The sequence below is a fragment of the Equus przewalskii genome, chromosome 8 (assembly GCF_037783145.1).
Source record: "Equus przewalskii isolate Varuska chromosome 8, EquPr2, whole genome shotgun sequence".
NCBI classification, from domain to species: domain Eukaryota; kingdom Metazoa; phylum Chordata; class Mammalia; order Perissodactyla; family Equidae; genus Equus; species Equus przewalskii.
The window spans coordinates 71,931,554-72,219,911 of NC_091838.1; the positions used below are offsets into that span (position 1 = coordinate 71,931,554).

The 288,358-nt window shown below is 39.3% G+C and overlaps 2 long non-coding RNA genes across 7 annotated transcripts; one reads left to right on the forward strand and one right to left on the reverse strand.

Moving 5' to 3' along the window:
* Window positions 1–11,932: 11,932 nt before the first annotated feature.
* LOC139085149 (uncharacterized) lies at window positions 11,933–154,824 on the forward strand. Of its 6 annotated transcripts, none has more exons than XR_011543215.1 (10): window positions 11,933–12,066; window positions 77,190–77,276; window positions 77,661–77,723; window positions 133,960–134,231; window positions 138,732–138,865; window positions 139,239–139,323; window positions 141,787–142,002; window positions 142,239–142,532; window positions 148,957–149,006; window positions 153,765–154,824. It is a non-coding gene; the product is annotated as an uncharacterized lncRNA (long non-coding RNA). The 6 variants fall into 6 exon arrangements; XR_011543217.1 differs by lacking the exon at window positions 11,933–12,066 and adding an exon at window positions 54,751–55,095; XR_011543216.1 differs by lacking the exon at window positions 148,957–149,006.
* On the reverse strand, window positions 120,513–124,023 carry LOC139085150 (uncharacterized). Its single transcript, XR_011543221.1, has 3 exons — window positions 123,741–124,023; window positions 123,079–123,287; window positions 120,513–120,786 (listed from the first exon to the last, which is right to left on the reverse strand). It is a non-coding gene; the product is annotated as an uncharacterized lncRNA (long non-coding RNA).
* Window positions 154,825–288,358: the final 133,534 nt, after the last annotated feature.

Genomic DNA, 288,358 nt, shown 5'->3' on the forward strand with positions numbered 1-288,358 from the left:
ACAATGCACTTTACCCAAAGAGCTCATTTGAAGGTGCATTTTATAATGCTTCTGAGACTCGGTTTACACAAATATATAGTTTTTCATATATATGTAACAAATACAGTGTTAGTATTACATATCGCATATTATGTAGTGTCTATCACCTATCTTGCTGGGTGGCCATGAGTTTTAAGCATCCATAAACTTATGCTACTATGAAGTAAGATTTATCTAAAAATAATGGTTTTTACAGGGCACATACTGTCATATCTCTTGCCAATTAATTTAGAAGCAATTAAAATGACTAACATTTAGTGAGCGTGTACAAACATGCCAGACAGTACACTAAATGGTCCATATTTTAAAGTAGTATGTTGAGAAAAGTTTATCATCATCATTTTGCAGAGAAGGACACTGAAGCTCGTAGGAGCTAAAGAAGTTGCCTAAGATTATATATCTAGTAAGAGGCAAGAACTAGAATTTGAACCAAGGAAGGTTGACTCAAAGTTTACATATTTAATCACTATGTTAACAAGCAAGAAACAGAGCTGGTGAATTTAACCTGCCAATTTCCAATTGTCCTTGGCTAGGCAGGCAGTCAGTAGCATTCTTGAGCTAACGACCCAGGGTGCTTTGCTCCCAGCCCAGGGCAAATCTTCAGAAGGTCAATGAAAAATGTAATTCTTTGAAACTCTCCAGTGTCTATAGATCCAGTGGGCTGCTTTCCTTTGTGTCAGGCACACCTGAAGACATGTCATAACACCCTCCCCTCATATCTCCAGGGTCACTTAAAATAGACAAATGTACAATACTCCTGTAAGGTCCAAATAGCCAGGCAGATAAAGCTGGGAGAGCAACGTGACCCGCAGCTCTCTCTCCATTCCTGGCAGCTGTGGTCTCCTATCTTCTTGCCTCACACCATGCTGTAAGAAACTGTTTATCCTTAGTCAGTTTCCATGGCAACCACTTCTCCCACAGTTCTATCTTTTTATTATAGGGATTGCCAAAAGAATAAAAATATATGGAAAATAATTAGGAGTTTTTATTGCGTGCTTTCTCCAGAGTGTGGCAGGTACGGGAAGAGGTAGAAAAATGTAGCAGGGAATCTCAACACCATGGGCAATTTTACTAATACAAAGATAAAAGCTCATAGCCAAAGTGGAGCGTAATTGCCTGTCTCTGCTGTGGGAATACGTGCATTCTCATTTTTACTCATGAGCGATTATGAGAAGTAGGTGAAGGAGGTTTTACACCTGGTATCTTAGTCCAGGACATGGTCCTGTGTGAATTAGTGAAATTAAAGTGTCCAAGGAATTTATTTGCTGATAGCTGTTGAATCAAGAAAAACCTCTGCATCCTTGTTTGGTGATGGCCAATAAGGCCCTTCTTCACTTGGGGCTCTAAACTTTCAGGGTCTAAAGCTCTTCTTGGGAATAAGAAGAGGTGAGAATGATCACTGGATTGAGAGTCAGGACATCTTATTTCTATCCTCAGATCAATAATTTAATGAGTTCTGTGACTTAGAGCCAGGCATCTACTACTTTTTACTCCTCAATTTTGCCATTTGTCAAACAAGAGGTTTGGATTTTCTGGTTTCCAGGAAGCTCTGAAGGTCTTGGAGCCTACAGATTTGTGAGATCTGGAGAGCTATGTCAGGATGGCAAGGAAAGAAAAAGCCGCCAGAAAAGGTATAATAATGACAATAACGGCGACCCTTTTCTGAAAAAAAATCAGGTTTTTGTGTTGGGCAGCGTACTAGGGGCTTTATGTGCATTATCTCACTAAATCCTCATGATAATATCATGAAGGAGTGATCGTTATCCCCACTTTTCAGATGAAGAAGTTGGGGATTAGAGAGATGGAGTAGAGAGTTGGTAAGTCTCAAAACTAGCCTTCAAACCCAGGTCTGCTGGACTCTAACACAGACACGGGATTGCATCCTAATCTGGCAATGAAAAATGAAACTATGATTGACTCCCCAAGCTCCCTTGAACACACACATGTAAAATCCTATGTTTTGTTAATCACCAAACCCAGTGCACTGAAGAAAAACATAAGTGCCCTCATTGAAGAGAACAAAAACCAGGCAGAGGCATCTCTCTGGATCATTCTTAAGTGCAATTAGGAAGTACCTGGGTAGGTACATCTGTGAGAGAAGAACCTGGAAATCAGGGGAACCAAGTTTAGGTTCAGATCTGTACTCCCCCACCTCTGTACCCCCCCATCAGCTTTCAACACCTGAAGATAAAGAGATAACACAGCCTATGTCCTCTAAGAGATGGTGAGGTTTCTTGAGGATAGAGTTCCAGTGCCCTTAGCATCAAGAACAGAACTTGGCACATGGTGGGCATCAATAATATTTGAATAAAGGATTAATGTTCCACATCTGTCCCTGTTGATTCTTAGCTGCTAATCTTAATGGCTCTGGGCCTCTAGTTTATTGCACTCAGATCTCTCTCTGGTATAAAAATCGGTCTAACTTCTTTCACAATATTGCTATATATGCCTAGGGTTTGCATACATTCTCTTAGCCTAGAAGAGCCCAAATTTGTTGTATTGGTATAACTGTAACACTGGCTCATCCTCTTTCAAAAGTATCCAGGCTTGGACAATAAATTATATGGTTCCCTTGTGTGCCCCATCATTATAGCTAAGGTTCCTATCCCCATTGGAAACATAGAGACTTGGAAGATGTAAGAAAATATTCTCTAAGAGTTTGAAATAAATTTTGAAGGAATTTAGTAGCAAGGATGCACAGCTTCTTCTCTAAAGATCTTCAGAGATGGAATTAAGCTGCATATCAATAATATTATTAAAACATTGCTTTCTTAGAATAGAACAGTGATAGCTAAGAATGAAATAGGAGACTCCACAAGGTAACTTTCTGATCAATAGTCCTAAATGACAGGGAAGAATGCACAAAGAAGGGAAGGGGAGGCCAAAGCTTGTGGCAGGTGGCGTGTTAACAGATGGCAGAGAAAACCAGAACTGCTTAGCTCTTATGCACCTGTTGGTTAAATCAAGTGAGCAATTTTCAAACTGAAAGGCACAGAACAGATGCAGTTAATAGGGAATTGAAGGCTACAGAAGGTGAGAAGATAATTAGGGAGCAAACCCTTTATGTTCATACAAGTTTCCAGATGCAGAAAAATTATATGCCAAGGTACAAAAAGATCTTGCTAATACAAGTACAAAGGAATTGCAAGTCATCTTGTAGAATCATGCAGGACGAAAAGGCACCAGAAAAGTGGAAATGGATATGTGTTGCCCTGAATCCTGAAAAGGGGAAAAAAATAGATTGCTGAGCCACCAAAGAGATAAGGTCCTTTATCAATCCTAGGAAAAATTCTGGGACAGTTTATGAAAGGTATATATATGCAGTTATAACACATCCAACCAAGTGGGGATCCCAAGAAGCCCGTATAAGCTCTCTATGAAAAACTCAAGATTTTATTTCCAAGTTTGATGAAGTTAGAATATTTAAACAAAAGAAAGACTTAAGTTTTATATCGCTTTGATGTTAGCAATGTATGTGAGAAGGTCTCTCCTTATAGCCTTATTAACATGTTAGAAAAGTGCATGCTATATAAAGTGGATCATACTTGCTACACCATCCCAAGGAAGATCCTAGTTTCTTCCTATTAACAGAAAAATCTAGTTATGGCCCCAGGTAACATGGGAATAATTAAAGGAGCCAGGTTTCGAACCTGGGCAACTTGCTATCAGAATCCATTCCCTAGGTCACTACGCTCCATTCTATGACATGTAGACAGCTCTTTATCAAATATGTGATGGGATAAAACCACAAAAAAGACAAATGAAAGAATCAATATTTGGAGATATCTGGACAGGTTTGGAATGTGGTTCAAAGCTTTGCAAAAAATGTAACAGAGTTAAATCCTTACATTTAACTAATATTTCTTAAATTCCATGTATTGGTTTTGTACTAGACAACAAGGAGAGACAAAGTATATTAGTGAATGATTCTTATCTTCATATATTTTCCGTATAGTAAAACTCATGTTCTGTGGTTAAGAAAAGACAAGGGGCAGCAGAGAAGTTAAGAGTACAGACTTTGGAGCCAGGCAAAACTGGACTGGAGACTTACATCAACCACTGACCAAGTCAACTCACCCATATTACTTAACCTGGGAAGCAAGAATATCATCTGTGTTGGTGCAAACACCTTAAACAAGACCAGTGAGTGATATACATGGATAGGTTTTGATTCAGGATGCAGAAATCTGCTCTACCAATTAAAGCAGAGATAAATAAAGCCATGGCATCTTCATTATTGAATTTGTTGACTTGGGAATTAGGTGATTGCCTTTCATTGATTTCAAAAAGGCCGTTTCCACCAAATAGGATGTGGTCCAAGATGGCTCCCAGCTTCCCATTTAAATCTAAGATGTTAATATCCAGAGAGTAATCAGGAGATTGATGTAGGTTATGTGATGAAAGCAGAACTCTAAAAATGACTTCTTTGGGGCTGGTATTTTGGCTATATCTACCAGATTCTGAATGATAGTAACAACAAACAATGTTTATGGGGCTCTTACCATATGATAGAGCACTTACCATTTGCTAGGTGCATTAGACACACCTGAATTAATCAATTCAACTAACAATGTATGGAGGGCTTACCATGTGCCCCTCTGTGATGAGCTCCAGAAATTTAACTAGGAATAAGAGAATAGCCATCAACAAGGAAAGACCAATACCGTCTTAAAGTAAAAATTCATAAGGAAATACTAAACCATATTTTCCCAGTATAATTTACCGTTAAGAGCTTGACCACAGCCTACTCTCTGGCCACGTCACCCTCCTTCTCTTAATATCCTGGAAATCCTCCAGGAAAATTGCAAACCCTTGACCCCTTCACCCTGTTTTCCAAGTCAGGACCTCCCTTCCCTTTCTGGCTTCATCAACTTTTGCTCCTTTTGGTTGGCTATTTCCGGTTCACTCTCATCAACACCAAGAGATCCATTTCCCTGTTATCTCCTACTTCTCCACTCTGCCAGGGAGTTCGATAGTAGAGCATGGTGAAACAAGAGAATCAGCACTGGCCTGGGGTCTTAGGGCCTGGGTTCAAATCTTGGCTCTGTCTTTGATATCTGTGTTAACTTGATAAATATCTTTAACCTCTCTGAGCCTTATCTGTAAAGTGAGAGCGAACAATGGTTCCCAAGCTAGTGTGGTAGTTCAGTGTGATTTCATATTGAGGATTTTGTAGAAGTCAGATAAGTGGAGATCAAATTTGCCTGTTTACTATGGATAAAACTGGGTTAGTGAACATGGCTTTAGCTCTTATCAGAATCAAGGTTTCCAATACAATGCCTGAAGAATAGACATCTCTATGGAACCCCCGGCCTCCCCATGACAGGCTATATTAGAACATGGAGGAACCAAGAAGGTATGTGTTTCACTAACAAGCTTCTTTGCAAAATAAAGGAGGAAAGCAGCTTAGATAATGCATACTTACTACCTCACTAATTTCATGAGCTCTCTAAATAACCCCTCCTTCCATGGGGAGAAATGAGAGGAGAAGTGTAGAGAAGGGTCAAAGTTACTTCCAAGAGAAAAATGCAAAGAGTCTCTTTTATGATCCCAGGCAGAAACTCTAGAAGAAGAAAATATTTCCTCCTACACAAAAAGGCAATAAATGGGAAGCTGGGTATGGGATGTTACGGCATTCTAGGCTGGACAAACAGAGCTTTGCTGGTGGATGTAGTCTATGGGAAAACAGATGAAGTTGTCAGTCTCAATACTTTTACTGGCACAAACTAAGTCATAAGATCTAGCTAGTCTAGTGCCTGGTATTGCACAAGTACAGAGCAGCAATTTAAGAGAAGTCATTTGTTCAAGGAAAAGTCACTCCAATTCACAGATGATGATGTTACTGATGGTGATACAAAGTCTGGAGAGGGAAAAAAGGTTGTAATGAATACACATATTTTCAGCTTTTTCTGATTGTTTACCAGTGGCAGTTATTAATATTGACTATCCCTGTCTTGTTCTCCTTAAACTTTGTCAGCATCTAAGTGCACCACATCTTAAAATTTTCATTTACCCAATAGTTTTGCTATGGAACACTCAGTCAAAAGGCATTATTCAGAGAGCAAAGCATTCAAGAGAGATTCTTTGTGCCAGAATATCCAAGTATTGTAACTTCAGATACCGCCTAACATGTTATTATTTTAATATCATTATCATTATGCTGCTGCCTTAAATGAGATTTTGCCACAGCCAACTTTTTTCATTTGTTGTTTTTGGGTTATAATAGAATATAGTAGCTTCCAAGGACAAAAAATCAATATACACTGCTAAAAATACCTTGGTGTTATCCCAGCTTGCAGTTCTGCCAGCCTTAAAAGGGAAGGAAAGAACAGTGGAGACAGGTTTTCAGGCCTTGGCATTTAGGATTCTACTTGATGATTTCCAAATCAATGCACCAGAAATATCTCCAGCATCTCTCTTGTAAGGACAGCTCTCCTGCGCTGTTTTTCAGTGGCACAAAACCCATACTAAAAACTGTTCTGATGTGGTTCTACTGCGCATTTCTCCGTGTCGCCTCCCACTTTCAGATTTTGCTCACAAGGCTGGGTGTGGTTGAGTTCCATGGAATGGGTGTGTGCACATGAGTGTTGGGGATTGGGGAGACATGTGTGCACTTAGTGTTCCCAGAAGCTCGATTTCAAAAATTAGGGGAGTCTGGGAGTAATGCCCAGAAACACAAGAAAAAATCGTCTTTTCTCAGTCTCCATCCAGGCAATGAGGAACTTTGCTCCTTGGGACTAGTCCAAACTGCTCTCTGGCTTGCGACATTTTCTCAAACTGAAAAACCTATTTTCTGGTAAATATTCCTTCACTACTGCTAACAGGAGAAACTGGAAGTTACAGAGGTTGATGTCAAATTTAATATTATTTAGTTAAAAAAGCATTTACTAAGACCTTTCCTGGTGTCTGGTATTTTATCAGACCCCGCGGAGAACATAAAAATTCAGCAAGACTCTCACTCTATTATAATCAACTTAACATGAAAATAATTAGCATCAAAGTATGGCTGGGTTTGTGGCAGAAATTCAAAGGAGACTCTATCACAGCGACCATCTGGATTGGCTTTTTGGAGAAAGTGGTGGGTGTGACGGGACTAAGGATGAGTAGGATTTGAATAAAGTGAGGACCAACATGTGAGGCATGTTGACAATAGCAGGTCATGGGTTCTTCTGGAGAACTTGAGCAGACTAGTGGCTGGAATTGTTTGGGGTTATATATGGCAATCGCTTAAATACCACTTTGAGCCAAAATTGAATATTGCCTTAACAAATGAACTCTGAAATTGGCTAGGCCTGGGTTTGAAACCTGGCTTCTCTCCTGCAATCTTGGATAATTTACTTAACCATTATCAACCTCAGGTTCCTGAAACAGGTGGATAATACATACCAAATAAGGAGGTATTGAAGATAAAATCATATAATTTATTCATTCAGGCAATGATCTTGAGGCCAACTTTGTACCAGGTATATAGAATTCAAAAGTTCTAGGCACTGAAGTATAAATGTAAGCAGACAGACAGAAACAATTCTGTAAATTGTCTACTACATGGAAAACAATCAATAAATGATAGTTTTTAATTTGATGCTTTAAGCTTTATGAGAGAGGAGCCGAAGTGGTAGGAATTGTGAATAGGAGTATGGATCTGTCCTGGGCAAGTAGGATGGAGTGGGGCTGGGCAGAGAGACCAGCTACAAAGTTATTCTAACAGTCCACATAATGACCATGTAAACTAGGGTGGGGGTAATGGAAAAGAAAACTGCTGAGGGGGCGGGTTCAGTATGGCACATTCTCCCTGAGAATTTTATACCAACATATCCAGGAATAGTTCAGAGTTCTCAGTCTCGCCCATCACGAAAGAACCATCACTAGACTTTCCATTGAGTATATATTAAGACAGCCTGACCTTTATTTACTTCTGAGAACAGCAGTTTTCCCAGGATCCCAGTTGGGAAAGAGGCTTATAAATAAACCATTTTGCTTGTTCACTGAACTAGACTGTCATTCGCGATGATGTGCTGACTCAGGTGATGCTGAGTGAATTGGAATGTTAACATGAAGGTCTTTGAGGGCAAAAGAAACAACACAGCTCTTCCCCTTAAGTCAGAGGAAGTAAAATTGAGGAGGCTTTGGTTTCGGCTCATTAAATGATCTCCAGGGTATTCATCAAATGCCTCGTCAAGAGTTTTATTATCGACAAAAGGATTCTCTTTCCTCTAATCGTATATACCTTAGAGCCTAGGAAATTGCCTGTTCTAAAGGTAAATAAACCACCAGATCCCCTCCCTCCCTCCCTGAATATAGGACTTTGATTTTTAAGTCATAAGCTCACTTGGAGAAAGAACAATAGGAATAACAAACAATGTTTACAGAGCTCTTACCATATGCTGAAGCCGTACCATTTGCTAGGTGCATTACACACATCTGAATGAATCAATTCAATTAACAATGTATGAAGGACCTATTATGTATCCCTCTGTGATGGACTCTAAAAACTTACCTAGGAATAAGAGAATAGCTGTCATCAAGGAAAGACCAACACCCTCTTAAAGTAGAAGCTCACAAGGAAATGCTAAACCATACTTTCCCAGTAGAATACTAAGAGCTTGACCACAGCCTACTCTCTGCCCAAATCACCCTCCCTCTCTCAATATCCTGGAAACCTTCCAGGAAAATTGCAAACCCTGGACACCCTCCCCCTGTTTTCCAAGTCAGGACCTCCCTCCCCTTTCTGGCTTCATCAACTTTTGCTCCTTTTTTGGCGGTTTCTGGTTCACTCTTACCAATACCAACAGATCACTCTGCCTCTTACCTCCCACTTCTCCACCCTGCCAGGGAGCTCAGTAGTATAACTTAGTGAAACAAGAGAATGAGCACTGGCCTGGGGTCATAGCACCTTGGTTCAAATCTTGGCTCTGACTTTTATATCCTTGTGACCTTGAGAAAGATCTTTATCCTCTCTGAGCCTCATCTGTAAAATGAGAGTGAACAGTGGTTCACAAGCTAGTGTAATAGTTCTATGCGATTATAGGTACATAGATAAATATAGAGATATGCGTACATGTATATATCAATATATATAGGTACATACATGTATATATCTATTTGCATGTATATACATGTGTACATATTAATATATACATATATAGTTGATGACATAAATCACAATCTGTAATTAACTCAATTATGCATTAATTTGCCTATGTATCGTTCTGTTTCTTGCCAAAAAATTGCAAGCTCCATCTGGAAAGAAAACTCTTCTCTCTTGCTGTTGTCCCATCTCAATGCCTAGAACAGTGTCTGGAACACAGTAGGTATTCAATAAATATTTTTGTAAGAACAAATGAATAAATTGTCGATGCTCAATAAAATTTGTTTCTTTCTGAGCTTCCAGCAAGCACTAGGAAATTGTTGCTTCTGTTTCCCAGCTGCGACCTATTGCAGGAAAATTGCAGAATCATGCTAATTGACTTCATAACAAATTTCCAATCTTAGCCAAGCTCTAAGTGTTTCTTGACAATCCTTTATCATGTGTCCACTCAATTTCCTTTGTTTTTTCCAAAGCAGCTGTTTCTAACCATCACCTTTTTCCCTGACTTCTCCAGTCCTCCAGTCTACTCCCTTTTGTCCATCTACAGAGAAAAGTAAGATCCCCAATAACTTCACTCAGCCTTTCCCATCCCTCCTGCCTTGTGGTGGTTAATTTTATGTATCAACTTGACTGGGCTGAGGGGTGCCCAGATAGCCGGTAAAACATTATTTCTGGGTGTGTCTGTGAGATGTTTCTGGAAGAGATTAGCGTTTGAATCAGCAGACTGAGTAAAGTCACTGCAACGTGGGTGGGCATCACCCCATCCGTTGAGGGCCTGAATAGAATGAAAGGACAGAGGAAGGGTGAATTTGCTCTCTGCTTGAGCTGGGACATGCATGTTCTCCGGCCCTCAGACAGTTGTTCCCCTGGTTCTCAGCCCTTTAGACTGGGCCTGGATTACACCACCAGCTTTCCTGGGTCTTCAACTTACCGGCAGCAGACCATGGCACCTTGCCGCCTCCATAATAACATGAGTCAATTCCTAGGATAAATCTCCTCATATATATATCCTATTGGTTCCATTTCTCTGGAGAACCCTGACAAATACATGTCTCCTTTTAGAACTTCCTCCAACTCTCTCCCACCTTCAGTTTCTCTTTTTCCCCCTCAGTCTACATGAAAATTCCCTCTACTAATCTCTGATGGACTTGTTCAAGGACTTTAACCCCTATCAGCTTCAAAAGTGCCAAAGAAAACACAAATAAAGGCAGACTGTGAAAAAGACAGAAGGAAAGGTCGTTTCTTAAGGATTAACATGAAACCCGTAGGTGAGCAAGAACCAAGGCCTGAGGATATAAAAAGTGGTCTTCCTGAACAAGGCTATCCTTCTTGGCAGCACATAGACCCTGGGATACAGAAGAAACAAAACACAAATTTCAGATGGAAATACTATCTTGGATTTATACAGTCCATTAAAACGATGTTTGTACATGATGGAACCACACGACAATCCTTTAAAGACTAAGGAACAGGGGTTGTTATCCCCACGGTATAAAGGAGGAAACAGAGGCTCAGAGAACTGAAATGACTTGCCCAAGGTCACAACCTTCCTAACTTCCATGGTTGCAACTGGACACCAGATCTTCTTACTCAAAATCCCAGCTCTCTCCACAAGACCCCTCTGACCTCTGTTGGCTTTAGCCGATGACCCAGACCCACAGAAAGCTGTTTTATGTTCCAATTTAGCCCTGGTCCTTTCTTCCATGACTGAATCCCTAAAAGGCTATGATTCCAGAAGCATCTAGCATCACAGTTAAGCATACCATCTCAGGAGCAGTCTGCTTGCTTTCAACGCCTGTCTATAGGAACCAGTAGCTCCGCAATGTTCAAGCAGTTTTTTTAAATCTAATTGCCCCTCATCTGTGAAATGAAGTGTATGTCCAAATCATACACTTATCTGAAGATAAAATGAACGAATACATGTAAAGCACTTAGAACTGTGCCTGGAATACAGAAAGAACTCCATACATGTGACCTATTCTTAGGTAACCTGGGAATGCGTGATGAAGTTTTCCTTCCTCTGTGTAACATTGTGGTTCACTTTGAACAGAGGGAGTCAGAGACACATTTTTCAAGAGCCTGCTAAGTGCCACCTTAGTTTTTCTCGACTCTGTCCTGATGTGCTTTGCCTGATTTTGGAAGTATTGATGCAATTCCTCAGTTCTGCTTTGGCAGGTTCTCTGACATGGTGGGCCACTTCTGAGTTGGTCCCCTTTGTGTCTCTATAAACATTTCTCCTATACTTCCTTGGCAGGAAGAATTTATATACCAAATGACACAATTGACTTGGTCAAGATGATCCTAATCTAATCACATGAGCCTTTAAAAGAAGGGAATTTCTTTAGCTGACGGCAGAAGAACTCAGAAGGATTCCAAGTGTAGGAAGGAATTGACAGGCTTTTGCCCGTTTGAAGGCAGAAGGGGCCACCTGAGAAGGAATGTGGGCAGCTTCTAAGAGCAATCAACAGACCCTGGCTGACAGCCAGCAAGGAAGCAGGCCCCTCCATCCTACACCTGCAAGGAACTGAACTCTGCCAACACCTGAACCAGCTTGAAAGCAGGTTCTCCCCAACGCCTCCAGAGGACAGGCCAGCTGGCCCAAACCTTCTTTTCAGCGTTGTGATGCCCTAAGCAGAGCCCAGCTTAGCCTGCCCGGAACTCCTGACCTACGAGACTGAAAGAACATAAATGAGTGTTGTGTTAAAATTTTATGTCTGTGACAATTTCTTTTGGCAGCGATAGAAAACTGACAAGCAGCCAGGAACCTGCCAATCTACTCTTCGGGGAAACATTTGTGTTCTGGAAGGGACTTAAATCTCTTTCACTTGGAAATGCGAAATCTTTACTCTGAAGCTGATGCCTCTGCTGAGTGTCTGACGATTGGGGAGGAAGGACAAGAAATGTCTGAGACAGAGACACTGCAAAATCAAGGCCTCCAGGTAGGATTTTGGTACTTTGGAGATAAAACTACTGCTATTTGTATATGACATTTAGAAATATTTTTAATTTATACTTTGAGTCGATGACTTTGTGGAAGACTCTGGAATTAGATGCTCTTGCCACCACCAACCAGCTGTGTAACCTCGGATAAAACACTTGCCTTGACAAGCCTCCCTTTTCATATCTGTGAAATGGGGAGAGCAACAGCACTGAATTTAATGGTGTGTGGTGAGACTTAAATAAGAATATTTATGAAATACTTCCTTTAACACCTGGCACCTATTAAGTGCTAAATAAATGGTTATAATTATAATTATTCATGTGTTCATTCAAAAAGTATGTCTTAATCATCTCCTCTATGCCAGGCATTGCTAGGCAATATAAGACACAAATATGAATAAGGAATAGGCTCTGCTCTCAAAGATCTCTCAGGGTGGTGCAGTATGTCCATATGTATCCTTTTCATTTATTCATATATGTAAATTTTCGTGTGTGTGTTGGGGGTGCGGGTGGTGTGAACACGGCGTCCCCTAAACCCACCAAGAACAAAGCATTGCATTCAAACCTAAGGGGAGGGTGGGGTTGCAGACCCAGCCATCCATCTTTCTCCTTCTCCTCAGAGGTAGGCGGCTGTTTACTCTGGGAACACTGACGAGATGACTATTAAATCGTTTCAGAGTGGTAGAACTGGGAGGTCCCAGCAAGGCCTCCCCATTCTGGCACAACGAGGGATGTTATGCCTCAGACATGCAGACAGGCATGCCACAGAAAAAGGGCTCCCTGTGCCAAATCACTTTGCCGGGTCCTACTCTCTGATGGGGAAGCAAAAAGTGATCCATCAGCTTGGTTTTCTGGGAGTCCCAGAGCTCCTCAAAATAGACCCATTAGCTGAAAGGATAAATATTTACCCTGGGCTCATCTGAACAACCCAGAAAAGGGACTCTGTTTTGTATCAGTAATAAAAAACACTCCTACCTAAGCTTGGATTTAGAGCTTTTTGTCTTTAAATCTTCTCTGTGTTGAACCACTCAAACTTCCTGTGAGAAACTAGGTTAGGATTTCCTCATGGCCTCCTAGCAGGGCTAGGGGTGGGGGAGTGCTCCTGAACACAAAGGGAAATGCTCTGACAGGAGGGGAATGTTTTCCTTTACTAAGCAAAGTATGTGTGGCCTCAGCCTGGTTCCCAGTACACAGGTAACTGAAATATTTGCCCTTGGGAGAGAAGGTGCAGAATGTTCTCTTAAAATGCTCCAACTGGTGAAATTAGAGATTTTAGATAAACAGCTTTGGAGGGACCCCATTTCCTGAGCTATGCTTTGATCACATGACAACAGCGCCAGCGAAAACACTTTTGTTATCCTTTCAAGGGAGATGTTCAAGAAAGAACACTTGCCTGGGTCAGGGAGGTGAGGATATGGGCGCGATGTGGGGAGGAGGGGTGGCGGGGTCTGGGATGGAAGAACCGAAGGAGATGGGGTGGGGGCTGCTCACAGACAAACCTGGGGTGCTTAGATTTCACATCCTCCAGGCCCACTTTCCCTTTTTACCTCCCTCTCCCACCACCTTTCTGGAAGCTGGCCTGAGCTGGCAGAAAGAGCTCAGACTGTAGAAGCAAAATAACTGTCTTCAAGCACAGGCCCCATTCAGGGCCTGGAATATAACAGACACTCAGAAGAGGCAAAATGAATGACAGGTTCCACCATTCTTTCCAACGTAAGGATGTTCTTTCGCCCTCTGAGCTTCAGGCTCTCTATCTGCATTATTGGGATAATGCTCACCTCCAGGGTTGTGTAAAGGTAAACAAGCAGATACATGTGTATGTACCTAGCACAGATGCTGGTGCACTATGAGGGCCTAATAAGTGTTAATCTTATCATTAAAGGGCTTGGGAAATTGGCAAATGTGTTGGAACCAGATTACTAGCAAACTGTCGTCCCAAAGGCTTACACAGACACTCAGGCTAAGGTTTGCAGGAGAGGCCGTGCAAACCTGGACCAGGTGCAGATAAACCTCCTCCTTTGAGAGAGTGTGTACCCTCAGTCACCAGCCTTCCAGCGTCTCTGTCATACAGGGCCAACTAGCTTCAGAGATTTGGGCAGAGGCTGCCCACGCACTCCAGGGCAGTTTCATATCCTGTAGACACGATCAGAGGATTGTCAACGTAGCGCTAAATGGGAAAGCCCTTCTCTGTCCCTAGTCTATTGATAATATACATTTTGTCTCTCTCACCATAGTGGAGACTGCTGGGCTAGTGCCCCACCACAGCGTAGGCAACTCTAGTGGTATAGTAATAAGTATTCAATTAAAATTGTAATGGAATTAATTAATAGATGAAAGAATGAATGAAGGTAAAAATGTGATAATAAACCTCTGCAATCTTCTTGTGGGTTTATAACGTGCCTTCTGACTCTCCCTTATTCCCATAGGTCACTTAGCTTCCAGGTTGCTATAGGATTACGGTAGTGCCCCCTTACCAGCAGGAGATACATTCCAAGACCCCTGTGGAAGCCTGAAACAGCAGACAGTATAGAACACTATAGTAGTCCCTACTTATCCATGGTTTTACTTTCCTCCTTATTCCTGGTTTCACTTTCCACTTTTCGCTTATTCGACCATGGATAACTGAAACCGTGGAAAGTGAAACCGTGCATAATGGGGGATGACTGTACTTGAATTGCTTTGCCATCATACAGCGGCTTTGAGTATCACAGATGCTGGCAAGTGAATTTGCATGGCCTAGTCACAACTGGAGAGGTGTTTGGGGAAGAGGAGAAAGGCCTGGTTGTCCATCAATGTCACTATTGTTGCATAATGATGCTAATCTTGCTCTTATCTTCGCATCTGCTGTGGCCTGTACCCACATTCCCCCTAAGACCCAAGGAATTGGGATGCCTTTCCCACTTGTGACTCCACTGCAGGGCAGCTTTCCCATCTGTTTTCTTCCCACCTCATAATAAAAATTTTTCCCAGAGAGTCCAATGAATCTTTCTCAGATTCCAGGAGAGACCATATCCTGTCTCAGTCTTGGGTTGTTTGTTTTAATGGCCCTTGAGTTTTGATCCTACCAGCTGATCATAATGGAAAGTGAGTATATTATTTTAATATATTTATATCGTTACTCTATATATAAATATATTTTCTCATATTAATATATTTATATTTAATGTTCTTGCATATATTTAATATTTTCATTCTTTCCTTATTTCTAAAGACTGATTGAGTGTATAGTTTATTCAGGCCTTTCTTATAAACACAATGAGTGAGGATCCTGACATTATGGAGTTTATACCCTACAAGGGGATGTATGTAATAGATAAGTAAGCAAATGTGCATCTAAGCTTGGATATGTTAAACGCTAAAAGAAAATAAACTGAGGACTGAAGAGCTTCCCTTCAGACTATTTTTTATTCTATCACTCATTCATCAATCATTTAAGTGCTTACCAAGCATAAACATTCTTTCTTTGTGCTAAAGATAAAGCAGTGAACAAGATATAATCTTTGTCTCCAGAAGCATATACGCAGCCAGAAGGTCATAAGTTAAATATCAAATTGTACAATTAATTGTTTTAAAGAAGAAGTATAGGGTGCTAAGAGAGTATAAAGCAAGGCATTATAACGTAGTCTCAGGCTGTCAAAAAATGCTTCTTGGTAGATAGAGGAATGTCCACCAATGAATTATACCTTGCTCTATGCACACCCTTTCGAAGCCACCTTCTACAGGGACCCTAGGCTTGGCCATGCGCTTAGCTTTGGTCAATGGGACACAAACAAACCTAAAGCGCCAGAAGTGTGAAAAGCACTTGTACACTGGAGCTTACCCTCTCTTGATACTGGGAAATCTCCTGCCACCACATGAAGAAACCCAGGCTGATCTGCAGGAGATATGTGGCCCAGCCAGCACCTGACACCCAGGGACAGGCGTATGAGTGAGGACGTCTTAGACTCTCCAGTCGCAGTTGAGATGCCAATTACTGCAGCTGTATAAATGACCCCAAGTAACACCAGCAGAAGACCCACCTAGCTAAGCCTCATCCAAACTGCTGATCCAGAGACTTGTAAGCAAATTGAATTGTTACTCTTTTAAGTCCATAAGCTATGGGGTGGTTTTCTATGCAGCAAAAGGTAGTTCATATAGAAATAGATACCTAGAAGGGTGCTTTTTTCATACAAAAATCTAACACACAAGTTATGAGCTTTCAGACAGGGCAATACGTGGCGGATGGAAAAGTGAGGAATCTGCTATCAAAGACATGAAAAATGGTGAAAAAAATTTTGTAGAGTCTGGAGAAGTGCTAAGGAAACTGGTTTTAGAAGTTGGAAAACAGTTGATTTGTTTTATGTTGCTGTGCCAAACTGTCATCTGAGTTAACTGGAAGAAAAAATATTCCTAATGAATTTGCAGATCTGGCTAAGGAGATCACCAGGAAGAATGTTGAAAGTGTTGATTGGCTGCGTTTTGCTGCATATGGTAAGGTACAGAAAGGGAGAGATGAGCTAAAGAGAGAACTATTCACTTTGCAAACAGAATTTAGAGGGCCTTTTTGCTGTAACCAAGACTTTCTGAGTTGGAAAATAAAACTATTTCACAGCTTTTTTTTTAAAGTGAAAAATGGCCTCAGACTAAATATCAAATCAAGGGTGTAGTTATATGATTCTTTGTTAATATCTCTAAAAGGTTTAAAGAGGTTATGCTTACTAGATCCTCTCAGTGAGACAAAACTGCTCCTAAGAATCTTAATGGCATGTGCCTACAGAAGCCTAATCTCAAAATAGCCCTAAGTCTAGTGTGAGAAGGCTATATCAAAAAGAATTGTGGACATGGATTTTGCCTAATAGAATGTAATGTGATACATAGCAAACACAAAATGGTTTTAAGGGAGTTAAACAATCTAAGATTAAAGGAAATAGAGACCTTCTTCTGAACCCCCATTTTTCTTTGAATAAGTAGCATTTTAAAAAAACCCTCCAAGCCACAATTCTTTTTAAGAGGTGCTATCTTAGAGGGTAGAGACAAGAATATTGTGGGTGGAATAGAAAGCATAGGAGAATAGTAGTATAAGGAACCATTCTCAGTGGGCACAACCAGAGTAGGGGGGGCCTGATAACATGTGCATACGTTGTATTTCATGGTTTCTATAAACCAGTGACTATTCTTCTTGCTTCCCATTCCTTTTCATTTTTCTATTCCTGTCTCATCATCATCATGTTAGGCACTTGGGGGTAAATAACTTTTCTTTTTAGTTCTCACATCTTTGTATCAATAGGAATCATGGCCAAGGAGCTGTACTCCATGAGCTTTATCTGCATCTGGACCTAAAGCAGATTACAAGATCAGGGATTTTGAGACTAATACCATGATTGAATGATATTTTGGGGCTCTTGTTAGGAAGTTAATATGTTCTGCAGGTTAGAGGGACATGAATCATCAGGGCCAGAGGGAAGATTGTGATAAGCCCCTTATTCATTATACCTTTCTGTATGCATCCTCTTAGGTAGTTCCTTCCCACATTGACTCTAGGCTTGGCGATGTGACTTAGTTTTACTAATGGAACATTATAAGATGCAATGCCAGCAGTAACTTTGTGCACTGGGACTTGTTCTTTCTTGTTCTTGGGGATTCTGCGGCTAGCCTGCTGGAGACATATGGCCTGTTGAAAACCACGTATGCCAGAGAAGTAAGTCTTAAATTAACTACCACCAGTTGACTGTCTAGATAGCTGGAACTGTACTCAGTGATACAAGGGGCCAGGCAGAAGAACCGCCCAGCCCACATCATTGACCCACAGTTTCATGAGAATAAAGTAGTTCTTTTCAGCCACCAAGTTTTGGGGAAGTTTGTTACTCAGAAAAAGTGTCTACAGATTCTCTCAGGCAAAGATTTTTAAGTTGAAATATGAAAGTTCAGTGGAGATTAGTTAAGCAAGGGAGAGGAGGAACAATTTTCCAGGTAGAGAGAACAGCATAGATGAAGAAGCTGAGGAAGGCAGGCATATGGTGAGTTGAAGCTGTATAAGAATGGCTAGAAAAAGAAGAGTGAGAACAGCATAGAATAAGTTTGGTGAGGTAGGAGGAAGCCAGATTATTCATGGCTTCTGTATTCATTACCTATTGCCACAACATTGCTACTTAATAAACTACCCCAAGATTCAGTGACTTAAAAACAACTATTACCCATTACACTTCCGCCATCAAGTTTGGGATCAGTTCCTCTCTAACTAGGCTCGGTGGGGTGGCTCTGTTTTAGGGTGCTGGTGAGTCTAGCCTTGGCTCTTCACTGTGGTTTGAACTCAGGTCTTTCCCACATTTTCATGCTTAGACCCAGGCTGAAGAGGCAATAGCTACCTAGAAAAGTTTTCATGGTGATGGCAGAAGTGCAAGAGAGATACCTAACCAGGCAAGCGTGTTTCCGTTTACATCTCTTCTGTGAACATCCCATTGGCCACAGCAAGTCACACAGAAGAGCCCAAAGTCAAGGGCAGGAAGTACATTCTGATCACCAAAATTTACAGGGAAGTATGTTCTGCCAAAGCAAGTCACACTGTGCACAGCAGCACTGTTTATATTAGATAAAAAGTGGAAACCATCCAAATGCCCATTAAGTGGTGAGTGGATTTTAAGAATGTATATTCATACAATGGAATACCCTTTGACAACAAGAAGGAACAAAGTACTGATACATGCTACAATATGGATGAACCTCAAAAACATGATGCTAAATGGAAGAATCCAGACACAGAGGACTGCATATTGTATGAATACATGTATATGAAATTTTTAGAAAAGGCAGATCTATAGAGACAGAAAGTATATCAGTCATTGCCTCGGGCTGAGAATGAGAGTGGAGATTTACTGCAAAGGGACCTAAGGTTGATGGAAAAGTTCTAAAACCGGATTTGGGTGATAACTGCACAACTGTATGAATTTACTAAAAATCATTGAACTGTTCACTTATAGTAAGTGAATTTTGTAGTATGTAAATCATATCTCTATACTGGTATTAAAATGTATAACTAATGGAATGAATGATACCTTGGCATTATGCTTACAACAATGAAACAATTTTAAAGGCACTGCTCAATGATTGACTTAATACAATGTGGAAATATTTGCAAAATTCTAGCTGACTACTATCTTTCTTTAAGCAACTGCTGAAGTTAAATTGTTTTCTTCAAAAGTATCATATTAAATTTTAGAATAATTGTCTTTAGCTACTCAGCTTTGCCTATAAATAATAAACATTTTTTATTTTGTCTTTTGAACTACTGCATTCTAAGTTAGTGCATGTGGTAAAAAAAAAATTGGCACACATAAAAGCAGCTGCAATTAATGAAGCATGCTCTACTTATTGACTTTTCATATAATATGTACAACAGAAACATGCTCTTACAAACAGGTCAAGAACTGTAAAATGTTCGCTAATTGCTGGAATTTGTTCTGTTTGGAATAAAGATGGATTTAATGATCAGAATAGCTATTCAAGGGGTAATAGAAGCAGGAAGGAGGGACCTCTGTTATTAGCTAATCTAGCAATTATCCCCACATCAGAGCTTGTGTTCTATATGAATATCAACTGAGTTTGTTGAGGAGGTGCAGCTGGAGAGGTGACAACAGCTGCCGACTCGAATGCAAAATTCCTTTGGTTAGGAGAACGCGCTAACATTAATCCAAGAGATGTAGGATGAACTTAATTCTCTAAGTGACAATGCCCAGTTGTGTCACAGACCAGCAACGACTGCTCACACTTCCTTTCCAGGCACATGGAGAATGTGCCCATTATGACATCATCACATTTCCGAACTCTTTGAAGTTATTGTTTGCAAGTCAAGCATCTGTAATGAAACTGGGTGACTGCACCTGAGATCCCGGTTGAAGCGAGCTTAGGAAATTGTTTCCCTATTTTCTTTCTATTAAGAGGCTTGGGGAGGGAGTTATAAAACCAACAACGGACACGATAGTAGCTGAATGTCACAGCTTACAAAACGTTGTCCTAGGCATTTCCTCTAAGTTAATATTTATTCAACAAATATTCATCAAGAGCTTTCATGAATGCCATTCATTCTGTGGGTGCTGGACTCATATTATCTCATTCGAACAACTGCCTTTGAAGAAATTCTGGCTCCAGCCTTTAAGGAGTTTGTATACTCATTTGATTCTCAGAGTTTTGTGAAGTCTGCATCATTACAATGTACATTCAAGGGTTCAGGAACTTCAGGTGCTTATTGGTAAGTGACCTTCCCAGGATTGCCAACAGTTTGGGGAGACAAGCAGACGTAATCAAATATTGATTGTATTGCCTCGGAACTCTACGACTTGAGGCATGTATCTTTACTTTGTAATGCTTCAGAGTCCTTATCGGAGAGGATATTTAATGATACACATTTCTAGAGTTTGAGAAAATCCTCTCTTGACCCCACTTCAACCCCCACTGACTTCTCCATTTCTGTTCTTCCTTTAACAGCAAATGTATTTAAACAGTTTATACAATTAGTTTCCAATTTTTCTCCTCCAGTTTTTTCTTGAACCTACTCAACTTATGGTCACTTCCCAATCACTCTTCTGAGACTTCTTGCAGAGATCAACAATGATCTTCCATTGCATGTTTTCAACAGCCTCCTTACTCATCACTTTCCACACGTGTCCTGCCGCAGCCTGATTCTGTCAAATTCTAAATCAGATCCTATCAGTCCTCTGCTCAAAACCCTCCAGTAGTTCCCATCTCATGCAGAATAAAAACCAAATGATCTACTCTTTTCTCTCTGACCTCATTTCCTATCACTCTTTCCAGGCTCATCGATTTAGACCTTGTTGGCATCTTATTCCCCCTAAAAATATATCAGGGGTCCTCCTTCTCTTCTCTTTACAGGACATTTCACTGTGCTGTTTTCTCTTCCTGAGATTTTCTTCTCCCTGTAATCCACATGGATGACTCTATACTTTCTTATTCAAATGTCAGAATCTCAGGGAGGATTTCCCTAACCATCCTTTTTAAATCTGCAGCACCTCCACCCACCGGCCACTACACATCCTGTCACAGACACTTTAGTTAGGAAACTAATGCTCTAAGATGTTGCAGAACATCCCCACTGTTCTCATGGTTCATGTAGTTAGTGGCAAAAGTGAGTTTCAAGCCTCCGAACTGTATTCACTGTAACAGAAACTTTGGTTAAGAGTTAGGAGGGCCATGTTTGACACCTTGCTTATTTGTAGAGTCTATGTGATCTTAAGAATGCCAAGTCATCTTGCTGGGTCTATATTTCCTCTTTTGTAAATGATGAAAAAGAATGTTATTTGCATCTTAAGCCTCTTCCAATACTATACTTTTTTTTTTTTTTTAAGATCTCATATGTCACTGGGAGCTAAAGATTGTCTTATAACTGTCTAGCACACTCAAGTAAAAAGTTACATTATTTTTATTTCCAACGTAATACTTCTGGTAAGTCAATGTAGCTGACAATCACAGAGAATAAACTACTTATCTCTGCAGTTATATTTGACTAATTTCCTTTTTCTAGGGCGAATGGGATAAGGAGGCCCCTGGAATTGTCTTTAGCTCTGTGGTGAATTTGCAACCACAGGGCGCTCTTTGAGAAACTGCAGACTTGCATCTGATAGCCATTTTATGGGAATGTTCCCTGGCCCTTTAGTTGTGGTTCCCCACAGAATGCCATGATGAGTGACATGCTTCCCGCAGATGAAAGCTCCGTGGGGGTCTGTGCCAGAGACCTCTGACTACATCACTTGGCGTTTGCTGATTTCTGTCTCTTTTCTGTATAAGTGAGTGGCTCTGGGCTGCACTCTCATTTGAATCTTTGGTATTCCAGGAGAATTTGCATGTGGTCAAATGGAAATGCTCTCTCAGGAATGATGTAAAGTGGACCAAGAGAATTAGATTCTGGCATTTAAGGAAAGATTACACAAGCTTTCCAACCATGGCCTTTATTTATTTATTTACTTACTTACTTATTTGGAAGAGTATTATCTTTGCAACATGTCACTACTTCCATTAAGCACTTGGTTCTTAATTTCTGACTAGTTAAGGCAAGGAGAGAAGTAAATCAGAATTTTAAAAAGGGACAAACAGATGAAATAATTGCTAAATCTCAGGAATATAGTACGCACTTAAAAAAATATAATATTCTATTTGAGAGGCAGCATAAAATGGTGCCGAGTCCTACACTGGAGATGGAATGCTTGGTTCAAATCATAGTTCTGTCACTTACAAGCCCAGGACTTTGGACAAATCAATCAATTCTGTGCCTTGGTTTTTCTATCGATAAAATGGGAATACAAATAGTAGTGTATAAGCTTCTTGCTAAGGGTACAAAGGCATCTGAGATTATGAAACATGTGTGATTTTCCCTGTAGCATACTGCCTTCCATGCTCCTAACTCCTGAGGATCTGAAATTCTCACACAAGAGGCAAGAGATGTTTATTCTCTACTTATGAGGGCTTGCTCTGTGCCAAATGATATACTAGATGCTGGGAAGTAAGGATTAAATAAGTACATACATCCCTCTGCCTTCAGACATTTATAGTGGGGTAAGGGAAACACATGCACAAATAACTATTGCAAGTCTAGTGCTTTCATAGAGGAAGCATATTAGGAAAAGGGGTAAACTCTTGGTTTTGCAGAGGAAATAATGTTTGGGCTCCATCTGAAAGAAAGATTAGGGATTGGGCATTGGAGGCAGAAGAAAAATTACTAATAAGACAAAGACAGAAAAATACACCGTGACTTTGAGAGCATATTTGCAAAGACCGTCTCATCTTTTCTTGGTCAGGTGCATGTTGATTTCACCTATTATATTTAAAATGTCCTGATGGCGGAGACCATTTCATCTCTGCACTTCTCTAGCAGAATGTCTTGCATGTGATATAAGTACAAGAAATGTTTGGTGAATTGGTTTGAATTGAACATGTGATTTAGATAATACGTGCTATAGGATTTCAGAGGAAGGAGTGATTCATTCCATTCTGGAGGATTCATGGAGATTTAAACTGGACTGGTAAAGGATCAAGAGATTTCTTTGTAAGTTAATTTTCAGAAGAGAGGAATCAAATTAGAGCAAAGAACATGGGCAAATGCAGTTTGAATCCCGCTGGAGTTATCCTCTGGACTCTAGGAGGCACATAATTAGAGAGGTGTATATACTAGTCTCGGTTATTTGCCTCCTCTTTGGCCAACCATCTTTCCCTTCACCTTGGAAAGCTTCAGGAGGAGCTATCAGTTAAGCGTCTTATTCCCGATCTATAAGGATGGACAAAAAAAATCAGGTTGACCAACCTGGCTTCACCAATTGTCCTGGGAAGGGCAGATGTCCAATCGCAATCACCCCTAAGATGACATAATCAGTTCTGGGAGAAAGAGTCTTCATTTTGGATCATGGACCATGACATTTTCCAACCAAGTGGAAAGAATCTGATAATGAAGCCAATGAATAGAGAAAGACAAACAAGCATTATGTGGGACCCTCTCTCCCAAATTTCACAGCTTCCCAGTTACATTAGAGAAGAGTTTCTCCTCTCTCGCACGATTGCTCACCCGATTGCTTTCTCACTCGCTGGTTTGTATTTCATTTCTGCATTTTCAATAAAAGTATCCTCCCTAATACAAGATGAGTGGCAGGGGTTGAAAAGCCATCATTTTGGAAATTATCTGCTTAGAATCAGTGGTTCAAGTAACATATGGAAGTAAATTATTTTAAGGTGTGACCTTTAAAGCAATTAAGCAGAGAAGCCAGGATTGGACTCAACGTGAATAACTGATTGGTTAATAAGGTAGAATCTAATGTTGTCTATTTTATCAAAGATATTATCAGATGGCCTCACACCAGGATGTGAAAAAGATATGTTTACACATAAGAAATATGTTGATACACAAGCAACAAACTATGTGTCTCATAGTCTTTAGTGACCACCTACTGCTCTCATTAATTTTTCATTCATTCATAACCCAGTCATAAAATTTTTATTCCACAAATGACCAGATGACAAGTTTGAAGAGTGTAGGAAAGATTGGGTACATTCTAAAGAATGGAAGAGCTAACTGGTTTCTTGTACTGTGCATCAGAAATTATCCTTTCCAATTCCGTGAAGTCCCCTGAAGCATTCCTCCAGCCAATGCTTCTGCCAATTCCTGTTAAAAGCTATTGTTGTATAGTTCTTCGGGTGGTAGTGATGTTATGATGCCATCACATTGTCCAAGAACTTCCACCAATTTCTAATTGCCTTCTGATCTTTACCTTCTATTTCATCAATCATGGGCTTGAAAGAGAAGTTAATATCCCATCTGATGTCCTTTTAGTTACTTTGAAATATATCTTTAAAACAAAATTTAAAAAATTACACAGAGTACAATATAATTAGAGAAAAGAAAGCTCACAGTGAGGTGGACAACATGTTGCACATTGTAGAACATCCTTAATTCATGTTAACATGGTAGAGCATCATGGGCTGAGGCCATTTACAAGGTGGTGCCCCAAAGCACACTGCCCCAATTAACTCTGGCTGAAAGCACAAATAAGTGTAGTAATCCCCCTTATCTGAGGTTTTGCTTTCCATGGTTTCAGTTACCTGAGGTCAACCTCAGTCTGAATATGTTAAGTGGAAAATTCCAATAGTAAACAATTCATAAGTTTTGAACTGTGTGCCATTCTGAGTAGTGTGATGAAATCCCCTGCTGACCCACTCTGTTCTGCCCAGATGTGAATCAACCCTTTGTCCAGTGTATCCACACCATATCATTAGTCAGTTAGTAGCCCTCAGTTATCAGATTGACTGTTGTGGTGTGGCAGTGCTTGCGTTCACGTAAGCCTTATTTTACTTAATAATGACCCTGAAGTGCAAGAGTAGTGATGCTGGCAATTCAGATATGCTGAAGAGAATCCACAAAATGCTTCCTTTAAGTGAAAAGGTGAAAGTTCTCAACTTAACAAGGAAAGAAAAAAATCATATGCTGAGGTTGCTAAGATCTGCAGTAACTTTTATTATAGTATATTGTTATAATTGTTCTATTTTATTGTTAGTTATTGTTGTTAATCTCTTACTTTGCCTAATTTATAAGTTAAACTTTATCATAGATATGCAGGTATAAGGAAAAAACATAGTATATATAGGTTTCAGTACAATCTGTGTTTTCAGGCATCCACTAAGGGTCTTGAAACATATTCCCTGTGGTTAAAGAGGGACTACTGTAAAATATATATTAGCTGTTCCACTGCTAGATATTTATCCAAAGAACTTGAAAACACAAATGCGTAAAGATACATGCACCTCTATGTTCATTGCAGCATTATTCACAATATCCAAGACTTGGAAGTAGCCTAGGTGCCAATCAAGGGACAAGTGGATAAAGAAGATGTGGTATATCTACACAATGAAATACTACTCAGCCATAAGAAAGGATGAAATTCAGCCATTTGTGACAACATGGATGGACGTTGAGGGCATTACGCTAAGCGAAACGGCAGAGGGAGAAAGTCAAATACCATATGATCTCACTCATAAGTAGAAGATAAAAACTTCTACAAACAAACATACAAACAAACACATAGCAACAGAGATTGGATTGATGGTTACCAGACGGGAAAGGGGGATGGAGGAGGGCAAAAGGGGTAATTTGGCACATGTGTGGTGATGGATGGTAATTAGTCTTTGGGGGGTGAACATGATGTGATCTACACAGAATTCAAAATATATTATGATGTACATCTGAAAGTTAAATAATGTTATAATCCAATGCTATCATTATAAAAACAAAAATTAAAATTAAAAAAAGAAAGCAAAAAAAATACTTTGAAAAAGCCAAGTATTTTAATGAAGTCATCATAAATAAAAATATTTATATGATACTAAAAAAAAGAGAAAGAATAATTTAATGTGTTGAGATGCTTATGCATAAGTAAAAATATTACAGACACAAATAGTTTGTAACTAATCAGTGCTGTATGGAGGGTCATTCAAGGGATATATGTACTTTTATTATAAGTGAAGGAATTCCATTAAGAAAGGTCTGGAGGTTAGAAGTCCCATGCACGATCCATTTTGCCACAGAGCCAGTGCAATCCCACTTCTGGGTATATATCCAAGGAAATGAAATCGGTATCTCAAAGAGATATTTGCATTCTCATGTTCATTGCAGCATTATTCACTATAGCCAAGATATGGAAGCAGATTAAGCATCTGTTGATGGATAAAGAAAATGTGGTATCCACACACACACACACACACACACCGGAGGAATATTATTCAACCTTAAAAAAGGACATCTTGCCATTTGCAGCAAGATGGATGAACCTGGAGGACATTATGCTAAGTGAAATAAGCCAGACACAGAAAGACAAACACTGCATGACCTCATTGATTGGTGGAATCTAAAAAAGTCAAACTCGTAAAAGCAGAAAGTAGAATGGTGGTTGCCAGGGGCTGGGTATTGGGGAAAATGGGGACATGATGGTCAAAGAATAAAAAGTTTTGGTTATGTAGGATGGATAAGATCTGGAGACCAGATAATACTGTACTGTATACTTGAAATTTGCTAAGAGAGTAATCTTAAGTGTTCTTACCACACACACCTCTCAAAAATTAGTAACTATGTGAGGGGATGGATATGTTCATTATATTGATTGTGGTAATCATTTGACAATGTGTGTGTGTATATATATATATATCTCATAATATCACATTATATACCTTAAATTTATGCAATTTTATTTGTCAATTATACCTCAATAAAGCTGGGGGTGGGGGGGGAAGAAAACCTGGAGGCAGACACGAGGAAAGCTTTATGGAAAACAGTTAAAAACTAAGTTAACTTAGAGCAAAAAGTATGTACAGGAGAGGAAAGTAAAATACATTTGGAAAGGGAATTTACGGGGAGAAAGTTTTGGGTGTACATTACCACCTGCTGTGCTGGAAAGATCAAAGAAAATAATGGAAATTAGCTGTCTTTGACCAAACTGACTTCATTCCAAACACTTACTCACTGTACATATCCTCAGCTACTGTAGCTGTGTCTCAAATTTTCTCCAGTGATGGATGGTACACCAGGTAGGAAAAAAGCTCAGTGCAGAGACTGCATACCCAGCCTGCCCAATCTCCACACTAAGAGCATCAGAAATTTGGATGCAATTTGGTCTTCCAAAGTCAGCTTCTTCTACTTAACAGTTCTGGGAGGGTGTCCGCCCTTCTCCCTCAGTGGCATGGTAGATTTTAAAAACAACTCAAGAGATTGGTTGAAAAGAATCGAACTCATGTTATAGAAAGATTTTGAAAGTGTTTGACAGTTAACAAGAACAAACACGGAAACGATCTAACATTTTAAAACACACTCTGTGTCAGTCTCTTAAAACGTAAGTGTATCTGTCTGAAGACAAGGAAAAAACACCCCTCCCAAGTATATGTATGTATCGTTTGTAAAGTTGAAAGCCATCTTATAATATGGATTCTTTCTCAATTTCTCTATTTTGCATAAGATATTACCAATTAGGAGAGATCATTAGAATGAATCCACCTAATACAACCAATAAGAAGAGCAGGTGATGTTGCCGATGATATCATTTTACACTGTAAGTGTTGAATGACATCGTAAGTACACCTAAAGATCACTTACGGTAGTTTTGTTTAGAGCACCGTAGACTTAGGTGAATAGTATAAATAGAGTCTCCTTTACCTTTGGTTCCTGGTGGTTCTATATTCTCACACGAACCCACACTAGGCTTTGAATAATTTGCTAGAAAATTCAGCTGAATTTTTCTTACCTGCTTGTTGATGCTCAGCATCATTTCAACTCATTCTTTGCCACTCATGTCTCTTTAGAAGCAGCTGTCTTTCCTCGAATTTCAGTCCGTGTGGTTCCCTGTAGCTCCAGGCCTTACTGGATTGGAGAAAAGTTATGATTTTGTACCCTATCCGGCTTTTACTTATTGCTAAGGGAGGCCAAGCGACATCTCTCCAGTTGTCTGTATCCTGGTCTAGATGGACCTCTATCATTTATTCTTTCAGCCAATATTTCTGGAGGACTTGTGATCAACAACTACTCTGTGTGCTGGAGCAACAGGTTGAAAATTCAGTCCCTAACTTCAAGGAGCCCACGGTCTCTGGGGACAAACATGGTTCACATTTTAACTAACGCAGTAAATGCTCTTGAGGAAAAACGAGCAGAGAACTGTGGCAGTACAGAAAACGGTGAATAATTCCACACAGCAGGCTTAAAACGAGTGATAGAGACAGCGACATCTGACTTGGATTTTAAAGAACAACTCTTAGCTCTCAGATGGAATATTCAGAAGAGAATTTTATGTGGAAGAAATAGCATTTGAGAAAGCAAAGGACTGTGAAAAGTCTGCTGTGAGCAAGGAATATTTAGCAATTTGATGTCTCAGAAGCACAGGGAAATGTTCAAGAGGCGGATGTGTGCTGGGTAGAGACTGTGTGTGTAATATATTTTAAAGGAAGCCAAGGTGGCTTATTTCATTATTATTATCGTTTTTTGGTTTTGATGCAATATATATGGGACATACGGTACTCAGTGATACCTGCTGGGTAGATTCAAGTATATACATTTAAACCAAGTGTCTCATTCTTCCCCCAATGACCAGTCTTCTGTGTTTTCTGTTATAGGTAATTCATGCCCACTCTCTCTTCCGTTTCCATCCACTAGTACTTCTCAACTGTCATCTCCCCTTTACTTTTAAATCTTAAGTTCAGTTTACATCACATGAAAATCTATATTTAGAGCTTCCCGTGAATAATTGGAAGAATTGTCATTTATGGCTGGGATTCTCACGTGGTAGTGGTAGGCTGGGATTGAGGAGATGTTTCCCCCTTTAAAAAGATCCGGTACTCTCCATAGTGCCCACCTGGCCTGCTTCACAGTGGTACTTTACGGCCTTGGACCCTGTAGGATTTTGAGCGTCCTTGCTCTGTTATCTCCAAGCTTCCCACCTTCCCTCAGATCTGGCTTCCCTCAGATCTGCTTCCAAACCTTATGCCCGTCATCATACTCCAGGCACCGTACCTGCCTGGATTGTTTTCTTTAAATGTTCAACATCAATGATACCCCACAAGTTAAAGTTCACAAGACACATCCACATTCATAATTTTATTTGACACTCATCTAGTGAGGTGGGTATGGCAGATAAAGAAAGTCTTCCCTTTACATACAGTCATGTGCCACTTAACGACAGGGATACGTTCTGAGAAAGACATCAATAGGCAATTTCATCATTGTGCAAACATCACAAAGTGTGCTTAGACAAACCTAGATGGTATAGCCTTCTATACACCTAGGCTGTATGGTACAAATCTTCTAGGACCACAGGCATACATGCAATCTGTCCTTGACTGAAATGCTGTTATGTGTGGCACACGACTGCATGTTTTAAGCATATGAGGAAACTGAGGCCCATGACCCAAGGATAGTAAATACTAAAATTCAGCTAAAAACTCACATCTTTTGTCACTTAGTTTCAGACTCTTCTCTCCAAGACACTAAGTTTCAAACTCTCAGCTATTCCTTATATAATTTCAACCATCACTGAACAGCCTGCTCACTTCAATAATCTCACCTCACTGCTTTTCTCCAGGTTTCCACACGTTTTTGGTTTCCTTATCCTGTCTTTTTCACTAATTTGAGGTAGTCTGGAATGAAGAGAATGCAAGTTGTTTTAGTGGTTTAAACATTTGTGCCCCCCTCCCTCAAAAGTCAACAAAAGCTGCTGAGTCTAGGAATTTGAAAGTAGAATTTAGACCAGTAATTATAGTTATGGAGCTGAAGAATTTTCAATGTTTTCTTTCTTTTCTTAGGCTTATCATCTTAGAATCGAAATCTGAATTCCTGATCCTCTTCTTCCAGTAATTTCATGTGAGAAGTACAAATCTGTTTACACAGCATGCCTAATGACTATTAGTAGGATAAGTAGGGGGAATCTTGACGTAGAATCTGAGTCTGTCTTTTGAAACACTGCATACCACATATTCCCAGAGGAATCAACTGCCTTTTCAAGCAAGACAGGTTTTTAAGACAAATGTTTTTTCCCCCCACCCGGAGGAAAATTTAAGAATTCAGGCAAGATCAACTCAAATATGAATAATGCAGGGATTTGCCACTTGTGTCAAATAGGAACGACTCACCTTTTAAAATATCATTATTTATGAATTCGACTTTAGCTGCTCTGTGATTAAATCTTTCTTTTTTCTTTTCTGGCCAAATATTTGTGACATGAAAAATGGAAAGAAATTTATCACTAGTTTGATCCTTCCAGAAGTATATTAAGTAGAAAGAGCTGACCTCAGTAAGAAAAAGGGCATCACACTTCAGAATTCAGGTGTGGTTCACAACCATCCTCCTTGTTTGACCTGCTCTTCCATGCACTCAGAAGTTTTTTTGTTGGAGATTATGGCAAATGCAGACTAAAATATGAGTTGACCCTTGTCTTTTTTTTTTTTTAAAGATTGGCAATTGAGCTAACAACTTGCCAATCTTTTTTTATTTTTTGCTTTTTCTCCCCAAATCCCCCCTGTAGATAGTTGTATATTTTCAGTTGTGGGTCCTTCTAGTTGTGGCATGTGGGATGCCACCTCAGCATGGCCTGATGAGTGGTGCCATGCCCGCGTCCAGGATCCAGCTGGTGAAACCCTGGGCCACCACAGCAGAGCATGTGAAATTAACCACTCAGCCACAGGGCAGGTCCCGATCCTCGTCTTTCATCATCAAGAAAAATAAGTGAATATGGGGTCCAAAACAATGATTTACATCAAATAAAATTGCTCAGGCTTTGTATTTTACAAAATTTGTAGTCCTTTGTCAAAGGGTAAGGAAGGGCTGTTGGTAATTTCTTCACTGGAGTGGTTAAATATCTAGATAAGCATAAATGTGGATGGGTCTGATGGCACCTTTTATTTTCATCTCCTCGTCACCTCCAGGCAGTCCTCATCTTCATGCTAGCTTCTTCTCTCAAGCCTTGCTAAGCTGCCAGGCAATCGGGTGAAGCTGTGGTATCAGATTGAATCACTCCTATATCATCCTATGTGTAATGGATGGATGAATTATCTCAGGGTGTTGAAATCAATGGTAATAGTCCAGCCTGGGATTTCACAGTGTATCTTAGTCAGGGTTCTCCAGAGAAACAGAACCAATAGGAGACATATATATGCATCTCCTATACATAGGATATATATAGGAGATGCATATATAAAGAGATTTACTATAAGGAATAGGGTCATGTGATTATGAAGGTGGGCAAGTCCCAAGATCTGCAGGGTGAGTCAGCAAGCTGGAGACCCAGGAGAGCCAAAAGTATAGTTCCAGTCTGAGTTCAAAGGCCTGAGAACCATGAAAGCTGTTGGTGTAATTCCCATCCGAAGGCCAGTAGACTTAAGATCCAGGAAGTGTCAATGTTTCAGTTCCAGTCTGAAGGCAGAAAAAAAGCAGATGTCCCAGTCTAAAGGCAATCAGGCAGGAAAGAATCCTCTCTTACTCAGGGGAAGGTCAGGCTTTTTTGTTCTGTTTAGGCCTTCAGCTGATTGGATGAGGCCCATCCACCTTATGCAGAGCAATCTCCTTTACTTAGTATATGGATTTAAATGCTAATCTCATCCAACAACACCCTCACAGAAATACCTGGAACAACATTTGACTAAATATCAGGATACCCTGTGGCCTAGTCAAGTTGACACACAAAATTAGCCATCATTTAGGGTAATCCATCAAGGATATGCTGCTCATAGCTCACTCAGAAGGTTTTTAAGCATTCAATTCCCTGCCAGATGTTAGACTGAGGGCCTCCATTCCTTGCTGGTGGTTAGCTAGAGATTGCCCTCAGTTCCTTGCCAAATGGGCCTCTCCAACATAACAGCTTGTTTCATCAAAGGCGACAAGAGAAAGAGAATCTTCTAGCAAAATGGAAGTAACAACCTTTTGTAACCAAATCATAGAACTGACATCCTATCAATTTCGCCAAGTTGCGATGATTAGAAGAAAGCACTGGGTTCACCTCCTGCTGAAGTTGAAGAGATTACATGAAGGTGTGAACACCTGGGGGTGAGCATCACCAGGGTCCATTATAGAATTCTGCCTGTCACACAGCTGGAATGCATATTCAATGTTTGAAGAAGGAATACAAACATTAGAATAGTAATGTCTCAATGTTATAAAAACTGGATTTGAGGGTCCTTTAAAAACCCTTACTAGCTCTGTGAATTTGAGCAAACCCATCAGTATCATTCAGCCTATTTCTTCATTTATTAAAATGGATATAGATTTTTACATTGTTTCTCACCCAATATTATTCCTTTTTTCTTCTGGCAATAGAACTTGGTTTTCTTATGCTCTCCCGTTCTCAGGCCAAGTGATAAAGGTAGAGCTGATATAATACCCCTGCTCCTGTTACTGAAACCAAAGTGGGCTCCCTCCTGGCCAGTGAAATCAGACTCCCCACCAGAAGTGGTTGTCTCACAAAGCAAAGTATATTTGCAGCAAATAGGAGACAATGAGGAATCATTTCCAGAGTCACGGTGTCCCCAAATAAAGGAAAGAAGAGACATTTATTTCAGATGGGGAATGAATATTCAAAAGGGAGAGGTGGGTATTTGCTTGCACAGGGTCAGTTGGAAAACGTGCTTCCACATACACTGCAGGGTAGGTAATAAGGCCTAAGCCGCTCCTGGAGAGATCTTAGCATTAAAAATAAGGCAAAAGTCATAGGCATAGCTCTTGTGGTGAGGCTTGGTCTGATTCAGGGTGGTTGGTGATTGCGTCTCCTTACGTAACAAAAGGGAAAAAAACGATTTGGAAAAACAGTTAAATGCTTCCAAACCCACCCTTGAGATCCTCGGGACAATTAGTCAGGTGACACTCCTACAAGGATGGGCATAGGAATTGGGTCTGGTCATACAGAGCTGCAGTGACTAGTTCAGGATGGAATATAAGCTCCATTCTGTGTCCAGGAGAAACAGGCCTAGGACCTTTTCTGGAAGTATTAGGAACAAGAAAGTCTTTTCTCAGTGAGTTGAAGCTGAGAGAATGTAAAACCTGAAGTTCCATTGGCCATCTGGTTACTCAGTAGTACAAGCCTGAATGAAAATAAAGCTAACACAAGAATTCAATACTGAGATACAGAGAAAGACATGGATTCCTAAAGATATTGAACATCCGGATCTAGCCTTGCCTGAAGCCAGACGACCCTGACTCTAGTTACATGAGCCAATACATTTCTGCTTAAGTCTCTTTGACTTGTGTTTCTGGCAATTGCCTGATGCATCCAGCACCGAGAGCAGCGTGCAGCACGCAGCTGGCGCTCAAGAAATATACACTAACAAACGTATAAAAGATCAATTTTTGGAAGATTAGCAGTGAAATCCAAGGGGCAGGAAGTTGGAACATATCCCCCGCACCGAGTCTTCCTGAACTCTAAAATTCTACAGTTGGCTGCTTCCCAAAACACCTTGTCGAGGCTTCTCCTTTGAACTCGAGTCCAGAATATTCAGGGATGGCTTAGGCGGCTCTCTTCTGTTCATTCGCCACTATCCCCAGGCTCACCACTGTGTAGGTGGGCTGAACTCATAAAACTCTATCTCTTAGCAGCCTCAGGCACAGGAAGTTGGCCCAAAGAAGTTCCAAAAGGAAAAAAAAAAAAAATCCCCCAGCCTATAAGACCCAGAGCAGGAAGCAAAACTAATGAAAGAATGTCCTCAGCTTTCACAGGAAATTATTTTCACTCTGCCTCTATAAAAAGTAACAGATTTGACCCCTCGTCTCCCCCCACCTCCTTCTCAGCTAACTTCCCTGTAGAGGAGATGGGAGAGCAGGCAGCCAGACTGAGGCAATGAAAGACAGGCTACTTTTCGTAAAAATGATCATCAGAAAGCAGTTTGACATAGCCAGAGGCCGCCAAGAGTAGTTAAGGCTAGTGAGTTGTTGAAGTGGACAATTTTGAGTGAAGATATTCATAGCAGTTACTAGTGATCACAGAAGCAAAGCCTCGCTTTTCAGATAAGAAACCAGAGACCGGAATGAAAAAATGTGTTCAGGCTGCTTTTCTCATGGTACTATAACTATTTATTAAGGAAAGTTCGCATATTTTACATCAAATACCTTGATTCGATTTTGATATTATATTGAGATTGAAAGGTAAAAGCTGAAAAACATTGAATCAATGATCCTAGACCGAGGTCCCAGGCTGAGTGCTCTGAAGAACCATTGATTCAAAATTTTTCTTTGCAGCTCGTGGCAGCTATCTGGCCAACCAGCCCAGAAACTATGGGCTGCTGTCCACCCCCAGGGGCATCATGAAAGAATAGCCTGGATCCATCACCTCTATGCAGAGATCCAGCCAACCAAGGGTCAAAGCATCATACTGAATAAAGAGGGTAGGTGATAAGGACATGACCTGTGGGTGGTGCACCCGACAGGCCTGGAGCAAATTAGCACTCAGTCCAACTGGGAGGGAATTACTCATCTCATCCATTGTGACTCTCAGAGAAGATCTCTGATGCTTGGGGCCACCTCTCTCTTATTTTTCACTCTATCTCCAGTGCCTAGTACGCAGCTTGGCAAACAGATTTGTTGATTATGTGAATAAATGCATGAATAAACAAATGACTGCTTCTGACAAAAAAAAAAAAAAGAGAGAGAGAAAATATTTAAAACTCCGTCATCAAAATGGAATTAGAAAACATTTTCAGAGCATGTCAATAAAGAAATGATTCTGCACATTAGCACATTATTTTGCAGTTTTAGGTCTACGAAGAGCTTTAGCACTGAATGTATTTTGATCATCATAATCCTGGATGTCAGGTAAATGCTCTTTCATTTATTCACTCAATCAAAGTTAAGTTTCTGTAACTGCCGTCAGTTTGTTAGCAATTTGGCAAAAAGACCTGCTTAAGAGATGATCTACTCCCATGCCTTCAAGTTCACAAGGAAGTGGAGGAGATATATGTATATATATGTATCTATATGTATCTACATGTATCTACATATAGATACATATATGCACTGATACACACACTTACCCAAATAATCACAATAAAGTAGATAGCTAGACAATTACAATAAAATGTAGCAAGTGCTAATGGAGGAACCAAGAACACACATAAATTGTTCAGTAATTTGCCTATGGCAGCCAGAAAACTTCACAAAGTCATGACAAATTAAAGGAAGAAAAAGAATTTGACAAGTATCCCAAAGTATGAGAAGACTTCCAGAGAAAGAGTAGAGTGAACACAGAACATCGTTTGATACAATAAGCAGAAAATACTTACTGGACAATGGCGGAATATGAGACTAGGAAAGAAAATTGAAGCCAAACCATCAAGGCTTCTAAAACATCGAGCTTGAATCTTGTGTTGCAGGCCATGGGAGCCATTTAAAAATGTCAGTGGAGAGAGGGAGGTAAAGTGTTCAGATCTGCATTTTATTATCCATATTTTCCAGAAGGGGGATCTGAGCAGCAAAGCTTAGATGACTTTTTCTTGGTCATAGGGAGAGTAATAGGAGAGCCAAGTTTATGCTGCATTGGAAAATAAATGTCAAAGACCTACTTCCTGCTCATCGCTTAATCATTAGAGACAGTATTTGTCATGTGGAAAAAGAGTTAATTATAATCAGGCTGGAAATTCATGTACCTCAAAATCTTTAGAAGGAAAAATGAGGGGAAGGAACAAGATAGAATAGCAGATACAAAACAATTCTTATCAGCCTGAATCTGTTTTACATTTCATTCCAGATTCTGCAAATTAGCACCAACACAATGCATCTTTGTTAATTAATGAGGATAACAGTGGGAAAGAATCAATCAGCCACTCTTGTTCAAAAACTCTCTTAGGTAATAACCTGAAGTGAACCTTGGAGTCATGACCCCAGACTAATAGCCTGCTTCATACTCTTTGAACAAAACAATTAAATAACCACATTCTCGGTGGCTCAACTTCCTGAAATAATTAGATTAAAACACAACCTGTCAGGATCCCTTGAGAGGAAGGGGCTTGCTGAATCCATTTTTCTCCTCCCCTCCAGCTTCCGATGGCATGTCCTGCTCTCACACTGAGGGAGCCTGTGCCTGCCCAGGCAAGCCTCTTTGCCACACACTTGATACATTCCTTCTAGACCAGGCTCTCTTACAACTTCTCTCACCTGGACTCCTCCACCGATGGCATTCTTCCTCCTCTTCTGGGCAAACATCTGCCTTTCAGTTCTAACTGGGTTACAAATCTTCTCTTAAAATATAGAAGCCAGAGGCCGGCCCAGTAGCGTAGCGGTTAAGTTCGCATGCTCAGCTTCTGCTGCTTGGGGTTTTGCCGGTTCGGAGCCTGGGCAGGGAGATGGAAACACTCGTCAGGCCATGCTGAAGCGACATCCCACATAGCACAGCCAGAGGCACTCACAACTAGAATATACAACTACGTACTGGGGGGCTTTAGAAAGAAGAAGAAGAAGAAGAAAAAGAAGATTGGCAACAGATGTTAGCTCAGGTGTCAATCTCTAAAAAGAAAAAATATATATATATATATATATATATATATATATATATATATAAGCCAGTATATAACTCTTCTTGGCTCAATTTCAACCGTCCATCCATCTGTCCCTCCATCAATGGATCCATCCAATCTTTATGAGAGATGGGCTCAAATTCTGGGTCTGCCACTTCCTATCTCTATGATCCTAGGCAAATTGCTTAACTTCTCTGCGGCTCAATTCCTTCCTCTGCAAAATGGGAATGATAACAGGTTATACCTTGTATGGTTTAAGTGAGGCTTAAATGATTTAATTGCTACAAAGTGATTCAAAGAGTGCCTGGCTCATTTAATGAGCAGCTTCTCGGTACTAGGAGTTTGGAGATTCAAGTATGAAAATTGTATTGTTCCTGCCACAAAGCACTAAAGCACAAACAGATCCAACCATACATTGGGTTAAATGCAGTGATAGAGAGATGCATGTGGCATCCTAAAAGCAGAGGCTGGGATGACGGCAGCCAGACCAGGGCGCTCCCTGCCAAGTCTTCTGCAGGTGCTGCCTGCCCCGGGTCTTGCAATGCTCTTCTGAGATACCCAAAAACTTTCTTCTCTCATTTCAGTCAGGTCTCTGCCGAGGGATAAGCCTTTTCTGATGCTCTGACCTAAGATAGCCTCACCCTCTGCACTGCATCATTCTCTGTTCCCTTTCCTTATGCTATTTTTCTTCATAGCATTTATCATTGGCTGGTATTATGTTATATATTTACTCATTTATTTGCTTATATCAGTTGTTCTCAACGTTCAGTCCGTGGAACCTGGGAACTTGCCAGAAATGCAAGTTCTTAGGCCCGATCCCGGATCTAGGAAATCAGAATCAGGGGGTGGCGTCCAGAGGTCTGTGTTTTACAGTCACATGCAGGTGATTTAGATTCTTACTAAAGCATGAGAGCCACTGGTTTATAGTGTGTCTCCTCTGGAGAATGACAGTTCCTTGAAGCAGGGATGTTTTCTGTGTACTGCTGTTCCCCGGCACTTAGATCCATGTCTAACACATGCTAGGTGTTCAATCAGTAGTGAGAGAATGAATGAACAAATGAACAAGTGATGACTATATCTCAGCTGGTGCCTGAGCCAAAATCCATACCCAACCTGCTCTCTGTCATCCAGCTCTATTTTCTTTGACAACATGGCTGCAAGAAATAACTTCAACAAAAAATACTGGTATGCCAATATAAAAAGTTAGATCACTTCTATTCAAGTTAAAAGATAGTGGATTTTTTTTCTTTTCTTTTTAACAGATAGAGATAGAGATGTAGAGGCAGATATAGACGTATACGTATCTTTTTGCTGGAGAAGATACTTAAAAAGTGCTTAGTATTTATATAGGAAGAGAAGGATGTGAATACAAACACTGTCAGAGCTCATCAGAGCACCATCATTTGAGCATAAGTTTATGCTGAAGCTGGTTTCACAATGCTCAGGAGACATAGAAAGAATGAGTGTGATAGAAATGTAGCTTGCAGCCAATTTTTGCATCAAGAAATTCTCATACATGATAAGAATATGTCTGTATCTACCACAAACAGCAAAAGCATACCCATGAGAAAAGAGGAGGGAGGGAGAGGGAGATAAGGTGAAACGGAGGCCCGGGGTTGAAGATGGAGAGAGGGAATAGAGATGGATTCTGGTGCTATAGATCTATGGCCTCATTTTCCCCAAGAAAGCAGCCCTCCTCTCTTGCCTGTTGAGCACCATAGCAACGAGCCTACAGCATGTACTGCCCCTGTGGTCCTGAGGTGCATCCATGGCAAGTTAAGAAGCCAAAAAGAAGAGAATCAGAAAGCTTCCCCTGGAGAGGAGGCTGAAGACAGAGGGCTAGTGCACTCCATCTGGTGACGTAGATGGCGTTGAATCCATTCCCAAAGAAGGAAGTGGACAAATCAAGCCTGTAGTTAAACGTTAGTGTTTCGGGGTTGGGTCTGGGGTGGGGGTGAGGCCACAAGTCTCTTTAGCAAAAGACCGAAAAGCACCTGATCAAACACCGAAAGCACCACAAAATGCAGAGCAGCTTGTTCTAAACAACACGAGATGCTGTTTCCCTTCTTCCCAATGTTTGATGTGTTTGATCTGAACTCATTGCACAAAGAGCAACAGCAAGCAAAGGGATGTTTTCTCAAGCTTTCCTGTTAGCACTTTTAAACTGGGCTTAAAATTCCATTTTTTAAAGTCATTTATCTTACATTTGTATAAATGCAAAGATCCTAACTTATTACTTTAAATAATGGTGTATGAAAAATTCTTCGTATTGGGTACTCTATTTAGTGAGGATAGGCTAGGTTCTGCTGAGGTAAGGAATCTACCCCTTTAGGATGACTTCTTTAAACAAAGTTCACTTATTGTTCAAGCTACATGTGCAGTGAAGTTTGCGGAGGGCGTGATGCTGTGCCCCATATAGTATTACAGAGACCCAGATGGATTCTACAGCATCTCTACATATGGCTACATGTTCACTGCAGAAGGGAAGGAAGGGTGGAACGGCTAATCCACCCAGAGGTGACACACATCACTCTGCTTACAACTCAAATCAGTCACAGACTGCTCCACAAGGGGCTGGAAGACAGGGGACCAGATAGGTATTCGGGCAGCAGTGATCATTTCTGTGACAGGGGCAGAGGAGGGGCTCAGTAATTGGAACCGTGAAACAAAGGAGCAGATAGTTACCACTTTTGAGCTTCACTGTGTGCCAAGCACTGTGCTCCTAGCCATGCACGGTCTCACTGACATCACAGCAATCCTTGGAAGGACATACAATTATCCTCATTTTGTGAAAGAGGAAATCTATCGCTTGCCTGCAGTCTCTCACCTAGTAAGTGGTAGAGTTGGGATGTAAATAATACATCGTTCACTTCTCCCTCACCTCGACCCCATCTTCAGAGAGCTCATGGAATACTCTAAGGTCTCAGCTTGAAAGTCATTTGACAGTCATTTCCAAGGGTAGACTTCTCTGACCCCAACTAAGAGGTCAAGTGCTCTGATTTTGTTCTCATTGCACTCTACATTTTTCTTTCAGACGCGTGCCATGATTTTAATTAATCACTGGTTACTCTCTGTCTCAGTGGTAGGATGGAAGATAAGTGTCTTGTTTACTATACATCCCCATCAAGCACGGTGTCCCACACACAATCAGAAATCAGTAAATATTGCCAAATAAGTGACATTCCCTTTTCCTGTTTTCATTCTTCTCATCCACTCCAGACTCAAGCAGATTAATGCTTTAAAAGTACTACATACATCCAGTGTTAGCAAATCCTTGAGGCCTTCCCATTGCCTGTAATGTATAGTCCAAACTCAAGGTGATGTTTAAGCTCTGGCCTCAAACATCCTTTCCAGATTGACTTGGCCTGTATCCCTAACTGGGCCCACTATTATAACCCATACACCCAACACCCCTTAAAATACCTGCTTAGTTGGGGCTGGCCCCGTGGCCGAGTGGTTAAGTTCGCGCGCTCCGCTGCAGGCGGCCCAGTGTTTCGTTAGTTCGAATCCTGGGCGCGGACATGGCACTGCTCATCAGACCACGCTGAGGCAGCGTCCCACATGCCACAACTAGAAGAACCCACAACGAAGAATACACAACTATGTACCGGGGGGCTTTGGGGAGAAAAAGGAAAAAATAAAAAAAAAAAATCTTTAAAATACCTGCTTAGCAACCTCTCACTACCTTTAAAAGATGACTTTGATTTGGTGGTTCTAGACTGTGATCTCAAGCCATCTTTTTTTTTCAGACACTTGGGTTGATGGCCACTAAGCCACTGTGTTAGTGATACCCTCCATCCCTTTTCTCTAAAAGATAATGTTCCCATTGCAACCACGCTCTGGACAACAGCCCCTCTCTCTTCGCCTTTGGAAGGTTGGAGGTGCTTGGGAAGGTGGAGAGGAGGGGAGTGAAACAGAAGTACAATTTATTTAGCTGCTGAGTGCCAGGCCCTTTGCTATGTGCTTTTCAACAACATCCATTCCATTCATTCCTGATAGGTCAGAAGTTGTATTTTCAGTTTATAGAAGACAGGATTCAAGTGGAGCACATTTTATTAATATGAACAAAACTAAACAGAAAATTGATTCTTAGACTCAAGTTTGTCCAATTTTTAAGACAATGCCAATTCCATCACACCCTTGTTACTCCAAGTATGGTCCTCGGGACCCACAGCATAGGCACCATCTGGGAGCTGGTTAGAAATGCAGACTGTCAAGGCCTTCCCCAGGCCTACTGAGTCAGAATCTGCATTTTAACAAACTCCCTAAGTGATTCGTGCATATGTTAAAGTTTGAGGAGCATTATGCTATATCAGTGTTTCTCAAACTTAGCTGCTCGTGAGAATCACTTGGAGTTTAAAATAATCCCCATTACAGGGGCCGACCTGGTGACGCAGTGGTTAAGTTCGCATGTTCTGCTTCAGCGGCCCGGGGTTCTCTGGTTTGGATCCCGGGTGTGGACCATGCACCACTTATCAAGCCACACTGTGGTAGGTGTCCCACATATAAAGTAGAGGAAGATGGGCATGGATGTTAGCTCAGGGCTAATCTTCCTCAAAAAAATGAATAATAATAATAATCCCCATTCCAGGTCCCACTCCAAATCAATTAAGTCAGAATGTCTGTAGGTGGAGCTAGGACCTGAGTGAGTCTTAAAAGCTGCCCTCCACCCAATGATTCTAATGTGCAGTCAGAATTAAGAATAACCATTGCGCACCATTCTACCTTATTATGGGAAATGTATTAATCCTTCTTCTGGTAACAGAACTCTCTTATTACAGGAGGTTTGGTATACCCAAATAGAGGTTAATGATATGGATTCTGTTATTGAAATAAAGCCCAGCATGCAACAGATCTACGAGGACTGTTTCTTTCTGTTAATGTCACTCTGAGGGATGTCAGTTTTCCAAGATCAGCTGGAAAAAAAAATACTTAAGTCAAATGTTTCTTTGCTTTTCATTCATATTCCAGAGCTGTTTAAAGGGAGGACTGATGAAATCTTGTTTTCTAAACATTTAACTTCCAAATTATGAAAATACTGGTGAATGCCAAAGAGGTCTTTAAAGTCCCATTCCTTTTTAACAGGAAGTGACAACTGGTTGGAGGGAAGATGGTAACAGGCTGTAAAGCAAAATAATTGAAGCCTGCAAATTAAACCTTTAAAATCATAATGGCGTTCCATCTCAGGATAATGAGATGGAGAAAATGTTTATTCTTTTAGCATTTGGTACGAGATTCCTCTTAGGGAAAGACTAGTTGGTATAGTGAAAATACGTAGAAATATACCTCCCCTCCTTGATGTAGGTGAGTTCCTGGAGGATATAGGTATGACTGATGCTGTGGCTTCAGATATACAGGACCCTTCTGCTTTATAGGAGAGCAAGAGGAAAGAGAGAGAGAGAAAATTCTAGGATTCTGTGTGCTCAGCGATACAGCCCCTTTCGGTCAAAATGAGTTCTAGTCCAATGCAGGGTATGATTTGGTTCATTGTAGAAAGTGATAAAGGGGCTTAGTGCTGCTTTTAGGTTCACATGGGACCAATCCAAAGGCAGGAGCTGAAAATAGAATTGTTAGTTCTTGGGCATTTGCTAAAATCTTGGCAAAGACTTTGTACATCCCTAACCAGTGGAATTTAGAGGACTTGCGGAAATTAATTCTATAAAACAATGTTCTGACTGGCTGCAGCCTGGTACATCAGGCAAATACGTTGTTTTCTTCCTTGCATTACCATATCAATGTTTGGAAGTTTTGTTGTTGTAGCTGGTAGATCCCATCTCCACCAAATGGAGAGAGTCAACTCTCCAAATAATAATGCAGATTTTCAAACAGTCAGGAGTTCACAAGGCATTATGCGTTATGGGTCTTCAGGTAAAATAGGGGCACCTTCAAGGCTGGAGACAGAGTCCTTCCCAAAGGCCCCCTTCCTCAGGGACCACTTTTCATTGTATGTCCTTTGTTAAGCTCATGTGAACTTATTTGCTTTCTTTAACAAGCTCTGCTAAGTCTGGTCTCCACCCAGCGTCTAAGGTGGACCTGCCCAAGACATTAGCATCACAGGAGGCACTAATCACATTTGAGAATGAAAGAAGTCTTCCACTTAAAGCATTCAAAAGCACAAAGAAACAGAGGTAATGGAGAGCCTAGTTCCAAGTCTTTCAAGAGGGTTGAGCATCAAGCCAAATAAATTGCATAAAGGACTAGCCAGGGCTGGAAAAAGACAATGGAAAAGGTCAAAAACCACTCACAAATGGAAGACAGTTTAAGGCTGTATAATGGGTTAAACTGTGCCCTCCAAAAAGATATGTTCAAATCTTCATCCTTGGAACCTCAGAATGTGACCTTATTTGGAAATAAGATCTTTGCAGATATAATGACATTGAGATGAGGTTATACTGGATCTGGGAGGGCCCTAAATCCAATGACTGTTGTCCTTATAAGAGGAGAAAACATGCACAAAGAAATAAACACAAAGAAGAAGCCCTTGTGCAGATGTTGGCAGAGGTTGGAGTCATGCTGCCAGAAGCCAAGGAGTATCCGGGTCTACTAGAACCCAGACGACATGGTCAAAGATTCTTCCCTCGGAGCCTCAGAGGAAATGCGGCCCTGATTTCAGACTTCTGATCTTTGGAAACATGAGAGAATAAATTATTACTGCTTTATGCCACCCACCTTGGGGGTCATTCTTACAGCAGCCCTAGGAAACTGACACAGGCTGGGAGTATAATTTGGGAACCACACAGGTAAAGACACCTGGAGGTAGGCAGGTTATATTGACTTACTTGTATTTCTTTGCCCAGTTCAAGGGTCCTGTTGACAAAAGTAATCCACAACCAATCTATAAATGAAAATTTGGGTGAGTTTATTCTGAGCTGAAATCTGAGGACCATGGCCCGGCAACTTTCTTCCCGAAGGAAGAAAGGGCACCAGGGAAGTGAGGTATACAGGGTGGTTATATACCCCCAAACAGGCTGTTTCACATATGATTGAAATCTCCCTCCTACAACAGTCACAAGATTGCCCTGTCAGCACAGCCGTTGATGGACACAGCAGATAGTGGGTCTGCTATCTCGGAGGGCACAGCAGGAGGCAAGTCTATTGTCTTGAGCTGGGTGGTCACAGGTGAGCGCAGCAATCAGTTCCTAGCCTAAGGAAAGATGCTTAATCCTTAAGGAAATGCTAACGTTGGGAGAGGGAGGGAAGTTGCACCTTTATCTCACTGGCCTTTGTTCTTGCCATAGGGAATATCTAAAGCAGATATAGAATGGGTGCTCAACAGCCACGGTCAGGCCCTTTTGGAAAGACAAGGTCAGGCCGAATTAGGTTTATACCAAATGGCTTCCTCATATTCTCCAATATATCTTATTGCTTGCCATTTTTATTTGTCAGTCCCATAATACTCATTATACTGCATCGTGAATTTTTATTTGTATATTGCAACCCTGGACACTACATTCCCTAAAGATCACGTCAGTCTTGCTCGGGATTGATCTCCAGCAGCCAGCCCAGTGCCTGCCACATAGTAGGTATTCAACAAATTTGTTCACTTGAATCAGTGAGTGGGCCTGAGTCCCAGGCAGAGGGGAAGGCAGAGGACTGACACAAAGATCTTTCTGATGCTGGTTCCCTGCTATTAAAACAGAAATTTGCTTACTGAAATACCTGGCTTCTCGCATTGGCTCCATCTTCTTCACTTTTGTTCTGTCTGCATTTGGATGTAGTAATTTGCTTTTGGAAGCAGAGAACAATCTGTACCCTGTCTCTATGTGTGCTACTTCAATGTCAGGTAAGGCTGATCTCAAAGGATCCCTGCATTGCTGCACGCCAAGGATTACCCCACATGCATTGGCATCCTCCATTATCTGTAACCCGGATACTGCCAGCCGTTGGGATTCATCATCTTGACTATACACAGGCCTCCCTCTTTGAAAAGCCAGTGGGTCTGATGGATGAGATGGCCTCTCCCAGGGGCTCTGCCTGCCTGTGCTACAATTTTGCAAGCCTAGCAAGAGCTGCCTTTCATTTCAAGCACGTCTCAAGGATGGAGACTTTTAGAGGAGAAAGGAAATTTGCAAAGGAGAAAAGACTCCAAGACTCCAGATAATAAATGGTGTTTGAAATAAGTTTTATCTGCCTCTTTTTCGACACTCTGCCCTAGTCTAACACCATTAGCTCTGTGCCTGGTTAGTGGAATAGAGCAACAATGAACACAGTTCATAATGAATAAATATCGAATATTTTGGTTTGTTTCTTTGTAATATCCTCTTCATGGTGGTTACAGAAAATTGAGGGTTAATAAATCAATAGCCCCATTAAATAGAGCAAGAATATATTTAAAATAAATAAAGGGTATGTGTGCTCAACACACAGTTGTGTGCTGATAATGGCCAAACTTTGCCCTTGCACAGATATGATAAAGCACGGCTCTTTCCTCAGTCTAGCCACTGATCTTAATTCTTCCATCCAGGACTAGCATACCCCATCAGGAAAGACTCCTCAAAACTCCTCAGGGTTACCTTGGTATCCCCATTTAATAAGAAGAATAAAATATGATTATAGTGTCTTAGTCTTTATTAACCAATCAAAAATGATTTTTCACATTGTAGAAAAATCATCATAATGCTGCTTAGATACCAATAGAAAATTTTATCAGATGGCTCTCATATATTTAGAAATTACATTTCTCTTTTTCTAGATTTATAAATATACAAAAAAGCCAAAAGATGGTAATAAATGTATATGTGCATTGCACAAAATATGTCTGAGTGTGTGTATATCTGTGTGTATAATGCTTTCCTCACAGCTGATCACCATCTTAATTTAGAAGAAATATTCCTTCTAACAGAGTAAACTCATATAATAGGCTCAGAATTAAGATTTATTCATTTAGGATTATATTGAACATTAGACGAGTTAATGCATGTAAATAGAAGAGTGCCTGGTGCACAGAAAGAGTTCAATAAAAGTCATTCATTGCCATGCTTATTTGTATCATTATTTGTTCAACTAATGACAAGCATTTATTGTGCATCTACTGTATTTCAAATGCAAGGAATAAGAAAGAAGGTGCCTCTGGTCTCTTGCAGTTTGAAATTAAAGGAAAGACAAACTCCAAACATTATCACTCTGTCTAATCAATGTAATCCAGAAGATGTGTAGCCCCACCATGAGAAGAGATTTGTATTGATATTCAATATAATTACGCTCCAGGCCTCCTTCTGAACTATGGGTCCCTTAATAAGAGCGGATTTATATTGACTTGCAATGTAGTCAGTCAAGGTCCTCCTTCCATAGAGGAGTAATAGGCCAGTAATTTGTGTTGGCTTTCTGCCATGCTTGTTGGCCACGCCTCTACCCTTCTCCTTTGCCAGCATCTACAACTTTCTTGACAGCTCTTTGTAATGCAACAGAGCTTTTGTCAAGCCACACACAGTCTTTCTCTTCATTTTCACATCTAACATCATCGTAAGAAACTTCATCATCTATGTTGATAATTCATCATACTCTCTTATTTTAACTTTCCTTCACCTCCCTGACTCCAGCAGCCATCGCCTCCACTTCATTTCAGGAACATTTCTATTATAGTCAACTGGGACCACTCTTCTTCTGAAACAAGTTTTTCCATATCTAAAGTCTTAAATGTCAGCCTTTCAATCTCTGACCATGTCTCCCTCTCCTCTGAGATTTCTCTCTGCTATATTTCCACCAAACCAACTCTTTCGCTTCATTTGTTTCTCTAAGTCTCTAAAACTTTCTCTTTGCTTCTGAAAACCTACCCTTTCTTAGTTTCCCTTCAGCACATAATGAACCTAGGTCCCTTGGCACATCTCCAGTGAATCCTTAATGTCCTTGTGATACATGTCCTTGTATGCCCATGCATTGTGCAATCCCAAGGAAGGTGCCACAGCCATCTAGACCAGACCATCACAACTGTATACTCTTTGATGAGATCAGATAATCACACAACGTCATATGGGGATTCCTTTGTATATTTCTGTTCAGATACTCCCTTATTCTGTTCAGATACCCCCTGTTATGGACTGCATGTTTGCATCCCTCCAAAATCCACATGTTGAAACCCTAACCTTCAATATGATGATATGTGGAGATGGGATCTTTGGGAGGTAAATAGATTTAGATGATATCATGAGGATGGGGACACCAGGATGAGATTAGTCTCCTTAGGAGAAGAGAAAGAGACCAAAACTCTCTCTCTGCCACATGAAGACATGGCAAGAAGACGACTGTCCATAAGCCAGGAAGTAGGCCCTCACCAAACACAAAACTGCCAGCAGCTTAATTTTGGACTTCCCAGTCTCTAGAACTGAGAAATAAGTGGTTTTTAATTTAAGCCACCCAGTTTTTGGTATTTCCTTGTAGCAGCTCAAACTGACACAGACATCCCCCAACCAATTCTCTCAAATTTTCTCCATCCACTCTAAGACCTCTACTACAACCACTTCTTGTCTTCTTTTTTTTTAATAGAAGATTTTTGCTTCCCTCTTTCAAGATCTGAATTTGGTCCAGGTCATCTGGTTCATCTCATTCTTTATACTCAAAGATTAGGGTTCATAATATTGTCTATATGTTACTTGTTGATTACTGCAGAATTTGTTTTTCAGATAATACTTCTCTTCTTTTTGTATATCTCCATCAACATATCCCAAACTGGGCATCCAACATTTGATCCATTGTCACCTCATAACCTTATTTCTTTTTCTCTGATCTTCCTACTATACCAAGTGACCAACCTCTAGATGCCATTAGATTCTAGACACTGAAAAATTAATAGAAGGTTTTGTCTGATATATTCATAGTCTTTTATAAAGTAATATTAGCATTTAAGAGGCAAATGAAAATCTTCTGATTCAAAACTTCTCATTCTCTCTATTAAGCAACTATGAGATGATAAACACATCATATTCCAGCATTTGGGTTGTGATGAAAGAAACCATTATCCATCAGCCAACACTTGCTTTAAGATCAAGGATACTGCATTCTAGCTATGAGGCAGAGCTTTGCCCTTAATTGACTACAAGGCTTTGTACAACTTATTTCTACTTCCCAAACCTCTGTTCAATCATGTGGAAATTAAGGGAGTTGGAGTAAATGAACTCAAGTTTTCTTTCAACTGAAAAATACTTTAACATTGGTATTCCTTTGATTTTAAATATTTGATAGAGTGTTTACAACATTTTCTACACAGTAGTAAGTCTTATAGAAAAGTGGAGAACATATAATAGAGCATTGAGAATCTTAATCTCTGTGTTTGAGGTAGAAATACAGTTTAATGGAGCACAAGTAAGGAGATCTTCATTCTAGTTCTAACTCCACTACTAACTTGTTGAAAGTCTGAGGGTATGATATTCCCTTTTCCAGATATTGCCTCAGTTTGCCCTTATATAAAATGAAGATAATGAACAGCTCCTTTCTAAAGCCCCTTTGAGTTCTGTGATGCTATTGTCTAGTTACAGGGAAAAAATTAAGACATCAATTAATTCAAGAACAAAACACAGTGGTACAAAATTATCCCCCAGAATCACTGAGCTGCTTCTAGTGAGGATACAGATGTTGAGTAATTTATTCAGCCACCTCTTTTAGAATGCTCGCTTGAACTCTGTGGGAGCTGAGCCAACTCTTCAGTGCTCTTCACTCAATGGCTTGTCAGTTCCTCTTTTAATAGTAACATTGCACCCTCAATGAAGTGCTAAGGCATTTTTTCCTTGCAAGATGAAAAGAGGTGGTCATGGAACTGGCACAACTCTGGGCTGCAGACATCCTTCCAATTCTCTTTTCTTTGAGGAGCCAAATGATTCATTCAGGAAATGTATGCGTGCCCAGTACAGAGGAAATTAGGAAGATTATCTCCTCTAACCTCCCTCAATTTCCCCCATTCTCTTGATGTTTGCATTTTGGTAGCTCTCAAAAGGTTTATTATCCAGTTCCTCAAATTTTCTTTCAGGAGTGGGGAGCATAAAATTGAAGTCTAATTAATGAAATGAATAGAAGTATATTTTCACTTCAGAAAATTTAATATTGGGGAATATATGGAAAATATACTGTTCAAAGCTATAGTTGTCTAAAGAAGAGGGGCTCCATCCTCTTTAAAAACCTCATCACTTTCCTGATATATATCCAGTAGCTTCCTGTTGCATTAGGTTTTGGAGCCAAAAAGCTCAGCTTCAAAAGCTTAGATGACCTCACTTCCCTCGTCTTTCCTGTCGATCCTGCCTCCTCGCATCTCTGATGCCAAGCTCATACATTCTTCCAACAGATCTTTGTTGAATGTCTAAGAGACAACATGGTGTGATGGCAATGGCATTGGATTAGAAGGAGGGTGATTGGAGTTCACCTTCTGGGCTCAGATTTGTTAACTATGTGACCATGGTAGAGCTCTTCTTGTCTCTATGCTTCAGTCTCTCCATCTGTAATATCTTATTACTCTGCCCACAGTTAGTCAACCCTTTACAAACTGGTAATAACCCAATTGACCAGAAACCTTCTGAAGAAAGAGACCTTGGCTCCTTTCTCTCTGTATTGCTAGCCTCTGGCAAATGCCTTACTCACAGAAGGTAGTTACTATAAACTTGCAGAATGAATGACTTAGTGGCTAAATCTGAGGCTTCCTGTCTTGGTACAATTAAGGCTGCTGAGAGCTTATGCAAGACAGGCCGTGGGAGTCGGAAGGAATTCCTCCGACTGTAGCAAAACATACATACACACATGCACGTGCATGCACACATACGTGCGTGCACGCACACACACACACACACACTAGAGGTTCATATAGGTACTCAACTGACTACACTTATCAACAAAAGAAAGCTGGCCTTTGCCCATCTCAACTATTTCCTTTACATACCCTTTTTATCTTTATAATGATCTATCCTTATTAATAATTATTTTTCTGTGATTTTACATCAGGATATAAGTATGTTGAAGACAGGCCTACTGTTGCATTTACCTGAGACTCATATCCTCCATGGATGGGTCTATGGGTAGCAGAATGCTAGTGATTGTAGAAATTATGAAAAGAAATCTACAAAAAACCAGCTGGGCCACTTCCCCTTGGGCTTATCCTAGAAATTAAACCACCTTAACATAAGATACTGCAAACTTGAGTCCAAAAAATAGGGTCCATCCCAGTTATCAGATGACCATAATAAACTACAGCCAAGCTACCTTGACATTACAAAAAACAAATTCTTCTTCCTGACACATCCTAAGGAGTGTTGACTTGCCATGTCGCTTAAACATTGGCTTTGAAATCAGACAGGTCGGTCAAAACTTAACCCTGCTACTTTCTCAAATGGTGTTTTCTGGAAATTCACTTAACTTTTCTGAGCTTGACTTTCTTCATCTATAAGCAGAAGATAATAAAATAATAATATATTCAATTGATGGAATGGCAAGGAAAATCAAGGTGGAAGACGGACAAGGTATTTGACTCTTCCTTCTTATACATGCTAATGATTGTCATGACATTGGAGACGTGGTCTTGCTTCTGAGGCCCTACACTCCAATTGGGGATACCAGATGTAGTCTCATGAAAAGTCAAGTAGAAATGTAAGGAAATGTTGCAGGAGATGACCCGTAGCTGTGGCAGATTAAGTGCTAAATGCAAGGACAGAATCTATCAAGCTGCGTTTTCACAACTCACTGCTGTGTCTGGCTCTTAGGGAGCCATAGTTGCGTTTAAGTAGCAGCCTAGGGGTCCATAAAATGTTTAAGAGCTTTGTCCAGTCCCACACAGAGAGCTTTAAAAGTTTAAATGGACTTTATCCCAACCTCAGATTTCAGTGGAACATCTATACAAGGATTCAGTTTAGTATCTTTAAGAGATTAAGGAGTCTCCAGGGGCCTTCCTATTCGTCCCAGAATCTTGGTAGAGAAAAACACACTGGCTCCATTTCAAAATTAAAGAGACAGATGCTCCAAAGTGATCTTCCACTGACATCCAGTGCAGGTTGGATGTCCAGGCATGGTGCCAATACATCTCTTATTTAGGAAATGTGTGCTTGGACATCATCCTAACTTCCTGCAAAAGGATTGCACAGCTTGATCCCTTGCAGAAAAGAAACTGTAAGCACATAATTGACATTGTTGAGCGAGACTCACAAAGACATATCTATAACAGTGGTATATTCATAAAAATTATTTATTGAGAGCTACTGTAGGCCACAGACTGTGCTAATCCCCCTTGATACAATATTACTGACAAGAAGAGGCAAGAGCTTTGGGAGCTAGGTATTTCATTTCCCTGTTTTTAGAGGAGATAACAGACTCAGAGAGGTTATATGACCTGCCCACAGTTGCTCAGCTAGTAACTGGTGGAGTCTAGACTCTGGCCCAAGTATCTATAACAATATTTATTATAATAGTAAAAATAAAAGTAATAATGATATCAACAACAAAAAAACTAAGTGACCAGCCACTGTGCTTGAAATATAATAATTTAATCTTTATAACAATTCCATCCTTTAGGTACCACCATCCTTATTTTATAATTGAGGAAAATGGGCCTTGGGATCTTTTGAGTACCTTGCAAGATTACATAGCTAGTGAGTCGTTGTCTCACTCCCAAGCCTGTGCCCTTTACACAATTCAGCACTGCCATTCAAAGAAAAAACATAATTTATAGTCTCCCTAGGCAAGAATTTTGCCATTTCAATCAAGACCAGGCTGCCTTGTAAGGCAAGGATTTGTTTGATGGCGGGTGGACGAAGTGGACTGTTGGGGCTTGTCTGAGGAAAGGGCATGCAGTGAGGGATTTCCTCTGTCCAGAAGCTCCAACATTTGGTTTCATGTTGAAGGTGTTTACTTAGATGCTTCCGAGGATATTGAACAGCCCTACATTTCACTTCTGTGGTTTCGGAGCTCACAGCCCTAGTGAGGTAGATGACCATCAGATGCAAAGAACAAAGCATGGGCATGGGAGTCCAGTTCAGACCAGGGCTCACAAACCAGGGTCTTGCAGCCAGTGCCAGCGAACAGACAGATGGGTTTTATTTTACTAAGACAGCGTGTGAACAAAAATTGAAATGGCTAACAACTTACAAAAATCAAGAGATTTCACAAGAATATTTAGATTCCAAGCTTTTTTTGAAACAAACAAACAAAAAAAAACAAAAGATCTGGTGGCTCTGGGCTTACACACCTGCATGGTGCCAGTCAGGCCCTTTGAGAAGGATGGATACTCCTGTTTGCTACAATGACCTCTTCACTCATTTAGGTTATTTGGTCCATATGTAACTAAGTTTGCTACTCCTATTCCAGAGCCAGCTCTGCTACTAACTAGCTCGGGGAATATAAATAAATCTCTAAATCTTTCCAAAAGTAGGAGGGAATTGATGAGGTTAGTAGTTTTCAAACTACTTTTAAGCCATGGATGGCTTTCTGTTATTAAAACTTTCCTTGGAAACTCAAGCATCATATAGATAGAAGGGTATTTACACTGAGTGGAAAAAGCTGGAAGGCCAGCACCACCCTCACTCCACCCCTGGAAATATTCCTTAGAGATACTCTATAGAGGCCCCAGGTTCTCATCACCATAGATTTCAAGGCTCTGGACTGACTTGTAAGGCTGGCTCAAGGATGGGAGTGCAAGGGTTGGTAGATTTTCCTCTCTGGGATCTCCGTACTCACCATATTCATGATTATTTATTGGTCTCCCATCTCAATTCTTTTTTCTGTTTCTTTTCTTTTTGTTTTTGTTTTTGCTTTTTGTTTTTTCTTGAAAGGCCCAATTTGATGTGCACATCACCCAATCATATATTTCAATTTTTTAAAATCAAGCTATAATTTACTGCAGGAAAATTCGCCATTGATTTTACAGTTCTGTGAATTTTAACATATGTATACAATCAAGTGAATACCATTTCTACATGCCTGCTTGTAATCAATTCCCAGCCACTGGCGATCACTGAATCTGTTTTCTGTCCCTATACTTCTGCGTTTGCAAGAATGCCATAGAAATGGACTTATACAGAATGTAGCCTTTTGAATATAGCTTCTCTCATTTAGCATAATGCATTTTGAGATCTATCTATGCTGTTAGGAGTGTCAGTAGTTCTTTATTTTTTGTTGCTGAGTAGTATTCCAATCCATGGTAATACCATAGTTTTTCCATCCATTCACCAGCTGTTGGCCGTTAGGCCAATAGGAATAAAGCCATTATAAGCATCTGATATAGGTTTTTGTGTAAACGTAGGTTTTCATTTCACTTGAGTATTTACCTAGGAGTAGGATTGCCAGATTATGAATAGTATATGTCTAACTTTATAAATAATGTCAAATTGGTTACAAAAGTGGATGTACCATTTTGCATTCATATCAGCAATGTATGAGTTTCTGTTGCTCTGCATCCTCACATCTTTGGTATTGGCAGATTGTTTTGTTTGTTTGTCTTGCTGTTCCAGTAGGTGTGTAATAGTATCTCATTGTGGCTTTAATATGCGTTTCCCTAATAACTAATGATGTTGAATACTTTTTATGTACTTATTTGCCACCTATATATCTTCTGAGGTGAAGTGTCCATCCAAATCTTTTGCTCATCTTTTATTGGGCTGCTTGTTTTCTTATTATAGGTTCAAAAAGTTTTTTATATATTCAAGTCCTTTATTAGATATGGGATTTTGCAAAAATTCTCTCCCAGTCTATGGCTTCCCTTTTCATCCTCTTACAGTATCTTTAAAAGAGCAGCAGTTCTTAATTTTGATGAAATTCCATTTATCAATTTTTTTCCTTTCTGGATTGTGTTTTTGGTCTTATATTGAAGAATTATTTGCTTAAGTTCACAAAGATTTTCTTCTAAGTTTTCTCCTGGAATTTTTATAATTTTTAATTTTACCTTTAGGTGGATGATTCATTTTAAACTATATAGAGAGTTTTTTTATATATAAATTTGTATATAAGGTGTGAGTGGTGAAGCAGTGTCTTTTTGCACATAGATATAAATGTTCCAGTTCAAAACACTTTTCTTACTCCATCGAATTGCTTTTGCACCGTTGTAGAAAATAATTTGATCATATATGTATGGGTCTACTCCCGGACTCAATAATATTTTGAAAGGAAATATCTCCTACTTAAACATGAGATATTATATAAATATATAGCCCAGATTTCACTTTGTGGCAGAGAAAAGAAACCGAAAAAGGTCACCTTGTGGAACCTGAAACTTTCCGTAGTGTCTAAGAGTAACGAGGAACCTGTAGATTATAGACACAGAATTAGACCTCCCCCAGGCACTGGAAGATCTAGGTTCGAATACCACTTCTGCTACTAACTTCAAGAACTTTTGCAAGTAACTCATAATGGTCATCTCCCACAGTACTGAAAATGATCAGGTACACAGTTTAGCATAGTGCCAGAGACATAGTAAGTATACAAAAAATATAGAGTGCATTGATTACTAAAATATGATCTCTAAGATCCATTCTAGCTCTAAATTAAGAATCCAGCTAGGTACAGGATACTCAAGAGATCTAATTCTATGCCAAAATCTGATGCCGACTAGCTGTGTGGTTAAGCAGTAAGCAACAACTTTCTGAACCTCAATCTCCTTAAAATGGCGTAATTATGCCCCATCTGCCAAGCCAACCATAAAGGTGCTCGTGAAGATTAAATAAAATCTCTTCGTGAATGTATTTTAACAATGCATGTTGAGCTGAAGGAATATAAAAGGTCTTTATAATTATCTGGCTGCCTGAAAACAGAAGGTGAAGGGGTGTTTGAAATAACATCTGGGTAACAATTTGTTTTAATGGTTTGAAAAGCTTTAACTGAGTTCCTGCATACCAATTTAGGAAGAGTCCTAGACAGACCATTGGATTTGGAAAAATGGAGACTAAATATCTGTGCCAGACCAGTGAAGCGAGCTTGTGGTCTGCAGAAAGGGGCAAGGAATGAGACATGATGGTGGGTAAAGAAGGTATTATTAAAAGATAAACTGAGGCACATTAAAAATTTTTAAGTTTATTTGAGCAAACATCTATTCAAATCAGGCAACACCAAGCTAGAAGTGGTTAGGAGCACTCCACCGACAGAAGGTAGGGGAAAAGCTTTTATAAGAGGACACAGAAGCAAAACAAGGAAGTTATTTGATTGGCTGTAGCTTAAGTGGTTGCCTTATTTGGGAAAGTCTAGTTGGCTGTTTGTGATTGGTTTTCCTTAGGTTTCCATTTCTTAACCTTGAGGAATTTACAGGCTTAGGTTTTGGTTTGCATACATAGTAGATGAAGCAGTTTTTTCATACTTTAAACAAACAAGTAATAATTCCGACCAAAATGAAGGTAGTGATTTAAGTGCTGAACAGAGAAAATTCAGTAAAATTCTGCTCTCAGAGGCCTCATGGACTAGTTGTGTCGATAGGCAATTTCAACATGAGATCATTGGAGAGGAATATATCATGTTCACTGGAAGAAGGCAAAAGAATGTAACGACTGGAGGAAGCTTAGCAGGCATTCAACGTTGTATAAACTGATTCTCTAAGCTTTTTGGAGGAGGGTTTCTGAATGCACGGCATTGCTTCAACAAAGGTAATTATTTTCTCTTAATGTAATAAGATTCGTCTTATGTCATGACAAATATATGTTTTTTTTTGTTAAAAAATAAATATAAGGAAAAATAAGATAGTGCAAATCTTCCCAAATCATACTAAACAATACAAACATTTTATAAATATTAGAGTATCCTTCATATACAAATGATTATTTAGGGCATAATGTTTTGTACCCTGTCTTTTTCATTTTAGAGTATATGGTGATTCCTTTCACATTGGATATTTTCATGTCATTGTAGAAGTCACTGTAGTTTGCCCACAAAATTGCATTTTTTTTCTAGTTCGTGTTTACATGTGATTTGACAGGGGCCCAACTTTTCTGGAACATATCCTCACACTTAGAGGAGTTTTGTCAGTATTTCAGGAAAATTTCCATGAAGCAGTGTCTGCCTGAGGCAAATGTTTCCAGCCACAATAAATTACACAGCCACGAAAATATCAAGCACCTTCCAATGACTGCCTTTTAGCCTAACAAGGCAGGTTCAAATCCCTTAACTACACAATATTGGGTCACAGATGAGCCATTCCTGGGAGGCCCCGTCACTGGTTATAATACTAATACATCTAGGAAATAGGGATGGTTCATTTGTTCAATCATCAGTTTTTCATCCATTCATTCCTTCATCCATTCACTCATTGACTCAACAAATATTTAAGAAGTGCTCTCCACAATTCTGGTCCTGTTAAAACACATCTTGGAGATTATTCTTCATCGATACATGCCCATCTAGCTCATTCTTTTTAGTACATAATATGCTATTTAGTTTTAGGGCTGTCATACAATATTTTTAACTAGTTTCTTATTAGTAATTGTAGAACAAGCTGGAGAGTTGTTTACTACCTGTTTATTTTCCCTCTAACCAGACAATTAAACTATATTTTCTACGTTCACTTATGGGTGGGTACAGCCATGTTAGTGATATCTGGCTGCTGGAATGTAGGCAGTTATTGACATTTCTTTTGATATGTGAACTGCCCATTTATGCCATTTTTCAGCTTTGCACTTGAGATTTTGGTCATTTTCTCAGTGATTTGTAAGAAATTTTAAAACATCTTAATGTTTATACATCATAAAAATGAACTCCTCTCTCTTTATGTGCTGCAAACAGCTCTCTAATTTTTTGTTCATTTTTTGACTGCATATAGCTTTACCACAAAGAAATCCTTTCAAATTGTTATCTAGTAAAATTTATATTTTTTATTTCAAGGACTTTGGGTTACATTTTCTATATTATAAAGGTCTTCCCCTATTTTCTAATAATACTCTTGTGACTGTCATGTTTAAATTCAAAAGCTTAATGCATCAGAAATGACTTTTAGGTAAATGTGGGCTAGGAGATACAGCTGAATCTTTTTTTTTAAGCAAATTACTAATTAGTTGTACAAACACCCCTAATTAAATAGTCTCTTCTCTATTGATTTGAAATGCTTTCTTTATCATCTACTATGTTGCCACATATATGTAGCCTGTTGATAAACTCCCTATTTCATGTAATTGAACAACTGTCTCTAGATTCATGGACCAGAACAAAACATTTAAATTTATTACAATCTTGTAACACACCCAAATACTGATTAGGCTTCGATTCTCTCCATTGCCACCGTGCTGCCTTCTGCTGCTGTCTATTCTCAATTTTCCACCTACTTGTAAGGAAACAATGAATTAATATTTTTATTGTATTCATATTTAACTCATAGATTACCAAAATCATATATCAATAGAGAACTGAAACATTTATATCGTTGTCTTTTTTAAGAAAAATTCTGCGTAAATTATTTATAATATATCAGTCCCTTGAAAATTCTGTTTCTAATTTTTAAAAACAGATTTTCATTTTTCTCTTCTAAGTGTACAATCATTTCACATGACGCTTTTGTCTTCTTTCCAATCTTTGAAGTTATTTCTTCATCTTGACAAGTGTTATTGATTGCTCCTTTCTAGAAGAAAGTTAAATAATGGTGAGCTAGAAGTCAACTTTGTCTTTTAGCAAAAGCAAATTTTCCTAATGTCTGATTTTAGCAAGTGATGTTCTTTTTCTGTTTGATTCAAACAGTACTGTATCTGGAAAATCTTGTTCAAGTTATTAATCTGGAGGTATTCATTCTTTGGGCTCAGGATTAATGGGGTTTTCCTTTTGTTTCTTTTTTATCCTTTTGTCACTTTTGGTTCCTTTTGCTACGTTCTGGGGAGAGAAAATATGTAAACATGCATTTACTCTGCACATTTTGTGAAGTCCAAGTCCCTTCGTAAACCTGTTTGAAGCATTTCATTATTCCTGACATCTTTTACAAGAAATAATTAGATGGATGGCTCACAGATTGTTTTGGGATCCCAAACAGGAAGCACATTCGTGTTTAAAGCTGAAATCACCCACGTAATTATATTTATGTCAGCCTGCAAGCAGAGAGTTTCTTAATTATTATTATTGATGACTTCTACAGAGGATTTCCTGAGAAGTCCACATATGTTCTGAATCAATTGCATTGTCTCCAGTTAGTCCCAAAATACCATGACTGAACTCAAATCAGGGAGCCTAGGTAGAGGCTGACTTCACGGCTAATTAATCTCCTGCAGGGGAAGGCAAGTGACTCACATGGTGACAAGACCGAGAGGTGGTGCTTGGCCAGCAGGAGCCTCAGGCATATGCTTTCTCCTTGTCAAAGAAGCCAAGAAGAGACAACACAGACCCTGGGAACTTTCTGACTCTCAGTGGGAAAGAAACAGGAGGCATTTTGGTTTCTCTTATGAGAAGATACCAAGATATGGCCCATGACTTCTATGCCTGAGAAAAGCAACCCGAAGGCCCTGTAGAACATGGGGCTGCCTGCATCTTGAGGGTTCCTGTAATAGAAAGTTAATTTAGGACTTGAAAACCGGGAAACATCAAATGCCCAGGAAACCAAGGCTTTGCACTAGATGAGCTGCAGGGAGTGTAAAGGAACCAAGACACAGCTTCTTTTTTCATTGAGTTTCCAGTTCAGTTGGCGAGAAGAAGATAGTTCAATTCAAGCCAAAGAATTCTTGTTAAGGATTCCCTAAGAGACTCATCACAAGTGTAGAGACGTGAAAAAGACACAAGCATATGAACCTGAACAAGACGCAGAATAAGACACGTCTGTATTAGAATCCAGGAGATGGAAGTGATAACAGACAATTACAAAACAGTGTAACAAGTGCAAGGATTGCAGTGATGAAAGAATAGTGTGAAAACACACAAGCCAGATAACTCGGTTTAATGGAGAAATTAAATGTTTCACAAAAAGAGGTGGCACATGGAATGCCTTGAAGGATGTGTGAGAGTTAGCTAGGCATGGAGGGTCAAACAGATTTTCTAGATTGAGGGAATGTAAACACAGTAACAAAAGGTAATGCTTATTAGGATCTCACTGCAGGCTAGCCAATAAGCATTTTGACATATAGCAACGCGTTTCACCCACACCACAGCCCAGCTGCAGAGTGATTTGAAGTCAACTGCAAGGAGTTCATCACGGTTACTGTGTGAATTGGGAGGTGAAGGGATGGATGCTGGAGATGGGGCAAATGTTGGTAGGACTCAGACCATTAGCAAATACTGGGGTTCACATGCATGACAATATAACACACAATACTCAAGAATATGCACAAGGATCAATGAAGTACTCTAATAATGCAGATGCTTACTCAGGAATTTTCTTGCTTGTAAGATGGGAAAGATAATCGCCTTTCCCCTGTCTACTTAATGAGATTATTTTGAGAATTAAAATTGAGCCTATAAACATTAAAGTACTTCATTAGCTATCAGCTCCTATGCAAAGGTTGTTTCTTATGATTTGTAGAGGAGGATAAAGGGCAAGAAGAATTCATATTCCTAGGCTGTGTTGTTTATGGGGAGAACTACATGGTATCCAGATACCCCAAGAAGTTGGCCTTATCCCAAAAAGTTTGGCTTTAGCCTGCACTCCCTCTGAAGGGAAAAAGAAGTGTTGGTCCTGTTCAGGTTTCAGGATCTTTCTCTCTGAGGATAGTGCAAGGAACTTACATAGTTCAATTTGGTTTTTTCTTTTAAATATAAATGCAGGGTAGGCAAGCAATGAATCCCTTTCAATTTGGAAAGAAAAATCAGCACTCACAGGAAGAACTGCCAGCAAGTGATTATAAGGTTTCTAGACACAACTCTGTCAATCAATTAGCAAAATGGATTACCATGCCTCGTATTGGTTTGGCAGTGTGTAGCTCACAGAATTCTTCTCCAGACATTCCTCCCCTGGTCAATGGTCAAACTAACTTTTATTGAGGGTCTATAATGTGTGAGGTGTTGTACACAAATTATCTGCAATTCATGCAACAACCCTGTCAACAAGGTCACATCCCCAGAAAGGAGCAGAGCTAGGATTCAAAGTCATGTCTGCCTAACTTCAAAATCCATTTTCTTTCTACCAAACCACATTGTTTTGCAGACTTACAAAGAACATGGTTCCAAAATAGAAGTCAAAATAACCAAGAATTTTGTTCTCTTTCTGCTTCTTTCCAGGTAAGATTTTGGATGAGGCTATCCAATGTCCTGGGTCATAATTTTCTTATGTCTACCATGAGGGGTTTGCTCATAATTATCTTTAATATTGCTTTTCCTTCCAACAATCTATGAGCTCTTGGTTCATATTATGTGCATCAGTGCTGAAAGGATGCAACTCTGCTCCCCACGCCTCTCCTCCAGCCAGCCAATCAGCTGAATCAAGCCTGGCAACCAGCAAGGTGACAATGTCACAGCCCGGTCCCCCTGAAACCCAAAATGAGAACCTCAGCTAAGATTTTCCATATGTCCTCACCCACAAGGGATACGAGAAAAACAAACACAATCTAAGGAAAACTCAGCACATTAACTCTGCACCTGATTGGGAAATGTACAGAGTTAGTTTTTAGATTCCTTTCAAATGAGACTGAGTGGCTGACAGCCAGAAAACTAAAATCTTAAGCAGACATAAGATGGAGAAGACAGACCTGGAAAAAACTGGAGCAAAAATATTTGCAAATGAGATTTGGGAACAGCATCTGAAGAAAAGATGAGACACACATATAAACTCTTCTGCACAAATAGGTATCTCATATAGAAAACCTAAGAATTGCTCATATTCACGCAACACCTCCTCTTCCAAAAAGTTCAAAAGGCGGACTCCAAATGCAACTTCAGTGAATTCTAATAAAGAAGGGATGCACTGACCTGGAATTCACTCCTCTCAGGGGCATTACTATCCAGAGGAAATGCTTTCAGCATGAACATTCTGCATGCACTAAATTGCAGTAAGATCCAGGATCGCTGTGCTCAAAAGGGAAGCCCTTTTAGCAAAGACTTCTCAGAAAAGTTGTTTCTTTCTCTCCCATCTTCAAGTCCTTTTCTCCTCAAAGTCAAATGCTACAAGGAGCTCTTCCACCTCATGGCTCAAGTGGTGACCACTAAAAGGGAGGAAAACTCATTTCAATATGTACTGAAGGAGAAATAAGTCTTGAGGCTTTACTATCCTACCTCTCATAGAGTTTTATTTTCTCAACTCACTGTAACAGAGCCTAGAAATTAGAGGACAATTTGAGATCTAAAATTTTAAAGGTATATTACGGAGGAAGGGAAACACTAACTGAGCATTTGCTGTATGTCAGGCGTCCTATCAGGTGTTTGCTGAAGTCATCATACAATTTTATGCGGTGGGTACTGTGCTCATGCTTTCTAGGTGAAGAACCCCAGGCTCAGAGAACTTCATGTGACTAGTTCAAGTCTAAACCTTTTATGATATCACCATCCTTATTGTGTAGTTCTGGATTAAATGATGATTGAATCTTTCATTGTATCATCAATAACTTGTGCTTTGGCAAAACTGGAATTCCTAGCAGTTCCCTGAGTTGGTCCTTCTCTTTCATGCCCTCATGATCTTTGTAAATGTTTTCACCTTTGGTTGAACAAGCCCTTCCTGGATAGCTTCGCCCTCCCTCTCAATACCTCTGATGAACCTGTGCTGACTCCTCCAGAGGAAATGAGAGTCTTCCTCCCTGTGCTCCGCCTTCCTGAATTCATTATACAAGATACAAAACGGCATTGACATTATCCGTTATTGTGTCCACAACCCAATAACAACTAAATCCTTTGAGGGCAGGACTGTGTTTTTTTATTTCCATAGCTCTGGGGCAGCTCGTGTGAAGTAAGCACCCATTGTAATTTTGTGATGGGGAGGAGGGGAGGTTAGGAAGAGAAAAGAAGAGAGGGAGGAAGGTTGGGAGGACAAAACAAAGAGGTGTTGAAGGAAAATTGAGAGGAGAGAGGGAGGAGGAGAGGGAAGAAGGGAAAGAGGAGGAAAAGAGGAGAAGAAAAGAGACAAAAGGAGGGAAAGAGAAAAGACAAAAGAGAAGAAAAGGAAGGAGAGAAGGGAAGAAAAGAGAGGAGGAGAGAAGGAAGGAAGTTATGTTAATTATCAATTAAAGCATAATAAATTATCCCAAAACTAAGTGGCTAACAATGAGTACTTATTTTCTCATCGTCTGGTTCAGGAATTCAAAAGCGGCTTAGCTTGGTAGTCTTCGCTCAGTCTCTCAAGAGGGGTCAGTCAAAGTGTCCACTGGAAGTGTAGTCATTTGAAGGCTCAGCTGTGGATGGAGGATCCATTTCCAGGATGGCTCACTCTCATGGCTGACAAGTAGGTGTTGACCTCCAGAAGGAGACCTCAGTTCTTCACCACATGGACCTCTCAGCAGGGGTACTTGAAAATCCTCATCATAGAGCTGGTGATTTCTCCACAAAGCAAGTGATCCAAGAAAGAAAAGAAGAAGGAAGCCACAAAGCGTTTTGTGACCCAGCATTGGAATTCACATACTATAATTTCTATAATATCCTATTGGTTATGCAGATCAGCCCTATTCATTATTGTGAGAAAATATTACACAAGGGCAGTAGGCAGGGATCATTGGGGGCCATCTTGGAGAAATGGTTAATTTAAACAGAGTCTGTGATCATCCCAAAACACTACAATGCCAATACAATCATATGCTTGTAGTTCCTTCAAAAACATCCCGAGATGAAGATATAGAAGGGGACCATAGTTTTTGAAGGAAAGTAAAATATAAGTTACAAAGAAATGGATAAATGAATGCTAAGCTTGTTGTAACGTCCCTAATAAACTAGAGTTTATTCACCTGATCAGTTTCTCTCGTTCCCAGAATAACTTCTAGACTCTCTTTATGGATGAAAAATCTTGCAGTACCACTACAGAAAACTAGCATGGTGGGAAATAAACAAGCACATTCTTTGGAGCAGGCGATGCTCAACTTGACTCTTGATTCAATGACCTATTGACTGAGTTATCTGGCTAAATTTCCCAAGTTTCCCTCAGCCTCAGTACTTTATAAATGGAGTCTAATACTGCCTATAGGGAAGTTTCGAGATTGTGCATCATAGCACCTGTTAAATGTTTTGAGAAATTTCTGAAACTTAACAGGTGCTATTTGTTTCACTCTTTCCCTTCTTTCAGATGAAAAATGGAAACAAAATCCATACAGTTAGAGTTCTTGTCAATCTCAATGACAAACATCTAGGTATTTGAGAATATCTGGGTGCTTAAGATCATCGAAGTTGGAGCATTCAGGATCATTACATTTATTTACTTTTTTTAGGTGATTTTGGAATTTCGTCAAGACAATTTCATAATACCAACTCAGAAAGGACAGGAATGATAGTAATAGTGAAAAGCCAAGGCAATCTTGAACTTGAGAGTTTCAGAGGCCTTTGTGATCATAGCATGCTGCTTCTCAATGCTGGCGCTATCACGCTAATGCCACGGGGGAGCTATTAAAAACACCTATGGGTAATCCCCTTTCCAAGAAGTTAGGATTGGATTTTCCTGGGGGTGGTTTTCCAGAGCTCCCCTGATGATTTTAGTGGTCAGCCAGCTGGAGAAGCACGGATCCAACACAACTCTCTCACAGAACACACAAAAACACTGAGGTCAGTGATTCCAAACTTTTCCCAAAGCCACCCTTACGTGTATTTATTATTTTAAGTTACATGTATTTGACCAACAATAATTGAAGTTCTGCTAAAAACTAAATGCTAGCTAATACTAGTTGATGCTTCCTAACATTTCATAGTTGACTAAAGCATGTTCAGTTTCATGAATTCCCTTGATCTTCAAAACTAACTTTATAATATAAATTGAAGTGAATATTAACTCGATTTCATAATGAGCAACCTGAGGCTTAAGGAGACAAGGCAAATGTTGCCAGGAATGCAGCAAAAAAGCAGCAGAGGCAGGACTCCACAGCAAGGCTTCCGACTCTAAATTCTCTGTTTCTTTCTTTGTACACATATACACGCACACAACAGGTGCTGTTCAGTTTTGGCAATAGATAGTCTCTCCCCTCTCACAAGTCCTGATACAAAATGAAATGGTTTGAACTGCAGTGAGGAGAGGCCAAGAGTTCCAAAGTCGAGGGCTATACAACGGCGATTAAAGACCGGCCTCGTATTTGGAAAGTGAGTTTCTTTATTTGAGCCTACGTTAACAATCCTGTAACCCAGGGCCCTTTGCATTCAGGGTTTGGGGAGAGAATAGTTTTGGCTGCACATTATTTCATTCAGTCCCTCCAAAGTCTCCAGGAGAGAAGTTTTCCTCACCTCTTCCAGCTTCTGGTGGCTCCAGGCATTCCTCGGTTTAAGCCGTACCACTCCAATCTCTCTCTCTGTCTCACATGGCCTCCTTTCTTCTCTGTCATGTCTTCTCTTCTCCTCTTCTGTCTCTCATAAGGACACTAGTCACTCGATTTAGGGCCTACCCACGTAATCCAGGGTAAACTCATCTCAAGGATCTATCTACAAAGACACTTTTTCTAAATAAGGTCACATTCACAGGTTCTGGGTGGACGTATCTTTTGAGGGGCCACCATTCAACCCACTGCAGATGTATTTTATTATTACAAGTTGCTTTTTCTGTTTTCTGCCTGGCTATTGCTGGTGTGTAGAAAACTTCTTCATTATTTGAAGATTTAATTAAACCTAGCCTTCTTTCTGAGCTCTTTTTAGTCCTTATTGTCTTTTAAATGATGCTTAGAGTTTCTAGAGAGACAATCGCATCATCTGCATAAATGATAATTTTGTACCCTCTTTTTCAATTCATAACTGCAATTGACATTCATGCTTTTGAGACATGGTTCTCAAACCGCAAATTATCTTAAGAGCTGGTGTAGGAGTTATTGCTAACAGTTAAAGGAAGTCAAATTTGCCAAAGCATAGGAACAAAGTAAGAATGTCAGGGCAATTCAGGTCACAGACTTAAAGAACCATAATGTCTTCAAAACTATTTAATTTCTTCCTTTGATTTTGCCAGTGCATATTACCAAGACTCAGATACCTGAAGATACTTGCCCAAGGTCACTCCACAGACAGACTATTAACACACAAATAAATCTCCTCTCTTTTCAATCTATAATAGCCAAAATGATATTTTAAACATGAAGATGTGTAACCGTGTTATTCACTTAAAAAGCTTCAGTGAGTGTCGTTTTTAGGGCAATGCCTAATGTGACCTGCGCAGCCCCGAGTGATCTGGTCCTGCCTGTCCCTGAGGCCTCGCTTTATGTCTCTTTTATAGGTTTCCCTCTGTTCTGGGCACCCTTTCCCGAATCTGCCAAGCTGGTCTCAGGGCTTTCACACGTGCTTTTCTTTCTGGCTGGAGAAACCTCCCTTTGCACACTCCTGCCCTTTCTCCTGGTTAGCCCCTCTTCTCTGTTTAACCCTTATCGCCCTAAAGAAGATTGGTGTCACTTTCTACCCTAGGTTAGATTAAAGCCTATGCTTTTGTTCTCATTGGAAATCTAAAGTTCATTCGCATCATGTATAACAACAGCAATTAATTAATGTCTTATATATAATTTATTTGTTCAATGTCTGTCTTCCCCATTAGTTTGTAAACTGAATGAAAGGCAAAACCAAACTTACTCATTATTAGATCCTACACTTTGCACAGGCTTCATATGAGTATTCAGCTCATAGTATTCATTGAATTGTAAAACCTGAAGAATGAATGAAGCATTCGTATTTCTGCTTGTCCTCCGACACTATAGCCTCTCATTCTTCAGTCCTTCAAAATGCTTTATTTGCTCCTTTTTCTGCCATTGCTCTGTATTTCCCAAGCCCCTTTTTTCTCATCTCCAACCACCTACGGCAGTGGTTATTTTAGAAAAACACAATGCTTAAACAGCATCAAATAATCATTTTAAGCGCTTAAAAGCATCAGAAAGATTGTGTAAAAGATAGTGTGGGCACAATCTATTATGATTCAGAATATATCTAAAATGGTCCTTTTCTGGTGAGCTGTATTTATGCCATAAAGAGAATAATAAACCTAATAGCTAGCATGTATGAAACTTCGGCTTTACGAGAGGCCCTTATTCTCAAAACCCCCTTCCTTCTCAGACCTAAAGGATCTCATCTCTCCTGAGTGTAGCATAAATTGAGGAACCAAACAACATAATTCCTTCCATTGTTCTGAAAAGCTTTGTAGGGCATGAGCCATCTTCTAAAACTGACCTAAAGCAGAAAGGTTCCCCCAAATGAGAATATTCAGCCACCTTACAATTAGCCCAATTACATATTGTTCCTGTTTCCTATTTATCCACATAAAAACTAATAATAAAATACAACAAAGCAGTTTTTCATGAAGGCAATAGAGTACTGTAATTACTTCACTAGGAGCCTGCCAAATTATTTTCAGGGAGTGTAGAAAATGGCTACATTTTCAGCATCTCTCACATAGCATTAACTTTCAGGCACAAATTGCATGGCATGAAGGAAAACAAATGCCCATTCCAAACATCGGGTTTTTATCCTCTTGCAATGTGTGGAAAATGTACCCATGATGAGTCCCCGAGGGTGAAAGCACTCTTCCTTTTTATCGGTAACTTTTTAAACTGTATGGTGATTACTGAATAGCACCAGATTTCTGACGCAGAAAGTTACGCACAGCGCTTCTTCTTTGTGAACTTATAATATATTTATATATTATATAACCCAACGATCATATGGGATATATTAACAAGTATTAACAATTCCTCATTATGCTGTACTGGTCATGTTCCACATGGAGGGAGTCTCCTCCTTATAAACGCATAATATAAAAGAGGGAAAGACAAAATGGAATATAGCCTATCCAATGGACCCAGATGGGGAGGGAACAAAACTATGTCATATGGTCAAAAGTTAAAGGAAGGGACCGGAGGGGAGGTGTGTAATCTGGATCTGACAGGTGGAGACCTGAGAGCTGCCTGCTCACATCTAGAAGATGGTCGTGTTGAAGAGGGTTAGGATCTTTGTTTCCAATGCCTGATGGAGAAAAGGACCTGATGGATAAAACCTGTAGGAACACAAACTTCAGTTTTCCTTGAGGAAAAGTATTCTTAAAGGTAATGCTCTTAAAAATTTAATGGGTGGCTCAAAAGCATGGGGATAGGACCACTCTCCTGCCCCCATCTCCCAGCACTGACAGAGACTGACAGTGTGAGCAGCCCTTTGCTAGACCTTTCTTAGAGGAGCTGTAAGTTCCCTACAGAAGGATGGTCTGTATCAGTGATTTTCAAACCATAGCCTATCAGGACAGAAGAACCATACGAGGAGGCAGGCATCTGGGTCTCTTGGTTTTGTTTGTTTGCTTGAATCTTTCCCATTACTTATGAATTTTCAGAGTAGTGTTTATGCTCAAGCAACTTTCTGTGGTCACCACTGAGGATTGTTGATTTTGTTTTGTGTTTGTGTTGGTTTTTAGTATCATTTGCAACTTGTAGATTATGATGTATTTGATGTGTTTTAATGCATTGAAGTCATTCTTCTTTTTTTTTTTTTTTTTGAGGAAGATTAGCCCTGAGCTAACATCCATGCCCATCTTCCTCTACTTTCTATGGGGGACGCCTACCACAGCATGGCTTGCCAAGCAGTGCCATGTCTGCACCTGGGATCCCAACCAGTGAACCCCAGGCTGCCAAATCGGAACGTGTGAACTTAACCACTGTGCCACCGGGCTGGCCCCATGAAGTCATTATTCTTTTTGATTCCCAAATGTCCCATTTTAGGCCAGTGAGAGCTCCTTCAAATAGTCCCCTGTGTCCTTTCGATGTGACACCATTAGAGCCTCTTTATTCTGGCACAAGGTGTCCCAGGCTCATCTGGTATGTTCCCTGTCTCAGACTGAGATCAGCCATTTCTCTGAGGACCCTTGGTTCTTTTTAGCCAGGAGAGGATTTAGTGAAGCAGAGCAGATCCATTTACATATACTTTCTATATAGGAGTTTGGGTTAGAATTCATTTGAAAATAAAGCAAAGCTTTGCTAAAAAAAATGGTTTAAAAAAAATAGTTATCTAGGGGCTGGCCCCGTGGCCGAGTGGTTAAGTTCGCGCGCTCCGCTGCAGGCGGCCCAGTGTTTCATTGGTTCAAATCCTGGGCGCAGACATGGCGCTGCTCATCGAACCACGCTGAGGCAGCGTCCCACATGCCACAGCTAGAAGGACCCACAACGAAGAATATACAACTATGTACGGGGGACTTTGGGAAGAAAAAGGAAAAAAAAAATAAAATCTTAAAAAAAAATAGTTTTTATCTAGATAATTTTTTAAATCACTTCCTTTTTGAGTGCCTCGAAATGCACTTAATTCCAGAAATAGGAATTCAACATTTTGCTGGACACAGATTTCTTTTGGACCTAGAAATTTGGTTTCAGGAGTTTGCAGCTCACAATAGTTTGCTATATTACACTTGGGAAAACTCTCAGTTGCTAAACAAATTTTTTCAGAATATTGAAAATTTGTGGATTTGAGACAAGATTGAAATAGCTAACCTATTTCTTTTGGCTAACACAGTTCTCGTTGCTTTTTGAAAAACGCTTTCATTATAATATAGTTCATACAAGCATAGAATTACATAAAATAACAAAATAATATCTGTGGAGCCAGCATCAAAAGTTTTAATATTTTGCCATATTTGTTTAATTTTCTTAAAGTTATAAAACATAGCAGATGTACTTGGATTCCCAGGATATTCTCTCCTTCATGCCTTCTCCAACTGAACAGAGTGCATCGTTATCCTCAATTTTGTGTTTCTCATTCCTGTGAATTTTTTTAATACTGACCTTACATATCTGAAGTTATGTTGCATGTTTTAAACTGTATTTACATTGTATCATATGGTACATATTATTCTTCAGTTTGCTTTTGCTTTGTTTTGGATGAACATTGTTTTTGAAATACAGCCTGCAAATACAGGTAGTTCTGTTTTGTTTGTGTTAACTGCTGTATTGTATTCCATTCTGTGAAAATACCACAATTTATAATAGTGCTATTAATGGTATCACGTTAAAGACGATTTAGGTTGTTTTCAACTTGTGTTATTACGAACACTGCTACAACACACATGCATTTTTTTTTCTGCTTTATTTCCCAAACCCCCCTGATACATAGTTGTATATCTTAGTTGCAGGTCCTTCTAGTTGTAGGAACAACACACATTCTTAAACCTGGGTCCCTGTGCGCTTGTGGAGAGCTTCTCCAGGTTGCACCCATAGGAGAGAAATTCCTGTGTCGCGTGACACACACATCCTCAACTTCACCGGATATTATAGAATTGTTCCCAGACTAGTGACATCATTTTTCACTCCCACCAAAGATGGAAGAGTTCCACACGGTGACATCCTTACAAATATCTGCTCTTTTAATACTTTTAAAATATTGTCATTCTAACTGGTATAAAATATCTTATATTGATTGGAAGTAATATGATTACTACTGAAGTTGAGGACATTTTCATACATTTGTTCTGTGCTTAGATTTGTTGTCTGTATCTGGCTCATATCCTTTGCACATTGTTCTATTTCTTTGTTTTTATCTTACTGATTTGTAGATTTCCATATTTCGTACTAGTCATTTGTTGGTTTTGTTCCCAATCGGTTATGTTGGTAAATAGGAATGCTATTGCTTTTTTACATGACTATCATATACTTAGAAAACTCCTTGAAATTTCTTATGATTTCTAACAATTTACACATTTTCTTATATTTGTTTTATGCTAACAGTTACATTATCTTCAGTTTAGGACAGTTTTTGTCTTTTCGTTTCTAACTCATGTACCTCTTATTTGTAAAAGTCTCCTATGGAACAGTCAGGAAACATGAGTAGAAAGTTAAAAATAATTGAAAACAATTAGCACCCCAAACATAGCAGATAGATGCTTTTTTATTGTTTCCTTTTTTTCTATTCAATGCATTTTTGCCATTTTATTATATTCCTATATTTCTTAAATTTCCTTTAAATTTACTCTGTTTACCCAATTGAATAAATATTGGATTTAAATCCTCATTATTTATATGTATTTCTTCTAGTTTATAAATAAATGTCTTTAGGCTTTAAATTTACCGTTAAGTACCACTTTAGCTGTATGTTATATTATACTTTTATTGGTATTCCGTTCTGCCTTGATCGTACGGTGGTATATGCTGCCGTGAATCAGATTTTCTCATAGACATGTATCTGTTTATAGGGTCTACTTCAATCTAATTGACTACCTTGAGGCATATCACATTGATACACTTACTATAGCTTTACAGTCAATTTTGATATCATTGAGGAAAATTCCCCCAAACTTGTTATTTTCAAAATTATGTTAATGGCCATCATGGCTCTTCTATGTAGATTTTAAAGACAACATATCAAATTCTGCAGAAAAATTGATCTTGAGCTTTATTTACAAATCAATTCAGAGCAAATGACATGTTTACAGTATTTCTTGCTATCTACAGATAGGGTCTTGATATTTTTTGGTGCTTTTATAATAGTATATATTATATATATTTTATTTTTGAACTGTCTGTGGCTGGTATTTAAAAATATGATTGCATTTTGTTTATTAATAATCAATATAGAAAGTTTGCTAAACATTCTGAATTCTAAAAGTGCATATAACCTAGATGTTTTACATAAACATTATTATTTACATGTAAATCAGTTTTGTTTCTTCATTTCTTCTTTTATAATACTATGACTTTTTTCACTGTCTAGACTGACTTAGAAGTTAAATTGACTAAAAATCAGGATAATAGAAATACTCATTTACTTTCTGGCATTCAAGGTAGTTCTGATGTTTCACTGTTAAATATTACCTGTGCTGTAGAGTTTTGGAGTATATTCTTTGTCAAGTAAAGCAATTCTCCTTTTATTTCTAAATTTTTAAGAGCTTTAAAAAATCATGAATGGGCTCTGAATTTCACCAAAGGATATTTTGTTATCTATGTAGATTATTATACTTTCTCTTTCTTTATTAGTTTGTCAATAAATTTTTTAATATTAAGCCATTCTTCAAGTCCTGGGAAACATATATTTTCATTGATTTTTTTATATCATTATATCTATCATTACAGTGAAATTCTCCTATATTGACCTTGTTCACTCTTTCCTTTACTTGTTTGATAACTAAGTTATATTGGTGACACAAATAAGGATATGAGATTACAATTATCTAATTGTTGCAATTCTTGCATGGGTGTGTGTGTGTGAACTCACTTGTAACCAATCTAGTGTTCTCATTTGGAGAACTTTTAAATTAATCATTGATTTCTTTAGTGGTCACTAGGATATTTATGGTTTTCTTTTCTTCTTGAGTCAATTTTGGAAATTTATATTTCTAGAAAATGGTCTTGCTTGCTGTTCTCTGGGAACCTTGGATGTCATTTGTGATCTTTTACTATTTTGGAAAATTCTTGGCCGTTATGTCCTCACATATTTAGTTTTTCCCTGCTCTCTCTCTTCTTCTGGGAATTACTCATATGTTAAACCATTTTATCTTGTTCTACAGCTTTTGTATTCCCGTTTCTATTTTCTTATTTACTTTTTTTTCTTTGTGCATTTGTGTTTCTATTGAACTGTCTTCAAAATCTTCATGCAAAGAATATGCTTTGCAAAGATATATTTCTTTCCTCTATTGATGTTAGGCTTGGCCGCATACCTTACTTTGGCAACAGAATGTGAGTGGAAGCGTCAATTACCAGTTCTGAGCTGAGGCCTTAAGAGACATAAACTGTTTCTGCTTGTCCGTTTGGGGCTATGAAAAGAACATACCCTGGGGAGCCTGGTGTTGACCTCTATCCATGGTCTGGAGATAAGTCCATCCAATCCCAAACCTAGGTCGACCAAAACCCAGCTGTCCTGCACTTATATGAGCCACAAATAATGCTTGTTGCTGTATGACACAATAGTTTTTGGTAGTTTTCTACTTTTAGAATTATGTGAAAATCACTAACTGATACATTGGATCATCGGTTATGCATTTGTTCAACTTTAGGAATTACTGCTAAAAGATTTCCCAAATTCTTGTATAAGTTTATACATTTACCAGCAGTGTAACTGCTCAACGTGTTTACCAAAACTTGGAGTTGTCAGTCATGTTAATTTTAGTCTTTCTGGTGAAAAGACTTTCTGCCGAAAAGAATTCCTTTTTATTAAACCCACAAAATATGAGAGTATTTATGTAATTGATTTTTTAAAGTCAGCTTTTAAAATTTAATATATTCTACTAAAATAATAACATCAGTAAATAAACATTTTGAAAATCAGGCAGGTATCACTCTGCATCTGGAAGGAAATTAAGTGAAGTATTCTTCATGGTAGAAGGGAGACAACTGCTGATGTCCATGGCTGAAGAATTCAAGGACAACTTGGAAATTTCTAAAGCTGTTTCCAAAAAATCAATGGCAACAGGTTGGGACACACCTACTTCAACAGAGTCCAGTGTCAATATTACATGGGTTTTCTTAATTGGGATTGAGCTGCAACTGGACGGTATGACATTCTTGTCTTTAGCCTTGAAGGAAAAGAGAAAGTCTTTTTGTTGCACTGGTATGAAGTAACTCTGAAGCAGGGCTCCCTTTAAGTGCATTATTATAGTAGTCATGCACAGGAGTGAGTTCATTACCGTAGTAAAAAGACAAAAAATACAGGTTTCATGGTCGTCTTATTTGGTTGATTTTGTTAATTGGATAAAATGAGGGATAAATACAAGCATGATTTGTTTAACAAAATTCCTATGTACACAAGAATGCAAAATATAAAATGATCTGAATTAGACCCTGATCACCAAGCACATAAAATTGAAGTTAGGCATGTGTTAACTCGGTTCCTTCCACTTCTTCAGTGTTCCAATGAGGAGCTCTCTATCTACTGCCAGTGCTAGGACATTTCATCAAATGGAAAGAAGCCTGGGAAAGGCAAGCAATTCTGATAATGAGCTCCTACAGCCTGTATTAGGGGCTGCCTTAAGAAGGGAAACATCATTCTGGTGAAAATCTTTGGGGCAAGTTAAGCACCTAGTCGCCACCTTACGTGCTTAAATTAGATTGACTTCAGCTGTTCCTGGAAAGAATTCAGCACAGTCACTCACGTTTTGGTTCTCTTCTACACAGCTCTATTCAGAGACACACTACATGAGGCATGTTTAGAAATAAAGAAGCACTTTGACCTGGAATTTATATTCTTCCAAGTAACCTGTTGGTCTTGTAGATAAAGGAAGTCCGCAGATGGTAAATGTACATTTGTTAACGGTGAGTGCTAGGGACTAAAATGTGTCCTAACCTAAATCCATAAGTTGAAACTCTAACCCCCAATGTAACTACATTTGGAGATAGAGTCTTTAGGAGGTTATTAAGGTTAAATGAGGTCATAGGAGTGGAGCCCCAATCTGATAGGACTGTGGCCTTATAAGAAGACTTCAGAGAGAAAGAGAGGTCCCCCCACAGCTCTCTCTCTCCATGTGAGGACTCAGGGAGAAAGTAAGTATCTACAAAGCAGAAAGAGAATTCTCACCAGAAACTGAACTCTGCCAGACCTTGCTCTTGGACTTTCCAGCCCCCAGAACTGACAGAAAGATAGGTTCCTGTTGTTTAAGCCACCTTGCCTATGGGATTTTGTTATGGCAGCCCAAGCTACTAATACAGTGAGTCTAAGGGATGCTGCAGAGATGGTGCCGATGTGTAGAGTGCTGCCAGCTCATCCACTTATCCTTGCACATCTGAACACGGCAGTAGATGAGGCACACCACGCTGTTAAATTGTTTAAACTTGGACTTGACACATGTGATGAGAGTCCAATCTGAATTTCCCATCTTGGTATTACATTTGAGATTAGCAGGTCCATTGATGTTGTGATATTTTAATAGGTAGTCTGAATGTGAACTATCTCTAATCAAGCAAGTTCCTTCTGACGACTTTTTAGATTTCTCTTTGGCTTCATTAACTGTCATACCACTCTAGTACTATTCTGGGTGAGCTCCTGCAGGGCCTTCCCCAGATGCACTGCCTCCTGAGACCACTCCTCAACCCACCCAAGGTCCCTCCTCATCTCTACGTCCCTCCTCTGCCATTCCTAGAGACCTCCAGTCACAGCAGGTTATGGGAGAAAGGTCACCTTGGCAAGGACAGGTGTCCATGGAGCTGGGGTCAGAGAGGGGCACATGTCCTTCCTGGAAGTTAGTGGGAACCCCAAAACAACTCCCTGCAGTGTGTCCGAAATGGTGGTGGAGGGAGAGGGACGGCGAGCTGCTGGTTCTTCCTCCCCAGGTCCGGTTGGACTGATGGCAAACTACCCCCACAGGTGCAGTCACCCACAATTCGCATGCCTCCAGCCTGCATCCGAGTACTTCTCGTGTTGGGGCTGCAAATGCGTGAGATCGTAAGACTGTACACTTCCAGGCCTGGTGTGTGCCTTCTGCAGCCCTGGCAGTGCAGGCGACTGCAAGCTAGCAGGCTCATGCTTCAGGGGGAAGCCCAAGGCCTAGGAGCCATGGCCATGACCTACACAATTGATTTTTAATTACATTTATTGATTACTGCCAGTTTGGGCATTGTTTCTTGAATTCCATGGTTTACTTCTGAATTCACCCTTTTTCTAGTCAAAATATCTCTCTTCTAATTGTTATTTCTATGATCATCTATGATCAAGAAACTCTCTTGGTTTTTATCTGAAAACATGTTTTATTTCTCCTTGACTATTTATTAAGGGTAAGAAAATCTTGGTTGAGGTAATTTTGATATGCTCTCCTGCCAGCCTATAAGGAGAGGTTAACAACAACTCTAATAATACACATTTCTTAATAGAACTAACAAAGTACAAACAACAAGCATTTAAAATGGTCAGTGTTTGAAACTGGTTGCTTCTTTTATCCCAGAATTTTGAACTCCAGTCAGGAAAGGCTGCTATTAGTATGGGCATGTTAATTCAACAAATACTTCATGACATAACCATGCTTGATACCAAGGGTGAGACAGAGTAATATTATTCTATGCCCGAGGAGAACATATTATCTCGGGATAGGCAGTGTAGTACAGATGTCAGACCAGGTAGAGGCCGTCCATGCAGGACAGTCAGCAAGTCATCAGTGCGAGGGGAACACTGATCTCCTGCTTACAGGGTGTGAGATCTTGGATAAGTTTCTTAACCACACTGAGCTCCGCTTTTACTTTTTTAAAAGATGGATGAATGTATTGTTCACTTTATAGGATTGAGATGATAATTCAATTAAATGGGATAAAATCCTTGGTTCAACATATGTACTTCGACAACAGTAATTTTCTTGAACAGGACATTCATTAGGCAGAGGCTAAACAGGAGGAAACCCCAAGAAACGAATCTTGGCTTGAAATATACCAGGATCACTCACCAACTATTATTGAGCACTGCCAATTTTCCTACCAATTTTCCAACACTATTAGTGATAAATTTGCTGGGTTTTACCCATCAGATAGACCCCAAATTGTATTCACTTTAGTTTGTATTTCTTACTTTCATTACAAATGTGGTCAATCTTCTTTGCATTAGTATATTCAACCTTTTTTTTTTTTCTGGGAATTGCATCTTTTTATCTTTTGTCTACTTTTTTTCTATTTGGGTTTTGGCCTTTTAATTTTTGATTTGTTACACTTACCGTATCTTAAGGAAATTAGCTTGGACATGTTCAATAATGGTAGATTATGGAAAAGCAGATAAATGAAGATAGTTCAATAAAAGTGGATGAATGATAAGTCATGCTAAAAATAATTTTTATAGATGAAGATACTAAAAGTGAGATAGTTAAATAACTCACTGAATTTTCGTACTGGTTAGTTAGCTAGGGTTTTAATCTAGGCCTAATTGACCAAAAGCCCATGCATGGAAAGATTAAATTTGTTTTCCTACATACCAAGAAACAGAAATCAACAGCATCCTCCGTGTGCATGTGTGTGTGTGTTTATTATCATTGAAGGAATCCTGGAATTACTGTTCATGCCAGATTCATATTCTAGCCAGTCATATATTCGTCATGTGAATTTGGGCAAGGTACTTAAACTTTATAAGCCTCACTTTCCTCACTTGTAAAAGGGAGATGATAACAATTACTTACCTCTCCATACCTAATTTTTCTCATCTGGATGATCCTCATACAGATTAAATGTTGTAAAGATTATATGTTCTCACTGAAAGGAAAATGAAATGAGATCACATATGTAAAGCGGCCGTCCCTAATAGGTCACTGGGCCCGTTCTTTTCTTTCTTTGTCTTGTCTTGCAGAGTGATTCCTTAATTAAACATGAGGTGGATCACAGAGAAGAAGGTTTCTTTTGCCTCCTCAACTCACACAGCAGCCTAATCCAGTCTCCACCTAAAATATGGGTGGAATTTGCAAACGTTCCTGGATGGATGTTCCTCCTGGGGAGAATTTATGACAACTTTTCCAAAACTAAAGCTTCAACTCTTTATTATATTCTGTTAATGACTCAGTGGACTTTTGGCAGAAAGGACGAGTTTCCTTTGGTTCAGACGCTTCTATAGAGGGTTCTGATTACTCTATCCAATGGTCTAAAATCAAAATAACATATGCAATCTTTGGCTGAAAAAGCTTACTCGTGGTGTTATAACAATAATTCCTCTCCTTGTTTTTATATAACCTTTTGGAAATATTCCTGTTGGAGCCAAAATTTCTATATTTTGGAAACTTGGCCTATGGATGGAGGATGGCTGAAGTATTCCATTTATTTTCCTTTCAGGGGGTACTAGAACAGGCAGAATGTTTGTTAGGCTATTTCTTAAAGAAAATTTTGTAGGGCAATCCAATTTAATGTGGAATAAAGCCCTTTTCTCTGACTTCCATGTCATAATATATATTCATTTCAAGAGGTTTTTCCTGACCACCCAATTTAAAGTAGCTCACACCCCCAGCAGTCACTTTCTGTAAAGGGCCAAATAGTAAATATTTTAGGCTTGCAGACCATATGGTCTCTGTTGCAGCTACTGAGCTCTGTCACTGTAGCATGAAAGCAACTATAGACAAGATGTAAACAAATGAGCATGGCGGTGGTCCAATAAAACTTTAATTATAGACACAAATTTGAATTTCCTATAACTTTCATCTGTCACTAAATATTATTCTACTTTTGATATTTTTCCAACAATTGAAAAAATTTAAAAACCTTTCTTAGCTCACAGACCATACAAAACCAGGTGGTGGGCTGGGTTTGGCCAGCCTTCTGTAGTCTGACCCCTTGATCTACTCATGTATTTATATCGCTTCTACACTGTTTTGTGGTGGAATCCAAGCTTTGTCCCTGCGAAAGCAGAGACGTTATGTGTCCTGTGTTCTGAGCACAGCACCAGAGGTATTCAGTAAATACGTGTTGAAGGTGTAAATCTGCAGCTTTCTGGTAAGTCAGTTCCTCTAAATGAAGTAATTAGTTTAATGGGTATAGCATATTGAATTCTCTAAGTGAATTATATGTTTTTTCAAATAAATTTTATATATCCCTAGGATTTCATGGTGAAGAGACAGTATAGAAAAGTGTTTTAAGCTTTGGAGTTATGAAGGCTAGGCTGCTCTATCAGTTAGTGTTTGTGATGTTGACTAAGTTACTATACCTGTCTTGTTTTCTCAACTATAAAGAGGATAGTTACATTACCTATTTTATAAGATTGATGGTGGGGTTTCTGCTTGAACTTCCATTTGCCTCTCTCCAAAACCACTCCTAACTCTTCTCCACCCTGTTCTGTATTTTGGCAGGTCAACACATGAGGACCACATCGGTGGTATACCTTGTGCTCCAGATTCCAATTGGGTTTTGCAAATGGCGGAAAGGAGAAGAATGAGGTAAGAATATTTATTCTCTTAGCTTGCCCCTGGGTTTCAGGACTGGCTTTGTTCCTGGAGGAAAAGTGTCAGCTCACAGAATTACAAATTTATGGATGTTCTGTAATGCACCTAATCAGTCCACCTATTAGTGAGAACAATCCTGTTGTTAGTGCCAGGGTATTGCACTATACCCCATGGTTTCTCTATACTCACAACATTAAAAATAGTGTCTTTATGAAAGTCTCAAATAATCCTAAATTCCTGCTGCGACCCTGAGCTTATGCTAAAATGCTTGAGAATAAATGGTAGCTCAAATTGAAAGTATTCTTAGAAATCTGATTGCCTTCTTTGAAATTATATTAAAATAACAAATGATTCCTCTCGATTCACGTTTCTCTACAGAATCGCAACTGGCGGTGCCTACAAGGTACATCCCAGCTTGCTGGAAAATTTTTTTTTCACAAGGTATTTATTTATTTATTTATTTGAGGAAGATTAGCCTGAGATAACTACTGCCAATCCTCCTCTTTTTGCTGAGGAAGACTGGCCCTGAGCTAGAATCCATGCCCATCTTCCTCTACTTTATATGTGGGATGCCTACCACAGCATGGCTTTTGCCAAGCAGTGGCATGTCTGCACCTGGGATTGGAACTGGCGAAGCCCGGGCCGCCGAAGTGGAACTTGTGCACTTAACCGCTGCGCCATTGGGCCGGCCCCTCACAAGGTATTGAAAATCAGGAAAGTTTACATCAAAATTTGATTCTTCAAATTCTCTTGAAAAGATCACACTTTCTGGCTACCCAGGCTGGCCCACTTCACGGAAACTGGAGCTGAGTAGCCGTTACTCCATTCACAGCTCTGGTCCCCAGCCTTCCCTATTATGCAATGCTTCTATTTCTGTGTTTTATGTTAACTACCTGGCCACTGTGGACATTTTCTTAGAGAATTAAGAGGTAAAGTCTTCAGCCAACTAGGGGACTGGTGGGAGGTATAGGTGGGAGGAGAAGGTGTTGGTGCTTTGAAGAGCAAAATGGGGTGTACAATCATCTAGGAGAGTGGGAGAGTGACAAGACCCACGGGGTTACAGTAGGATTACAAGGTGGGACTAATGGTCCTCTTGGGATTTGGGGCTATAAATGGAAAGAGTGATTCATGAGCAGGACTGTGTGCATTTGTCCATCCCCTTCAGACTCTCTGAGCAGATGCGGAACAGATGGCAAGTTGGACTTGACCAGGCTAGGGTTTAGCCCAGAGAGAACCATGAAAGCAAGAGAAGCCAGAGATGAGGCTTTTTGTGAGGGAAGGAATATAATGGTGGGTCATGGATGAAATCTAGGCTGGTCAAAGAGGGAGTGAGGACAGGAAGGGGTGGTGGACAGTGAAAAAGGGGAGCATCATGGTTAAGAACAACCACGGTGCACAGTGGAGCCAGACTGCATGGACTTGGGTCTCATCTCTACCCATATTAGCTGAGTAAATATCTCTATATATGTTGTGTGTGTGTGTGTGTGTGTGTGTGTGCATGTGACAAAGAAGGAGTTAATTTAGAATACTGCCCGGTACATGGTAAGTGCTGTGGAGTGCTTCAAGGATGATTTTCCTCCCCTACGTTGAATTTGATTTTAAAAATAAGACTTTAATTGTTCAATTAATAAATATTTATGGAATATCCATAATGTCAAAGAACATTAAGAGATATGTTGTGGGGCCAAGATAAGTCAGATATGATGCAGATCAGAGAACCACAGAGTGTCTTTGGGCAAGCAGGAGGGATAAGCCCCGTAAGAGAAAACACAGAGATGGCTCTGTATGTGGGGGTGTTCCTTAAAGACCTGGTCAGTGTTGGACACGCAGCAAGAAAAAACAGGCAGCTTCCATGTGGAGTTCATCAGTAGGGCCGAGCTGGGATTTTGTGGATTTTTCCAAAATTGCCTTTGAAGCAGAGACTGAAATTTCCCTAAAGGCTGATTCATAGAAAGAATTTCTGATAGCATACCAGTCCAAGAAGGGAAATATTTTGAGGAGGTGGACACTTTTTTGCTAACCAGTTTTTGTTTTTAAGAAAAAATTCTAGGAGGTGTATTTGGTAAATATATCAAGCAGTAGAAAAGGCTATAGAGTCACAACGAACTTTCCACCCAACACTTTGCCCCCTTTCTAGAGCAATCACAGTTGCCAATTTTTTGTCTATCAAAAAATATTCTTTTTAATTGTAACACATGTGCTTACACACATCTTTTTTTTTTTTTACATCTATTGAAACACCCTAAACTGCATCTTCTGATTTTTCAGTAATGGGGATTGTTCCCAATAAATTCGACAAAGTTTTCCACTTTCTGGATGTGCTATAAGGCACTTCATCAGTCCCCGTTTGGTACACATTCACCTACTTTCTAAACTTTTGCTCTTACAACCAATATGGCCACAAAAGTCATAGTATATAATTCTTTTGTACATGTGCAGGTTCCCTGCAGATGAAAATGAAGTTGTGAGATTATGCACTTTAAAAGAAATTACATATTTAGAATACTGGTAGATATTGCCGTATTGCCCTCCAAATAGATTATACCAATTCATGCTCCCACGAACAGTGTGGGAGGGAGAACGATTGTTTCAGAGTCTGACCAACACGGAAAATGTTTCATTATGTCCACTCTATAAAGTAAATACTCTTTCTGTTTTATTATAGTTCTATAATTCTGAGGGAAGTTAAACATCTTTTTGTGAAAAAGAAAAATGTGTATTTCTTTTCCTATAGAACATTATTTGAGTCCTTTGTCCATGAGCTAGTGTCTTTTGTTAATTGATTTGTAAGAAAAATTTATTTAAGGACCGTATTCCTTGGTCTATCATATTTGCTGCAAATATTTCCAAGTTATTTATGTATACTGAATTTGTTTATAGTATTTCTTGACAGGTAGAAACTTTAAAATTTTATGAGGTTAGATTTATCAGTCTTTTGGGAATTCTGAATATATACCTTGCTGAGAAAGGGCTTTCTACTACAAGATTACAAGAAAAAATTCATTTTCGTCTTAATTTTGAGCTATTCATATCAAAAGTTTTGTATAAGTGATAAATTAGGAACTCATCTTAATTTATTCTTTTCACAGTAGGTTGTCCAAACACCATTTATTGAATATTCCGCCTTTAACACACTCATTTGGAATGCTGATATTAATCAAAATCTATATACCTATATTTTGAGTCTCATGCAAGATTCTGCTTTTTTCCTTTGATATTTCTATTCATGCACCAGTATCATACTCTTTTACTTGTAGAAGTTTTATAATAATATGTAATAATATAGTCTGTTCCTTTAGCTTCCTTTTTCAAAATTTTCCCGCCTAATCTTAACCTGAAGTATAGATTCAGCATGTCTCATTTCAGGAAAACAATTCTATTGCTAATTTTGTTGGAATCACATTCAATTTATAGATTCACATAGGGTGAATTAGCTTCTTTACAATTTTGCATTATATTAACTAGAACTGAGCATTACTTCCCATTAATTTAAATTGTATTTTCTGGGTTTTGGGTCACTTTAAAGTCTTTTTGAAGTTCTGTCTATATGCTAGTAAAGCATTTTAAAGTTTATTCATATAAATCTAGCACATTTATACTTATTTCTATTTCCGGGTATTTATTTCTTACCTTGCTGATTTTGTTTAACAGATTTTTATTTAAGTAACATAAGTATATCTTATTCAAACATAGTAAGGCCAACAGGGCTTTAGATATTCATTTCTAAATTCTTCTTATAAATTCTCTCATTATTTATAATGGTTTTCCCGGTTGATGCTTTTGAATTTTCCAGGCTTATGAAATTATCCAGATATTTGAAAGTTGAAAATTTTCCCTTCTCTTTTAGAATTTTTATACCTCATATTTGTCATGGCTCAATTCATTGGAAAGAATTTCCCACAGAATTTTAGGTAATAGGAGTGATAATCAACATCCTTGTTTTATTACTTAATTTAATGAGAAGATTTTTGTGTTTCAATATTAGGCATGTTGCTAATTAAGTATTAATGTATTCTTACTTATCAACTTGTTATTCAAGGATGATGCTGGCTTCTAATGAAGCACTTTGTCAGCATCATCAGACACAGTATATTTTCTTGCCTTGACCTGTAATTAACATGGAAAAATATATTGCTACATTGAATTTCTTGAATGGATCACATCTGAATAGTCTCTCTCAATCTTTTATTAAGCTGCTGAATTCTGTTTGCTAACACATTTTAGGAATTTTGCATCAATGTCCGTAAGTGAAAGCCATCTGTAGTTTCATTTTATTGCGCTGCCTTTATTGAGTTTTAGACCAATGTTTTCCTATATTTGTAAAAACTCTTTAGAAGCTTTCACTTTCTCTTTATGCTTTCAAACAACTTAAATCACATTCCTTAGATATTTGGTAAAATTTATATCTGAAATAAATTGATGCTGATGCTTTTTCGAGATAGCTTTTCATGAGGTTCTTCATATCTTTTGTTGCAGTCCATATATTTTCTACAATATTATGCTTTATGGTCAAAGCTTTTAATTTATTTGCATAAGATTAAGAAAATGATCCTCATATATTTCTTAATATCCTCAATAGACACGGTTGCTTATTCTAATGTCTTATTTTTATATTTATTGCTGTCTTCTTCTTTGGCTTTCAAGTATTACGTCTATTTTGATATATTTTTCAAAGAAATCAGGCGATCATTTTTCTTAGTTTTAACTTTTTTTTGAGTTCTAACACATATATTTCAAGAAGGTAGGCATATTGGTAGTAATTCACAATCTATCATTCATCTTACACTTATTGACTACTCATGATGTCTCTGGCACTAGGTGCATGTTATAGAACACAAGAAGGCCTCCAACTTGCTCTTTGCCTTCAAGGACTTTAAGCCAGTGGGCATGTTCATGAATAATTAAAGCATAAGAGTAGCATCAACCTGGGAATTGATAAGAAAATGGAGAGACTGAAGGTCCCTCAGCTAGAAAGTAGCAGAGCAGGTTTTTAAACCTGGTCTATGGGACATCAAGTAAATCCTACATACATAGTGATGTATCTTCAAATATAGCTTAAGACATATTCTTTATGAGATATACTTTCTGAATCCTTAAGTGTCTGAGAGTGTCTTTCTATTGCTTTAACACAACACAACACACACACACACACACTACCATATTGGTTTCATATGGAGTTCTCGAATCATAATGTTTATCCTTCACGATTCCATGATTTTCTGGAAAAGTCTTAGGTCAGGCTTATTTATATTCCTCTGAAAATAATCTGTTTCCTTCTACCTCACCACTCACTATATAGACATTTAGAATTATTTCATTATCTTTGCAATTCTCAAATTTCACAAAATATGTTCAGACACAGTCTCTGTTTTCTTAATTTTTACTAGAATATGGTGAGCTCTTTCAGCCTGTATTTTCTGACTTTTTGGTCCAACTCGGGAAGTTATTTTATGTCTTAGAAAATAATTTTTCCTCGTTTCTTCTTGTTGTTGTGGTTGGTTGTTGTTTGCTTTGCTAGTACAAAAGACTAGGTAATTCAAAGTGCTCTCCTGCTTTAAAAAAAGTGGGTCCTGGATAAACCATCATTTCTGGTTTGTTGCTGAGCTCATAGGAAATAAGCAAAATAATCAAAGGACTTGGAATAACAGCAAGAGCTGTGCACTATAAGAAAAGTTAAAGGTTTCATTGTTCTAGGGGGGCATTCTCATATCACCACCCCAGAATGCAGAACATTGTAAAAAGAGAGAAGAGACAGCTCAAGATAAGAGGCATAAAGAACCTAATGCAAAAGTCTAACACGCATATAAGCAGAGTTATAGTCCAACTGGACATACAGTTTAATAAGCTGACTGTACCTTTGTGACTTAAAAGAATCTGAGGCGTTTATTTTGCCTAAAACTCTACAATTTAGGCAGGGATCAGCAGGGATGGCTTGTTTGTACTCCAGCATCAGCTAGAGCAGCTCCTCTGGTGGTTGCAGATTCCACTCTCAGGATGGCTTACTCACATAGCTGTTGAAAGGATTTGTTTGCTGCTGGGGAGCTCAGTTGCACCCTATCATCCATAATCCTAGGTTTTTCTCTATGTGAGACTTTCCACACTCTGCTTGGGATTCCCAATTAATTGAGATTCCTTACAGTATAGTGGCTGTGTTCCAAGAGAACAAAGCAGAGTGTATGGCATTTTAATAATCTAGTTTCAGAAGACGCATGGCATCAATTCCACCATATTCTACTGGTCTAAGCCTGCATTATTCAATGCAATAGCCACTAGGCACATATGCCTATTTTTTTAAATGAATTAAATTCAAATAAAGTTAAAATTCTGTTCTATAATCATCCTAGCTATATTTCAAGTGCTCAGCGTGGCTTGGGGCTACTGTACTGAACAACACAAATAGAACATTTCCACCATTGCAGAATTTTCTATTAAACAGCACTCATCTAGGAAGTCATAAAGATCCACTCAGATTCAAGGAGAAGGGGTCTAGATTCCATCACTTGCTGGAGGAAGTGTCAAGGCTACAGTACAAAAAAAATCACATGAGAAGGAGATATTGTTGTGGCTGTCTTTTGGAAATAGAATTTACCACATCATTTACTTCAGAGCACTCTATATCACCAGTGACTATCCTGGTTTCTTGGCATGTGTGAGGCCTTCCTAAAGGTGTATGGAACTAATGAATTCATGTAAAAATCTGATTTATCCATCTGAATTTCTATGTTTACTCCCTACAGTTCATAGAAGCAGATTCTCAGAAGTAGTATTAGATAGGACCCTTCTTTGAGGACAATGACTGGCGTACGACAAGTACTCAATATTTGTGAATGAATAAATGATTATATGGATGGATGGATGAATTGTGTCCTTTCCTTTGCCTGCATGTAGAAATCTACTAATGCAACTCAAATTATTGAGATTCTATTCTATATTTAAAAACCCCACCACTCCCCACAGGAATTCTTTCTAATTATTGAACCCAAACTTGGCAAGATAATATTGGAATGTTAGAAAAGTAAAAGAGAGGAAGAATGGTTGTGGATCTAATAGCATACAGTGGCCTACCTCTGGTCTGGGAATTTCAGCTGGAAATCTCTTGAGAAAATGACACCCACATGAAATTCCAGTGCTTCAGGTTTCAGTGAGCTTTCAGTGAGGGAGGGAGACCACAAGTATGACCTTCCTGTTGGTATTTGGGATCCTCCATTTCAGGTCCAAGCCAGAAGCAGGAAGCTCAGTGCTTGCTAAGCAAGAAAAGGAAATAGACAAGAAAACATTCCAGCCTGAGGCTGGCATCGGGATAGTTCTTCTTTTGTCTAAGGTACTTCTTTCATTCCTGCTAATGGTCCCAACCTGCTGAAAAGGAAACATTCTCTTCAATGGCATGTAGCCAAAATGTATCAAACACTTACAGTCCTACACTCCAAACCCAGGCATGTCTGTCTAGTTGCAAGGTCTATTCTCTTTCTATGTTAGCAGTGTTTTTGATTTGGCCTTAGGGTTAGAGAGATAAGTAAGACACTGAAGATGAAGGATAAGCTAAATACAAATTAAAACGATATAGTTCAAAGTTTAAAGGATTAGGTGCCTTCATCAGGTTCAGGAAATGTGCTATGAGATTTTTTTTAAATGTCTTGTCTATTTTGGTCAACCAAGTTTAGTCTTCATGGAGGAAGCCACCACTGAGTGGCACATGAAGGACAGGAATGGACACACCAGGCAAAGAGAACAGTGTGAGCAAAGACATGAAGAGGTGAACGAATGAGATATTTTGTAGAGAAGGTAAATAGTATCTTTGCCTGGTGAACAAGGGCATACTGGAAGAAAAGAAGCAAGGTAAAAACACTAAAATTTATTAAACACTTACTATGACCTAAAATCTCTGCTAAGGTCCTCACTTGTTTGTGTTCCTTAATTGGGGAAATTAAGTTAATTGCAAAAGATTAAACATCTACAAAGCCGTGAAGCTGGAATTCAAAATTTGTTCTGACCTTCTCCAAGGACAATGCATTTTGCACCGTGAAAGATAAAGCTTGTAGGGTACTTCGGGGCAGACAAATGGAGGGGGGTAGGTCTTAAAGGCAAAGCTAAGCATCTGCATGATTCCAATATGATGGAGTCTGTACTGATGGTTGTCAGCTGGGTGAACACAAACAGCATTGAACAGCCAGGCTGGGGAGTGAATTACACATAGGGCCTCAGATCCTGGGAGCGCTGGTTCATTCGTGTGCAAAATGCTCAGCAGTGGTGTATGTGGGTTGTCTCTGGTTTTCATTATTCACATCAGAAAACTGGAGTGGAGCCCTGAACAAGGTCACCACTGGAATCAGAACCAGAACTAGAATGAACTCACAGGTCACTTGGATTCTAATTATGCTCATGTCACCTCTTGCCACTCTGCCTAGGCATCCAACCTCCTAACCGTGGTGTTTCTTTTTTGTGTGAGCTTGGAATACTTGAAAACAGATTGATTTATCATCTTCAACTGGAAGAATTTTCCTATTTGGATATAAATATCAAAAACTCCCTCTAGCATTTCTACATTTCATATAATGCACAAATTTGTATATCACACATCTTGAACCCTAAACAGGACAGATATTCACTCTCCTTTCTCACCCCTGGGTCTCCACAGCGCTTTATCCTATTTTCACTATCCTTCATGCATGCTACCTTGCATGAGTAAGACATCCTTGAAGGCAGAAGTTGTCTTTTTTTTTAAGCCTTGAATGTATCACATCTATTTTAGATTGCTCCCAACTTTCAATATTATAAACATTGAGATATACATTTTTGTACCTACATCTGTATGCATATCTGTGACTTCCTATTTTCCTAGATGTGGAAATAGCATTATCTAACATTTTAAATCTTTAAAATATTTTTCCAAAGTAGTCTCAAAAACTTTCAGTTTTTACCCTCCAACAACAAATTAAAGTATTCTCACATGATACTCTTAAGAGGTGGATGAGAAAGACATTGCTTTAAAATTTGAAGAGGTGGGTACCATTGTTCAGAAGGTGAATGCGTTACTGTGCCAGTGATTTGTACGTTGCTCTCAAATCCGTCCCCTGATTTCTGCAGCTCTGTAGCACTGGGGATTACATTTTCAAGGTGCCCTTGTCAATTGGCTCCCACGTAGACTTGGCCATTGGGTGGCACTGGTGGAAAATGGAAAGTTAGAAGAGGGGAGAAGACGGGGAATTTCTCCCTTCTTGCTATGCTTCAGGCAATATCTCTGACAGTGGCTGCATCTCCTCTGAAGTTGGTTCCAAATCCTTTCCAAACAGAACCTCCCTCTTTGGTCCAATCTCCCACATGGTAGCCCCGCCATAGTTTAGCTCCTGCCTGCTGCTTCGTCTTCTGTGCTCTGATACACCACTTTCTCCCTGTGTCCCTTCAAGCCCTTTGTCGCTAGTGGTCTTCTGCTGTTGCTACTCCTTGGTTACCTCACCATGTCCTGTTTGTCTTAACAGCTCTCTCCATACCTGTGTATTAAATCGCCTCTATTTATCTCCCCAGTGTGGACACTGTTTTCCCAACGTTCCTCTGGCTAATATACTTACCCAAATATGCTTGGCTATAAGTGTTGATACAAGGAGCAGAAGCCAGACCTGTTAGTTGAAATCTGGTGCTCCTTTTGCTACATCACGCAAGAAGTATTGGTGATTAAAAGAGGGCATTAAGGGAATGGTGTAGGCAACTGCTGTAGGTCAGGGGGGAGGTGATTGGAATGGTCTGAAGTGGTCACAGACGGCTTTGTGGAAAAGGGGTCATTTAAACAATGTCTCAGATCTCTAGGATGCATCTAAATGCACAGCATTCTTGGGCAGGTAAAAATACCATAATAACTAGAGCTGCTGGATGGCCCAATCCAATTTTGGCCTACATCCTCTTTTAACTGTCCCCAGGAAACTGTTTTTTAATGTGAGAAAATATTTTGAAAGACTTTTAAGTTTGAAATTCCAAGTACACATTATAAGAAGACTAGAGTATTTTTGATATTCTTTGATCTTACTTTACTATTAGTGATGTTTTGATTTTCAGTTGCCTAAGGAGAGAGCACAATCTCTTTTGACTTCTTAGAATCTCTAAACATTGTAATTCAGTCTTGGGTTTGATAAATGAAATAAAGAATCACAAAAGATCTACTACATATTTTCTGAACTAGTGGTCTCCTAGCCTATTTCAATTATTTATAACTAAATCTCAGACTTTTCTGAATCAAAGGTCAATAAGGTCTTTACAAAAAAAATCCCACTAGATTGGATCCGCTTAGGTGTTCATTTCATAAGCCCCTCCCTTTCGTAGCTGAGGCATTTCTATTCTCCTATCTCAACCTTTTAGTTCTTTGACTCCAAATTCTATCCAAAGGATCTTATTAGGCATTTTTTTTAATGGTGACTTCTACTTTATGCAAAATGAACTTCCTGTAATAGAACTCAAGTGACCTCTACAAGGTTCCTGTCTATTTAAAAAAAAAAAGTACCAATATGGTTTTTTGTGTATCTTCCTCCTTGATCTCCATTTAGACTATAATTGATCAATTCTAGCTTTCAAATGCTTTCTTTCTCTCTTTCAGAACAGTAAAAAGTGACTGACCCAAAAATCTAATTGACTGAAATGATCAGTTTTACCACAGTTCACTACACTCACCCAGAAAGCTGTTCTGAGTGGCAATTTGAAAGAGCTGTCCTTTGAAATTGGCATTTTCTAAGTATTCTCCTAAATTACAGTTGGGCCATAAATACAACAGGTTAAACTAAGGCAGCTGAGAAATTATATGGGTGAAAAATTACAAGGATATGATCTTTCCACTCAGGCATGTAAAGATTTAATCTCCCAGATTAAAAACTCAGCACACAATGATTGTGTCAAGATAACATCTGGGAGGATGCTTCAGGACAGGGTTCCCAGGGTATTTTCAGGGGATGGGGCCTGTGGCCTACAGAGGCAGGTGTTTCACAGTGGGGGGCTCAGAAGAGGGCTTTTCACTAGTAGCAGGCCAGCTGTGAGCTTATCTGTGGCATCTTGCTTTCAAGGAACGGTTCCCCAGTGTCTGCTGAAGAGAGAGAAGAACCACCCACGTGGGAACCGTACTGCATATTGACAGGAGAAAAAGAAAAGCCATGAAAGAAAGCAGGCTAGGAAGCTTAGCTATATGAAACAGGGATCTATTCTATTAACAAGACAGGGTAGAAGATGCTAAAATAGTTAATGGACAGAAATCAAAACAACTGATAGACAATGCTCTCCTTTCCAGTCAGTCTCTGGAATTGCTCTTGATTCTATTCCTTTATCCATGTCCATTACTACTGCCCTCCTTAAGTCCTCATCATCCAAACCATATCAAGGGCTTCTAACCAGGTATCTCAAATCCTGTGTTGTTCCCTTCTAATCCAGCCTTTCTATTGCAATCGGAGTGGTCCCTCTGAAACAGACACTGATCCATTGTACTCCTATGCATGAAACTCTCCAACAGCCACATATTGCCCTCAAGATCCAGTCCAAGTTCCTTCACCTATTATGAAAGCCTTCCATGAAATGGTTTTTCTGCACCCAACACTGGCTTAAGCTCCCAGCTCTCTGCCCCATACACCTTATACTCCAGTCACATAATGTACATGGACATCTCTCTTTCTTTGCCTGTGTCCAGATCTGCTTTGGAGAAGTCTAATGAAAGCCTTTAAAAGGAAATAATAGTCATTACATATTTCTTACATGGCAGCTCCAGAGTTCACAGGCACAGGTCCTATGACAGGCAGGCAGAAGCTGTATTGCCTTCTATGACCTAGTCATAAGTTTCAGAGCTTCTCTTCTGTAGCACTCTATTAGTTGAAGTATTTGCAAAGATCTGCCCAGTTTCAAGGGAAGGAATATCAATACCATCACTTGATGGGGGTTACGAGGGAGCATGATTCTGGAAGAGCATCAGAGACTGGAAATATTGTTGAAGCCATTTTTGTAAAACACAATTTGCCACAGAGAGGGAGTTTAGATTACTCTTTTAAGAAGTTTGACGAAGAAGAGAAGGATAGAAAGATAAGGAAGAGAACAAAGCAAGATCAAAGTGAATTTTCTTTGACCTGGACATGTAAATGCACCACTGGCAGATGGTGTAGTTTGGCAACAAACTCAGGCAGTCTGCTTAAGAGTTTGCACTTTTAACCACCTTGCTGAAGACCAAGGGTCGCCAAACCACAGCCTGTAGACCAAACACAGCCCACAGCCCATGAGCTAGGACTAGATTTGAAGGTTTTAAATGGCTGAAAAAAATATCAAAAGAATAATATTTTGTGACATATGAAAATTAATGTTTCACCATCCATAAGGACAATATTATGGAACACAGGCACACTCATTCATTTACGTATTGTCTGTGGCTGCTTTCATACTACATTGGCGGAGTTGAGTAACTGTAACAGAGATCCTATAGCCCACAAAGTCTAAAATATTTACTATCTCATTCTTTACAAAAAGTGTTTGCCAACTTCTGGTGTAGTGTCTCTCTAATAGACCCATGTGTGCCTTTATACACAAGGGGAATGTGGGTTTCTTAAAAACAGAAGGTCCCTTCCACATGTGGCATGGTAAAAACTCCAAGATTTTGTGACTTCCTCACTGGCTTTCTAGAGGGATATGAAAGAGTGGCTAAATGTTTACCTTTATTTCTGGTCAATATTGATTTGTGCTTTATCATTTATATAGCAGTTTAGTCATATGTGTTTGCATGTTGTGGTTACTTTCTCTTTTGTCTTTCTGACTTTAAATATCACTTCCTTGGACAGGTCTTCCCTTATGAACCTATTTCAAGCAGGTCTGCCCATGCTCCCTTATTCCTGAACACCGCATCCTGAATGTCCCCCTCCTGTCAATCACTGAGTCTCTTATTATCCCATTACTTCGCCCACCTGTTTCATGATCTGTCTCTCCAACACCAGAGTATACATTCCATGGCAGCAGGGACCTCACCCATCCTTATATTCCCAGAGGCACTGTTTACTTTATAGTTTACCTATCTGGCATGCTGCCAGCTCAATGGAATATATTTATGAATGAAGGAATGTTTCTCCATTTTGACTTTAATCTAACAAAAGTATAAGGGCACTTTGATTTCTGCATAATCTGAAACAAGTATCTCTCAATTCCTGTTTCATAGAGGATTGTGATTTTTGGAGGTTAGTCTTTGTACCCTGTGGTTGGGATTTACAAAATGGAGAAAAATCGGGACATTTCTGAGGCTGGCAGAGCAGAACCGGAGAATGAGAAGGTTACAAACCCAGAGACAGTGGCAAAGCCTCCAGGACAGTTGGGCTGGAGGATCCCTGTAAAAGGGCTGCAGGCAAGGGGAGAAGTCTTCAAAGTGAAACAAGGGCATGTGGCAAGAAGGCAAGGAGGAAGACAGTTAGGTTGGACAGGACTCATGTCCGTGACTGAAGAGGAAGAAATGCTAGAAGTGAAGAGTCACAATCTATCTTCTCTGACCTTGAAACCCTTTCATCCTCCTCCTTTCCTCCTCTACTCCTAAGTCCTGCCTATTCTACATCAACAAAAATCCCTCACATCCATCCCTTCCTCACCTTCTTCACTCTCACCCTCATAGTTCAGCTTATCATTTCTTAACAAAACTACTGCAAGAGCTTTCTACTCGATCTCCCACTGACTCCAGCTTCTTCTCCAGAGTGCCTCCAAGATAAGCTTGTAAAGGTAAATCTGATCATGATTAAAATCCTTCAATGGCTCTCCAGTGCTCACCAGAAAAGATCTAAATATCTTAAATGTGGACACATGCCCTTCTGATATTGCTTACAAGCCACCCTTCCAACTTAGTTCCATCACTCCTCCCCAAGGCCAGTCCCACTGAATGCTCTATTCTTGAGGCAAAACAGGCCCATCTCCTTATTCCTCTTTGCCTAGAATGCCCCATATTTTTACATGAAACTCCCACTTTTCTTCAAGATTCGGCTCAAATGTGAACACCTCTGTGAAACTTCCTCAGGGTTCCTCAGGGAGCGTTCATGGTTCTGTCCATTCTGCTTCCTGTCTCTATGCCGCTTGTTGGCCATAGGGCTCTCCTGGCACATGTTCTGTGCCTCTATCTCTCTTTGTCCCTTGCTCTGTCTGCCTCCAGGCATGGATGTAATGTACGACACTACAATTTTCCTATGTAAACCTCTATCTTTGCCCTCCCACTCAATTACATTGTACAGTGTTTGAGACTAACAATCTCTTATTCTCTTGTGAATCCTCAACCCTGAGTATATCTCCTGGAACACAATAGACACTAATTAAGTTATTGTTGAAAGGAAAAAGGAGGACCAGAGAAAGTAAGTAAAGAAGAGAGGAAGGGAGGAAAAGGAGGAGAGCAGCGTCTGTAGAAGTGAGTGGAATTGAGTCAGTAGTGACCACAGAAATGGTTTTATTGGCTAAAAATCAAAATTTTGTAGTCTAAAGTCAGATTACTTTCCTTTCCCCCATCATAGTTGTGAAACTTTGGGAAAATTTGTTACTTTCTATATTTAACTGATTTTTTAAAATTAAAATATCGCCTTAAATATATTTAAATGAAGCAAACATTCGTAAGTTGTTTAGATCAGTGTTTGGTACATACGAAATAATCAATAAAAGACCACATAAAAACAAACCACAAACAATGCTAAGATAATCAGACTGGGTCGTAACTGAGAGGTCAATTAATGAGACCCTTCAGGCGCAACTGAGGAAACAGACCCAGATAATAACTAGCAGCACTGGGTTGGGAATGAACCCTTCTTAATCAAAGTCCAGTGTCTTCTTCACAGAAGTCACTGCAGCTGAAGGGGCAGCGAAGAGCAATAGGAAAGGGTTACAGAGAAAAGGAAAGGATTCGTGATTCATAATTGTTACAGAGAAAGAAGAAAGTGTTGAGAGCTATTTCATTTGCTCCTAGCATCTACCCAGAGAAGTGACATTATTCCAGATTGGCAGATGAGGAAGCCGAGAAGTGGCCCCTTTATGAAGATTGAGGGGAGTAAATATTCAGTAGTGCTGCCATAAAGCCCTTTCCAGACAGGCTGGGCTGTGAAGATACAAACCCCATACCTGCTGGTAATGCCAAACGCTGGGAAGAAAATGACCAGCGATGCAGCGGGTAATGAGAATACAGCCTCCTAGTTAAGAAAAACATTTTTCTAAGTCATTGTAACAGTCATGTACCACATAACGATGTTTCTGTCAACAATGGAGTGCATATATGATGTTGGTCCTGTAAGATTAGTACCATAAAGCCTAGGTGTCTAGCAGGGTATACCATCCAGGTTTGCATAAGTGCACTCTATGATGTTTGCACAAGGACAAAACTGCCTAATAATGGATTTCTCGGAATGTGTCTCCATTATTAAGTGACATATGACTGTAATTAAAAGAGAGATTGGGTTGAGAAATACAAGTTGTTTCAAAAGAAGAAATTAAATTGATAGTTGGGCTAGTTACAAAGTCCTGGATTGTAGGTTAGAATGTTAGCTTTGAACAGCTTCTTCGAAATGCACAAGGGACAGAACAAAGTGTAACTACTTTGAGAGATTTTCTTTTCTATTTCTTTCTTTTGTGTCTCTCAAAAATTATTTTTAAAAAATGTCTTTAGGAAAACTCACCAGTTGACTACAAATAATCATCATTTTGTAAAGCTTGGTAGGTATACATTTTCTGAATATTACTCGAAATTTTGCTGTCTCCATCATTTATAAGCACTTAAAGCTTAAATCAAATGTTGCTTCCCTTCTTAAAGATAGTCACTGGTTTCTCAGTTCTCTTAGGAAAGGATCCTGAAACCTATGCATGTGGAATATTTCCAAAATATAGGTTTAGGATGATTAATAGTTTATATTAGCACAATGTATATGGAGTTATTTTTGAGACTATTAATTAGATTTAAAATAGTTTTTTCCATTACTGAATTCCCAAGAATGTGTGTGTGTATGTGTGCGCATGCCTACACAAAGTCATTTCAGTAGTTCTGGGATCTTGTTTCTCAACCTTAGGCAACACTTTTCTTGTAAGTCTCTGTTTTTCCAGATACTTCAGTTAATAATTGGTTCACATATATCACTTTGCAAGATGTTAAGAGCTAAGGTTACTCTGAGGAAATGCAGTGAGTGGCTATAAATAAGGAAGTTATACGGGCTATGGAGATCTGCCACATGCTGGCGAATGGTTTTAGTCTCATGCTGCTTCAGCTTCTTGTGCAGACAACATGAGGTTCTGATTCACATGAATCTCGGCAGAGCATCCACATCATACCGTCTGTGGCACTGAGAAAAACTCTAGAGACAGCAGGTTGGAGTAAACAAGAACAATCACATTGCAGCTAGTGCCTCAGAGCTCATTCCTGGGGCCACTGGGGCTAGCATTAGGATTATGAAGGCTAGAATTCATTGCAAGGGTTCTCTGGAGTGATGAAGAGTGAGGAGAACCAGAGGATAAGGATGAACTTAGAGAACACAGATGTGAATGAAAGAAGCTGAACTCAGTCGTGTGCAAGGAGACTGGGGGCTACAATGGTTAGAGGAATCCTGTGAGTGGGGAACTGGAGTCTTTCCTGACAGTTGAATATATAGTGTGCACCTGGGTTGCATGAGTTTGAGGGCTCATGCCCAGAATAGGTCTTTTTTTTTCCTCCATTATTGGTCCCCCCATCATGTCTTTGAGTCAGTATGAAACAGCCAAAGCAATCTGCAGATTATTTTTCAAACAGCCCTTTTCCCCTTCATTTGTAACCATAATAATCTACTCTTATAGATAATTATGAAACATCAGTTGAATGATGTTTATCCTATAGATAAATTTTGAAACTTCTACTTTCAAATACAAGATTTCTACAAAGACGCAATAGAATTTATATATGAAAAACAATGGTATTTAGAATGGATGGTTTAAATCCTGGTTCTGCCACCCATAAAGTGTTTGGTTTGATGTCAGGCAAGCCATCTTAACCTCTTAGTCTATTTCTTCCCTTATACAGTGGTGAAAATTAAAACAGGTAGTGCGTGTAACATGTTTAGAATAATTCTGGAACAAAATGGGCACTCAATCAAAATTTGTTTCCTTACCTTCAAAATCTCTCTACTTGGCTTTTCACCGATGCTAAAGAAGTACCACCACCAAGTTAATAAAGAAAATATATGTACCAGTTCACTTCAGTTGAATTTGGTCCTGAAGTTCTGAGGAAACCATTATAGTTAAACATTGTAATCCACAGATAACATGTCAGGGCGTTATCTATCGATGAAGGGAAAACTGCTCTGTTTTTACGGATGGGGCAGTGGAGAGGGGCTGTGGCTCTGAGAGAATTTATCAAGAGAAAGTTTTCTTATAATCTCTGCACACTTCTAGAGCTTGAGAAACTGAAAAAGTTGAACAAATTGAATTTATATTGATTTCCTTCAAAATGCACTCAGATCAGAGAGAGAAAATATGATTTCTTGAGCAACTTTTTCATTTATGGCTAGACACAGTTCTCATCGCCTCAAGAGGTAAACTCTCATGTGAGAGGCTAAAACATAAACACCCAAAGCCCACAGCCATGGAGGAAGCATACACAGAAGTGGAGGAAATTGGCTCAAGGAGCAATGTATTCTGACTCTGTCCACCCAGGAAGTTTCAACTTATGAAGGGATATCAACCAATAGATAAGACTCTTGATAATTTCCGAACATGTAAGTCTCACAAGCCATCAGCTACTGCCTCATGAGTACAGTGTACCCACCTCTCACACTGCTTTCCTCTTCCTTAATGGTTGTGAAACTTTCCAGTTGTGAAGGAAGAACATCCAACATCATTTGCATCCTCCTCTCCCCTGTAAAGTGCCTTTCTCATCAGCACAGTGACAGGGACTTCACCACTACTTCTTGAGACAGCCCATTCCAACTCCAAACATTTTCAACCATTAGACAAGTTCCTCATAGTGCTTGGCTCCTTGAGGTCTCCACCTACTGATCCTAGTTAGACCCCTAAAATATCAAAGATGAGAAAAGCATTACAAGCAGTGTCAACATGTGCTAGTAAGCATTTAACAACTGACTCTCCAGTGTTTTACATGTATGTATCTGTGTACACGTATATTCATACTTGCATTTGTATTTAAATGTATATTTTATTGCTATAAGGATGTGTAACACAAATTAATAGTGAAAATGTAATATCTTTATTATAAACCCATACAGACAATTGATTCTCAGTGAATGTTCCCAAAGATTTTACTGAACTCTCTTCACTATAGCTAACCTATGGTTGCAACTGGCAAATGAATGTTGGTTGGTATTTTTCATTTAAGTTAATGAATAAGACAAAAGTGAAACAACAAAGACATTTGTTGGAACTTCTCTCATTTATCAATGACATCAAGTGACTCCTGAATTGGATTGTAGATTCAAATACTGGAAAAATATTTCCCCAATTTTGTGCTAGTCACATGTCATACCTATAGATATGACACAGTTTTTACTTTAATCTGTATTATTACTTTCCATTGCTTTCATAAGTCAAAACAATGAAGAAAACAATAAACCCAGCCTTGATTTGTAACATTTTTCCATGGTGTAAATACTTCCATCTGGCAGATATCAAGCTATCAATGTGACCTCACGTAACAGGGAGTTGGGAAAAGATGTCAGTAGCACAATATTTTATATTCCCACCATATAGATACAATAAATAAAAATAGCCTCAAGAACGTAGATAACAGTCAAATGAAGTAAAACTGTAAATGATGAGCTTTGAATATTCATTATTTTTTATTTTAACATAATATATTTAACTTGAAGCTTATAGAATTGAATTGTCAATGATGGCCACATCTAAAGCTGGCTCACAAAACTTCTGAAAATAAAACCACCGTCTCTCAGAGTCAGCTCCAGCACACTACTGCTTATACAGACCCTATGACTCAAACTGCTTGTTACACACATGAGAAGCTGAGGTCCTGGGCAGAAATGAGAATGGTCCAAAATACAGCAATTTCACTGTTTGGGTTTTTTCAGTAGAGCCATCAGCTGGATTCTCATTATTGCTACTTACTCTCTGAGTGTTCCTAAGTAAGTTCTGTGACACTCCAAACCTCAGCTGCCTTTTGTGTTTTATAAAAATAATAATTCCTAAATAATAAAGTTGTTATGGGAAATAAAAGGTATTCCAAGTCATATACTTGGCACAGGAGCTGATATTTAGAAAATGCTCCATGTATAAAAGTTATATTAGTAGCAGAAGGTTATTACAAGCAATGAAGGCAGCTCTGATCTCAATGCCACATGACCCCCTTGAGATATCTGTAGACAGTGCCCACATTCCACTAACCACAATCATCACTAAACTGTCCAACCCAGGCTGTTTCAAAAACTCTCTACTCAACTTATGCTAGGCTTAGCACTTGTTGCTAGTAATAGAACTATTTTTTATAGATTAGAGTAGTTTTCCACTTTCATCTGACCATCTATACTTAAAAGTGTCATGAATTAGGGTTTGTGTTTTTGTTTTGTTTTTGCTGGACTGTCCACATCTAGGAATTAGATTCAGCTTGAGGGCTGCATTTCAAGAATGGCATTGACCAACCAGGCTGTAGAGAAGGCTTTTTGAATCAGGGATCTGGAAACTATTGTAGTTTGAGAGAAAGTTGAAGGAAGTTGGCTTCTCTGTCCTGGAGGAGAGAACACTTGCAAGGAATATTAGATGGAAAATCTCATAAAACTGTTTGATCTTGGCTATAATCCCGACTTGTCATTTATGTTCTCATTGAGCTATTGTGAAAATATAAAGAAATACTGAATGAAAGAGCACAAAAGTGAATGAATGCATGACCCACAATGCACTGATTAAATAAAATTATGCTGTTTACTATCATCTCTTGAGCCTGAATTTCCTTGTTGCTCTTATGGGATGACAGCAGCCCCCTCAACAGGTTGTTGTAAAGATTAGAGGGATGTAACAGCAGCCCTTGTCACGTGGCAGGCACTTGATAAATGGCTGCTATCCTTACAATTATTCTCCAGCTTTCTAACTGCCTGATCATTTGACTCCCTCAAAGAGCTGAGGGGAACCAGGCTGGGAGCTGGGAAATATGTTCCAGGGGTCTGTGTGCAGCAGAAAAGTCAAAGTTTCGAAGCGCTGGCTTTACAAAAACAGGTTTTGGAAGGATAGGGAATGTTCATAGAAAAACGCATTGTTGGGGACAGTGACATAAGCTTAAATGGCCAATGGCTCACCTGTGATCCCTATACCTCTAATCCTATGGCAATCTTCAATAAGACTGTAAAAATATTATGGGATGGATTTCTTCTGGAAGCTGGTGAGAGACAGAGTATATACCTAGGTCTGTATGCAAGTCTGAGCATACTTGGGAGTAGTGACAAGGGGACTACATGACAGAAATGGCTAGTTACCTGTTAATATCTACACCTTGACAATGTGCTCATGTGAAACACTGTTTTTGATCCTTTCTTGTAGGTAGGTGAGGCCCTGTGATTAAATTCTGATCAAAAAGATAAAGGCAGAATTATTTTCCAGAAGTTCTAAAAAGGTTCCTTAAAAAAGAGTCAATATGCTTTTTTCTTCCACTATTTTTATCTTTCTTCCGTGGTTCTTGCCTTACAACTAGGATGTGATAGCTGGAGTTCCAGCAGCCATCTTGGGAACAGGAAGTGATTTGGGGATGGAAGCTATGCGGTGGATCCAAATGATAGAAGGAGTCTGGGTTCCTGCTAACAGGACAGCCATCATCCTATATTGAGACATTTACCTTCAGATTCCCTTTTGCATGAGAGAGAGGGACACTTTAACCATAGTTTCTGGTCCCTGTTACAATATCAGAAATGTTCAAAAGTCAAGGAAGGGACTCTATAGTCATCTTAATTGTTGAATCCTAGGGCTTTAAGCCAAAGTTACTAACATCTTTATGTGCAGAGAGGCCCCAAGTGACATCTGGGTCCATTAATAATAATTAATAGTGGGGAAGTTGACTCGTAAGCCCATGAATACTAATCTGAAGTTTCTCCACAAATATCTATATTAAAATTACAGAGGAGAGAAATGCGCTGACTCAGGTCTTTGGCCACTTCCAAATTATTAGGAATTTCCTGAGCCAGAGATTTTACCATCTGGCCACCTCTTTTATTAACAGATATTTAACCACTGTTTACTATGTGCCAGACACTGTTCAAGCACTTTAAAAATATTGCTGCATAGAATTGGCATAACAACCCTTTAAGTTTGACACGATTAGGACACCATTTTTCAACTGAAGATACTGAGGCCAAAGTCATCATCAATGAAAAGTCAAAGCTCAAACCTGGACAGTCTAGCTCTAGAGTCCATGCACTCACTCTATGTTACTCTACGTTGCCTCTTTGTTTTCAGCTGAGAGAAGAGAATCTGGTCACAAAGGTGCTTAGAAGTCCCTTGCAGACTTAGTTCCACCTCCTGATGGCTTCCTCTCCTACATTTCCCTTGGAAATTTGTTTCCGTTTCTTTTAACTGGGATTTTTAAAAGATTTCAATATGGCTCCCATCATTCCTCAGACCACCTTGAGGAAACTAACTGGTTTGCACATTGCCCCGGTCATGCCTTCAGGGACACATTTAATATTAACTGCCCTGGAAAAGAAAGAGCAATGGTAAGAGCAAACTCACCACCCAACATAGATCAACAGAGTGTGGCATCATCTTCTCCCCAAGAGCTTTAAGTGTCATTAGACAAATGTGAACAAATATAAACATAAAGTTAAGATGAGCTCCATTAAAGAATGACCACTTCTACATAAAAAGTACTTTTACGTGTCTATCTCTAATCCTCAGAGAAATCTTATGAAGGAAATATTACCATTTAATTTTCATAGCTGAGAAGATTCAGTGCCAAGGTGTAGCAGTTTTGGGATTTACGCCTAAGTCCAAAATCCCTGGGTTTCCTTACATTACTGCGTGCTACATCTCCATCACCTTGAGATCAAAAGCAAAACCATGTTACGTGAACAATCCTATCCTTGTTTCTTTATTATGAAAATATGAAAACATAAAAAAACATAAAGAAAAATGGAATGTAAACCATGGGATCCACAACTCAACTTAGGAAATTTAAAAGATAAGTCACAAATGATTGCAGCTGCCCCACCTCCACCCATCACAGTGCACTTCGTCCCTTCTAGAGGCAAATTCCCTTTCATCACATCTGCTGTGGGACATTCTTCTGGGTATACTGGGTCACAGAGAATATTTGAATCATCACTTTCTTACCTATACAACTCTCACTGCAAAGGTTGAAACTGAAGCCCAAAGAGAAATAATGACTTCCTCCAGTTCAACTGATACAAATATCTAGGTTTGTGAACCCCATTTCAGTGTTCCCCTCACTATACTATGCTGCCTTATAAAAATAAAATACTTACTACAAGTGTCTACTTTTGTCTATTTTCCTAAACCATGGAATCATAGTGATTGAATTCATTTGAAAAGGACTTAAGAAAAGATGTAAATTTAACTTGAGTTGGGCTATTTGTAATGCACTCAGAGATTACAAATTATCTTCTTTTCTGGGAGTAAACTAGATAGTATTCCAACCTTATTTAGAAAATAGAAACTAGAGGGAACTCATAGGCAGGCCATGGCAGAAACCCCATTTTCATTCTCTTCAAGCTGAACCCCTCATTGCCCCACATTCCTAACACCAAAGGATGAACTTGACAAATGACCACCTAGTACAGAGCTCCACCATCATTACCAAAATCCACTTAGAAGAGGAATGCCCCCTCAAGAGCAGGGCCTGGTGAAAAGTGCTTAGAAACAGTCTGGGCTGAAGCAGGGCCCTTCTGATTCCATTTATCAGTGGTGTGGTGGTGTCTTTTGAAGTGGCTTCCTTCAGTCTTGGCAGGAGCTCAGAGAGCCACCAGCATAGGAGGAAGTGCCAGCCACAGCTCTGTGAGGCTCCTCAAGGAGGGGGCACCCCACAGCCAGTGCCGGGCCATGCTGAGACATGGCAGCACCAGGGAAGAAGAGCAGAGAAACCCGCTGACTCATGCCTTTAGCCATTTCCAAATTATTAGGAATTTCCTGAACCAGGGATTGCATACATAATTTTTCCTTCTGGGATAAGAGAAGTCATGGAGCCTTTTTCTAAATAAGAGAGAAGAAAGAATTCAGTGCCTTGAATATCTTAAGGACATTATATACACTAGCTATGTATATTTTCCATTAGCCCCTACAGATCCACTTTCCACCCTTCTCTACTCTGCTGTGATCCCTAGGAGATTGACTTCATATAAATGGAATCAATGGGCTCCCTCACCATCAGGCTGCCAGTTGGCATAGGTCAGTTGGGGTCACTAGTAACAGATATGAAGGGCTGAAAAGGAGTAGGTCAAGCTACTTATTACTGCAGTCCCCTTTATGCCAGGTCACCATGGCTTGGTTGAGCTCCTTTTCCTGTAGTCAAGCCCCTACCAAGCAGTAATCTCCATAGAGCATCTATCTGTCGCAGGCTTAGTAAGACTGTCAGTCAGACGAGCATGGAGTGGGCACATGATCTAAGCGAGGCCGATCAGATTTTTTTCCCTGGAAATTTTAATCTTAAACCAAGTGATACAGAGATGGAGAAATAGTTGGAACCGATTGATGCCTGTGTTGGAGGCTTGAAAAAAAAAAAAGTTGAGTGGTTCCTTAGATCCCCAGAGCTACGTTGGTTCTATTCTTTTCAAGTCCTGGTTCTTCAGCATTTCCTTAAATTTTGTGATTCATTCAAATTCAGTTGAAAAGGAACCTATAACAAGAAATTTAAGCTCAGAGCATTGAAACAACTGGTCAGGTTTGTTTTCAACAAACCACACTGCTTACGTGAAGGCAGGATTTAGGAATCCATGAGCTGTACAAAGAGACTTGAGAAACTCAGTCTTGCTATTAAAAGCTGAGTAAGCTCATGGAAGATGTCTGCCTAGTGCCTGGACATAGGGAAGAGTACAAAATAAAGAGCAACTTAGAAAATAGCTATGACCAATAGAATTATATTTGGTACAGTATGTGACCTCCAGAAGAGAAGCTGATTATCAGTGTATGAAACCTTGGTCATTTGCAGAGGCTATTTCTTTCTCATTTCTAATTCTCTTTCTTCTCATGTTTTTCACTGCTTGCTCTCTCTTTTGAGAGAAACTGGAGAAGAAAGCAGATATCTATACTTTACTGACAATTGGATTTTGTAGTAAATGTTATCTCCTATCCATTGAATGCTCATGTCCCCCCAAAATTCGTATGTTGAAAATCTAATGCCCAAGGTGATGGTATTTAGGAAGTGGGGCCTTTGGCTTTGCCCTCGTGAATGAGACTAGTACTTTTATAAAAAACGACCCAGAGAGCTCCCTTGCCACTTCCGCCATGTGAATACAAGCAAGAAGACACCATCTATGAATCAGAAAGCGGGACTCACTGGACACTGAATCCGCTGGCACATTGATCTTGGACTTCCCAGACTACAGAACTTCAAGAAATAAATTTCTGTTATGTATAAGCTATACGGTTTATGATGTTTTGTTGTAGCAGCCAAGATAATCTCTCTTTTAATTCTTAAAATTTTCCTCTGCAGAGATTATTTTTATCCCACTTTTCCGATGGAGAAATATAGGTTCCATTGTCCAAGGTCATATAATTGTAAGAGGCAGAGAAAAGACTCAGAATTTGGTCCAGATGCCCTTTTTCACCACGCTAATATTCCTCAGCAAGGATGCTATTGGTATCCTTGAGACCACCACAAAAATACAGCCCCTGGTTGAGAACCTCAAAACCACACAAACATATTGATGTATATTTCTATTTCTTTTTTCTTCTTGAATCCCTTTACTAATTTATTTTTCCTGAACACAGCATAAAACATTTTTGTTGCAGTTTTTAAGAAGCGATGGATGAGTGTAGCTAGCAGTGGACTGCGTGCAGGGTCCTGTGTGAGGAAATCCTGGTACCTGAAGATGCAGAGTCTTCTGCTTTCTACAAGCCACCTTCTAAGATGCCAGGGGTGAGGAGTTAGAGTGTGGGTGACTCAACTGGGAGCTGAGAAATACCGTATAATGCTCTAATTTGATTGAAATTTTAATGTCAGCCTCAAATTTAGCAGCCCTAAATAATGTAAAAACTCAGTTATTAAATAAATATTTCAGTGCATAAGATATGCCTGGTACTGTCCTAGTCACCATGAATACAGTGGTAAACAAAACTGGTAAGTTCTGGCTCTCACAGAAGGAAGAAAAAACAAATTTAAACAAGTGAAAAAAATGGACTCACCTATGCTAAGTACCACACTTATAAAATAATAAATATGGATGGGATCTGGCCCAATGGCATAGTGGTTAGGTGTGCATGCTCCATTTCAGCAGCCCTGGGTTTGCGGGTTTGGATCCTGGGCCTGGACCTATACACTGTTCATCAAGCCATGCTGTGGAGGCATCCCACATACAAAGTGGAGGGAGACTGGCATGGATGTTAGCTTAGGGACAATCTTCCTCACCAAAAAGAAAAAATAATAACAACAATAATAGATGTGGCACTATGATTTAAAAAATTAACTGGTGGATTTTCGACAAATGGTGCTGGGACAACTGTATGTCTTCATGCAAAAGAAAAAAGCTGGACCTCTACCTCAGGCCATATACAAAAATTAAATTAATGGATAGTAGACCTAAATTTAAAAAGCTAAAACTATAAAACTCCTAGAAGAAAATATAGGAGGAAATCTTCATGACTTTGAGTTAGGTGATAGTGTCTTATATATGGCACTAAAAGCCCCAGCAATGAAAAAATATTGACTAGTTAGATTTCTTCAAAAGTAAAAACTTTTGTCCTTCAAAGTAGACCATCAAGAAAGTGAAAAGACAACTCACAGAACGGAAGAAAATACTTGCAAATCATATGTGTGACAAAGGACCTGTAGCCAAAATATGTAAAGGACTCTTATATTTAGGTCATTTTTTACTTGCTTAAATTCATTTTCTTCCCTTTCTGAGAGCCATTTTAAAATGGGCAAAGAATTTGAGTAGACGATTCTCCAAAGAAAATATACATAAGACCAGTAAGCAAATGAAAAGATGGTCATCAACGTTATTTATTAGGAAAATGCAAATCAAAACTCTAATGAAATACCACTTAATACCTACTAGGATGGCTATTGAAAAAAACAGAAAACAACAAGTGATGGTGAGGATGTAGAGAGACTGGAAGCTTTGTACATTGCTGGTGGAAACGTAAAATGGCGCAGCCCCCGTGGAAAATAATTTGGCAGTTACTCAAAAAGTTATACATAGAATTTCCATATGACCCAGCAACTCCACTCCTAGGCATATACCCCCAAATGAAAGCATATGTCTGTGCAAAAAGTTGTCAGTGAGTGTTTATAATAGCATCATTCATGAGTCAAAAGGCAGAAACAAGTGAATTAGCCTTCAACAGATGAATCTATGAACAAATTATGATATATCCCTACAATGGTATATTATTCAAACATAAAAATAGCATACACTATTGACCCATGCTACAAATTGCCTGAACCTTGAAAACATGCTGAGTGAAAGAAGCCAGTCACAAAAGACCACATATTGTATGATTCCATTTATACAGCATGCCCAGAATAGGCAACTCCATAGAGAAGAAAGTAGATTGGTGATTACCAGAGGCTGGGGGAAGGGGAAATAGGGAATGATTACTGATGAGGGCGGGGCTTCTTTCAGGAGTGATGAAAATGTTCTAAACTTAGGTAGGGTTGATGCTTGCACAACTCTGGGAATATAACAAAAAGCACTGAAATGTACATTTTAAAAAGGTAAATTTTATGGAAGATGAAATATATCTTAATAAAGTCACTATGAAAAATATAACCGCTGGGGACATAGGATTCCTTGGTTCCCACCATTACTCCCATAGTATTAAATGATGGATGTGTGTGAACCGTATAGTAATAAAGAAGGTTTGTACTGTAACTATGCATGTATGCGTATGCAGGTGTTTTTTAGAAAACAGTGGCTCAATACACGTTAGCGGTTATTATTGTTTCCATGGTTATTATTACTCTCCCAAAGGGTCTGGACTTAACCTGAACCACCATGGAGGAGTACCCAAGACAAAAGGCCTCTCTTCCTTCCCGTTGACATTTGACAGATTGCTGGCCCCTGTTGCTCTCCCTATTCCAATTTCTAGAATTAACTTCCACCCCACCACCACCCCTCGAGACACCATCCCTGGTTTTTGCTTTGGGGATGAAAATGCATAGAAGGAGGAAGAATGAGGCCAGCCGAGTGCCACTTCCATCCCCCATCTCTCCCTCCTCCTATCCCCAAAGAGGGGTCTCATCAGCAGTATTCCTGGAATCTGCTTTAGCCCTCCGCGTAATCTCCCAGGGGATTTCTGGAAATATCTCTTTGGCAAGTCTCTGAACTACCCCGAAGCATGGGATGGTTCCATCCAAAGAGCTCCATCCCACTCTGGGAAGAGCACAGCCACAGGGATGACGAGGGAAACACGGTGATGTGAGAAGCAGGCTGGATCATCCTTGAAGCTCTGGGAAGAAAACAAACATGGATGGTAAAACCAAGTGGGTACTAAACGTGTCCCAGAATGGTCACATCACGCACGACCAATGCTTTGTGCCCAGGCCACAGAGCCAGAAACTTTTGTTCACTGGTCACTTGCTTAGGGCCACACTCAGAATGAGTAAGTTACAGAGGAAGCAAACTTATCAAGATGGGAGAGGGGATAAGTGTCCATATCTGAGATGTGGCAGAAAAGCTACCTGTGAAGTCAGGGGCGGCTTCCCAGAGGAGGCAGCAGTGGAGCTGCTAGGAGATCTCCACTGAAAATTAGTATGCCTTTTTGGCCTCCCATATCTCCAGTACTTTATATGAATAAATTAATTTAACCTGGACAGCTTGATCCCAGCTCAGTCTGCGTCTAAAATTAGTCTTCTTTTTACCTCATATAAACATTCATCTCCATGAGGCTGCCCTGGAGTATTTGAGAAGGGACATAGGAGCCCTAACAAGGGTATTACTTGAGTGGGGAGTGAGGATAGGATCTAGAAACAGCTTTTGAGAGGACAGCCTCTTCCTAGATCATTGACTGTAAGAATGCAACCTGGCTGGTTTCGGAGACGAGGCTCACCTTTAGATTGGCAAACATTTTCTGAACACCTTCTCCATGCCACGTGCTGGAAACACTGTGTTGAATGGCCCCCCTTGGCCCTGTTCCCTGTCCTAATGCACAGGCGGTCAGGGCAGTGAATCCTAGATCCACTGCCTCCGTTTGCCATGCTGGGCTTCCACAGAGCCTGGAGATGATTCTCGCCCCACCTGTTGGCAAACCTCGCAGCATCCATCATGCACATCTAAGCAAAACCCAGCCAGATAGGGAGGGGATTAGGGCATGTATGTTGGAGATACAGCAAAGCCACAAGAGGCTCTAAGTATCTGAAGATCACTCATAGAGGGTAAAATGTGATAAAGAATAAGTGTCACGCTCAACTTTTAAAAGGAGAGAAAATCTAAGAGCGGCTTTAGAGAGGTTTTCTTCATTGGGAAAGTTTATGAGAAGGATTTGGCAAGCAGGCATTGAAGAGCTGCTTTTCCCTACATCTGTTTTCTTCCCTCTGCTCTGTGTCAGCAGAGCTGTTAGCGCAAAACTAAAAACTGACGTTAGCCCTACCCTGGTTCCAAGCAACGCCAAGCCCCAAGTTAGAGAGCCTGAGATGTAAATAGTGAAGGAAATGTGCCAAGCAGAGTATTAGCTAAAGATGCTCGTGCATTGGTGGGAAGGTAGCAAGATCAGAGAGCCAGCCCAGCCTCTGGAAATTATAGGCCCACCTTCTGTAGGCAAAGAAGCTAACTTCCAGCACCCATCACGTGCGCAGAGGTTCACACTTTCATGAAAGAGCCTCCTGTTATACTAATACATGCGTCCACCTTTATATTGACTGAACGATTTCTCAACTTAAAACTAACTGGCTATCGTCTCTAAGGGTTTCATTTTATGGAATGGCGACCACACTTGAGCACCAGGAACCTTGCCAGATTCTCTGCTTAGCTTATTTAATTTAACCTCACTACAAACCCGAAAGGTGGGTTTTGGAAAGCTCTGTTTCTGATGAGAAAATTAGGCTCTGAGGGACTATGGAGGTTGCCCCAAGCCAGACAGCTGAAAAGTGAAGCCATAATTCAGTTCAAGTCCATAACTCAAAAATCCCCTGCTCTTTCTTACGAAACTTGCTCTTTCTCTCACCATGCATTAAGATAAAATTATTGTCTAAAGATTCTGTGTTCACGCTGGACCGTAGACGGGGAATACCTTTGACAGTGTTAGCTTGTACATATTTTTTAACAGCATTTTGCATTTTTAGGTATTTTAAGAATTTTTTTTTCCTTTTTCTCCCCAAAGCACCCCGGTACATAGTTGTGTATTCTTCATTGTGGGTCCTTCTAGTTGTGGCATGTGGGATGCCGCCTCAGCGTGGTTTGATGAGCAGCGCCATGTCCGTGTCCAGGATTTGAACCAACGAAACACTGGGCTGCCTGCAGCAGAGTGCGCGAACTTAACCACTCAGCCACGGGGCCAGCCCCGAGAATATTTTTATGTTATAAATACATAACACATTCTCCATAGAAAGAATAAAAACTATAGGTTATTTAAAAAGAAAAGGAGATAAAGGAAAAGAAAAAGAAACAGCCATTACAATGTTGGCAAAAATATCCTTCCCCTTGCATCACACTCATTTTTACACCCTAAGTGGAATTTCTGGATGAGAAGATACAGACATTCTGAGGCTTCTTGATACAAATCACCAAATCACCCTCTGGAAACAGTGCAGTAATTTGTCTCTAGTCTTGACTTTTATCTCAGTGTTCCCTTAATTTTCATTTAGATCACTAGGAAGTGTGTATACTTTATCTGATTATTGTGTTTATTCTTTATCATTTATGTATTTACTCAATTTTCTTTTGATACACTCATTTTTCCTTGTTGATGTAAGTTGATATAAGTATACTTTACATATCCAGGATATTATTTTTTCTGACACATGTTACTATATGCCACTTGCCACTAAGTAGTATGATACGCAAAAATGCTATTTTCAATATTTACAGTATCAATCTTTTTCTTTACTTTTCTGCCCAATGCCAGGGTCTGAAGTATGTTTACCTTTATTACCTGTTACACATTTATAATTTCATTATTTTTGCTTAAACATTTGATAAGTCTAAAATTTATTTTGGTGTATGATGGGAGTTAGGAAATGCATCTTTTTGGTATTTAGTAAAATAAAAGACAAATAATAATTAATATTTATACTTGCTATGATTTCCATTATAAAGAAAAAACTCCTTTGCTCCAAAATTTGCCCCAGTTGCTGTTTTAGAAATCTGTAGTCACTGTAAATATGAGATCTAGAGGGGAAATAGAATATGTGGGCCATCCTCTCAGGAAATTTACAAAGTGTCAGAGAGATAATAAAAATATAAAATAGTGTGTTATGGTAATGATGGTAATTGTAAAATTTTAATGAAGGCCAGATGGATAGGGCAACTTTTGGGAAGAGTGAGAATTAAGTTGAGCTTCAAAGAATGCATAGACTTTGGCAGGGTGGAGAGGGGGAGAAAGTGCACAGAAGACAAAAGAAATTACATGGGCAATAGTAGCATGTTGTGGCAACTGCAAGAAGAGCGAGCTGAGAAGCAGCATGGAGGTGAACCCTAGTAGGAGATGAAATTGGCTAAGAGATGTGTTGTAGATGATGGTGAGCAGCTAACCTGGTTTCTTTTTACATTTGTAATCATTTTGCAAAAGAATTGGACTATTCTTCAAAAAATTAGATTAGATTGGGCCAACCGTCGTACTAAACTAGGGAAAACCAAAAAGAAAATACAATTTGAACTTGGTGCCAACAATTTGCTTAATTCATTCCTGTTTTCATTTGCTCATTCATTCATCAATTGCATCAGATTTTCAGCTACTAAACATTTTTCCTTCTTTCATTGAACAAATATTTCCTAGTCTCTATGCTGTGCCAGGCACTTTGCAAAGTGCTGAGCATATAAAGAACCACCCTGATCCTGCTCTGGAGACCACTCATTAAGTGGAGGACAGACAAAACCGTAATACAGTTGAACAGGCTGAATGCTATTGTGGAGGAGCGTTACCCAGGTTGTGAGAGCATGAGGGAGCAACTGATGCTCCCTGGGGTTCTCCACAAACACTGCATAAAAAGTCAATGGCACTGGGCTGATTTCTGAAGGTCACATAGCAGTCTATCAGTTTAAGACAATATTGAGTACGAAGTGGTCTCGTGGGATTGGAGCCCACGGTGTGTGCTGGGGGAGGCCAGTAGGAATTCCCCTATTTTATAGCCCTTTCCCCTCTGAGGGCGGCTTTTCTCTGCAGGCATTCAGTCCCCTTACATCCCTCCTTCTTTATCAGTACAAGTGTGAAACCACTGATGGGACATGAGAAAACCCATCAGTTGGAAATCATGTGGGCATCTATGCAATGAGGAGCATGATCATGACAGGTGACATTTCTTCAACACTTATGTACCAGACACTGTTCCAACCAATTGTAATTATTTCATGCACACAATAAGCCTCATTACATCTTATTTTGCAGCTGAGGAAACTGAGGCTCAGCTCTATTAAGGAAATTGTCCAAAACTCCAAAATAGAAAAGATGGGATTCAAACTTGGGCAGCCAGACTCCAGAGGTTGTGCTATTGAATATGAAATCTCTCCTTGCCTTCAGTTCACTGGAATCAAGAAGGGAAACCACAACTCTGGCCTAGAGCAGTTTAACACTGACAGTTATTCTCCTGGAATATACAGACTAACTTGGAAGAGAACCTAATAAAGTGTAAACAATCACAGAAAGGTTGACTGCTAGATTTTGTAGTTTTTAAGGTAAACACAATGCAGGAGTTCAGATGAAGGAGTTCCAACATCATTTTTACGTTGGGTAAATAGGCTCTGTGTGCATAGTCAATTCGATAATATGTCATCCTGTTGATTTGGTTGCTGTTTCTATTCCACTTACCGCAAAATGAATAAGAGTGGAATTTTTTGTTTATTCATACTTATCTAAGAATATAATTATTTGGTATTTCTCCAGGCTTTTATAATTATTTCTTAAGTAAAAATGATTTTTTTTTTATAAAACCTCAAAGATTCTTTAAAGCATCTTCACATTATCGGGCTGGAGAAGCAGAGGATGCGCAGCAGGTGCGGCAATGAGACAAGATGCAGCCCTTCCAGTCCTTCCGGCAGCCATCCTTCCCTGGCAGCACCAACAATTCAACCAAGTGCAGTGGCCATCTGTGGGATCATTGCTGTATAAATCAACACCTAGAAAATAGTCAGTTTGACTAGAAAAAGTAGCATTAGAGTGAGCAATCAGAAATAAAATCAGGGGACCGGCCCCGTGGCCGAGTGGTTAAGTTCGCGCGCTCTGCTGCAGCGGCCCAGGGTTTCGCCGGTTCAGATCCTGGGCGCAGACATGGCACCGCTCATCTGGCCAAGTTGAGGCGGCGTCCCACATGCCACAACTAGAAGGACCTGCAACTAAGATATACAACTATGTGCTGGGAGGATTTGGGGGAGATAAAGCAGAAAAAAAGAAAAAAGAAAGAAGATTGGCAACAGTTGTTAGCTCAGGTGCCAATCTTTAAACAAACAAACAAAAAAGAAACAAAATCAGAACGGTTAGTGGTGGTCCTGCTTCAGGATGGCCTAAGGCTGACTCTCCCATGCAGGGCAGTTATTTACCCTCTGAGTGATTTGGCATCACCATTAAGAGGTGATTTCCTAAACTAATGGCTGATGGACCATAACCAGCCTATAATGTGTTTTGCTTAACTCAATATTTTAAACGAATAAGTGATGAATGAATAATATACAAAATTGCAAATATTCAGATATTTCCATAAAAATCTTTTTTTTCAGTTTCTTGTAAAAAAATCAGACGACCTGGCAACAGGCCCCTTTTCTACATGGTGATGATTCCCTGTGGCTGACTTGAAGCCACACAGTTTAGATGGGACTTTCCTTTCCCTGTGCACAGGGCCTGTTTCACTCGGGTTATCCGTCTGGCCTCAGTTGGAACTTGTTTTGAGCACCGATTTAGAGCATTGGGAAGATGATCTCTGTTCTTTCCATACTCTCCAACACTTTTTCATGGCTCTATACTAAACTATAACCATGTCAAAGCTAACGACTGAACTATGGCTAATTCATGCAGTCAGTGTTGAACAACCACCATATGTGTCGTGTTTCTATTCATGATTCTGTTTAGTCTTTTATTTCCAAACATAAATCAAAGCCCTTCAGAAGGGTTTCTCTATCGATCAATGTGATTAATGCAAGAAATTGTATGTGAACTACCTAGTTCCCTGGGGTGAAATTCAAATGCTACTGCAATGTGCAAAGAACACTCATATTTCCTAATATTAATAATCAGAAAAGAGATCCTTAATTAAATGATTAACGAAGAGAATAATCCTTTAAATATAACACTGTGTGTATGTCCAAATGTGTAAAAATTACACTCAGCGACTGGAAAAGCATCTAGGTTCAAGGAAAACCTAATGAAATTAAATGTCATCCTGAGATATAGAAAAGCAGAAGTATGACTTGTGAAATTAAATTAAGATATGGGTATCACTGGATATTTTTTAAGCCATTGTTCTTTTAATTAAATATAATAGACTTTGGGGGAAAAATAGCATAAGTTTTTCATATGTTTAGCCACCTGGCAAAATCTTATCATCTGTCAAAAGCCACATCAAGCAGCTTTTGTGAAGCATTTAAACAAAACTCCATCTCTCCCTATGATGATCTCAATCTTTGGCTGTTGTTTTTATTTTCCTAAATTATGATTATTAGTTATACACCAGTCTTTCAGTTAAGATTGTGAGCTGATAACAGAGAGCCAGCCATATTTTTTTGTTTCACACACTCGGCATAATGTCTGTCCAAGGAAAAAAGTTAATATTGTTGAAAGGATATGATGAATAAATAAGCAAATGAATATTAAATAATTACATATTAGGGCAGCTTTGGGAGGCAATTGGACAGCTGTGAGAATAGCACTGGTTGCAGTTAGAATACTTAGAACTAAATTTTGGGTCTGCTACCGACAGCTTGGAGACATTGGACAAGGAATTTTATAGGTGGACAGCTACATTTCCTAATTTATTTGCCTAATGGGGCTATTGTGAGCATCTAATGACATGTTACCTGCAAAAGTAACCTGAAATCATTAAGTGCTCATCAAGTATAGGAGCTCATGGAGCTAAAGAAGTCCAACATTTTCAGTAACTGGTAACAATTATTTGCATTCTTTTTAACAGTTCTTTTGGCTGAAACTTGCAACTATAGCCAATAACTGTCTTGTTTTTATATTTGTCATTTAGGGCCCTCTCAACAGAAACATTCTTTACTCTCGATATTGTTTCCAAGGGTACCATTGTGAAAAACCAACATGGTAGTGCATGTTTCAAGTCAGCCAGACTTCAAGTTAGATTTTTGGCAGGAATTGGGGATGGAAACAGAGAATTTTGAAGCTAGGGGAGAGAAAGTTATTGAAGGCTTCCAATTAAAGAATGCAAAAGAAATTTGAGCAAATTCTTACCATTTATAGTAGGAAAGATAGAGAATAGAGGTTGGGGTGAGGAGTTGACTAAAATCTTTGTTTACCCACATAAAGCAAGTGACCTTGAAGCCTCAATATTCTCGTGTGTAAATTGGGAATGATGATAAATAGGCTTTCAGGTGTTGAGGATTAAATGAAATAACCTATCTAGAGCATCTGGTACTGCATCTGGCACATTCCTTTTGGAGCGAAATGTTCGGTCTCCCTATATATGCTGACAAAAGAGTGCTAGATTGGCAGTCCCTGTTTAGCCTAAGGGAAGATTTAATGTTGGTTTTCACATGGGACCCAGCCCCAGCAGTCTTCAAGGGAAGTTATTGCATCTGGCCCCAGAAGCAGAGCTGACATTTTTGACAGGGCCTTAAGTGCAGCTCTCCCTGGGGTGTTGTAACTGAGACAAGATGGGGCAGGTGGCAGTAATTGGCATCACATCCACTCAGGGATTGGATATAACATGGATTACCATGGAATTCTTTTTATTTTTTTTTAAGAGAGACTTCTATGACTCTTAGCCAGTTCTAAACCCTTTGATAATTATTTCTATCATCAATTACACAGCTGAAGGTTGAAAGGAAAGGCTGTGTTTTCTTAGGAATAAGAAGATAAGAACCCTATTGTTCCCAAAGAGAGTAGTGTGATGTTAACAGCTACTAGTTTGCCATCACTACTTTATTGGTCAGACTTACAAACCAGAGCCCAGACCCGCTGGGTACCACTCTCTTTCATTTCCTGACACACTCCTCTAGGCTGCCTCTACATCTCCAGGTTCCCTGCGTACACTGTGCCCTTACACATCTTCAGGCCTTGCTTCTTATAGGTCCTTCAACTTAAAAAAAAAAGTTCTATTTCATTTCCCACTCCCACAACATCATGTATCTTTAGAAGGCAGCAAAGACTAAGCCTAGAACCTAGGGCACACTGGTTGTCCTTTCTGATCCTCAGATTTGTTATGTGCAAAATGGGAGCAAAATCTATCATGTGGGGCCAAAATGAGGGCTTAAGATAATATATGTAAACAACAACATAGAGTGTGGTGGAAGTAACCATGATGTGATTAGGTCTGTGCAAACCAGCCTGCTCTCCACCTAAAGACTCATAGCAGCATGTTGCTGCATTTTTTAAGCAGTTGGATAAATAGATGATAGATAGATAGATTCCAAAAGCAATACTGGAAAATGTGAAATTTGCTGATCATTTCATGGGGAGACAGAGGATATGGTTAGTTGGCTTAACATCATTCACATTCAACAGAGGTTACTTTTCAGCCCTGTCTAAAAGCCTGATTGTATTCTGAGTGGAAAGAGAAGAGGATATAACATTTATAAAGAAAAAGGATCAAATGAATAGTAATCATTTTTAAAGTTCTGTCTCTGTGTTAGTTAGGGGTCTCCAGAGAAAGAAAACCAATAGGAGACATATATATATACAGATATAATTTATTATAAGGTACTGGCTCATAAGACTATGGGAGCAAAGAAGTCCCGTGATCTGCCATCTGCAAGCCCAGAAGAACCAGCGATATAATTTCAAAGGCCTGGAAGCCAGGGAACTGATGGTGTAGATTCCAGTCTGAGTCTGAAGGTCTGAGAACCAGGAGCATGAGGACAGAAGATTAATGTCCCAGTTCCAACAGTCAGGCAGAAAGTGAATTCAAACTTCCTGCACCTTTTTGTTCTATTCTGGCCCTTAGCTCAATGATCCCTACCACAATGGGGAGGGCCATCTGATTTACTCAGTCCACCAACTCAAATGTTAATCTCTTCGGGAAACACCCTCACAGACACACCCAGAAATAATGTTTAACCAGCTATCTGGGTATCCCTTAGCCCAGTCAAGTTGACACATAAAATTACCATCATAGTCTCCAAAGGCTGAGGCCAGGAATCTGTGAAGAGTAATGGATTTGTTTGGGTACCTTACCTCTACTTCTGCAGATGAGCTCAACACAGTCTCTTCTCACTCGGGGAGACAGGAAATAGGGTTTCTTCAAATTATTTCCACCTTTGACCTCATATTAGGAATCATTGATTTAACAGCTATTTATTAAGCACCTATTCTGTGTCAGGTAATGGTAAGCAAAGAAGATAAGAGGATGAGATAGTGGTAAGTCCTTGCTGCCACATAGACTACACTTTAATGTAGGAAAACATACACTGATTAATGTATTCTAACTACAAAAGAAGTGTACATGGAACTATGAAAAAATAATAGGAAGATCTATTTTAGATTGGGGTGGGGGCATAGAAAAAGCCTCTGAGAAAGACTGTATTTCTTAGAAACAAAGAATTAACTTTGTAGTATGGCAACATGAATTTTTTTCTCTCTCTCTCTCTTTCTCTACTTTTCTTTTTGGTTATGAAAGAAAAAATGTGAAAATTTCCCATTTGAAAGAAATCTGAGACAACAAGGCTTCCTATATGACTTTCTATCAGCAAAGTCCAGAAATAATAAAATAATAGTCCTAGTGAAATTGGGCTGGGCTCAGTCATCCTCAGAGAGTAGGGAATGAATATTCAGATCTGGAAGCTGCTACAAATTTGGTTGTTGTCGAGAAGATAGAGAAGCTGTAGATTACATATTTAATGATAATACCTAATAGATAAGCAGACACCTTCTTCCTAAATTATTAATAATGATAACAACTGTAGTAATAATGATGATGATGCTAATACTATTATCCATGTACCAGTTCCTGTTTGAGGCACACCCTGTGCATAATGTAGTTTAATGCTGATAACAATCTGTTTTATTCACATAAGTACCCAAAAGTCTTTGTCTAAAGAGCCACGGAAAACTCTGAAGTGGTTCTGGTAGGTACAACTCTCAGATAAGTGAAATGAGAAGGGGACATGGCAGAGAAATTGTCACCAAGGAGGATGGTGTCACGATTGCAGGTGAGGACATAGGAAGCCAGGTTTTGGCAGCTCCAGGTACAAAAGTCGGACGAGATGTCAGAGAGTGATTTTAGTTCCAGCACAAATATCAAAATATTTGTTTAATCTTTCATCCAACAAAAAATGTTTTGACATCAAAAGTATGTTGATGTGATACACCAATGAGTAATAATGATTAATATTTATAGCACTTTTATATTACCATGGATAAAGATTCTAGGAATCAAAGCGGAAGATCTAGTCTATGATCATCTAGTAAAGCCCAGATGGCCCCGAGATCGGGAAAAAGGAGACCATATGCCAGGTGTGTATCATTTCTGATCTAGTCCAAATCTTCTGTTTTTCAAATAGGAAAAGTGATGCCATACAGAGGAGAATAACTTGCTCAAGGTCACATGGTAAACTAGTGGCAAAGTCGCAATCCATATCAAGTTGCTGGACTCCTGGGCTACTATATTTGCAATGTGCTAAGCTACCCTATGTCGGAAATAAGATTGACACTTGGGCCAGTTGCCCTTTCAAAGGTGGAAGTGAGTTCAATCCTCAACTGATCACAAATCAAGAAAGACATCTGGAACGCGCCCCCACAATATGATAAATAAAACTAGGCAAGAGAGTGTGAAAATCACGTCCACTTTCCAAAAAGCAAGTCAGAGACTAGGTTCGCCCCATAAAAGGGACATCGGCATTTTCTCTGTGCCTGAGAAATAGTGATTATCAAATCAAGGTCAGGCTGCCTCTCGAGGATCTTTTTCTCCCTCACATGTGAAGCAACTCTCACAAACGCCCACAAAAAGAAAAGAGGGCTACTTAGATTTATTTATTTATTTTATTCCTATGAAGCATGGGGTTAATGAACTGTGTATTTCCCATCAGTTTTTAAGGCTGTTTCATGAAGGCAAAAGGATTACCCGCACAGTCTTGGGCTAGTTTCGCAAAAGATGCTAGCAGACAGTTGAAGTGTCAATCAGCAGAGCATAAAACAGAAAATACTCAACCAGCCATCTGAGAAACAGGGTTTTAATCCTGGTCTGTGTATGACCTTGGGCAAGAAACAAGGCTGCTCCAGGCTTTGGTTTCCTCCTCTGTAGGAAAATGAGCTCTGGACTGGAGAGTCAGGGTTCATAGCAAGAGACTGGAGTCAGCAAGTCCACAGAGTCCTCATGTCCCTGTCCACCGCCACGGCGTCTTGAGGGGAAATTTCAGTCTCCTTCTCAGGCTGTCTCCCTATGAATCCTCATCCAATTTAAGCACACAAAAGGGACTTTTCATGTGTTAATATTTGCATATCCCAAGTCTAACATCCCACCAAGACAGGAGACATTTGTTCTTCCTTAAGCTCTCCACAGAAGAAGTTTAAAACCCACGAATTTATAAATTAAAAGTACAAGGTACAACTTGTATCATTTTTAAATAGAAAAAAAGTAAAGCGGGATGTGACTCGTCTAAACGAAACATTATGTCAGAAATAGAACATATTGTCTGGCAACAAAAAAATGTCCTTCGTACTTGGTGAAACTTAAGTTAGAGATGCTGTGAATTCAAGAACTAAAGATGACTCTATATGGAATTTTGAACTTTAAAAAGAGCCCTTTTATAGGCTTCATCTCATTTGCAAGCACCTTTTCATTTTAATTTTTAAATTAACACAGAGTAAAATTAACTTTTGATGTGAGTACGGTTCCATGCATTTTAACACCTTGTATGGATTTGTGCGATCTCCAACACAGAGTAGAGAACAGTTTCATCACTCAATAAGTCCTTCAAGCTGTCCCTTTGTAGTCACCTCTTTCCCCCAGACCTGACCCCTAATAGCTAACTGATGTGTTTTCTGCCACTACAGGGTTTTTTTAAGATTAATATATACATGGTATCATGCATTGTGCGACTCTTTGAAACTGGCTTCTTTCCCTCACCTGTGGGATTCATTTAAATGGCTGTATCTATCGATATTTCATTCGTTGGTGAATAACGTTCCATCATATGGATGTACCACAGTTTATCTGTTCTTCCTTGAAGAACATTTCGGTTGTTTACAGTTTTGGGTTTTTTTTTTTTCTGGATATGTTTTTTTTAAATTTCTTTTATTGAGGTCATGGTAATTCATAACATTGTGAAATTTCAGTTGTACATTATTATTTGTCAGTCACCATATACGTGCACTCTTTCACTCTTTGTGCCCACCCCCCAAGCCCCTTCCCCCTGGTAACCATTAAACCATTCTCTTTGTCTGTGTGTTTGGTTATCTTCCACATATGAGCGAAATCATACAGTGTTTGTCTTTCTCTGTCTGGTTTATTTTGCTTAACATAATACCCTCAAGGTCCATCCATGTTGTTGCAAATGAGACTATTTTGTATTTTTTCATGGCTGAGTAGTATTCCATTGTATATATATACCACATCTTTATCCATTCGTCAGTTGGTGGGCACTTGAGATGCTTCCATGTCTTGGCCATTGTGAATAATGCTGCGATGAACATAAGGGTGCATAAGCCTCTTTGTAGTGTTGATTTCAAGTTCTTTAGGTAAATATACAGCAGTGGGATATCTGGGTCATATGGTATTTCTATTTTTAATTTTTTCTGAAATTAAATTTCCGAAAAAAAATCTGCATACTGTTTTCCATAGTGGCTGCACCAGTTTGCACTCCCACCAGCAGTGTATGAGGGCTCCCTGTTCTCCACACCCTCTCCAACATTTGTTACTTTTTGCCTTGGTGATTATGGCCATTCTCACAGGTGTAAGGTGATATCTTAGTGTATGACTGCAACTGTTATAAACATTTATGTACAGAGTTTTGTGTGAACTAATGTTTTCATTTCTCTGGGGGTAAATACTTAAGACTGGATCATACTGTGTGTGTAGGCTTAACTTTATAATAAAGTGTCAAACTGTTTTCCAGAGTGGCTGTACCATTCACAGATGTCGTTAAGTGAATGCATACGTGAAGCTGACACACATTTTCCTCAATTGCCCCACCTGTCTCTTGTTTCAGCTCCATGCTTTTCCATACTTATCCCACCCGATTACCCAGCCAAACCAAGGGATTTGCATTTCTCGGAGACCACCATGGTCTCTCTCACTTTGAGGCCTTTGTTTCCTCTGCCTGAAATGGTCAACCTTCCTGGAAAACTTAGTATTTTTAAAATATAGTTCAGGCTGATATTCTTTAAGTCTCCCTTCACCTTTATTCAAGCAGAATAATACTTTGTGCATTGTTCCCTAATCATGGTTTTTCCACCAAATCCTGAATGTTAACAAGCAGGAGCAGAGAAGAATTTAATGTTCTCCCTTCGTTCATTCATTCACACATTCAACAAAAATTTATTGAGTATCTACTATGCTCCAGGCATTGCTTAGATTGAGGCTAGAACCTACTCCAGTGTCTGGCACAAGATAAGCAGTCAACGGATGCATCCTGGGTTCATAGCCTAAATGTCATGGCCAAGGTTGCTCATGCTTTAAAAGCTAAAACCCAGATCTGTCAATTGCTCACTCACCTGTCTCTTAATTAAACCACGCCTCATCCCAGAGGCAACCACACTGTTCTGAAACTCTCTTTGGAGGGAAGGCACTCTTCGATTCATCTTCACATCACACGAGCTCAACCGTGGGTGCTCACTAAATATTCGTTGGTGTGCATTGACTTGGTAGCCGAAGCTGTCTTTTACAGTGGTAGGTTTGCCATTTATACAAAACCAAGCTGTTTTAAAAAAATATTTTATTGGGCAATAAACTTTTTGTTTTTATATTGAAAGATTTAGTCCAACAAAAATTATGTCGCCTCATCATAGTCAAGGTTTTCTTAGACATAAAGTAAAACATAGCCTCTCATTTCATATTTCATGTAGTAAGCATATTTCCTCCATGGCAGCTCATTTTCGTTGGCATCTGAGATTTGCTTTAGTAATTGACTATAGTCTGCAACAGCAGTTTGTGATGCCTGTGGTAGTGCCTAGATAATGAGACATTGTGGTAATTCAGTCATTTTGTTCACATGGATGATCAGTTTAATAAATACCTATTAAACCTGTTGTTTGACTAACGTATCATTTATTCATCAAACACTCACTGAGTGCCAGTACCATACTAGGTGCTGGTACTGCAGAGATGAATAACACGTTGTCCTGAACACTCTGAATAAGAAAAGGACACCGTGTAATCCAGTGCAGGAATGATGAGGACAAATGGTTACTAAATGAATGCATTCCACAAAGATTTGAAGATTACCACCTACCTCTATATCTTTGGCTGCTTATTCTTTTGTTTCAAGTTCAACAAAATGCAAATCCCTTAGGGATTCTTATAGATTTATAATGAAGGAGGTTGGATTTCGCCAACATTCCCACATTTCTCAGATATTCTCTGAATCCGAATGTGATTAGTAGTCTTCTGAAGCACTCCTAAAATTCAGTTAGACATAAGCAAGAATTTTTAAAGCAGTGTATTCTTAAATTGTTTGTATCACAAATTGGCTTAACTAGATACCTGGAATACTCAACATTCTGTCTCTTGTGTTAGTTACACCTAAATAAGTGTCTATAGCAGGTTAATATATATAACAACAATAACAACCCTGTCTTTCCATGTGGAGCTCACAGTCTAAAGTGGAAAACAGACAGGAAAAAATGTGATCAAATTACAGAGGCACAAAGAAAAGAGGCATTAGCTTTGTTTGGAGGAAGGGAGTCAGGAATGACTTCATAGAGGAAAAGACACTTAAATGAGTCTTGAAGGATTACTAGAAGTTCATCAGACAGACGAGGAACTGGAAGGAGTTATGAAGGGAAGGAAATAAGTTAGAAATAGCATGGAATTTTGAGGAAACTAACTATTCAATGATGCCTTGATGAGCTGGTGGAATCTATCACCGGCAGAATATATGGAATTTTTCTCTATTTTTTCTATTGATATATTTCAAGCACCTTGAAGGGTGCCTGACTCATAGTAGGGGCTCAATAAATATTCGTTCAATAAGAAGCAAGAGGTGTCAGCAAGCAGAAGGCTAATAATGAAGAGGCAGAACTGGAACTAGAGATCAGAAATGGGGATGGATTTCTAGGATTGGGTCTGGTGATCATGTTGTGGTTTTCATTAGACTTTAGAGAGTTAGGATTCAGGAAGACATTGAGTGCATCCATTTCCCCATCTCTGTGCAAACAATTTCATATCCAGTGCCTATGATGCAGGCTCGACAAGCTGAGGAGTCAAAAGAAAGATTTCTTGGACTCTCAAGGTCTGGCAGTAGTGCTCTTTTATTCAGAGAACAGCATGGTGACAGGACCCATGGACAGTGAAGAGCTGCAATGTGTTGGGGGTAGGGCTAAATTTATAAGGTATGGGTACATGAATTATTTTTACTAGATAAAGGAAAGATAATGTAAAAAGCCATTAAAATGGTATCAGTGCAGGTGGGGTCTGGTTATTGTGTGGTCGTATAACTTTAGCTGTGAATCAGGTCAAATAGATCGGCATGTAGGCCAGGATGCCTTGGGCTTCTCTCCCTGGGGCAGCCTTGATCCACATCACCTAGCCCCATGTCTGATCCATGTAAGAACTCAATAAATATTTGTTGAATATTTATTGTTGAATATATGTAATTCTGACCCACTCAGCCTGAGCGTAGGGACAAAGCTGAAAGGAAGAAGTCACAAATTGGCTAATTATTTTATTCCACAATTTTTATTTTTCTTGCTCCTTCGAGAAAACGTTCAAAAATAAATACAGTCATTCAAATATGGTCAATTATTTTTTGACAAAGGTGCCACAGATACACAAGGGGGAAAGGATAGTCTCTTCAATAAATGGTGCCGGAAAAACTTGACATCCACATTCAAAAGGATGAAACTGGACTCCTATCTTCTACCATACACAAAACTTAACTGAAAATGGATTAAAGCCTTGAACCATAAAAGTCCTGCAGCCATAAAACTCCTAGGAGAAAACATAGGGAAAAGTTCCTTGACATTGATCTTGGCAATTATTTTTTTGGATTTGACACCAAAAGCAAAGGCAACAGAAGCAAAAATAAACAAGTGGGACTACATCAAACTAAAAAGCTTTAGCACAGCAAAGAAAACCATCAGCAGAATGAAAAGGCAACCTATGGAATGGGAGAAAATATTTGCAAACCACACATCCACTCGGGGTTAATATCTAAAATATACAAATAATGCATACAACTCAATAACAAAAAGCCGAAATAACCCAATTTAAAAAGGGCAAAGGATATGAATAGACTTCTTTCTAAAGAAAACATACAAATGGACAACAGGTACATGAAAAGGTGCTCAAAGTCGCTAATCATCAGGGAAATGCAAATCAAAACCACAATAAGATGTCACCTCACATCTGATAGATTGTCTTTTACCAAAAAGACAATAGATAACAAAGGCCGATGAGGAGGTGGAGGAAAGGGAACATTTGTATGCTGTTGGCAGGAATGTAAACTGGTACAGCCACTATGGAAAACAGTATGGAAGTTCCTAAAAAATTAAAAATAGAACTACCATATGATATAGCAATTCCACTGCTGGGTATATGTCCAAAGGAAATGAAATCACTCTCTCAAAGAGTTATCAAGATTTCCACGTGCATTGCAGCATTATTCACAATAGCCAAGGTATGGAAACAACCTGAGTGTAAATCAATGGATGAATAAATAAAGAAAATTCAGTGTGTATATATATACACACAATGTAATATTATTCAGCCTTAACGAAAAAGGAAATCCTGCCATTTGCAATGACGTGGATAAACCTGGAGGGCATTATGCTAAGTGAAATAAGCCAGACTGGGGGTTGAGGGAAATGGAGAGGGGTTGGTAAAAGGGTCCATACTTTGAGTTACAAGATGAATGAGGTCTGAGAACGTAACGTATAACGTGGTGACTATAGCTGATAACATTGCACTGTATAAATGAAATTTGCTAAGAAAGTAGAACTTAAGCGTTCTCACCAAGTAAAATAAGGTACATAGTGAGATTTTGGATATGTTAATTAACTTCATGAAAGGAATCCTTTCTCAACGTATACGTGTATCAAATCATCACATTGTACACTTTAAATATATTACAATTTTATTTGTCAATTATACCTCAATAAAGCTGGCAGAAAAAAGTAGAATCAAATGTTGCTGGCCTGAGAGACACCAATTCTGGGTCTTCATTCCATGATTCCACGAATATCTTAGAGGAGAGAGTGTTCTGCATTCATCTTTGGTGATGTTGGCTCCAGAATTTCTACCTACGCCTGGCTTAGGAGGGTCAGAGATGCTCCAAAGCCATCTTGTACTGGGAATTTTGCCAGTCTGAAATGTTGCTAGCCAGTTGTTAAATACAGACACCCTTGTAATCAGCCATAACAGAGGTATTCGTATGACAAATATTAGCAAACACTACAAAGCAGAGTTCCTTTTGTTTTGTCTTTGTTTTCTGAGAGCCAATTCACACTACTTGAGTGAAAGATTAATTAGAAGCTGCATTTTCACAGAAAGTATACTGTTTTCCCTGTGAGTATATGCTTTCCTGGGCAGCATGTGAAGAGAAGTGATGAAGAGCATGACAAATTCCCAAAGCCATAGCTTGATTTTACTACTTCAATTAGTTGAGCAGTTGAACCACTGGAACTCAACTGGAGTTTGAGCTCCACTCTTCCCACAAAAAGAGATGCAAAGGGCCTCTGGTGGACTCCTCAAATCTCCTTTAAGTGTGTATGATTAAGCTGTAACATTCAGGGTGGGAGACTACTGAGAAAAATGTTCTGGGATCAATTGATCCATGTCTGTAAAACTACAGAACTCTTCCTGTATCAATCAAAATTTGTTTTTGATTACGAATGTAGTGATGTTTTGCATTATGAATTGTGGGCCTACATAGTGTTCAGTCCTGGAGACTCTGAAAGATGGTTGTTACTTGTCTTCCCAACTCCCACAGCTCCTTTTTTAATCAGATAAGCTTTTCTAGCAATCATAAAAAGCTATTCAGTTGTAGCGAGACTTTGTGAAACTCTTCAGTGCTCTCAAATCTGCCTTACATCTTGAGCAACACCCAGCCCGCCTAGATCCTCTCATGTTGCCACAACCCCCTTTCATTCTAAGCTACACTTTCTCAGTATTTTGCAATCAGTTTATTCTGTATTTTTTGGCTCATCCCCAGGTAAAGAAGAAAAAAGAGAAGCCAGGTGCAGAGTGTGTCTTACTTAGAAGAATCCTTGCAGGAGAAATTACCTTTGACTTTGAGAAAGCAAAGAAGCCATATAAAGCCATGTAAAGGTCGTTACATGATCTTAAATATGGCTGTGCAGTGAGATTAAAGCTGTAGACTTGCCAGTTGGAAGACAATCAGTCTTGGGTTTAGACCTGACTGGGCTCTGCCATATGTCACCTCTGAGATCTTGACCAGGGTACTCAACCCTTCTCCTCCTCAGTGTCCTCATCTGGAATACAGAGATAAAAATAAATGCAACACAGGCTTGTTAGTGCTGCCTAAATTAAATGGTCTATGTACAGTGCCTGGCATTAAAAAAGAGTTTAGTAAATGCCTTTTGATTTCTTTTATTTTTCTGTACCATAAAACCTAAACTCAAGGGAAATTTATGTCACATACAGTACACTCTATAGGTTACAGTGTAGAACACCATAGTTATTTATACAGCAAGTATCACAACGTCTGTGTGACAATGAAGGCCAACAATAGAGTTACATAAACCCCAATAATAACAAACACATACAAAGACTTAACAGCACTTCAGCAAGTCCCAGGAGCTGTTCCAAGCACTTTCCATATGCTAACTCATTTAATCAACAAAGTAACCCTATCAAGTAGCAATTTTCTTTATCATTTCCATTTTACAGATTAAAGGAAATGAGACAAAGAGAGTTTAACTTACCTGAGGTCACCCAGCCAGAAAAGCAACAGAGCCAAGATTTAAACTCAGGGAACTTGATTGCAGAATCTGTGCCCTAAACCACTGAACTATTTCACCCTTTACAATAAAGAAAGCATTTATATATATATTGTCTCACTTACTTCACAATAACCCTGGGAAATAAGCCACTTCAGAAATTCCCTGGCATTCTTCCCTTTGGGCTCCGGCTAGATTTGCTCTCTCCGAATCTTAGCCTCAGCTGTGCCCAGGGCTCCCAGCATTCAATTTTGCTGCCTTGAAGTTGGAGAGGGAACTTCCTGGTTGATTCACTTTCTAGAACTGTGTAACACAAGGCCATCCCAGAAACAATAGCCTTGGCTGGCCTCCATGTGGGTGACAGCCTGGGGTTTTAATCAAGAGTCTTTTGGTTGTAAGTAAACAAAAACCCACACAAACGAGTTTAAGCAGGAAAATAGGAAAGGTGGAATTTATCAAAAGGCGACAGGGGTGTTCGATGGGACCCAAAGAAAGGAAACACAGTCAGAAGAGATTAAAACCTGGAAACAGAAACCTGTCAGAAAAATCAAGCCCCGAACTTCCTCAGTCCCGTCCTCAGTGGCATCCCAAGTTTTGTTTACATGCCTCCTTTATTCTTTTCTTTCTACAAATTGATTTTCTCTGCTTCTCTGGGTACCTGGCAAAAGATGGCCATCCTATATTTCCGAAGTTCACACACCTCTCATATGTGACCAGCAGAATTTGACTACCATCTTTAAATCTGGATTTTAGATCCTGAATTGGGAGAATATGATTAATCCTTCGAGGGGTCATGTGCCCACTCTTGGTTCTGTAAGCCATATGGAAGGGGACTGTTGGGGGAATAGGGTCACAGAGTAAAATTATGGTGGCCAAGGTCCATATCTGTTGGAAGATAGCAGTTATCAGTAAAGGAGGTGAGGCTTATTAGCTGAGCAGAGACCCCAGGAAAAAATCTTGTGTGTATATATATATATATATATATATCTAAATCTGCTTGACTTATCTTCCTGAATTAAGGACTTTGACATTCCTCAGCTCTATCCTTCTCTTTGCCATTAAGCTCCCAAAGACTATTTTACTCATTGGGATTCTTGAAAATAGCCTTTTATTATAATAATGAAGAATCTTCTCCAACACAAAATTCTCCGTCAGAACACAGTTCAATATGATTACAGCTCAATATGAACAGTGTAACCTAACGTAAACTGGAATCGATGGAGAACACTCTCAAAACTGTGAACTGTGCTTTTCAAGATGTCAAGATGAAAGTTTAAAATGTTCTATTTTAAAATTTCAATTTTTTTCAAATATTCACTTATCACATGGAATCTTCGTCACTTCTTAGAAAAAACTCTGCAGATTCTAGCTTCAAATCAGAATACTTTTTTCTCAACAAACATTCTCTGCTTGCAGAAATATTGCTGAGAGCAGATGACTTGCCCCTTGATTTAAAAAATCACTAGTTACATTCAAAAGGTACATATTTAAACATAATATATTTTTTTCTTAAAACAACACCAGGTTTATTTGTTAAACCTTGAAGAATAAGCTAAATGCAATGTAAAACGTGGGTTTCTACTCTGCTCATCCCTCTGGCGGTGGGTTGGTGGGCTTAACATATCCAGGTATTAGTAATCCCAACCCTTCTCTTCCTTACTCTGAGATCGCAAACAAGTGGTTTAATCTCTCTGAGCTTCACTTTCCCCATTTTTAAATAAGGGTAACTATGCTTACCTCTTAGGATTGCCGTGAACATTACATAAGGTAACGTGTAAGCTTCTTAGGAGAGTGCCTGCACTATGCTCAATAAATGTTCTCCTCTGTATTTATCCAACCATTTCCTTTCCTGGCAGATGAACCCCTCCTATTTCACACTGGCCCATCTCATGAGAGGAGACAATATCTCACTAACCTGAGATGTACATGACAATTTTACTAACCGGCTCTGTATGCAGACATCTACCACGTGCCAGGTAACGTTAGAGAAAAGGAGGCACAATTAAATTTTCTGTATCTCTTTCAACGTATGTATATTTCTGGCAAGAAATTGCTCCTATCGTTTGTCTGTGACCAAACACAAGATAGTACATTATAATAAGAAAGAGGTCTTAGGTGTTATGAGAGATCATGTGGTCAAACTGCCTGTTCTTCCCAACCCAACGCCTCCCTCTACTAACCCAAAGGCCGTCAAGTTACCATCTCATAACTGGTGCCTATGTGGCACATAGAATAAAAATCACTGTGTCTTATGGATGTATTAAACTTCTTTGACTATTAGTGTTGCCACCCAAAGATAGGGTTCTCTTCTCGATGCACATAAAAACCCAATTATTTCAGCAACAGCTTTTGAGGAAGGAGAGGGTTTTATTGTGAGGTTGACCAGCAAGGAGACAGGAGGCAAAGCTCACAAACATGTGTCTCTAATCCAAGGTTTGGGGCAAAATTTACAGGATAAAAGGGCAGGGTGGTCTGAAGTGTGGGAATAGATGACTGGAGGTAGGGAGAAGTGAAGTAATTGATGATCTGTGCAAGCATCGTCAAGCAGCACGGCTCTTCATAGGATGCATGTTCACAAAATGGAGGTGTTAGCGTGATGAGGGTGATGTTTTCAGCCCCTCAACATCAAAAGGGTCACCTATCAGGCATTCTCACAGGCCCAGTTGATGGGTTGGTGGTCTCAATTGGCCTGAACTGGACAAGGGGTCAACTCTCAGTTCCTGAACAACAACTCTTAATTACACTGTTGATAATACGGGTCAGTTGAACTGGTCCTAGTGGGTCCGTGGTTACATCAGTGAGTCTTCTCAATCTTTCATAGGTTCATTTGCTATTTTTATTTTCTTTTTATAATTGCTAGTTCATGTCTTTTATCTATTATACCATTGGCTGATTATCTTCCTTTAATTAGCTTGCAAGAGATCTTCATATATGGCATTAATTATTTCTCTGTCAAATATGTTGCAAATGGTTTTCCAAATTTATTGTTTGATTCATTTATTTTATTTTTTACCAAATAGTATTTTTAAAACTTTAAGTATTCAAAACTAAAACAGTTTTGATATTCAAAATCAGATATCTGGTTTCAAAATGTATGTTTTTTAATTTTCTATTCATTTTATCTTTGGAAAAATGTTATAGTAAACAACTATTACAGATTGCTGCAGGGTAGCATAGGACAGAAGAATTTATTGAATGAAATACAAGTAAACAAATCTGGGTTAATGAGCAAGATTCAACTCAAATGAGGTCCAGAAGCAGAGAATCTGTCCCACAGTATAAATTTAGACTTAATGATAAACAGGACTCAGTGTTCACAATTCTATATCTGAGGCCATTTAACACTCTGCTCCTTCTAGTGTGCTCTCTACGGCCTTTCAGATGAGGAACAGGACCCAGATGTGGAGAGGCAGGGACCCTTTTACAAGGACTGGAACAAATTGCTTGATCGGAGCAGGAATAGATGCCGGAAGAAATAGATTCATGGCCCTGAGCTGCTAGCCTGGGACACTTTTAATTGCCCTTGTCTAGAGGGTGGACCAACTTTGATCTCATGTCCCTTCTTGCTAAACAGTGTGCCCAAGGTAATGTTGCAGTAATGCAGCCAGTGAAAGCCAACACCAGAACCCACTAACCACCTGGAGAAAGGAGCTCCATGTTCTGAGCACCTGTTATGTGACAGGCATCTTATGTGCTTTATCTCATTTAATTCTCACAATAGCACTTTGAGATGGGAATCATCATTCCTATTTCACAAATGAGGAAACTGACTCAGAGAGATTAACTCTTGTCCTCAATGTTCAACAACTAATACCTGATAGGGGCAGAATTGGAACCCAGGCCTTTGACTATCAAATACAAGCTTTTGTTTACTGTGTCACAGAACTGCTTATGGCCAATGGCTCCCAAAAAATGCCAAATTCTTCTTAGTCAAAATGTATCTCCCATGGTCTGGTGATGAGTATCATCTCTCTACTCTAAAACACAAGCTTTCTTTCACTTGGAATATCTGAGCACATTTGCAGCCAGGACATCCATCTCTCAGATTGCTGTGGGAAGTCCCAGGGCTGGCTAAAATAGGCTAGAGCCCTTTGAGCTGAGCTAAAAATAAGAGTCAAGCTCCTCAAGGGACTTGATCTCCCTTTGTAACTGTTATTTCATTAGTGGAAAATACTGTATTGCCCTTTCCCTGACCTCCTTTGCAAAAAAGGAAGTGTTTCTCTACACCAAGACTCCCAAGTCTAAAAGAGAGCTGGTGAGTTCTTATGGTCCGAGCCCCTGAATCAAGTCAATATGGTACATCCTCTTCAGGAAAGATCACTCCATCATTTGCTATCATATGCAATTCACTTTCAGAAACTTGGATCCAATCCAAAAAACAAGAGGGAAATATCAATGGGTCTTAAACTGGTAGGTGGCATGATTTGGTTTTAGATACACCAATTTGAGGTAGCATAGATGATGAAATTGAATGTTCAAGTTTGGAAAAGAAAGGAGACATTTGTAGTTATTAAAAAATGATGAGGACCTAAACTGGAGCCTACTAGTGGTGGTAGAATAGAGAAAAGTGACATATTCAAAGAAATAAATGTGATTTAATTATACTAATAGAGATAAATAAACCATCAGCATAATAATAAAAATAACAGTAGCTAGCATTTATTGAATATCTATCACGTTCCAGACCACAACTCAATATCAAGCATGATAGCATTTTATGCTCTCAACCAAACCTAGGTAGGTTATATTATCTTTCTTGTATTAAAGGAGAAGAAACAGAAGTGTATAGGGATTAATTGTTTCATAAGGTCTCACAGTTAGCATAAGTAAAAACCAGGGTTAGACCACAGATCTGTTTGACTTCAGTATCATTGCTCTTGTATGGGACTGCAATCAACTGAGAGAAGAATAGAGAACAGAAAAGGAAAAGGCAGGTTTCAAAGGAAAGTGTTGAGTTCAGTTGATTGACTTTGGGTTGCCAGAAGAGATGTCATCGGGTATTTGGACATGTCTGAGAAGGATTGAGAAACGGTGGTGGGGAAACATGAAGGAGGATGACATGATCCAGGACAGTATGCAGAATGAGATGACTGGAGTATTGGGATGGAATCCTAGAGAAAAAATGGGTTCTAGGGGTGGGATATAATGGAGACAGTATTAAAAATAAAGGGAGAGAAAAAATATCCAGAGCATAATAACAACAAACAATAGCCAATATTTATTGAGCACATACTCTTTTAAATGCTTTAACTGAGTAATGTAATTCTCACAACAACTTAGGAAATAGGCGCTATTATTATTATCCTTTTACAAATGAAGAAATTGGAGCATAAAGTAGGTAAGTAACTAAGTCAAGTTCCTACAGCTAGGGAGCGATAGAGCTAGGATTTATATCCACCTAGTACCAGAGTACATGTTCCTTTTTTTCCCCTAAAATCTTTTTATTGAAGTATAACCTGTATAGAAAAAGTCGACAAATCATAAACGTGAAATAAAGTGAATTTTCACAAATTGACACACTTGTATAATCATTACTTGGGTAAAAAATAATAGAATACTGCCAGCAATTCAGAAGCCCCTTTCTCATGCACTCTGAATCACTATTCATTCTTGCTCCCCAAATATAACAATGATATGACTTCTAATACCATATATCAGTTTTGACAGCCTTTGAAATTTATATAAATTGAATGATATAGTTTATATCTCCTGTATCTGGACATTTGTATTCAGCGTTCTCTTGTAAGATTTATCCATTTATTGTTTCCACTATGATGCGTGCAATCCATCACTGTGCAGTTCAATTTTATGAACATATCAAAATGCGTTTGTCTACCCTACTGATGATGGACATTTGCATTGTTTCCATTTTGGATCTAACACAAATAGTTCAGCCACAAACATACTTTCCCCTGTCTTTTAGTCCATATGTGTACACACTTCGGTTGTATATATAACTAGAGGTAGAATTGCTAGATCATATGAGATAATACATATGAATTTAGCTTTACCAGTTAATACCAAACAGGTTTTTTAATGTCACTAAGTTACGCATATATATTTGAAAATAATAAATCTGATAAAGTACATATACTTTATATAGAAATATATAAAAACTCTTACAATTCAAAAATAGTTAGACAAACATTGCAATTTTTCAAAGGGTGAAATATATGAACATATACTAGATACTTCACTTAAGATGTCATACAAATGGACAGTGAGCACATGGAAAGAGGCTAAAGATCATCAGTCAACAGGGACTGCAAATTAAACCACAAGGAAAATACTCCTGCATATCTACTAGAATGGCCATAATCAAAGCTGACAATACCAAGTGTTGACAAGGAAGAGGAGAAATTGAAACTCTCATATATTATTAGTGGGAATGTAAAATGGGACCACTTCTTTGCAAAACAATTTGGCAGTTTCTTTAAAAGCTAAATGTAAAATGTGTTTTATTATAGACTTTAAAAGGGTGAATTTTATGGTATGTGAATTATCGCTCCATAAAGCTGTTACAAAATTACCAACTGATTCAGCAATTCTACTCCTTCGAACGCTTAGGTATCTACCCAACGGGAGTAAAACATTATGTCCTCCTGAAGACTTGTACACAAATTCTCACAGCAGTATTATCATAATAGTCCCAAACTGAAAGCGATCCAGATGTCCATCCACTAGTGAATAAATAAACAAAATGTGGTATAACCATACAATGGGACATTGTTCAGAAGGAAAAAGTAACAAACTATTCTACAACATGGATATACCTCAAAAATATTGTGCTAAATAAAAGAAGCAAGATATATACAAAAAAAATCATATTTTGTCCAATTCTATTTCTATGAAATGCCCGTAAAATACAAATCTGATGAGTGTGTGACTTGAGGGTGGAGTGGAGGTTGCCTGTAGGGCACCAGGGAACTTTCTAGGGACATGGAAATATTCTAAAACTAGATTGCGGTCATGGTTGTACTCCTCAAGAAATTTACAAAATATCATTGAATTATACGCTTACAATGGATAAATTTCATTAGCTGTAAATCACACCTCAATAAAACAAAACACAATAAAACGTTATCTTTTCCACAAAGACTTCTGGACTGTCAAACCCAGATGGAATTAGCTGTTCCCCACAAACATGTCAAAAGTAGTACTTATCCCATTAGAATTTCTACACTGTGTTAGCCTCTTCTCCCAATTAGAATGTGAGTCTATTAAAGTCACAAATTCATCTCACCATGTGTTTTGTTTTAATGTCTGTTTACACACGTGTCTCCTATAGTCTGTAACTACTTTGAAGAGAGTGTGGGTATTCCAAACATCTACCACAATGCCTGGAAAGAATGTCTCTGCTCAATAAATGTTTATTGAAGAATGAATGAACTGAATTAATAGTATATTAATACAGAAGAAAAGCAGAAACATAGTATTCTATATTTTTATGACTTGTCATGAATTAAGAATACTTGTTCATCAAATTTGATGATTTCATTTTATAGCTGTTCTCTTACATACAAGAAAATTATAGGGGCAGGCCCGATGGCACGGTGGTTAAGTTCGCGTGTTCCGCTTCAGCAGCCTGGGGTTCGCCAATTTGCATCCTGGGTGCAAACCTACACACTGCTTATCAAGCCAGGCTGTGGCAGACATCCTACATACAAAGTAGAGGAAGATGGGCAAGGATGCCATCAAAACTCATACTCAGACACAAACACACATAAACACACCAATTCACCCATGCACAATCATGAATTCCTAGACACATTAGTCACATATTCACATACAGACATGTTCATACATGAATGCCACCCTAACCACATACACATCAATAGTCTTATAGGTACATGAACATACATTGTACCACTCTAAGGAATGTTATTCACACCACTGACAATCCAAATGGTGTCTTCTGTAGTTGTGCAGTACTCAACTTATATGACCAAAAATGGTAACCTTGTTTACTCATCCATTCAAAAATTCACAAATCTATGGTTCTTCTTCCTCTCTAAAACTGCCTTTCACCAAGCATCACAAATCAAAATGGAAAGAAGAAAAACATCAAGGCAATTTTAAGAAGTGAGATAGTGACCTGAACAAGTAAAATTAGGGAAGGGTATCAACAAGATGAATTGCCCACGACTTGCTGACCAAGACCTTCATCAGATGGAGATAAACGTTTGTATTTTAGATCTTCCAAATGCACAGCCAAGTAGGCAGCAGCCAGCAACTACGACTATTTTTTCCACAGAAAATATAAAAATCAGATGAAGACAAAGGCTGATGAAAACATGGATGCTCAAATCAAAGCCATAGTTTCATAGCTGACCCATTTTCCCTGTTGCCCTGCAAATGCAAATTTTCCAATTCCCCATTCTGATTAAACCTGGACAATTGTAGCACACCATTACCTTTCAACTTATAGATTCTTTAAGTTAGGGTTTACGTATAGATTATAAAGGTCATAAGTCTTAACCCCTATTTGAGGCTTGACTTATAATAATATTCTATTAGGATTAGGTTGGAGGATCCTAAAACCACAGCGCTTGTATTTGAATCTCATCACTACCGTTTCTTTGTTTTGTGATGTTGGGCAAGTACGGTAATATCTTTCACCTTAGTTTCCTCATCTGTAACATAAGAAATATAATATTATGTATCTTACAGAGTTTAATGAGGATTAAATGAGTTAATAAGTATAAAAGTCTTAGAAATTTCCTGGCAGATAGCGTTCAGAAGTTGTTATCTGTGTTTATTATAATATCCATGCCTAACAATTTCAGATTTTCTGCTTTAACATTTAAACTATGAGTTTCTCAACTACACAAACCTGAAGTTAAGGCCCACACTGCCACTTGGGAGCTGGAGAGTCTTGTACAAATAAACATCTCTGAACTCACGTTTCCTTATTTGCACATGTGTTTAGTAGTCAAGGATTATGGTGGTAATAATGAAGGCTACAGCACAAAGCAAATGTCCAAATGTTAGTTCCCTCCCTTACCAGGCCATAGTAGAGAACTACTGCTTTTGAAATTTCACTTTACCGAAGGCCTCTGCACCTGTAACCCCCACGACACACCTCACTAATAGCCACACACCTTATCATTGCATGAAGAGTACGTTTCATGACGCCAATGTTCTGTTGGTCCCCATGCCCCCAAACATCTGCTTCCTAGACCATTCATGCAATTCCCCAGCTGGAAAAGCTGAAAATAATACGTCTTCTCACCACTGAGATGCAAGCACTACAAGAGGTAACATTTGTGAAAATTGTTTTACAGTCTCCATATACCTTCAGTATAGCTACTTTAAAAAACAATAAAGTCAAGTTCATCCCAGGAACTTGGTTAGTGATTTACATAAATGATTTTATGGAACATTCATATTAGCCCAGTGACACAGGTAGTGTTATCCCCACTTTATAGAAAAGGGAACTGAGTCTGAGAGAGAGTAACTTGCTCAAGTTCATGCAACTAGTAAGAGGCGGAACTTGACTTTGAATCCCCAATGTTCTAAGCCCAAAAGTTCTTCTGTAGTCTGCTGCTAATTGATGGGTGGCAAAAAGTAATGACTGGCACAATACCCCAAAATATTTGGTGGATGAGCGAATATGAGTAAGTAATTTAATAAAAGAAGTACACTGAACAAATCTCCGGAAGCTGATAATACTGTGGTGGCATAGATGTTTGACAGTCTTACATCCCACAATTTTTAGGAGAGACCAGAAGTTCAATTGTTGGTTGGGATTTATCAAGCTAAGAACAGTTCTGATCAATAAAGGTATATGAAGAACCTACCACATCACAGGTACCATTTTAGGTAATACAGCTATAATGCTCTGAAAATCTCAGAGTTTAGTTTGTCAAATCATTGGTTTGGATTTAATTTGCATAGAGAAAATGGAGACATTAAGCCTATAATGTAAAGGCAAAACCTGTCTCCCAAAAAAGACACTACAGAATGATGCATAATACAGAACAAGACAAGGTCCCATTCTGGAGCTATTTTGCAGATATTCATTTTGCGTAATCATTTAGGGAAGGGAGGAGGTCATGGTAGAATCAAAGAAGCTAGAACTGATAAGATGTGTTGTGGGGAGGGAAGAAAAAGTGCAAGGTCAAGTTTTTATCAGAGGGCTCATGACAGAGAATCAGAAGGGGCTGAGAGAATTCATCCCAATGATCTCTATCACCTTTTACAGACCAGATGAGGAACTGGGACCCAGGGTGATGAGGAGACTTTCCCAGTCAGCATTACAAATCCAAGACAAGAAGGCTGGTCTCCTGTCTTCTCATCTGGTGAGCTGTCCCATCACTCCGCTGCCTTCAGGGCTAGCCCCTCTCTCAAGCCACTCTCCTCTCCATTCTTTCCCAAAGCCATAGAGGGAGATCTATCTTCTGCGTGTGGAGGGAAGAGAGTGTGAGGGGAAGTGTTCCTCGTGGGAGCTATGGTGGCTGTGGGAAAGTGAACAAGGTAAAGTATTTTCCATGTTTCTGTTTGCTTGTTTATGGACCCAGTATACACTCATTGTGAGAAAAACTGTAAAATTCATCAAAATAGAAAGAAGAAAATGAGTCACTCATAATTCCACTATTCTGAGATACCATTATCACTTCACCATAGTTCCTTCCAGTCTTTCATTGCACCTTTCATACAGCTTGTTTAATATTGAATATGTGATTTTATTTCCTGTGCTGCTTGTTTAACATTATATCATAGGCAATTTTCCACATCATCAAAAATCTTCCTAAGCATAAATTTTAGTTGCAACACAATATTTCGTTACAAGTTTGTGCCGTAATTTACCGCTTCAACAATGCTGGACTTTGAGTTATTTCCATATATTAATTTCTGTAACAAAATGGCAGTGAAAATCTTGATGCCTAAATCTCAGTCTGCATTTGCAAATATTTCCTGATGGTTGATTCCTGGAAGTGAAATTCTAAGTCAAACAGTAGGTAAGATCATTCTTGGTAACTTTTGGGGAAGGGCTTAAAAATGTATACTCTTTTCACGAACATCTATGAATAAGAATTTTAATTTCTTCTTTCCATTTTCTTCCTAATTTTCCCAATTCCACCTGCTGCAAAACCAGTTCCAAACACATTGGATTGCACGTGTAAGCCATCTTGATGCAACTGTGTAAAGTGATAATTAAGCCCTCTATTTAACTAAGCATTCATTTTTTTCCTGCTCATGCAATGACAATGAGCAGACAAATAATAATTTATTAAAAAAGAAGAAATATTCTATACTTTGGAAATACCCAAATACTCTAGCTCTGAGCTTTCCAGTGTGATAACCACTAGCCACACGTGGCTATCCTTCACTTGAAAGGTGGCCCATCTAAATTAAGATGTGCTGCATGTGTAAAATACACACCAGATTGTAATGACTCACTGCAAAAAACAGGAACTAAAATATCTCATTGATATTTTTATATTGATTACATGTTGAAATGATAATATTTTGGATATATTGAGCTAAGTAAAATATATAATTAAAATTAATCTCATCCATTTCTTTTTACCTTTTTAAGACGGCTACTAGAAAATTCAAAATTATACACATGGCTCTCACTATATAACTATTAGATAAGTCTGCTCTAGCTAGTTCCCAGATTTATCCATGGATGTACATGATTAATACTTGATTCTATTTTGCCTTAATGACTTGTGCGGCTTCAGAAAATTGGCAATTTGGAACCAATGTTTCCTACTTTCTTGTACATTCTTCATAGAGTTAAATATAGTCTCTTTTGTCTTTATTAATTTCCTTCTGTTCCTCATGCCAGCCTATATTCTTTAAGCCTGTATTTAATAAAAATTCACCCAGTAAGTCATTTCCCTTCTCTCCATTCATTCATTCAATAAGAAACCATTGATTGTTCACCTATAATGTAATCACTGTGCTTTCTAGGCCAGGGAGTACAAAGATTACTAAGACAAAATTCTTGCCTTTAGGAAGCACACAATCTAGTACGGGAGATAAACCCAAATATAATTATAGTCTAGTGAGATAACTTCTAAAATAGAGCTAGGCTCAAGATGCTATGAAAGGACTAAAGAAAGGAAGGAACAGCTCTCTCTAGGTATGGAGTGGGTTGAGGGGAGTGATGAAGGCAGGTGTCACCCAGGTGACAGTTGATCTGGACCTTGAAGTAGAAGCCTGGAAGTTGGAGCTTGCCAAAGCAGAGGGAATACTTTGGGATAACCATCAATGTGTGAAGGAGCCAGCTGAGAAACCCTTGCTAAAGAATGATGAGGTTGAGGGCAAGGAGGGGACAGTTGCTGACACTGAGACCAGCTTGTGAAATATGCCATGCTAAGTTGTTTAGTGTTTATCTCCTGCATAGAGGATGGGACACTAAGTTATTAATTAGGGGATTTATATATTCAGACATGAGGTTCAGAAAGAGCCTTCTTGCAGCATGAACTGGAGGGTAGAAATGCAGAAGGTGGGGAGAGACATTAAGACCAGATGTTAATCTCTTTGCCTGGAAGGTTACAAAAATGCTTCTCATTCTCCAGGAGTCAGTTGAAACATCTCTACCTCTGGGAAACCTTTCCCAGTGTGCCTATTAGAGTTGGTAATCCAGTCTCTGTTCTTGATCCACGTTCTATTTTCTGTAAGTGTCCTTAGCAGGAAGTATCCCACTGTAGACCTCTATGCATATTCTCAGTTCCTCCTGAGTTGAGTGTCTGGCAGAACGCTTGACTTAATTGTCACTTCCTCTAAAGGGCCTTCTCTGACCACCCTTTCATTTTTACTCTATATTACTGTGCTTTTAAATTTTTCTCCAAAGCACTTTATTGCAACCAAAATTTTATATTTTTGTGTTTACATTTGTATTGTCTGTTTCCTCCATTATCCTATAAGATTCCCATAGGAAAAACATTCCTATTACCTTCACCAGTACATCCACAGTTTTAACACTTAACAGGCACTCAGTAAATGTGTGTTGAATGAATGAACAAATGAATGAACAAAATGAGTCATAAACTATGGGTGCTTAATAAATATTTATTGAAAGAATGAGTTGGTCTATGAATAAATGAATGGATGGTCTATTCCAACAAATAAATGTTTATAGATTGGTATTGATATTCTATTCCATTCAAGATCTGGTACATTAGCTCTCCATCAGTGAATCCCATAATCTATGCTAAGTAACGATTTCAAACTACATATATTGGTGGTGTTGACAGAAATCTCCAAGTGATTCGTTCTACCAGGTGTGTTAGAATTAGAGCATATGGTCATTGAAGACTGAAGGTGCATACAGTCTTCTCTCTAAGCTCTCATGGCTCCCTGGAGATGATAAGGGTGCATACAAACTGCTCTAAATTATGAATCAGTGAGGTGAGGTAGTGTGGGGTCGCAAGGGAATACTATGGAGGGACTCCTGAATCCAGTGTAGGAGGGTCTCCTAAACCCAGTGTTGTGATCAGGGAAGGCAAGTCCTGAGCTGATAAGTAGGAATTATTCTGGTGAGGCAACTGGGGTGCGTGTACCAGGCAGGCAGAGGTAAAAGTGTAGACACCTAGGAGGAACAGAAAAAAACAGCATCAACAGCTTCACAGGTCCATTCAAAAGGAAACTCCAGCCTTTTGGCTTCTTCTTCCCCTTTGTTGTTTCTCCTTTCTCACCAACATATACCTTCTTCTTGTTCTGAAGGAGATTTTGCTTCCTCTTGTCCTCATTGTCCCTTGGTATCTCTGTTCTCCCCAGGTAGACTGTTAAGCGTACAGAGCAATGACAGGCAGCCCTTGTCTACACATTGAGTCTAGCTTCCCTCATTTCTAAAGAAATAAGTAAAGACACAAGTATCAGCATTGGAGGAGAGATTAGGGAGGGCAGTAGCAAGAGTCCAGAACCACCAGGCCTGCCACACCTTTGACCCATAGATATTCCTGAAGACTGTTGGAGCCACCAGAACCATGATCCCAGAAATGACACTAGCATTTTCTAGCTTACTTCACAAACAGAAACAAATCTCGCTGCCTAAACAGTCTTGTGGCAAGCCTTATTTTTATTTTTCCAAAGGCAGCATTACCCCAAGGCTTTAAATCATGACTCGGCCCTTGTTCCCCAAAGAAGCCAAAGTGAAGAAAAAGTCAAACCATACCTAGCCACTCACAGGAGACACTTTCTAAGAGCAGGGATTGCTTCTTTCTCCACCATGCATTCACCTTTCAACGAGAACCTCTTAAGTACCTGGTACCATTCTGGTGCTGTGGGTCTGAGCTGACACAGTAGTGGAGGAAAGTGTCCAATGTGACAACACACCAAGGCTCTGAATTGATTATCCCCTTACACAGAAGAAGATAAGGTAATTAATGAAACAACTGGCCTGACACGTGCTTCCATATTTTTCTTAATTTTTATAACTACCATGTAAAGTGGATATTGTAGGCCCAAACGGAAACTAAGACTCAGAGGAGTCAGGACAGTTTCTCAATATCGTACAGCTTATTAGTGACCCAGGTCTGTCTGTTCCAAAGCTTTTGTCCTCTATGCTACAGAGTTTCTGAGTTGCTCTCCTTGTGATCCTTGGACCTCGGTCCAAACTCTCTGGGCTATTTGACTAGCCAGTCAGTCAATGAATAATTGTTGAATTATGTTATACACCAGGTAGCAGGGGAGGAGCTGAGGAATCAACGATTAACAACTCATCAACGTGCGTAAGACTGACACATAAACCAGTAAGTAGAATAAATAAGGGCTATGAAGGGCCACATGCTACAGAGCACAGAGGAGGGGCAGCCAAGTCTACCTGCAGATTCAGGGAAAGCCTCACAGTAGGAGAATCATTTCAGTTGGTCTTATAGGATGGTGTATCAGCTTGTATGTCTGCCGTAACAAATTGCCACCAAAAACTGTCACTCAAAACAGTGCAAATTTATTTTTGCGTAGTTCTGGATGTCAGAAGTCTAAAATTGGGGGGTCAGCAGAGCTACATTCCTTTTTTAGGCTCTAAAGGAGAAGCTGTTTCCTTGTGTTTTCAGCTTTGAGAGGCTGCCTGCATTCTTCCGCCGTGACTCCTCCTTCCATCTTGAAACCCAGCAGCATAGCATCTACAAATCTCTCTCACCTCTGATTCCAAGGTACATCTCTTTCTTTAACTCTGACCCTCCTGCCTACTATGTGATTACATTGGACTCCCTTGGATCATCCAGGACACTCTCCCTATCTCAACATCCTTAGCTAAATTACATCAGAAAAGTCCTTTTTGCCATGTGAGGTGTCATATTCACAAGCTCTGGGGACTGTGATGTGGACACCCTTGGGTCATTTTTAAGCCTACCACAGATAGGTAGAAATACATTTTACTGAGGTAGTCTGGTGTAATGGCTAAGAGAATGGCATTCAGACCTACATCACCTGGTTTGGAATACTGGTGCTACCATTTACTTACCACACAACTTTGGAAAAGTTGCTTAATTTCTCTATACCTGAGTTTCCTCTTCTGTAAAATAGGGATAAGGATATCACCTACCTTGTTGGGTTGCCGAGATAACTGGATGACTTAACGTACAACAGTGCCTGGAATGTAGTGAGCACGGTAAGTTGTCTGTTTCCATTGCTGGCCAGGAAAGAGAGTTCTACAAGTCGAACAGTACAGGCAAAAGAACAAAGACAAGAAAACGCAAACATATTTAGTACAAGAAAGTCATTTTCTGTGGCTGGGACACTATGTTGAGTGGTGACAGAAGACCATGGAAAGAAAACTGGGTTTGGGCCTGATTGTGCTAGACCTTCAACTGGTTGGTGCCCACGGGCTATTAAATAATCAATCAACCAATCAATAAGAAAGATTTTATTTGCCTTTTATTATTCAGAATTATGCTGAATTCTGTGGGAGAGATAGAATTATAGACACCATTCTTATGTCCACATAGAAGACAAATTGGCCCAACTGTCTGGTGTAAGCAGCCAACCCAGGACTGAATGCATAACTAAAGGGTTGACCTACACATGAATGAAACAAAAACAGATCCTAGAATGCCACTACAATGCTAGTTACAAAAATCAACAATAAAACAGCTGAGCCAGATCTTTGCCAAGTCCTGGAACCATAGAATATCAAGGACAAAAGCAACATTAGGAAAGAAACACCCAATCCCATTTTTCACTTTATAGAGGATAGAATTAAGATACAGGGAGAAGCTTGCCCAAGGTCTCAAAAATCCTAATGGCCCAGCTAAGAGCAGAATGCAGGTGTCTTAATCATTATAAGGTAAAGCACGTGAATAGAGAAAAGAATTAGATGAAGCCAAAGTTTTTATTAAGCAACATTCTGTGTTCGATACTCTATGCTAGTTGTGATGTCATCCTCACTACTTAAATATTTCAGCAAAACATTTAACACTTCAAAGGATCACAAAAAATAATAAATGTATCCATATATATGAATATGTGAATACTACATTTGTTGAATGATGAATGTTCCTCCCCTTCAGGTGTTAGGCCCGTGGTGTTCCAAATGTATGCCAGCAATAGCTACTGAGATTCAGCATGGATAAGTGCAAATGAATACCTCCTCCTGAAAAAGACTTCAAAGTCCTTGTTGTTTGATGCTGTGAAAGTAGCATTCAACTAAGCATCATAACCTGGGATCTAAAACGAAGAGAGAAGAAAGGCACTAATTCTCTCTAGGGGTGGGGTGGGGATGAGAGGAGCTGGCTCTGCCAGTAATCAGCTGTGGGACTCTAAGTAATAAATTTTTCCTACCAGGCTCCGGGCCCTCACCAAGCAGCTGCAGTAGCAGTATAGCAGAGGGCTCCAGAACATGGGATCTAAATGGGGCTACCAGCTTTAGCAACAACAAAACAAACATAACAACCCACACGGTACACTCAGTTAAATTTGAATTACAGAAAAACAACAAATAATTTTTTTAGTATTTGAATGTCCCCTGCACTCTGTGGGACATCTATAAACTAAAAATCTTTTCATTGCTTATCTGAAATTCAAATTTAACTGAGCATCTTCTATTTTATGAGGCAACCTAGTTCTAGAGTTTGACTGCCTCAGTTTCAACCTTGGTTCTGAGACTTATTTGCTGTGTGACATTGGGCAAATTCTTAAACTCTTAGTGCTTCTTCAAATATATATATTTTATATATACATCTATATATATACACATATATATAACAGCATCTGCTTCAAGAGATTGTTGTGAGTATAGCTGCCTGGATCTTTCAGGCATCCTGTTGTGCTATGTAGAGAATCCTCTCTTGGTTAATAGATGTCCATTTAGTTGTAACTTAGAGGGGAGAGACAAAGGGAACTTGCTCCACCATGATGCTGATGTCACATTCTGACTATTGTGAATACAAAATGAGAAAATGCTTACAATGTGTTTAGGATGATGCCTGAGTCATGATAGGCACTCAACAAATTATTCTTGTTGTTGTTGGAATAATTGGGTAAAACCAGATGATTTCGGAGAGGATTTAAATGTGTTTCTCCCAGTAATCTCCTTGAGCAGTATTACTTTTGAGTATCAAAGGCAGAGCTTCTATAAATAACATCCGAGTGTGAAAAATATAGGGCAGAAATAGTTTCACATGTGACTAGCAAGTCAGCCTATTTAAAACAAAAGTACTTTCAAATAAAAAGGTAAAAAACATAAGAAATAGCACTTTCCAGTTAAAAGGTCTCACAATGACATGTTAGGTGAGTTAAAAGCGATTCAAGAAAAGATTAGCCAAATGGCGTGTTGGCCTTTTTCCCATGGCTGTATACTGCAGAAGTGAAAGCAAACCTAGCATTTCTGAGCAGAGTAATTAGGTCGACCTCACTCCCAGAGGATTAATTCAACTCCCAACAGATTATGGCAGCCACCTTTCATTTCCATGAACAGACTCCATCAGCACACTGATTTCAATTAGAGAAGTGAAGCTATATTGACTTATGCTAGACACAAGGAGACATAGCAGACAGATAACAAACTGGATTACAGCATTAATCTTATGGTCCTGGCATCAGAAAGATTTTTAAATGCATTACCTCTCTCCCATAGGAATAACAGAGGAGATTTTTACCCTCCTATTGCAAGAAGTTTAATCTTCATACAAGGTGATGGGTTGATACATAAATTGAGAGTGAAGTCAAGATCTCCTCACTTCCTGAGAGGTATTAAGTTTCTGGCTAGACTTTGACTGGAGCTGTGTCTACCACAGACCACGCCTCCAAATGTTGCTGCTGACCAAGTCCCCAAATGAAAAGGAAACCTCAAGTAAGTCGGCTAGATGTCCATCTAGAAAACACCACTGAGATAGACAGGTTGACAACTTGATTATGTAGACAAGATGTCATATTAACAATTAATAGCCTGTGATATTAACAAATGGGGTTAATGACATTAACAAAAAGGAGTATTTAGAAGAGAATGTCTGCTCTCGGTCTAGGTACTTCTGCTTATAATCTTCTCATGTCTCTTTTCCTTTTTTGTTGCAAAATCTCTCTGTTTAGTGGTGTGATTCACCCTTCCCATCATGCTCTGCTTGAGTTGAATGACCTGACATTATCCACCTTTCCCTGAATGATGCAGAAATCCATAAGATCCTGTATCTAGGACTTTTCCAAGGCACCATGGCCCAAATCCCAAGTACCGGGTTGGATCTCAATGTTTGCCCACCATCCATATTCCAACCTCCTAGTTATCAAAGGAAGAAGAAATAGGAAAAGAATGTCAAAGACCATGGAAAATCTAAACATCAAGTGAATTTTAAAAGGCTAAGCCCATCAAAGGACACAATCAACAGAGTAAGTAGATAACCTATGGAATGAGAGAAAATATTTGCAAATCATATATCTAATAAGGGATTACTATCAAGAATATATAAAGAACTACAACTCAACAACAACAAGAAAAATGACCTGATTTAAAAATAGGCAAAGGACTTGAACAGACATTTCTCTAAAGAAGATACACAAATGGCCAACAAGAATATGAAACACTAATTACTAGGAAAATGCAAACAAGACCACAATGAGATGTCATCTCACACTCAATAAGACGGATATAATCAAAAAATAAAAACCCAGAAAATAGCAAATGTTGGAAAGAAAGTAGAGAAATCGGAACCTTTGTACACTGTTGGTGGGAATATAAAATGACATAGCCACTGTTTAAAACAGTATGGTGGTTCCTCAAATATGAAACATTGAGTTATCACATGATCTAGCAATTCCGCTTCTAAGTATATACCCAAAATAATTGAAATCAGGATCTCAAAGAGATATTTGCACATCCATTTTCATAGCAGCATTATTTATAATAGCCAAAAGGTAGAAGCAACACATGTCCAATGACAGATAAATGGATAAACAAAATATGTTATATACATACAATTAAATATTATTCAGCCTTAAAAAGGAAGGGAAGGCTGATATATGCTACAACACGTATGAAACTTAAGGACATTGAGCTAAATGAAATAAGAAAGTCACAAAGAGACAAATACTATATGATTCCACTTATATGAGGTACCTGTAGTATTCAAACTCATGGAGACAGAAGGTAGAGTGGTGGTTGCAAGGGAGAGGGGGGAATGGGGACTTGTTTGCCAGATGCAGAGTTTCAGTTTTGCAAGACGAAAAGAGTCTGGAGACGGGTGCACAACAATGCAAAAGCACTCAGCACCACTGAACTGCTCACTCACAAATGTTTAAGAGGCAAATTTCACGTTATGTGTATTTTACCCCAGTTAGACATTTTTTTTAGAAAGGCTCTAACTCATGTCCTCTTAATGGAGACTATATCACCACCAAGGGAACAAAAATTGGTCTTGAGGGAAAGAGGTATAAAGCATAGATAAACATAAAGTTCATAGACAAATATATAGTATGTCTGTGGCATTCAAATTACATGGCCATGATTAGAAGTAAAAATTGCATAAAAAGCCTCCTTAGGGGCCAATAATGAAAACATGTTGACAAAGCCTGCCCTAAACTATCAGGTGTGTTTCAGTTCACAATTTGAAATACCTACAGAAGATCTCTGCCCACCTCAGACACGACATGGCCATGATCAAAGTCAGAATCTTCTTCTACCACCACCATTTGTGGAGCACCACATCCGCCAAAAGCTCTGTGCCAGCCAGTGGATGGTGCTGAGTGGAAAGCTGATACAAACAATAAGAAAGTGATCATGTCAGTTCCCCACTAAATGAAACCTTCCATGGTTCCCCAACACAGTGCACAACTATACAGCTCAAGCACCACGTTACGGCAGACAAGTCTATAAATCTCCTACCCCACCCTACTAGACTAATTTCTCCCCAGTCATATTCTATCTTCTATCCACACAGAAGCCCACTGTGACCTTTGTACCTCCTGTTACCAGTGATTACAAATCCCTACCTTCCCATGGTTTAATCTTCAACGAGTGAACACCATTGAGAACTTTTACAAGCCAACTCAAACGCTGTCTCCTCAGGAAAGCAAAGCTACTCACTCCTTCCTCTGTGGTCCCAAGCCACTGTATAAATACAGCCACTGGATATTGCGCATGTTTTCTTAATCACTCTGTTAATTATATGCTTACCTGTCCCATAAATTGGGGGTTGTTTTAGGGCAGAGAATATGTGTTATGTTGCCTATTCAAGCCTTGAGTATAACGTACAGATTGCTGAATATACAAATTAAGATGTGAATGAAAGTATAAGAGGAGAGTTATTATTTTTTAATTCAGAGGACATGAGATTTTATGGAGGAGAGAACATTTGGATTTAAGTGTAAAGCTGTCTCTACATCCAAAATACGCTAATAAAAATGATTTTAAAATTCCCTCTTGGTTATCAAACTAATACTTAAGGTGAAAAATTCAGAAATTACAGACAGATTCAGTGAAGTAGGGAGGAAAATCACCTCTTCTCTCTACCCAGAAGCAACCATCATTAATATTTTAGACATGTTTTCTTTCAGCCTTGTACTAAGCATTTTTCTCTACATAATTGAGATAATATAACTTTATAATCTACCTTCCTTGCTTAATGCTATTTCACAAGTATTTTCATTATCATTAACAAGCATTATAAATATAATTGTTGATGATTACATTCTATTTCTTCACACGAATATATATCATAATTTACATAATCATTTTCGGAGCCCTGGATTTTTAGGTGGTTTCCAGTTTCTTGCTCTCATAAATAATGCACATATTTGTTCATAAATATTTATTCCCATTTCTGATTATTTTGTTGGGATGCATTCCTAGAAACAGAAAAAGTGGGGCAAACGATGTTAGATTGTGAAGGCTTTTGAGAAATATTGCCCAAGTATTTTGTAGAGAGTTGGTAGCAATTTATGTTCCCACCAGCAACGTGAGAGGTTTATGTTTGATAGCATCTTGGCAAGCACTAGACATGCCAGCATTATTATTAATTATCTTTATCTTTTTTCTCTTTCACTGAAACAAATCTGTCATTAAGTCCAGCTGTTTCTTATTGGCAAATGCTGCTATATTTCTCTCCTTCCTTTCTATTTTCAAGTTGCTGTCCTCAGCTACGTTCTCAGTTATTACACATATACAAATTTGCCAAAACCTCTCACTTAAGCTCATCTCCCTCATATCCAGGCTGATACCAACCTCAGACTTACCTTCAGCCTCTTCTAAATCCCTTTGCCTGTATGGTCAATATCACACAAGCTCAAGTTCAATGGATCTTTGATTAATCTAGATGAAGTATGTTTGTCTACTCAGGGCAAGAACCATTCATATAACAATTCATTCAGCCATTATCTGGTGAGCATCCATCATGTGCCAGGTGATATAGTAAACACCAGAACTACAGGGAAGACCAGGTGCAGTCCCCACCTGCAAAGATCTGAAGATCAAGTGGAGAAGACGAGAAGTAAGTAAGTAACCGATAACATTGCAGATCAATAGATGCCCTGGCAGGAATAGTCACAGTGGCAGAAAGGAGGGGAAACTGATATGATCTAGGGAGGCCTGGAAAGGCCTTCTGGAGAAAGCAACATCTAAGCACAAACCCTATGATTTCAGGTAAGAATTGTGAAGCAAAGCCCTTTGTTATGGACTGCATGTTTGTGTCCCCTCCAAAATTCATAAAATGAACTCATGGAATCCTTATCCTCAATGTGGTAGTGTTAGGAGGTGGGTCCTTTGGGAGGTAATTAGGTCATAAGGGTGTAGCCCACAAGAACAGGATCAGTGCCCTTATAAGAAGAGATATGAGACCTTGTTTCATTGCTGTCTCTTTCTCAGTGCTGTGAGGGCACAGCAAGAAAACAGCCCTCTGTAAACCAGAAAGAGAGCTTGCAAAGAACCCAACCACGCTGCACCCTGGTCATGAGACTTCCAGCCTTCATAACTGAGAGAGAAATAGTCATTGTTCAAGCCCCTCAGTCTATGGTATTCTGTTATCACAGCCCAAACTCAGACACTATTCCACATACAGGTATGAGCAGGTGTAAAGACACAGAGGTGAGAAAAGGGAAAAGGAAAAGATAAGCCACAGGCTGAGGGAGAATATTTGCAAAACATCCACTTTATAAATGATTTGTAAATAAGGGACATTAGGTAAAGAGTAAGAAAACTTGGATGATGTATGAACTTTAGTTAAATCATGTGTCAATATTGGTTCATTGATTGTAACAAATGTACCTTACCAATGTACGACGTTAACATAGAGGAAATGGTATCAGATATATATGGGAACTCTCTGTAGCCATATTAGCAATTTCTGCACATCTATAACTATTCTAGGAGCCCACCCCGTGGCTGAGTGGTTAAGTTCATGTGCTCCGCTTCTGCGGCCCAGGGTTTCACTGGTTCGGATCCTGGGTGTGGACATGGCACTGCTCATCAGGCCATGCTGAGGCGGCGTCCCACGTAGCACAACCAGAAGGACTTACAACTAAAATATACAACTATGTGCTGGGGGGCTTTGGGGAGAAGAAGAAGAAGAAAAAAAAAGAAGATTAGCAACAAATGTTAGCTCAGCTGCCAATCTTTAAAACTGTTCTAAAAAATGAAGTTATTTTTAAAAAAACAAATGAATATATATACATATATATATTTGTGTGTATATATATATATATATGTATAACAAATGAATATATATACATATATATATTTGTGTATATATATATGTATATATATATATAAAATTTTATCTCGATTTCACACATACACAAAAAAATAAACTTTAGGTGGATTAAAGACCCAAATGTGAAAAGTATACTTTTAAAACTTTTGTAAGAAAGTATAGGATAATTCCTATATGAAGTTGGAAGACAAAAGGATTTTCTGAACAAGACGTAAAAAGTACAAATCATGAAAGAAAATACTGATAAACTTGACTACATCAAAATTTAAAATATTTGAATGAGAAATCACCATAAACAAATGTTAACAAAAGCCAAACACTGAGAAACAATATTTGAAACTTATAAAATGATAGTAATCCTTTGATTAGTATTCAAAATATTTAAAGAGTGCCCTTAAACCCATTAGAGAAGAACAAACATGTTCACTTTTTCAATAAATTAGGTTAAATTATTTGCTTAATGAATAAGAGATTATGAAGTCCCTAACATTATTCTCCTTAGGAAAGTCATAATTAAATTCAGTCTTTTGTTTTAACTAAAAGAATTCTGTTATGATCCTCATTCTATAAGGAACTCTGTTTTTCTTTTAAATAGTTATATAAATTTTTTTTAAAAAGAACAAACAAATCAACAGAAAACAGCAAAGAATATTGCAGTGGTTAATTTTATGTCTTATCTTAGCTAGATTCTAGTTCCCAGTTGTTTGGTTAAACACCAGTCTCAATGTTGCCGTGAAGGTATTTTTTAGATGTGATTAGGGTTTAAATCAGTAGACTTTGAGTGCAGATTACCCTCCATTACATGAGTGGGCCTCGTCCAATCAACTGAAGGTTTAAGAGCAAAGGCTGAGTTTTCTGAGGAAGAAGGAATTCTGCCTCCAGATTGCAACGTAGAAATTCTGCCTGAGTTTCTAGCCTTTGAACTCAAGATTGCAGTCTCAAGCTATCTGAGTCTTCAGCCTGCCAGCTTCCCCTATGGGTTTCAGATTAGCCAATTCCCACACACGAACCAATTCCTTAAAATCTCTCTCCTTCTCTCCCTCTCTCTCTCTCTCTCTGTATATATATGAATATACTATATTTCTACCAAGACAGCAAACAATTTGGTCAAGCTGGAAATGTACATGTTTATAATCATACATTCCACATTTAGGGATATAATCTAGAGAAATTCTCATTATCTACCAAAGGAGATACAGGGAAAATTGTTCACTGTAGCATCATTTGTACTAGCAAAAAAGAAAAGAAAAACAACTTAAAATTCCATCAAAAGAGAAACATATACATTGAGGCTTTTTAAATTAAATACAGTTGCTATTACAATGGGAACATGAGAACTACACATATTGGCAGAAATGTAAAGATAAAAGAAAAATACAAGTGGTATGGTGTAAAATGGTGTGTACGGTTTGATATTGTATGTGCATATTTTAATACATAGACTATCAAATGCTGTTTATGAATACATGCATGAACAATAAATATTTTTGAAAACATAAATTGGAAGAAGGAGCAGCAACTGCATGGCTTCTCATCTCTGATTAAGGAGGGAGGAAGGGGAAAGGAAATGAAGAGAGATACTAAAGGGGATTTTGACTGAATTTATATTGTTTATCAAAGTCTGAAGCATGTGCAAAAATGTTAAGATTTGTTAATAACAAGATGAGAAGTGCATGGATGTTTGTTGCATTACACCATAATTTTCTATACGTTTGAAGTTTTTATAGTCAAAAAATGAGTAATTTTACTAATCCAAGTGAGAGAGGAAGGAGGCGTAAGGGTAACGCAGTGTTAATCAAGAAAAGTGGACAAGCATGGCCAGCCAATCAGTTACCTTAACACAAGTAAGACAGAGGGAGCAGTGAAAGCATGTGAAGGGTGTGTCCTGCATTTCTGGCTTCTGTGATTGTGTAGGGGTAGGTATCAGTCATGGAGAGAGGATTGGAGGAGGTGGAATGAATTTGGATGGAGAGAGAATCTTCTATTGTACTGGTCATAATGCGAGGCACATCATGAACAGTAAATGTTTTCTCGACTGATTTGAAAGGAAATACTTGGGGAGTTAGCACAAAGACATTCTATTTCAAAGACTGCATTCTCTTTCTTTCTAGGTATTTTGGGAAATTGGGTCTATGTGCTCATCAAAGGCCAAGTCAACTAGGTAAATGAGGATGGAGAAACATTCTCACATAATCTAATTACAGATATTAGACAAAGGATTCCAAGTGAATCTTACTCTGAACTTTAAAAACACCCTGGAGAAAACAGCTATTACATTTCAAGTGGCAGAATATGGCTCCCCTTTAAAAAAATCAATACATTCTCTGGAGGAGAGCAGTAAATGATTTCCTTTTTAGAATTTCATCAGTAGCTTTCCCGCTATACAGGCAAAGTCTATAAAAATGATGCCAAAGATGATCCGGTTGAAAAGAAAGTCAACAATAACACAGATTGACAGTCTTTCTCATACTGGAAATGTTTGCAACATTTGCCATTTATTGTTAGAAGTCCCTTCAAATATAACCCAGTGCCCATGGAGTTTTGACGACCAAATTGGCTTCTCCTTGATCTCACCTTGTTTCTCCTTGACTACTGCCAAGTGTCAAGCAGAAATAATTAATACAACATTTATCCCAATAGGTTGTAATTATTTGTTTTCATGCCCTTTTGTGTGAATCATTAGACTACTTGGGAATAAGAGGCAAAGTTGGATTAAGGAATAGGTCAACAAGGTAGCTACTTGGGATCCATAATCTACAAGGAATTGTAAAACAAAGCTGGAGCAAACCAGAAAAATGGCACCCACTGGATTATATTTGTTCTCCCAGTTCTTACATAACAAGCAAAACAGAAACTGGCCCAACTACATTAGAGGGAGATGACATACTTGAGTGTAAACCACTCCTCGCCAGCATCAGTCTGTCTCTGTTGAACACGTTCATTGCAGGCATGTGTAAATTTCAGTGTTCAGATCTGGCCTCGCCACTAACCCAGTGACCAGCCAAGTGAGCACTGGTTGGCATCAGCAAAATCATCTGCATTCCCCAAACCAAAGAATACACAGTTTGGTTCTATTGACTGAGACTTGTGTCTTTGTTAGAGTATCTATAATGTAAGCTCTTTAATATGATCACCAAGAAGTTGTCCAGCTCACAAAATTATAATTCTAAAACCATTTCACAAAAGTAAAAATATTTCACCTCTGGAACATTTAAAAAGTCTTTTATTTTGAGCATTAAATGCTATAAGAATTTTATCTATAGAAAGTACATTTCTCCCTGCCCTACCGGGTAAATAATAAAATATAAAAAATATTTTTTGAAGAGGCTTCAAGTTATTGCCTGCATGAGTCCTTTCCACTTCTCAGTCTAGCCATAGGCGAGACCATGTGCATAGTCCCAAACTTTACTCTTAACAGTGAACACAGTGTCTGGGATCCAGTAGGTATCCAATAGATGATTGATGAATTAATTAAACAATCAATACTCAGTGTCTGCTCACCCTTCAGTGTTAGAATATTCACTAGTTCCTGTGATTTTATTGTAGCACAACTCCAAATGTTAGAAAAGAATCTTGCAAACATTAAATACCTATGGGTCTTCTTGAATCTCCCAATCATGGACATATTCTTGGGATCTAAATTTTTATGGACAGATATCATTATAGATAAAGTATGGAACTCAATCATGAGTCCTAACTCCTTGGGAACACAGAGACCCTACCTGATAACATTTGAATTGTGAGCCATTGACCTTTCTTATTGCCTGGACCTTGACCTTTGCACACACATTTTTGGTGGCAAGGGAGAGGAGATTTGGCAGGTGTTTTCAAGATGTTCTATTTGATAAAGATGAAGAATTTCTTAAAAAGTAGCGGAAGGAGAACACGCAATCAGAACGTCTCTTACTCCAAATACGGTAGGGAAGATAAAGAACATTAGCAGTGATGGGGTACCTATTGCATACCAGCTCCTTTACCCTGTCATCCCACTAATTCTGACAACCACTCCTGAGCCATGTAGTACTGACCTCATTTTAAAGGTGAGCCATTAGGACTCAGAGAAATTGAGAAATTTATTAAAGTCATACAAAGAGAGGATAGGGTACCCGCCTATCTGTATCCGGGTCTACCTGGAACCTTGCCTACCTAGGATGTTGGCTGGAATCAACATAATTGGGATCAGTGTATATTCTTCAACCTGACATTCAATTCACCCACCCACACCTACACCTTGAGAAGGAAAGGAAGAGGTACTTTTAAAATTATTTCCATAACAAGATCCAAAACCCAGAGGAGTTAGAGGGAAGACCATAGACAGATTTCATGGAGATTGTCAGATACCATGAATCTCGCCAGGTTCTAAAGGCTAGTAGTGGCTTTCAATCCCAACATGTCTATCAGATAAGACACACAGTGCCAACAATCTGTTATTTAAAGGGGCTCACTGCAGTGGTGATTCTCAGGAAAAGGGGTTCCCAGGGATTGGCTTAGTTTTTAAAAAATCTTTGATGACTTAGATATGCCTCCCTAGAAAGTATGCCTCTTGAGAGCCTTTGAGAATCATTGGAAGGGAAATAAGATTGTTTTATTATTTTGCTTTGTTTTTTGTTGATGTTGTTATTTTTTCCCTAAGAAGCAAGAAAGATGAGCCAGGTTAAATCATGTCCCAGAAACTATGTGAATGATCTACTTTTAAACTCAATGCCACTCACTGAATTTCCTATACACAATGCTATATCCAATACTACAATATCCTATGCTATTCAAAGTGAGTGCCATTGACTAGAAACATCAGCACTAGCTGGGACCTTCTTAGAAATACAGAATCTCAGGCCCCACTCCATCCTATTGGTTCAGAACTTGCATTTTAACAGATCCATGGATGATTCTTGTACATTTCAGTTTTGAGAAGCACTAGTACACACTACACCTAAACATCTTCCCTTTTTTCCCCATTAGTCTGAGCTAAGCATCCCTCATATGTGTCCCCACAGCAACTCACAAGTCCTTTATCCTACACTTATGACACTGTGTTGAAATTGCTTGCTTGAAGGTCTCCCTTTCTTGCCCAGATGGAAGCTCTTCAAGACAAGACTGGTGCCTTCCAAGTTCACCACTGGTTGCTGGCACCTAACAGTGCCTGGCACAGAGGAAGTTTTAAATAAATATTTAGGAATCTCACAGGATTGTGAGCTTCTCAAGGTCAAGAATCACATATTGGTATTTGTGCATCTTTAAAACCTAGCAAAGTTCTGGCATATAGTAAATGATCAATTTGTGTTGATCTTCTAAATAGGTGCCTGATTCATACCAGAAAATGGAATGGACTGAAAACATGGCTATTGTGCCAAATGTCACTTTTATCAAGCCTTCTCTGATGTCCTCCAGTCCTAAATGAGCACTGATTCCCCTGTGTCTTTACACCATACAACAATAAATTGCTGTCTACAACAGCAATAAAGTAAACTGTTGAATAGTTCTTTTCAGTTTGTAAAGTAACCTTATCCTCAACATGTCATTAATTCTTAGATTGACAGCACGAAATAGTATCTTGACAGCTAACCTGTGAAGTTCAGCTAAGCCCTTGATAGTTAGAGTCAGATTCAAAGACAGTCTGTGATTTTCCCAATGTCACAAAGCTGGTAGGTGACAGGGTCAGAACGTGTGCGTAGATCTTCTGGCCTGGTGTACTTCCCACCCTACCCCCCTTGATTTTGGCATCTGACTTTTCAGGAAAGTCACTAAACATGTGCTGGCACTTGGTTTTAGTTTATATTTCCATTATAACTATGTCACTCAGCTATATATGCTAATTGTGTTTTCAAAGAAATTTATCTAATTTTGTAGTAAGTGCCTTCTTCATCTGTGCGTGCATTTATTCATTCGTTTACTTACCCAACAACTTTCACTTGACTTCTTTGAACAGTGTTAGCCCAGGAGTGGTCATTCAATATTTGTTTAATTGAACTGATTAGCTTCTTTTGATAAATATTGATGATTTGGGTCCCTGAGAGCCACTGATAACACAATCACATTGCCAGGTGAAAATTATAAAGTGATCAAACATTAAAGCTGGCAGCTGCCTTTAGAGATTCTCTCCTGTAACCCCTACTTCTGCTGGACGAAGAGGCTAAGCATCAGAGAGAGAGAGTGACATGCCTGAGTTCACATTACAAAATGTTTTATGTAGCTTTTCCTGTAGGGACCTGAACTATCTGTCTGATATGCTTGCATTGATCAGAAGCCAGGTTGTTGCCACATCCCCACTTAACTTGGGCATAGAACCAAATAATTAAAAAATACCCCAAAGCCCCCATATAGTATTTACATGCCTTCTAAAGCTTGCAGCTGACAATGCGCTCATACTGCTGATCCTAAGAGAAATTCGGAATGACTGGGATGGACTGCCACATATAAATATTCATGACACAAACTCATCAAGCCTTGAACAAGAACATATGTGAATAATTAACAAGATTGTGATTTGTAGTATCATGGTAATAGATAACCTATCTCCTAATGAGAGGCTAACTAAAGCTGTTTTTCCTTTTACAAGGCAACAAAAATTCAAGACAGTAAATTGTAGTGTCTGTTGTCAATTTTGTAATGTAGTTTTGGAAGTTGAATGCTCAAAAAACATTTTTTCTTCTAAAGTAGTTAAACACTCATTATTGCTAGATGCAGTATTTAACATGGTACATTCTAAGCTTTTAGAGAAAGTGACACAAAGGTATAATGATGTAGTGTATTCACTAATCTCTGTTACTAATCTTGTTCTTTTCCCTCTTTTCAACGGTATATTTAAGAAAAAGAAACACTGATGATTTCTGTTGTTTGATTCAGTATTGAGACATCGGGGTGATTTTCTTTTAGCTCTGTGATTTCACCTAACACCTTCATCTCATTCTCCCATCTGCAGGCTTGATCCGTGTCTTCCCCAAGAGGCAGCAAGGAGAAGCAGCCAAGGGAAGCAGGAGAGGCTCAGTATCCTCTTTTGGATGCTGCCCCTAAGAACAAACCCCTCCCACGTTTTCTACCTTACGCAGAAGAAAATCTGAGCAACACAGTCTCATGTGTTTCCTGTGTATCCCATAGGGGTATGGTCCAGTCTCTCTCTCTCTGGAAAAGGCTACATTTTTCTCTTAGATTAAAGTCGCCACTTCGGAAACCCATTTTATTTTTGAGGACGATTAGCCCTGAGCTAACATCTGCCACAAATCCTCCTCTTTTTGCAGAGGAAGATTGGCTCTGAGCTAACATCTGTGCTCATCTTTGTCTATTTAATATGTGGGATGCATGCCACAGCATGGCTTTGTAAGGGATGCGTAGGTCCGCACCCGGGATATGAACCAGTGAACCCTGGGCTGCTGAAACAGACTGCTCGAATTTAACCACTATGCCACCGGACTGGCCCCTGGAAAACCTTTTGAAATTCCCTACTTTTAAAACTACACACATGTCTAGCCTATGACCTTGTATTTCCATTCCATAGATAAATGGGTATCTTTGTCTACCAAATGAGAAGAATAAGAATTTCATAGAAGTCTTATTCATAATAGCTAAAAACTAGAACCCAAACATCTGTCTACAGTAGAATGGATAAATTGCAGAATATTAATAAAGGGGAATTCCATGCAACAATAAAAGAGAATATCTGCCATAAGCAACAGCACAGTTGGACCTCACAGACATAGTAACGAACGAGTGAAAGAAGCTAGCCACAGAAGAGTACACACACTGTATGATTCAATTATGTGAAATTCAGGAACAGGAGAAACTCAACTGCGGTGGCAAAAAGCAGAATATTGGTTACCTGATTTGGGGGGTCAGGCAGGGCCAGTAGGTAAGAACTTAGGAAGGGGCACAAAGGATCCCTCTGGGGTGTTGAAAATATTCCATATATATGTAAAAATCCATTGATTTCTGCACTTAAGATTTGTGTATGGATCTACACTTCAATAAACCTTTTTTATAAATGATCATTGACTCTTTCCTCCCAACAGCTGGAAATTGCTAGAATTATGTATACGGTGGTGTTTCAGTCTACTGCTCTTTCCCTTAGCAGCCACCCACTTTGGGTTCTCCATGTTTTTTTCATAAGGGAGTCCCTCTTAGGAAAGCCGGTATTTTGACCACAACAAAATATTTTGAAGTAAGAATTGAAACACAAATTTACAGAAACATTTTAACAAAAAACCGTTTTCATTATACATGCAAATTCAGGACAGATGTGGTCAGAGGAATAACCCAAGTCCACCCACCACTAGAAGAAAAGTAAAACTTAATAAGAATTTTTGAAATATTGTAATGATTTTCTCCCTGGCTTCTAGTCAAGACTGCAACAGAAATTCAGAAATGCCACCAGAAAGGCCTCTCCAGGTACATGTGACTAGAATTCTCAGACAGTACTGAGTGGCTGGGGAAACCTCACAGAGCTTTGAAGCACCCTGATGGGGAAAAGATGAAGCCCATTTTGGGGAGACCCATTCTATCCTTTCTTATAGACATGTATTATCTCATTTAACACCTTTAAGATCAGTAGCACTATAAGTAAGGCTTACAGACATTAAGCAACGCTCCCCTCAAAGTCAAAGAGCTTCTTGGTTGGGGATCCCACTTGGAACCGTCACTGTCTAACTCCCAGCTTCTGTGACACGCGTCTTCTAATCTGACTGGTTGGCTTTCACAGCATTGCTTCTAGACTGAAATATTTGGGAAGGGGTTTATAGATGACCTAGATTAATGTATGGAATCTTCTTTTTTCAGTCTATCCTGATGAAAAGTTTGTGAATTTACCCTGTCACAAAACAAATAGAACTCAAACTGATGCTTTATAATTCATACAAGTGTTTAATCATTTACCTTGCTTCCTGATTTGTCCCTCCTTCTGAGAATTTGGGAGGTGGAGGGATGGGTAGGACCCCTGACTTCAACCCTACTTACTAGTCTTGGGTACCTGTTCAAGGTACATCGTGGTAACTATGGCAGTCCATGCCTGATTTCGATCAACAGCTTGTTGCTGATTGTTAACTGACTCTGTGCTCTTGACTTTAGAATCTAACAGAACCACATTCTGAACAACCAGCTTCCAGTTCCCAACACCCGCTCCCCTCAAGATGTCCCTCTCCAGCCATCCTGGACATTTTCTCACATACAGCCTCCCATTGTAATCTGCAGGTATCAGAATTTGGGAAATATGCTGTGTATTGAAAGCTTTATATGAAAACAATCCTGAAAGAATCAACAAACTGTGAACCTTGCCAGACTTTTCTTGGCTCCACGTCAGTCTTTCTCAAGAAAGCTGTGGTGCACTGGTTCCCCAGACGGAACCAGGGCAGTCTAATCAGGTTGTTTTGTCTCACCGTCTGTTTGCAGTCGGGGATGCTTCTTCAGGGAAGCAGAATAGAGAGGCCCGAGTTCCTCAGGTTGCAAAAGGCTACCTGTGGTGGTCACTCAAAGGGGATTTGCTGCCTTCATCTTTCCAAATAAAAACCATGGAACTTTCTGGAAGTCTGATTACATTAACCTAAGCCATAGTTTAGAAAAGTAGAGTAGCGATGGATAATTTGGATGCATTTTGTTAGTAACAAAACATTTAATTAAATGACATAAGTGAAAACCGAAGGTTCTGGTTATTAAAATAGGAAGAGCTGCACCTTATAATAGGAACTTCTGCCATTTTAGAAATTTTGAGGAAAAGCTTGTGACCTTCCTTCCACCTCTCTCATGCCTCTGCCCAGGGAAAATTTGTCTGATTAAAGACCATGCAAGCAGGTAGCTCAGCTTATTTCTCTGTTCCTACTGCCCTGTGACAAGGTCACTAGAGCAGGAATTCTCTGCCCTGTGCCGGGTGGACGAAGTCAGTTCAGGAGGAAGCACTATGAGCCCATTTTGATCTTGGCCATATAACCCAATGTCCATTAGCCAGCAATAAAGCTTATTAAAAAAAGATTACGGGCATGTATGTACATGAGCCATATATTCCAGACATCCACCAAGTTCAGATAATGCCAGAGAATACTACAAATAAAAATACTTCTACCACTTGGTTTAACAGCTAAAATGCTCTCCATACAATTGTAATTCTTTGTGTATCCTATTTTGCTGCCATTCTTCTCTCACACACTTCCTATCGCAGAGAGAGCCACCACTGAACTTTGTGTTTATCATTCCCCTGAATGTTTCCATACTTACACTACTTACGCATTCCTTAACAATATCAAATTTTGTTTTGCTTATTTATATACTTTATATTTGAATAGTATCTTATTAACATATTCATATAAACTGTTCCTTTTTTCACTTGAGCAAAATATTCTACTCAGTATTATGTTGTCAGGGTTTACTCATGTTGATAGACGTATTGCTAGTACATTCATCTTAAGTGACTATAGTATTCCCATGGATTAATACACTGCATATATATGGTGATGGATATTTAGGTGGTTTCCCATATTTCAGTATTATAGGCACAATTCTATGAATATTCTGTGATATGCTTCCATATACACATACGTGAGAGTTCCTCTAGGGTATGTATCTCAAAGGAGAATTACTGCATCCTAAGGTAAGTACATTTTTACTGTTACTATATATTGCTAAAGCTATTATTTGGATCTCTGATTCCTCATCTTTTTCTTAGTTATTGCAGAGGAGAAATATTTGCTGCTATCCATAGGAGAGGGGAGATGATTAATGCTTCCTCCTTCCTCTACATGAGGTAACCTTTCCTCCTCCTCTTTCTGCTTCGTAAATGCTTAATCATCTTCTAAGACTCAGCTAAGTTCCTCTCTCCTGTGAAAACTTCCCTGGACCCCACAGGTGGAGTGATCACTCCCTCATTTGAGCTTTCGTGGATGACACATCTATACAGAACTTGTCAATTACCAAACCCTGTGGAACCTAACTTGTCTATATGTCTACACATATTTCACAAAGCCTGTAATCTCCAGAAGAAAAATCCAAAAGGAGCCTCCAAAAAACAACACTATAGGGACATTATGTGTTTAACTGATTCCTAATCGCCCAAAATTCCAACAATTAGAAAGGTCACCCAATAGTAGCATCCTTGGCATTGCTCTTGATCCATCTTAGCCTCTCTTATCCACAACACTTGGGTTCTTTATAGAAGTTGAAATGTGAAACCAATTTTATTAACTTTAACACCCACTAACACACAGGTAACGACATGGTCCCTACCCACGCTCCCCTTGCCATCTACTTGTGGTCTACTCTCTGGTGAGAAGGTATACATGTGAAACTACTATAATGAGAAAAATCCATTTGTACAATTACAAAATGGTGGGACTTTAAAAGCTAAAAGGGCTTAGAGGTGATATCAACAAAATATTCCTTTAAGAAATAAGAAATTGTCTTTTGAGGTGATGCTTCACCTGAGACAACATAGCCAATTGGTAGCAAAGTCAGAGCTCATAACTTAATTCAGAAAATATTTATAGACTATTCAACCATACCACATCTTTATGTGTATGTTAATTAGGGCAAATCTGAGGAATTCAATTTAACTGAAACCATTTTGTTGTAGATCTACTCTATAAGTATTGCCATATTAGGTACATCATGGACTTTACAAGAGATATTGTTATCAATAGAGTTTTCAAGAAACTTGCATTTCATTTGGTGGCAGTAAAACAGAAAAATGGTGACACTAGAGTGTGTAATAGGATGCAAACTTTGGAGTTTCAACTGAGGCAGCAAGATAAAATAGATCAGAAATTCAAAGGTGGCATACTATATAACCTGCAGAAATTTCAAAGTAATTCTGAGAGTCATATGGATCTGAAACCCACAAAGAAGACAAAAATGGGTTGAAAAAAATAGAGATTAGGAGGAATATTTTTGTGAAAATTATTTATTTGGAAAAAGCTGTGCTCTGATGCCATCCTTCTGTTCCCTCCCCATAACTTTACCTTAAACTTAAAGAGAAGGTCTTTGATAGGACTGCTGAAGAGAATGCTCTGTGTCTCCAGGATTTGGGGGAATGCAGTGGTCTGGTGAGTGACATATGCTTGAAGAATAAAGGTGAGAGGCTGGGTGAAATGGCCTGCAGTAACAGAGTAGAGAGAGGGTTTGGGAAGTCACTGCACTCCCCTCTGTGTGACTTGTAGTCTTTTGATATGGAATCTTATTGGAAAGATGAGCCATTGAACCAGGAATCCTACCAAAGAGGGCTCTGCCAGAAGGCAGGGAGATCCATAGAATATGTGTGGAGTAGACTGCCAGAAATATAAGTTGAGTGTGGATCAGGACCACACTGCCCAAAAGTCAAGGCACTGCCTGTGTCCACAGTCCTATTTAGAGAAGTCCAGCAGGAAACCTCCAAGGAATCCATGGAGATGCCCATTAGAGAAGAAATTAGATGAACCCATCAGCCAGGCTCAAATAACAAGGAGCAAACTTACAACTGATGAACTAAGAATTTTCTCTCTTCTATCCCCATTTCTCCCCCTGCGTTCAGCCCAGGATAGGTTTTCAACTTATGCTTAAGAGAACAGGTGAGCAGATGGTAGAGAAAGAAGGAAGGTATAGACTGGCCTACTTGGGCTGCCCCAATTTAGTGAGTGTGTTACAGGGAGAGTTCTTACCTTTGAATGAAGACTAAAGTACAATTTGTAGATTGTGTTGTCCATTATTCATTGGACATTTGTGACTCATCCGCTTTTGATATATAAAATGATTGATGTTCCAAACAATGATGCAATCTGCCAAAATTTTAAACCAGTGGCCTAACTGCCCCCAGTAAGTAAATAATAAAGTTAGAGTTGAAGACAAAAGTGGAGTCTTATTTTGATTACATTCCATGAGTCCTGGTTGTTCAACAAACCAGTTACAAATTTTACCAAGTGACAGGCACTTTAAATGATTTCATTTAACTATTATCATGGCGCTAAAATTTGGATATTAATACACTCACTTGTCAAAAATCGTTCAGATAAGTTGTCACTAACCTAATTAAATACATTATTCTATGAATAACCAGAAGAGCCCTCCTCCTCCCAACAAACAGCCACCCATCATCTGTGTGACTCCAGAGGCCATTTTCATCCTTCCATATCATGGTATCTGATATTAATGCAGATGGAAGGCAGGGTGAAATAAGAAAATAAGTAGCCCAAAGTTTTATAGGTATAACCTGAATAGTAGGTCTCATCCTAGCGTCAAATCCAAAATAAAACCCACATCCCCTCCCAAAAAAGTCTTGGAAAGGACTGTGTTGACTAAAGTCACTTTAAAAGACAACAAAGAGAAATCACTTCATAACATAGAGAAAAATTTCTTAAAATATTCTTTTCCATTTCCCTTTTAATCCGTGATAGAGTCGGCTGCCCTCAATCTCTCATCTCTACTCTCAAAAAACATCCAAAAGTCTCTTCCTAAACTCAGGGAGTTGTTGACTTTTCTCTCTAAATTTTCCCTTGTTAGCCTATCACTAGTGAGGTTTCCTCCAAGGAGAAGTTCTTTACTCTTCATAATAATAATAAAGCAAACATGTCTCCCTTCTTGCATCCTGTCCACCCTGACCCTCGTCACCACAATCAACATGCCGAGAAGGGTAAGAGATGACAGGAAAGCAGGAAGGGCTCTGAATGCTATATGTTCCTATGTTTTGTCACTCATGTGTGAGTTCATAGATTGGCGAATCTCCGTTTGTACTTGAGTTACAGAAGGACTTCAAACAAGAATAGCAATTATATTGGGCCTCAGAGCAGGGGATGAGTTTGGGTATTTATGATATTAGCACACCATCACTACATCTCCTCTTTTATTCCAAATGCTAAGTAGTCAAAAGGCAACTCCAAGCATTCTCAATCATGAGACATTTTCTCCTACCTTTCAAAGGTATTTCCTGTGGAGAGCAGCCATCCCTAAGTGTAAGCTCTAGGAAACCTATAATCAGTTTCTCTCTTTAATTGAGCACTTTCTTTCCTTAGATTTTGGAAGAAGCATGAAAATGATTTACTGATTTAGGAACTGGGTGGAGTAGACCACAAAAGGACAAATCAAAAACATCTGGAATGGACTAGTTGAGAAAGAGAGAAGTAGGGCTTTCAAATGAAACAAAGTACAGATGATTTGGCCAAATTTAAGCCAAGCCAAACACTCACATTAAACATTGCACTTGGGTCTGGTTCAATAGTGGGAGCCGGCAAGAGGGAACGTCAGCCAACATTGCATCAGACGCACATTGTGGATAGAGGAAATGAGTTTAGTCAAGCCAGCTGTGACTTCAAAGGGGTTGCTCTCTCAGAGAACAGTGGGAAAGGGTTCCCTCTTCAGTGAAGATTGCAAAGTTCAGCCAAAGCCAGTCCAAAGGGAACGAAATTCAGGAGGAGGAAAATTACATTCAATATACAAGAAAGAGAATTTTCCTTCCATGAAGTGGCTGTGACAGTCAGAAAAGGAAGGAAGATGACAAGGAAGAGAGGTGAGAAGAAAGGATTCTGACACTCACATGAGGACTAGAGTCCTACGTGCATAATTATGAAACAGGGTGTTTGTGTGTGAATAAGGTTGCTTTTCAGCTCTGACACCTCCTTGCTTGAATTACGTTTCCAAATCTGTGGCAGGAGAAACCATAAGATTCTTCCCTCAACTGACTCCTGGAGATAGTTTCTTTCCCTCTTTGTATTTCTAGAAAACCACATGTTTCTTTCAAATTATTTACTTAACACAAATTTACTGAGGAACAAACTGTGGCTTAGACCCTGGGAATACAAAGACAAGATGGTCCTTGTTTCAGTTCACAGACACATCAACAGAGGATTATGGTACTGAGCACTAACTCTTATATTAGAGAAGTGATTTCCAAAGTGTGATCACCTGACCAGTGTCAGCATCACCGGGATCCTGTTAGAAATGCAAATTTGCAAGCCCCAGCCCAAAAATGCTGAATCAGAAAGCTGAGGTTGGTTTAACAAGCTCTCCAGGTGATCCAGATGCGTGCTAAAGTTGTAGAGCTGGCTTGGAAGTGAAAAGCAAAGAGGACTTTGGAGCAGAGAGACAATGTGCTTGAGCCAACATTGATATCCTCTGCCATCTATAAATCACTTCTCAGTTCCTTCCAGTCTAGATTCTAAATAGGTTGCTCTCTGGTAATTTATGAGAATGATACACAAGTGTACGTCTTGTCTCCCTAAGTAAAGTTTAAGACCTTAAAGGGCAAGGGCTGATTCCTCTTTCACATTTCCTACTTTGAGACATGAGCCTGGTGCTTAGAAGATACACATTGAAACTTACTTGAAGTAGTTAATTCAGAACTTAGACTGATGCAAGGGTTATACATTAACATGAAGAAATTGGCAAATATATATGCTTACAAATTTTCATAACTTTGGTGGTTTGGAGGGGAGTATAAATGTTATCTCTCCCAAGCACTCATTTGATGCTTGAGTCCTCTCTATGATATCCTTGCCCAGAGTTTACTCTTCTAATGCTTGAGTACCTCCACTGACCTCTCTATCTCAGGATGCAGTTTGCTTCCTTTCAGATAGCTCTGTTAGAAAGAGCTAGCTGCTTCTGAGCTGAAATATACCATCATTTAAATTCCATTTGTTAGTTATAGTCCTATCCCTTGGGAAGCCATAGCAAAGATACTTACGTATTAATGTGACATTTTTCAAGTGTTTGAAGTTAGTAATTATGGAGCATATGACATAGGTTAAACTCACAGACTCTGGTACCAGACTGCCTGCATTCAAATTCTTGTTCTGTCACTTATGAGCTCTGTGACCTTGGGAGAGTTATTTACTATCTCTGTAGCTTTGTTTCTTTATGTACATAAAAATATATATTAGCATTACATCAAAGGGCTTTTGTAAGGAGTACATGAATTAATATATGTAAATGTGCCTGGAACACAGTAAGTGCTCTAAAAGTTTCAGCTGTAATGAATCATCATCATTATGACAGAGAGCTTGTCAGATATCTGACATAGGCCATCTTTCTAATTCTAGTCATTCGCTAGGTGAGCCTATTCACTCCAATGGGTTCAATCACCATTTACATGTTTGTGAAAAATCTCTTCATTCTCCTCCTGAGCACACAGCTAAATGTAAGTGGCCAGTTGGGGCCATATGAATTTTTCTGGCTACTATAGTTTGGGTAGAAATGATCCACACTACTTGTAGTCCTGTCCCCTAAAATCATCCTGAGAAATCCTCCACTCTACTTCTCTTAGCTCATCAGCCAGTTGAATGCATAGGAACCAGTCAAGGACTCTAAGAAGGCTCCAGGGAGTGGTGGAGCCATGAGTTGGAAGAAGCATAGAGCCCTGAGTCAATGCTCAGAGGGGAGCTGCCTATGAGAGCCACCAGACCAAACATCCACATGAGTCTTTGTGTGAGCAAGAAATAAACATTTATTGAGTTAATCCATTAAGATTTTATAGCCCATCGTGATTCATACAGTGACTCCCTGATTTATATTGCTTAGTCAGACTTTGCTTCTGAGCTTCAGAACTACACATTTTGCTTCCTATTCAGCCTTTCTACATGGACCCTCAAATTGGGTAACAAGTAAACTCTAGGCTTCTGGGATCAAACCATCTGTGTTGAAATACCAGTCCTGACAGGTACGAGCTGTAGGACTGTGAATGAATTATATAAACTATTCGTAACAGTATCTACCTTAGAGTTGTTAGAAAATTAAATGGGTAAATATATATAAGACACTTAGAACCATCACTGGTCCATAGTAAATGCTCAATAAATGCCAGATAGCATAGTCATTATGACCATCTCACCCCAAATTTGCTCTTTCCCCTGGGTTTTCCATATGGATAACTGGTAGTTTCCTCACCATCCAACAGCTGTTAAAACTAGAAACTTGCAACTTAATCTTGAATCACTTCTTTCTTTCATCATCCTACATGGAACAAATCACCAATAACTGATTGATTATACTCCCTAAATATTTCTCAAATCCCCCCCACTTCTCTCTATCCTCTTTTGCTATAACCTCCTCATCCTAAAGCCACCAGCACCCCTGGCTCTATTATAGTTACATCCTTACTAGTCTTTTCAAATTCATTCTTGCACCCTTCAAATGCATTCTTCACCTGGAATACTAATGTCCTTTTTAAATTCAAATCTGATCTGGTCACTCCAAAATTTAAAAGGTATTAATACTTTTCATCACCCTTTGGTGAGACCAAATTCCTGACCCATCACCTCAGCCTCTACTCACAACCCACCACGTGACTTTATCTCTAGAGTTCAGCCATGCTGAGCTTTACTGTCTTCATAAGATGCCGTAGATTGTCCCATCTGTGAGGTTTTTACATGTTGGATACTTCTGCTCAGAATGAACTTTCTCCCCACCCCTACTTTACCTAATTAATTCCTTATGATCCTTTACATTTCAGCTTACATGCTACATTCTCCAGAAAGCCTTCTTACAATCTCTGCCCACGCTAGTTACAGATATGCCCATATAGTACAGACCATACACCTTCGTTATAATCAGTGCATTTGCCATTATTTGTACAAACATGTCTTCTCAGCTAGCCGGAAAGCTTTATGAAGGCAGGGACCTCATGTGTATGACTCTCTGCCTAGTGTATTAGTTTGTATCGAGGAGGGACTCATTAAACGCATGTTGCTGTTGTTGTAAATGTGAGTATGGATCTGTTTAGGTGGCTTTGTGTGTATGCATCCCATGTGAATTTTTATTTGGTTGGGTCTGGAAAAAAATGTCCTACAATCAATCCATGCACATAATTAAATTCGCCTACAAATTTAGAAAACTCAGCATCTGACCTCTTTGAGTTCAAACGCTAGTTGATTTGACAGACACATAAAGTAAAAATTATATTACGTTATCATCCCTGCTGTCCTAATGGAATGACTCTAAAACCTCCATTGGTGGGGGACGGGTTATTTGTGATGGGTCAAAAAGTAGCATGTTTCTAGAAACAGTGTTATGGGTCCTTTATATTCAAAACATCAAACAATTCCTCCTTCCATGGTTCACAGAGTCTATATGATGACAGACCAGATCAAGAAATACAGGAGAGATTAAAAGTGAATTGGAATTCAGAATTAATCCAGGTTGTTTTTATATTAAGAAAAGTTTTATGTTTATGCTGATGCAAGGTTGGCGAAGTACACGGCTGGAGAAAGAATGATAGAGGAACGCCCTGTGAATAGCGCAATCTAGAGAACGTATGTTCTAGGAAAGGAAACACTGTGGCGTGGACTCAGCACAGTCACTGAGTCTCAGTGATGAGATTTCAGAGTCTAGCGCCACACCTGCTAACTCTGTTTCTGGTGCAATGAATGGAATTTCTATCAGTAACTTTTTTTTTTTTTCTCATCTGTAAAATGGAAATGATGGGCTCCAAGTCATCAGATCAGATTGTTTGTGACAACATTAGCTATCTCTGAGGCTCAGAAAAGTTAAGAATTTTTCCTGGGGTAACATCCTAATGACTGATCAAACCTAGGTTTTTCCTTCCATTTTATGACTCTCAGTCTACAGCTCTTTAAGTTAATTCTTAAGGGACTGTCTTCTCCCTTAAAAAAATGATAAAAATAAGTGGATATTGACAAGAAAGAAACAAGCTAAGGCTAAGTTCTACTGAGGGCTCATAAGCATCTTGAGTTATATTAGATGATATGTGTCAAATTTAAACTAACAGAAGATATTTTCTATCTTAGAGAGGTTTATGGTCACATTTTCCAGAAGAGTTGAAAAAGAAAAAAAAGCCAAAATAAGTGGCCCAAATTCAACAATGCTAGTACTTTCTTCTGTCCTCAGTCAAAGGGGAAAAAGAAGTTGATACGCCCCTTTAGCTCTGGCAGTAGCGCTGCATCAGTCCTGGAATCGTGTGGGTTTTCTTTAGCTTTCTTGGAGTCGTGACCAATAATTCTGTCGCCTTCCCTGGTTCTAATAAAACTGCGATGGGTTTGTATTACGTTCATTCCAAAAGGACTCTCTGTCAGTTCTTGAGTGGCCTTTGTTGTCCACAGCCGCTTGCAATGAATTTGGGGGCAAAGGTCTCTGGTTACACCCACCACTGAAATCAGACTCAGCCACACTACACGAGGAACAGATTACAGGGTGGAATCCAGCATGCATCCCCACAGGACGAAGGCAATAGCCTTGCAGCTACTCCTGGTCTCTACTTTTGATGATTCCGTAACCCATCGCCTCTTACATTGGAGACAGCCAGGATTTCTTCGCAACTCTGACCCGTACAGAAAATAGAATCGCATGCAGCAAAGGAGTCAAATCGAGTCTTGGGAATGTTTTCTCCCAGAGAAGAGGTCGAACAAGTTTAAATACAAAGGCTTATAAATCCCTCCAAGTATTTTTTCCTCTTTAATAGTTCCAGCTAGTGCCTTATTATTATTCACCCCATGTTTGAATAATGGAACACTTAGATCACTGTATTCACCAAGGGAAGGAAATGCTGTATATTCTGAAAAGCACTTTGAATAGAGCTCTCTCCCTCTGCGAGGCCATACTGCACTAAGTTCTCCTAATTGCTAAATGCACAGCTCTGGCTTGAAATTCAAGAATTTGAAGAATTGTAGAATATGCAACGCACCAAGTGAAATCAGGTCACATCACATTCCAGGGCCTTCAACATCCAAGCAAACCATTCCCGTCCCAGATTATTGCAAATAGTTTCAAGATTTTTATATATATGTGAATCAGAGAGAAGGCCTAAGTTCTGGTCCTCAGGCACTGCTTCCCAACAGTAGATTGAGGTTTGAAAATGTTCTGAGTCTCAGTTATCTCATCCACTAAATGGGTCATGAGTTTGTCTTGCCCAGTGGTCAAGGTTATTTTATAGCCCTGATGAAATAATGCGGGTCTGGAGCTGAACGGTGCAGGATATGTTCAAAGGCTTTTTGGGGAAAGGGGTTTCCTTAGGTCATGTGCACTATCTATCCTGGAATCAACATCATTCAGGGGATTCATTCACTGTTAAATCCTCAGCAGCTCTAATACCTTGAATGGGAGCTGTAGCAGAGCTCATCGGAGAGCTGAGAGCCCTGCTCTGAGGAGGCCAGAGCTGCCTCCCATTTGCTGTCTAGCATCATTCTGAAGAAGCAAATTCAAGTGGGACAATCAGCCCACTGTTTGAGAGAAGCCCAAGTTTCTTGAAAATCTAATTTTCAGGTCCATTCCCCGGGGTGAGCCGTAATATTCCCTTAATCCAATGCTTTATGAAAAAAGAATTCGAATCAACTTCACTGGTTCCAGTTGGCTTATGTGGTTGTGTATGCAATAATTCTGAGTGTAAAATGTAAATTACTTGAAACAACCCAAACATCCAGCCCCTGGGGAAGCATGTTCATTGAATGAATCATTATACAGCCATGAAATAATTGTGAAATTTCATTTTGAGTATGAGGAAGTGCTCATGCCATAACCTTAAATAATAAAGCAAGATTCACAACTCTGTAACCGATATCATATCAATTCTACGTACATGTGTTTTGCTGATCATGATGGACTCCAGAGTGTATAAACACAAACAAGCTTTCTCCTTTCTTCTAGTGGTCCCTTTGAGCCTGTGCCATGGGCTTTCAGGGACAGGTCTTTAACTTTTCCAGGTCATCTCAAATTTTTAAATACATCTCATCACCTTCAGGCATGAAAACAGTCTCATTTCAATAAAGTATCCAGTCCAGTATATGATGCCACCCACTAATACAATTTAAGATTTCCCTTCTGTGACAACTCGGGGTCCTGCTACATGCCTGAGGGCCTGCAGCTTCTTTTCTCTCCTTTCTTGTCCTCTCTTTTACTCCCTCATGAGGCTACCATGGGCTCCCCAGAGTTGAGGCAGGCTTAGACGTAGCCTGGTCATTGTGCCCTCTGGGGTGGCAGATTCCCACCATGGATGACTTCTCCTTGAGGAGCTTCCCTAAGTTCATCAGAAGTTCTACGGGGGGGCCCTCTACCTGCAGCTCCAGTTACCTGGCCATCTCTCACCCCACCTTTCCTCTTCAAGTCTCAGCCTTGCATTTGGTGGTCCACTTCTCTGCTCAGTCCCTTAGCCTCTTCAAGCAGTCCTCTTGGGTGGAGACACTTTCAAAACAGCCCAGATTTATTACATGTAGGGTTAGATGTAGGGCTACTGATTTATTTGAGCAGATGAGTGGCTCTGACATGGTCTAAAATAGGAGCTTGTGTCATACAGCAATGCCACCATCACTGGCACCAACTTTGGGTGAAATTCGGTGTCATATGCTAAAATGATGGCAAAATGCCCCAGACATCATTCTTGCCCTCAAGATATTGGCAGTCTAGTAGGGGAGGAAGATGTGTTCACAACTAACTGCAAAGACTAGCAGGTTGAAGCATCTGTCCCACCCTGATGTCCCAAAGAAAGCGTGACTCCCAACTCTTACTGCCTTCTGTGATGTTCCTGAACCTTTCCAAAACGCTCCTTTCTCTCTAACAAGATGGTGACCTCATAGCAAACAGTGTCTACACCTTGTTCATCTTTACCTCTTCAGTTCCAGCCATGGCTTATGATAGGAATACAACAAGGATATGTTTATTAATTAAGTGATTGAAATAATTATCAATTTTTTTTTTGAGGAAGATTAGCCCTGAGCTAACATCTGCTGCCAATCCTCCTCTTTTTGCTGAGGAAGACTGGCCCTGAGCTAACATCTGTGCCCATCTTCCTCTACTTTATATGTGGGATGCCTACTACAGTATGGCTTGCCAAGCGGTGTCATGTCCTCACCTGGGATCTAAACTGGTGAACCCTGGGCCGCCAAAGCAGAACTTGTGAACTTAACTGCTGCGCCACTGGGCTGGCCCCTAATTATCAAATTTTTGGAAGGAGTTGATAGAATGTGAGAATCAGACAATTTTTTTATAATGGCATGATGCTAGTGTAAAAAATACGAAATTCATTTGCAGTTAACTTGTTTTAACTCAACTCCACTCTTTATTGTCCTGAATGTGTCTCTCGAGCTCTTGTTTTAGGGTAAATAATGCCTTCCTTACTCGTGGAGTGCTAATAAATTCTGATTGAGATTTCTTAGAACATTTGGTGAGCTGTGTCAGTGTTCTGCAAGTATTATTATTCAAACAGTGAGCATAATAAGGCTAGGAAGAGCTGAATTCAGAACAGAATTATCCACCAATTATTAGCTGAGTGTCTCAGTGAGACCCTCTGAAGCTTATTTGGCTCATCTGGATAATGGGTAGACTAAAGATTACCTCATTGAACTATTTTCGGAATTATTGTAAGCAAAGCACCCAGAGCATAGGAGGGATTCAATAAATGTTTGTAGAAAAGTGCAATTTGACTTTATGAAAAGTACTAACTCTTCAGGGTAGCTGGAAGATTCATTGCATTGTAACAAGTACAAAAATAGGTGTGACTTTATGAAATCGTTTCCTGTGAGTAAACTTATTCTAATGCCACAATTAAAGCAAGAGAATCAGGTTGCCTTTCTGGGAGATAATGAGCCCCCTTTCCTGGACTGGTTCATATTCAAGGTGATGACTGTTAAGGGGGATACAGAATGCAAGTTAGACTAGATGGCTCTGAGGATCCGTTCCCCTCAAGATTTGATGAGTTTGAAAATTCAGAAATTCACCATTCATTCATTCAACAAATGAAAATTTGCTGTGCTAAGCACACTTCACAAAAATCCCTAACTGCATAGAATTTATTTATATTGGAGCAAGATAGACAATAAATAAATCAACGGTTAGTATGCCAGCTGATGATACTTGCTGATATAAGACCTAACGTTTTTGGTTGGAGCTGAATTTTAAACTTAATTTCAAGCAGTACCCAATTTCAGTGGCAGGAAGGCAAAGAGTTTCAAATTCAAGGGCCTCTGAGTCCCAGATGTTTCCTTTTCCTATAGCATCTAATATCATCTGATGCAGATGGATCCCTGGTCAGTTGAGTGAACTAATTAATAGTTGATAAGTTTCATCAGAGAGAAGACGATTTCTATCACAGGGGTTCCATGTTCTTCATCAAAGTGTCCAGGTGATACTGTGAGTTTTTCCCCTCTGGTTAATCAGGAAGACTAAATCCAGAAGGAGGGTTAAACAAGGTCAAGGAGATGGAAAAACAGCCACAATCTGCATTCTAGAACACATGATCGTAAGCTATTTATACACACCTCCAAGGACACAAGAGAAAAAGGCTCCAGTATGCACAGATAAGATTTTCAAAGATCCTAAAAAGCTAACTGAAACATTCAATCCACTAAGAGAAGATTCGTATTAAGCATTTGTTACTAGAATAATATTAGTTTATTTCTTTTTATCAGAAAACCTCCATACATATTAGAATAGCAATTTTGACACATTGTGGCCACTTTCAAAGACTGGATTAGACTATGTTTAAACAGCGACACAGAGTATTTCTAGGTTTAACCTGTCACATAAATAATTCCTAAGGTGATTTGCATCTATAAAGTAACAGATTTATTCACGCTACAAACAAATCTGAGAGTGAAGCGAAAGGGTCTTAGGATTTCAGGCGGAGGTGGGAGAGGAACCTAGGTTTTTGGTGTCATGAGTCTTCATGTATTCTTAACCCCTCACAGTTGGAAGGTCTTTTAATGTGAATGGGAATGCAAGAGAGGGAAGCACAGGTTGCAATGCGCCATCCTTTCGCTCATTTCTTCACACACAAACATTCCAGTCACTAGTGTAGGGTCCGAGGCTCACAGTCCAGGAGAGAGAGCAAGACAAGTTCAGCAATAGCTACCACAAAGGCTGGAATGTGGAGGGCATCATTAGAAAGTTATGGAGTGTTATGGGAGTTTGTGGGAGGAATAGATCACATTAATTTTCTTGTCAGTAGATCCCAGTGGGCTCTGTGGGCAGCTGTGCTCAGCTCAGCTGGTGCGGGGGAGGGGAGGAAGAGCCGAATCACTGTGGCTCATTGTTCCAGACAATGGACCCCAATCTTCACAAAGGTTTGGCCTTGTCAGATGCTGAGGGCAAATGGCTCTGCTTTTAAGGATGCACCCATTGAGTCAGACTCCAGCCCACAGACCCATCCTGGGATGCGAGACTTTTAGTGCCAAGAAAGTTCCAGGCACACCCAAGGAGCTGGTCATCCTACCTGGGAAACCTATGATCTCAGACAGGCGGTTCTCTGCACCTGAGCAGACCCTGTTGGCTCTGACAACTGGAGGCTGTCTGCTGATCCTCCTCTTCACCTGGGAATCAGATCCTTCCTAGAACAGGTCTCTGGGCAGTGCTTCTCCATGGCTGTTGCTCCTACCTGTGCTGGAGGTATTACGCCAGTTTGTAGATAAGGACATTAAGCTCAATGAATTTCAGTGCCTTGCATGAGGATGAGAGCTCTGTAAAATCAAAAGAATTGAGCACGTGTGCATAATCCACGTAGGCTTGCTTTCTCCTTTCAGCGTCTCTATTATAACTGGCTCTGAAACTCTTAAAATGGTCAATGGGCTTATCTTTGGGGATGACATCAAGGGGAGATGGGAGGAGATAGGAATATTTTTCTTTAGTTAGTTTAAGAAAGAGGGATCCTGGAGGAGTGAATAGGTGGCCAATGCTTTAATTAGGGGAGGGGAGCGGTCACAGCCCTTTGGGTCTGTGGCATGAAAGGGGCTGAGGCCTGGACCTGGCTTAGTAGCCTCCTGCCTGAGGGCAGGTTTGTTGCAAGACTTTTTGGTTCCACAAGCAGTTTCCTTCCATCTGTCCTTCTTTTCGTTAGGCCCCATTTTATAAGCCAGCAGTAAGGTATGCAGAGGTGAACACCTGTGGAGGTGTTCACAGGAAGCTCTCCTCCCTTTCCTGGAGAGAGAGAAAAGACGAAAGAGGTACCATTAAGGCAGGAAAAGGAAGTGGCTGAAGAGAATTGCTCAATTCCTTAGCCTTTTAAACTTGAAGATGACTAGTTAATTTGATGCACAGACCCTGACCACCATTCTAATGAGCTCTGGCAAGCTGGCACAGAAAATTAAGGATAATAAATTAATTCCAGAGAATTCCATTTTATGTACTCAATTATTAATGGCATTACAGTGTTATTAATGGTGTCAATTATTAATGGCATGAATAATTAAGAAATCACATCCATGCTATGATGTATAAGGGTTCCAGTGTTGAGCAAATTGCTCAGAATAAATAAACAAACATACCAGGGTTCAGACCTATAATGTTCAGTCTTCAACATATTTCTTGGAAAACATTGGTACATCTGTCACCAGACTAATTTTATTGACAAGGTCTCTGTTGCCAGAACTCCTGCCCAAGTCTTATGATATTAACAAAAAGGAGGTTAGAAGATGGGGGGCCATGTCCCAGGCAGTTCTGATCTCTCAGGGGAGATAGAGGGGAGACCCTGCCTGAAACTGATGTCCATAGGACACTAGAAGGAAGATCAGGGAGGGCTGCATGAATTTGGTGGATCCAGAAGAACTAACTAGGTAACCAGGGGTGACTAGTTACTGTCAAGTTTAACCTGAAAGACAGCAGAAACTCCAAGCAGCCATTCCCCAACCAGTGCAACGGGATTTGGATTATGGTAAGTAAACATGAAGGAGGCACTTCAGAAAAATGTAGTTTCAAACGGGGCAATTTATTAGCTGTGTGAACGAGCCTGTGCAACATCTCTCTGAGCCTCGGTTTTCTTGTTTGTTTAATGGGAGTCATATTTATTCTGGCGGCTATTTGACAAACTGAATGGTTCATAATAAGGTCTCAACAAATAATGCCTATTATTGTTGTTTTAGTTATTGTTATTATACATATGTTAAAATCCAACTTGCCCATTTTATAGGTGAAGAAACTGAAGCCTGAAGAATGGATGTGACTTGTCACTAGGTCTGTGTGTAGGATATCTCCCTCTTGCCCCTCCAGATTACTGTCTTCTCCATCCTGCTCTCTTTTCCAGGAGCCAACCTCCATGCATGATTTTGACAGGGCTCCAGGGCCTGGTTGGGTTCCACCAATAGGGAGAACCAGCAGAAGATGGGAAGAGGGATGAGAATGAGGTCACAGCATTTCTTTTCTTGGCTCCTTCCCTGAGAGTTTCCTATCGGCTGGCTATGCATCTCTACAGAAACCTACAGGTAATCCCAAAGTGGCTGACTTTGCATAACTCTCTTTTTCTAGAATCCTGAAACTTCTCCAACCTTTGGACGCTTCCAGTCCACAGATGGTACAAGTTTGCAGCTATAGCGCTGAATTACTGCACTATCACTTTGTGAGAAATGTTTATCACATTATCCTACTTTGAGTATTCCTGGCAGACAATAGTAAGTGACAGAAATGATCCTGGAGTCCAAGACTCCTGGTACTTGGTGTAGAGTCTTCCCTTTAAACTAGTTTAACTTTCATTCATATGCCTATGAAGTTATTGCTTGCTAAGAACAAAGCCCTGTGCTGGGCACAGCTGATATAAAAATCAATAACACATGGATGCCCATTATTCTGAAAGACCACTTGATAGCTCTCCAATGCAAAAGTTAGCAAATTGTGCCTGTATAAAGAGCCAGATAGCAAATATTTTAGACATTCTGCCATACGCCTTTGTTGTAACTACTCAACTCTGCCATTGCTGTGCAAAAGCAGCCATAGACAATACATCCTCAAATGAGTATGGCTGTGTACCAATAAAACTTTATTTATGTCCACTGAAACGTGTACTCCATATAATTTCCACGTGTCACAAAAATATTTCTTCTTTTGATTTTTTTCCTCCAAATATTTAAAAATACAATAACTATTCTTAGCTCACGGACCATACCAAACCAGGCAGCAGGCCAGATTAGTCCTGCAGGCCATAGTTTACTGACCTCTGTGCTAAAATATAAACTCATTGCTGAGGGAGCAAGTTTAAGGAGGCCAAGAGTTGGGAGGAGGAAGCTGAAAGATGATTCATAGAGGAAGTGACATTGCAGAAGGAATGATAGATGGCAGAGCTGGTTTGGCAGGGAAAAGGGGAAAGTATCATTCAGGAACAAATAATGAGCAAAAGTAAAGAGTCTTAGAAATGCAAGAAGTGCTCAGGGATTAGAGCCTGGACCCGTAGGGCCAGAGAAAAGAGGTGTGGGGTGTTGGGGAGGGGCCATCTTGGTGAAGGAGGGAGGGAGGGGAGCTCTGAGCCACATCCTGAGGACTCCAGTGCCCTGCTAAGAGTTTGGACTTCAGAGTTGGAAAAGCCAAGTGGTGGGATCCTGGGCAACAGCATAAAACCCAGCTCTACCCCTCCTCGGCTGAGTGATCATAGACAAATCACTTAGCCTGTCTGAGCCTCATTTCTTACGTGTAAAACAGTCATCATAACAGCTCTGGTTTCACGACTGTAGTGAGGAATAAATGGGGTCACGCACACAGACTGCTCTCAGCAGTGCTGGCATACAGTAACGCTCAATAAAGGTTTGCTGTTATTAGCATTATCATGATTAGGCTCGTTGACTAGCCTGGCTCTCGCTGTGTTTTCTCTAGCCCAAATTCAGAGCATTCCTTGCCATTGCTGATGGGGATGGCAGCTGGACAGTTGGCAGGCCTGAGGTGAACATAAGGTTTCCCTCTAACACCATGATAGCATCAGCCCTAATGAGTCTGCGGTGGCAGAAATTCATTTCTCTGGACCTGAGACTCATAGACCTCAGGTCATTGGATGCGGAGCCAAAGCCACACTCCTCAGTCCAGACAATACCCTTCTTAGAGTGTTCGAGCACACAGCACATCTATTATTACTTTGCCTGTGAGTTTTCTTTGCGAGGCTACAAATGGAGAGGACACTGTTTGGCTGGTTCTCCTTTTTAACATTTCCCTCTTGAGTGTGCTGTCTAGCAGAATCTCCATGGTGCACCATGTGACCTGAAGGAGGAGAAGAAAGGCAGAAACAAGTGTACATTATTTGGTGACATCACTTTGAAACAAACAAGTTCTGTCTATCCTAAGGATGCCTAAAGTGATACATTTTGTGATTAATTTAGTGGATCCTTAAAAGACTTCAGATCTGATTTGAATGCAATGTTGTATAGGAACCATAACATTTTACCCTCAAGACCCTATAAGAAAATTAAGAAGTAATGAGGAAGAGGACTGACTGCTTATTTCTTTAAAATACAAAATAATTTTGGGGCTGGCCTGGTGGTATAGTGGTTGAGTTTTTGCACTCTGCTTCAGAGGCCCAGAGTTCACAGTTTCGGATAACAGATGCATACCTATACCGCTCATCAAGTCATGCTGTGGTGGTAACACACAAACAAAAAATATAGAGGAGGATTGGCACAGATGTTAGCTCAGGGCTAATCTTCCTCACCAAAAAAAAAAAAAGAGAGAGACAATAATTTTAATCTTTATTTACAATTCAGGCACTTCATTTAATCATTAAATAGACTTTCGGGACACATTTGAAGGTAGTAATTTTAACTCCAATCTTAAAAGAAAAGAAAACTTTTGTTATAAAAGTAACAAATGCTCATCATACAACTTTTGGGAGAAAAGAGAAAGTATAGAAAATTAAATAAGAATAACTCAATAAGCTTAAACTCTTAGGTTGTATTTTTAATACTAATTATGTATTTTCCTCAAAATGTTCCTGTTGGCACATTGTAAACCTGGATACAGGCAGGAGGGACCAAAAAAGAGTGGGGAAGCTCTTACTTGAGGATGTAAAGCGTTAGAATGAAAAATAGAAGAATGAGAGTTTAGTTGCGTGGTCATAGGATGTTGTGCAACCGCCCTTCACCCCTACCCTGAGTGGGCAGGCACATCTTTGTCCTTCAGCCCAAGCCGAGTGGGAAAAGCCTTTATACATATACGTAATAAATTGTAAAGAGTATCGGAATTTTGAGTAAATGATCTGATAGTACTTATTAGAACCTAGTATTTAGTATTGAAAGAATAGAATCATATTCTTAGTGCCCAGGTGTAAGATAGCTGTCTTTGCATTCTTGCCTGTAAAGAAAATAAGTCTTATAGCCACCAGTGCTGGAGAGTTCTCTATGCTTGTTTTGAGGCAAACCTTGCCCCACTAGAGGTGTAGCTGATTAAGTACATTTCAGACCCTGAAACTTACATTTACTAAAGCCCATGATACAACCGACAATTGTAAACAGTCTTGCACCTAAAAACAAATCAGCTGCTTAGCTATAGTCACCAACTATAGTACAAACTGCTGTGAAGACTCGATCTCTGCAAACTTTATGTGTGTTCGATTGCAATCTTTGTTTCTATTCCTTGAAGTTTCCAGGTCCATGCACGCATTCTGTGTTGGCTGTTTAAGGGCGATAAGTAGTCACAGCTCTTTTCCCTCTGAGTTGAGTTCAAATTTCAACATGAATACAAGACATAACCCTTCCATTTCCAGTTATTGGGACCGAAGAAGGACTACAATTTTGGATTGATGAACAGGTTCAATTTAATCTCAAATTAAGGAGATCTGACCTTACCCAAATTGCTTCTAAGAATCAAAGTAAAATTTCCTTGAAGAAGGGTAACATTCATACACTATGCCCTGTGATCAAGAAAGAAATTATAAAGCAAGTAAAGAGACAAGATAAAAAGCATATCATAGACTTGCAAAAGATCCAGATATGGACATTATAAGACGTAGACTTCAAAATATTATGCTTGGAATGTTAAAGAAATCAAAGAATGAGATGGAGACTTTTAGCAGAAAACTAGAAACTATAAAATAATCAAATGGAAACTATAAACATATCAAGTGGAAACTCTAAAATTTAAAAATAAATAATTGAAATTTAAGAATTCCATTCATGTGTTTAATAGTATCGTTTATAAAGTTCAGGAGAGAAATACTGATCGGGAAGATAGGTCAGTAAAAAAAATTCTCACCAATACACAAAAAGAGAGAGAGATGATGCAAAGAAGAATCTAAAAGGGGCCAGCTGGTGGCGCAGCGGTTAAGTTCGCATGTTCTGCTTCTCAGTGGCCCGGGGTTTGCCGGTTCGGATCCCGGGTGCAGACATGGCACTGCTTGGCAAAAGCTATGCTGTGGTAGGCGTCCCACATATAAAGTAGAGGAAGATGGGCATGGGATGTTAGCTCAGGGCCAGTCTTCCTCAGCAAAAAAGAGGAGGATTGGCAGTAGTTAGCTCAGGGCTGATCTTCCCCACCCCCCCCAAAAAAAGAATATGAGTCATGTGAGACATAGTAAAAGAGTCTAACATATATGTCTTGGAGTCCCAGAAGAAGTGGAGAGAGAGAAAATGGGGAAGAAATAATATTTGAGGGTACAGTGGCCAAGAATTTGCCAAAACCTACAAAAAAATAAATCTTACAAGCAGCCAAGATGATATCTGATAGATAGATAGAGGAAAGATAGAGAAAGAGAGAGAGAGAGAGAGAGAGATTTCAAATGAACATCAACACTAGGATAGTGATAGTTGACTGCAGTTCTGGGTAGTTTTGCTATAAACGTCTTTGTCGTAGACATCTTCACTGCAAGCATTTTTGCTACAAACATTTTCTGGGCATAGCTAATTGGCCATAAGGCAATTTTGCTGTAAAAGACAAAAAAAATAGGGGCTGGCCCCGTGGCCGAGTGGTTAAGTTCGCGCGCTCCGCTGCAGGCGGCCCAGTGTTTCGTTAGTTTGAATCCTGGGCGCGGACATGGCACTGCTCATCAGACCACGCTGAGGCAGCGTCCCACATGCCACAACTAGAAGAACCCACAACGAAGAATACACAACTATGTACCGGGGGGCTTTGGGGAGAAAAAGGAAAAAATAAAATCTTTAAAAAAAAAAAAAAAGACAAAAAAAATAACTGGTTGACAGTTTTGGGAGATTTTTTCCCAGTTGGTTTCATTTCTCCATTAACAAGGTTATCACAGTTACTCCCACTTTTATATGATATGAATATTAGCTAGCCCCCATAACGGTCTATAACAGTAACGAGTAGACACAATGGTAGTGATGGTGGCGATGGGGTTGGTCTTAAAATAGTTAGCATTTCTTTCAGTTAGCAACGTTTTATTGATGGCTTTATCCTGACAGATGACCGTGATTTGCCCCAAGAGGTGGTTTCTTGTTTTGAAAAATTCTACATTAGGGGAGAAAAAGAGAGCGTAGTCCCTCTTCTTTGAGGGCACATAGTTGAACCTACATTTTCCAGAGAATGAAGACAAGTGCTTACTTAGGTACAATCCACAAAAAATTAAAATAAAATTACTTCCTTGTGTAGTATTTCCACGAATCTACATATACATATTTTAAATGTATGCAAATTGTTTTATTTCATGACAAAGTTTTTAATTTTGTGCTCATTTCCTCATGTTTCATTATGTCCTTTTAAATTAATATCCCTCTTTTTTTTGTGTGATTTTATCCTTTATAGCAAAATTGCTTTACAGCCAATTAGGTGTGAAAATGACAAAAACGTTTCAATTGCGGTGAAACTACTGGACACAATTAACTGCATAAGAGGAAAGATGGGAACCAGGCAAAGTTGAGACGACATATTCAAAGTGTTGAACAAAATAACTACAGACCTAGAATTCTATATTCAGTGAAAATATTCTTCAAAACTAAAGGTGAAATGTAAATATATTTTTAAGAGATAACAAATGAATTTACCGTGTTCAGTCCTACAATAAAGGAATTAGTAAAGGAAATTCTTGAGGCAGAAGGAAGATGGTGAAAGCTTGGAAAAACTGGAAGGCATGAGAAGGAACTGAAATCGTAAACATATGGGTAAATCTAAGAGAATATTGAGTATATAAATAAAAATAATGTCTCATTGAATATAAAATATATGTAGAGCTAAAATACATGACAATAATAGCTCAATAAGGTGGGACAGGGTAAATGGAATTGAATTCTCTTGGACAAGGACAGAAAACACAGTGAAAGAACATGGAGCTAATAAAGTAATAAAAGGGAAAATGAAATAATAAAAGATAATTACTCCAAGTGAAGGCAGGAAATATGGGAAAAGTGAATTACGTAGAAAGAAAAAGAGATGGTACATAGAAATAAAATATATTCGTAGTTACTTTAAATGCAAATGGACTAAATATTTCCATTAAAAGAACAAAGAATAAGAGCATAAATTAAAAATAAATCAGCTATATGCTTCTTAAGAGAGATGCAGCTCAAATACAAGGATACAGAAAGTCTGAAAATAAAAGGTGGAGAAAATTTATGCAATGCAAACTTTAATAAAATAAATTTGACATATGCTAATATCCAACATAGTAGTTGGTAAGAAACATTACTACAGATAAAAAGGTGCAGCAGGTTTCTTTTACAATAAAATGATCAACCTATCCAAAAAAGTACCAATTCTAAAATTGCATGCACCTAATAACATAGCTTCAAAATACATAATGCAACTATTAACAGAACTAATTATTATAATAATAATAATTATATTATATAATATATATTATTATAACTAATTATTATTATTCCATTATTTTTCCTGGGTTCTGAGGAGAAGTAAACAAAGTCAAAGTCATTTGGCAGAAATCAATGCGCACCTTACTCAAGTTCTGCTAAAATAAACAGACACAAAATCAGCAAGGATGTAGAATATTTGAATAGCATGAAACACAAACTACTTGACTCACAGAGAACGATGAATGCAGTAACTGCTGAAAAGAATAATCCACAGGAAGATCCAAAGAATGAACACAAAACAAAACTTTCTTACTGCCGAAGCTGAGTTAGAGGAAGTGCTTCATTCAGACTTTGTGTCAGAATAAGGCCTCCAGCTACTCCTTCCACCACCACTACCCCTGTCAGATTAAACTTTTCTCCCTGTGGAAACTGGACAATTTCGGGCGTGCTGCAACAAGGAGGAAGGAGAGAAAAGAAAGGTAATGCTGTGTACAAACTCCACACTCAGATCAGGTGCTTGTATTGTGAGGAGGCCAGCTCCAAAAGTCAAACATTTTCCTCTTCCAACTCATTTCTCTCCTGGGAGTGGAAGTTTCCTTCTGGAAACATGATAATAGGAAATTGGGCTTCCCCCTAGCAGTATTTCAAGGAGGTGCTCTGATTCAGAGAATGACATAAAAACGTTAGTTATAATTCTAGCACCGATCACATTTTTATTTTAATGAAATGTCTCTATTCCTGACACTTCATCTCCAGAAACCAAATCTTATTAACATGTATATCTCCAACCCTTCACATAGTGCTTGGCACATCATAGGTATTCTAAAAGAATTTGTTGAATAAATTATGAGTCCCTCAAAATTTAGAATAAGATGAGGAAAGGCACCTGGCAGAGACTAAAACCCATCTATAAGGAATAAACAGTTCTTTCCAGAAGTAGCCCTTCCTAAGACATGGCATGTAAATGTGTTCCTGAGGAAACTTGGAAATCACCCAGATTCAATCAGAGTAACTGTATACATCCTCAGATCTCCAACGTGACCCAGAACCGTTGTTAGTTCATCTATTGAATTGAAACTGAACATTCAGAGGGAAGATATGTTAATAGATCCACGCGGTTTGCATGGAGATGGAAATTGGGTCAGGGTCAACAGCATAGCACAGGGAAGAAGAAGGCAATCTCAGGCTTTTGATGTCCTAGAGATGGGGACTCCTGCATCTGGAGTGCCAGGAAATCCCACTTAATCCCTGGCAACAATCCTTTAAGCAGAAATCATTATCCCTTTGCAGTGGAATAAAATACTGAGGTCCAGAGAGAATGAGTAAGTTGTTCTAATTACAACTATGGCTGAGAATCAAATGCTGATCTTTCTCTCCCCAAAAACCTAGGCTTGTTCAACTTTTCTATACAGCTTCCCAAAACAGCCTTTAAAAGATATTGTGAGTCGACTCCCTTTGTTAGCTAAGCAAGAGACTGATACTGATTTGACTTTTCATGGGAACTTCCCCAGAGGGGAAAAATGAGACGACAAACAAGGACCTCTTTAATTCCCATTATAGTTGTAGTCTCTATATGTCGTTCCTAAAATGGAGTCTGGCCTAATAGTCAGTATCTGATGATATTGGCTAGTCCTTAAGACTGTAATTGCTTCTTGATGGACTGGAAAGCCAGTACCTAACAGCCTAAACCCGGCCTATGGCAGCCGGGTGGATATGCTGATCTGCCAGCTTGAAGAGCATATCCAGATGCCTCTGCTTCTCCCATGTCTTTTTTAAAGCATTTAATTAAATAATTTACCTACTACTTTCATAAGAACGAAAAAGAGCAACCCAATCACTTTCCCGTATTTATGTATTGGAACGCTCTATGTTATGGATTTTGAGACTTTTTAATATGTGCTGCCAATATTTTTCTCCATCTTTCATTTGCCCCTTGAAATGTATGATTTCTTTTACCATAGAGAAGTGTTTTCTCTTTTGCTCCAGTCTCTCTCTTGTCCCCCATCTCTTTTGCTCCCCGTTTCTGTCTTGCCCCCATCTCCCTTTTGCTTCACTTTTACTCACACTCATTTCTTTATTGACCCTCCCCTTTTTTTTCAATAATTTTATTGAGATCTTAATGGTTTATAACAGTGTGTAATTTGGGATGTACATTATTATTTATCAATTTCTGATCATGCTCAGCACCAGTAGTCTAATTTTTGTTTGTCACTGTATATATGTGCTGCTTCACCCATTTTTCGCCCCACAGCCCGCTTGCCCTCCGGTAACCACTAATCTGTTCTCTTTATCTATGTGTTTGTTTATCTCCCACATATGAGTGAAATCATGCTGTATTTGTCTTTCTCTGTCTAGCTTGTTTCACTTAACATCATACTCTCAAGGACCATCCATGTTGTTGCAAATGGGACAATTTTGTCTTTTTTATGGCTGAGTAGTATTCCGTTGTATATATATATACCACATCTTCTGTATCCACTCATCTGTAGAAGGGTACTTGGGTTGCTTCCACATCTTGGCTATTGTAATAATGCTGCAATGAAAATAGGGGTGCGTAAATCTCTTTGGATTATTCATATCAAGTTCTTTGGATAAACACCCAGTCGTAGGATAACCGGATCATATGGTATTTCTGTTTTTAATATTTTGAGAAATCTCCACACTGTTTTCCATAGTGGCCACTCCAGTTTGAATTCCCACTAGCAATGCATGAGGGTTCACTTTTCTCCACATTCTCGCCAACATTTGTTGTTTTTTGTCTTGGTGATTTATAGCCATTCTGACCAGTGTAAGATGATATCTCATTGTTGTTTTGATTTGCATTTCCCTAATAATAGTGATATTGAACATCTTTTCATGTGCTTGTTGGCTATCTGTATATCTTCTTTGGAAAAATGTCTGTTCATGTCCACTGCCCATTTTTGGATCAGGTTATTTGACTTTTTGTTGTTGCTGAGTTGTATGAGTTCTTTACATATTTTGGAAATTAACCCCTTGTCAGATATATGATTTGCAAATATTTTCTCAGTTGGTGGTGGTCTTTTCGTTTTGTTCATGGTTTCCTTTGCCTTGCAGAAGCTTTTTAGTCTGATGTAGTCCCATTTGTTATTTTTTTCTTTTGCTTCATTTGCCTGAGTAGACATGGTATTCAAAAATATGCTGCTAAGACCAATGTCAAATAATGTACTGCCTATATTTTCTTCTAGGAGTTTTATAGTTTCAGGTCTTACATTTAAGTCTTTAATCCATTTTGAGTTAACTTTTGTGTATGGTGCAAGATAATGGTCTACTTTCATTCTTTTGCATGTGGCTGTCCAGTTTTCCCATGGTCATCTCAATAGATGCAGAGACAGCATTTGACAAGATCAAGCATTCATTTATGATACAAACTCTCAATAAAATGGTTGTAGAAGTAAAGTACCTCAACATAATAAAGGCCATACATAACAAACTCACAGCCAGCGTCATACTCATAATGGTGAAAAACTGAAAGCCATCCCTCTGAGAACAGAAACAAGACAAGGGTGTCCATTCTCACCACTCCTATTCAACATGGTACTAAAGGCATTGGCTAGAGCAATTAGGCAAGGAAACAAAATAAAAGGAATCTGAATTGGAAAGAAAGAAGTGAAACTCTTGCTGTTTGCAGATGACATGAGTCTATATATAGAAAGTCCTAAAGAATCCATCAGAAAACTACTAGAAATAATTAGCAACTACAGCAAAGTTGCAGGGTACAAAATAAACTTACAGGGGGCTGGCTTCCCGGCCAAGTGGTTAAGTTCGTGTGCTCTGCTGCTGCGGCCAAGGGGTCTCTGGGTTGGATCCTGCGGCGGACATGGCACCACTCATCAGGCCACATTGAGGTGGTGTCCCACATACAACAACTAGAAGGACCCACAACTAAGATATACAACTATGTACTGGGGGCATTTGGGGAGAAAAAGCAGAAAAGGAAAAAATAAGTTGTTAGCTCAGGTGCCAATCTCTAAAAAAGAAATAAAAATGAACATAAAAACCATTTGCATTTCTATACATTAAAAATGTACTAGCAGAAAGAGAAATCAAGAATACAATTCAATTTACAATTGCAACAAAAAAGAATAAAATATCTAGGAATAAACTTAACCAAAGAAGTGAAAGACCTATACACTGAAAATTAAAAGACATTATCGAAAGAAATTGAAGCAGATACAAAGAAATGGAAAGACAGTTTATGCTGATGGGTCAGAAGAAAAAACATAGTTAAAATATCCATACCACCTAAAGCAATGTACAGATTCAATGCAATCCCAATCTGAATCCCAATGACATTCTGTACAGAAATAGAATAAAGAGTCTTCAAATTTATATGAACCAACAAAAGACCTCGAATCGCCAAAGCAATCCTGAGAAAAAAGAACAAAGCTGGAGGCATCACAATACCTGACTTCAAAATATATGACAAAGCTGTAGCAATCAAAACAGGATGGTACTGGCACGAAAACAGACACACAGATCAATGGAACAGAATTGAAAGCCCAGAATTAAAACCTCACGTCTATGGACAGTTAATCTTCAGCAAAGAAGCCAAGAACATACAATGGAGAAAGGAAAGTCTCTTCAATAAATGACCCTCCCTTTTTGAATTCTTATCTCTTCACCACCAAGAAGTTTTTCATTTTAGTCAAACCCACAAATCTTCCACTCACTCTTTAACCCATGGTATCATTTATTTCCATAACATTATAGGAACTGTTCTTTCAAAGTTCACAAGTGGATTGAGTCCTACGTGATCTGACACCAAAGTTTAAACTATCCTTTCTCAGTTTCTATGACTCTGCTCTCTCCATTTCTTCTCTGCTTCTCACTGTGCCTTCTCTTTCTCCTTCCTGGCTTCTCTTCCATTAGCCTCTATTCAAACAGATGTTTTCTGGTAATCAGCCCTCTGCATTCTTCTTACTTTCATCTTCATTTGATTTCTGAGTAATTTCTATGAATCCAAGGGGACATGTTGGTGTGAAGGAGAAAAGTGAAGACAAAGGATGAATATGGTCCATGTTTCAAGAACATTAATTTTTATTAAGACTTACCGATGAACTGATTGTTTTCTAATAAGACAGAAATTGATATATTGTGAAACAGAAGGTAAAATTTGCATGAATTTTTAAAATGAAACATGAAGTATAGAGAAATGTCAAAGTCACTGCATATGATTTTAAGTCGTATCTCCAAAACCCCTGGGCATATTATTTTATCATCATCCATTTGTGGAAAAACAAATATGCACAGAACTCATGTATGAGCATATTTTACGACTGATAAATTATATCAACAAACCTAATCAATTTTCTGAGTCCTAATTTTAAATCTTCAAATGTTTCCTAGATGTTAATTATTATAATTACCATTATTATTATCATTCCTAAGCTAATGCTAATTTGATGGGCATTATTGTATAGAAGAGTAGAGAATTGTCCTCTGGAAGTAGCAGGGCATTAACATAGGAGTGACTATCTCTATCCTTATCTGGAAACCTGCCCTAGACAGCTGGGAAGACCAGGCCAGGAAGGCCTGGTATATATTTATGCATCAGCATTTGTAAAATAATACCATAAAAGCAGCACCATGAGACTGGGAGGAACAGTTTTAGGTGAGTAACCTGATGCTCAACACAAGAAGAAACAGCCATGCCTCCTTCATGATAAAGTGGATTGTTGGTCTGATGCAGTCTTACATGGGAATCCCATGCTGGTGGATCATGCTGTAAGGTCTTAGATAGCAGTGATTGCTTAAATCCCACAGGCAGTAAAGGCAAATCTAAACCCAAAATATTATGTCTGTTCCTGTAAGAACCACTGATGCACTGAGAATGGAAACTTTGTGGTCAACTTGCAACCAAGTGGTCAATAGATTTTCTCAAGGTTTGGTGCTGTACCAGGCACTCATTGTTCACTTCTGTTACTGGTAGATTAGACATCCAATGCTATGCTATTTCAGCAGCCAAGCAGCCTTGGTCAGTGGGAGTCCACTCTGTAAGGCCTGTGTGCAGTCTCATCTCTGCAATCTTGGCCACATCCTTCACGTGCCTTCATGCTAACCCTAGAGTGCCTGATGACAGAGGCTCATTGTCATCAGCTAGAAAAGTCATTTTGTCTACTTGGGCATTTAGTGCCTTTCCCATGCTAGATGCTCTTGGGTTGCTGTTCACCTGTGATACAAAAGTACACAGTATGTACTCCAAAATGTTCATCCATATGCCTCTAGTCCAAACTCCTGTCCCTGATCTGACAATATTTTTTCCTTTCCTATCACTGATCAGCCTGCCAGACCATTTGCCACTGCCCATGTGTCCATATTCTAACCTTGGACAATTATCTTTTCACACAAAACAGGTAACCAGATGCAATGCCCAAAACTTTGCCCATTAAGAGTATTTTTTTCTTGCACCTGCCTTTCAAGGCTGTTAATGCAATGCCAGCTCAACAAACCCTCAGCCAACCTGATGGGGAACTCTGGAGGAAGTATTGCTTGTTAGAGTGTCCTATATTGGCCCAAAATAACTGGGTCTTTATGCCCATACCCCACTTAGTTACAAGACATAGGCTGCCCAAGGAAGGGTGAGAACTCAAGTTAGGTAACTCTCTGTGGCTGAGATAGACCCTGAAGGAGCTGATGTCTGGAAGCTGTCTGCTGATCCCAGTTCTCACAGCTGGGCAGCATGTCTTCCTCGTAGGGGGATCTGGACAGTGCATCTCTATGTCTAACACATGCCTTCTCTAACACAGCACCTGGAATATGATACAACTTAAATATACTGTCGTGTGCCACATAATGATGTTTTGGTCAATGAGAGATTGTATATACAACAGTGGTCCCATAAGATTAGTATAGCCTAGGTGTGTAGTAGGCTATACCGTCTAGGTTTATGTAAACACACTCTATGATGTTTGCACAATGATGAAATCGCCTAAGGATGCATTTCTCAGAATGTATCCCAGTCGTTAAGTGACGCGTGACTGTATATATTTTTTGCAAGAAACAGAAAACCTGAACACAGTGACTTATTACATTTCTTTATATAACAAGATATCTAGAGGTTATTGTTTACTTGTGTGGGTTCAATAGATGAATAATGTCCATAGCTTTCTTGCCATTATCCTCATGGCCACAAAGTGGCAACTATCTTATTCAAATTCGAGACCAGAGTGAGAAAGGGCATTGCAGTGCGTCTGTCCCTTTTTATCAGAAAACTAAAATCTCTTCAAGAAGTCTGCAGGAAAATTTCCTTTTCTTAAGTCTCAGGCCAGAACTAAGGTACTGTTGAGCTTCCAAGAATGCTAAGAGAGTGAGAATGGGATTATCATGATTGACTTATGCCAATAAAAATTTATTTCTTGGGTGTGGACATAATGCTCCCACTCAAAAAAAAAAAAAATTCCAGGAGAGTTCTGTTAGCCAGGAAAAAGGAAGACTAGTGGAACATTAGATGGAATACTAACAATATCTGCCACAGTGAACAAATATTTATTGAATGGAGAATGATTTTTTGCTATACAAATAATTCCTGTAATGGGAAGAAGTTCAACTAAATAATTTCTGAGGTCATTTCAATACCAGACCGTGAACTAAAGCAAACATTAAAGACCATCCATAATTAATAAAAAGAAACCTTTAACCATGGCAACCATCAAGAGAGCCAGCAAAAGAGAGGAAAATTCTTTAGCATCCTAACAGACTCATTTGGTTATTCTCAAAGGAAACTTCAAGCAGCCATTGACTTTCAGAACTGAGTTGTTGAGGCAACAGTAAGCCAAAGAGGAATAATAATCCCTTTGTCCTTATCCTGTATCAGGGAAATAATGATCAGCTGTAGGGTCCATGAAAAGCCTCACTCTATCACCTTTAACAACTCACCCCTGCCTTCCTCCCCATCCTCGACAGATTCCCCTGCTCGAAATCTGACGTAAATTGTTTCCTTACCATGGCAAGCTGCCTAACACTTCTGGGAAGTATGTTTAAACAGGAGTCAGGCCAGGGCTGGAATCAGCAGTGCTTCTGTGTAGCCTGCAACGTAAGCTGTAATTAGGGATATTGACATCCCTGACGTTGCAGGCCAAATAAGTGTGTGTGGCAGGAGGATGGGGGGATATATACATACACATACATGCGTGTGTATAATTTTTTCTATTTGCTTATTAACTTAGAATATGAAAAGCCAAAGACTATAAGAGACTTTGTTCGTTTGATAAAGTGTGACATCCCTCCCAAGTCTTTCTTTTCCTCTCTTTGTATTCATTCATTCATTCATTCACTCATTCTTTCCATTAAGGAACTATTCTTGGGTAAAGAGTAGCTACAAGATAGATAAGGACTCCATCCGCATAGAGCTTATGGTGAAAGGCAGACTTTAAGTCAATATTTAAAATTATTTCTTAATGACATCCGCCGTTTTACCTCCTTCTGCTTTTCCTATGCTTCGCTGTTTCAGGGTTGAAGTAAAATATTGTCCACTGGGATGGCAGAGTTGAAGGAGCATGAGCTATGGAATAAAAAGACTTTGATTGGAATTCCAGCTGAACCATTTATGAGCTTTTGGACCTTCAACATTTTACTTAACCCACAGGAAGCTTTTTCCATTGTCTGAACAGATAGCCAGTAGTCTTTTCACACACTGAAATATGTCCTTTTCATTCTTTATTTCCTCACCTTTACTTTCTTAAATAAGCTACCCCCAAATGTGTCAGTAATTTTTCACGAAGTCATCTCTCTTCTTAGCATACAGAGATACTCACTGTGTCCTAATGACTCTAGTTCTTTCTTTGTTGGGTTCAGTAAGCTTTTATTGAAGAATAACATACATACAGAAAAATGCACAAATCACAAATGTACATTTACCGGATTTTTACAAACTGATCAAATCTGTGTAACCAGCATCCATATCATGAAATTGAACATTATCAGCATCTCAGAACCCCCCTGCTCTAGTCACCACAACCAAAAGGTAACTACTATCCTTATTTCTAAAACCAACAAGAGTACTGTAGGGACTCTCGCTGAGGGCTTCTTTCATTAAACTCCATGTTTAGATGATAAATTAACGTTGTTAGTTTTACTCTTTTTTCTCATTGCTGTATAATGTTCCATTTTGTGAATACATCACAATTTGTTTATTCCTCCCTCAGTGGATGAATATTTAGGTTATTCCAGTTTAGAACTAGGATAAATAGTGCTGCTGTCGACATTCTTGTACACAGTTTTTTTTCAACGTATGTACACTTTTCATGTGGATACCCAGGACAGGAATTACTGGGTCATAGGCTATGAAAATATCCAACTGTAGTCAATACCGGCTTTTTCCCAAAGTGGTTGCAACAATGTGCACTCCCACCAGGGGTGTATGGTCTTCCTATTGCTCAACACGTTCACTAACTATTGTCCCTATTCATTATTATTTGTATTCCTATTAGTTAGTTCCTACTAACTAATCTTCCTTTTGTTCAACATGTTTTGATGCATTCTGTCTTTTTCGTTTGAACCATTGTGGTAAATGTACGGTGAGACTGTATTGTGATCTTAATTTTCATTTCCCGGATGACTAGTGAAAGTGAGCAAATTTTCCTAAGCATACTGGTCATTTGGATATACTCTTTTCATGAAATTCCTATTCAGGTTTTTTGCTCGTGCTTCGCTATTGAGTTGTCTTTTACTTATTGACTTGTAGAAGTCCTTTATAAATGTGCAGAGTCCTTTGTTAGCATGTGTACTGCAAATACCTTCTCTGTGGCTTGCCTTTGTTTTGAGTCCTCTTATTAATTTTTGAATATTGCCGTGGACGTATCTGGAGTAGAATCATGCCTCTGCAACTTCTTATCTGTGAGAATTCGGGTGAGTTAATTAACCTGCATGAACCTCAGTTTCCTATCTATAAAATGGGAATGATGACCCTGCCTAACCCATATCACATTTTCAGTGGGAGGAACAAATGAGATACTACCTATACAACAGCCTGAGAATTCATACAGTATCCAGGTCAAGAATTATAACTGGGTTTATAAGTGTTATGGAAAACCTATACTACTATTAGTGATAATTAAGTTGTCACCAGAGAATGAAAGAATCGAATTTTATGCTAGGTAGAAAAATAGGTTAGGTATAAATCACCTATGAAGGTGATATCTTTGGTTCATATCCGTGGGATAGAGAACTTCTGGTTATACATCCTACACAAGAAAGGAGTCTTGTAGGACTGAAATAATGCTCCCAGAGGTGAGCCTCCACACTCGCATAATAAGTATTTTCCGAACCTGACATTCAACTTCCCGTAGCTCTCACTTCCTCTAGGCTCCCTTACTTTCTAATGGTTATACCCAACGAGATGAAGATGTCTTCCCCAAGAAGGTGGTGCCACGTCTCAGGAACCAGGGCCTATATAGGATGAGTTTTCCATTCATTTTATTTCCTCAAACCAAACAGCAATTGACTTTTGTTGAGAATTTAGTGATTTAAGGGCCGTGGGGGATATAAGAAATGTGGAACAATAGAAGCTCAGATGCTGAGACATTGGTATTATCTCATCCTACCTCCTAATTTCACCTGGGGAAACACAGGTTTAAAGAGATAAAGCTACTTACCTAAGGATGTACATGGAGTGAGGGAAGGACGAAAGCCTAGAATTTTGCTTTACAGACTCTAAGTTCTGGAGGGCAGGGACGGTGTCTGTTTTGTTCATTGTCATAGCATTTGGCACACCACGCACAATGCCTTTCAAACAGCCTTCCTGCCACTTCTCAAAAACAAAAGCTCATCCTTATCCTATAGGAAAACTAACTAGAAAAGACGTAGCCCTTAAAAAATACGTAGAATAACATAAACAAGTGATTGATTGCTTAGGAAGTGCACACAGCTGGGGAAACTTGTACAAATGATTAATTGTAGGATACTGCTCATGTTCCTCAGAGAATCCTTCCAAAACCACCCACACCCTAAGACAGAGTTAATCTGTGTTTTCATAGCAATATGTTCTTAACTCTAGCAGCATGTATTGCATTACCTCATATAATAGACAGCTATTGATGCATTTAAATCCTCTAGAGGACACCTAAGACAGACCTTGGCACCTACTAGGTGATCCATAAATAGTGGTTACATGAATGACTCAACGAACAAAGAGTAAATGGTTAATTTGTAAACTACTATAGTATCTCAGCCTAGAATCTCAGTGCTATAATTAGGGCTGTTGAGATCCCCAAGGTCAAGTATGTTGTCTGTGTAAAGGGAAGGGGAGATACATAAACACACATCCATGTGTAATTTTTCTATTTCTAACTTTTCATTTCCATTATTAACTTAGAGTATGAAAAAACAAAGGCTATAGGAGACTGTTAGTTTGATGAAGTCTGTTTCCTTTTTCCTCTATTTACTTTCATTCAACAATCCATTCATTCTTTTACTCATTCTTTCAGTTAAAGAACTATTCTTGGGTAAATAGTGGCTAGCAAGAACAATTTGATCCCCCATGGGAGATTTATCAATTTTGGTTTTCACAACTTGGAGAGGGGGAGTTGCTACTGGCATCTAGCGGGTAGAGGCCTGGGATGCTGCTAAACATCCACCAATGCACAAGACAGCCCCTGCAACAAAGACTTACTGACCTAATGTCAGTCACGCCCAGTTGAGAAACGCTGCCATGGGGTAGTTCCCCCTTATCTTTGGGGGGATGGGTTCCAAGAGCCCCACGGGATGCCTGAAACCGCAGATAGTACCGAACCCTATGTATACTATGTTTTTTCTATACCTACATTCCTATGATAAAGTTTAATTTATAAATTAGGTACTGTAAGAGATTAATAAAAATAACTTAATAAAATATAACAATATGCTGTAATAAAAGTTACCATAGGTCTTAGCAAGCTCAGCTTACCATTTATTTTCTTTCCTTGTTAGGTCAAGAACTTTGAACTTTTCACTTAAAGGAGGACTTTATGGCTTCTTTTTGGCATATCCAAGTTGCCAGCATCACAGCTCTCGAGATTTGGAACCATTATTAAGTAAAATAAGGGTTACTTGCACACAAGCACTGCAACACCAAGGCAATTGATCTGATAATCTAGATGGCCACTACATGACTAACAGACAGGTGTGTATACAGCAAGGATACACTGGGCAGAGGGATGATTCATGTCCTGGGGAGGACAGAGCTGGACAGCACAAGATTTCATCATGCTTCTCTGATGGCACACAATTTAAATCTTATGAATTGTTTATTTCTGGAATTTTCCATTTAATATTTTTGGGTCATGGTTGACCATGGGTAACTGAAACCACAAAAAGCAAAACTGCCGTATATCTATTGTATATCTATTGTATATCAATGTGTGTCTATTGCAGCTAACAAGTTGCTCATAGGCCCGTGTAATCCAGAAGAAGACTGTAATTGATTTAATTAGGAGAGAGTATTGGTCTCATCCATGGGCAGAAAGTATGCAATTACGTAGCTCTCCTTCTCTAAACTTTTCAGTGAGTAAGCCAACCAGCCCATTCATCTGTGGAGAATTACAACAGCCTTTCCAATATACCTGAAAGGTTATCTTTGAAACTTGGATAATTAAGTCCTTCAACAATTAATCACCATGTGCCTCATAGTTACCTAGCACTATGCTATGGTAAAAAGAGAAGGTAATTACTGCTTTCATTTCCCAAAGCTTCTTTACTACGCGACCTCACAACTTCCCTTTAGGGTAAGGAGGACAGGAATTATTGGCCCAATCTGACAGATGAGGAAACAAAGGCACAGAGATACATACAGAGTCTCTATCCCTGAAGATTAGAGTTCTCTCGATAATGTAAAAGCGAAATAATTCTTGTATAAAATTGACAACAAGAAAAATGACGAAACTCCTTAAAATGGAATGCACATTTTTTGTAGTTGCCTATCTGGAATTGAGGAGGCAAAAAAAAGCAGGACTAATTTGTTGTCTTAGTCCATTCAGGCTGTTATAGCAGAATACCATAGACTGAGTGGCTTATAAACAACAGGAATTTATTTCTCACAGTTGTACAGGCTGGGAAATCCAAAATCAAGGTGCCAGTAGATACTGGTAGATTCAGCGTCTAGTGAGGACCCTCTTCCTGGTTTCTAGATGGTGGTCTTTTTGCTGTGTCCTCACGCAGCAGAAAGGGTGAGGGACCTCTCTCAAATATCTTTTATGAAGGCACTAATCTATTCATGGAGGCTGATGATGACCTCATGACGTTCGTGACCTAATCACCTCTCAAAGACATCACCTCCTGATACCATCACATTGGGGGTTAAAATTTCAAAGTATAAACTGTGAGGGAAATGTTCAGCCGATAGCACTCCTCCTCGGGCACCTCTTTGGGAAGACAACTCTTTGCAATCAGGATCAAGAAGCTCAGGTAACTGAGAGTCATAAAAAGTTCTCCTATCTGGGCAAATGGTCCCATTAAAATAAGCACACCTCAGAGTGGCTAAACTGGTGTCTGTGTGAACTATCTTATAAAATTTTATCATTTAGAATAAGTATAAATATACATAAAGATAATAATGCACACTTTAGTAAACAGCATTTCTATTTCTCATGCGGAGCCTTCAGGAGAAAAGAAGTCAGGCATTATTTTTCTGAATTTACTTAAGAAACTAAGGCTCACAGAGGTTAGATGATTTGCCTGAGGCCACATAGTTACCTAGTGTCATGGTTGCATGACTAGGTCTTTTTTCACTGCTACTTTTGTCCCAGAACTCTCTCTTCTTTTTAAGTCATCATCGTTAATCCACCACCCTTCACCTTCATTTTTTCCAGAAAAAAAAAAAAAAGCTGTTAGATGGAAGCACAACACTCAGAAAAGTATGATACCTCCAGGGATTTTTCATGAGTCACTAAAATAACTGGACGCATCCTCCGGGAGACAGAGTCAGAGTAACGAATGTGGGAAAACCTTCTCCTTCCTCTGAACTGACTGGATGGGACATTCTCTGATTGACATTCTCAGATTCCCATGGGGAGATCCAAACTCCTTGTCTCTCAGGGATAGAACTCTGAGCTGAAAGGCATCTTTATCTCTTCCAAGAAAATGGGATCACTAAGACCAAATAATGGTCTTTACCAAGAGGCACAATTGAGCTGAGAAAATGTCCCCTACAAAGGAGGCCCACAGATTCCAGGCCTGGCCGTGGTCAAGTGGACTGGACATATTGAATTCTGCTCATTGCCTCTGCTAGGGTAGACAGTCCTTGAGTTCACTTCAAACCATTTTATCAGCCTCAACTGGAATTTGATATATATGACACATATAATTCCACAATAAGTTCGCGTTTTGTATTGGGTCACTTGTAATAATATATATTTCCCAATGAGGTTTTGAGAATACAAAATACTAACATGTAGAACCATGCTCATTGTCGCCAGGATCATCTCTGATACAAGAGCACATTAAACTCTCATAGTTCGGAAGACAGTGCTTTATAAGTAACACTGTTATGCTTATGGAGCAAGGTAAATTTGTTAATTCATATAATAATGCCAAAAGTAATTGAGAGAATTCTATGAAACTATGGTAGTACTAGAGAGAGGGAAAGAATCAGGCACAATTTTATCCTTATGAGATAACTGACTATGCAATGCTATTAAGGTTATCAATTTAAGTACTTAATTTGCCCAGCGTTCTAGGCTACACACAAGAGATATAAAGAAGAATCTGAGAAGCAATCCTTATCCTCAAAGACAGACAGACACATTCCTAAATAATTGCATACCATGGTGATAATGCTGTAGCAGTTGTCTGCACTATGTGCTATGTTAGCACAAATGTGGGAATGACCAATTCTGCATGGGGGGCAAAAATTGTGAAAACAAATCCAACAAACATTTGAGGCTGTTGTGATGGCCAGTAAAATCAATCTGTCTCAGTCCTTTAAGATGGTCTTCCAAACCCTAGCTCAGTGACCAGTGGTTGATTCAGCGACCACACAGACATACAGACTTATTTAACTGCCAGCCCATTCTGGCACAAGATTGGTTTCATTGGGTAAGTTTCCCTTCGTGCTGTTGCATTCAGTTCTCTCCTTCCATTTCATAAACCGAGGTCAGGAAGCCAGTCCAGAATGTGACTAAATCAACTCTTAAGTCTTACAAAATTTTCACAAGAAGGAAAGATAATTGCATGTGTGCGTAGGGCCAGATTTCAGGGAGACAATAGTCTCAATGGAAACAATGACCAAAACTGTTACTACTCAGATTCTGCTTCTTCCAGCACAGCTGAGTAGGAGCTTTCTGACATTTAGTCTTTTAACCCTAGATGAGAGTCATGTCTTCCAACAGATCAGGAATCATATCAAATGGCTCGACTTTGTATAGAAAACCTTTGGTCTCTCACCTCTCAAGGTCAGTCAATTAAGCTTTCCCAATATTCCATGATCCATCAATAAATAGCACCAGGTCTTACATTAGGCCCTGGGGAATCAGTAGTAAATGAGCCATGATCCTTGTCTTCAAATGTTGTACAGTCCAGGGAAGAGACAGGTACCAAAACAGACAATTAAAAGTCTGTTTCCAGAGTTCTAAGGTGAGCTGAGGAGGGGGATGAATTTCAGGTGCTGGAGAGGTGGGAGGTGGAGGGAAGACTTCCTAGAAGAAGTAGCTAAGCTAAGTTCTGAAGTAAAATGTATGGGACATGTAGGTGACGGAAGGGAGCATTCCAGGAAAGGAAGGAGTAAAAACAAAGGCCTACGGAGGAGGAAAAAGCAGGATGCAGTCAGGACCTAAAAGAAGTTCGGAATAGATGGAACATCCCAGGAAAGACGTGAAAGATTGGAAGCGGAGAGGGATAACACCAAAGTCATAACACAGTCAGGTTACACGAATTCAGATCTATTTTGAAGGCAGCAAAAACTTTGAAGGTTTTCAATAGGATAATAAATGTGTGTGTGCGTGTGTATTTTGAGAGTACCCCAAAGGTTACTTGGAAAGTGGGTTAGTGGGAGCCAAGATTAAACTTTAAACCAACTAGAAGGCTGTTTTGCTGGTTAGAAAGGAAATGAGAGAGTCTTGAAATTTTAAAAAATGATAGTGTATTAGAAAAACATTAGTATATTAAAGATTCTTTAAGGACTTGGAAAGAAGACTTGGTAGTTGATTGGATGTTGGAGCTGAAGAAAATGGGGAATCAAGGCAAGGCTCATATCTAAGTTTGGAGCTTGGAAGTTGGGTAGATGATGATCCTATTTATTAAGAACAGCAATAGTTCGTTTTTAATGGCTTTTGTTCTTTCCATATTTTTAGTACCCATACTAAATAAATGACAATTTGTGACTTCCTAGAACCAGAATTCTGGAATTAAGTTATCTTTTCACCTGACCTAATTTAATACTGATTCCTTAAACATGTACAAGAAAGGAAGTCAGACACAAAAGGTCACATTTAGTGTGATTCCATTTATTCTGAAATGTCCAGAATAGGTAAATCCATAGAAACAGAAATCAGATTTGTGGTTGCCAGGGGCTGGGGGAGGGGAGGATTGGCAGTAACTGCTTAATGGCTTTAAAGTTTTATTTCGGAATGATGAAAATATGTGGGAACTAGATAAAGATGGTGGTTACACAACAATGTGAGTGTACTAAAATCACTAATGGTTTACATTAAAATGGTTAGTTTTATGTTAAATGAATTTCATCTCAATAAATATTTAAAAACTGTGCAGAGGAGAAATAATCACACCAAGGACAGACTCCTACTTCATCTTGATTCAGGTTCTCATTTAGAAGTAAGAGATACTCCAATTCTGGTCTTCCTCAGCCCTTTTAGGAGATCCTCACTTCCTTACACAAATATAATGTTGAGCCTGACAAAATCAATGTCACAATCAGAGAAATAGTTGAATTTTCACAAGGAAATAGCATGATTCTTTCTAACCTTTAGTCCTCGTGGTATGAAATCTCTTTGTGTTTTTGACGATTTCATGGGGGCAGGGACAGCCATGGATGTGTTGATGTTCCTGTCTGTCTGGAAGTTTTACTTTCTTTCACTTACAGTCAGTTTTTCCATTGGCTTACCAGCCATTTAGCTGAATCTAAGGCAATTGTTGTGGGGACCCCTTGATGGCCTCCGCTCCCACAGGAACCTGTTGCAGTGGCTCTCCAAGGACATGCAGCGTTTACCAGGTATCCATTTAAAAGATTGGCTGATTGCTCCACAGCAGCAGAAAGTGCACTCTGAAATGATAAAAGGGAAACACTCTGGCTTTTCCCAGGCCACAAAGCATGACCAAGCTGATTAGGGCTCATAATTCACACTCCCGATACCTGAGCTCGATCCTCTGAGAAACAGCTGCCCTATAAAAGCCAAGACAGAGCATGTATATCACACTGTTCAGGCCACCATAGTCACAGCTTTGTGTTAACAATAAATGGCCTCTGCCATGTTTGTGCTAGTGTGCACTGGAAATGAAACAATAAGAGGGGAAAATCGCCTTTATTTATTGAGTTCAACCATCCTTAACACCAAATCAAACCCCAACCTACGCAGCTCACCGAATCCAAAGAGCTAAAGATGGAAGACACCTCAGAGGATGAGGCATTCTTTCCCAGGAGCCAGCATTAGACTTTCCCCCACAAGACGCACATCAGTGTTCAGATCTCCAACACTCGGAGCGATGAAGCAATCTCTGTTTTATGGTGACACACTCCATTAGGGTTGATGGGCTTCACCAATGATCATCAGCCTTCCAGTGCCTCAAAAAGAAGCACTTGTAAGTGGAATGTAATGGAAAGCAAGCATCATGATAAAAGTTACACAAAGAAATGTTTTATGGCCATTCATGTCAGGATGAAAGATGCAATGTAAAAGAACATTCTTCATAGCATAGGGGAAAGTCACATTGTATGGCAAAACCAGATGGGTGAACACTGTTCTATAGAAGCTAAAGCCCATCTTGGATTCTGTATGCTGTGACAGGTCTTTCCTTTGCTGACAAGGACCTCTAAAGTGATGCTACGTATCACAGGGTTAGGTACACAAGCTCTGCAATTGCCTAGAAGTGGCTTTGAATTATAGCTCCACTACTCCATTCATTCATTCACTTAATCATCCAACAGGCATTTCTAAGTGGCTATTTTGTGCCTGAGTACAAAACAGTGGACAAGTTTGGGTCCTCCTCTCAAGTTTATCACCCAGGAGATATTGAGCAAGAAAACTAGCATCATCGTAAAGCTGAGAAGTGCTTTGATGGGAGGTGATGTATGTTGGACTACAAGAGGGAGGAAATTGACACAGGGGGACAAGCCAGGATTCCTGGAGGAAGTGGCATGTAAGCTGATGCCTGAAGGCCAAGTAAGTTAGCAAATTGAAATTCTAAGTGTGAGTGTGGAGAGGGAAAATGGGGATTAGAAAGAGTATATTAACAGATTCAGAATACAGAGTACTGGGAGATGAGAGAAAAAAGTGGCCCTAGAGAGGTAACATCATGAGAGAGAGTCCTTATAGGAAGAATGCAAAGGGAAAAGACATAAAAATTTTACATGGAGAAGTAATACAGGGCCAGGAACTTAAGGAAAATGTTAGAGCAGTAACCATGAGGAAATATCCATTAGCTCAAATTTGATGTAATTTTTGACCTTCCCTTCCTGCACAAGTTCAAGCATTTTATAAAATGTTTCCTGTAAATTCAGGTACAAACTAGTTAATTCAATCTTGCAGCTGTAGAGGAATTTGAGAAAGTCATTTGTTCAATCAATTATTCAATATACTACATTTACTGGGCATCTTTTCTGTGCCCGTCACTGAGCTTGCCACTGGGATGCAATGATGAAAATATTGATTGGGTGGTGATTCATTTAGAAGAAGAAAATGGTTCCTTAAGTCAAATAGTCAGCAAATTTCTGAGTTCAGTGTGGTCTGGGGTTTATGGCAGAGACTACCAGTTGCTTCCAAGTATCTATTCCCTCCTTTTTCTTTATGAAAAGAATTCTCACTTTTGGTGCTGATAATGTTCTGTTTAGTGATCTGGGTGTTATTTACATAGATGGACTTAGCTTGAGAATATTCATCAGGGTGTATACTTATGATATTTATATGAAATCATCAGTGAAAACTAAATTTAAAAAACTTTATGTGTATCTGGGTATACTTTTGCCTGACTAAAAAATATTGTATTTCTAGGACTCCCTTGCAGCTATCGATGTAATATGACTGAGTACTGGCCAATAAAGTAAATGCAGACACTGAGTGGTATTGCCAGTAAGTCTTTTTAAAGGAATATGGGCATGCTCTTCCCCAAGTCTTTCCTCGATCTTGGACCTGGAAACAGATATGATGTGTGAGCCATCAAGGATCATGATGACAAGAGCCACATCCTAAGGATATTTGAGAGCTTGGCTGGAAGAAGATTTGGCTCTAACAACTTTTCACAACTGCTAAACCAGCCCTTACCTCTAGATTTAGTTTACATGAGAAAGTGAAAAAAAATTATCTTCTTTGAAACACTGTGACTTTGGATTTTTCTGTTAATTCAACTGAAGTTAATTTTAACTTATACAGGGTTCAAGGTGGAATTCTGTTCAATCTTTGCATTCACACCAGGAAAACCCAAATGATATAAAAATAAGGAGTCACCGAAAAGAGCAATAGAAATAGCAGGACACTCAGAGTCTTAAATTAAAGGCCTGTCTTCACTTTTTACCATTTAATTGTGACTACATTCTCGTACATGACACAGAGATTTAAAAGTCCGCTATGCTTTCTTTGTTGTTGGAGTTCTTTCCTGGCAGCAACCCGGTCTAAATCTAGTTAAATTAAACAAAAAGGGAATTAATTGGAATGTTGTCAAAGATCTCAAAAAGTAAAATGATAGGCTAGTCTCCAGGCTTAGAAGTAAGGCAAAAATCAGAACAAAAAGTAGGAATAGGATCAAGGCAACAAGAGCATTCTACTATTGCATCAGAGTGCCAAAGCTGGATTGAAGGATTTCAGCCATTTCTCCCTGCCGTGAAGCATTTCACACAACAGGCAAAATTGTGGGAGAAAGTCTGATTGGCTAAGTGATGATCACAAACTCATTGGCTTCTTTGAAGCAGTGAGAGAAAGCATCTCCAGGGAGGAGATGCACCAGCCCTCAGGGGCCTCTAGTTCTTTATTAGGAGGGCAGCAGACATTGATTTATAGTCCTGCTGAGAAGGTACAAAACGAGGACTAGTTAGGTCCCTCAAATTAATGGATACTGGGCAGTCATAAATCAACAAATGTCCACTCTTTCTGCCTCACAAGGTTGTTGAAAGTGGAATAAATTAGAAACAAAAGCTCTGAAAACTGGAGCCCACTACACAAATACTCATTGCTATGCCGTTATAATTACTATCATTCTTATTAGCATCAGCATTTATGAAAAAATAAGGTAACTTTAAAATCATGGTCATTTCAAATTTTGAAGATTTCCTTCCCTTACAAAAGGAATTATTTCATTAATATTGAACATGACGTTAACAGAATTTCTTTCAAATCAATGGCAGGAAGTGTGTGTAGATAATGTTGGCATTAACTAGTAAGTAAAAACTCGTCTCCTTTTTACAACGGTGTGGAAGGGCACATTTCATATTATGTGAGTTGCAAAGAAAAGTGTGAAGAATGGGGAAATGTGAATTTCTAGACAGAAGCCATCACCTAGAATGGGATTCCTAGCAGAGGTCCTTGAATGCATGAATGGCTTCAGAGGCTTATGAAACTCTGAAGTTGCATGTAAACATGTTTGGTTCATTGCATACAAACTATAAATATATGTTTCTCAAGGATGTGGACAAGGCCTTTTATCAATTGTTGAAAGGTACATGACCTCCTCAAACATTAAGAATCATTACTTTTAATGCTATGTGTTCTCCTGGTCTATGGAATCGGACATTTCTGGGTACCCACCGTAGGTTCCAAACTATGTCAGTCAATGTAGAAATTCACAAACCATACTCTATTTTTCAGTAACTTAGGGTCTCACACAAAAGAGGCACGTCGATTGAAACAACTTGGGCTGCAAATAGCAGAAACTCAAACTGAGGTTAGCTTACATAATATGGAAATAGTTCCTGAAGCTCATGGGAATAGAAACCTAGAGATAAGGCAGGTTTCAGAGATGGCATAATACAATGGCTATGGTTGAATTTCTCTATGATTTCCTTGTCTTGGCCTCCCCTGCATTCTGGCTTCTTCTTCAAGCTAACATCTATTGTGGTTACAGAATGACTGTAGATGTTCCAGACTAAGTGGACAAAAGTAATAGCCATGCAAGTAGATATCATTCCTCATTCACCTATTTTTTCCCCGGGAGTATTCTGCACAATCGCATATTTAATAAATATCTCTTAGATCACAAAATGATTGGATAAATGCATGAAGCCTTTAAATAATAGTACATGGCAGTCATGATTAAATGAGTGTTTTAGACACTATAAACGAGAGATCAAAGAAAGATTATAAATTTAAAAAACTACTAAAATTCAAAAAGCTTCTAAAGAATAACATGCTTCAAGGAGACAGAGGGGGATGGAAATAGCATCACAGGCATACAGTTGGCACTTTGTTTAAAGCAAATGAATTCATAAATGGAAAAAAGACACTAGATTTCAGAGGAACTTTTCTTCCATTCAAAGTGGTTTCATATGTTAAGTTGCAACACTATGAAGTTATTAGAACACAGGAAGTTTCCACGGAACCTCATATCCTACAGAATCTCAAATTACCTCAGGCAATAATGATTATGACCACCTTAAGTAGCAAGACTAATACATATGATGAGGAGATGGAGGCTAATCTTTTTTTACACAGTAAAAACTCATTTTTTTTATTTTCCACTATTTTTATAGCTCAATTAAACATTCATTGAGAACCTACAAATGTCAGGCCCTGTGCTAGATACTTTCAAGTGACTTTTTTTTTTTTTTACCTCTCACAATAAGGCTAGTATTACTATTTTGGTTTTTAGAATTTGGGGAAATGGGAAACCTGGTGAGGGTAATTGACTTGGCTAAAATGGCTAGTAAGTGTCAGAGGCGGGAGTATAATATAGGTCTAGATGAGTTAATTTGAACTATTTATATCCTGTTTAAAAGGCAAAGCTACTTTTAAATATACTAAAGGTAACAATGTAAAAAGGAGCAAATGATGCAGTGATTAAAAATTACATCAGCTAATTCTGCAGGTCGATCCAGCAGCTATTCCTAGTACCCTTCCTATAGTCGGATTCTGGATAATATACAAACACAAGAGGAATGTAATTACTTTCTGGGGGACTATGGATACTTCGGATTTTCTCCTCTTAATTGAAACAATGTGGTATACCAGGAAACATCTCAGTTTTGGTACAAAGAGGAACTCAAGTCCAATCTTGGGATTTTGGACAAATTAGATAATTTATTTGAGCCACAGTTTTCACATCTGTAAAATAGAGGTTTTACTCATCATTGCGCAGGATTGCTGTAGAATAAAGTGAGATGGGATTAAAGTGCCTTTTATGGACATGTGGATGCCTAAGAATGATTACCTTTCCTGCCTTTATTCAGCTAGGTCTGTCTCTCAAGCATTTCAAATTATAGAGAAGGCAAAGAAAATGAAACAGATATTGCAAGCTGACTTTGTGTCGGGCTCATAGTTATTAGTTCATCTTACTGAATATCCTCACTACCAGTTTATATATTGCTTCTATGTGGTATTCTGGAATTACCCATATTGTAGAAGTGGTTCACTGATAAAACAACTAAACTGAGGCTTGTTTCTGGGCCAGTGATTTGGGCTTCCAACATTTTAATTGTATTAGTCGGGGTTTATTTTGTTTCAAATGAGAGAAAACCCAACTCAAACTCACAAAAAATACAGGAAATTTTATTAGCTTTAGATAATCAAAAGTCCAGAAATAAGGTCGATTCCAGATTGGTTTGACTGAGAGATTTAACAATACCACCAAGGAACTGTGTGCAGGTGTATCTCCATGTGTACATGTGTATGTGTGTGTCCATTACTCTCCTCTCACCGCTGCGGGTTCACCTTCATTCAACGGCGGGCCAACCCCATGATGAAATGCCTGAAGAAGTTCCAAGGTTCCTATTCAAACACCATGCTTTTCAGAAGAAGAAACTTCTTTCAGCAGCCGACTGGGAAGAATAAGCAAGATTCTTTCCCACACACCCTTGCAAATCCTCTCCTTTCATCTAATTTGTTTAAATGGAGTCATGTATGCCCAACTGGGACCCAAATCCTGTGCATGATAATCTCAAGTGCTAGTTGGCTTTGGTTATATTACCAAACCAATCACCCTGCAAAGAGGAGAGAATTACTCTGATTGGCTTAGACCAATGGGGACTTCCCCATGGCACTTGGGTGGGTTTAATTCCCCAATGGTGAATGGGCTAATAGAGAGACATATGGATCTCTGTATCATTAAGAAGGGGGAAAAGGAAAATGATTGCCAAATAGACAACAAAAATATTTCACTTCAATAGTCATGCAGTTCCCAGAGTAGATATGTAGATAAGGATATGTATGTACATATAGACATAGACATATGTAAAATATTTTATCTAATTACAAAAATGTATGCAAGGCTAAAATTGATAACTAGAGAAAAAAATCAATAAAAATAATCTAGAGGGGGCCTGCCCAGTGGCGCAGCAGTTAAGTGCACACGTTCTACTTTGCCGGCCCGGGGTTCGCCGGTTCGGATCCCAGGTGAGGACATGGCACCACTTGGCAAGTCATGCTGTGGTAGGCGTCCCACATATAAAGTAGAGGAAGATGGGTACGGATGTTAGCTCAGGGCCAGTCTTCCTCAGCAAAAAGAGAAGGATTGGCAGCAGATGTTAGCTCAGGGTTAATCTTCCTCAAAAAAAAAAAAAGAAAAGAAAAATCTAGAATCCTACAATTCAGAGATAACTACTCTTACTATTTTGGTGTATATGCTATACAAGTATGTTTTACATACAATCTTAGTATGTGTAACACTTGTAATTATTTTTAACAATTGAAATCACACCATACACTTTGTGTCCATTCTGTTTTTTTCACTTACCAATACATCATGAGTATTTTCATTGTCTGGCTTATAAGTCCTTGCATATATTCTTATTACTATTGTTCCTCTAAAACATAAGATTCAATAGCTACATACTAGTGCATACTATGGATATATCATAATTTATTTGAGCATTTCTTTATGGTTATACTTTACTTCACTTTCTAATTTTCTTTTAAACTATTGTTCAATAAACACTAAATTAACTAACTGAATTCTTGCCCGGAATTTGAGAATTTAAAGTCAGACAAACCTAGGCTAAAATTGTGACTTTGCCACATACTAGCTGTGTGACCAAGGGCAAGTTGTTTACCTTCTCTGATCTCAGTTTCCTGGAGATAATAAGGGTACTTTCCACATAGACTTGTGGTGGTGATTAAATGAAATAATGTATCTAATGTGCTTGACACATAAAAGGGACTCAATAGTTATCATCATCATCATCATCATCATCATCATCATCAATCAGAATAATGAGTTTCTACGTGACAAGAAGAAAGAGTTCCTTCTCTTAGCCAATCACATTTCAGGACAATTACTGGAAGAACTGACTTAAATGTAACGCAGCTTCTTCATACAAGGTATGTCTTTTGTTGTCTGAGTTGATCTTCATGTTAATAAATAATAGGTAACTTAAAAAGTGTCATATTTGCAAAGTTAAACTGTTGACAATGTCACCCTGTAAAGATTATCTGCCTTTTGGGGCTGGCCCGGTGGTGCAGTGGTTAAGTGCGCGTGTTCCGCTTCTTGGTGGCCCGAGGTTCGCCAGTTTGGATCCCAGGTGAGGACACGGCACAGCTTGGCAAGCCACGCTGTGGTAGGCATCCCACATATAAAGTAGAGGAAGATGGGCACAGATGTTAGCTCTAGGCCTGTCTTCCTCAGCAAAAAGAGGAGGATTGGCAGCAGATGTTAGCTCAGGTCTAATCTTCCTCAAAAAAAAAAAGATTATCTGCCTTTTAAAATATCACAAATCTATTTATAGAAAGATAATGGTGGATTATTGGATTTTTAAATATAGTGATGGAACATTATTTCTGAAACTGGAAATTCACTGGCTTCAAGAACTAAAAGAGGCCTAAAGGTTGAATAGTCCTGTGTCCATCTTTTATATATGGAGACTATAGAACAAATGCCCATGGTGGGAGATACCAAATAGATACTAAAAGGATTCAGAAGATCCCAACTAAGTAAAAAGGCCTTTGAAATTCTTGCTCAGAGTCATTCTAAAAGGAAAATCATGTACTTGGGCCAGGGTTTCTGAGTCTTGCCGCTATTGACTTTTTGGGCCAGATAGTCCTTTGTTATATGGGACTGTCTTGTACATTGTAGAATGTTTACCAACATCCCTGGTCCGTACTCACTTGATGTAACCCTTCCTCAACTGAAACAGACACAATTACACCAGGCATAGCCAAACGTCCTCTGGAGTTAAAAAATCAACCCTGGTTGAAAGCCACTGGCCTAGACTGCAATGAATACACAGTGATGAGTGTCTTCCTCATTCCATTACAGTGGAAGATAATATAAGGTAATGGTATTGTTGCAAGAAATGTTGTCTCTTCTTCTCCCCCTGCCTAAAGTAGAATTATAGAAGAGAGCCTTGTAAATCCAGAGAAAGAATGGACACTTATATTAAATCATCGGAAACTTCCTGTTAGGCAGTCAATACTGCCAATAAGATGTCTTCAATCCTGATGCCAGTCCACCTCAAATAACTCTTAATTCTCTTTATCTTTCTATTTATAGGATACGTTACCCATTGTCCATCCTATTTAACGCAAGCTGCAATAAACTCATGCTCTAAGCCCAAGGCCAGAAAGGAGAAGTGAAACCAGGGGAGAGATCAAATGCGTAAAAGGGACCCTGCAACCAAGTTGGTGGGAGGTAGCGATGAGACAGAGTCCAAAGGGAAAAGGTTTCTTTTGAAGAGAAGGGTGGTATTACAGGTTGAATTGTGTCCCCTCACCAATTTCACATGTTAAAGTCCTAGTCCCCAGCACCTTAGAATGTGACCTTATTTGGTCATAAGCTCATTGAGGGGGACCCCTACTCCAATATGACTACTGTATTTATAAAAAGGGAAATTCGGACACAGACATGCACCCAGGGAGAAGAACACCACATGAAGATTGGAGTCGTGCTGCCACAAACCAAGGAACTACCAGAAGCCAGGAGAGAGGGCTGCAGAAGATCCTTCCCGAACACTTCAGGGGAGCGTGGCCCTGCCAACACCTGATCTTAGACTTCCAGCCTCCAAAACCTGGGGACAATAAAGTTCTATTGTTTAAGCCACTCAGTTTGCAGTATTTTGCCATGACAGCCCTAGAAAGGAACACAGGTGGTCATGACTAGAAGAAAAGTACTCATGCCATGGGCGGATGTGGGAGGGAAGCTGAATAGGCTAGAGGGTCAATCTCTGGTCCCTACTCCCTGTGATTTGATATGGGTTGAAATATACAACTCAAATGAAAAGCGAATAAATATTTCTTTTGACTTCCTTCTGGAATCAATGGCTAGTGGAGAGTAAGATTTATCTGTTAATGGACATTACTGCTTCTGCTTTCTACCATTAAGTGTTGATGTGTAGTAACCCCTACGACTTCAGGTCTGCATATTCTGGGTTCTAGCATCCTGTGCCTCCTTCTTCAGAGATAAGGCAACTCAAGGTTAAGTTCCACATTGATCACCTCTACAAGAAAAGCCCGTCAGGTTTAAGAATATAGTGAGACAAGAATTACGGGGAAAATATGATTATCTTGGATTTTTTTTCCGTTATCACCAACCCCTCCAAAGTTATCCTCATCTCCCAACCTCCAAAGCGCTTTCACATATCAAGACTCGTCTGTTTCTTCTAACAACACAGAGAAGTAAAAGGAAGACTGTTTCCATTATGCAGTTGGGGAAACTGAGGCCCAGGGAGATAATGTGACTATCCAAAGGGAACTGTCGTAGCTAGTTGAAACAGGTCTATTATGCTTCTCACTACACCATAATACTTTTTTATCATGGGAGAAATATTCCAGCATACGTAGATAAAAGTTTCACTCTGTCCCTTCTCTTCAAGAGAAGGACATTTGATGCATGCTAATATGCTCCAAAGACCTCAGCCACATTTGGGGTTTGGTCCAGATTTAAGATCTCGATTCCCACCATGGCCTTATGTCTTCTTGACCTTCCTGTTAATTTTCCAGACTTGAGTCATAATTCCAGATGATCTTGCAGGGGATCTTTGACTCAAGAGAGCCTCATAGAAGTTCTTCTGGGAAATTGGACACTAATGCCAGAGTTTCACACAATTGAGGCTGTCTTTACAGAATCCCAGATGAATACCATCAATATGATACTTCCCCACTGCCCTCTGAATATAAAAAGATGGATTTTTTTTTTACTGAGGTGTGGTACTTTTCATATCTCCATTTGTCTTTGCCAAACAGGGTCAGGAAACCAGCCTAGAATGTAGGGTTATGGTTTGGTTTTTTAGCCATCAAACCTTAGTGCTGAAAGTGATGGGAGAGATTTTCTGGTTCAACATTGCCTCTCTAAGAACACTGAGACCCTTAGACGAGAATTGATTTGGCCAATGCCATATAAGGAGTTGCTGACAGGGCTGAAACTAGAATCTAGGCTTCCTAACTCCTAATACCATGCTCTTTCCAATATGTTAGCCTATATTCATCAATCCAGTTCTTCTCAATACATGATTATTGACCTTCTACTTCCATTTCATGGATCAAAGCAGTAACCAACGTGAGGTGTGATTGGTCAAGCATGGTGAAAACTTCACACTGACCCTAAGTCTCCGTCCTGTTGTCTGCAGTGGTGCCCACTTCTTCAACATTAATTATTAAATTATTGATTTTTTTATTCAACAAACATTTATTTGTAAACTTTAGCACTCGGAGCTTTTTCGGTCAAGGACTGGTCTTGCTCATCCTGATCACCTCTGACAATACGAAGGTCAGAGGACAGTAGGGGAAGGAGATATTTATGGAATTGAGGGAATACAATTTAGTAGAAACAATTATGTAGTAAATCAATTTGGAACATAAAGTAAGGAGTGACTCACTATTCTAGGGGGAAGTTACGGGATAAGGAGAAGCCTCCCCCACGGAGGTAACATGGTGATGTTGGGCCTTGAAGACTGAGAAGGAGTTTGTTAGCTACAGAGGCAAAAGGACATTCCAGACAGAGGAAATAGCAAAATCAAAGTGTGAGATCAAAAGTGGGGGATTAGAGTGGATCAACAGCGTGGGATCACCTGAAACAGAGTTTATAGAGTCCATAGAAGGAAGAGGGGGAAGGAAACGGCTAAAATGTTGGGATGAAGTCAGGCAGTCAATGTCCTTGAAGGCCATGATAAAGCGTAAAGAGGTTGGGCTTTGCAATGAAGATGCCAAGGAGCTAGTGATAGGTTGTATGGGTGTTTTGGAAAGGTCACTGTGACACCACTGAAGAAGATGTTCAGAAGCACAAGAGCAGAGGCAGGAAGACCAGTTCAAATATTTTAATACTCCTGGCAGTCGATGATGGAACTCTCAACTACAAAAGTGGTCGTGGAGGAAAATTCGGCTTAAGGAGCTTTCAGATGGTAGGACTCAATGATATATTGGATATTGATTATGAGAGAGGAGCAACAGGTGAAGGTGACTGGAGATTCCAATTTAGGTGACTGTCACATGGTCATGAAACTTCACTCTCCTAGAACAGATTTTTAACCATTTAGACTCGCTGGGTCTTTTAAGAATCTGACAGAAACTCTGAAGCCTCTACACAGAAAAAAGGCACATCTGCACATATACAGACAATTTTTCATGCAATTTCAGAGGATTTATGACTCTCTGAAGCCTATCAATGAATGAAACTCTAGATTATGAAACTCTGTTTTGCAAGAGAAATTTAAATGCAAAAGCACTTGCACAGTTTGGATTGTTGATTACTAATGTCCTAAAATCTGTCAGCTTCTGACACTGCTAGTTGGATATGTGTTCTCTAACGTAGCAACTGTGGGTAAGGTTGAAAGCACTTGCCATGTGGTGGCCGTGGGAGGGGATGTGGTCATGGAATAAAAATAAATCACAGAGGTGGATAAGAGAAATGATTATCACCACCACCCAGATTTTTCTGTCAGTGCAGAGTCATGGTCCTGAATGAATCAAGTATCTCCCATATTTTTATCCTCCTTCCACATCTGAGATTCTATTTAGTATCCACAACAGCCCTGTGACATTAATAAAAGGAGACCAGTAGATCCATGTCACAGGATTAAGAACCAAAGCTCAGAAAGACTGAGTGGCTTTCTTTCCCAAGGTCACACTCAGCAACAGAGGGGACCAAGTCTGTTTCCTTTCTCTTCAAGGCTATTTCTTTTAAAGACAAGCTGGCCTGAGCCTTCAAGATGAAAGATCTGCTTCTGATCTGAATACTCATCCAGGTTTTTCCATCTCGCACTGATGGTGCTGTTCTAAGTGTTGGTATACTGCAATAAGGAGGCAGTGGGGAAGCCATGGGTTGGAGCCATAAAGGACATTGTCTTCAGCTTTAGACAGACATGAGTTCAAATATCAACTGTGTCACTCACATCTCTGTAAGATTGGCAGAGCTATGTAACCTCATTGGCCTTTAGTTTCCTTGTCTTTAAAATAGAAATAGTAATAGGTATCTCTTAATTTTCAAGACTCAGATGAGTGAAAATGCCCTCTGTAAGCTCCTCTTCTGAGGGTTTCAGTGGGCACAGTAATTTCTCTGAGATCATAAATCCTATCTGCATGCTCCTGACACCAATCCCTTTTTCTCATATCACTCACTGAGTGCAAACAGCCTGCCAGAACAGTCCACTGGCTGACCTGCCTGGAACATACAACTCTCTTGTCTATATCACCAGAACAATATGTTCCATCTGACACCTTAATACTTGAAGGACAAGTCTTTACAGACTTAATGAGGATCTATTTTTAAACACACATGCTCAGAAATAGAGAACAATAAGTCTGTGAATGTGGAACATTCCTGATGAAGAGTTGTGACAGGGTCTGTGTCATGGAACATTCCAGCTATGTTTACTGTCCTTATAATAGCTAAAACCATATTTAGATATGGTCTATCTTCACTTGCAACATTGAAGAACCTTCTATAAGGAAAGAAAACTTAGGATGTATTATGTCCTATTCCAAGAAATGACCTAGCTGATGAGAAAATGCTGTTATTTTTTTCATTTAAGTAGTTAATGGTAACAATATGAGTAAATCTTGCTACAAAAAAGGGGAGTGTTTTTCCACAATATTTATTGCAGAGAGAAAAATGGGAAAACCCAAAAACCATAGTCTTTGATGTATGATGCCTATCTACTTGCTAACTGTGTGACTTTAGGCAAACTCGTTAGCCATTCTGAGCTTCTGGGGATATAATGCAGGCTCATGACCCCTACAACCTCCTGAAGAAGAAGACTATAGGGGCCGGCACTGTGACATAGTTGTTAAGTTTGTGCACTCTGTTTCGGCAGCCTAGGGTTTGCAGGTCCAGATCCTGGGCATGGACCTACACACTGCTCATCAAGCCATGCTGTGACAATGTCCCACAGACAAAAAATACAGGAAGAGCCGGCACTGATGTTAGCTCAGTGACAATCTTCCTCGAGAAAAAAGAGGAAGGTTGGCAACAGATGTTTTCTCAGGGCTAATCCAAAAACAGAAAAGAAGTAGAAGACTATAAACACCCATATTCAATTGTGGGATTGTTATCTCCTTTCTGAACTTCATCCTTCCATTCCATTGCTTCGCATTAAAGTGCTCAGGATTCGGTGTGCTGAGGACATACACTATAGTTGCCTTCCTGGGAAGCCCTTATCATTCTGGATTCAGCTGTTCTTCTTTGATAATGTTAAACAATGGGATGTGCATTGGATTCATCTCCTCAGAAGGGACATATGCTGGCAAAACATGGGCTTTGTAATCAGCCAGGGTCTGGTTGGAGCCCTGGCTCAACCAACTGTCTTTTATGTGGCTTTTGTTTCCTCCACTGTAAAATGATATGAATAATGATATCCCTTCCTCAGGTTGATTTTTAAGAGTTTAATTAAGATATAATTTACATAACACACATTAAACTCATTTAAAGTATAAAATTCAATGGTTTTTAGTATATCCGAAGATTTGCGCAGCCATCACCACCAACTAATTTTAAAACCTTCCTGTCACCCCAGCAAGAAACACCACAACCATTATCAGGCATTCCCAATTACCCCTCCTCTCAGTTGTAGGAAAAAACTAACCTACTTTCTGTCTTTATACACTTGTCTATTCTTGCTGTTTCATATAAATAGAAACAGATCATATGTGGTCTTTTGTGAATGGCTTCTTCCATTTAGCCTAATGTTTTCAAGGTTCATCCATATTATAGTATGTATCACAATTTCATTCTTTTTTATTGCTGAATAGTAGTCCATTGTATAAATATACTATATTTTATTCAACTACTCATCAGATGATGGATATTTGGGTTATTTACATTTTCTTTTTCTTTTTTTTTTTTTTTAGGAAGATTAGCCCTGAGCTAATATCTGCTGCCAATCCTCTTCTTTTTGGTGAGGAAGATTGGCCCTGAGCTAACATGTGTGCCCATCTTCCTCGACTTTATATGTGGGATGCTGCCACAGCATGACATGATAAACAATGCATAGGTCCACACCTGGGATCTGAACTGGTGAAGCCCAGACTGGCTACACCACTGGGCTGGCCCCTTATTTAACTTTTTGATTATTATGAATAATCATACTAAGAACACATGTATACAAGTTTTTGTGTGGACATATATTTTCATTCCCAAGGGGTATATATCTAAAAGTGGAATTGCTGGGTCATATGCTAACTACTTGTTTAACATTTTAAGGAACTGTCAAACTGTTTCCCGAAGAAGTTGCATCATTTTACATTTCCACCAGCAAGGTATGAGTGTCCCCGTTTCTCTACATTCTAGTCCACATTTATTATTGTCTCTCTTTTGATTATAGCCATCCTAGCGACAATGATGTTGAGCATCTTTAAATGAGCTGATTGTCTATTTGTGTATCTTTCTTTGAGAAGAGTCTATTCAGATCCTTTGCCCATTTTTTTAACTGGGTTATATTTTTTTATTATTGAGTTTGAAGAGTTCTTTACATATTCTGGGTACAGGTTCCTTATCAGATATACAATTTGCAAATATTTTCTCCCATTATGTATGTTGTCTTTTCACTTTTTTAACGACATAGTTTGCTAGCACAAAAGTTTTAAATTTTGGTGATTCCAATTTATCAAATTTTTCTTTTTGTTTGATTTTTGGTGTTTTAACTCGAAGAACATTGCATAACTCAAATCCCCAAGGATTGACAGTTAATTTTACTCTAAGAATTCTACAGATTTAGTTCTTACATTTGGATCTATGATCCATTCTGAGTTAATTTTGTGCCTGGTGTGAGGAAGGTATATAACTCCATTCCTTCACGTGTGGATATCCAGGTATCCCAACAGCATTTGTTGGACTATTCTTTCCCCATTTTGTTGTCTTGGCAATCTTGCCAAAGATCAATTGACCATAAATGGAAGATTATTTCTGGCATCTCAATTCTCTTCAAGTGATTATGTGTCTTTGCTTATGTTAGAACACAGTCTTGATCTTGTAATCAAGTTTTGCAGTCAGTTTTGAAATCAGAAAGTGTGAATCCTATTTTGTTCTTTTTCAAGATTGTTTCGGCTATTCGGAGTTCCTTGCGTTACCATATGGATTTTAGGATCATAGTGCCAATTTATGCAAAAAGCCAGCTGGACTTTTGCTAGAGACTGCTTTGAATCTATAGATTAATTTGGGGAGTACTGCCATCTTAAGAATGTTACGTTCTCCAATCCATAAACATGGGTGTATCTCTCCATTTATTTAGATCTGCAAGAGAGGACTCGAGTCATTTTGCTCCCTGTGAATATCCAATTGTTTCAGCACTACTGAAGAGGCTTTTCTTTTTCATTGAATTGTATTGGCACCTTTGTCATAAGTTTATTGGCTATTCATGTATGAGACTATCCTAGTGTCAATACTACAGCCCCAGAATTACTGTAGCTTTATAATGAATCTTGAAGTCAGGTAGTGTAAGCCCTCCAACTTTATTCTTCTTGGAAGTTTTCTTGGCCATTTTAAGTTCTTTAGAGTTCTATGTAAATTTTTGAATCATCTTGTCAATTTCTGCAAAACTGTGTGATGGCATTTTGATTGAAATGCATTGAATCTAGATTAATTTTGAGATAACCGATTGATCACATATGCTTCAGACCCTTGATCTCTTTTCTCTTTTATTGGGAGCCATCTGCCCACAGGAAAAGCATGTTTTGCATCACACTTTTGTGCCATAAGCTTTCTTGAAGAGTTTCCACAGGTAGGACAGTCTTTAGATTGTCTGCTTGCATTTATGACTGAATAATTCTATTTCAAGGGTGAAATATCAAACTTATTTGTTCATCCACCTAAGCCAATAGATCTATCAATAAGAAAGATGACAGTTTGCTCTCTACATCTTAACTCTTGTGTCTACCTCTCAATTGACTACAAAGTCAAATGGAAAATAGTCACATTAGTTAATAACCACTTCAATTAGACATCATTTGCAGAACTAATAAAGCAAGCTGAACTACAATTCCTTTTAATAAAGCTGGCTTTGTTTACATTTAGATTTAGATTGTATAGACTAATAGAATGAAAGCAATCCTAAAATGTTTCATTTGATATGTCGATTACTCACATTCACAAGAATTTTCTCATAAGACAGATAGAGAATGTTGAGGGACTAATAATTATTAAGCCATAAACCTCACATTTAATCCTCATTTCAGACTTTTGAGGTGTTATTATTCCCGTTAGACAGAGAGGGGAAACATCATTTGAGAGGTTAAGTAATCAGAGGCCTGGATTTAGACAGTTAATAAGAGCACTGAGAAAAGACATATTCACTTTTCATGTAAAGTACTTACAATCTTCAAATGGTTTCACATACTATCTTATATAATCCTCAGAATAATATTGTCCATAAGTCAGGCAGTTATTCCCAGTTTGCAGACAGCAGAACCAAGGCTCCAAGAGCTTAAGTCCATGGTGACTCACCTCTCACCAAAAGATAGTAATGAGTCTTGTTATTCAAAGTGAGGCAAGTTACTACGACATCACATTCCTAATTCACAGCAGAGGGCGATTTCTAGGCACTGTTATTACTTTTGACGTAAGGTTCTTGGGAACCTACCTTATTTGTAGACAGGAACATAAGCCTGGAGAGAATAGAGATGAGTGTTTCCTTCATAGCTCAAAGGAAAGAATGACGTAAGGTTCTTGGGAACATACCTTATTTGTAGACAGGAACATAAGCCTGGAGAGAATAGAGATGAGTGTTTCCTTCATAGCTCAAAGGAAAGAATGACCCCCGTATTGATCTGCTGCAATCAAAGTAATGGATGTTTTAGGATCAGATAGCTGGAAATCTATACCAATTCATCTGGCTCTTCTAGTACTTGTAACTAGTAGAAAATATTCTGTTTGAGTAAGCATTTCATCTCAATCACTGTAAAGCAACTGACTATATTTTAACTTTCTCTGTAACTCATTGTCTGTGTGATATTTTTCCTCATCACTGATTCCATATAAATAGACTAGAATCAAACGTGGTTCTAATTATAAATCAAAGATGTAGACTTATGATAAAAGAATGAGCAGATTGATCTAAGTCTGATTGGTTTTCTTGTGGACTAATCCTTACTTATCTAGTCTGGGCCCTTTAAATAGCCCCATTCACTCACAAAGTAATACTGTTAATCCAGGTAAAGTGTAATGAGAGCATAAGTGAAGACTGTCAGTAGTCGTGGAGAGATGTGCCACAGCACCTAACACATACCAGGTGTGCAATGAACAATGGTGGAATGTTCACACATCTGGACATAGGTGAAATGTCCATATTCAATAAACATTCATGTAATTGAATTGGTAAGACATTGTGGGAGGTGAGAAGACAAAAAAGGATGAGTCAAAGATGACTTCCGTGTTTCTATTTTGGAAATCACTGAGGAATTCAGGAATATGAAAAAATTCTAGGGAGGGGATGATGAGTTTACTCTTAAGATCAATCACTTTGAAAGGTGTATGAACCCTCCACATGTAGATGTGATAGATAATTAAAAGATGAATGAGCCTGGAGCACAGAAAATCTCTCTGGGAAGGGTATTTATGTTCCAATGTCTTCTCTTTACATATAGAATGTAAAAGCCATGGCAGTGAATAAGAGTGACTTATTCATTCATAGAACATGTATTGAGACAGTGGGCTACATACTGGAATAAGAGAACTAGAAGTCAAAATTCTTAAGAAACATCAACATTTAATGGATAGAAGTAAAGGAAATTGTTTTAAGCATTGATAAGCTTAGTTTTTCTAAGTCAGAATTTCTGTCATTGAGAGACTTGGACATATTTATTGTATGGACTCAACTTGTCTCTTATACCTTTGTGCCTTCTCCATCACAGTTTTTAGAACATCTGAGCCCTTCTAGCTTTATAGAGTGCTGTTTGTATTCTTATCCTATTATCCAGTTACCTGAACTATATAAGTTAGGGTTTAGATTGCTTTAAAAGACACAACTAGTTACCCGCCCAATATCTATTTCTCCTGGCAGAAACCTGATTTTGTTCAGGTCAACATTCTTCACTATCCATCCTCAGTCTCCAGGGTGATGCATGATTAATCTAAGTCGTTGGTGATGTCTGGAGACTTTTTTGATTGTTAAAACTGGGAAGAGATGGTACTATTAGCATCTAGTGGACCATGGCTTTTGAACATCCTATAGAGCACAAAAAAGGCCACAATAAAGAATTATCCAGCCTAAAATGTCAATATGCAAATATGCTATATCTCCCTGTAAAGAAATAGTGAAAAAGCCTATAATTTGAATCAAACGAGAAGGATATCTACAATCTAAAAGTCCCATTGTGGACTGCAGAGCCCTGGCAGTGCAGTAAGCAGGTTCCAAGATGGCCGCCAAGGATAGCCACTTGCCCGTATTCATTTTCTTGTCTAGCTCATTCTCCTTGGATATGGACTGGACTTATTGACTCACTTCTAACGAATAGACTATGGCAAAAATGATGTGATGTCACTTTTGAGATTAGGTATAAAAAGCCTGAGACTTCCAGATTGGAAGTTCTCTCTCGCCCACTCAGATCACTTGCCTTAGTGAAAGTCAGCTGCCATGATGTGAGTGAGGTCTGTGGGGAAGACCACACTGCAAGAGAAGGAGGCCTACCAACAATTTGTGAGTGAGCTTGGAAGCAAATTTCTCCCCAGTCAAGCTTTCACATGAGACCACAGCTTTGGTCAACAACTTGACTGCAACTTGACTTAGACTGAGCCAGAGGTGCCCCAGCAAACCATATCCAGATTTGTGATCCACAGAACTGTGAGAGAATAAGTGTTTGTTGTTTGAAGCCACTATGTATTGGGGTAATTTGTTATGGAGCAGTAGATAACTTATACAGCAGATAACATATTTAATTTATATACTTGTAACTTACAGGAGAGAACTTATACATCTATCACGCTTGGTACTTCCCACCCAAATCAACTGTCATATGCCTTTTGCTGCTACCATTTTCACTCTGCCTGTGGCAGGGACTGTGTATTTAAAGGAAAATCCCAAAGGCATGCTTTATTTTAGTCTCTACACACCATCCTGCATAGGCTCCATGTGCTGTGAATATTATTTTATATATTAGTCAGAAACAAGGTATAGTATAAAGTGACCACTGGATTCAGACAGATCTCAGTGCCAATCCCAATCTCTCCTCTTACTAGTGTGACTAGTCAAATCAAATAATTCCTGAGAACTTGGGTTTCATAATTCACAAAGTGCTGATCAGTACTGTAACATGAAAAGTACAAGATGCAACTGGGTAATGGACCGGAAGTTCCTAACCTAGCTGGGAAACTTCAGAGAAGGCACTCTAGAGAAAATGTCAGTAAGGAAACTCAAGAAGGATGAACAGAAGTTACCAAGCGAAAACAGGAAGGAACAGTGTTCTCAGCACAGACAATAGCTTATACAAATGTCTGGTCCCTTAGGCACACTGAAAGAATGCATGCTTTGAGAGGGGAGTAGCAAGTAATGAGTCTGCAGAGACTGACAAGATTCAGATCACGAACCCGATTACAGAAGAATCCTAGACTTTTCATAAAGGTACTAGGGAGTCACTGAGGGTTTTAGGTAGGGAAAGTAAAATAATTAGATTTGTTCTTTGGAAATGTCACACTATGTCCGGTAAATGCAGAGGTCTGCAAACTTTTAATAAAGTGTTAGACAGTAAATACTTTGCATTTTGCAACCCAGACAGTCTCTGTCACAACTATCCAATTCTGCTGTTGGAGTGCAAAAGCAGCCATAGACAATATGTAATGGTTGGGCATGGCTGTGCTTAAATAAAACTTTATTTACAAAAACAGACAGCAGGTGGTATTTGGCCCACAGGCTGTACTTTGTGCTGCTCCCTGGTATAAGGTGTACAGGAGGAAGTCAAGCATACAGATTGGAAAATATTTGGAAGGACGTTTAGTTAATTACTTAATTCACTTCTTCATCACGTCTCTAAGGAAAGACTGCTATGTGCTGGGAACTCTTCTGCTTACTTGGGATCCAGTGATGACTAGAAAGACACAGTTCCTGTTCTGGTAGAAGTTATAATACAGTGAATCAAACAATTATATGAGAATAGCATTAATAATAAGCCTTGTAAGCTGAAAATCATGACCTGCATTTAAATTGTTCTTATAATTATTCAATTTAATATTTTTATTATAAGGTATTTTTTTAAAAAATGTCAAGCACAAATTTACTGACTGATTGATTAGAAAGACTTAAAGAAATTCCAGAAAGTTCCAGGCAAATGCATCTAGTGTTGAATTTAAGAGACATGTCAAGAACCCTGTTATGGATTTTCACTGTACGTGACCTCATCTGACGCTCATGCTGCCGTTTCAAGGTGGCCTTTATCGGTCCATTTTACAGATGTGAAAAATGTGGTCTAAAGAAGTTTGATCACTTCCTGGATCCCAGGGAGCTGAGATTTAAACTTTAAGATGATTCTCTCCCCTTCCCACATATTGTCTGTTTGGGGAACAACACAGGCAACGCGGCAGGGAGTTGGAAGCTGGAATTTTATAGCAGGGAACCAAGCAGAGTTTGAGATGAGCCTTTCAGAGTCCCACAGAGAATTTAGGATAGGCCTGGGAACTGAAATCAGGAATCCCAATTGCCACTTCCTGCTTCTAATCACTTTCCCAAGAGAGTTGTCCCAGCTGTTCCTGAGCAGAAGGAAGGCTGAGAGAATCTTTTAAAATACAAGCCCTTGTTATAAATTTAGACTTCAGGGGAGGAAAAGAGGAATAAAAAAAGAAATTGTTGGCTTAAGAAAATAATGTTTCCCATTCATCAGATCAAGGGCAGTGGACAGAGGAAGAGAAAGTAAATTCGGTCACTTTGACTGCTGGCCCCAAGACGAGGAAGCCCCAGTTTGCCCTGAAAGCTCACCCACCCCACTTTGAGGGAATGTGGTCATGCCCAGAAATACAGGCTACACAACGAAGGCTTCTGTTTCTCCCTAATGAGTTGATTATATCCTGTCAGAAGAATCGTAAGGCCATCAAATGTCAAGTCAATTTTCTCAAACATATTATTTTCATAGCAGCTGGGTCTGACTAACTCTTGAAACAGAGCATCCTATTGTTACATTTTACTGAGAATGTTAGAGTGAAACCCAATTAAAAAAGAGAGAAAAAACCTTCCAGGACACATGATCCTGATTCATGCAAGTTTACAATTCAGCATTTAGAGGCCAATTTTTTTAAGATGATTTGGTCACTTGGTTCACAATTAGCTAATGACGACACAGGAAATAAATGTGGAATGTGTTATTTGCCCACAAGGGCCATTTTCTGAGAAGGCAGGTGGGATGTCTCTTCACTTCTGACTCTGTATATGAAGGGTTTGAAGGGTGAGCTTGGAAGGCCAAGGTGCTAAGTTCTAATCCTTGTGTTTCCAACACGTGCTCCTGAATGAATCTGGTTTATCACACTCTCAAAAGACCCAGCTATAATATTGAGATAAAACAAATGAACTTTAGAGTCAGACAACCAGATCCTCAACTACTTATGTGCTGAATGGTCTTAAGTGAATTTATGAGATGGGGACAGAAATATCTAGCTAAGAGTTTTTGTAGGAATTAAATGACCTAAGACACATAAGCTTCAGAAGAAGTCTTGAATAGACGGTAGCAATAAAAATGATAACAATGGTGATAGTGGTGACAAAGGAGAAAGATGAGGAATTTGATAAAATGTGTCCAAGGCCAATCAGAGGGAGCGAGTGAGGGAGGAAGCCATGAAATATGAAACTGAAACTAAAAAGCAGCCTCTGATGGCATCTATTGATCTTTGCATCAGGTGATTTCACAATGCATAATATCAAGTGTGATAGCAGGAAGTTAAATTTCCCTTCAAAAATTAGAGCATCTCCCTTTACCCAAACCCAATTCTCCTCACCAAATTTCGTTGTTGATAATCTACTTGGTTTTCACTTATTTTCATTTTTTTGTACCATTTGTTGATATAGTAGGTAGAATTCTAAAATGGCTCCCAAGATTCCTGATTCCTGGTGTACGCATACCTCCCATTTATTCAATCAAACGCTAAGACAGATACTACTGTGAAGGGATTTTGCAGATGTAAGTAAAGTCCCACATCAATTGATCTTACGATAGAGTATGAGGGTGGGAGTGACCTAAACACATAAGCCCTTTAAAAGCAGAGTTTTCTCCAGCTGGCAGCAGAATAGAAAGTCAGAGATTCAAAGCAAGCAAATCATTTCACACCCTTGCTAGCTTAAAGATAGAAGGGGCTACATAGCAAAGAAGGCAAGAGTCGCTAAAAGCTGAAAGCTGACAGCCAGTGAAGGATCTAAGTCCTACAATCGTAAGGAATTGAATTCTGCCAACAACAACCATGAGATTGGAAGAGGATTTCTTTCCTAGAGCCTGGAGATGAAAATATAGTCTAACTGACGTCTTAATTTCAACCTTGTGGTACCCTGGGCAGAAAACCCAGCCATGTCATGCTGGACTTCCGACCTACAGAACAGTGGGCTAATTAATGGGTATCATATTAAGCCACTGATTTTGTGGTAATTTATCACATAGCAGTAGAAAACTAATACAAGTGGTCTGAGTGCCTCAAAAGCTAAAAGCTGCTCTGAGTCCTCTGGCCTCTGAGTGAGCCTGGTTTATCTGTCCAGGCTTAGATAAGGAAAGATTGACAGTAATAACTCTAATCACTCAAGTTAAACATGCATATGTGCAAGCACACACACACACATTCACAGGCTTTATCCAAAAATACCAGGATTATTGAGGCAAAGGTTTGCATCGTACCTGAAGTAATTCAGCAAATGTCTCCAATTTCCTTCTTCCAATCAGCATGCCATTTCTTCAACAAGTCCTATTGAAGAATTTACTGTATGCTTGGCTCTAGGATAGACCACAGGGACGTAACCCGAGTTAACAAATACACGGTCCTTCCAGGAGATCATAGACTAGTGCAAGTAAACAGTGAGATAAAAGGAAGCCCAGAGGAAGGAAATGCTACCCAGTCCTAGAAATCTAGGAAGGCTTCCAAGAGAAAGTAGTTTCTAAGCTAAATCTGAAGAATTACCCACTCAAAAATGATGTAAAAGGAAGCAAATGTTTCCAGGAAGCAAGACTATCATTTGCAGACTACAGAGAGTGATGGAGGCCAGAACCCTCTAAAAGAACCACACAGCATTGATCCCGCATGAAGCATGCCTCCGGGGAAGGGGTGAGAAGAGAAACTGAAGAGAGGAACAGAGACAAGTAGATAGAGTGAAATCCTCTCTAAGGAGTTTGGAATTCTTCCTGAAGTCAAGGGAAATCCCTGAAGATTGATAAGTAGACAAGCAACAGTAGTCACTCTTGTTTCCAAAATCACCCTTACTGGAGCTTACAGAATGGTTTAAAGAGGGACACTCAACACTGGAGACAATAGGCCACTTCAGTAATTCAAGTAAAGTTAACAGAGAATGGTTGTCTAAACTAAGGCAGTGCTAGGTGGATGGCAAGAACAGAGATTTTTGAATATTGATTTTTAGATTTTTCAGGACTTGGCTATGTGTAGGAGGTGAAGGAATATGGAATCAAGGGCATCTTCCAGATATCTGGATTGGGAAATGGGATGGCTAGAAATGCCAATCAATGAGAAGGGTACCCTGGAGGAGGAGACTATTTGCTTGGGGATGGGAGAGGAACTGAAAGATGATGGGTTTGGTTTGGGAGATGATGGATTTTAGGTGCTCATGGGAAAATTAAATGGATCTCTGGGGTAGGGAGCTTTTTATGTGGTGAACTTGGTAGAGCCAGGCATCGCTCTATAACCTCTTGTTGTTATGGATTGTAAAAACCAAAATCATAGATTCCTTGGCAGCGTCACAAGTCTCTTAATTTTTTTAAAAAATTCTTCCTTCATGTAATTGAAGTTAGTTAAACTTCCATGGAAGCACAGTTGTTGAAAACTGGAATTTCATGTGCATTGCCATCATAATTAGTCCTCTCCTTACCCTTCAGGTGGATGAATGGACAGAGCAATCACTGAACATTTCAACATAGAAACATTCAGAAATCAAAAAGTCCCAAAGAGAGTTGATCAAATTGTAGGACATGGTTTCCTTTTATTAAACCTAAATTTTTTTCATATTGCTAAATGGTTAATAAGAAGACTTGCTACTTATATTGCGTAATTAAAACGGGGAGATAAAAGATAAGCAGTAGGATCAAGTTCACTTTAGAAAATAAGCAACCTCAGTGGAGAAGTGCTCATTTGTGTCTGCCCTTTTGAGTCTCATAGAAATAAAAGCCAGATGGTTCCATGGCATTAGTAAAACCGTGACCAGGAAGGAGCAGCTTCCATTACAAACTCTCTATCTAGGTTTTATTTTGTGTATTCATTTATTGAACAAATATTAAAACTTGAAGTAATTAGTAAACAATGAGCAGTGGAAGCAGAATGTCACTGGAGATAAGACCTTGGGTGCTAGAGTGGCACAGACCTGGGTTTGCATTCTAGTTACAATATTTACTAGATGTGTAACCTTGGACAAATTATACAGTCTCTCTAAATGTTGGTTTTCTCACCTCTGAAATGGGAGAATAATAGAACTCATACAGTTTACATCAGCATTCAATGAACTAAGGCATGGAAAGAACTTTTGAAAGTGGCCCATTCACTTGATAAACATTAGTTATTAATGTTACCATTTTTATCATTATTACCTGTATTAGTTCCTTTTCTGTCATTATCCTCTGGAGGTATTATTATACAATTCTATAGCACCAATCTTATATACATGGAGAGTAAACATTTGCAGTATGTGCAAACAGAAAGTAAAGCAGAAAAAAATAACATTAGGTAACTCTTTTTGATCAGTTACTGTGCATCAGACATATATTCCAAGTATTTCTCTTACATTTATCTACACAACAACCCTGGGTGTGAAATTGCGTTTTAAACAGAACTGATCTTTCTATCCAAAATCACATTGAACCATTCTAATGTGATGAACATCCAAATGAACCACCTTATGTATGTATTATGTATCTAAGCATTTTTGTATGTCTTTTTTTCAACTATTAAACTCACCAACCATTTCATCTTTGGATCTCTAACACCTGGCCCAGAGCCTGCTTCTATGATGCTCAGCATTTATGTTAAATCATTAAACAAACATATTTATCTGAAGCACAACCATCCAAGGCATTTACTAGAGTCCCAAACCAACATATTTAACTCTAGATATTTCTTAAAATTTGTGTAAAACAGTAACATCAAAATAGTCTTCAAGCCTTGATGAATAACTATGCCACTATAACTAACATTTATTGAGTGCTTTACCATGGATTGAGCATGTTGACATGTATTTTACAAGCATTTAATCCTCAGTGCCACCTTCGAATTGGACATTGTTATTATTGCCTTCATTTCGCATTGATAAAACAGATTTCAAAAGCTAAACATACGGCATTTATAGTAAGAGAGGAGAATGAGCCAGGGCTCAAGAATGATTCTCCCTCACTCCAAAGTCCCTGCTCTCAGTCACTTAGTTTTTCTGCATTCATCTCCTAAGTTTATGTATTATTTTTATAATCAATCCAGTAATAATTTTTTGTCTTGGACTCTACTTTGACATTCACTAAGAAATTAATTGGGCAGCTCAGATAAATAAGAGCAAGAAGAGAAGCAAAGACAAGAGAAACCAATGGGATTAGAGAAGCGACTTGAGCTGCCGCTGAACAGCATTTTGGCAAACATTGTCACACGCCCACCCAGTGTCCAGAACACCTTGCTTCTTTACCATAAGAACCTGGATTTTGTTTTCAGTTGTGATTTGCTCACTGCTGGGTGATTAACCATGAATGGTCAAAGGCAACCATTATCATTTTATGCTCTACTTTTTTTGCCACTAAGGTAGCTGTGGTCCAAATTTGGCCTGTGAAATATATGGAGAAGTATTCTGGGGTTTCCAAAGAGGATTTTGTTCTCCTGCTATTCCTTTCTGCCATCTTAACTTGAATATGGAAATGATATCTGGAGCTGCAGTAGCCACCTGAGCCCATTAGAGAAAAGCGGAGTAAATCACAGTTGAACCTCAGCATCGCTGAACCGTTGAACTAGCACTGCCTCCAAGTTTCTTGTGAGGTGAGAAATCCACTATTAGTCAAATTTCCTGTTACTTTGATCCCAAGACATTTCCATCTGATAAAATTACATAAGCTGTGGATAAATGCAGAGATAGAGGTATTAGGATGAGAATTCATGAGTAAACAAAAGCAGAGGATTTATGGTTATGTCAGTGTTTAATACATTTCACTCTGTTTGTTTTTCCAGCCATATTTAAATAAGTTTTCTAGGTATAGTGATATATTCCTTGAGAAAGGAAAGTTCTATAAATGACCCAATAGCAGATGTATTTAGCTTCATATTTTAAAGAGGAAACTATTCCATAATAAGCACACAGACAAATACCCCAGAGCGCTGGATGATGGCAGCACCAAGCAAGGGTTTGTGGAAAACTGACCAGCTTTTCATGTGGGTCTAATTCACTGCCCCTTGGTACGCAGCATGTAACAGGCACAATAAAATTTTAGTGCAATAGATCCAGCTCCTAAAGTTTCTGTTTCTACCAGAACTTTTCCTAACATAAAACCAGACACCCAGCAGCACATTTGCTGTCTACAAGTGTTAAAACTGTGGTTAAAGCTGAATATTAACAGCATTTCACACTTGTGCTGTCATCTGGATTATATAACAATGTGTGGACTTTATAAACAGCAACTGCTCATTTTTGTGGTCGACTTTTTACTGGATGTGCCCAAGAGCCATCTGACTAAATAAGTTGGAAACAATGAGATTGAGCATAACAGAGCAGTGACATTCCCTGGCACATGTAAAACCAAGTCCTGCAGGAGCTCACAGAAGGGAAGACTACCAGAAAAGTCCCACTATGGCCAAAATACCACAAAAATATAAGTGTGAGTCTTCTTGTGGATTGCCTCTGCCTTCTGAGAACATTTCACAGATATTCTACACATTAGTTTGCTTCAAGAATTCTGATGGGAGGCCATCCCCATGGCATAGTGGTTAAGTTCGGCACATTCCTCTTCAGCAGCCTGGTTCTCAGGTTCAGATCCCAAGCACGGACCTACACCACTCATCAGCCATGCTGTGGTGGCGACCCACATTTAAAGTAAAGGAAGACTGGCACAGATGTTAGTTTGGGGCTAATCTTCTTCAGCACAAAGAAAGAAAGAAAGAAAGAAAAAATTCTGTTGGGCCAGAATACTAAAACACTGGATAACGGCATTGCTGTCTGAAGGTAAATCACTTTTAGAGGCACATGTTGATTAATAAAAGTACTTGTCATATTAAAAATAGTTGTTGTATGTTTTGATTCCCAAGAAGAAAACATTTTACTTCTGCCTGACAAGTAACCTATTATTTCATGGAATGATGGAATATTTTTAGAGATCTTCTTGTAATACTAGTGCTGAGAATAGAAGTGAATATAATTGCCCAAGACTTTGTCCCAGAGACAATTTATGGAACTTGAAAGATGAAAATAATTCACGAGGGAGATGAAAAAGGATGAATAAAGACACCAAATATTGTACATGGATAACGTCTTTAAGAAAGTGCTAGTGGAGGTAAAGAGTTAGATATATAAGGGTGAAGGGTCCTATATCTGCTGAAGATACTGTTCTGATGTCAATATACTCTGTAGGCCCTCTTGCAAAGCAAAAAAATATATATTTTAAAATATATTGATGCGTCAACCAGCAAACATTCATTCAGCATTTAATGACTAAATTAGAATTTGAAAAGAATATAAAGGTGTCTCCATCACTGTTTCTGGCCTGTGAATCTCCTGATACATCAGGGGAGTCAAAGTGCAAAAATGAAGAGCTGCGTAACAATATAAGTATTAAATGGCAACAAAAGTCAGTCAAAGGGCGTTCCATTGGAGCATGGGATGAAAAAAAAAGAGTTGACTTAATTACTAAATGTTACTCAAGCTTTCTTGGATAAATTTGAATAGTGTTTAGTTTTGGGATTAAAACGAAGAATAAAAGATAACTGTGCTCAAGGCATTCACAGTACGCCGTGGAGACAGTCTTGATGTTTTAGTAGGATCTTTGGGTTTCAATCTTTTTATGTCTGTTCTCTGTCTCAGAGCTTCTACTTACTCATGGTTTCAAGGTTTCAGCCTCCTCCTCACATTTGTTTGTCTTGTCCTCTCATAATTCTGACTCTGTATGACACACATCCTAATCGTCACCTCAATCTATCTCCAGCCTGATTCTCCTTCATGGCTTCCCTCTACAAATCATTTTCAAAACTTTAGTTGCCTCTACTATCCATCTTATCCCCTCCATGCTGTCTATTTCAATTTCCTAAGAGAAGACAACTGATCGGATGCGGCCGTGTCTTCAGGGCAGAACGCATTATGGTTGACTTGTACCCTGTAAGTTAACAGTCCTTGGATAAGCGCTCTCTCTGGCCCCAGGGCTCTGGGTAGTTCGGATACCATAATTGATATCGTTAATACAAATGTAGGGTTTAAGGAGCTGGTGGAATTTCCAAGTAGTATTGTCTAGTTCAGGTGATGGCAAACTTTCTGCAAAGGACCAGACAGTAAATATTTTAGGCTTTATAGACCAAGAGGAAACATTTGGGTTACCTATATAACTTACTTAAGTTCTATTTTACACACACACACACCCCCCTATGGAAAGAGAAAGAGAACAATTTGCATAACTTCTATAACAACTTATGGAACTTATAGTACTACATCACAACCATCTAAAAACATAAAAATGATTCTTAGCATGCAGGTTTCAGCCCAAAAAAAAAAAAAGAGGCAGAAGACCAGATTTGGCCACGGGCTTTCATTTGCAATTTGTCTACCTTAAGATATGATATCAGAAAATGCATATTTTAGTTCTCAATATATAAGTTTGGAGTGATTCTCACAGAGGTGACAGGCAGCCTCCTGGAGCTCTACCACTCACAGACTCCACTCTCATCTTCTGTGTTTAAGTTATACTTCCTATCAAATGGAATTTGACTGGGTTCTCCCAGAAGCTGGCCCTGAGATAAGGACTTAAGCACAAGTAGTTTATTTTAGAGATGATATCAGCAAACACTCATAAGAAAGTGGAGAAGCAATTGAAAAAAAAGCAGCTTTTAAACTGTATGTTATGGGGTGAGCCCCATGGTTAAGTTCATGCACTCCACCTTGGTGGCCTGGGTGCAGACCTACACCACTCATCAGCCATGCTGTGGGGGCAGCCCACATATAAAGTGGAGGAAGATTGGCACAGATGTTAGCTCAGGGCTAATCTTCCTCATCACAAAAAAAAAAAAAAGGTATATTATTAAGTCAGTTCTAACTGTAGAGACCTAGATCTTAGTGTCATTGGGAACTCTGGGAGTCAGCATAGAATTTCCACCTCAGAGTCCTTGCACTCTGGGTGAAGGAGCTGGGGTATTTGTCTACCATCTTCTCTCAGTCATTGGTTAGGCAGCTCCCAACGTTATTTCTCTAACACTCTCATCTTGCCTGATATGTGATTAAGCGAAAGAGGCTTCAGCTGCTGCCAGAAAAATCCTCAAGGCAGTTAGAAATTAAGGCATTGAGATATCAAGAGCTTCACCTAAAGAGATTTATAATATCTACACGAGATTGGCAAAAAAAAAAAAAGATAGGATGAAATGATTCACATGAACTAGCCAGTTCTTCAGTAAAACATCTCCTCACTTTTTACCTATTCACCCAACCTTGATGCTAAAAAGCATTGACTTGATTAGGACATCACCATTATAAACTGCCTTCTAGGCAGGTTGATGGACTTTGCTACTTACTTGCCTAATGATCTTAGTAACCTTGTTTTACCAAGTTTTTTTTTCTTTTTACATCTTTCATTTTGTTTTCTCCTCTATAAAATGGGTTAATAGCCTCTGAGAAATCACATAGCTATTTTTGAAACTGTAACGTGATATTAAAAACCATGTGTATGGATCCAACACATTGTAGACACACAAGAAATGCTATTCCACTTTTTTCTTATCCACCCACCAACCCTAGGCGCTTCTGTTATTTTCCTTTCCATCTTGATTAGGAATCCTTTTGTGAACCAGAGACTAGAAATCCTGCACTGATTGGAATATGGCAGCCATTCAACACCTGCCCTGTCTGCTCCTACTAGGTTCATCTGACCCAGTGGGAGTGGAGAATCTCAGACTGCTTCACGGGTTGCTCTGGAAAATTGCAAATTGAAGCTTTTTTTGAGAAAAGAGACATTACCTCAGAACTTCCACATGTAGCTATTATGGAGTTTCTGTTTATGTGAATGGATATTTTCGCCAGATATTAGAAAAATGCTAAAACTCAACTCCAGTGCAATGAAGGCAACTCATTTAGCCATTGGCTCATGGTGTTATAAGAAATATAGTTGAATTAGACAAACTCTCCACCAGGATTTGTGGCCAAAACAGATTATCATTTCAAAAAAAGAACAGAAGATAAGGAAATAATAGATTGCTATCGCTTTCCTTCTCGTCAATGTCTTTAAAAAATAGACAAAGTCTTAAATGAGTACCTTAAATTCCAAGTGACCTTTGAGGTATTAGGGAAGACTAGCCTCCTTGCTGACTAGATAAGTATTTAAGTTTTTTTTTTTTTTTTTTTAATCTCCTGTGAATAAATCAATGGAATAGTAACTGAGGAGGGCTTCCAAATGCTTCTTGGAGGATAGGCATTTGGAGAAAACAAGAAAGGATGAATAACCAGAGGTGAAGTTTGGGGAGAGGATATTTTTTATTAAAGGGAAAGTAAAGAGAAAGGCACGGAGAGAACTAAAAGAAATGCAACTTCATCTCCCATGTGAAGAACAGTAAAAATGTCTCTCCTCACTTTCACATTTCAATAGGAAAAAGCAAGATTTTATTTCCGAAGGGAAATCAGAAAACTAAAGAAAATTCTTAAAAGATATTTCTAACAAATAAGATTTCTTATTTATTAATTTGTTACTCATTTCTTTTTAAAGATATATTTGCTTTGGATAAAAATAATGAGCATATAGGGGCTGGTCCAGAGGCGCAGCAGTTAAGTTCTCAAGTTCACTTCTGCGCCCTGGAGTTCACCAGTTTGGATTCCTGGTACAAACCTATGCACCACTTGGCAAGCCATGCTGTAGCAGGCATCCCACATACAAAGTAGAGGCAGATGGGCACAGATGTCAGCTCAGGGCCAGTCTTCCTCAGCAAAAAGAGGAGGATTGGTGGCAGATGTTAGCTCAGGGCTAATCTTCCTCAAAAAATAGTAATAATAATGAGCATATACTTGATTTTAGGGGCCAGCCCAGTAACATAGTCGTTAAGTTTGCAAACTCTGCTTTGACAGCCTGGGGTTCACAGGTTCAGATCCTGGGTGTGGACCTACTCACTTCTCATCAAGCCATGCTGTGGTGGCATCCCACATACAAAACAGAGGAAGATTGGCACAGATGTTAGCCCAGCGACAATGTTCCTCAAGCAAAAAGAGGAAGATTGGTGATAGATGTCAGCTCAGGGTCAAAATTCCTCACCGAAAAATGAAAAAACATAAAAAAAAAATGAGCATATACTTGATTTTAAATTAGCATAATTCCAACCTAATATGACAATTTTTATTTTTCATGTCCCTACTATTATCTATATAAATTCACATTTATGTAATTATTATCATAGCATAGATTCTATTTGATATTCCTTTTTAACATTATTTTGTAACTATTTTACTATTATCTATATAATTATTATATTTAATTATGCATAACATTGCATTGAATGGAGAAACCATTGTTTAGTTCAATCATTCAAATGTTTCAATGATTTTGCTATTATATATACATTTGTAAAGAATATCTCTATTAATATGGTCTTTTTGTTTCAATTAGTTTCTTTCGTTAGAATCAGTTCCCATGAGTGACATTACTAGACTAAAGAACATTATTTTTATTGTGGTTCTTGATACATAAAGCCAACTGCAATCGCAAAACAATTGCCAGTTACACACCAACCGGTAGTACATTAGTGTATTAATTTCACCAAGCACTGCCAGCATTGGGTGCTACCCGCTTTTTAATTGTTGAATAATTTAGCAGGTACACGAATAATCTGAAGAATTTTAACTTTAATGAACTATTCCACCACTCCTAATTAAGCCCATGTGGGGATTGTGAAGATAACTCATTCAACAAACTCTTGTTGAGCACTGCTTGTTGTCCTTTCATGCAGCAAGAACAGTAGGGAGAGAGAACCATGAGAGAGAGATGGCCAGGGCTCTGGACCCACAGGGCCCCTGGGCCCTGGTTAGGATAGTGGCTTTAATTTAAGCGCTGTGTAGGAGAAATAAATGATTTCATTTGATCAGTGCCTTTCAGGAGCTTTTTAAAAATCTTATGAAGAGATTAGAATCAGAGACTGCTCCCCATGCCCAAAACACCTGCCCTTGACATCCTACCGCTATGAGGAGACCAGAGTATCATGACCAACCCTCGGAGATGTCGTTCTTTATCTCTAAGTAAGAAAGGAAGAACAGAGGGCACTGACAGTCTCCCTGTACCAGGAGTAGTGCTACGTGCTCTGTGTATCCGATCTCATTTTCTTCTAACAATCCCAAAAGCCCAGCCCCCTTTTTACAGATGGAGAAACTGAGGGTCAATGTGCTCACTTTAGAGAGGCTTCTCTTTGTCTTCCTTACTAGGGGAGAGATGTTTAGAAGCCAGAGCACCCTCAAGGAGCTTTGATAGAATTAGAACCATTTTTACCCTGTCTCTTTTTTTTTAATTGAGGTCATATTGGCTTATAACATTGTGTAAATTTCAGGTGTATATTATTATACTTTAGTTTCTGTATAGACTGCATCATATTCACCACCAATAGGCTAGTTTTTATCAGTCACCGTACATATGTGCCCCTTTATGCCTTTTACCCCCAGCCCCACACCCTTCTCCTCTGGTAACCACCAATGTGTTCTCTTTATCTATGTATTTGTTTATCTTCCACATATGAGTAAAATCATACAGTATTTGTTTTTCTCTGTCTGACTTATTTCGCTTAGCATAATACCCTCAAGGTCTATGTGTGTTGTTGTAAATGACACAATTTTGTCTTTTTTATGGCTGAGTAGTATTCCATTGTGTGTGTGTATGTATATATAAATATGTGTATATATACCACTTTTTTGTGTGAGTGTGACGAAGATTGGCCCTGAGCTAATATCTGTTGCCAATCTTCTTTTTTTTCCTGAGGAATATTGTTGCCGAGCTAACATCTGTGCTAATCTTCCTTCATTTTGCATGTGGGATGCTGCCGCAGTGTGGCTTGATGAGTGGTATGTAGGTCTGCACCCAGGATCTGAACTCATGAACCCCAGGCCCGCGAAGTGGAGCACATGAACTCAACCACTGTAATATCACCGGCTGTCCCCTACCACATCTTCCTTATCCATTCATCTGTTAATGGGCACTTGGGTTGCTTCCACATCTTGGCTATTGTGAATAATGCTGCAATGAACATAGGGATACATAAATCATTTTGAATTGTTGATTTCATGTTCTTTAAATAAATACCCAGTAGTAGGATAGCTGGATAGTCTTTTATCTTTAAATCCCCCAAGGTACCACGGGGCCGGCCCGGTGGTGCAGCAGGTAAGTTCGCACGTTCCGCTTCTCGGTGGCCCGGGGTTCGCTGGTTCGGATCCCGGGTGCAGACATGGCACTGCTTGGCACGCCATGCTGTGGTAGGCGTCCCACGTATTAAGTAGAGGAAGATGGGCATGATGTTAGCTCAGGGCCAGTTTCCTCAGCAAAAAAGAGGAGGACTGGCAGTAGTTAGCTCAGGGCTAATCTTCCGGAAAAAAAAAGAAAAAAAAATCCCCAAGGTACCCTCACTGTTTTCACCCTGTGGAAACTGGGGCATTCCATGCTTCACAAAATTGGCCCATCAGGGAAACAGGCCCCCCCCCCCCCCGGTTTCCTTCACCCATCTTATATTCATTGAGAACTTCCAAAGGAGGCCTGTCGGATCTGAGAAGAGTAAGCCCACTGAATTGAGACTATGTGAAATTAGAAATCCAAATCTATGTCTTTTATGATTTTGAACGAGTCCTCTCCTTTCCCTGGGTCTCAATTCCTCAAATGTGCAAGAGGAGTGGGGGGCGATGACAGGGAGATAAACCAGAGGATCTCTGGGGATGACTCCTGCTTTAATGATTTATAACAAAACTTTCCCAGCAGACTGCACAACCAGGAAGGAACGACGCTGAGAGCTATTTCTCCCCAGAAATGTGACTCTACAGTTTCAGCTTCCTGGAATAACTGAAGAGTGTGGGAATAGAATCCATGGAGAGATACCTTATGTGCCTAATATTCCAAAGCTTTCTAAGTGCAGTAATACGCAGAGCACATCTTGGTGACATAGAAATTATGAGGCAGAGACCATAATAATAACTCATGTCTGCTTCTATTCACCATTGACAAGAGACACTTCCACTCCCAAGACACCAGGGCAGCAGAAAAAGAAGTAATTCCATTAGTGGCCACCACATGTATTTTGCTTTATGCTAGTTTTTCTTTTTTCGCCACCCACAAAAGTGAAACCCAATCATTTGCAGAAGCTGCCTTATGGCCAGGAGTAAGGGGTGGTTAATTAACTGAATCATAGGAAGCTAGGCATCATGCTTTCCATGCTGGAAAGCAAAGCTCATTTTTATTAGGCATCTTTGCTTTTCAGTAATATACACTCAATAATTGGGAAGCAATTTTGAATACATCATATTTGCAAAAGATTTCCCAAACTTTGAAGGTTTCAAGGAAACAAGGTGGTCATGTTAGCCAAACTTACTTTCTTATATCCCCCATCTCACTGTTCCCCACCCCCTGAAATAATTCTTGGGAGATTTTTATCTAACTTCTGGTAAATACACCAACACACATGGAACTCTAATACTTTACTGTTTTATGATTCATCCCATCCTATTTTGTGTGACAGTTCCAATTACAAGAGTGAAATATGCCATCTTCGTCCTGTTGGAGCATGGCAGGACGTGTTTATTCTTCGTACAGCTGTTCTTCAAGGATGTGTAATGAGCCTCTCCATCTTCTGTCTTCTTCTCCCTGTGTTAAGCACGCTCACGTCCAGTTTGACCCCAATCTCAGATCCTATCCCCAACTTGCTTATCTTTCCCAAAGTGGGACCACTTGACCAATGCACACTTTAAAATGAGACACTTTACACTTAAAAGAACACCACCAATGTGGACTGCGTCAGAGGAAACCATTGGTATTATTACTTCTCTTAATCTGTACACTCCATCTCTATTAATTTTGCCTGTGCATGATTGCGCTCTTTTCAGCCGGGGCACACATTTGGCTTGTGTTTAGCCCCATGGCCAGTTGGCGAGCCTTGATCTCTCTCGAAGGCACGAGCGGGGGCAGATTGAGATTCAACGTGCTCATGGTCACTCAAGTGTGTTGACAGAACAGAGCGTCTTTACAAAATCACAAAGTCAGCCTAGATAGTATTTTGGACACTCCCTTCCTTTTTGCGGTTCTTGCACCTTCTGTATCTCCTCCACCTCCACATACCTTCCAGGCTTCTACCCAAAGGTGGGATACTATGATGGTTGAGAGCCTGGCCTGTGGAGCCAGCCTGCCCACGGTCATATCCCAGCTCTGACATTTGCCAGCTCTGTAGGTTTCAGCAACTCACTCACTTTCTTTTTGCCTCATGTGTAAGATAACAGCAGTACCTCCTTCACTGGGTTCCTCTGAGGATTTAATGATTTAGTATATCTAAGGCACTTAGGACAGTGCCTGGCACACACTGAGTGCTGACTATCCTGTAACCCTAACATGGTATTAGGGACAATCAGGCCTGGAGGACAGGACAGCAGAGGTATAGTTATTACCCAGGCTCCAGTAACCTATGTCACCTGAGATTTGTCACATTCTCTTGCAGGCCTTCAGTTTCTCTATCTATACAATGGGGAAATCAAACAAGATACCCAAGGTCCTTTCCAGCTCTCTTGTTTATCAGACTCTGATGCTCTGCAAGTCTATAGCTGTCTGGCCCCTGTCATGGGTGGAACAAGCATCCCCAGCTTGGATGGTAGGAGATAAAAGCTGAGATCTGACTCCTCTTGTGGATATTACTTTTGTCATCCAAACAAATAAAAACGTAAAGGCAAAACATTTTGTAATTATGGAAGGCAAATTTGGGAAGCTTTCTAAGGACAGTGGCATCTTTTCAGAGCCCCCTTATATCACACCACAGAGGATGCCTTCACACTCCACAAGTTGCTGTCATTGGTAACATGGTGGGAGTATGAGGCACAGCCTGGGCAGTCAGGGATAATGGATTATGTCATTATGAGGACTGAAATAGAGACGGGAATCAAGTCTTAATGGAAATACTTGGCTTTACATGAGCCTTTGAAAACCCACACAGTAAATGCAGTGGAAAAGGCAGTGCACCATGGCAGAAAGCCAGAGGTCTGGGGCTGTCTCAGCTACAAAGCCAACACAACACTTAATTAACCTTTGCTGTCCATCTGAACCAGCCAGAGATGCAGCCTCTTCTTCAGCCTGATGGGATAGTAATGGTCTCCCTTGACTTTTTCATAGAACAAGCAAGAGATCATGAATGTGAAGGCATTATGAAAGCAGGGAAGTGGACTCCAGTTGCAATGTAGTTAGTACACTAAGGTTCCTGACTCTCCAAGGCCAGAATCAGTGACCCGTAACCTCCTCTATCATTTAGTTCCCAAAGTTAGATACACAGATTTAGTCATGCTAAAACATCAAAGTGCAAAATTCATTCCTTTCCCTACTCAATGCCCTTAAATGGCTTCCTTGACATCTATAGCTCTTTGTGGTAATATTCACTAACCCTCAGTATATGGCTAGTAATACCTTTTGTGATCTGACCATCTCACTTCCTCAGCTTCATCTCTCACACACCCTGCTTTAAACCCTAAGATCTAGTTGACTGATCTTGTAGTTTCCTGAATACTCTTGAACATTTTCTCTCACTTTATCCTGTCCTTTCTGCTCGACTGTTTCCTAATCATCCTTCAAGTCCCAGATTTCTACCTTTTTATCCCTCCCTGCCTCAGATTAGCTAGACTATGTGTTCCCATGGTCCTCACCACAGTTAATTGGAATTACTTGTTTAGTTTGTTTTTCTCCACCTTGGACTATAAGAATCTTTGTGATAGCAGGGGCCAGATATATCTGTTGAATTTTTAGCATCCTCAGTGCATAGCAGAATGACCCACATATATCGACACTCAATAAATATGAATAAGCATGTTAAAGATAGATGGCATCTTTTATTGACATTCTGTAAAGGCTTCTCCCTTCACCACAAACCCAACTCTCTTTCTTTTTTGTTTCTTTATATATTCTCATAATTTTCCTTGTTTCCAGTGCCCATCATCAGCTTGAAGAAGCATTGCATTTCAATTCTTCTAATAGTTAACTTAAATATCACTTCCACCAAGAAGGTTCTCTGACCTAATTTTTGAGCAGTGAGCCATTTCCTCCACCCTGCAACTTGTTTATATCTCTACCAAAGGAATTATTGTGCTGCTTTATTTACGTGTCTGTCTCCACAACTAAACTCTGAGGCCCGTGACTGCAGAAATCTGTTCTTTTCGTCCTTGTTTCCCTTCATCCAGGAGTGTCTGAAGGATGGTAGCACTTAACTAATATTGAATAAATGTTAATCTACCTCTTCTTTTTTCCAAATGAAAATGCCAAGGACCTACACAGATAAAGAGATCTTACTGGTCCAGGAAAAAGACTCCGAGGACCCGACCCTCATTCATTATTTCTTTCAGCAAGTATTTGGGGGGTTTGCTCATTCCAGGTGATGGAGCTGAAGTGGAGAACAAAAGTCATTCTGTAATCACTTTGAGAGAGACAGCCTATACTTGTCATACTTACCACTAAACATATTTTCACTTTTTGTCCTCTTGAACCTAACTATCACCCTTTTTATAAAAGACTTCATGAGAATAAGACTTTTTTTTTTTTTTTGAGGAAGATTAGCCCTGAGCTAACATCTGCTGCCAATCCTCCTCTTTTTGCTGAGGAAGACTGGCCCTGAGCTCACATCCATGCCCATCTTCCTCTACTTTATATATGGGATGCCTACCACAGCGTGGCTTGCCAAGCGGTGCCATGTCCGCACCTGGGATCCTAGCTGGAGAACCCCAGGCCGCTGATGCGGAACGTGTGAACTTAACCATTGTGCCACTGGGCCAGGCCCTGAATAAGACATTTAGTTTTGCCAAAGAGTGATTGAAGTCCACAACACATAGGTGTTTTATAGTAAAAAAATTTTTTGGCTGAAATTAGGGACCACCATGATATTACTAGTCTACTTTTTAGTGTCTTTTTATTGATTGCACTATACCATCTGGCAAAGTATGGCATTTATTGGCATAAACTGTATGGTTATTGATAGTCAATCAAAGATTACTTACAGGACTGAAATGAGAATGTGGAAAACGCCCAGAGCCACAAGGCTTTCTGCTTGTTTCATGGAGGACTCTGTTAATGGCATTATTCCCATCCTTCTTAGCTTAGACGGCTCCAAAGACTCATCATACCTTCTTTCCACTTTAACGTCCAGTGATTAATTACCCCCAAGGCCATGAGTGAATCAGAAAATAATATAACATTGAATCGGAAAAATCATTACTCTCTTTACAGGAATCAAAGCAACAATACGAGGGATCGGATTGCACAGAAATGGATTTCAGATTAGACACAAATTTTGCTTGAATTAGCCAAACTCAGATTACAGGTTAAATTTCTAAAAAGAAAGACAAAGAGATTTTAGGACCCATTCCTGTAATTCTCTTAACTAAGGCAGCTTTTAATTAAGCCAGCTCACCAAAAATCAGAGGACACTGCATCACTTTATTTTAGACTCAAGAAGGGGAGGGGTGGACAACATAATCTAGTCACTCAAACTAAACAGCATCATCATGTTTAAAATCCTGGCTCAGCAACTTCACAACTGTGTGACTTTGGTAATTTATTTGATTTCTCTGGCTCTCAGGTTCCATATTTATAATAGCCACCCAACAGGGCATTTGTGAAAACTAAATTATGTTACCGATGTATCAGTGGCTGGCACATGGTACCAGTTAACGTTAGTTCCCGGCATTCTCTAAACTTAAATTCTTCTCAATTTTAGAAGGTCAATACGAGAGAATCCAGGTTGAAAAATAGGTCTGCATATTTTGAAAAACTGTGTTATATACTGTCCACTAAACGAATGCTAGTTTCATCCATCCCTCACCCCAGCCCCCATGCACCTCATTGATTACTTCTCTGAACGTTGATTCCCTTGGCTGTAAAATGGAGGTGATAATAGGTACTGCGAAGGATTATTGTGAAGATCTAATGAGGTAGCCCATGTGAAGGACTTAATACTGGCTTACGTGGTACGTACTAAATAATATTAGCTGTTCTGATGATGGAAAGCGTTGTTATTAACACTTCTGTTTCCTATCAATTACACCTGACTTCTCAAATATAAATATGTGTGTCATTGGGAATGTGAAGCAGTGATTGTGATGATCTTTGAAGGATCTTCCCAATGCCAAAATTCAAAGGTCCTATGAATCCGTGACCATTTAAATGGCTGTTTATGGCCATAGGTTGGGCTGGTGCTTGAGAGCCTGGGTCCCAGAATTTGACCTATTAAATACTTTCATGTTCCAGCCCTCTGTTTGGGACTGGGAGTAAAGAGAAGGGGAAACAAGGTTTCATACATCAAGGAACTCACATTGTAGAAAGAAGTAAATGCATTAAAACACAATCAATCTCTTCCCTTCCTTTTGCATCATTTGGGAAAAAAAATAATAAATCCCCACCGAGAACTGTAAAAGTTCCCACAATCATAGGAAAAGACTGATTTGTCTGTAGCCATGGTAACAGGTAGCCATCAGAACTGCTTTTAAACCTGTTGAATTGATCAACAATAACTCCTCTCAGGGAATCTCCTTTTCTAAGCCGATCAATCAGCGGCAGTCCCTGGCTTTGGAAAGACAGCTTCTCAAGAACGGACTCACTCTAAGACACACCTCTGAGTGTCAATCAACAACCGTCTCCCCCAAATAACCCCCCTTATGCAGATGCCAGACCACTTATACCACTAAAATCCACCAGCCCCTGAGCTACACGCTTCCTGAGCAGCCTGGAAGATTCGCTGCCTGCTCAGTTTGGGGACACCATGCCTGAGCCGCATAGCTCTCCCTAATTGGAAGGAATAGATTCCGCTTTATCTTTTAATCTGAGATAGTGAGGGATGCTCCTCTGATCCTTTGACACCACTACACACTTTGTATAAAATCAATTCCAGATAGATTAAGATGAAAACACATTTGTGTGTATGATTACAAAAGCGTTAGAACAAAATATGTTTTTAAAAAGATATAGCTTTGCCATAGCCATGCTGTCTTTGTTTTCTTTTTTTTGTTGGAATGGTACCAAACGCAGAAACTGTCAGGAAATACTGGTAGAATTTAAGCCTCTATAAGGTAAAATGATGCAATATCACCATCACTACTAAAAATTACACCACCACCAGTACCACCGCCAAATTACACCACCACCAGTACCACCGCCAAAAATCGACATTATCACCAACAGCAACACCAAAATTAACAAAACCAGCAGCTTCACTATGACCATTACCACTGTCACGAACACAACTAAAAAATAAATGACAGAAAGAAGGGAAAACATTTGCAATAGATAACATAAAGGTTAATGTTCTCAATACAGAGAGAGCTCTTAAAATCAGTGAGAAAAGACGTAGAGGTGGATTTTAAAAGGTCAAAGTGTACAAAAGTAATCACGAAAGGAAGAAATGCAAATAGCAAGAAGAAAGAAAAGAATAAAGGATAACAGATTAAAAGGAAAGTTCTATTTTACCAGTAGTCGTAGAAATGCATATTTTAATAGATGGGCAATGCCTATTTTTTTAATCAGAACTGTGGAGGAAGTATATTTTTATATGCAGCTGGTGGAAGCATAAATTGGTCGTATCTTTGTGAGAGGCTATTTAGCAATATGAATTAAATGCCGTAAGAATATGTGAGTTGTACCCTGCAATTCCACTTCCAAGAATTTGTCCCTAGAAAATAATCAGAAAACAGCAAAAGTGTTTTCAAAAATATTTATTGCAGTACTGTTTGTAATAATGAAAAATGGAAACAACTTTAATATATATCAATGAAGGATTGTTTTCATAAAGTATTATATGTCCACAGAGACAAAATGTAGACCACTCTGGAGGACCTGAAAACAATGTAAATGTTCCTTTATTGATATGGCAAAATGTGCACAATATGTTACTAAGTGATAAAAGATAAAGTTGAAATATTCTAGTTATAATATAATTTCATTCTAATGAAATATAATTTAGACACACATATATTCATTCTCTCATTCAACAACAAAAAAGTCTATCATCCATTTTGCTCAGCACTCTGTTCTCACTATTCAAGATAAGCCATTGAACTATACAGGCATGGTCCCTAACCTCTTGGTGCCTACAGCATGGAGAAAACCATTTGAAGAGATAAACAAGCACCAGAAGACTGAGCAACTATTATTTTAGGTCAGTGGAACACTGAGGCTTTATTATTTTCTTCTTTTTTGACTTTAAAACAACTTTTAAATTTTATTTTCTTTTAAACTCTTCTACAGTCAAAATTAAAAATAAAACCATATGCTTTTTAGAGAATGAAGGAATACTTTCTACAATGCCAAGTCATTCAGGCCTATAATATTTTAATATTTTCCATTGAAATTCCCTGAGACAACCTAACTGACTAGAGTATTTACATGTTCAATTTCCATTTCCCTCTCTTCTTCTCTCCCATCCCCTGCCCTCTCCTCCCATTCTTTCTCCTCCTCACCTTTCCTCCCCCCTCCCTTCCTCTCCTTTCTTTTCTGTTCTTTTTCTTTTATCATATCATCATCTTCTTCAATTAGTCATGAAAATCCTTGCCTTTGATCTCTTTCTCCAGAGGGGGCATTGCTCCTGGACTATAACAGCCATCGGTGTTAATAATGGAATCACAACCCAGGAGTGGTTAGTTTCATCTCACCCTTACCTGAGTAGCTGTCTTGGTGCCAGACTTTGAGAAGACAAGTTCAAAACAGGGAAGCATTAACCAGGGAGCAAAGTATATTTAACTTTATCTCCAAAAAGCATTGTATTTCTGAATGGAAAGTTCCTTAAATCCTGGAAGGGTAAGGTAACATCACTTAATTTTTACTAGATTTCTCCATTAAGGAATTTTTTTTATGCCTCCCTGCTAATATGCTTTCTTTTGTTCACACACACACACACACACACACACATAAACACACATTAACTCTCAAAGCTGTGCAAACCCCCACTGACTTCAGGAAGTTTTAGATCTCTTGAGAGTTGTATGGTATGTTCTTGCCTACATATGCAAAAGGGATGTTGAATCGCTGTTAGCCTCAAATAGAGGTTAGGACCCAGACTCTTATGCCAAAAGCAAAGCACAGCAGAGCAAATTGAGATGCTGACTTGGAATGGCGGAGGGAGAAACTAACAAGGGTATAAGAGAAAGATGGGCCAAATGAGGGTAGACACAGCTATGCATGGGAAAAAGACAACAAACAAACATGAAATACTTAGAGAGCAGCAAAAATACTTTCAAGCAAGCTTTGAGACTCTGCTCTTGGTGAAGTAGATACTGATGATGTTAACAAGATTCTGTGGCCTCAGATCCAAGTTCAATAGAATCCATTTCTTCTGTGTGCTCATCCATGAGAAATAAATGAAAAGCAATAGGATATATTGGAGTATATGAGGAAGCCATTTGGTGTAAAACTAATTCAGCCTGATCTTGTTTTTCCAAAAGGGCCTGACATGGCCTGTTGAGCATGCATTGTACACCTACTTTAAACATTTACTATGTCCCAAAGACAAAAATGATGCCCTTAAAGATAGGGATGCGGCTTCCCCCCATATTGGCTTTTCCTTAAAGATAAGCATCTCTTTCTGGGGACTAAGGATTAACTACGGACCTGTTGTGCTCACCTTGTGACCACTTACATTGTGACCACTGACCTGCTGACCACCCACCTGCTGTGCCAGCTAAGTATCTTGTGACAGTAGTAAAAGAGATATTCCTGTCATATGTGAGGTATGCTCTCTATGCCAAGATAGTATATGGCCACTCTGTACTCCCCATTTCGTTGGTGCCCTTCCTTCCTTGGGGAAGGAAGCCCCTGGGCCATAGTCCTCAAACTGGCTCATAATATACTCATGTCAGTTTTGATTTATAGATTGATTATGGATTATTTGCACAGGCACCCCAATGAAGCACCACTTTTCTAGTGAAATTCAAGATGTGGTAGATGTGAGCAATGCTGCGATGAACATGAGGGTGCAGATGCCTCTTCAAAATAGTGATTTCATTTCCTTTGGATATACACTTGGAAGTGGGATTGCTGGATGCACTCCCGCATTCATTGCCTGTTCATTATTCACAATAGCCAAGACATGGAAAGAACCTAAGTGTCCATCAACAGATGATGGATAAATAAAAAGTGGTACATATATACAATAGAATATTATTCAGCCATGAGAAAGAAGGAAATCCTGCCATTTGCAGCAACATGGATGAACCTTGAGGATATCATAAGTGAAATGTCAGACAGAGAAAAACACTGCATGATCTCACTTATATGTGGAATCTAAAAAAGCCACACTCATAGAAACGGAGAGAAGAATGGTGGTTGTCAGGAGTTGGGGGGTGCAGGAAATGGGCAGATATTGGTCAAAGGGTACAAACTTTCAGTTATAAAATTAATAAGTTCTGGGGAATCTAACGTATAGCATGGTGACTATAGTTAACAAACCTGTAGCATGGACTTTAAAGTTACTAAGAGAGCAGATATCATATGTTCTCACAGTAAAAAAATTGTAATTGTGGGAGGTGATGGGTGTGTGAACTCACTTTATTATGGTAATCATTTCATAGTATATACATGTGTTGAATCATCACGTTGTATATCTTAAACTTACATAATTTTTATTTCAATTGTATCTCATTAAAGCTGGAGAAAAAAAACTCTATGCTAAAAAAATGATGCAATACATGAAAACTGTACAGATCCCTGGATTTGAGTTTTTCAAAATTTGAGATGCTGATTTTAAGGAGTACGACAATGCCAGGACCACAGGAAGTCACCTTGAATAACCCCGTGAGAACATTATCCCCCTTTCAATTCTTCCGATTGTCAAGAAGAAAGCATCTGTTGGGTGCTTGCGATATTTTACCTCTCTATTATTTGCTAATCAACATTTTTAACAGATAAAGAATATGTTCAAAGCTCAGAGCCTTCTAGCAGGAAACATCTTGTAGAACATAATGACTTTTTTCATGTTACATATATATTTTTTTTTTACATCATACCTTCAGAGAAGAATTCTGGTCTTTCTTTCCTAGTACTTTTTTAAAAAATAAATATTTTCCTATAAATAAAAAGTAATTATTTGGGTGGACATGCTAATATGGCAAAACTCATGAAAGTATCATAAAAATAGCTGGATATGGTAAAAATAAAAAGGAAAAACCTGCCCTGACCCTTTGTTCCCACCAATTTATGACATCTGTCACACTGAAACAATTGCAACTTGTCCTCGGTGAAAACTTGTACCAGTCTTTCTATGTCAATTGACCACTGAAGTGCCTACATCCATTTTCCAACATATCTTGGTGACAGCATTTGTTCTGAGTCTGCTCAGGGTCTGCGTGGAAGAGTCAAGGGTCACTTTCAAGCCAATGCTTCGAAGAGCTGGTGCAGGCTTTTTCAGTTGTGGCACGACTTTGAACCACATAGCCTGCTTGTTCCAGATGCCGCAGGGGAAAGACAGAGCCTTAATCAGACTAAACACCAACAGATCATGTGGAGAAAAGTCCTCTGCTGAACACAGTAGATAAACGTATGTTTTGTTTAGCCACTGAGATTTGGGATTTTTTGTTACTTGCGGGTCTGTTGCAGGTCTGCATCACCAGAGAGAGTGCGTGAGACTGAAATTGGCATGCAGAACATTTGTTGGGAAATGCTGTCAGAATAAACACCCGTGGGGCAAGGGAAAGACGTGGAATTGGGCAGTGAGAGGAGATGAGCTGTAGTGCAGTCACCACAAGGGCTCCACCGACTCCGGGGAAGCTCTGAAGCTGCAATGGCCTCTGACGGTTGTCCCAATTTGGAGACAGGAGGCTAGGGCTTTGTGCCCCCAAACCAATTAGTCACTGAATGAAATCTTCCCCCAAGAGGGAGCTGGGGTGTTGCGTGAGGCGACTTTCAGCCAAGGGCAGTTCCTGGAGAGGACTGAGAGCTGAGAGCTATCGGCTGTGAATACTCCCAACAGCTGGAAAAATAAGTTCTTCACTCCTGAAAAGTGATCTGGGAAATGACCACTGCACCCACTGCAGTAGCCTAACCCAGTCGATTCCAGCTTCTATGGAGAGCTTGAGTGACTTCCCCAAGGCACGAAGTTGTAAGTGGCAGAACTGGGATTCAAACCCACAACTGTCTGACTCCTCAATCTTAACTTTTAGGTTAAACTATCTACCTATCTCAACATAAACTTGGGCCTATCTTTTGTCTGAAGGCCAATTAGTGGGCCCATTGCCATTTATTAAGGAATTTTTCTAAATGCTCTATTTATATCAAAATCCTGAGGGATAAGTATGTTCCTTCTATTACCTAGAAGGCAACCAAAGCTTGGAGAAAATAAGCTACTTGTCCTGGGTTACACAGTTAGTAAACGAGGCATGGGCCCTGGAGTGCTTTATTCTAAGATCCGTATTCTATCCCTAAACACTTTTGGCCAACCAAAAGCTTGCAAGAGAAACTGAATAGTCTAAAGTCTCGGGGGATGGGCAACTTGTCCTTTCTCCTCCATTGCTGTTGGCATTTGTTTAGGAAGGGCCACTCATTTTAGAAGTTTCATAACTAAGACTTTTCCAGACCACACATTTCTTTAACTTTATGAGTGTAGATGTTTGTGTGACTAATTCCCTGCTGAAGTTCTGGAGAGAGAATAGCTTTTCTTGAATTGTGTGCCCATTAAGGGATAGAGATCAAGATACCTGGTCTGCAGCCTTGCTCCTACTACTGTCTGATGAACTTGGACAACTGACCTGTCTTGACCTCAAAGCTAAGGGAGTTGGACACTGTATATAAGTTCTACATGATATTTTCTTATTCAGATTCAATTCATCAGCATTTGTGGAACCTATACTATGTGCTAAGCGCTGGACTGAGTCATACACAATGTACCCTTGACCCCTCAGACAATTCTATCCATTTAAAGTAGAATTATCAACAAAGACTAAGGTTTAAAGCAGGCCATGTACTCATAAAAAATAGTAAATTCATATCTGGTTCACTTGGCAATAGTCTTGGTGAAAAGATTTAGATACGGATATCTGTAGTATTACTCATGGAAATAGCCCATAGAATAATAGTGCTTATTAAAATATTTTAACTTATTCACTCATTCATTTACTGAGTATTCACCAGGGACTGCACAGACTATCAGGGATACAGAAATGAATACAACAGTCTATGACCTTGAGGATTAACAGAGTGGAAGCTGCAAATAATAAGAGCAGAAGGAGACAAACATGTAAATCATAAGATAAGTAACATTTATAAAGGTAATAAGAAGTAAAAGTGATTGAATTCTTAATATATTTCAATTACTACACTACCTGACCAGATTATAAACACTATAAGAGACAATATTATGTCAGTTCCTGTTCAGTGTCAGCGTCTTTTAGTCTGGCATTTGCAAACACTCAGTAAGTGTTTGTTCAATGAGTATATGTGATCTCATTTAATCCATTTTATAGCTAAGGAGATTGTACAGCAAGTGGGAGAACTATTGGGGAAAGCCAAGTATGTCTATTGTCATGGCCTTCTAAGTCTTCTTAACTGATTCCCATAAATATGTACAAGGTGAACCAAGTCAGGAAATACATATCTAACTGTATTGTCCACTAGACCATATAATTATATGAGGTGAGGAAGTATGTCTGTCTTGTTTATCATAATATTCTCTAGTGCCAAGCATCCCACTTGGCGTATAATATATATAATATATATGTATAATCAAATTCCCTAATTGAAGGAACGTGTGCATATACACCAAGTGACCATGTGGAAAAAAATATATACACATTCTTTCACTTATGGAGTTTGATTCAAATATATGTTTCCTTTCAAGAATAGATCTATATTATACATTAGTATTAGTCTGCTCTTGTATCAGTCTGCTCAGGCTACCTTAACAAAATACCGTAGACTGGGTGACTTAAACAACAGAAATTTATTCTTTCACAGTTCTGGATACTGGAAATCCAAGACCAGGGTGTCAGTAAGGTCAGTGTCTGGTGAGTCCTCTCTCCCTGGCTGAGCCACCTTCTAGCCATGTCCTCACATAGTCTTTCTTCCATGAGTGTACATGGAGAAAGACAGCGAGATCTCCCTCTTCTTCTTATAAAGCTACCACTTCTGTCCAATGAGAGCCCCACCCTCATGACATCATCTTCAATACAATCACATTAAGGGTTTGGGCTTCAATATATGAATTTTGGGGAGACACATAAAGTCCATAGCACATCCTACTCTCGATGTCTTCCTTGGACTCTTCATGGACCAAATACAACCAAATACATTGTACAATGTAGCCCATACAGAATAGCGTCCTGAACACAGAGCAGGTGAGAAGGTGAAGAATATATCTGGAGAAGCCAGAAGACATTCACTGCAGTAGATCAAAAGAATGAATAAGTAAAGAAATAGATGAATTAATAGAACAAACAAAATAGTAAAACGTTAAGGAGAGTCTAGAGGTGTGAGAGCATTTCAGTTCAGGGCAGAGGTATCATAATGAGTAATAAAGTTTAAATCATCAGGGACTAGATGTTGAAGAATTTTGTATGCTACGTTAAGAATTTTGGACTTTGCCCAAAGAGCATGATGGAAAACACAGAAAAAGAGGATAGAATTAAGGAAAAAATGATGAGTTCCATTTTGGATATAATTAAGATTCAGATACCTGTGGCATACTCAAGTGAAATGCCCAGTTTGGAACTCCAAAAAGAGAGAAAAGATGGAGATAGGATATTTAGAATTCATCAGTGTATAGTATGGGACTTGGATAAGATTTCTCAAAGATAGTAAATAATGCAAAATTTGAATACAAAATACCTAAGACTTAAATTGCAATTATACAATTTTTGGGTGAATAAAGCCAGAAAAACATGTAGATTTATATGCAGGTAGCTATAAAGCAATAAGGTGGAGGAAAAAAGTAAAGAGGAAGGGCAATGATGTGAAATAACTTGAATTACTCAGGTAACTATACACCAAAATGCTCTTTAAAATATGTTTGTTTATTCAACTAACAGATATTGGAAGACATACTATGAGTCAGGTACTATGCTAAATGCTATGAATACAAAGAATGTTATTTGGATCTTTTTCTCATTGAAATCACAGCATAGTGGAAGAAATAACAAAATGGGCAGAAAATTCTATAATTGAGCTAGTGGTAACAGAATATTTGGGGCAGAAAACTTCCTTTACTTAAATTTACTCACTGATGGATGAAGTGTGTAGGCATGCATACAAAGGGTGAAAGAACTTAAAATTTGAAGAATCTTGAAGGAAAAGTAATAGCAATTCAATTGGCAACTGCCCACAGACTTGACCTGAATACAACGACTAAAGGTGGACACCATTATAAAACTCTGGTGTGGTATGAAACTTTGACTTGTGACAAAGGCAGAAATAGAAAGCCTTTGGCCATTAGCTGATGCTCTCATTTCAGCCCCTAATTGAATCATTTAGTTTTGATAATGCCATCAACTCTTCTAAAAAGGAGCACATCCACTTCCTCATCCAGCCATGATGGATGACTGGACCAGACCTACCCTCCTGTCCTAAATAACAAGAAAACAAGAAAATATATGCAACAGATATTTTCCAGCATTTTACAATAAGCAGCACAGGACTGTGATCCCTATGAGGAGGGAAAGAAAAGATATGAATCATACAATTGCCCTACATTTCTACTTGGATGTACGTTCCAGACTGCAGTGTAAGGAAGGGTGCCCAAAGCGAATATAGCATTCTCACTGAGTTGAAGAGACTATTATTGAAGTTCAAAGAGACTAGGGTGGCTGAAATTATGAAAATAGCTAACTAGAGAGGTGGCAGATAGTTTTTAAAAGTATCAGATATGTCCATAAAGGCTCTCTTGAAGCTGTTCCTAAATACAAAGGCATACATGTGTTCAGTAAAGTTCCAAGAAGCCAGACAAAGAATGAATAGGAAAATGTAAGCTGAATAATCTTATACAAGGCTAGGATATGTTCAAGTTCAAACCAGCCATAGTGGAGAGTCCTCAAGGAACACAGTAGAATTTGGAAATGATCACAGAAGGATAATAACATAATAATAACACTAAAATAGCCAGAATAAAGGATACTTTATAATAAAGATTAAAAATAAGTCATAAAGGGATCAAGTTGGTCCACAAGTAATTTAACCACCTGGCAGAACAAAATCAAACATTCTTTGAAAGAAAACAATGAAAAATCCAGTACTGAACAACACAAAATATGCAATATCCAGTATCCACTCAACAATTGTCAGACACACCAAGAAGCAGGAAAACAAATTTGTAATTAAGAGAAAAATCAATCAGTAGAGACAAACCCAGAAAAGATAGAGATGATAGAATTAGCAGACAAGGACTTGAAGCAACCATTATGAATATACTCATCATGCTCAAGGATTTGAAGAAAAATATGAACACAATGAATAAACAAATGGAAGATATAAAAAGAAACCAAATGAAACTTTGAAAAATTAAATATTTGCGATGGAAATTTCACTGAATGAGATGGCAGATTAGACACTGAAGAACAGAATGGCAGTTAACTTAAAGATATAGCCACAAATACTATTCACAATTAAATACAGAGAGAACAATTGATTGGGGAGAAACGAACAGGGCTTTAGTGACCTGTGGGAGAATATAAAGAAGCATAACATAAGATACATGCATGTGGAATCCCAACAAATGAGGAGATAGAACAAACTGTTTGAGAAAACAATGGCTGAAAATTTTTCAGATTTGTTGAAAAGTATAAAGTCACCAATTTAAGAAGTCCTGCAATTGCCAAGAAGGACAAAAAAAAGGACACATTATAACAAACCATAATCAAACTGGTGAAAACCGGTGATAGAATCTCAAAATCTTCCATAGGAAAAAGATGCTATTTACAGAGGAACAGAGATAAGAAGAGGAGATAAGAATGGCTAACACTATGTAAGCCAGAGAAAATGGCTTGCAGCCTTGAACATGCTGAAAGAAAAACACAGGCAACCAATAACTCTATATCCAGCAAAAATACTTCTGAAAATGTAAGGAAAAATAAAGACATTTTCAGATGAACAAAGACTGTGAGAATTTATTGCCAACAGATATGGCCTACAAAAACATTAAAGGAATTTCTTCAGGAAGAATGAAAATCTCACCAAAAGGAAAGTTGGGTCAACACAAAAGAGCTAAATATGGTAAATATATTGGTAAATATAAATGATAATTTCTAATTTATTTGGTTTTTTAAAATTTTACTTTATTATGGTAAAAACACTTAACATGAGATCGATCCTCTTGACAAATTTTTTTAAAGTATATGCACTTTTTTACCATGATATTCTCAGCCATAAAATAAATCTCAATAAATTTTAAACTGAAATCAAACACAATGTGCTCTCTAACTACAAAAGAATTAAAATAGAAACTACCAGAAAGATATCTTGAAAATTCCCACATGTTTTGGAAATAAATAATGCATTACTAAATAAACTATGGATTGAAGAAGAGATAGGAAGGGAAAATATAAGATATTTTAAAGTAGATGAAAATTAAAACAACATAGCAAATTTTCGTGATGCAGCTAAAGCAGTGCGTTAAGGGAAAATATTAGCTTTAAATGGTAGCATTAGAAGAAGAGAAGAAAGCAGTAAAGTCAATTATCCAAATTCACACATTAGAGAACTAGATAAAGAAGAGCAAATTACACCCAAAGTGAGTAAAAAGGAAGGAAATAACAAATGTACAATACATTACAGTGACAGAAAACAGATCAGTAGTAGCATGAGCTGAGAGTAGAGGAGTATTGATTACAGAAGGACAGCAGAGAACATTTTAAGATATGAGAACTTTTCTCCAATTTTGTTGCAGTGGTGATTACGTGAATGTATAGAATTGCCAAACTATTGGACTTTACACTTGACATGAGTGTGTTTTCTTGTATATAAATTCTGCCCCATTGAATTTGATTGAAAAATTTTAACAAGTGTATTCAAAATTTACTGAAGATCCTGTGTTAAGCATTGCAGATTGAAATATAAATTAATGATGGTGGTGGTTCTGATTATGGCAGCTACTGTAGTCCAGGTAAACACCTACAGTGCTGCATATACTGCCCTAAGCCAGTTTGGATATGATACAGAACACATTTGTCAGATAAAACCTGAGTGGCGGACATAATCATCTTCATTTTCCAGACAAAGAAATGAAGGCTTAAAAGTTTAATTAACTGACCCACAGTCATACAGATATTAAGAGAAAGAGCAGAAATGGAAATCCAGGTCTACATGGGTTGTCCATCCAGGAAAATGTGATGGGGGCATGGACACATCACTGCAACCCATCGTTTGTGGGTGAATACACGTACGATCTTATCCCTCAAATGTGTTTCCATTTGATTAATTCAACATTCTTCTCTCCTCTTGTTTTGACTAACTGTCTTTCACTTTATTCATTCCCAGTGAATCTACATTTGGTTTGCTTTCTTTGTAATGTTTGCATGTTTAGTTTTTCATACACCTCCCCCTCTTTCATTTTCACCACTCACCTTTGATAGTTATTTATTGAAATATTTTGTGCCCTCTGCCTGGCATGACTGTCTCAGAGCGTGCATACAGGACAGTGTTCTGTAAAATGGAGCTTCCTTTTCTTCTCCATCTAGGCTCAGCCTTTCCCAGAGCGGCAGGTAGAATGCTGTGGGCAACGAGCCAGGTTGCACTCACAATCTGTTTAAGGGATGCAGACAGAAGCGGTGCTTAGAGACTCGTTCTCAGCTTTTATGCATTTTACAACATATGTGCCAGGAAAGCATTCCGTTGGCTGCATTATTCCAGAGCCTGGTTGTCTAGGGCAAAGCAAGACAATGCTGCAGCGAGGGAATGTGTGACCATGTGTGTCGGCCTGGTGGCAGCTGCAATAATGCTTTCCCACCTGCAATAAAGGTCCTCCTTAAGTTGACTAATGAATCATAAGAGAAGTGCTTATGCTTGCTGGTTTTTATGCCTGTCTTCCTTCAGAAAGAAGGCGTTTCACACCGGCAAGACCATCTTCTCCAAATGCATGATTTAAAAACCTGCACACCCACTTTAAAATTAAAGGCCATGATAAAGATTTGAGACCTGGCTCTGTCACTCAGAGGCTGAGAGATTGTGGGTAATTCACTTATTGTCCCTCTGTTTCATTTTCTTCAGTGGCAAATGGAGAAAAAGATACCGGCATGACAGGCTGAAGATAAAAATTCAATGAGATAATGCATTCAAAAACCTTTTACATAAGCTGTAAGAGACTGGAACATAACATGTAATTATTGCTCTTGGTAAACATCTCATTGTTCACTCCCTCCCCCTTGATAAATACACCTGCTTTCTATTCGAGAGAAAATCTCTCACATATCGCATCCTAAAATCACAGAAGAATGTGCTAGAAAGGAATTTAGAATCCAAAACTTGTAATTTTCACATGGGAAACTAAAGCCCAAGGAATGGAACTGTCTTGTCCATAATTCTACACTTGGTTACTCTGACCTGCTCTTAGGTTTGACTTTTTTTTGGATTCTAGAGCCCTATGTGATCGATTAATAATATCATCATTAAGACAGGTCTATATAATATTTCCTGATCGATTCTGTATTTTCTTATGCTCTTGTTTAGAATTTCCCACAAGACACACTTCTTTCCAGACAAAATGTCTTGTACCTGGAGAGCATAATACCAATATTTTACAGGTTTTAGATCCTCCAAATTCCAGCGCTGAATCATGCAATGTCAGGGTTGGAAGTGTTGTGGAGGATAACTGAGTCATTGTATCTGTACTTCATGTTTCTTTGTTTGCTGGGTATCCACAACTCTAGAATTTCTGGTCCATATTTCCCAAGACCCACGCCAAGGGGTGTCCAAGGGGCAACTGTTTGTGCAGGTGGACCGGAGTCTGCAACTTTCCTGTGAAGCCCCTCACTATACAGGACAGAGCTGGGGTGGGACGAGACCAGGGTAGTTCTCAGGCATTGACTCACCCCATGCCATCACCTTCCAGCACAAATATCCAAGAGTCTGAGAATTCTAAATCCAAACCTGGCCTTCTAGATTGTTATGACATTATATTTGTCAAGGTAGGAGGATAGATTTAATTTAAGTTTATTAGCTCGATTTGTAACATTTAAATATTTAGACACATGGTATGTGGGCCTCCATTTGTACTCTTGACCTGGGCCCTGCAAATGTTAGGATACCCATGCTGAAAGCAGTACTTGGAGATTGTTTGTTTGAAATGAACAGCAATGTTTCCCAAACCATCACCCACATAAAACTAGTCTAAGAGATATTAATAGGTGCTCCATGAAAATAGACTGTGATAAGAGAATGAATATAGGTCACGCTGCTGACTATTACATAGTTAGCCCTCTCTTTTTGGCTATAAGTATGACTATGATTACCATTTTATTAGTATCAGAAGTATCGGCATTCTTTTTCAGCCTTCATAGCATATATTACTGTTTTGAATTATTGTGTTTATTTGTTTATGATTGATCACTCAACTGAAATGTAAGTTCTATGAGAGGGTGGGCCTTGTATCACTTAATCAGTTGTTTCTGCAATGCCTAGAACTGTACTTTTTAAAAATTCATCAGATAGGTGATTTTAATATACACTCACAGCTCACAGGTCCCAAAGATTTACAAACACCCAATAGTTTTTACCTGTGACTGGGCAGGATGGGGTTCGTAGTACCAGTACGTCATTGCCTACCCCCCTTCCTCAGGTACAACCACGAGGAAAATATGAAAACAAAATTTTTAAAAGTCCAGAAAAATGGGGTCACTTATGTTGGTGTCTTGCAGATCACCTGCAAGATATCAATTGACATTCTCAGAAAAAAGGATCCAATACTCAAATAAGATTGGACAGCACTGCATCATTTCAATAACCCTGGGTGGGAGGTCTGACTCACATCCTCATTTAAAAGAGCTGCAGAGACTCAGAGAGGTTAGTTCATTGACTTAAAGTCACACAGCCAGTAAGAGATGGGACAGGCTTTGAAGTCAGAGTTCAGCTCTCCAGCTTGGAATTTTAACCACGAAACTTTCCAAGTATAATATGAATTTGATAGTGTCCCCTTCACTAATCAAACAGATCAATAGTTCATGGCGTTTCCCAAAGATCAGCAAAACATCATGATTTCCAATTATTCCATCACTTAAACACATTTGAGTACCCTTGGCTTCGTAGCTTCTAGGAAAGCCTGATGTTAATTGAAAACTTCCCCCATTCACATCCTTAAATTCACTTCCAGCTTCCCTCAAGCCAATGCCTTTATCAGGTGTTTCACAGTAGTCATTACCCTCTGATATCTTTTAGGAAACACCTATGTCAAGATTTATCACTGTGTCACTAACAGTGTGGTTGGCACAGAGCAAAGGCTCAATTCATATGGAATGAAGTAATCAATCCATGAATGAATGATTGAAGAAAAGCTCTGAAGCTGAGTTTTAACCCTAGCTCTACAACTTATCACTGGTATAATCTTAGATAAACTTCTCAACCACTTTGAACTTCCATTTTTCCACTTTTCCAAAGGAGAGGCTATCTACTCTACCTTCTTTGCAGGTTATTTGTAAAGAACAAATGAAATAATAATAGCAAACTCTTATGTAGAATTGACTATGTAGCAAGCATGCTCTACACACTTTCTATGCCTTATCTTACTTAATTTCTACAAAAATCCCAATAGGAAGGTAGTAATGGTATTTATTATCCCCAAGAAAATGAGACACCAAAAGGTCAAGCGACTTGCCCAAGTTGACTCAGCTTACAGTTGGGAAGAGCTGGATTTGAACCCAGTAGTTTGTCCATAGAGTACCTGCTTTTATCATCTCTCCACATGTGTGATAACATTATTCAAATAAAGAACTTCTTATTGTTATCCTCTCTTGTAGAACAGACATGTTTCCCCTGCTTTAGACATCCAATGCTGGCCCTGGTTGCTCTGCAAATCTGTTTGGATTCTGTGCTCTTGCAGTCACTAACTAGAATTTTGTTTCTGAGGCAAGTAGCAGACATCTCTCTCTTTACTAAGCTTGCTTGTTGGCCCTGTTAGCTGAATAAGGCTTTGTTTTCATTTTCCCTCCCTCCAGCCCAGCCTTGGTAGCATAAATCTAGGTTTGCATGAACAAAAGAATTCAGAGGCCTTCTGGTTGCATATTAATGGATCTGCATCCTGAATCCAGCTATCCCCACCACTACCACTGTAGCCCCAGGAGCGGTGTGTTTAGAGCCTCATTGATTGAAACCAGCCAGATGTTTGGAAATTGAGATGCTCGATGCTCCTCAGTGCTGCCGCAAAGGAGCCTCCACGATCGGAATTCCTGATGGCAGGCAGGGAGGGAAAGGAGGGAGGCAAGGGCCTAATAAAATGAGCAAACAATAAAGAGATGATTATAGGTGTCTCACTTCAGCGCCTGGGTAGGGAGCTGAGCATACCTGAATTGAGTTTTAAGCATCAGTAATGAATTTAACCCTCCCACTTGGGGAATGGTGGTATCAGCTTACAGTATAGTGGAGACCGTATTACTTTCAAACGAAAATTTGGGAATTGGAGAAACAGAGGTGCTTACCCACAAGAATGAGGCTGTTTGTGATAATGATGGCTTTCGAGAAGGCAGCACTCTGTAGTAGAAAGAGCCTGGGATTCAGGGTTCAGATCCTAGGTCCATCACTGACTAACCACATGACCTTGAGAAGTTCCTATTCTAAATTCTAGTTTCTCCTCTGTAACATGGAAATTATGCATCTGCCTTAAATGGTTGTTGTGATTATAGCAGTTTCTCTCCTTTTCCTTATTTCCATGGTTATAGTCTAAAGCCAATATGAAGGACATGGCAAGATAAGAGAAGAATTTACAAGGTGGAATTTAACCAAGCTAGCAGTAATTAATCAGTCATTTTACACATATCTGGTTTGGGGACTGAATGTGTCACTCTGCCGTTATGCCTTCCCTACATTTTCATAGGTATTTTCCGCATGTATTTTCCAGAACATCCAGGTTCCCCGATCTTGTTGCTTCCTTTGCATGCCTAAACCAAAAGACCCGGGTTGACTCAGACTCAAATTCCAACTACATTGTTGGGGAATTTTGTGACTGTAAGCAGTTTTCCTAACCATCCCAAGGCTCAATTATCTCATCTGTAAAGTGGGAATAGGAGTGATATTTATCTGATAGCATTGTTGAGACCATATGTATAAAGTGCTTGTTTCAGTGGAACATGGCAAGTGCTCAAAAGATGGTGGCCATTATAGTATTATTATTACTACTATCATTTCAAATATCTTCATCTACTATATTGAAAAAATATCTAGATGATGGGATGCATTTTATTTTTAACATAACATTTGCTGTCATGAAACAACACAATTAAAAATATTGCATAGCATCTACAGTCGACATGTGCTCTTAACATGCAGTTCTGGAAACAACAAACCCATAGAGAAGCAGAATGTATTACTGTTGGATGGACTGAGCCTCAGAGAATTTAGGTGACCTGTGGAATATTGAACCTCAATTGAAGGGCAGCTTGAGAATTTGAATGCTGGAAATGCCTCCTGATTTAGAAAATAAGCAGAAGGAACAGATGTGACTTGAAAAATTTGTCAACCAAACTTATCTATATCAGATTCTGCCCTATCTTTTCTGTCTTTTCTTCCCGTATGTCCTCAACACATATCCTAAGCTCCCTCAACACGCTATGCTATTCCATTCCTTCAAACTTTGCATGTGCTATTCCCCCTGCCCAGGATGCATTTGACCCTTAGCCCATCTAGCCAGCTCGTACCTGTGACTCTACCAGTGGTTAGTCATCCCTCTTCATTCATAGCTACCATATTACATGGATAATGATATTAATAAAAGATGACAATTCTTGAGTTCTTACTATGAGCCAAGTGCATTATATTACCTAAGCTCCTACAAGCCAGGTAATTATTATCATGCTCATTCCATACATGAAGAAATAGAGGTTTACAGAGGTGGGAAAATCTCCTCGAGGTCACAGAATTGGTCTATAGCCCATTTGTTTGCATAAGTTGACCTCCAAAAGAGGAAAGACCCCATGAAAGTCATCTCCAAGGCCTTTGATGGTGAGCACAATGGAGGTATTATATTAACTAAAGGCGGAATGCAAAGATCCAAGCTGTTGGTGATGTTTTGCCATCTGTCTGTATCTAAATGCAGCCAGAGCCCCCCTCTCCCCAGACTGCTATTGCACCCAGCATCCCCTATTCCCTACACTCAACAAGTAAAGCCTTTCCTAAGGAGCAACTATGTCTACCCTTCACCAAAGCAACCAGGTGGAAAGAGAAATCTTCCCTGATACACAGTGCCCACCGATGGATGGCTGATGTTCAGTCATGTGGGTTTGAGAGATAAATCTGGATTATAGTCCAAGCCCTGGCCTTGAGCATTATATTCTGAATGCTTGCACTTAACATACATCAACACTTCTGGTCTTCATGTCGGTGGTTAGAGATAGGTTTTATTCCTGAGGAGCAAAGGTGTCCAGTGACTTCCTGAAAATCAGCTAGTAGGTAGGCAGAGCTAGAATTCAAACCCAGGTCTGTGACTCTAAAGCTTTCATCTTAATCACCATGCTATATTGCCTCTGGGACCACTCTAAAGCTCCAAGCACAAAGAAACTCTGTTAAGGAGTCCTGCAAAAGAATGAATTCTGGGAAATTAGTCATAACCTTTAATAGATACTAGACCAATTTGGCACAAAAATTAGAGATCAAAACATTGATCGGCTTCAATTAGCAGATGTTGAAATTGAAGTTCAGAAAGTAAACATGATTTGCCCAAAGTCAAGTAGTTTATTAGCTGCACATATAACAGGAGAACCCAGATGCACTGGACTTCTTTAAACTTGTTTACCTTTAAGTCTTGCACTATTAAATAAATATTGTAAAATTGCTGGATGGGCTAGCCAAAGGTAATACGAAGAGTGGAAGAACTGCCTTGTGGGAGAAGTTTTCGTGGTTTACTCAAGTTTATCCAATAATGCAAATTTATTCAATTCCTTGGTAGTTCTAGCGTTATGTTAGAAACTTTAGGAAATAAATAAATACAAAGCATAGCCCCTACCCTCAAAAAGCTTATACTTTTCTGGGAGAGAGAAGATTTAAACATGAAATATCATGAACATCACAATCAAAACAACTTACAATTATGTACTATGGTGGTTGGAATAGCTGTCTCAGATACGGTTCTGCAAAGTCTTATGTGGATACAGACAAAATTTAGCAGAGATGAAAATCAGAATATGGTAATCAATGAAATTCTCATGCAGAAGGAGAGAGAAATCAGCCTTGAAGTATAAGGATCATTTCTTTTGACTGGAGAGGAAAAGATATTCTAAGTTAGGGAGGGAGAGAGAGACAGAGACAGAAATAGAGAGACTTCATGAACAGAAAGAATGGGCCATTGCTTTAGTTAAGACTATGCTAGTAGCAAGGAAGGAAAGACCTATTCATGTTACTCAGGAAAAAGAAGTTTACTGTCAGGGTATATACAAACATAATAAATAAAACAATAATAATAATAGCTACAAAATTATCAAGCTATTATTATGTTCCAGGAATTATGCTAAGAACTTTATCTACAGTCCCACAGGATCAGTGGTATTATCAGTTCCCACTTCATCTTACTTATGAGAAAACTGAGGCCCAGAGGCTAAGTAAGTTACCCAAGGTCACACAGCTGGAATTTAAATTCAGGCAGCATAGCTTCACAGCTCCTAAGCTCTGTGCACTGACTAGAACTGAGCCTTGAAATAATTGTGTGTGCGTGTCTGTATGCATGTGTCTCAAAATTCTCACCAAATCCCAGTCATAACATCTCTACTGGCTTCTGCCTCTCTGCTCTGTTAGACTCTCACTACCAGCCCACCCTGCCATGACTTCAGCTTGTCTAGGAACCACACTGTCTTGACCTCATAGCCTTTGGGTTCAACTTCCAAGTGAGTGAGTTCTGCATATAATTTTCCCAGTCATTGACTCCCTAGCTAGGACCTGGTCATGCAGACTGTAGGTGACTGGCCTCCTGATCTATGGACCATTTTTCAACCAGGTGCTCAGCCTTGTTGTCCAGTTGGCAGTGGCTTGGACATAGGACAGAAGTCTTATGTCCCACTGCCCGTCTAGTAGGTGCTGTGGACACAGTAATGTCCTCCAAAGGATGAGGTCAACAGTGTAGGCAATGACCTCAGGTAATGCATTTGTCTCCAATAACGCAATAGAACTCTTTCTTTTCTTTCCAAAAAAAGGATTTTAGACATGGAAGAGCCACAGATTCATTCCCATCTTAAATATTAAGGCTCAGGGAGGCCAAACTGCAGCCCCAAGGTCACCTCACAAATTAAAGAGAAAATCGAGACCAGAATTCTCATTTCTTGGTCCTACAATCCAGCTCCCTTTTCCTTATGGCATCTCGGAATCTAAAAGGAACATTAAACTGCAAACACCTTGAGAAGGACTTTTATCTCATGGTTCCACTTTCTCTTATAGCATCATGTGACTTTGAAAGAGCTGGGGGTCAAAAGAACTGTTTGCTTCTAATTGTCTCCATAAATTTTAGAGATGTTATTACACTGTAGTGATTAAGAACTGGTAAGAGTAGATGCAATGTGATAAGATCAAGGCCATGAAGCTTAATAGTCCTTAGCTGATTGTCACTCTCTCACTTTTTTCTTTTTTTTTTTTTGAAGAAAGAATAATTCTGTCCAGGACTCTAAAGCACCCGGATCCAGCAGCACTTTATGTTTCCTGCCATAAAATTCCTGGACTGGAGCAGCTGCCAGCTGAAGTGAGGGTTGCACAAATAAAGACCGGAGTTCTGATCCCTATAGCATAACCAGCCTGGCCTGAGAGCCCAAGAGATAGGTGGAACAGATTTCTGTGCCAAGAAATATGACCTTTCACACACTTTGAAATACCCTCTCTGTTCTTGCTGTTGTCTAAAATCTTTTTTCCCTTTCTTATTTCCTTCCTTTCCTCCATCCTTCTTCCCTTCTTTCCTTTTGTTTTTTCTTGCTTCCTTCCTTCTTTTTTTCTTTCCTCCCCTCCTTTCTCTCCCTCCCTCCTTCCTTCCTTCCTTTCTTTTCTCTTTAGAGCTGAGTTAAGAGAAAAATATTGGACAGCAAAATTATGTCTTATAGTTGGCAATGGAATTTTGTGAACTTAGGACCCTATTTGATGAGCAAAGCATAATTATAACAGTGCCATACATTTAGCGCCTGCTGAAGTCTTCTCATTTAATCCTACCTTGCAAGGTCACCATTACTTTTCCTATGATATAGAGGAGAAAAACTGAGTCTTAAAAAAGTTCTTAAATTAGTTCCATTATATCATATGGTTATGGAAAGAAGGATCCATTTAATGGTCCACCGATTAATTTTCAAAGCCTTAAAATACCCCCAAAAGCAAACTTCAATGTTGGCAAGAAACTGCTTAAGTTCAAAGTTTCCAGGAAAGACAGATCCACCATCTACCCAGATTTCCTCAAGGGCTGTGTTTAATGTGAAACAGCAAATCTCTCTTCATGAACGTTAAACTGAATAAAATGTATAATGTGTCTCCCCCAAAATCCTGTTACCTCTTTGTAACCCATCATGAGTCAACATTTGTCACTCTTCTAAGTTCAGTGCATTTTGCTGAAAGCATGATTGCTGTGTCTCTCAGCAGCATGACAATTCAAGCAGTAGTAGATGTGCAAAGAAGAGTTTCTGGTATTATCATGTCCATAGTCCAGGTCTCCTTTTGTTTTCCAAGGAGTTCCATTGAAGGACATTGTGCTTTGATGAAGCAAGGTACCTAAATGTTACACATCAGTGGAACTGTTTTGTACCAAGAAAATATGGGAAACATCAGCTGTATTATGTAACAATATAAAGCATTGAGCAGTCACAACAAAACTAAACAACAAATGGATAGTCTATTGTGCAAATGCCCTGCCACTCAGAGTTATCATTGCTTAGCGGAGATAAATCAGATACCAGAAGCAGAGGTTGTCTGAGTTGTCTGGTCTCAATGGATATTAGACTATAAATGTTTCTGGCAGCATCAAGCCCCTACTAGCTTAACTTAAGAATCCTCTACAGGCAAGTATAGAAAAAACAAAACTGAATACTCAGAGTGAAAGAAGAGTAAATGAAAGAGTGAAGCCACGTCCAGAGCCAAGTAACAGTATACCACATTTGAGCAAGGGGAAGGCCCATTTCCAGAGTCTGAGGCATAAGTCCAAGATAAGAATTGGTGGGGTGGGCAGGATGCAAGCAAGAGAGAAAGGAGACTTACCTGTGAGGCCCTGAACCTGCTCTGGAGCTGCAAGGCCCCATCTGAAAACCTCCGGCTTGGGCAATGCCACGAGTGTCTTGGTTCTTCTGTCAGGGCATTTATCAACATGCAGTACTTTCTTCTTCATTATCTGCCTCCCCTCTAAAGGTTATACTCCTGTAAGACAAGAATTATTTCGTATTCAACTCTGTGTAGCTAGCACTCACAGAGTGCATGGATTCTGTAGGTGCTCAGAAATATTGTGAAAGAATTATAGGCATTTGGGCTTCCTTCCACACACCTGCCTCCACTCTACCATACTCTAGAATGCCTGCGATCCAGAAAGATATGTCTCTCAAGCAGTTAATCTAAATGAGAATATTTAATGCAATGTCTATCCCTGGTAGGCTCATCTCCTTAAGCAACTTTTCCCCCTGAATATAATAACTTTCCCATTCTAACAATTTGGCTCTCTTCAAATATAAAGTGCCATGCCTTGGACAAGACAGCGTCCTTGAGAAATGAACCAATATTGGCAGATGGTGTTGTGTTCCCAAATTAGCAGTCTAGTACCCCCACCAGGGCCGTGGAAGGCCCTTCGGATAGAAGGTCTAAAGGGAAAAAATACATGTGGCTGAAATAAAAATGTCTAGAAAACTTGCTGCAGTTGCACCAAGGAAATAGACTTCATATTCTTCCCTTGATTAGCATTCTAATGGTTTCTGACTCAGGTCTAACAGCTTGGAGAGAATATTACAGGCAATTGTGTAAATAATACAGGTTTTTTTTCAGTGTGTCCAAATGTATAATTAAATGGATAATGTTACAGCTCCCCAAACCCACTAAGGCCTGCTGCCTAAATGGAGAGCTTTTGAAATTTCATCCCAATACATGGTTACATGATACATTGCCTTTATGGCCCGCTGGGCAAATGACTAGTGGTTTGGAAAGGGTCTGAATGCATATTTATAGTAGAGAGCACAATGATGTTCTGAGGGCCAGTAAAATCGTTCAAGTAAATAACATGAATTATACAAAAGCATCTCTTTATGTATCTGAACTTTTCTGATGCAGGATGCGTGTCAACACAAACACACTTCATCTCCTTAATGTTTGCAGGTAACTCTTGCTCCAAATTCTATGCAATCAGATGTCGGGCTTAACCAAATTTGAAGGAGAAATTCTATTTCTGCAATCCCTCTGCTCTGTTCAATGTCTTCCAGAACTCTCAGGGGACGCAGTTTCCATTATTGATAAAATGGGCCCCATCTTGAACCCAAGCTTTTGTGTCTGCGTCTACCATTTTGCTCACACATCTAACAGAAAGTTCCAACAATGACAAATCAGTGAGAGGTTTGTTTGAGACTTTGAAGGTCATGAGTAAGCATGGGGCTGATCAGGAAGACCCTGTGTGTGTGAATTGTGCTGTGCTTAGAATCCAAAGCCTTCATGCTTGCCCTTCTCCCTCAGCCAGCTGTGCAAACTCAGAAAATCCTCTTCACCTCTCTGAGCCTCGGCTTCTTAACCTGTAAGCAGCAAGTAATTTTATCTTCCCTCCCTTCCTCACAGTCCTGTTCTAATGATTGAATGAGGTCATATACTTCAAAGCTGATGGCTTATAGCAAGCAATATCAGCCTATAGTAAGCAAATGATAAAATAAGTATGTTCTATTTAGGACTCACTTATTCTACTAATATTTTGGGCATGATAATAGGCAAAGGTGTGAGCTAGGTAGTGGGGATAAAACAATAACAAAGAGATAGTGTTACTGATGAGTTGCCCCAAGGAACTCAAGGGTGGGTTTGGAAGCATTTAACTGTTTTCCCAAAATGTTTTTTCCCTTTTGTTATGTTAAGGAGATGCAGTCACCAACCACCCTGAACCAGACCAAGCCTCACCACAAGAGCTGCGCCTATGACCTTCGCCTTATTTTTAATGCTAAGATCTCTGCAGGAGGAGCTTAGGCCTTCTTACCTACCCTGCAGTGTGTGTGGAAGCATGTTTTCCAACTGAGCCTTCGCAAAAGAACACCCACCTCTCCTTTTTAATATTCGTTCCCCCTCCTAAATAAAAGGTCCCTGCTTCCCTTTGTTCAGGGCCGCCATGACTCTGGAATGATTCCTCATGGTCTCCTATTTGCTGCAAATATCCCTTACTTTGTGAGACAACCGTTTCTGATGGAGAGTCTGATTTAACTCACCCGGGGGCGAACCCATTTTGGTTGGGTAACAATAGGTCCCCGCCCTCTAGGAGGATTTACAGTGTGGTGGAAAAGAAAAAATAATTAGGTGCAATGTAATACATGTTATAATAAAGAAAGTCAAAAGGATGGCATGGGTAGAGATGAAGGATCTATTTCAGTCCTGGATATGGGGGTTGAGGTTGGTATTTGGGTGCTCAGTGATGAAAGTTTCAAGGGAAGATATGACAGATCAATTGGAATCAGGCTTTTGACAATAGAAGGGAAAGGAAAAGAGAGAGGAGTATTTTCAAGCTGAGACTTGAATACGTGAAAAGGTTTGGGCAAAAGAGAGGCAGAGGCTGGTTGCCAGGAGAGGAGCAGGTGGGATGAGTTTGGGTGAAGGGGATGGCCAGGCTGTGGAAAGACTTGTGAGTCTTGTGGAAGGAGACATGCTCCAGCCATTCTCCTTGGCCTAGGGATAGGCAAGCTTCCAAATCCTCTTCTTACTATGTCTGGGCCTTTCTCCAAGGGAGCAGTGGGCTCCCTTATATCCCCCCCTCCTCCAAGCCTGGGATTCTGCAGCTGCCTATTGTCAAGCTGGGCAACATGACCCACCCTAGGTAATGCCCGCTCCGTAGGTTTTTTAGAGGCTAGACAAGGTTCCATTTCAAATACACTTGAAGTGTAATGTAAGAAGTCCCCCCACCTGGGAAAAGGAGAGCCACAAACACCATGCATTTCCTAGCTTAATCCCTAGGTCTTTTGCAAACTGAGAGCACTGCCCATTAGTGGGTCTAAAAATCAAAGTAGTGGGCTTTGATCAGAAGCAATAGAATAGAATAGAATGGAATGGAATAGAATAGAATAGAGTAGAATGAAAAATACAGTGGTTGGCTTTAGAAGAAGGTATTATATCATGAAATACTTTATTTCAATTATATATATTTGTATGCATGTGTGCACTAGGTTGCAAGGCAAAATGAATTTCTTGCTGTGACTCTGTGTCAAAAAGGTTTGAAAAAAAACTGCCTTAGCTGAAACAGGATGTGAGGTTCAGTCAATTCGTTCCTGTGCAACACTATGTTAATAGATGTTTCACAAAATAAAATTGATATTAGCAAGTTGTTCCTCTAAAACATAACCCAATTATATTTTGGAGAATGTAAACGTCTAAGTGCATGTATATAATTAAAATTGACATTATACTATAAGAAACGGTGTATGTTCCCAGAGAATAAAAAGAAATTGCCCGAGATCTCTGGCTGTGTGAAACGAGGAATTACTGGAAGTGCTGACTGGCGCATTAACGTGCACCATATACAGGATGATCACAGATTAGATGATGCATCTTTTCAACACATTTGAGCGGGATTTGAACACGATAGAACAGTGTTTATTATTCATCCAACATTTATATCCACGAGAATGTCTTTTGGTTCTATTAGTACTTTATCATTTTTAAAATTTTCTGTGGACAAATAAGTTTGGGAAATTCTATCAGAGTTATTTTAGATTCAGGAAGGACCTGTGAGAAGACTGAATCACCTCATTTTTAGGTGAGATTATTGAGACCCTGAGCAGTGACGTGTTGTGCTAAATAATGATGAAAACAGCTATTGTGTGTTGAGAACTTAACCATAAGCCTGTTGTTTAACTAAGCAGTTTACACACATGATCCTATTTAATTTTCCCAAGAATCTTACAAGATGGGTAATGTTTTCTTCAGATTACAGATGTGGAAAAATTAGACTTTGGGAGGTAAAATGATTAAAATAATACAAAGAAAACATTGTTCCATGTTGCATAATTAATCATTGGTAGAACAGGGACTTAAGCCCCGGTATGTCAAATTCCAGGCCCATGGCTCAGGGGACCCTCATTCCTCCTTTTCCAATTGCTATAAAGGAGGGCTCTTTTGTTCTGCTTCCCCTCAGTCTTTCCCACTGCCCCGTACTCATTCATTACAGGAAAAGGAGCAGCTAATTTGCAGTGAAAGTCTAAAATCAATTGAACCAATTTTTTTAAAAGAAGGCAGAGCCTCTTTATTGAAAAGACCAAAGACTGAGTGTGAGCCATGGCAAAGTTTATAGTTCAAGGGAAAAATAGGAAACCCAACTGAGTTTGGGTGTCAGGATAAGCTTTACTGAAAAGCCTTGAACATCCAGAGTGATGGAGCCACCTTCACCAAGCACATCATTCCATTCCTTTTTGGATTTGTGGAGCTATGTATTCTCTTCCAGTTAGAAGCCAGAAATACGGGAGCAAGTAAGGACACCCTAAATATCCAGTAAACACCTCTGATGACCATTCTGTTCTTTCACAACATGTTGGTGTCCAGGACAGTCCGAGTACACTCCCTAGTCTTGGTGATTTAGAGAAAAAGATAATAGTTTGAGCCAATGTTTTTGGAGGTTTAAAATATTCTAGGAAATCAGACCGATCCTTTAAAAGATAACAAACTAAATGTACCTTAAATCACACTGCTTTTCTTAATGTATCTTTCTTTAAAAAAATAAATCTACAAAAGGTTAGAACTGGGAGTAAACTGAAAGAGCATATAACAAAATCCACTGATGTTTCAGAAGAAGAAACTGAGACCCTAAATGGTATGTGACTGGAAAAACGTCTCAAGGTTTTAACATTTCACTTCTTGAGTCTCGTTGATTCCATCACTATGGTATCTGCTTTGCCACAGACTAGTTTGAATATAATTCACTTCTTACAAAGTCCAGCTCCTGCCTCATAGAAACAATAGGTGGTGGTTGAGTGAAGCAAGCATAATGAAATGCCAACCTTAAGCATAGCAAATTACATTATTTAAAGACTCCTTGAAGACTGAGAATAGTAAAATGACCTAAATGTGTTCCCTAGGGGAAAAAAGACAAAAACGCTTCTACAAGAGTTTTTGCATCTTTGGTTTATTTTGAAGGGAACCCCAAGAAAGGAGACCAAGTGGAGGCTGAAGCCAGGATGAAGGCAGAAAATACTATTTCAATGAATAGGTCATGATTCTAATTAAATCCCCACAAGATGGCCCAAGCCAAATTCCCTGAGAGTAAAAGGTAGTCTTTTGTTAGGTAGGTTCTTCCAGGGAGGGCAGGGGCATTATTTCTGGCCCCTTTGTGCTCCTATAGTACTGAGAAGGAGGAAGAAAATGGAACAAGGAGAAAGCCAGCATGGGGGAAGCATTGGCATCTCTCCTAAACATCTTGATAGCCCAAAGTACTGCCTCACTCTGCAGGAGAAGGGGGACTGGGTAGGAGACAGTCTCTAAAACATCATAGACGTGTTAAAACCCACAATTCCCTTTTATGATACCATTAAGTACTGTAATTCCACAACAAGATATCACTTAAAATGAAATGTATGGGCACTGTCTTGTAGCGAGTTTTCCCAATCTGGTGTTCAAGGATCTGCTGCCCAACACTGTTTTTCTCAGGCTGCATTCAAGAACCTGTGTATAAACATCCATGACAGCCTCCTTCTTCTGAAACACTGAAAAGCCCCTGGAATTCATCTAATCTAGCCTTCCTATTTTACTGATCGGCGAACTGAGCCCCAGAAAGAGGAAAGGCCCGGACCAATAACACACAGCTAGGAACAGTGCTGAGAAGAGACAGAAGATCCTGCGCCACTGTGTTCTCTGCAACTGGCTATTCAACTGGTTGGCCATACTTCGTCTTCTTGACGTGGAGTTAAGACTTGGCTCTAACCTGTGTCCTTTAATTCTAGTGATTCCTGGAGTTTTAACAGTCCAATGGCACTCTCAAAAATAGGAAAATGATGGAAACAATTGGCCAGCCATTACGTTGGGGGAAAAAAGCATTTATCTGGTGTGTGCTTGACTGAGGGAGATCAGTTTTTGTTAGAATAAAAGTTGAAGTGACACTGGCTGACTGATCATGGGGAAGAAAGTTACCATGACAACTGGCAACAATCACTAGTGTCCTCAAGTAAGAAATTAAATTTTAGTCTTCCTTCTCTTCTTGCTCCTCCTCCTCCACCTCTGCAAGAAATTCGCTTAAATTTAAGTTAGTTTGGGCTTGATCTACAAGATGGTTAGTCCTGATTCAGAAAGTTGGAGAGACATTTGAAAAGTGAGTAAATATTTTTACCACCTGATGGGCAATTCATTTTATCTTTCTATTTGGCATTTCTGGATGGTCTGTTTAGTCTATGACTATGTAGTTTCTCTTCAAGCTTTGCTGATCCAAAAGAAAACAAAGAGACATTGAGTTTTGTGCTCCAGAATTAAGTAAACTCATGTTCATCATCCACCTTACATTAAAAGTCCCATAACTACTCATTTATGCAATCGTAGCAGGTGTTCTTGTGGAGAAAAGATACTCTAATATTTCAAAAGTGCCCAAGAATGGAGACACAAAGCTACTGCAAACACAAGGGAGACCCCCAGTACTTCTCTGAGGCTAAAGAAGGCTGTTAGCAGGTGACTGCATCTGGCAGTGGTAGGTGGTTGCTTATCTAACAGGTGCAAGAAGACACACACAAACATGCACACACTTGCAGATGCTCTGAATATTTCATCTGGTTTGGGTTCCTCCATCCTTGTCTCTTCTGTTAATGATCAGATACCCACTTCGACTGTATTCTGAGAAGTTACATGATGGAGGCCAACGAACCCATTAGGCTCAGTTCTTTGGTTTCAAGTGTTTTTCATTCCACACTTGCAGGGGCCCTCATTGAAGTTACCATCAAAAGACATTGTCTTGTTACCATCAGAAGGTGCACTAAGAGTTGGATTGTTGAACTAGATAACATCAGTCAATTTTTGTTGAGGATCTGTTTTAGTTAAATCTCTTATTTAGTAGACTTTTATTTTTTTCCAAAAGAATCATAAACTCTAGAGGTAAGACACAGGTGCTCACTAAAGAGCTGCATAGAATAATTAGGAAAAAATAAAGTAAAAACTGGGGACTAATTACAAATAAACGTATTTGAAACATCAAACCATATGACAGAATATGACTTTCAGCATGAAATAGAGTGCTTTACTTGAATGGTAGAATTCATGGAATTGGAAACTGGCCATCAGTTATGTTGTTAAAGATGCTGTTTCTTTTCCTTATTTTTAAATTTATGCTCCCTGTCCTTCCCCCGACCAAACAGAAAAAAATTCCTATTATTCTGCCCCGTGGGAAAATAAACCAGTCCAGAAAGCCAAGTTTTACATTTCTTTTAAGCACTGTAGCTCTAGATTTCAAACTGTTCTGTCCTTAATGGACATAGTTCTTTAGAAATGTATAATACGTCTGTTTTTGCTACACAAGGAGCCACAATTTAACCCGTCTGAACACCAACTAGTTTTGGCTAGTGAATAAACTGGCTATTAAGTTTTGGCCTATTGTTGAAATGAAAGAAGACCTAGGGCTATTGTTTATTATGTGTGACATGTGGGTACTTCAGGGACAGTATCTATAATCTTTGCATTAATGCTCTTAGATATCTAACTATTATTCCCATTTTCCGTTGCGTAAACAAGCTCAAAGAGATAGGTTGTGCAGGATTGCAAATCTTGTTGGTGATCCAGCTACCAAGATTGGTTCTCTCCATCACACTAGTAATAAAGGGAATGAGGGTGAGAAGAAGCAGGATGAGAGGCTCTCATGGCTGCTCACTGGGCAACTATTGCTGAGGTCCAGGGCTTATATAGCTTAAAGATCTGACCTTAGCAGTGGCTCTGAAACTCTTGTCCTCACGACACTCGATGTGAGTTCTATTTTTCTTCTATCCTCTTCGTTTTCTGAAAGGTGACAAAAAGCCTTTTTAGCTTCATGGCCTCCTCGGTACTTGTACATTTGCTCAAAATTAAGTCAAAAGCAGCCATGTTTCCTACGTCTGCTCTGGGCAAAACCTAAACAGTGATTTCTGCACTGAAGGCCTCAAAGGGCTGGATACGATGCACAACCCACTAACCCGTTCATTTCACTTGTGAAATTTAGCTCATGGAAGGTAAAGAAGGAGCACCAGTCACCATTTTAAAAGTTTACCAGGTTGATGTGGGAAAGGAATATTCAAAAACTATAATTTTTATGATTTATGTAAACCTACCACAAATATAATAGCCCTTCAATATTTTTATGTAATGTTGACTTAAATTGTCATTAAACAAAAATATATTGTGCAATCATTATCATCGTATATAATTTTGCCTATATGACTGTATCCCTTTTCCCAACTCCAAAGAGAAAATGGGAATAAAGATGACATAAATCTTCTAAAATTAGGCTGTGGTGCCAGATGTAGCATCCTGTGAATATACTAAAAGAAGCATTGAGTTGTACACCTTAACTAAGAGAATTGTGTGCCATGTGGATTATATCTCAATAAAGGTGTTACCAAAAAAGCCTGAGCTGGAAGTCCCTTACCTGCTGTAAATTCACAAAGCAACTTGGTGAGTGGTAACAAAAATTTAAGGACTTGCCCAGTCCAAATTTAAGGAAACCCCACATCCCCAACCTTGACTACCCCTTTGCCATCATTTACAGGAGGACCATAGAGCTCCCCAATTTACTGAAAAGTTCCCCCTCCCCAACTGCAGCCCATATTGCTTGCAGCAGAATTTAAGAAATTATTTTAACTTAAGAAAGTAACAATTTAATGCTTCCATAGCATTCTGTGCTCCTTTATCCACCATCTCTGAGAGAGCCTCAAGATTAACTCTTTCCTCTTTGCGTCCCATTGTTCTCAGCTCCCACAAGAAGTCCAAAATCCTAGTTTTCCCTTATCACCTGACCCTTATCCCCAAAGTGAACGTTTATTTAGTTTGATGTTGTATACATTGCTCAGATAAACACCTAAGGCTCCCCCAACCCTCCAGTCAGGCCAGATACTCAAATACTTTGGATAAGTTCTGTTATTTTGTCTTCTTGTTTTTATTTCTGAAAATCATGGACAAAGGCTTATTTCTACAGCTATTGGCCAATGTTTAAAGAGGCAGCACCTCCTTAAAGGCAAGAGAATTCATAAAATAAACAACTTCAGAAGGAGCAAGAATTCAAAGCCAGAAATGACTTCGGGAGAACTTACGCCCCTTAGGAATCCAAGGAATGACGTGAGATGCATTGCGCAATCGTCTCTACAATGCAAGAAATAGGGTGGCTTCAGCTAATTTTTGAGTTGCAGAGCCCTATTGTAAGTATTTTAAAAGTCTTACAAATAGGCACCACTCTGAGTGTGGACTCTCCATTGGAGTCTTCAGTTAAGCTGTTATTGTCTTTAAGTCCCGCTTCCTATGAGTGTCAGCAGCTTGCCGTCTTCTCGCTCCCTCATATTAAACACCTTTCAGTGTGTCGCAGAAGGGTAGTTTCTGCTCTTACTCTATGTGCTGTGCCTCTGAAATAACCTGTGTATCACTGTCAATGTATGGAAATGAGAGTCATAAGTCCTGCTCCCTCCTGTTGCTGTTCTCAGTGTCAGAGTAACCCCTGTCAAATGTTTAATTGGGCAAAGTTTCAGGAAAAAGCTAAAGACAGTGTAGAATGTGGCGAGGAGGAAAATTAAAAATATGAATTATGAGAAGATGAGATATTAGTTAGAAATGTTCTAAGCTACAATTAAAGCACCTTAGGAGTGACTTTAATTAGAGTCTTACTTTCTCACTTAACAAGCATTCGGGAAGCAGATGTTTACAAGGTGGTTCCTGCTGGTCTAAGCATCAGATCCTCCTTCAAAGCAGATAGAAGTGGAGAAGAATGGGGAGAGAGGATGTGTACTATTTATTGGGCAATCAGAAGCTTTCCCAGACATCCTCCGGCCAACTTCCCCTTATACGTCTTGCCAGACCGCTTCACATGGAATCTCTACCTGCAAGGGGCATTGGGAAGAGAGGAACAGGATCTTCCTGACTGGCTTAGCCTTTGACCAATTAGGATCCATTGCATGGCTTGGGGTAATCACTGCTGCATAAAAACCCACAGTTCTGTTAGCAGGAAAGGAGATCACAGATATTCAGTGGGCAGTTAACAGTGTCTGCCACAGGGGTGTGATAGCAACATAGAGAGTATTTTGAAGCCAGACCAAGGATAAATACTTCTAATCTCAAACTAATTCCTGGGAAAGGATTTCAAAGCAATCTCTCCTTAGATCTTCTCATTTGGAACCCGGAACATGCATAATCCCTTAGTCAGCCCTCACTCAGCAGTAAGTACTCTTCCTTCCTCCTCCTCCACTGTGGTTTTCACTTCCAGGTCCTTTTCTGTCATTCTGCTACTTCTTCCAAATGCCTTTCAGTCTCATGAACAAATGTTGGAAGATTATCTGTCCCTCAAAATGCAGCTCATATTCTTCCTGGGCCCTGCCCCGACCTGCCCAGGGAAAAGCATCTTACTTCCCATCACGTCCCACCCAGCCCTGGGATTGCTGTCTAGAGGTCTCACATTGCACTATGATGCATGCTTGTTCTTGTGCACTGTTTCATGCCCTATCCAGAGGGCCTTTGGAAGCTAGTGAGTTCCATGCCATTGAAGATTTTCAAGCAAAGTCTAGACAGACACTTAGTTGGAATAATTTAGAGGAGATTCAAGCATGAGGTGAAGATTTGGAGTAGATGAGCCTTGAGGTGACATCCAGCAGTCACTGAGAAAGCACTCTGTGCCAGGTTGTAGGTCATAGGCTTACTTAAATACCTGTATGGGATCCTCATACAATCCTAAGACTGAAATTATTGCTCAAAGTCACAGAGTAAATAAGTGGTGGGGGTGGAAGTCAAACCCAGATCTCTCTGATTCCAGATTTGTTTCTCATATTAAATAAGAAAGATGCAAAAGAAAAGAAACAATTAATGGTTTCCACCTCCCTACTCCCATCCTTCCAGCAAGAAAAGGCTGAAAAAACAGCAAATCAACGGCTTTTGTTGGACCCATCAAAGAACTGAGGTCGTAGAGCAAACCGCCACCCCCAAATCTGGAGAGACAGGCAAATCTAGAGTCACAGACAAGATCTCCTTACCTGGGCAGACACACCTAGAGCTATAAACTGGTAGGAATAGTTAAATGATAGTTCTGATGAATTGCAGGAGGCTGAATGTGGACTATGTTAACTGTGAGAAATTCCTGGGGACCACGGTCTTGGAGGGGTCCACATTTTTATGGGTTTTACCTCCAAGAACTGCACCAGGTTCCCATGGTGAAGAGTCAAGAAGATAATCCCCATGGGGCTCTGGCAGAGTGAAAAGTAAACATCATGAAATATGCTCAGAACTTGCTCCATTACAAAGCTCCACTCTACAGGGGAAAAGAATTTACCAGAGCCTTAATCCTCCTGGAGGAAGCGCATTTTTCCGACTCCAGCTTCCTCTAGACTTCCCGTGTCACCTAAGTGGGGAGTAGAGGGAAGCCAAGAAACACTTGTCATTGTCACAGCCCAGGGGCACAGGCCCACCACAAGATTGATATTTAATCATAAGGTTATGCAATAATGTTCAGGCCAGCCCTGGTGGCCTAGTGGTTAAGTTCAGTGTGCTTCACTTTGGCAGCCTGGGTTTTGTTCCTGGGAGCAGACCTAACCACTCGTCTGTGAATGGCCATGCTCTGGTGGATGCTCATACAAAAAGAGGAAGATTGACACCAGATGTTAGCTCAGGGAAACTCTCTCTCAGAAAAAAAAAGAAAGATTATACAATACTTTACTCACCCTCACCTTACCACCACACCAACAGGGCTCCTGTATAATAACTGCAACTTACAGCTGAAGGAGCTGCAAGAAACAGATTCTATCATATGAGGAGTTCTTAGGGAAGTCCAAAGACAACAGAGGAGACAAACCAGGACACCAAAGGAATTGAAGTCTCCAACACCTGCAGCTACAGCAAACATTAAACACAGCTCAGCCAGATTAACACAAAACCTCACACTAAAGGTCCATGCCCAACACATCATGTCTGGCTTTCAACAAAAATTACAAGGCATATTAAAAGGCAAGAAAAAAAACAATTAATGGCCTGTGATGCCTTTAATATAGAGATATCTGGTTTGGCCTGTTGATTTTCAAAACCCTAAAACAATGGCACACTCAGCTTTTCAAAACATCATTTAAGTCAGCAGCTGCCAAATTTTTTTATTCTTCTCCCTATCAGCAAAAAAAGTTAAAAAGGACACCTTTCAAAAGATGTAGTTATCAATCATGTGCATCTACTACTTTTCTAATAGGTTATATTCACCTAAATCACACAAAAATTAAAATGGATGAAATAAAAAGTAATTATAAATTGGAGTTCTAACATTTGTCCCCTATACCTGCATTTTGAACACATACACCTTGTTTTGGCAACCCCTGGTGTGGCAAGTAGAGTTCTAAGATCCTCTTCCCCTGGTACCCACACTTATGTACAATTTTATCCCTTTGAATGAGGGCAGAGTCTATGGTTTGCTTCTAACCAATAGAATATGGTAAAGTAGATGGAATTTTGTGGATGTAATTAAGGTCCCTAATCAGTTGATTTTGAGTTAATCAAAAAGGAGATTATCTTGGGGGCACATCAGGATACCAGGTGAGCTCTTTAAAAGAGGGATCAGGTCTTCTCTTGAAGAACAGACTCAAAGCAGGAGAGACACTGTCCTGCTAGCCTTGAAGAAACAAACAGCCATGTTGTGAACTGCCTATGGCGAAGGCTGGCATCTAGGAGCTGAGGACCTCACACCTATAACCACAAGGAACTGAATTATGGGAATAACTTGAATGAACTTGGAAAAGGACATCAAGTTTCAGATGAGAATGCAGCCCAGCCAACACCTGGATTGCAGCCTTTGAGATGCCGCACAGAGGACCTAATTAAGCGATGCCTAGACTCCTGACCCACAAAACTGTGTATGATAAATGAGTATTGTTTTAAGCCTGTAGAGATGCAGTATCAGCATAGAAAACTGATACAACTGTTCCCGGTAAATTGGTTGACTCTGAGAGTTCACAATTTTTCAGTGGAGAGAAGTCTCTTGGCTTGGGACATGCCAACCCCTCATCCTTCTGGGTGCATGTCAAATGAGACCGAGCCTGTGGAATGTTGCCCCTCTTTTCAGATTTTCTATGGCTACGTTTCTTGAGTCTTACATCTCAGTCACAGGGATCAAAAAGTGACATCATGTTTACTCATTTTACCTCTCAGAAGCCCTCTAAGTTCACTAAATTCCTCAGACTTAAAGGTTCTCAGTTACAGCTCCTGAGAAGAGTGGTCATTAAGATTTTTTGAACAGGTGGTGGAGTGGGGGTGGGTAAGGCACACACAATGTCTTGGAGTTCCCACATCAGGAACGAGAGCTCTGCCACTCGTGGGAACACAAACCTCTCCCTGCCCCTCGTCCTCCAGCCTCAACTTCGTGCCCTGCCAAACACACACACACACACACACGTGTGCACACAAGAACACGCACACCACTTTCCTTTTTCCTCCTGCAACACGCACTCTGCTGCTTCAGAGTCTTAGATGAGAATCAAGTAAGAATAGATTAAAATGGGGCTTCCTATTCCAAATTTGACTATTCAAAGTCAAATGACTATCCAAATGCTTGGATGCGAAAGCACTTTTCTGCCAAGATTTGGCTCTGGGGTGCTCTGTGTTCTGAGGTTTTCCTGGAAAGGCATGAGATCGGGACTGCTGCTGGAGTCCATCCTCTCACCGCGTAGAAGCGTCACTGAGTGAGACCTTAAGTCCCTCCAAAAGTCAGAGCACCTGAGGTTGCATCTTAATCTGTCTCTTACTAACCACATGAATTTAGAAAAGCAGTTCATTTCCCTAACACTCTACAAAATTGAGATACTGACACCTACCTCATAGGACTGCTGTGAAGAAGAGATGAGGTAATGCGGAAGTACCTACCATAACACATGACGGAATCTACAACTTTGTGCCTGCTTGTTACATCAGCCGACCTGTTTCTACACTTACATTTTAGGATGAGAATTTTGTATTTCATATGTTACCCTATACTGCATTCTCATTAAAACAGTTACCTGCTTCAATTTGTGTAAATATTCACCCTAAGTAATGAGTAACAGTTTAAAGCGCCAAATCACTCCTAATGAAATTCCCAACACTTTAAGATAACATTTTGGAATTTCTTCCTCTTAGGTTTCAATATTGGCAGTAAATCTTCATGGCTCTAAAATGAGCAGAGCTATCAGACACAGCGTTATGATTGGGCAAGAACAAGAAAAGAATTTCCAGGGATCTATTCTGCATTCCCTCTTATTAAATGGAGTAGAAACTCCATAAAAACCCATTCATGTCTTTGGTTTTACTTAAAGTGTATCTGCGCAGTCAATCCTGTTCCTCTACACCAAATATGCACAAATAGTCACCAATGTTTGAAGAGCACTTCAGATTTTCTAAAGCATTGCCAACTTTGCAAAAACTCTGTAAGAGAAAAGGACACAACTTTGCTGTACACTTACCATAAGCCAGTCCCCTTCTGGGCACCTTTTAGACATTTTCTCCTTGAATCCTTGTATCAGCTTTATAAAGGAAGTTTTTACTATTGCAGGTTGCCAGTGCGTAAAAGAAGGCAGGATGAAGTTATACATGTTGCTCTGAATTACACAGATATTAAGTAGATACTCCAAAACTTGAATTCAAGATTCATCATTTCAAACTCTGGGCTCTGTTTGCCAAAGGAAATGAATCATTTTCCTTGATGGTCTCAGGAAAGCTGCCTTCTCTCAGCTAGGATACGGGTACAAAACTTCATAGGAAATACACTATACAAACTCCTATTAATGGTCAGGACTTTTTGGTCTGCTCATTGAGGCCTCTCAGGAGGCAAGGTCTATGTCTTCACCTTCATTGGATCACCTGCAACACCCAGACAGTGCCCGAATGTCATAATTTTTAAACGAAGGCTCATGGAATTTCCTAAAGGTAAAAATTTATTGAGATATAGCATATGTATAGATATATACAAATACACAAATGCACAAAAACTTAGGGAATTTTAAGGTGAATCCATCTCAAAGGGTTAAGACATTTTTACCTGGCCAGACGGTAAATGGAAGATGGCAATAGCGGATATTTAGATGACGGCCCAACTCTCATAAGTCAAATGGTCTCTTCTGCCTTAATTTAGTAAAATTACGTATATTTATTATATACTCAAAGAAATCAAAGGAGGCACTTTAATTACATGTGGAACCACCTCATTCAGAAAAGACAGGCATGACAGGACTAGGGAATTTCTCTTGCTATTTTCTAAGATATTCCTCTCAATGGGTGTTTACATTTGCCATTCTGGCAAAAGAATAAGAACAGACCACTGATGGCTTTCTAGAGAAAAATGGAAAGGATGATGATATTTTGTCATATTTGCCACTAAGCCATTCTCCCAACAAGTGTTTAATAGGCACACATTCCAGTCCCCACGTGGTCTCTGGATCTATTGAGCTAAATGAGACCCTGTCTCCAGCAGCGAGGGGTTTTTGAGTCCAGAGAAGGAGAAAGAGACATCTCCAACTAACTATAAAGTATGCAGGCATATAATAATAAGCATTTTGGAAGCAGAGGAAATCAGGATACTTCCACACAAAAATTTACATTTGGGTCTTGAAGGATGAAAAGCATTTCAAGCTAAGGGAGAGGGTATTCCAAATCTAGGAACAGATAGGAAAAAAGGCTCAGAGTTCTGAAAATGCTTCTTGTGCTCAATGGATGAGGAGACTGGAGCTTTACCTATGACTGAAGGGACAGGGGGGTGGGGTACAGAGCAGACCAAGCAATTAATCCAGGTTGAATGAGTCTCTGAGGCCACACTAAGGCATTTGGACTTTACCCCTTAGCTGATAGAAAGTCTGAATTGCTTTAAGAAACAGAGATGTATCCCCAACTCTGTCTTCTTGGAAGGCGCTCTGGTGACTCCAAGAATATACCAAAGGGAGGTGCAGCTGGAGATAGTCAAGGAAGTTAGAAGCATCTACAGATGCTGACTGTAAGAAGTTACGGTAATAATTAGGACAAGAGATGAGTAAGAAAGAGGTCTTGACTTGTGTGTGGAGTGAGGCAGAGAAAAGGATTTAGAATGACTCAGAAGTTTCTCTGCATTGGGCAACAACAGGAAGTGGGAGACGTCTGCTCTTCTCCAAGTCATGGGGCAAAGGTCCAGTAAAATGTAAGTCCTGACCCCAGCCCTCTAAATTTATAAAAGGAAGACATGAAGAAGTAAGAACGAAATGCAAATCAAGGCAAGGGTGGATCTCAGTACGAGAGCCTTTTCTTTTTTTTAAAGAGGGTATTAGGAAAAATGATGGTGGACTGGAAAGGACAAGGAGTCAGAGGTTTGGGTTCCATTCACAATTCTGCTCAGCACTTTCTGTGTGACCTTGAACAAATTAACTTACCGCACCTCAGTTCCCTCATACATAAAAAAACGTCAGTAAAAGTAACTGATATGACTTGTCAATTGAAAATATTTGTGGAAATATAAGGCAAAAAATACAGGAGAGTCTCTGGGTCAAATGATGAAGGAGTCAACTCTATCTTTAGTCAGGTCTTGAGGAGGATGAGGTGGGAGCTACCCAGATCCCCCTTTGGTAATAAAAGCTGTGCCCCCTCAGCTGCTGGGGTTTTGCTGACAGACAGCCCCCAGCTGTCAACCTCCCTTGGAGCCTGCTTCAGCCAAAGAGAGCTGCCCTGCCCAAAGTTATGGCCCCTTTGGGGAAGCTCGAATCCAATGACTGATCTACTCCAGGCTATAAAGTCTTGACCCTCTTGCCCCAACTAGGGACAGCTGTGAGCAGTCCTCCCACCTTCGGCACTCCCCACGCTTTGCCATAGACCTCTACTGAGACTGCATCATGGCCCTACTTCTCTCTCTGCCAGGTCTCAGTTGACGATTCCAAGGGAGCTTCCTAATAAACCTCCTGCCCACTAATCTACATCAAACAATTGGCTTCCGGGGGAACTCAACCTGTAACAGGTCCTTATCCCAGGGATCCAGATATACGTATATAATGTCCCAACCTCCCAATTCATGCCTCTGCCCCTTTCTAATAACAAATGCCATCTGTCTGTCCCATGCCAGATTCCATAGTTCTCATCTAAAATAACCACCCATCTCAGAGTTCCTCAATCTCGACAATACTGACATTTTGGAGTGAATAATTCTTTGTTACAGAGGGCCGTCCTGTGCATTGTCGGATATATAGCCCCAACCCACTAAATGCCAGTAGCATCCTCTCCCCAAGTTGTGACAATCAAAAATGTCTCCACACATTGCCAAATAGCCCCTGGGGAGCAAAATGATCCCCACCAAGAAACATTGATCTATCTTATGTAACATAAATGTGCATTAGGTGTTAATGGCTGACACTGACTTGTGTCAATTCTCCAGAGACATTTCTTGGCAGTGAGGTCTCCTTTGGAGACACAATGCCTTAGCATGAAGGGATGCATTTCCAATGGCATGAGTCCTTGGACTCCTTCCAATGATACCAGAGTTATCTGCCTGATCCTCTGAAAATAAAAACCAACTCTGTACCTTTTGCAAAACTCTCTATGGCAGATCAGGCTTTGAGCAACATTGACTTATGGAGTTACAAGCATTATAAAGAAAGGAGGTTATTTAGGTCAGCTTTTGAAGCTATGATCCAACTACTGCATTCACATATATCAAAAAATCATGGTAAGAGAGCTGATCTGCATATCTACCCAGGGAACTCAGGGACACGAGGTCAAGTTATCAAATCTCTATAGGAAGAACAGTATGAAACCCCCAATATTTGACTGTTTTTAACCTCTACGAAAACTGTAATTTCACAGTATTCAACCTAACCTTGCGACAGGAGTCCACTCTAATAAGACTACAGAATGCAGAGTGAAAATAGTTTTTATGCAACCTCTGATTGATTATGGTTGCCAGGAAAGATTTTTTAGATTCCATCCAGATTTAAAAGGAAAGATTTCTACGATCAGTTAGTGCTGTCTGCACAATGCCAAGGGAAAAGGCACATCTCATGCTTTGCATTTCCACCTTTTTATGAAAAAGAAGAGCAGTATTAGAAAATATCCTACCAAATCTTTGGGGTAGAAGGGAAATGTGGAAGAGAATGGACATGTGAGAAGGGCAATGAGATTAAAAAGAATGAAGGTGTATGCAGTCTCCTTTCTTGGTCCTTTCAAGTCACTGCTTCCTATATGGCATGGAGAATTAATTTGGAATTGACACAGGATGGTCCAGCCAAACGTCCACAGAACTAAGTAATGAAAATCCACGCTGGCTCGCTCCTAAAACTCTACAAAATCTACAGTTTTGCAGGTTCTTTTCAAAATGTGCTCTGGATCCAAATGGTTTAGATTTAAACACAAGGAAGAGGTGCCCTTCCCTAGGTCTACTCGGTTTATTATAAGTGTTAGCTAAGTCAGATTGCAGCCATCCCCTGCTTTCTTGCTCCACCATTAGCCCTTTCACAGGCAACCTCCCATGAAAATGTTCCATTTAACAATTTGCTGGTTCTCTTTATAAGTCAACTAAACATATTTTTTTAGCTCATTACCCAGCACTTGCTCAGGCCAAGTATTGTGCTTTGTAGTGAGATTGATTACAAATTTGGTTGTGACATAGCACCTTGCTTCTAAGGCTTGTCATGGTATGAGGAATCCAGAAAAGTGAACAATAGCTTTGAGCTGATGCCAGGGAAGAAAGCTGTATTGGATACTACGAGGACACAAGGAAATTCTAGTTCTACCAGGAGTGTTGGGCTTAGGAAAGAAAGCAATACTTCATAAATACCTTATAAGGGAACAAGAGATGTGAGCTGAGTCAGGCCTTGAGGAGGATGAGGTGGGGAGCTACCCAGATCCCCCTTTGGTTCAAGATGATAACAAAAATGGTAGCACAGGGAGAGCATTTCAGTGAGAGGAAACTCAGTGAGTATAGAATGGAGGCATGAACCAGCCAGGCATGCCTTGGAATTCAAATTAAGCAAAGCCAAAAGCCAAGGACGTGAAGGGGAGCTGGTCATTGTCACCACCTGCTCTACATCCTATTGTCTTTTCTCAGAATTAACAAACTGATGAATCCTTACACCCACATCCTAATTGTTTTCTGCCTCCAGTTTCACTAATCTGCCAATAACTTTCAAATGCCCCCTGTTACCTACAGGATAAAGTACAAAACAAGTTATTTAAAATGGCCAAAGGGAGAAGCCAGCCCAGTGGCATAGCAGTTGAGTTCACTACGGCAGCCAGGGGTTTGATGGTTGGGATCTCAGGCACGGACCTACACACTGCTTATTGAGCCATGCTGTGGCAGGCATCCCACGTATAAAGTAGAGGAAGATGGGCATGGTTGTTAGCTCAGGGCCAATCTTCCTCAGCAAAAAAGAGAGGAGGATTGGCAGCAGATGTTGGCTCAGGGCTAATCTTCCTCAAACAAATAAAATAAATTAAAATGGCTAATGGGGCTCTTCATGACCTGGTGATCTTTCCTGGTTGCATCTCCTAATACCTCCTCATTCATTCAATCGTCCATTCACAAAGATTTAGCTGGTAGCATCTATATTCTAGGCATAGTATGAAGCGGCTGTCTTACAAAAGCAGCATGGTCCCTGCCTCCTGACAATTACTTTCTAACACAAAAATGTATGCTTAGAATTCAGCCATGATAAACTCCATGCCATTCACCAAAGCTGCCCTGAGATCCTCCATACGCCTTTGTACATCCAACTGTCTTTTCTCAGAATGTCCTTCCCTCCCTGACAAGTTGGTGAGTCCCTTCCCATCCTCCATAATCCCACTCTGCCTCATTTCCTCTGGAAATCTTCCAAGAACTGAGCATCCAGCTCTCAGAACACACTGTCCTTAGCTCTTTGGTAGTTCTTTTGCTTGCTCGGGCAATTACAGGTGGCTTATCTGCAGGCAGAATGTTCAAAGGACTGAATAGGTGGTATGGCGGGAATTCTAACTAGTCCTAACTGATGTTGGCTGTAACCAACAAACACAATCACACCAATGTGTGCCAACTGACTTCAACTCTCCTTATCCCTGCTAGACTGTGATCACTGGGCTATTCTCTGGTTCATACTTGTCTTCCTAGAGCCCAGTATATAGTTAGCCCTCAACAACTTTCATGAAAGAGTAGAGAACTGGTTTTTTCTAACATAGACACAAACTCTTCACCCTGCCTCCTTCACCAGGCTGTTACGGAGGTCAGTCATTTATGAAAGTGCCATAAATACATCTAGGGCTCTCCTGGGAAGCATACTGCACTGGGAGGGTTGGGGCTAAAGTAGAATATTGCCCCGTTTTCCGTTGCCTCTACTCTCTGCAGCCTCATGAGGCATAAACATTTCTCAGAGTAGAGGATGGGATACATACTAAATGCAGAAGCACCAAAAAGAAATAAAATTCTAATGAGCAACCCAGTTATTTCATATTAATACTGATAAAATCTACAAGATGTCTCTTCCCCCATGTATTGGCTTTAGTTAAAATGTCAAGTTTTTAGCTGAGTCTCTCTTTTAAAGAAAATGAGTTCTGCGTTTTTTTATGGTTTTGGCTTTACTTGTTTGTTTTTGTTGATTTCTTGGTGATTTTGTGTTGTGCTATTTGGTTTTTTACAGCTGCTGACTATTGAGGTGATTTCTGAATTATCTATCAGTGCTGCATGTCAGCTGAAGCCAGAAACCACGTGTGATGTCACATGGATCAAGGAGATCCCGACAGAGATAATCATCTACTGGTTCTAAAGCCAGCCAGTAGTTAGACCACGAGCAACTTAAAACAAGGACTCTATGTCATTTGTTTATCTTTCTTGTGTGTCCCTGTCCCCTGCCTCAATCCCAGCCTACGGCTGGAGGTGAGTCACACAGTAAGTGCTCAATACATGTTTCGTCTGTGCAATCACAGTGTGCCTTCTAGGGGTCCTGTCTGTCAGCCTTTGTTCCTGGAGCTGTGGACCGAGTGGGAAATGGTCCCCAACCGCAGAATTCACTGACAGCACCTGGGGAAAGTGTGTGGTGGACCAGGTTCCCACGGAGCAGCACACCTGTCACTAGACATTGTTTGAAGTGGAATGGCATTCAGCATTCTCTTGACAAAGTCCCTCGGAGAGGGCCTTCTGCCTGTGTCATTTCTGTTCATGCCGCCAAAAGTCTTTCCTGATGTCCTTGCAAGTAACCTCCTTAAAGCCACAGCACTCTCCTCTTGCCAGCACTTTGCAGCTCTTGAAAGAGCTTTTCCTTCCAATGTTTTGTCTGCTACGTGGAGGCAGCGGAGGAGTGAAGGTCATGAGGGCGAGGCTGTCTTTTCCATTTGCTGGGATAGTGGGAGAGTTGAAGCTTGAAGAGATTAAGAATTTATCTCAAAACAAAGGTAAGTGTTGAAATATTTACAACTGCTGCCAAGAATAGTTTGGTTCTGTCCAACTCTTAAGAATTCGCCTTCACTATAAGCCCCCGATTACACTTCCAGGAAGATATCCCCTGAGAAACTCTCAGATACACAAGGTACAAAAATGTTTCTTACACTTCTGTAGTGGTAAAAAAGGTGGAAACAATGTAACTGCCCATCCAGCAGGGGAATGAATAAAAAGGTGCTATAGGATTCTGATAGAATAGTACGCAGCCTTTAAAAGGACTAAAGCAGATATATGTGTCAATGAGCACAGAATTCAAGAAATATAGGACTGAAAATTAAAGCAAGTTTTCACAATGATCGTAGGTATGATCCCCTGTTATAGTTTAAAACAAAGGCAACATTATATATGAGGAGTTAGCAAGCTTTTTCTGTAAAAAACAAATAGTAAATATTTAGCCTTTGCAGGCTGTGTATTATAACTGTCACACATTATTCTTTTTATTTTTGTTCTTGTTTTTTTTACAGCTCTTTACAATGTAAAAACCATTCTTAGTTTTCAGTCTTTGGAGAAACAGTCTACGGGCTGGATTTCCCCCATGGGCTGTAGCTCGTTGATTCCTGCTATATATCCGTTCATACATATATTTCTGTGTAAAAGTATAAGAAAAGATAAAATGCATTCACAGGAGATTCATGATAGTACTTAGCTCTGAGAAGAGGTAGGATATCAGATATCTTATCTGAATAGGAATGGAACGCAAAAATAGGACTTGAAATGAGATTCAAGACAGAGGGTCATATTTATCTGGAATGTTCTATTTCTTTCATTAAAAGTCTGAATCAAGTATAAAAAATAAATGTTACCAATGGTCCAGTCTCGCCTAATGTGTGCATGATACTTTGTTTTATTATTACTCACGCTTTTCTGCTTTTTAAAAATATTCTTCAAATAAAAGAATACGCAAGAAACAGTCAGTCAGCCAGGTCATTCATTCAATGCCAGCACTACTGCTTTGCTCAGACTGATAATGTCACTCATGAAACTCATTCATTCTTTATTGCATGCAGCAAATATCGCTGAGCATCTGCTCTGTGTCAGGTGCTCCAGTTGGTGCTGTGAGAAGTATCAGATTCCTTCAGACATGCAGATGTGGACCTAATCCTCAAGAGGCTTGAAGTCAGGCAAGAGAGGAGATGCTTACACACAAGTAGCACCACACATATCAAGGAAGACTATTTTCCCAAAGAGATACTCCGGCCATGCTCTATGGGAGCCCATTGCTAGAACATGAGAAGCCTAGGCTGCCACACCCAGGGTGATCAGCCTGGCACCTATAGACAATGGAAAACCACCAAAGATTTAGGAGCATGGACGTGGTGTGACCAAGGAGGTTGTTTGCTTATTAAATTTTTTTAAGCTTTATGTTTATGAGTAAGAGGGAAGGGAAACTAGAAGCAGAGAGACAAGCCGGCCCAGCAGAGCTTTAGAGAAGGATGGAGTACTGGCTCCCTTTGGGAGATAACAGGATTCTCTGAACACCCATCCCCAAAAGTCATTTCCAACTGCTACAACTGGGCTGGGGGTAAATACCACCCGGAGAGAAAGAATCAGAGAGAAGCATACAGCAGTCACTTGATGGGAGCCCAGGTGTGGTGCATGAGCAGTAGGGACAGATGGAAGTGTCTGTGCTCAGCCCCTGGGGCCAAGGCCTGCCTCGGCAGTCACCATCAAAGCCAGTCCTTGGCAGTTGAAGAACAACTCATCTTTCTTTAGAGGAACAGGTCTGAGAAAGCATTTCCACAGGCCTGGAAAACACAGCGACATGCCAGTAGCTCACCAGGCAATGCTATCTGTGTACCCAAAGCCTCAGGTGAGCGACCCCTTGGCAAAGGTTCTGGCTCCACGTGCTTTGGCCAAAAGGCCTTCCTTCTGGGACAGTTGCAACATGTGCAGGGCCCCGCCACATGCCCAGCTTTTGTCTTTCTGTAAACTAGGCTTTTGTTGTTATAGATTTTGTTTTTCTGTTTCTTTTGCTTTTCCTCAATCTCCTGCTCCAGACACACTAGCTGGCCTCTGTCAGTTGCTCTGATTTTTCCAGCCAGCTAAGGAAATCATGGCTGTAAGGGGAAATCCAGAGAAATGCCCAAATGAGGTATTTCCTCCATGGTAATCTCAACCTCACTGGGCTGTGGGGAGGAGATGAGAAAACAGGCATGAAAGCACCTTATTAATTGCAAAAGAATATCCTTAAATGTACTGTTCTAATTATTAAATGGCATAAGGGCAAAACTAAGGCATCGCTAAACTTTGAGATATAGCCAAATTCAACTGACTCATCTCTCAGGGCAAAGGCAGAAGGAAGAAGATCTGGGTAATCTAATCAAATGTCTTCTTAACTGTAAGAAAATGTAGTGAAAGTCAAAGGTCTGAATGTATGCGAAGAAAGATTGCTTAAACAAAATGGGTCTTGTGTGAAAGGAAGCTCGGGAAGAGAAAAGCAATGACTATCTGCCTCCTCTAAGCATGCTTAACTAGGAGGAATCAAGGGTAGCAGCAGTTTGGGGGCCATTTCAGGGAAGTTGGGTCCTCAGGACTAAAGGCAATGCCAGAAATATTGACTGGAGTTGTATGGTGAAGACATTGTCCTAGAGAGAACCAAGGGTAGAGAAGAAATCTAAAACCAATTTACAGACCAATAGCAAGTAAAATATCAAGAACTAAATTGGAAGTGGAAAAGCAAGGGACTAAAGGAAGCAGACTTGATAAGGAGTGAGACGGCAAAGCAATTCAAGCAATTTAAGATTACCCTAGCTTGACTTTTCTTGCCACCACCAGCACAGTGTAAATACAATGTCGCAAAGGACCAATAGTAATAATTGAAAGTTTCCAGTACTGTCCAAAGGACAGGTCTTTTGATCAGAAAGTTAAATATCCACACCCCTTAACAGATATCTCTCTTTTTAAAAAGGATTACACCCAATGTACATACTTCAATACTGAGAACCATGAAGACACCCTAATTGCATTAAGGAAACTACAGATTTGTTTGGCTTGCTGTTTCAGCAAGAAACTTGTTCACCAGAAGACTCAAGAATCTTATACTGTCATGCCAATTTTTTTTCATTTGAAATCAGTAAATGGCTATTCCGGGGGCCAGCCCGGTGGCATAGCAGTTGAGATCGCACACTCTGCTTCGGCAGCCCGGGGTTTGCCAGTTCGGATCCCGGGCATGGACTTATGCAACACCTATCAAGTCATGCTGTGGCAGGCTTCCCACATATAAAATAAAGGAAGATTGGCTCAGACGTTAGCTCAGGGCCAATCTTCCTTGGCAAAAAGAGGAGGATTGGAAATGGATGTTCGCTCAGGGTTACTCTTTCTCAAAAAAATAAAATAAAATAAAATAAAAATGGGTATCCAAGTGTTTGCACTAGTCTTCTCTAATTTGGTTAGCTTGGGTGCATGTCATGAATAAACCAAATTTCCAAATGCGAAAACCCGAGGACCAGATCCAGGAACAAGGAAATAAGAAACACAGCGGTGCCGCCTTGGAAGCCAGGGTCCTCATGCAACAGCTCTAGCAACATTTCAAGATAAATCTACAGGATGAGATTTTCCTTTGTAGGGGATTATGTCAAGGCTGTGATTATTCAAGCTTTGCGGAAGAGTAGAAGCTAAAAACAAAGCATTATTGGCCTTTAACTTACTCAAGATAGCAATGTTTCCTTCCAATATCTTGAAACACTGTCAGAGAGGAATGAACCAAGAAATACATGAGTTCAAAGGGAAGCATACTAAGTCTCTCTCAAGAAGTTAAAGAAGAATTTATGTGGAAACCATTAATTTCTCTTTTAGACTTTCTCTGATATTTTATGAGAAGCCATGGAGACTTTAGATTAAAAAAAATGTAAGAACACCCAAATCTATGATTACACAGTGAAAGTGAAAATGACAACAGAACTATAGCCTAATTCTTGGGACTTTTCAGGCAGTTGAGATGAAACGCAGGTCTAGAAGTTAAGGGTTTTAAAGTCAAACATAACTCCAGTCAACCTAGGGTCCATCTGAATGATCTTGGGCTAGTTTCTTGTCCTCTCTGTGCTTTAATCTCTTCAAATCCAAGACAAACTAATAATGCTTATATTTCTTTAGTGAGTGGTCAATAAAAATCTTGGAACATTGTAAGTGTTGAAAATGTCCCGATTTTCTTTGACCGAATTAAAAGATCACTTGTCAATTCGATGCACAAACTGCCAAAGACCAGTAAGATTTCATAAATATCATTGACTGGCTGGCTGGCCATGGCTCAGAACTGGCAGGTCCCATTAAATATTTTGATGAAATCTTTATGCAAATTTTGACATAATATAATGTAGCAAAATTCTTCTTTCCATTCCATGACATTAACCAATATATCTTAGGGTGATTATAATACCAAATCTGCTAACTAATTAGAGACTAATTATTCAACTTGTGTATTTATTAATGTTTCCAGTTTCTTAACTGTAGGCTTTTGGAGTCCTGGGAAATATTTGTGCCTGTCAACAAGCTGAAAAATACCAGAACATTGGATTACAAAGCAGTGATATTAAAGATTGGATAATAATAATCCTTCATGTCTTAATAGCATGTCAGAGTATACATATAGCCTTTCTATCTACATTAGCTTATTTGATTTTCACAATATCTTTTGTGATAAGCATATTGGGACTCTTTTTAACCTGGCATTAGTGCCTGGCATGTTGTATGCCTCAATAAATGTTGACTGAATGAATCGAATGATTGAATATTGAGTGGTCAATAAATGTTAGATGGATGGATGGATGGATATAATTTACCAAGAGAAAAAGGCTATACACCTTGATCTGCTAGGACAATCTTATCTCCCCAATTTGATTACTATCATCTTAGTATGGATAGGTTGAATTTTATAGCCACTATATATGTCGCAATGTCTACCAGTGTGTTGGTCTCAGTAAACCCGTAATGCTAACGTTAGTGAGTTTCTATACCCATTTCCAGAAATAATAAATTTTTAGTTGGAAGATGCCTCTCACCCCTTTCTCAACACTTCTGGAAATACTGGATATGCACAGCATGAGCTTATATCCGAAATTATGTAAATAATTTTAACATAAAACAATATAATATAACAGCTGGTATATGAAGCTGGAAAACCTACTTTTCTCCTTTGTGCTACTAGTTTCCTGTGAGTACATCCTAGCTGTACTATTATGATTGAACATACAGAAAATCCTTTCTTTTGGTCGTTCTTGATGTCATGGGGCTCTTTGATACTCAGATCAGGATGGATTTTTGAGGAACTCTACTTCCCGCTTACCTGAAATCCATCACCTTCCTCACTACGTGTCAGCTCCCTCAGGTAAATGCAGACTGTGAAACTCACTTAGAGACAGGGACTTACTTCTCCTTTCTTCAGTTTTGACAGCAGTTTTTATTTTTCCTTTTCCCTGGAAGTTTCTTGCTCTACTCTTTTCTGTCAAGTAGATGGTCTAATCTCAGTGACTACCTTTATTTCTGAAGAATCCAAACTCTTTTCTTTCTAAAGCAATAGTGCTCACTCCTGGCTACACTTTATAAACTCCTAAAGAGCCCCTTAAAATGCCAATGCTTGAGACCTCCACCCCAGTATTCTAGTTTAGTTGATCCAGAATGCAGGCTGGGGATCCATGTTAAACCAAACAGACAGAACTTCTTCAGATGATTCTAATGGTTAGCCAAGGTTAAGAAAACTTACCACAGCATAGAGCATCCTGCAGTGCACAGTCCTGAGTGTTCTAAGGAGTGTAATAAAAACAAATAATTGAGTGAAAGAAAAGCCATGGGTATAACTTACTGTATCAGTCAGCAACGTATAAGCCATGTAACAATAACAAGTAAGCCTAAACATATCTCAGTGGCTCACCACAACAAAGGTTTATTTCTCACCCATGTTGAAACTAGTGAACTGTGGCTCTGATTCTTGTCTTCTTCATTCCAGGACAAAGACTGAAGGAGCATCCCCAACTTAGGACTTGATGGTCTGGGGGCAGAGAGAATGGAATATGGCAGAACCTTGAAATGGTTCTTAAAGCTTCTGTTCAGGGCTCGTCTATCTGTACTCCACATTTCATTGGCCAAAGTAAGACTAGGTCCTGCCTTGGGAATGAGAAAGTACAATATTCTCACAAGAAAACTACAGACACCAAAGCCATAATAGTGACTTGACGAAGTAGAAGGATTGGAAGAAATTTTGGTTTTTCAGGAGAAAGGGGATCTCTGCACTTTTGAAGGCAAAAGCAGAGGGGAAGTTTGAGGAATAAACTCCTCTGCACAGTTTCACAGAGATTAGTCACTCAAGTCAAATTTTCTGATAGATTTTGAGAGATAAATCAAGGAAATCGTGGTTGTGGTAAGAGATAAATAAGTGAAGCCAGGCAAAAGTTAAAATTTATTCTTTCCCTTCCTCAGCCTTTCAAAAGTTGGAAATCCTGAATGGTTGCAGGTACATTTTAATGTGTTCATCTCTCCATGGATGGTGCTTAAATGGAGCTCCAGAATTCTTGCAGTGGGTGACATATATTACAGAACCAAACAACGTGAACAAGAAAGGGTCTTCTGAAAGAGTGAAACTTCAGAAAGTTGGTCTTAGAAAATGAGAGGAGCAGATGTTTGCTGCTAATACATTGCAGCCCTCTGAAAGGAGGCGGCTCTCTTGTGTTCAGAATTCCATGGGATTCATACAGCAAAATGCAGTGGACAGGACCTGGGCTCTGGGCTTGTCACCCAGCTGACCACCCGCTCCTGTGTGGCCTTGGAAAAGCCACATAATATCTTCAAGGCTCAGTTTCCCCATCTGGAAAACAACACTTAACCTACTTTTTTGGATTGGTAAAATAACCACAATAAATGACAATAAATGTGTGAGTGTGAGACACAGCAGAGTTTCAGTGGCAGCAGTCTATTACCACTGGTGCTGCTGTTGACCTCACCATCCTGTGAGGTGGGCAGGGCAGATACTACATTAGAGGCATTTTACAGAAGAAGAAACTGAAGTTTTAAGAGGAAAAGTGACTTACCCACTCTTGCCTCTCTCTGCAAAGAGCATGAAATGACCTCTCTCCATTATCTGTCCATGAAGGAATTACCTTTTGTTTTAAATTTTCTTATTTTTGCAAGAAGGGCTTTAATAAGCGAAACAAAGCAAAAGACTGGATATACCTTATAATCTTAACATTTATGCATACATTATATATCATATCTCTCTACTTATATCTATCTACTGAATGCAAAAAATCATTTAAAACACTGCACAGTTCCTAAAACATTAAAAGCTCTAAATAAATCAGCTATCATACTTATTACTAATATTACTATTATACACAGAAAAAGATAGAAAAGAAATATGGATGGTCACAGGTTAGTAATGATTATTTCTCAATAGAAGGATTAGTGGTAACTATTTTTTCTGCTTTTCAGCATTTTCTAATATTTTCATGATGTGTATGTCTTTTATAATAAAGTATAAATATTCATTTGTTTTATAACATATATAAGTTACCCAATTACTCATGTAAAACGTGGAATGAGCACAGATAAGATGAGGGATATGTATTTCATCTCAGAGTGAGAAAGAGCTTTCTGTCGGAGAGGTCCAGAGAGAAAAGGAATTGCTAAGAAGGCAGTGAGCTACCCATCTTTGGTAATGAGCCAACAGCAGCTGCATGACTACTGGCAGGGGATTTCGAATAGGAAAGGTTGAGCCGGACAGCCCCAAGACTGTGTGATCCTACAAAGTATATTTAGACATCAGGGTATTTATACTTCAGAGAAGGATCAGCTTCATAATTTGCAGGGCCCACTGCAAAATAAAAATGTGGCTCTCTTGTCCAAAAACTATTAGGAATTTCAAGACAGGGACAACGTAGCATTAAACCAAGCACAGGACCCTTCTGAGAGCAGGGCCTTGTGTGACCGCACAGGGCTTGCCCATGAAGCTGGTCTTGCTTCGGAGTCCAGCGCGAAAGTCTTGTTTACTCAAGACGATTGGGGCATCCAGTTGTCTCCTAAAGATGGATAAAGAGGGGAAATTCAGCAATTGAGGAGTACTTAAAGAATCTAAAGCATATCCTAACCAACCCAAATTGTTTTTGATGATCTCCTTTACGTT